At 42.1% G+C, this 288,358-nt stretch overlaps 4 protein-coding genes and 1 long non-coding RNA gene across 7 annotated transcripts; 2 read left to right on the top strand and 3 right to left on the bottom strand.

The window, feature by feature from the left end:
• Positions 1-24,797: 24,797 nt before the first annotated feature.
• On the bottom strand, positions 24,798-36,666 carry LOC309670271. 2 transcript variants are annotated; one of them, XR_014268984.1, is made up of 3 exons: positions 36,192-36,666; positions 25,892-27,021; positions 24,798-24,914 (listed from the first exon to the last, which is right to left on the bottom strand). It is a non-coding gene; the product is annotated as an uncharacterized lncRNA (long non-coding RNA). The 2 variants fall into 2 exon arrangements; XR_014268985.1 differs by lacking the exon at positions 24,798-24,914 and having other exon boundaries at positions 25,822-27,021.
• Positions 36,667-67,717: 31,051 nt separating this feature from the next.
• Positions 67,718-195,521, top strand: AIG1 (androgen induced 1). The gene is made up of 6 exons (XM_082480797.1): positions 67,718-67,985; positions 107,593-107,748; positions 116,538-116,639; positions 182,211-182,326; positions 191,539-191,702; positions 194,842-195,521. The coding sequence occupies exons 1-6, from the start codon at positions 67,845-67,847 to the stop codon at positions 194,877-194,879; spliced, it is 717 nt and encodes a 238-aa protein (XP_082336923.1). The 5' UTR covers positions 67,718-67,844; the 3' UTR covers positions 194,880-195,521.
• A 32,756-nt stretch (positions 195,522-228,277) lies between these two features.
• Positions 228,278-241,077, bottom strand: ADAT2 (adenosine deaminase tRNA specific 2). The gene is made up of 6 exons (XM_082481029.1): positions 240,985-241,077; positions 240,665-240,769; positions 230,944-231,094; positions 230,297-230,403; positions 228,551-228,623; positions 228,278-228,432 (listed from the first exon to the last, which is right to left on the bottom strand). The coding sequence occupies exons 1-6, from the start codon at positions 241,039-241,041 to the stop codon at positions 228,392-228,394; spliced, it is 534 nt and encodes a 177-aa protein (XP_082337155.1). The 5' UTR covers positions 241,042-241,077; the 3' UTR covers positions 228,278-228,391.
• Positions 241,078-241,134: 57 nt separating this feature from the next.
• PEX3 (peroxisomal biogenesis factor 3) lies at positions 241,135-265,232 on the top strand. 2 transcript variants are annotated; one of them, XM_082480987.1, is made up of 12 exons: positions 241,135-241,248; positions 248,964-249,095; positions 250,472-250,553; positions 253,075-253,118; positions 254,274-254,398; positions 256,499-256,565; positions 256,664-256,718; positions 256,983-257,139; positions 258,054-258,124; positions 258,950-259,072; positions 260,031-260,127; positions 265,093-265,232. In XM_082480987.1, exons 1-12 carry the CDS (start codon positions 241,176-241,178, stop codon positions 265,189-265,191), a joined length of 1,125 nt encoding a protein of 374 aa, XP_082337113.1. In that variant the 5' UTR covers positions 241,135-241,175; the 3' UTR covers positions 265,192-265,232. The 2 variants fall into 2 exon arrangements, with proteins under 2 accessions (XP_082337113.1, XP_082337114.1); XM_082480988.1 differs by lacking the exon at positions 265,093-265,232 and adding an exon at positions 260,537-262,234.
• FUCA2 (alpha-L-fucosidase 2) lies at positions 262,337-272,899 on the bottom strand (the record flags this gene model as incomplete). The annotated part of the gene is made up of 7 exons (XM_082480986.1): positions 262,337-262,633; positions 264,102-264,210; positions 265,454-265,644; positions 266,569-266,779; positions 267,400-267,739; positions 269,424-269,611; positions 272,673-272,899. 7 exons carry the CDS (start codon positions 272,897-272,899, stop codon positions 262,493-262,495), a joined length of 1,407 nt encoding a protein of 468 aa, XP_082337112.1. The 3' UTR covers positions 262,337-262,492.
• Between the last annotated feature and the right edge of the window lie 15,459 nt (positions 272,900-288,358).

Genomic DNA, 288,358 nt, shown 5'->3' with positions numbered 1-288,358 from the left:
GAGCTTGTACTAGCAGCATTGTCTACAATGACAAGACACATGGCAGTAAACAAACAAACAAACTTTCTAATTTAAGAGCTGAAAAAGTTTTTTCTTATTAAAAGTAATGGTAAAATCACAACTGATTGAAACAAGGTTCAGGCAAGATAAAAGTCTACAGCATTAAATAAAGAACACTCACTTGGACTGTGTATCCCTGTAAATAAGTGTTTGAAACAAGAATTAAGAAATTCTTGCTTATTAATTGCATTGACTCATCCTGTGATGCGTGAAGATGCGGATAAAGCTATAAAACACAGTTAATTGATAGAAAAGGCAGATTAATTGGGTTCTCTTTACTTTGAAAATGTAAATAATATGACTTACAGGATACTCAGAAATATACGCAGACACAGACATGTACAGACACACCCACAGCAATGAGAAGTCACATGGGAGTTAAAGCTGGGGTCGTATCTTTTAAATTAAGCCTCCCCAAACAGAAGCTGAGCTTCCTCCTGCTCTACAAGCTGCATCTCATCCTAGGGTAAGAGGTTTTCAGGAGGGAAGTCTGGTAAATAACAAAGAACTTTAAAGAAATTATGTTTTTAGATTTTAGCCACAGTTTACATTTTTTAAATTACTCTAATGCTTCTTTGACTCTTCATACCTCCAAAGTGGCTTGGCTCTTGCCTTTATTATGCTTCACTGGCCAGCCACAACGTCACGCAGTTCACTAGCACCACGTACGTCCTTATTTACTGCCATCTAACCAAGTCAGTGTCTCCAATACTCTGTATTTGGTCTTCAATAACAAGCGTAAAACCATGTAAAGATTAAGTTATGAAGAACATACTCCGTGGTCCAAAACCGAAAAAAAAATTAGTCGTAAAGGGTGCACTTCCCATAGGTATGATGCTAATATGTAATATCTAACGTTTACCTGCTCTGAAACAGCATAAATACGAGTTGGCAAACAGAATCGGCACAGAATAGTGGACGCATATATTTCAGTATATACATACTTAAATGCCAGACACTGAGGTGAGTTGCTGAGCCGCGCCATGGGATCCAGCAGCAGGGAGCAAGACGGCGGAGCAGTGACTGCTAACAGCGCCCAGGGGCAGCCCCGGCCCCATTGCCGGGATTTCGGCAGCGCTTCCCTTCATCAGGGAGAGGCCCATCCCTGCCGGTAGGCAGGCAGGCAGCTCCTCTAGCTCTGTGCTGGGGGCTGGGGGGGTTCCCACGCTGCCCAACGGCAACACACTGGCTGAGGCACCATCTCATCCACTCACCCCCTCCACCCTGTAACCTCAGCAGCGGCTCCCTCCCTTTCACTCACAGCCACCTCTGCTCAACCAACAGACGGCTCACCGGGAAGCTCGCGGAGGTCCGATGTATGCGAATCCAGCTTGGGGCTACCGGTAACGTGCCTTGGCTGACATAGGGAGGCCCAAGCAAACGCCCTCCGGACAGGTTGGGGACCCGGCGCGAGCCGAACCGGCTGGCTGCGGGCGCTCGCGGTACGACTGAAACACCGCAAAAGTGGCGGCACTTGTGACCTAGCAAAAGTCAGAGCACGAGCGTGTGAAAACCACTCACCTGTCTGGTTAGTTCTACCAGAAGGCACAGGCAGAGGGCTCACCAGTCCCTCATTTTCAGAAATGCCAAAAGATGACCAGGTATCTGCGTTCCCAGATACAGATAGGTACAAAAGAATAAGAAAGCATTATCTGTATTTGGTGGACAGTTTTAACTTACAAAGTACACTTGGGATTTTTAAGGAACATACATCCCTAACTCTTCACATCCATTGATGTTGTAGAGGGATGTCCCTAAAACAGACATTCAATTGAACTGCTTAAATTTTGATTCCTAGTAACTGTTTTACCTACAAAAGCAATTCTTTCTCCGCTCCTCAAAGGCTTAAAAAAAAATCTCCGTTGCCAGAGAAATCACTTCCAGCATCCTTGTCACAAAAGGACGCTGCTAAAAATCGCCATCTGTCTTCAACAGGAAAAGAGAGTAAGACACACAACTCATTCTTTTTCTGCTTGCAGATTTATTTGGAGTAACTTAATCAATCTGTCCCTAATGACTGCACCTAATCATTTACTTTGCATCACTTCATTTACCTTTTAAAAAACTAGCAGAACTTTTCAGATGATAATTTATCTAAACATTTTTCTTTTCTTGTTGCTGCCTGTTAACTGCGCTCTTGGAAAACGAGTATTCTAAAACAAAAGTCCTCAATCACCACATGAATCAAAAAGAATGACCACAAAGTAGCTCCATCTTGAACAGAAATCTATCACAACACGTGGAACCAAGTGAAATGCAGTCTTTCATCTCTAGTGAATCAGTTCAAATCTAACTGAGGTTGGTAGCCATCATCAGCTACCGTTGGCTTATCATAGAATCATAGAATGGTTTAGGTTAGAAGGGACCTTGAAGATCATCTAGTTCCACCCCCCCTGCCATAGTCAGGGAAACCTCCCACTAGACCAAGTTGCTCAAAGCCTCATCCATCCTGGCCTTGAACACCTCCAGGGATGGGGCATCCGCAACTTCTCTGGGCAACCTGTTCCAGTGCCTCACCGCCCTCAAAGCAAAAAATTTCTTCCTAATATCTAATCTAAATCTCCCCTCTTCCAGTTTGAAGCCATTCCCCCTCGTCCTATCACTACATGCCCTTGTAAAAAGTCCTTCCTGCTGTTCAGTGTCCTGTATGAAATGAGTTGCAATTCTACATTTGATTCCCTTTTGTTCAGATTCCTTCATTGGGTCTTCATCCTCTTCTTTGGCCAGGTCAAAGCCATGGTCCAGATTTTCAAGGCCACAAGTTATGCTCCTTTTGCAGCGCTTATTACCTCTCTGCTCACAGTTGAGATGGAGGGATTTTGGAGACCATGTAGGAGAAAGCCAAAACTGTTCAAAACAAACCACTTATGGCAGAGCAGGAGGGACTAAGGAGCAGCTGCTAAGAGTCAACTGAACTACTCATGAATGTCACAACTTTCAAGACCTTTTACAAGGATCTTTCTGGCAGAAAATTCCTAGTGCCTTCCTTTTGGTGAGAAAGAAACACCAAAGTCCTGAAAATGCACTTTGAAATTGCAAGTCCTGGAAGAGCCTCTTTAAAGCAAAGGCAAAGTCTTTCTAGGTGAAGCAGCAGCATGGAAGCCTTTGTGAAATCTGAAAATGGAAATTATATGGGAGCTATTTAAGTACGTAGTTCTAGCAATTATGGAAATAGCTAGTGTTGACAGGAATACACTGGGGATCCAGCACTTAAAATCTTGGTGGAAGAAAGATTGGGAACTAAACATACAAATCAATATAGTCTCTACAGAAAGAGGATTGTAAGAAAATACACACGGCTCTTGTCCAAACTGTTTATTTTCTACGGCTAGACAGTGGTAATCCCCAGTGCCATCAATTAAGACCTGCATTTTCACACACAATGTTTTAAGGAAATGCAAACATCAGGCACAATTAGAAAAATCAATGGAAGCTAAAATGTAATTTTTGCTGGCAACTTACTTGCACAGAAGTGTGCCATCGCTTCTCAAAACTGAGTCTATCGGTCTTAAGACAATCCTAAAATTGTATTTATACATACTAGACTACGGATAAGTTATTCTCTCACACCAAAGAACTCCTTTCTTATAACAAAGTACAGCACTGAAGAAGCAAATATTGCATCTTTTGTATTATAAATATTCATATTAATGCACATAGCATATTCACACCAACAAAGCTGAAGAGCCCTCACAAACACGAGTATTTAGAAAGTGCCAATAAAACCACTGCTGTGCTCTAGGACTTAGCAGGGTTTTGGCAATTCTTTCCCCACCTTCAAGACATACTATTTGAACAAAGTATCTAATCCAAATGCTTAGATTGATTAGATATAGGCATTGAATTGTTTACTAAAATCAAGTCTAAGTATTAAGCCTAAAAAACTACCCAGATACATATGTTTTATTATGAATTTTAAAAAAACTATAGCTTCTAATTTCAAAAACATATACCAGTGAATAACCGTTCAGAAAAATCTTTTTTAAAATGAAGGAAAAAACGTAATTAATGATCTGAAGAAACTTTCCTCTCCTTTCCTTTCGATAAATGTAAAGACTTAAGAAAAAAAATATGGTCTCGAGTCTTAACTCCCTGGCATCTCTCTTTCTGTTTCAGAACTTCAGCAGTTTTTCAATAAAGGTTGAGAAAGCTGGTATTTAGTTCTCTCTGACATCAGAAGCTACATTACAGACATGACAGCACTTGTACACTTTACGATGCGGCACAAAAACTGGATGGATGAATCAACCGCCTATAAAATATGTCAGACTAACATCCACGCAGACTGAAGCCCCCTTCGCGGTACAGAACGAGCAGAGCGCACACCGACAGGACAAGCTGCTTCTCAAACCGCGTCTCCCCACAGGCTCCAGCTACACTCTGGAACGCACAAGAGCAGTAGTTTTTGCTGGTAGAGGCAATTCAGTTCTGCGCTTGTAATGTCCGAACACAAATAAGCCGCACCAACAAGTGGGAGGGGAAGCAGGAAGAGAAGGAGAGAAAGAAAATGCAGCTGCAAACAGGAGGTAAATGGCAGCAGGAGGTTCCACGGTGATGCACACCGATCTGCCGTCCGACGGCGTCAGGGGATTTCGAGACAGCAGATCAGAGGCGCTCCCCGGCACAGAGCTGCACAGAGGAGCGAGGGACATGCCAGAGCTGTGCGAAAAATAATGCATGAAAATCCCCAAATATTTTTTCTCTGACTTTCTTTGATAACCTGTGCAGAGGGCATTTAAAATCAAACAATACTTGTCAGATTGTTTCTGGCATGATACACTCCACCAGCACTATTTAATTAATCAAGTGTATTGTCCTTTTCCATGCTATCGCTTGCTTTGACCTTTTTCTTTTTTTGACTAATTTTTTTTTTAATTCTGCCCCTCATTTTCATGAATGCTGGTGATCACAAAATATATTGAGAGTGACAGACAGTAAACATTACTGGAGGCTGTTGTACTTGGACTGCGATGTGGGTGATCATCTGGAGGCTGGTATATGAGCTAGAGTTAGAAGGTCACTCGAATACCCATCCCTCCAAAGATCAACACTTTCGAAAAACAACCTCCGAAATTAAAATCTAACACCAAGACTATTTCACAATAATGTCTATTTCTATTCCTGCAGCGGTAATGAAACTTTCATTTCAAAGAACTAATGTCATTAAACAGAGTACGTTGTCAAATGCGACAGTAGATGCCGGGGCTATGAAAGCATGGGAAAAAACACCCCGTTCCCTAACATCACAAGTACAGGTGAGAGACACGCCGAAAAAGACAGACGGAGAGTCAGTCTGAAAAAACACAAAGAGATTTGATCACTAATCAGAGACAGAAACCCATCTGAGAGTCACAACTGTCTCTGCAGGCTCTGAAAGACAGAATTAAATTGGCTTAGTACTATATTCAAAAATGAATTTAATTAGCTGACATTAAGCAGGATAAGTTTGCGGTACCATGTCGCTCTGACAAGCTGTCTCCAGAAGGGTAAGAGGAAGGTAAAATCTTATTTTTCAGGATGAGATTACGGCTGTGCACCGAGACAGAAGGTAATGGTGCATCTGCTGAGGGCAGCTTAAACTTGGTGCCGGACATTTCATCTCGCACTATAAAAGGATGGTATGTGATAGATGAGCCAGAAGTGCAAGTTTCAGATTCTACACATTTATTCTTATGGCTGTGCAGTTTCATCTCTTTCTGGGGTTGCCGCTTATGTGAAGAAGAGAGCCTCAGAAAACCTCTGCCAGTTTTTTTCTCCAGCTTCTCTCAGGCAGCGCTGTCCCCTGGAAAGACTGCAATACCCGAGGTGCAATTTATTTATTTGTTCGTATGAGAGCATGTTGGTCCTGCGGCAGAAAAACAAGGTCTGTGCGGGAGGCGGTTTCGGCGCTAACCTGTGGGGCTGCCAGGTCTGACGGCTGCTGCGCACCTCTCCTCTGGTTCATGGGGTCACCCACGGCACCCCTGTGCTGCTCCCAGCATCTAACGAGACTTCTGCCACCTTCTCTACGTGGCACGCAACCTATGCGCCCCCGTGCAGCCTGCAAGCAGAGTGGCAGTGGTTGACAGAGACTAAAGTAGACAGAAACTACGGCCATAATCTAGAGGCAGATAGTGACTATGGAAGAATCGATGGTAAAATCCATAGGAAACCCAAATTAAGTGTTTCCCTGAGGAAGACTTGGAGGAAACGGAATAATACATTTCAAAGCAAGAGCCCCATGCATATGAGACTTAACGAGCCTCGCCTTCTCATGCCGCCTTCTGCTTAACGATAAATTCAGTTCTGGAGAAAGGCATCTCGCTGTCGGTGCTAGAAATTCCGCTTATTTGCACAGCAGGTGCACGCACCCCAGGCCGTGACCAGGGAAGCTATTGCTCACATCACTTACATTAATGTCTCGGCTCTGTCACAGCAGAACCAAGCCAGATTTACCAGGCGAGAAGACAAAGAGGCTTTGGGCCACCCCATTAGCAAGTCATTAGGGAGGTGTCCCTCCATCACAAGACCCAACTGCACAGCAATAGCAGCTCTCCGTGTCGCCTGGGAGCGCCCTTCTTCCTCTTCCCGCTCCTCTCACCAGGTCGGTATTTAGGCTGCGTGACCTTGTGTAGCAGTTCACAGATTTTAAGAGCCAAGCACAACACACCGCGTGCCCTTCTCTGGCACCACATTAATCACCATACTTTAATGACTTCTTCTTCTGATAAACCACCCTGCGTACCTAACCGTCCTCCCCAGCGGCTGAATCTAGAGCAGTAAATCAAACATGCTCTTTCCCACACCCTGCCACCGTGCAATCCACTAGCGGAGGCAAAGCCACTGAGAACATCAGGGGGCAGTTAGGGGTGAAACCCCTCGATTCTATCATTCTCAAACCAGCAGGGAACAGGAGACCCCAGCCTTACTAGCCATGGGATGGGTGACCTTGAATCTCTCAGTCTGTGTTTTCTCATACTTACAGAGAATAATCGTATTTCTTTTCAGCTATACCGAGAACCACAGATACATACCAGTAATAAGTAGTATCTTGTATCTAAACCACCTATTACTATACATAACTACAGGTAAGAATTGCCTTCAACTAAACAAACGTAGCTACAAACAGAGAACATATGATATTGTAGTATTAATTCCTAATTATTTCACTCCCTTCCAGGAAACTCAAGTCCACAGCTGAGCACAACTAAAGACACAAGATCTTTAAGATAAGAAAAGCAAAACAATGGCCTGACATGACCTAACGAAAGCACAGGATACTACCCCCCCCCCAGGGCAGAAATCTCCTTATTCCAAAACTTCCTTTCAAGTGCTCTGAATACGTTACTAGACAAAGAAACAAGAAATTCACTTTTGCAAGGCAGTAACATTTTTTAAAATAGCAGCATCTGACATTATTCCATAAATCTTCCCCCCAAATCAATGTGCTTTATGTCAGATGGGACCTTTAAATTTCAGAATAAAACAAATTTAGGTCTGAATCGCAACACAAAGATACGTGTAATAAACTTTAAATATGTCAAAAGCTTCACTGGAAAAAGGTTTGCTGAAGGTTTGACATGGAGCTAAAGGCTCACACAGTATCGCAAGATTGACCTCTGTACTGCTAAGCGATGTACGGCGCTGGGAGTGCTACCAGCTCCTAGGACTTGAGAAACAGACTGAGCTCTTAGCTGCCACAGATTTCATATCTGACCACAGAGGACATCCCACAATCTGTCTCTGTCTTTGATCCCTGTGATAACATTTCTGTCCTCTCTTTCTTCATCTATCAGATACTTACGTTGTAAATTCAGTGTGTCTGAAGACATAAAGGCAAGGAAGCCTACACCTTCATGCAAGCCTTTAGATGTTACCACAGGGAAAATAATAGTCACCATAATAAAAAAAAAAACAAACCACACTTATATAACACAATTCCAACATTTTATCATTTTCACACAGCTTCCTATCCAGAAAGTATTCTCAAAGGAATAAATGCGTTCCTCCCAAGATCTCTTTTGTAGCCTCATTTCCTATGTAAAAAAAACCTGCAACGCACACTGCATGTAATGCCATGCCTGTGTCTGTCTGTTTTCCCCCAATATTTCTCTAAAGACATTTAACAAAGAGGTGGCAATCTCAGAATTACTCCATTTCCAGAAGCTCTTTCCGATTCCCACTTGTGCTTAAAGAGACAAGAGGCAGTCAGCGTCCGCATTAAGTGAAAAACCTTCCGTATCGGCTCAGAAGACGGCACAGAATCCGCAGATAAAATAGATGTACGGAGATGCAAAACTGTGCTGAAAGCTGAAGTTCGCAGCTACAGGTGCACCCGTACGGCTAAATAAAAGTGAGGAAGGAAGCAAGTTTGAGCACTGCAGCACACTGCTCGATAGCTTGCCTTCTGCGTGTTTTTGGAGCACTCCATCCGCCTCCTCCCGAGACAAGCCTGCCGTCGGGAGGGCTGCCTTTGCAGCGCGGGTGCGACCAGTTCGAGGGCCAGTCCTTTGCCTCCCAAACACGGCCGGGGGCTGCATCCACAAGACAGACACGTACAGGAAGCCAGGGTTCATGACTTCTGCTGTATACCGAAAAATTGGAGGCGTTTTCCAGAGCATCTAGGGGTGCGGCACTGAAGGAGTAGAGAACCGGGGGAGCGGGAAGGTTCGCAAATACACACACGTACTGCTGCCTCACCGCGACGCCGCGCTGACCTGCTGCCCCACCACTCTTGCGTCTCTGACCTCAGTTTGAATGTCGGTGCCATAAGTCAAGAAGTATAAAACCACCGACTGGACGGTAACACCGCTAGAGCTGCTTCAGGAGTTGAGCTTTGCCAGCGGAGCTTTGCTTTTCAGAGCGAGTGCCCAGCGCTCCCCACATCCCCCTGCCTGCTTCCGTGTCCCTCCACAGCGGGCGCTCCCAAATAGTCTCTTCTGAGTCTCATATTATTGCCACAAAAATCCACTGCTGCAGACATCAGGTTGTTCCCTGCACAGCCTATACCCAGTACCCATCATACGTTTGAAAAACAGTAACCCGTGCATACTTCCAAACTTTAGAGCCTTTACATTCAGGTGAAAAATCAATTAACAACACATAACAGCTTATTTTATAGAAATATGTATCACCCAGAAAGAGTTGTGAAAACACTCGCTGCTTTACAGTTCGCTACCTCCAAATTTTCAGGACTGAAATTCGGTCGCAGAACAGTCTGTGACACGTCTAGGCTTCTTTGAAAGAACCAGGTAAATATTTCAGATAGCATACTACCCTACCAGAACTCCATGGCTATATTAATCATATCTTCCTTTGGGGAGTCTGCCATATGTCTTTTTTATCCACTATTTCCAGCAATGCTTTATCCCCATACCTTCCGCCCATATTCGAGCAGCATCGCAACAGCAGTCTTACAAACTGCTTGTCTAATACTGGACTATTTTTGTGTAATGTCCTGGCAAACAGAGGAAACCAGTGCTGCCCCTTGACACAAGCATTTAATTCAGGCGCTAGTTATTCCCTTGCTGAAGTCTGAAATCCGTCAGTCGCTCTCTGGGAGGTTAGCCCTAGCCCAAATCTTGTCCCCAAAATCTTTCTATACAGGGAGAAACCTTCCCTATCAGGACTTTCCTCAGTGTGAGTCACCTCCACTACCTAATCCCAGAAAGAGACCTCTGTAAGACTGGGAATCTGTGAACATGCATCGATGGGATCCTCTTGGACCACACACAAACCCGCTAAGGAATGGCTCCTGCCATCAGGGACCTTCCATTTCCAAGGGGATAATTTCCAAAGAGGTACCATTCAACTGAATCTTTGGAAATACTGAATCATTGAAGAGAGTACCGCGATAAGAATGCAAGGTTTAGGTATTGGAAACAGAAGTTCTGTTTAGCAGACAATTTACCACACAGGCTTTTGTGTTCTTCATACTGGGGAACAACTGAATAAGACTGGTCACCTCCCAACAGAGACGCTACTCTAATATTGAGCACGAATCCTCACAGGGGATTGACGAGGAATAGAGACAGGTGTGTCAGCACCGAATTTCTCATGAACAGAGGTCTATGGCCTAGCGATCCAATCGTCGTGAGATGGACAGTTTGAATTTGTGATCTATATCTCACTGGGAAAAGGCTACAAAGCTGCCATCCCCTGAGTGCCTCCCATGGTGTTCTCCAGGGAGGACACAGTGCAGTTTTTGAAAAATCCTAAAGCCCTCCATGGGAAGCTACTGCTCTGAAAACAGTGGGAGAAAAGCCACAAAGCTGTAACAGATGCAAATACACAGACATGCACACACACACCTCAGTACTCATTACAGTTGCAAAGAAAACCTTGCAAGCCTGAAACGATATGATATCGTCTCTCTAGTTCTGTCACAATTGGCTTCTTTACCAAAATGTAACAAAAATAAAATAAACGAGACAGATGAACTTCACTGCTGCCCTGTGGAAAAGCAGTGTATCACCTGCCAAGAAATATGTTTGCACTACTGCCACTGCAACACAGGAAAGTGGGATCAGCAGCAGATGAATTCTAATCAGCAGCACTGGAATTATAATCTTATTTTGCTGTAAAAATTAAAAAAAAAAATTCTATATTTTGTTACACATCACATATTTGTGTCGCAAATTATATTAAAACACATATCAACACTGGTGATACTTCAAGTATACTATCTGTATAGTGAAAAATATGAAGAAACAATTTTTGAAGTAATTTATTACTTATTCCCACACTTGGTAAGAAAAAACTATTATATCAATTTATTTTATACTATCAAAAGCATCTTATTTTGAAAGCAGTTGTTACTTTCTACTACCAGCTTGTAGCATCCTGCTTCCACTTTTGCAGTTTAGGCAGAGTTTCATCTGTTGGTGGGAGGGAAAAGATTTGAGCGGCTAAGAACTAAGTGCAACTACAAGAAATGGGTTGTAGTTGAAAGACAGATGACAGCAGGATGGAGCACGTAACCAGAATATTTTAGAAGTCTAAAATTTTTCTTCCTATTGATATAATATGGACAACAGATGGGATTTTAAATGCAGCTCTTGGTACAACTTAGCATGTGAGAAGGAAAATAATTTGGAGTTCACGGGAACAGGAGCAGATTGTTCTGCAGATCCAGTTGGTGTCATTCTACAGCCTTAAACTCTCCTGCAAAATACTGTAAGCAGAACAGCAGGAGTCCCAAAATTCCCCACGCTGGCTCCAGCTCAATAAGCCATTTCTATTCACAAAGTGTATAAGCATATACTTAACTTCAGGAGCATGTGTAGGACCCAGTGATTTCACTATGACTTAGGAATCTGCCCGAAATTAAAGTTGCACTTAGGGGTTTTGCTAAACAAGCACCAGATACATCTGGCAGGTATTATGGGCTTCTTTTTTCACTGGGTCTGTATGTTTCGTTTTCCACCTGCCACAGCATTTTCTTCATTTGCTAAGCAATGCGCTCACTAAACTGGCCGAGACTGGTGTAGCTGCACGTAGGAGCCATCCAAGCAACAAAAGTTGCCGGGCAGAGGACAAGACAAGCAGAAAGGGCTGCCAACCAGCAGGACATCCTCCCGAGTACACCAGAAGCATCACTGGCAACACAGAGGAAAACAAGACAAGCAGTATTGAGTGCAGAAGTTTAGTTACTTTTTTTTTTTTCCTGTTTTAAGTCTTACACTAGCAAACAGGGGGAGGAAAAACCCTGGTGATCTGCTTTCCCTTGCTGGTGAGGTCTGAGCCTGACCACTGCGACCTGGGCAGCTGGGAGCAGCCGGGCACCGTGCTCTCCTGGCACGGCCACTGGCAGCCACCACAGTACGGTTCCAAAAGACCACGCGCTCTGTGCGTGTAGCATTGATGATTAACATTTTCTCAGAAACATCCATTAGTGAGACATGCGCGTTGCTAATGAGTGGACATGGTACATCTACAGTGTAAAACCGGCCCCATCCACGGGTCTCCTGACCACTCCCACCACCACGTCCAATTCTCCCACAGACTTGTTTACAGAGCGCAGTCACAATGTCCCAGATCAGGAGGGAAACCAGAGCAACTATGCTCTCTTGAGACACAGAGGGACAGGTATCACCCGGCATAAATTGGGGTGGCTCTCAGGCTGTCGAGCTGATTCACACCTCCCAGAGGTTTAGCTCAGGCAAGGCTGAGAGCACCCCTGGGGACACTCTGCTGGTTTAGGAAGCGCTGATGTGTCCTATAGACCCCAAAACATTTTGTAGTGTTCCCAACAGTTATCTTAAGCAAGACTTTGCTCAGGCTAGTTAACCTTTGAATTGCCCAGGTACTTCAAAATGCAAATTTCACAAAGTCGCAAGAAGCCAGAGTAAAACCAGCAGGTTCTGCACTGCCCACATGCACCCGTCCAACAGCAGAAGTGTCTTTTCCCTCCGCTCTGCAAAGCTGCTACTCACTCTAACACTCGCTGTAATACAATGTCTTAGATTACGTATCTCCACCTTGAATTTTACCAATTTGTTTGAGAGGAAAATTTACCCTTTCATTTTCTAAACATGGCATTTAACATCTGGATCCAGGTCTATGCATGCTGCCCTTCTCTAATGCCAGCTGCTGACCGTACCTTAGTCGGGCTATTTTCACCCTTAAGTAAAGGAGACCAAACGGGGCTCCACAGCAGCACCGTAGCCCGACGTCTGCGATGCCTTCTATGATTTTTAATAGCATAAATACTGTGAGCAAGGGTGCAACTATTCATCACTCTGAGAATGGTCACTTAAAAACAGATGCACAAACCAAAAAAAAAAAATGAAGTTCAAATCCTGCAGTCAGTTTTAGCATAAAACTCCTACTGGCTCCCTACGGATGGGCAGCAGAATCCGGCATCTGCCTGCAGGACAGCTCTGTAAGATCGGGAAGTGAAACTGACATAAAGAGACTTCTACACAACAACGGTATTTTTTTGCCTAACTCATATTTATGAATACAATTCACATGAAAATCAGCGTAAGGTGTTGTGACTCTTACCCCAAACTGATGAACTGTGCAGCAGAACCAGGAATTGAATCTATGGGCAGTAAGTCCCCACCTAGCCTGCTTGTCACTAGACCGTATCTCCTTGGGGAGAGAGTTACAGTAAATACGTCAAGTCAGCTGTGTGCCGTTCAGCTTGTGTGATCACACATCACAGACAGTAAAATGTGCCACCATAAACTAAAAGGTATATTCCATGCATACGACACTGTTGTTTCTAGTTTCCATGCAAATCGTTCCAAGCGCAAATGCATGAATTAAAAGCAGTTTTACAGGTGAAATAAAATATACCTATGCATTGAAGCAGGAAGTGTCATTCTAGTTTTCAGAGTAGCTTTAAAAAATGGTCACAAAAAATTGTCATCGCCATTTCGAATCTACAAGAATGACGCATCAGCAGAAATGAAAAATTTCCTTTCTCTCTAATGCAACCGGGCACCTTACTGCAGTATGCCACCAAAACTGACTTGCTGCAGGAGGAATTGAACTGGCAGAACCACAACCGAAAGGATTGTAATCTACAAGCGCTGCGCTGTGGAAAGCAACTGCTGAAGCAAGCATGCTCCATGCAGATAAACCAAATCTTTCATGCCGCACTTAGAAAAACAAATTCCATCCACAAAGGAAAGTCTCGCTACAAACATCCCCAAAGTTTGGGAAGGTTCAAAGCCAGGGTCAGCTGAGGTAAAGAAAGACAGCACACGTGGTTTTGGATGGGGAAACGTGTTCTCTAAGATACAGAAGTGTGTTGTATTGGTGCTTCCAAAGAAGCACGAACCACGGCACCACCACTACGGCGTTGAACTCACCTCGGTAAGAGCGACGGTGCATTCAAACCACCCCACGGCTAATCTTGTCTATGACCGTACAAAAGCTTTTCCTTCTTATCCCCACAAACAACGAAGCCATCACGCCTCGGGGTCTGCCTCTCCCAAAGCAGCAGCATGTTCACGCGGGACACGCTGTGGGGTAGCAGGACTGCAACAACCACAACTACCGGAGCTACGCAAACGCTCTCCACGCTAGAATCCGTTCCTGTGATCAGGAGCTGAGACCACGTACCCGCTCAGGTTACGTGTTATACGAAGTTCGGTATTGCCGAGGGGTTGATTTCACACACGCACAAGAGCTGCGGGGAGGCTACAAAATGTTTGTGTTTCAGCAATGCAACCTGGAGAAAGCATGGCCATAGCGTGGCTCCGGGGATCATACCAAGGCACATAGTGCAACCAGAGAGAAGACAATGTAAGACTGCAATAATGAGAAGATTTTATTAAAACTGTCCTGTTTTAATCTATTCAGACTAAAACTTTGTTTTTATCAGTTTCACTGTACATTTGGTTTTTTTTTCTTTGAAAAAATGCTTCAATCTGCTAAGAGAAGTTTTCTTGCAGATGGACTGGCAATGAAATACAAATAGAACACTAAATATGAAAAATGTAATGCACAGGGTATTTTTTTCTTTACTTATTTAATCTTAATTTGCACCTAGTCATTTTCATGCCGTGCATCTCCTGTAGTTAAATAATTAGTGTAAATTAAATTTCACCTTTTTTTAACTGGCAAAAACGGTGAAACTGAGTTGGTAATTATTTCAAGTTTTGCTGCAATATTGGAACAACTCAATAACCTGAAGATACTTAAGGGTTTGAACGGAGAAGATATATGTGGGCTTTTAACAAGAGCAAGGAAAATGGAACAACTGTGTACAGCGGCTTGCAGGGCAAGAAATCCTTCTCTGCAGAGCCTTATGACCGGCACTATTAACCTCTGAAGAGCTATTCAGGGACCTCAGGATGTGAGAGTTTACTCCTGAGCGAGCGGCTGCCCACACGCACACGATACACCCCCCCTCCCTGCCCGTGCGTGGGTGTCACTCACGGCAATTACTTTCCTTCACCTGGCAGCCACGTACTCACCCCACTCTGCTCACCCGTTTCTGTTGAAATCCCACCAGCGATCAAGGCCAGCCCACACCTCCCACAGCAGAGGGTGAACAACCCTCGCGCCGAGCACAGCAGCGCCCATCTGCCGTGGCCCAGGCCGGTGCCGGCACAGCCATGGCTTGCATCCTGGCTGGCACGCCGGCAGCCCTCAGCCCATCTCTGCTCACCCCCAGCGAAGCCTTGCGGCCACAGGCTCTCACCAGACAAGGCAAGGCAGCAGGCAGCCACAACCACCCCCTCTGCAGCGATGCCCATCCCATAGACTCTGCCAAAATGTGGGGTGAAAGCTCCCCCGGGCCCCAGGGTGGCTCCCTCTTGCCCTCCCAGCCTTACAAAGCTCGGCTCCTGACAAAACCAAGAGGACTTCTCATCCAAATGAGTAAGGGAAAGTCAAGCAAAGGACTTTCAAATCCTCCTAATTAACCACATCAGTAAATTGTGACCATGCTACGATTGATAGTGTGCACAAAAATTGCAACAATTTAATATGATGCCCCACGTAATACTCATCTGCATTAAGAAAATCATGGAGTTGCAAAAAGGGCATTGCTATTAGCCAGCCAACAACCACTACAGAGTCAAAAGTAAAGAGTACTGGAGTCAACACAAACAGAAAGCATTGGATGAGCTCTGTATTTGGTTGTAATCATGCAGATTCAGGAAAAGGTCTTTCTCCACCTACAAGATCTTGGTGTCCTTATATGCCACTACCTAGATCCCCAGCTCTGAGCTTCTGTCGCCGTACCAGTAACACATGATTACACAAAACTAAGTCAATTCAGTACGATAAAAGAAAATTCTCCTGAAGACTGAAATTTAAGTTTTCATAAAAAGCAAGTTCCTTCTGAAGGATGTAGCACTGATAGCCCAAGACAAATCCTGCATTTGTTTGGAAAATAAGGACATAATGAGAGCAACACGGTCTACTTCCTTACACTGCCTTTTCGACATCCCTTGGCCGTGACCTGAATGGCCTTCCGTGTGAGAAAATACATGTTTCCATCTGTGCTTGTTCATCTCTCTCTGTGCTGAGGTTATCAGCAATGGCGCGAGCTACAGAAGGGGCTTACAGATCACTGTGTACATATACACCTATGGTAGTATATAAGAGAAGACCATAAATATCAGCACTCGTTTTTAAATATTTGTTGTTAAAAGCAACGAAGTCTCAAAACACAGTAGTTAATAATCCTAGGACACAGTTTACAACTATTTCACCTACAGATGAAAGGAACAAAAAATACAGAATTATTTGGTCAAAATGAGAGGGAGCAGGGCACTTTGAAGGGGAATTCAAGAGCACTAAACCAATCCTTTCCTAAAAAGTCTTATTCCCACTCCTTTCCTAAAGACCTGTTATTCTCATGTCTTTATTTCCCAATATTATTATTTAATATTTGTATCCACACCACCGAAGCAAAAGGTCATCCCAGGCTTAACAACTCAGCATGAATTTGAAGATCACAACTGAGTAACAGCAGAGAAAATTGGCAAGGAAATATTATTAAAGGAAAATTTAACTTAAAATCAATTGCTTTTATTCTAATGCATTCATGTAAGTATTTGCTTCCCCTTTTCCATAAACTGGCTGTAAAGTCTCTTGAGACAGAGGACTATTTAGTGTATACTTGCCTAACGACCCCATAGGGGCATATTTAAAAGAAGAGAAGAGATTTATATAACACTTTACAGGGGCAATCACAGCTCATCAACTTATTTCATTTTTACACGTGAAATCAGTCCCATTTAAGAGACTTTTCCCATTTATTATTATAGAGTGCTTTTCCAGAGGAAAAACAACAGGCGGGGGGAAGGGGGAGGTGGTGGCAGGGGGTGGAATTTGGCATGCAAATATACAAAACCCTCCAAGGAGTGCACATGCCTGAGCAAATTCACTCTTCTGTCTGTTAAACATTCCCATCCCAAGACTTTGTTTCAGGACACATCCTCATAAGGAATAGCTGGACCTTGTCTGTACGGCTGAGCCTACCGACACACAGGATTTAATTTCAAAACCCGGTCATATCCTATTCCGCCAAAGGTTGAGTGCTGTTATTTCTTTGCCTGTCTTGCTTTTTCTCCCTGCTTGCAAGCATCTCGCCATGCATGGTTCTTGTTACATAACTCCAGCTTGTTAAAAACAACAGTTATTTAGCTAGGTAGTGTGATAGATTAATGAGGTAAATCCAGAACTTGCTTATTACAGAACCCAGACAAAAGCTGCTCCTCAAACAATACGCCTATGCAACATTAAACAAATGAATAAGCAACTGCACCAGCACTGTTTACATTCAAAGTTAATTAAATCTTTCAAATTCAGGATATGGTACTCTCGGTTGCTCAGTGCCTCTTCTCACACCACGATACGCAAACCCCTTAGTGCATACGCGTTTTATTTTTTAAAAGACTGACACCTCCCCCCCCCCCCCATCATTAGAGAATAACAGTTGAATATTGAACCAATCCATTTTGTTTGCAAGAACCCTGTACTGCTTTAATGTTTTGGCTGACACCGATGAGACGAAATCCTCCTCCCTGAGTTAGCTGCAAAATGCTTGTGTTTCTCAATAACCATTCTTACTCATATCCCTGTTTTGGTTACGAAGTGTAAAAGCAGCAGCCGGAGAGGGTTAAACAGGTTTCCCGTCAACGCTCTGCAAGAAGCAAACCTCCGTATTCCCGCAAGGCAAAGAAATCTGTTCAGGCCCTGTGCATTCAGCATTATTCAGCACTATCGGGACCGTATTCCAAGATCCCTCCATGCCCACCTGACAGTGTGTCCTCTGTATTACGCAAGTGGTGTAGTCTCCCCAAGGAAAATCATCACCTGACCATCCTGGTCTTTGCAGCCGAGCTGTATCCAGTGACATGCTCCGTGGAACAACCCACAGCCACATAACTGTACGCTCTTCTCAGTCACTTCTCCCCGGGGGATTTGGGGGGGGGGGGGGGAAGGGGGAGGGAATAAATAAATAAAAATTAATTAAACCGCTCGTATTTCTGGCATCGCCACCACAGCAGTGCAGTAGGGGAGGCAAGCGGCCGCCCCGGCGAGGAAGCAGCAGCTATGGGGGACGGTTGGCTGCCGAGCCCAGACCTGGAACGAGGTCTCAGCCTACTCCACTGCAGGGGAATGGAGAAAAAAAAAAAAAAAAAGGCAAGAAAAAAAGGGAAAAAAAAAAAAAAAAAAAGGCAGCACTTTCTCAGAGCAGGAAGAAGGGGAGGCCATGAGCGTTTCCTGTTGTGCAGCTGAACCAAGCAAAGACGTCATTACATTTACACTCCCTGAGGGTGTCAGCAGATTGAGGGCCAAAGTTCAGTCATTTCCAATGCACCGCAAGGAGGGAGGTTTTGGAGGAGAAACCAGCAGTGGCTTTATCGCTAACAGCGTTCCCTGCACTCGCATAGCAAAACAGCTCAGCAGCGTGTTACCAGGCTCAGCTGCAAGGCATCGTATGTGACTAGAAACAATATTTGCTCAGGAGCCGTGCTGCTCTTATTTTCCTTGTACAGCTCGTGTAAGAATACTACTACAATATAGAAACGCACTAAGCTCTCGCTACAGCCCATACTTCTGCGAGCATCTGGAAATCGGGCCTTACGTATCTTTGGATCCTGTGGAGTAAAACGCGCTTTGTGAATGCATTTGGGGCAAAAACAGAGTGTAAAAACTACAGGATTCTCTCATCAGATCTGGCTGACAACCCCACAAAGCCAACACAGAGGCTTCTTTTCAATTTCGCCCCTGCCCTTCTGAAGCAGGTAAGGGCCCAGCTTAAGGAAAAGGGTGAAGACGCAGGAGTCGGGCAGAGGCCCGTGGGAGCTCAGCACTCGGTAACTGATTGTCTCACAGGCCGTCGTCCATCGGACCTGAGGTAAATCATCAGTATCCTTGCCTGGCAAGCACAGGCAGGACCTGGATTGCAGTCCTACCCCCTGTTACTACCTTTAACTGAAGTTAAACATTAGAAAGAACTTTTTTAATGGAAAGCATCATTAGGAATCCAAATGGAACCATCCGGGAGGCTTCAGAGTCTCCACCGCTGGAAGTTTTAAAGAGCAGTCTGAACAACCACCCGTAGAAAATGGTCTGGTTAGAGCTGGTCCTCCCCTGGGGCAGGGGGGTGGACAGGCTTACGGTTCACTCTCACTCATGAGACACGTTCTAGACCCATTTTTGTTAGTCTCTGAACAACATGTCAAAATACAGTGATAAATCCAGTCATTCCACCATAAGCACATCCCAGCAACAACCTCTGGTGTCCGGGACACTAGACTTGTCTTCTGTCCACCAAATGAGACAGATTGGGCAGCAGTGCTCCACTTGAAAGAAGCTGGTTTTCAAATCGAGGCACTTATTTCAACGAACCTCAATGAAAAAGGTTACAAGGAGTTTGGAAAACAATTTTCTGGATTCTCACCTCATACTACCTTCACTAGCTGAGGAGGAGTATTTTTGCCATATTTCTGCAATAACCCACCTGTGATCACACCAGGAACCGGTGCCAGCCTTTCAGCCCTAGTAATTCAAACTATTAGAGCTAAAACTAGGAAACTACCAGTCTGTATCTCCAAGTCATAATAAATTGCATCTTTTGTGGGACATATGCAATGCTACTGGCTTACCAAAACTGCTCATTTTACTAAAAGAAGGTCAAAGATAATATTTTTAATTATTTATAAACTGAGTATTTTAGATACACTGTTAAAAACATATTCTTCTACAAGGATATGAGCCGTTCTGGTTGGTTTTTACCCTCTTCTTTAGAGATAAACTTTTCAAAGACAGCTTATCTTGACGATGCACTGCCCAGTCAGCATGAAGAAACCTCTACAGCTTCTTGTTCTGACAGTAGCTTCAAGACTTAATCCTGAAGGTTGTCAGTCTGGCACTAACCATCAGGACTCTTTTCAATACAAAAAAAAAAAAACCAGGCAGATGAGGAGTCTTTGGTCTTGGCAATGATTTGCAGTACACAATACACAATCTGAGGAAGAAAATATGATTTTAACTCTGCATCGAATCAAAGCAGCGTTAACTTTAGCACAGACAGTTTGGATTAGTTCAATCAGAATAAAGTGAATCTGACCCTTAAAAATGTGGGTGCTGGATCAGAATCCGGCCCATATCATACACAGTGATGGGTGTCAGTAGTGTCATTCTCCTGAGAGAAGGAAAAAGGGACAAAACCTTCAAAGAAGAACGTAAGAACGTTTCCACTGTGCATTGCATCCTAAACAACACCTAAGAGAGACATTTGATTTTGTGAAATCTGGCCATAAAGTACCACACTCAGAATGGTCAACTATTTTTAACCCCATATCCGAGAATATAAGAAATGCACCCACAATTTGTACTTTTGACCGTACTGAGACATTGCAGCAACGGCAGCCCACGGCCAGGCTGGGTAACCATTCAGCACCAGCACAACGCTATCGCAATAGGCATTTTTCAAACGTTTATGGCCGCCTGTTGCAATACAGTGTCTGTTAAAGAACAAAGACTATAATAAGGAAGAGCAGTGTTTTCACACACCCGTCCATGTCCTGAGAGTTAATCTTCAGGTAATTACATCTTACTGTTCCGTTAGTTGAAAAATGGTATTAAACCAACTCTACTATGGTTTGAGGTGAGCGAATGCCGTATGTTCTCTGCAGTATACTTTGCATCCAAATGCGACCCTGATATTTTTAAGAGCTGCATCTGTAGTGCTGGGTTTTTTCATTTAAAGTTCTAAACTTAAAACAAAGGGACAGATATAAACTGTGAACCAGTGTCACTGTCAGTGCCCTTGGTATGCTGATGAAAACACAAGCTTTTCCACTCCAAAATAGAAGTTGGTTGCACTAAGGACATATATATACGGAAAACGACTCTTAAACAAAGTTGGCTACCTACAAGATATTTTAACACCTTTACAGATTCCCACAAACTCAGTTACACTTTTACCCTTTACAGCCCATCTGTGTAGTACTTAGAACAAAGCCACTATATTGTATCACTCGGGAATTTAAAATGCATACAGGGTTTTTACAATTCTTTCACTTCAATTTGACAGAATGTTTGAGAAGTGCAAATGGAAAAGCCATCATCATGAGATTTTTTGTTGAACTGTCTCATCACTGAGGGAATTCTCTCAAGCAATCCCATAAACAGAATTAAAATGTCCTGTGCCACTTTTATGAGGAAAACAAGGCAAATAAAGGTCCAAGCTGCCAAACACCTGATAGCAGGTAATTATTTATCTTCAAAATACATGTGGCAGAAAACTGAAGTGGGGGGCTTGTTTTTCCACTGTGAACCTGGTACCAAGCCTAAATATGGCAGTAAGTGGGATGCAACACGAGACTGCCCACTGCTGAAGGACACAATCCAACCACCAGTAAAGTGGCAGCAATCAGAAATTCCTGCAGTATCCCCCATCATCTGTCTTCTCATCTACCGCACTCAGCTGCCCTGTGCCATGTTCTCCTGCCTCAGGAGGACTCTTGCCACCAGCATTGGTCTCTCCTTCCACGTACCTCAAGGGGTCTCCAGACATGAGGACACTCAGCCTCCCGTTCAGAAGCTACTGGAAAAACGCTACATTGCAAAAAGAAATGGGATTATGTGGTAAAGAACGGGTTTAGGATGAAAACATAAACCTTAAATTTCAAATGGGATGATCCCATACATTGCAGGTGTGTGCGAGTGTCCATAGACATGTAGTGTGACAGAGTATATCTATGTGTGGTGGGTATATACATATGTACATACAGACACTTGTATATGTGCGCGTGTATATATATAAAATAATAGATATATGTGTGTGCATATAACAATGTATATATACACATAAAAAATAAAAGTTAATACAGGAAAGTGATTTGGCTAAGTGGAACCAAAACCTTGTGATTGTAGCTATCTTTTATAAGTAACACCTTACAGAGATTCTTTGGACAAAACACAAAGTCCTGGAAGTCAAGTGGGGGAAAAGACAAGCCTTTATTTTGGGGCTTGCTCAAGTATTTATATTTTATTTCAAATGTCTAATCGAGACAAAGTAGCTCTGAAACCCATGTTTAAGAACCTGCAGTTTTCAACAATAGGTAACCCAATTTCAAGAAACCAAAAGCAATTGCTGAAATGGTTATTGAAATTGCTTTCATGGAAACAATGAGAAAACACTATAAAAATGTTAAAAATATTAAATCAACTTGACCGCTTCTGTATCTCATGAATTCAACAAAATCCTAGGCAACAATAATATTTAGAATAAATATTTTTCTTATGGGAATAGCATTTTCACTCAAATTGACCAGATGATAGCAATTAGAAAAAACAAAGATTAGATACAGAAAACACATCTACTGATTTAAAAATGAAAGTGTACTCCAGTGAGTACAAAGCTTAAGACGACATTTACTTTTGCTTTCAAAGCTCTTCTTTCATAGGCTTTTTTCCCTTTACAGTGTCGTGAACTCATTTCAATCCAAATGATGAAAATCTGTTCACTAAAACTTCAGAATGCACACTCTATGCAGTGTAAAATACTGCACACATACACAAATATAAAGAGTAATATATCAAAGGCAAATCCAATGCCAATTCCAAGTTCAGCACTTCATCTATATGCCCACTTAAAAAAAAAAAAGGAAGACAAACAGCAAAATAAATAAATATAAATCAGTGATATAAAAATACAGTAACTTTCTACGTAATGTACCATCTGTTCCACCAGAAAACCATGCTGCAGCAAGCCACAGGGGCTACAGCTATGAAAAGCCCTTGTAGAAGAGCCAAGTGCTGCAATGAGCAGTTTCAGAAGCTGTGGAAACCCGTACCAGCCACCACAGCGAGGAGGCAACCTGCGAGACACTCACTGGCAACTCACCGTCCCCCTGTCCGACAGGCTGGGGGTGACCCGGGCTGTCACGATGTCCTCAGAGCTCTCCGGATCTTGCAAGCCCAGGGTCACAGGTTTAGAGCACCCCAGTAAACCCGGGCAGTGCTGAGGAGCAAAGTGCTGGTTGGTTGAGGTTGTGGTGTTTTGCCATGACTTTTTACGGGAAAGTTTTGTTTCCAGAGTTACAGACACAGTAAACTGGATTTCCCAAACTCCTCCACAGACCACACCTCTGCTGATGCTGCTCCCTGCTCTCGTACTATGAATCTAGTATCTGCACACAGAAATAGTTTCCGGAACTTGGGAATGGGCACCCTAGTACGCCTTCTACCCCAGAGGCTCATTAAAAATAGGAGCTGCTGTTGCACGCCAGATGCTTGCTCACTGTTGTGTGCCTTACAGCAAATGAAGTGCCAGTCTTCCAGCCACTCGGGCAAAGAGGCAGGCAGGAGAGACCCAGATCAAAGAAGTACTAAGGGGTGCTCTGTTATGGTTAGGAAGGCCAATTAAGGTGTGCGTCCCTCTCCTTCCAGCTGGCAAAGTCTCAGGTACTTGAGATTATGTAGTAAGAATTTACTTCTGCCACTTCTATTGTTATTCATTAGGTGCGTGTTGAAAAGCTGTCCTACCTTTTCCAGCCTTTGGTTGCAATATCACACCAAATACAGGCTTTAGGGCAAGGTCGGAGTTCTTTAAACCATGCGCTTGCAAAGGCTTTGCTTTTGCTCTCTGTCACCATCCCCAGAACAAATGATGGAATCGCAGAACCCTCGGCAATTAAGAGACCATACCTGGACTGGAGGGAATTCATGAGCCAACATATTATCATAGCTCTCATTAATAAAATAATAAACTGTGCAATTACAGTGGGTTGTACACATACCTCAGGGTATGCAGTAAGGCACAAATTTAGAAATGGAATGTTTCCAACAACCAACAACTTAAACAGGCAAGGATCCTTATCAAACAACTAGGTTACTCAAGAACTACTCCAATAACTGGCCCTTTTTGCCCAAGGTTATGCATTCTAAAATCACGTCATAAGCTTTGGTTGATCTGGGCTTTTTTCTCTTCCTTTTTTGTTTGTAGTATTTTAAAAAAACAAAATAGCTAACCCTCTAATCAACCCATCAGGTGCAAGAGTCTTTCAAAATTACATCTAAAAATGGGGAAATGCAAAGAGAAACCCAGTTACCAGTGATAAGGCAATTCAGTGTGGTGCTATTGGGCTTCGGCTAGAGGACTGGATACATAGGACAGGTAGGTTACACTAGAATGAAACATCACACTAGAACCTTGCAGACCTATTGCAAATACTGTTTTCTTGCGTCTTTTTTATGCTAAACCATACCAGAAGCAGGAAAAAAGAATCTCTGAAATTATGCCACTTGAAACAAGAAGGTATCAGACCTCATTTAAAAAGAAAGCAAACCCCAAAATAACACCACGCACAAACTGAAATGAAATGCAAGTTTCTCGCATCTTAACAAGCAGTTCCAAACTCGGATATAATGGGATTTCACTGGGGAAAGAAGCATGCAGTATAGGTAAGGCACAGTCCAGGCTCCAAGCTCACAAATTCTGCTGGAACTACAATGCCCTCAGGAACCCAGCAAGTTCCTTTCTCAGATGGGTTATAACTACAAAAAAAAAAGAAGCTAAAACCACAGCTCTAAGGCACTGTCAGTTCCAACACTTGTACCCAAGACTTCACACATTTTATATTCAAATCACAATGAAAGCACCTTGGGGTAGATAATATATCTTTATTCTTTCTTTCCAAATTACCTTATACCATCTGGCAATATAACAATCATTTCTATTGAGAGTGCCTGTTGTTTTATATCTTCTTTGCCTGAAGTATCCAGAGGCTGTTTCCACATAGACAGTTTTTCCAGTGTTCTCACCTAGTGTTACCATATCCAATGAAGAGCAAACCTCACACGCTGGAGGTTTCCATTTATAGGCCAAGCCAGTCACGAGGAGCACTATTTCTGCAGTACAAGTCCTGTCTACAGCTGATGGCAAAATCCTGGCCTCATGGGGAAAAAAAAAAAAAAAAAAAAAAAAAAAAAAATCAGTAACAACTTGCCATTCTGCACTTTTATTGAAGTCAGGATTTAATCCAAAATGATAAGAGTTTTCATTTTATTCACAAGAGATGAGGCAGTTCGCATGGTAACACAAGCTGTGCCAAGCACAGTTTGGTGTCACCTTCTCAGCTCTGGGGCACCGATTAGAAAATTGCAATACGAGGGCAAGATGGTTTTACGCTTGACACCAGAGAAAGTGAAGGTCAAGCAACAAGATAACAAGTGTTGGCACGATTAAAGTGTTTTTTACAATATCTTACATTTACATCATCTATTTACACAGGTAGTCTGTTCATGGACTGACTTTCTGGTCACGTTTCTATGGCCATGAGAACTGGCACCACTAGTTCAGCCGTGGCGCTGAAGTGTGTGTCCTACCAGAGGGGTGAGGGTTAATGAGCACTGCGCACAATTTGAGCATTGTGAAGCAACAGTGACAGGGCCTCAGAAATGATCCTTTAACTTTCTGCCTAGACTAAGAGTGATACAATTATGTCCTTCAGAAACAAGAGGATATAAAAAAGGAATTCCAAGTGCTTCAACTTAGAAGGCAAACGTCTTCAGGGTCCTACAAGACTTGACCTTGGCTGAATCAGTCTCAGGCCATAAAATGGGCCACACTCTGTTACTGACTCTACTGGCATCACCACATCAGCAATGTACCAGGAACAGTAACACTTTAGAAAGATCACCTGGGCAGATTCTGATACCCATTGCACCACAGTGAAAACACAGCAGTTCATCATAGAGAACCAATATGATTTTTTTACCTGTGTAATAAAATGTGGCTGTATATATGCATCTATATACACGCTTGTGAAATAAATGCTAATACTCACACATAAATAATGCAAATAATTTTATTTATTTAAAATATTTTCTTCGATATTTAAATAATAGCAGAAGTTGAACCTACATTGAATCTAGGACAAATCTTCCTCTCAGTGACAAACAAGCCAGACCTGCAACCACGAGCTCTCATGAAGTTATTCCACGTATACAGTACTGTGAAGGAGACAGAACATGACTGGAGGCAAAAGCTATGATCACATAAATGTACGTAAGTGTGTATATATACTTATACATGCATGCTTAAATATTTCTTCACGCAATATAGCAAGTCCCCTCAATTTTCTGGTGTAACCTGTTTTTATTTTTATGGGAAAACATCAAAGTAGGAGCCAAAAAAAAGCATTTTTGGCTGAGATAAACACACAGGTGCAATCCCATCATCTGGATGTGACACTGTCTGAATTATGTAATGAAACTGGGAAGCACAGTGCTCTGTTTTCTAGTGTGAGTCTGTAAATAGCCCCAAAACCTATTTATTACACTCTTCGCTTGCCAGACAACCCACTTGACTGAGAAAGAGTTATACAAAATTGGTTTCATTTATTCCCCTGCTTGCTAGTTAAGTGGACTGAACTATTGACCAGGATCAAATGATACTGCAACTAAATTAAATCAAAACGGTGTATAAGCAAATGTAAAGAGAAATACCTGCAAGCACTGAGCAAGAGAAGAAGGCACTGTATTCTCTGTGTAAATTATGTGCGGAGATGTCAAACAAAGTTAGAGGATGCTACCACTGAATCCAAAATGGGGCTTCCTATGGGATCTTATTCACTCATCAAGACACGCTTGTACAACTTGCAACTGGACAGAGATTTTAAAGGCTATAAAGTACTACAATTCTTTAGGTTGAGGACTTAATGTTAGAGGGAGACTTGATCTGATAAAAATAACATCTTGTAGGCAATTATAATCCACTGTCGGTCACATTCAAACTTCCCCTCCCCATCTTATTTATCTTCCCCTCTAGGCCTCATTCTCAACCAGCATACACCCAAAAATGTGTATTTAGCATCCTCGTTTTCTTCTTTAACTTCTAGGGCTGTGAGAGAGAAAGAGAAAGAAAATTAAAAGGTTTCTCTCATAGTCACTCCATTTGTGGAAAATACGCTGCATTGAAGTTTTGGAGAGGTGTGCGTAAAGGAACTCCATCGTCCCATGTGTCTTTCTCTTTTCTGCCATGCAGAGGGTGATCTGGGGAGCAAGGGAAGGAAAGTCAGGGTATATCTACTGAAAGCTACTTCACCGTTACTACAGGAAAACAAGCAAAGACCCCAGACGCACCACCACACAGCATCACATAGGAGGACACAGACCAAAAACTAAAGCAGAGGTTCTTCTTGTACACTTATCTTTCATAAGTGAATAAGTCCAGACCAACCTGCCATCATGGAAAGGTCAATGGTTTATCAACTCTGGATGCTGAAATCTGTACAACCCAGAAGTAAAACAATCATTTCCAAGGTAGTATATAAACTGTCCTGGCTCCAAAAGAGAAGGTTTGGAGGATCTGATATGCTTCCATTTCCTTGTCTATGACTTTCTCAGCTCTCTGCCAAGCCTGTTCATAAGAGCAACATACAGAATGATGAATTTTTGTCCACAAAGAGCTATATTGTGGACAAAAGAGCCACTGAACAGCTATATTGTAAGTTTTCAACTATTAGCGAGCTGAGCTAAAAACAAAGCAGAGAAAAACGACGGTACTATGTCATCCTTTTGTCTCCTGACATTTTGCAGACCAAAGTCCTGTCAATAAAAAAATCAGACCAAAGGAAGGTGGTGTGGGAACCTTCATACCACTGCATATCAATTCCAACTTACAACCTTACTCCTTTACAAAAACATAGCTGACTCAAAACTACCCTACTGATTACCCCAAGTGATGTAGTAGTTTTACTAATGCACAGCTGATTCTGAAGTTTTTCACCAATAATTAACATTATCCACTACAATAAATTAAGTCAAAGATGGGTACAATTTGTGTTATTTTTTTTATTTAGTAATTAAGTAATTAAAAGAGATTAAAAAACTAAAAAAGATGTGAACAGTACGTAACAATGTGTATCAAATATGACAGACAACTCACTAGACCAACTTTATTGCCCTCTCCACCCCAACATTTTGCCACTACACCAACCTACTGCGGAGGGAGCAACACTGTATTTGGCATCACTCTAGCTCTAAAACAAACACCTTCCTGTAAGTTTGTATTTCACTAACATCACACTAACATCACTTCACTAACATGATTTCCTACTCAAGCATATTATATAAATGACTCCTGCCCTTACACTTATCACAGATTTCTTCAGATGTATTAGTAACATCTTGCTAAGCCTACATTGAAATTCAACTGTATCTCACAAAATTAAATACGTGTAGCTTATCCACTATTTAAGCCTTAAGAAAGACTCTAGCCAAGCAGCACTGTGAAAATATCCACTAACTTTTAGAGGAATTTTGCTAGTATTGTAGGACCAAGCAAAAAATAATGGAACAGGCAAGTTTTGTTTGACGCAAACAAAAGAATGTTTGAAGTTATTATATTCACATAGATTTGCAGAGATTTTAAAGTAAGATCTCTTTAAGAGCCTAGTAGCACAACCTCTCCTGGCAATCAAAATAGACTATCATGTCAGACAGCATCAAGATGTCCAACTTGATAATCTGAAAGTATATAGTTAAATCCTACCTTTACCACAGTGCAGAAACTTTTATTGAGCTAAACAGGATAGGGAATTTGGTTGTAGGAGTCTATGAATGTCCAGTCGAAGATAAATACCTTTTTCACTAAAGAACTATTTTATCTCAGATAAAGGCAGGGAAAAACCCTTCATAAGCAGCTTCAGAAACTGTGTTCATTAACATAACTGATTTTAAATGTGAAAAAGTCAAAATTAGTCTGTCTCTATTGTTACAGAAGACCATGAATTGTACTTGATTCCTCTCTCTTCCACAACTTTAACAAAATAGTTTTAGAAATTCAAATCTCAAGATGGATCAGTGCTCACAGGTGTCACAGAGGACTCAGTTAAACACTGCCAGCATGCACAGATGTCAGTTAACCAGGGGCCTGCATTACTCTCTAGAGCATCTCTTTTTCATTGCTAATGCTTGTACAGAAAGACGTAAAATCACTCTCACACCCCACATAAATTGACAACAGTTAAAGCAAATAAAATATATTTTCCAGCTAACTGAACTATTTTAGCTATCTTTGAAAGACAAGGAACATGAAACTCCACATACTTTTAGGACTTTTGTGAACAGACTACACTTCGATTGAACTACACTGAGCGATGAAGACTGCCAATACATGCCAGCAACTTAGTCTCTGTTAAATACTGACTTTGGTCTAAGCTAAATAGGTTTTGCTCTGACTAAATAGCGTCATGTCTTGTTGTCAAAGAAGGGTAACCCCAGTTATTATTTCATGCTCTTCTTTCTTGACACACTACATGTTTTGTTTTAATGCAAACCACAAGTACAAAATACATAAATACAGAGATTGGACCATTTATCTTATTTAAACAAACAAAAAAACCCAATATGCAAGAAAACCCCACTGTCTAATAAGACTAATTCTGACAATCCTGATCCTGTCCTGTTAGATTTTTTTAAACATAAGCGCAGATATTACTCCATGGGAAAACTGCTCATTAAATAATACTATTTCAAGAAAATTAAGCATTCTGCTCTACTAAATTCTCTGAGACTATATCATACCCTACAATGTGTAATTGGACATTTCGGCTTTTTAAATTGCTTATTCGAAAACATCCAGTATTACTCTATATTCATAAATCACTTGATAAGGAGACCACCCAAGCTCTGACAGTCCACCACCAAGCCCAGCAGAGGAGAACTTCAGGCACACCACTAGTCTTCGGGGAGGCAGGGAGGATTAAGTTAGCCCAGTCAGGTCAGCAGCAATACTAACCTCTGTAGCCAAAAAAGTCTAAACTTCACTTCAAATTACAGAAAATAATCTGGGGTTTTTCTGCTTTGTTTTTTCACAAACATTTTCTTATGAAGAGGGTCAAACCCTACTTTACTGCATTACCTTTAAAGTGTCACCTGACACTGTAATTTCAATTCCCTTTAGCTCCTCTAGTTTTCAACTGTTCTATTAAACTGAAATATACATGCAAATTAGCTAACTGCTTTCCTTTGTATGGAATTTCCAATAAACCACCACCTAAAAAAGAAACTTTCTGTAGCAATCAAACCTTGAGCTCCTCCTGTATGACACAACAGCAATTAAAGCATATTTTTCAAAAGACACTGCACGTGCTTTTTTCTCCTCCTTCGGCAGCTTATATAAATCAGAGATTTTAGCCAGACCTGCAGCAATTTATTACAACTAAGTTGCAATGAAGTGAACTTATATGTTTAAGAACAGAGGTAGTTTTTACAATTTTTTTGTACAGGCTGAGTTTTCTTGTATATTATAGTTGCACTTTTCAGACTTCGTAAGCATATTAGGACAGAACCATCAATCACAAGCAAAAACAAAACAATAAAATAATTTTCTGTTGAACACAAATTGAGGTGCAACAAAAGAAACCCATGTGTGCATGAAGTGGCTGTAAACCCATTACTAATTATATTATTACATTACTTATAGGTTTTATGTAATTTTTAGAAAGGACTGTTCTGCTGAGACCAAGTCTACACTGACAGAGGTAGAACGTGCATAAACAAACTCAGAAAAATTGATATAATCCCTATACAAACTAGTCATATCAGCGTAACCATGTACAGGGGCAATTTATATCAGATAATTAACATCCACATTGGTACACTGTATTACTTTAAGAATATTACCATCTAATCGGTACATTTTTGGTAGGTACTCCCCGAGATCCCCATCCAGAGGAAAAAAAAAAATAATGTATAGGTCTTTGCTTACTGATATATAAATCTATGAAAAAGTAAAAGGCAATAGTTAGTTTCAAGAAACAGTAAAAGAGGCATGCCCAGGGCAGAACAAGGAAATACAAAAACACAAGCAGAGTTGTGACCGTAAACAGTTGTGGTCCACACTCTGCTGCTATTACCCTGACATACAGAGAACAGGGTGACCATTTTGCAGATGTACAAAATGTGCCTGAAAGACAAATGAAAATAAGGACCCAGAATCTACAAAACTTCCTCAGAGCAAGAAGAAACTCTTATGTTTAGACCATGTTAGTGACGGTGAGAAATTAATCATAAGACAACTAAAAAAAAAAAAAAAAAACACTAGCAAGAGACTTTTAATTTGACAGGAGAAGCTGCATATGATACTTGTACATCTTCTGATTATTTCACATTGGGGATTTGGAAACACCGCATCAGATTGTTTCCCATACCCATACCCTCTCACCCTTTTTCCATGCTCACAGCTTTGGGAGAGAGATTTCTGGGGACAAATCTTACTGGGGGAAACCTACTACAAATAAGTGGTTAGGGCAAAGTCAATTGTTGAATTTATGAAGAAAAGATTAGAATGCTCTGTGGTGCTTCCCACTTGCTATTTCAGTAAAAAATAAAAATAAAAAAAAAAAATCAGATGGTTCCAGGGATTAACATAGTCTTTAAATTCACTGATGATTTCTTAAGGTCCAAGTAGGGGCTCGCTAGTTGGTTATCACGGAAAAACTTCTAATACTTCTATTTACAACTTATTTTTGCTCTCAGGCTGTCAGACCAGCACTTTTACAAGTCCTAGTTTCACTTCAGAATGAAAAATATGGCCCCAATGAATTGCTTTTTAATATTTCCTGCTTAAATAAAACAGTTGCTGCAGTCTTATAAAAAATGGTTAAGCCCCAAAAAGAGAAACAAAACTGTCCAAAGCTGCTATTTCTTATTAAAACGGCACAGCCAGCTTGAAACTATCATTCTTCTGTGATAGTTCTTTGCTACTTAATTAAATGTAGCATCCAAAATTACTGATTGAAACATGAAAAATACTATTCTCCATTTTATGCTTATGCTTCCCCTTGCTGTTTCTTCACTTCTTCAAGAACTGCTAGATAGTTCCTTCTACTGATGAAAAAAAAAAAAAAAAAACAAAACCCACAGTTAAATTACAGGAGAAAACCAAGTAACTTCAGATATAGTTATTTTAATATGTAACATACTACTTCAGAGATGCTGTTTAAGAAATCTGTTAAAAAAAATAACCTGCCTCTTTAAATAAAAGAATTTTTAAAGCAGTTTCCTCATAACTTATCAGACCTTTTTCAAATAACAAAGGTATGCAGCCTCTGCACTCAATACTTCTGTGGAGCTCCCAAGAGTATTAGCAATTAACTCTTGCTGAAGACTTTAACCCATCAGATCTAATAATAATTATGTATTCCTCCTGCTAGGAGGACCAATAATTTAAAACCACACAGTCATGTTTACCTCTTCTCAATGACTGAGGTAAGACAGGTAAAACATTTTCTTATCCTTACCCTGTGCGAAGGCCATCGACATGAAGAAGCAGGTTTTGCTTAGCCTGATTTATGTTAGGACCCAAGACAGGCAGAGAAAGTTAGTACTCAGCTCTGGCATTCTTATGCAGAATCAAGTGAGAAATACATGGAAGTAGTACTTGCTGAGCTCTACTTACAGAGCTGGATGGATAACTATCAATATAACCGACCACAGCTTATTACAAAGCCCCACCATACTCAAATCTGGGAGACAGCTTGCCATATTTCATAATACAAGTCACTCTACAGTAATACTCTCAAATAGCAAGCATTTTTCTCTTTGATGGGTAAGTATTGCAGTATTTCACTAGGTAAACCACTTCTGCCGGACACAGAGCTCCTATATTCTCATTACCTTACCTGATACAGTTAAATTTCAAAAGTGGTAACTGCCCCTGCTGATGACTCAAAAATGATGCGGAAAGGGACATGCAAAATGGTATTAATTACTTTCACTTTTGTTTAAATCCAATTCACCTTAATTCTTTTAAAAACAAGCACCTAAATAAATGAATAAACAAAGAAGTTTGGCAAAACGCTCAACAATAAATGTCCTGCTTTAAAAACTTCCAGCTTAGTTACAAACACGCAGACCAGTGTCTCATGTTTACTCATGTTAACTAAGTCCAGCCAATGGTATTAGAAATAGTTAAGAGTCAAAGAAGAATGGCCTTGTAGGGTGCCACCACATAAACTAAACATGATATACTGCCAAACACTCAAGCAGACACATGTACCATTATTCAGCAAGGACCACATGAATGCGTATGGCTCTCTGTTTTGTCTTCATAGTAACAAGAAGGTTTGTAAACAGATCTCACATATGAGGCAATCTAGTCACTTGAGAATCTAAAAATCTGCCTTTGTAAAGAAGGGTTCTGCACTGTTGCCACACAATTGGACTTAGATATACAATTAAAAGTCCTCTACATTTGAGCTTTGAGATAAGCGCTGCGCTATTTTATTCTTATCCATAGCAGTGATGTTTTAACATGCCACCTCAGCTAGGACGTATATGCCTGCTATGCCAAACAGCCATTGGAAAATAATATAAACACAATAGCCTACAAAACATTAAAAATTTGGACTGTTCTATCAACAAAAGTAATGACACCCTGACTTTATACCATACCACTGCTGTCTTTGCACAGCTGAAAACCACAGTAACCTTACATGTATTTTCAGATGACAGCAGTAACTTTTTAAAACTCACATGGAAAAAACCCTCTCACCCTAATCTACAATACTAACTTTTTTTTTTTTTTTGGAAAGTGAAGCAAAGCAAAAAAATCAGTAAGAAGTTTCATACCTGAAGTTTCAGAAGTATCTGCTGACTGGAAGGATAAGGAAAGATTTAACATTTAACTATAAATAAATAGTACCCCCAGGTTACAAGGCATCTATTTAAATACGTCCACATGTTGCAAACCTAACAGGCTGAGACTCTCCTATCTTTAAAAACAGATGCACATTTTTAGCATGTCTGCATATCATTTTCACTATCAAAATACGGAGGATTCTGCACTGCGTCCTCATAACCTGAGGAGCAAATTCCTCTGGTAGTCAGTGGTAATTCACAACAACAACAACAGCAGAATTTAAAAACTGGGCCCGCTGAATCTGTATCTTGTTAGACCAGTAGTTCTTTCTATTTAGTAATTACTGTAATTACTCGGTGTCCCCAGAACGCCTAATGACGACCGGAGCCCCCTTGTGCTAGGAGCTGCGCACACAGGGAACAGAAGGCACCGTCTGCACGCACAGCTCCGTGCAGCAGAGTAACCCAGACCGAGCCATTAATGGTTTGCTCCTGCCACCCCGACCGCTTGATTTACTTCTTTCACAGTAATTCACAGTTTAGATTACTTAGAGGGGCGGGAAAGAAAAAAAAAAAAACAAAAAAACCAAACCAAACCAAAACAATCACCCTTGACTAAGTAGGCATAAAGTGTTTTCCATATTATTTAATAACGTACAAAACCAGACAGGCTTTGTGTTAAAGCGGACTTCATTTTAAAACGAGAGAAGGGAAATTGTTTAGCAAAATATTCCTGCTGAAACTCATTAGTATTTCTATTAGTTTAATTTAAAAGGGTATTCAAGAATTATTGTAATAAAAAAAAAAACTGAGTAGAAGTTGCAATTACCATACGAAACAAAAAAAATCAAAAAAACAAACCAAACTCAAAATAACGTTTGACCATTACTGCCAACTAATAAGAAAAACAGAGAACTCTCTTTCTGGGAAATTAAGCTCGGAGGACTTTTATCGTTGTCCTGGGGCGAGCCCCGGCCGCCTGCCCGCGGAGACAAGGCGGGCTGGCCGCCGGCCGGCCCGGACCCGCGGCCAGGCGGGCCGAGGCGGCGGCGGGGCCTCCCGCCGGCTTCCCTCCCCTTCCCCTCGCTCCCCCCCCCGCGGCTCGGAGCTCCTCAGGGCACCACCTGGAGCGGGGACACCATCTCCTTCCCCCCGCGGGCTCCCGCTCACACAGGGGAAGGCCGCGCCGGCCCCCGGCGGGGAGGTCGGAGCGGGCTGCGGGGCATTCACCGGGGCTTTCCCCTCCCCGCGACCGCCTTCCCCCTCCGTCCGTCCCCCGTTCCCCTCCCCCGACGCCGGGGAGGCGGCGAGGCAGCCCGCGGCGTCCCTGCCCGCCGCGGTGCCGGCGTGAGGTATCCTGTGCGACAGGCGCGGACGTGCCGCTTACATAATCACCGCCGGCCCCACACGTCCCCCGCGTTACATAAGGGACCGTGCCCCCGGCAGCCCCCGCGCCGCCGGCCCCCGCGGCAGCCCTGCCGCCGGGCGGGCGGAGGGAAGGAGAGAGAGAGGGAGGAAGGGCCGCGGCGGCGGCGGCCCCGGCCGAGCCCCTCGTTAACCCCCTTCCTGTGGCGTTTACACGTCATGGAACATTCCCGGAACGGGCCAACGTCCCACCCACTTCAGGGAACAGTCACCGCGGCGCAGCGCGCACACACACGCACGCACACATACACACACGCACCCCCGGCGCGGCGGCGGGTCTCCCCGCGCACCCCCGCTGCCCCCCGGCGCCCCCCGCGGGAACGTGCTGGCAGCCGGAGACACCCACCCCCCTCCTCTCCCCTCCCCTCCCGGTGCCCTGCCCGCCGCCACGCCGGGTGGCCCCGGGCGCTTCCCCCCCCCGCTCACAGCCCCCCCTTCCCCTGCAGGGCACCGGAGGCCGCGGAGAGAGCCCGGTCGGGGCGGCCCCCCCGCGGACGCCTCTCCCCGGCGGTGACCATGCCCGTTCCCCGCCACAGGAGGGGATTACGCAAGGCAGCCTGCTCCTCATCTGCATACACTTACAAGCTGGGTATTCCCCACATTTCCTAACGGCGTGTCACCGACAAAGGCCTGTCCCCAGTCCCGGCCCCCTCCTGCGCCGGCTCAGCGGGGCGCCGGGCCGAGCCGAGCCGAGCCAGGGGAAGGGGCCGCCGGCCGTGATGCCCCGGGGACGGTGTCGGTGACTGCCAGCGGCCAGCCGCCAGAACCGCCGCCGCCACAGAGGTGACTTACCGGTCCGGCGGTTTCACAGCCCCGCCGGCTTCCCCCGCCGGCGCCCTCCCGCCGCCTGCCCTCCATTTACCCCCGCAGCCCCAGGCCCGGGGGGGCGCCCGGCGGCGGCACTTGGAGCGCCGGCATCAGACACCCCCACACATACCCCCGCACCCCCACACCCCCCGCAGGACAAGCGCCTTCTCCGCCGCGGCCCCATAGCGCCCCACACCCGAGCCCCGCCGCCGGCGACCCCCCCCGCCGCCGTCAGCCCCCCCCCCCCCCCCCGCCGGCGGCTCGGCTGTCAGCCGGTGCCGGTGACAGTGGACGAGCGGCGGGCAGGGAGGAGGGGGCTGCCCGCAGCAGCCGCTGCTGCTCACCTGGAAAGTCACCGAGGAGGAAGGAGAGGGGAGCCCTCCCGGTGCCCTTGCTGCTGCTGTTGTTGCTGCTGATGATCCCGCCGGGCGCTCTTGTTGCTCCTTGGCTACGGGCTTGCCTGGAGTGAGGTGGCTGGCGGTGCTTCTTTATATATAAAGACAGACAGGCAGACAGAGATATTCCAGCGGCCGAGGGGCGCCCGTTTCACGCACGTATCTTAAGGCAGGTCATTTCTCTCCCTCATTTTGGGGAAGGCTCATCACCATCACCCTGACAGTGGCGGAGGGGCTGGTGTTGCACGGGGGAGAGGCGGAGGCCCGGGAGCCGCAGCCCGCCCCGGCGGCGGCGGGAGGGAGGGAGGGAAGGAGGGCGGGCGGGAGCGCCGGTCGCTGCAGGCGGATCCGCCGGGGCTATTCCTGGCACCACTTCCCAGAACCAGAAGTTACGGGGCGGCGAGCGCGGAGCGAGCGCGGGGAACGCGCCGCCCGTGACGTCACCGGGTTCCCCCCGCGCGCCGGCGGGGAAGCGAGCGGGGCGCGACCGGCAGCGCCCGGCGGCGGGGTGATGGGCGCCGCCCGCCCGTGCCTCCGTGTGCGTGTGTGTGAGGCGGCGAGGGGAGAGGTGCGTCGGGCGGGCGGGCAGAGAGCGAAGGAGGGAGGGAGGGAAGGAGGCAGGGCTTCGGAGGGCGAAGCTGCGGCCTCTCCCCGCGGGCGGCGGAGACCGCCGCTCCCCCTCCCCCTCCCGCCGAGGGAACTCCCAGGAGAGCCGGTCCCGACTCGCCGCGCACCAGCCGGCCGGAGAGTTTCCTCACCGGACGCGGGATCCTCCTGCCCCCTCCATCCCTCCCTCCGCTTCCTTTCCTTCCCCCCACCCCCCCTCCCTCTTGCCTGGTCAGGGTCACGTTATCTGTCGGGGTAGAACAATACACCGCCGCGGCTCCCCCGCCGGTGCCGGCCGCCGGCTTCGCAACCTGCCCGCCGGCACCTCCGCAGCCGGGCACGGCTCTGCCCGCTGCCGCCCCGACCCCTCGTTCCACCACCCTAACGCGCCGCCCTTTCCGAGGGGCACGGCGGGGCTGGCCGTCGCTCCGCAGAGCAGGCAGCCCGCCGGCGGGAGGCACGCCGAGGGCACTCCAGCCGCCCCGGGCTCTGCCGCAGACAACACGCATTTATTTTAACAGCCTCTCGCCGCGGCGAAGCGCCTTCCCCCGACAGCGGCCCGTGCCACCGGGAGAGCAGACGGACGGTGCCGGCGAGGACCGGGAACCCCGCCGCTGCCCTCCTGGCTAGGGGCGGCCGCCACCGCCACCTCACGCCGGCTAACGGCCGCCCGGGGCTCGCGCCCCCACTTCCCCCCGCCGCGGTCGCCGCCGCTCACGGGGCCGCCCGCAGCCAATGAGCGCCCGCAACGTCCGGCGGCGGGGCGGGGCCCGGCCCGGTCTCCCGCAGCAGCCGCCAGCCGGAGCCGTCCCGCCCCCGGGGAAGGGGCGCCGCGGGGGGAATACCCCCTCGGCGGGGCGGGGCGGGGTTTACCCTTCGCGGGAGCATCCCGCCGCTCGTCCCCACCGCCGCCTGAACCGGGACCCGGCCCAGGTCCCGCACCGACACCCGCCCCGGGTCCCGCCGCCAACAACGGCCCGGAGTTGGTTACACCGCGGCGAGGTCGCGGGTGGGGGAGCAGCGTTTGTCTCCCGGAGGTTTGCCGCCGTTGCGCGGGGGTCCGCTCCTCGGCATCGCCCGGTTTGGCTTCCCCGTGGGCACCGGGACTTGCCGGGGCTCGGAAAGCAAAGGTCTCCGCTCAGCTGTCGGAGCCAAATGAGCTTCTTTTTTGGGGAAGCCACTCGAGCGCGTCTGAAGGCATCCGTAAGGGGGTTTTCGAAGGGATGCCAACTGGCAGCGCTGTCACTGTGACGTCGGAAGCCATACCAGCACCTGAGGTTATTGCCTTGACTCACATCAAGGGAAAAAAATCCCGGCCTCGTGGGTGAAAAGGAAAGGGTGAACCCATCAGTCCTGAAAGCAGCAGTTCTTATGGCAGGTGCCAGGGCAAATTACTATTCCGTAATTTTAGTCATTTAGTTGTTAGGGTTTAGGGACTAAAACAATTCAGTGCTTGGGGTTGGCATACTAGTAAATATACTGTCCTCCTAATGTGGTCCTTGGCCCCTGTTGGCTTTGGTGGCCTCTGAGTCAGGTTCCTCATGCTCAATCTAGGAGGTGCCAGGAGTCTCAGGAGTTCGTGGGACTCACCTCAAGTGATACGGGTGTGAGCATCTCACACGATCATCAGTTTAGGGCAACTGGTGACTTGTGTTACATAGAAGGCTTGCTCCTGACGGCATGCTCAATGCTAAGAGGACCAAACCACAGCTAAGAGAGAGTTGGTTGCTCCTCATGAAGGCAGTGAGCAAGTCTGTCTGTGGTTTCCTGGTTTTCAGTGTGAGTGGTACTGCCATTGCTGACACCGAGCGTTGTTCAACTGGAATTATTGTGTCTGAGTAAACATATTGACCTTGGCCTTGTGATCTTTGTCTGATGTCATGTCAGAATAAGTCAATGGGAGACAGGACTGGTTAGGATTTGTCTTAAATTGAGGCTTTCCCATCCTGCCACTTGCCACAGCAACTGTGTTTACCTCTGGCCTCAAAGGATGGCTGCCAGTGCCTTCCCCTCTGGGAAGCTGCAGAATCCAGAGCAGCACATTTGACTTCTTGCTGTATGCCCGGCGGCATCTGCGTCTCTCCTGCCTCTCACAAGGCTTCACAAGTTCATTCTTATTGTCACAGAGACCAGTCCACAGGAGCTACTGCAACAAGGTTGAACGTTCAAAATAATTTTAAATAAAGTGTTTATTGACACTATACTCAAAGTAAAATTGTTCTCTTCATAACGCTTTTCAAAATAAGGGTCTTTTTCCAGTTACGTAGGTTATCTCAACAAATTTTACTTTGTGTCCTTTCCCACATTCTCCTTCTCTCAGCAGCATCAAAGCCAGAGCAATTTCCTTCACAGTGGCTCCGCGAGGTACTTGCTGGAGTTACAACTCATGGGCACCTTAGCGGTCCCAGGGAAGAGACTGAAGCCACACATGCGCTCAGAGAGCTCCGCTGTCGTACCTAATTTGTTTGGCTCCAGCCCCAGAGCAGGTTTTGACAGGCTGTACAGCTCGCAGCTGCAAGAGTCCCCAGCTTGGAGGAGACCCTCCCCCAGCCAAAGAGGCAGGGACATCTTTGCATGGTTGTTTCGGCCCGCTCCCCCATTGTGCACCATTGTAGGGGAATGGGTGTAACTGGGTGCAAACTCACCTTCATCCCCGACCAATGCCCCTTTCCCCTCCCACACGGAGCGGGAAGCAGGAGCACTGTCCCGCAGAGGGACTGCAGCTGGGACGCCGGGGTGGTTTTCCTCACAAACTCATGCCAGTAACTCCGCAGAGAGGCAGCAGACATCTGAATCACTTTCTCTCGCCTGCTTGTGACAACGACATAACTTAACAATGATGTCCTTGCATCATACCATCCTATCATTTCCCTCTAGATTAGGTTGGTTGTTTTTTTTTTTTTTTTTTTTACATTTACATCCAGCATTTAATAAAACTATCACCCCAACTAAACTGAGAAGAGAACTAAGGGAGCTTTCAGGTGTGAGATTTACAGCTGTTATTTAAGTACAGATTTTGCAGATTCATCAGAAAAGAAGTCATTCTCACTGCTTGGAAAGCACCTCGGCCATCACAGCTGCCGCTAGTAGCGAGCGCAATACAGAATTATGATATTCAGCAATGATGTTCACAGTTTATTAAACACCATAAATTATTCTGAAAACTTGGTTTGATCCCAGAACATACAGAATCCATCAGTTTTGTAAACTGTGCTGCTCCCAAAGTAGATAATAGAAAGCCTTACATAATTTTTCTATAACAGTTCAGTTGAGTTGAAATGTTAAATAACCATTCCTAAAATAGCTAATAATTCTAAAGCAATTAATCCTTTCTTTCTTGGGGAAAAATTACTTGGTCCCTAAACCCGTACCCACAAGCTCTTAACTAGTTCTTCACAAAGTTGTTACAGATAGAGCCATACCAAAAGAGAAAATTCCTTTATATAAAGGAATTGATTTCAGTGTGAGTAGTCTAAAGCAAAATGTATGCAATTTTCTGAAAGTCTCAGAGGGTAAGAGCACAAATTAAAATCAGTGGTGTTATTTTGCTGTTTAGCATCCCATTTCTTAAGTTTGATTAGGTGAGAAAATCTATGGGAAACCATCTGGGACTGGCTTTCCTCATAAATAAACAAATACTAATAGTTTCCTATCACATCGTGCTTATTTGTGTAGGACCTTCCTTCCGTTTTCCTTCACTCCTTTTTCTGACTGCCTGCACTGCAGTGTCTCTTGCTGCCCTTGCCCCTTCTGCCCCCACCACTGCCTTTCCTAACTCCCTGGTTACATCCTTCCAGTACCTAAAAGGCGCCTGCAGGAGAGCTGGGGAAGGACTTTTCACAAGGGCATGTCGTGATAGGATGAGGGGTAATGGCTTTAAACTGAAAAAGGGGAGATTTAGATTATATATTGGGAAGAAATTTTTCACTCTGAGGGTGGTGAGGCACTGGAACAGGTTGCCCAGGTTGTTGAGACCCCATCCCTGGCAGTGTTCAAGGCCCGGCTGGATGGGGCTTTGAGCAATTTGGTCTAGTGGGAGGTGTCCCTGCCCATGGCTGGGGGGTTGGAATCAGGTGATCTTCGAGGTCCCTTCCAACCTAAACCACTGTATGATTCTATGATTCAGTGCTCCTTGCGCTTTGTAGTAAAACTGCAGGATACTCGGGGCTGGCGTTCCAGTGCTGGAAGGGGGGTATACTCCCCCTTCGGTCCACCTCGTCTTTGGAGGACCTGCTCTTTCTCCCCTCGTGAGCAAGAGAAGGGCCCTGAGCTGGACGCTGAGGCGATGAATGGCCGGCGAGGGCGAGGGTCCCTGCCGCCAGCCCCTCCTCAGGGACCCCCAGAGAGCCTGACGGGGCGGGCTCCCCTCAGCTCTGGGGCTGGGAAGGAGGGTGAGAAGGGAGACCGAGCTAGATCAGAAGACTTGGCAAGAGTCCTGAAAGGGCTGCATTTGTCTCCTGCTTTACTTTGTATGCTGACCGCATCACAAAATCAGCTTGTAGAGCAGTATTGATTCGGGTAACTGAGGGAATTTTTATTTTGAGAGACCTTGTACAGACCATCTCAAGCTCTCCTTCTCAGAGGTAACTAGCAGCTATGAGTTTCCCATATAATTTAATCATTTAATACCATAAAATGTATTTCCAGCCACAGCATTCCACTTTCCCATTTGTACACGTCGCTTTCATTTTGCTTGAGTGCCGTCTTATCTTACGAGAAAAGAGAAAAAGACATCACTGGTTCACCCTCCCAACACCTCTCCCAGTGCGTTCCCTGAATCTGGGCTGCTGTGTCTTGTTTGTCTGCTCTCCTACGTAAACAAGGGTAATCTTTTCTCATAGGGGAGTGTGCCTGTGACTCCTCCACAGATCACAAAGCAGTCACAGTGAAGCACTTCTTTATCCCCAACAGCTTCACGTTCACATGGTATCAAATGGTGCGAAGGAGCAAGAAGCCAAGGTGGTTAGCTTGAGCGAGCCTGGGTGCAAATAACTCTGGCAGAGGGCCCAAAGGAAAGGGGAGTACTACTTGCCTGGTAATGAACAAATGGCTCCATTTCCTGAAGGAAAAATATTTTTTGGCTATATTGAGTTTTCCCTCAGAAAAAATAAAAAAAAAAGAAAGCGATTTTCTCCGCGTAAAGTATTTCCAGATGCAGAACTAACACGCTGTGCGTATCAACAGCTTGATAATAACATGTCATCACTTGACCTTGGAACGGGAGAAAATATGAAAAAGGCAGAATTTTCTGAAATTATGCCCTTTCATGGGAACATTTTTTAAAGCCCATGAACTCTGAGAAAAGACTTTTAAATAAAATTTGATTATTTTTACTCATTTCCATTTTTTTCACAGCTAATTAGCAAGCTGAATAGGAAAATCTACAATGCTGACCAGAAACTGAGCCAAGTGCTTATGTGCACATCTCATATGAGATAAATGAACCCTGTGAGTGCTATAGCCAGATTCTCTTTGATCATCCTTTTTAATATCACAACCCAATTAAGTTTTTGAGAGACCCTTACTTATAGGCATTTTGAAAAAATCTCTTGCCTTGCTAACAAGTGGGCCGTGTTATCAGGCACTGGTTATTTCTCTTTAAATGTAAAGTAATAGCTCCTATGTATTTTGTACACTATACTCAGTTCTCTCCCCCACCTTGCCCCGCTTTTTCTAGGAACAGCTGAAGTAAGAGCCTGTCAAAGACATGGTGTGATTTAGCAACTTCTGAGTTATATATAACCTGAACAATTAAGCAACTTAATTTTCTAAAAGCTTACCTATTTATATTCCCATTAGGTCTGATAGCCTTTCATTTAGCATTCTTCTCAAACAGACAACTTTCACTTTTGCGTCATCTTCCAATTCAAAGAAACCTCAAGTGCTTCATGTGTAGAGAGTTTAATGTACGGGCTGGAGAGAGACAGAGGGGCCGACCACTCTGAGTAGTGAGTAGTGACAACGTTGAAAACAGTGAAGGAGAATATCTTGGCGTCTCAAAATGGCAGAGGGCACTTAGGATAAGAAAAATGATGTTAACTAAGTTACAGCTACCTAGAATCTGGCCATATTGGCCTATCTCCTCTAGTCTTCTGGCACATGTCATGGGAACCTTCCTAACCACCTTGGTTGCCCTCCTGGTTTTACATCTCGGGAATCTTCCCACAGGCCAGCGCCCCGAGCATCCTGCAAATGCCTTCCTTCACAACGGATCCAGAGGAAAGTGTGCCACCTACTGAAGGACCTCTGCCACTTTCTATACGTCTTGGACTTTTCGTAAATTCTTTCCCATTCCTAAACTTTCCAGGCCTTCACGCTACTGATTTGAATGAGAAATTAGCCTTTGGTTTACGAAAGTTTGTAAACTCAGCAATTGGGACGTCATGAAGATGGACATGAGCAAATGCAATCCAGGCTAGTTCTGTCTAATTCATGAGTAAGCAGCATAATTTGAGATAAAAATAAATCCTCTGTCTGAAAGCAAGTACACGTGTTACCCCTACATTGCCACTTTGGCCAGAACTGAGATAAATACCGAGAATTATCTCTATAACTGTAAGAAAAGATTAGATTTGGGGATAATCAGTACAACACATGGATGTGTTGGCAATACTGACACACACAGTATTTGCAGTTTAGGTACTAGTTAGGCTTTTTTAACAAATGAGTGAACAACTTCCTTTACTGCCAGATGGTAGTTACCTTTGACAGTGCACTTCGGTTGAACAAGCTCAAAGGAAACTTTACACAGTTGTTGTCATAACTTGTTTGACACACCTAGAGAGTGGCCTTTGGTTACCCGTGTCTCATGCCACCGAGTTATTCATGCATAGTAGTGCATCATTTTCGCTATCAAAAAAGTCAAAACAGATGTCAATGTTGTTTCAACTGTTGCAATAGTGGATCATAAATAAATATTTTAACAAGACCAATTGCTTTTATTAAAATCTGTGGAACTGGTAACTGAAAAACTTTCAGTTTTGAGGCTCATCAGAGCCTTTCACTTTGAAGTCAGTGATTTAAGTTCTGCTCATGTACATTGCAGTAGAAAATCAAAACATCTAAAATTGTGATTCACTGAAATTAACAGATAATACCTGTCTTTAAAGCTTATTACACTTCTGTATTGGACTTATTTGGTCCTAAGAAATACTGTTTTCAAAAATTCTGATGAAGAATTTCATCAAAACTTCAGCTGAAAAGTAAAGAAATAAAATAATGTGTTTTAGAATAAACATCTTGATGTATTTACAGTTTGAAAATGTGTATGATAGAAGTTTGAAGTGTTTCTACCAGGTTTGTCACAGTCTTAACCAACCTGTCATACAGTACATTAAAATCTCCGTAATACCTGAAACTGTACCATACAAGGTTTCATATATGTAGGAGACAGAAGGGAAACAAAATTCATTGTCAGCAAGCACAAAACAGGGAGAGATCTAACTCTAGACTCGCCATCATGGTCACGGGGTCTATACTAGCTGTCACCGAGAAAAAAAGGTCTGGAAGTCATTGCGGGCAGTTCTGCAAAGCTGTCATCAGCTCAGTGTTCAGCAGTGGCCAAGAAGACAAAGCAATTATTGGGAGTTACTCAGAAACGAAAGGGATAAAAATGCTATAGAGCTGTATAGATCTAGGATGGCATGTACCGAATGCACTTCTGGTCATTTTCTGCCCACTGTGCTCCCAGTGGGACCGCTCAGTCGGCTACATCCTCGGGTGGGCAGGGTGCGAGCCAGCGGGGGCTGCCGCGGTGGCAGCCCTTCAGCAGCGGGTTTTTCCTAGCTGCAAACCACTCCTTGAGCTCCCTGCCATGCAACTCCCGAGGCACGCATGCCTAAGAGGCAGGAAGGGTTTTGTGGATTATGAAGGGTGGCCATTCCTTCAGTAGTACCTATTAAATTATTAATCATGACGAGAGGGTGAGCCAGAAGTGAACGCTCACTTTGATATTCTCAAAATCTAAAATATTTTAGGGTGCCTTCCTTCATTCCCTCCCTCCCTCCCTCCCTCCAAGAAAACTAACAGATAGCAGGTTTAAAACAAGTGAGAAGAACCACTTATTGACACAGCACATAGTTAAAGCGTGGACTGGGGCAGAAGAATGCAGTGGGGTAACATAGTGTGAATGTCTTCAAAACAAGATTTGCCTCATTAGCTGTGAGATAGTCCATTATTGGCTATTAAAGAAATGGCCCATATGCACACAGATGCTCAGGGGGTCAGTCCCTAAACCACTTTCTGACTGACAGAAGAGGCTGTATCAATGAAAAGATATAGGAGACAAAAAGAGGAAATTATTTCTCTAACCGATGTAACTGGCCACATGTTGAGGCCAATAAATTACACAGAGCTTTCATCTGGCTGCAGTAGTTGCAGCTCCTACCTTCCTACCGATTCGTGGGAGGCTTTTTCGGTCACAATTAGCTTCTCTTTCTGCAAATGTGTGACTACTTTGGGGCTTTTTTGTGATTTTCAGTTTCAAAGATTATATGGAGAAACATTCAATTAAAGTTTCAGTTCATCTTTGAACTGTTTTTCTTCTTCGTAATGAGAGGCATTGCAGAGCATGTTATATTTTCTGCTTTGAAAACAGAAGTGCATTAGAAGACCTCCAGCAGGATACTGATTTGTCATGATGTAACCAATTCCAATAGTTAAAAGATCAATATAAACTCTATTTGCTGAATGCCACAAGTTTATAAATGTGAAATACCCAGACAGCAAACTTTGTATTAGCTGATTTTTTGAACTTCTAATATTTTTGAGCCATTATCAGCCCAATTAGGTGTTCAGCATATGTTTTGCATTTCAGAATCCGTATACCATTCATCTGTAATAAAGAGATATGAAAGGGATGTGAGTCATTAGTCATATTCAGGAAACATGTTTCTGAAAAATTAATACATGACCAGTTGCCAGTAAGTAGCAATCTGCTACATATACGAACAAAGTATGTTATAAAGCTACATATTTTAATGATAGTCTTTAAAAGTTAAAATTGTAAACTGTAATGGAAACAACATTTCTCTAATGGAATATTTAATATCACTTAAGACCCACTAAGGACTGCACAATAATTCTTGCATCGATGGGAGCTGGGTAAAATTGCATAGAGTCAGTACAGTAAAGTCTGAAGTCAAGCTGGTATGTAAAGGTATACTTACTGTTAAGTGCAGGAATAAACCTAGTGATTTCAGTGATGGTCTCTTGGGATTAAAGTTAAACAAACGCTTAAGTGTCCTAGACTTTACAATCCTGTGCCCTCCATTCTTTCTCATAGACAGTGACATTTCTTACACACCTCTAGGAGGGGAAGTACGATTTGGCCCAAAGTGGTACACTAATACAAACACTTTCCCATCTCCAGTGACTATTAGTATGTGTGTACATGGTTTTCTTACTTTTTGAGAATTATTGGATTTTTCACGTGGGTGAACACTACTGAATTCCAAGAGGTTGCATTCATTGGATGTTGTTCGTCAACAATTTTAGTTGTGGCTTCAATTATGAGGAATCACTGGAGATGGGGAAAGGGGAGGGGGGGAGGGGGAAGGAGTCAGATTGACTTTTTGGTCAATAAGAACATTGACAGACTCTTTAAAACGCATTTTTACCCTAAATGATAAAATTGTAATTGCCACTGTAATAACAATATTTTGTTAAGGAACTAGCAAAAAGCCTGTTCAGCTGGGGAAAGTCAGTTGGTGGATACCAACATGTATAAGTAGAGATTTCTGGGCTTACAGCATGACCATCCACGTTCCTGGCTGAAGGTCCCTGGACCGTAGAAATGACTAAAAGAGCAAATTAAAGTCTGTGGTATCTTCATTTAAACTGTAATTATATTTCAACAATACAGACATTTCTGAAACTAGTGAAAAGTTGGCAGCAGCTAGCCCTGTGTTCTGTGAGCAATGGGCACAGAAGCCATGCAATAAATTAAAGGCCATGTTTTTGTCTTATTTCCTCTGCCCCAGGTAGGTGTAAAGGTCTGTTAAATAGCTTAGGCACAATGTTTTTCTTTCAAAAAATCAAAATTGCATCTTTGGCTTCAGAACACAAAAACAGGTGAAAGACAGTTTATGACTGTAGGCAACAGATGTTCCTGAAGTGTAAATTAACATGGATTTTGGTCAGAAGAATAAAATGTAAAAAATATTCTAGCAGCCAGATATAGTAAGAAAGTGGGAGACATTGGGGGTGGTGGTGGTGAAATCACTGAACCCATGAGGTCAGATATAGCTTCAGACAAATTAAAGGAAATAAGAGTAGAATTTTCTATTAGAGGAAATAATATACCGTTCAAAACAGGTGGTTGTGTTGACAGTAAACCAGCCTGACAGATTGGATAGTCCTCGTCAGTGCTAGTTCTCCAGTATCATCCCAACAGAACTTCAGAGGCTGCATAGGTATTACCCATTTAGTTGAATATAACAAGCTATTGCCTGCATGCTCTGTGCCATTCAAACTGCCACAGCTGAAGAAGAACATTTGTGGAAAGCATAACAAACATATAAGTCCTGAGAAAACAGAGTTTCAACTTTGGCTTCAGTGCTGTTAGTGCGATCAAGAAAAAAAAAAACTTCTGAGTGAAGGAATAGTTGGGCCAACAAATCAGGTAGCTGGTGACCTAAACTTGTCTACAGTTTGGGATCTTTAATTATGGTGTCTCAGACTGACGAGCTGACTTACAGTGCAGTACTTACAAGCTTTTTATTTCCCTCACCTGCCTCTCCAATGCCACAGGAGACAGTGCAGCAGTTAGAAATGGTGCAGAAGTAGATTTTCCCTCCATGCCGTAAGTTCTGATGCCAGAACAGGCTGGTATGGAAATCTGGATCTAAATTAATTTAAAGGTATTTGGACTTTCTAATTTGGTTCTTACTGCTTTTCAACCAGACTCATACAACGCAGAACACAACAAAGCTACAGCTATAATAATTTATGAACCGGGCTTGCGCCTGTTCTCTGTCCCTGAGGGCTTGCATCGTTAATGTCTTGCATCGTTAATGTCTTGCATCTTTAATGCCTTCCCAAAATAGAGTGGCATCACGCACAGTACCTTGCAGGAACATCCCTGAGCCCGTGCTGTTCCCCAGGCTGTGCTTGGGTGTATCTGGCAGACTGTGATTTGGCACAAGCCAAAACCCTGCCAGGAAGCATGTTCACTGCTGAACAACATACACGATTGCATGCAAAGGTGTGCTGGTTTCAGCTGGGGTAGGGTTAATGTTCTTCATAGTAGCTAGTTTGGGGCTACGTTTTGGATTTGTGCTGGAAACAGCGTTGGTAGTACAGGGATGCATTTGTTATTGCAGGGCAGTGCTTAGAGAGTCAAGGCGTTTTCTGCTCCTCACACCGCCCTGCCGGTGAGTAGGCTGTGGGTGCACAAAAAGTTGTGAAGAGATACAGCCGGGACAGCTGACCCCAACTGACCGAAGGGATATTCCATACCATACCATTAGAGCACTGGAACAGGCTGCCCGGAGAGGTGGTGGAGTCTCCCGCTCTGGAGATGTTCAAAACCCGCCTGGACGTGATCCTGCACAACCTGTTGTAGGTGACCCTGCTTTAGCAGGGAGGTTGGACCAGATGATCTCCAGAGGTCCCTTCCAACCCTGACCATTCTGTGATTCTGTGATATGACATCATGTTCAGCATATAAAGATGGGGGAAGAAGAAGGAAGGGGGGACCTTCAGAGTTATGGTGTTTGTCTTCCCAAGTAACTGTCACACGTGATGGAGCCCTGCTTTCCTGGAGATGGCTGAACACCTGCCTGCCCATGGGAAGCTGTGAATGAATTTGTGCAAAGCTCATTAAACTATTTTTATCTCAACCCACGACTTTTCTCATTCACTTTATCTCAACCCACGACTTTTCTCACTCACTTTATCTCAACCCACGAGTTTACTCTTCCGATTCTCTCCCCCATCCCGCTGTGGGGGGAGTGAGTGAGCGGCTGCATGGTGCTTAATTGCCAGCTGGGCTTAAACCACATCAAGAGGGATAAAACCATGTGCTGGCCCTGTGTTACACTTTAAGACAGAAGTAGCCTAAGAGAGTGAAAAGATACGCAATTGGAAAGTCAAGGGATTGCTGGAAATATGCAAAGAGGGAAATGAAGTGCATATTGGCAAGGAGTGAAAAAATGAAATTATGCAGGATGGGAAGAGAAGAAATTCTGAGAAGGAAATCATCTCAATTCAGGAAGCACTTAATAATGTGTTTTAAGTTAAAGCATATGCTCAGTATTTTCTTACCGATAGTCTGTGTGCCTCAAGTAAGGCAGCTTGCTGAGCTGGGGCTCTGCAGTGAAGTTTCACAAGCTGCTGAAAGTGATACAAATCCATGGCGTCACTGGGAGAGATGAGCTTCCCTTTCCCAATGTCCCTGGCCCTGTTGTTCCACCACCTCTCCTCTGCTGGCGTGAGTACTTGTGTGAGCTGCACTGTCAGCAGCACCAGCAATGCAATGGGCACTGGAGGGTGTGAGCAGGAGATGCAAGGGCAAAACTGGCTTTTTCAGCATCTACAACTGAACTGGACACAAGCCGAAGACACTTGTCAAACCACATTCTGTGTGTCCTCATTTACTCCATTCCTTCTCCTTTAGCAAAGCTAAACGGGGGATTTCAAACTTGTCTTGCATGGGCTGCCTGAGCCTTCACAACCTTTTCCTGAAGCAGTTAAATAAACACCATATCTCTGTGCAGACATGGTGTAAGAAACAGATCCATCTACGTGACTGGAAATAAATAAAAAATATTAATTTGCATTTTCAGAACAAACATTTCTAAAAATTGTGGAAATTTTTTTTCCTGAAGAAGTGCCTGACAGATGGTTTGAGTAAAGGAGTGGTGAAGCACTCAAACACTACCAATTTCCTAGTATTCTGTCAGCTATTTACAGTTTCTATTGCACACATTGAACATTGAGAGCACTTCTTCATAAACTTCAACTTTACCTTTTAATGTATAAGAAAAAACCCCTTTCAGATGTCCCATATTGATACCAATGTAATGATATTGCTTGAATTACTGGTCTCCATCATTCAATGTACAGTGCGTAGTTTAATGAACAGACTAGTTCATTACTCAGGAAGAGACAATAAAATAGCACCAACCATTTAAAAACTATTAATCTGTATAGTACCATTAGCATAAGCAATAGTTTATTATTACCAAATTAAATCCATTATAAGTATCCTGAGTATCCAATCAGGTTAGTAATAAACTGACTAAAGCTATCTACATGAATGACTGTACTGCTTGATGGAATACATTTTGTATTGGTATACATTAATCTGACTTTTAGTGTGCTGTACTGTTATTTATAACTGATAAACTGACTTTTATAACATGTGAAACAGCTCAACATTTTATGAAATAATAGTTAGAATGGTTTCATGGGTTCTGTCATTGATTTTTTTTCTCTTTTTAGGGGCTACAAGATATTTTCTGACATATCACGGTTCCATCAGTCAGATAAACCTCCATCACTGTGAAACTTAGCTCTGTATTTTTGCCTTCATATTTTACAGGATTTAGGTTAAAGAAAACAGCAATAAAGACCAAACATAAAATATCTGAAAAAATAGGGTGGTAAATGGATGCTAAATGGATATTCCAGATGACAAGACTCTCATGTTGTAATTGTTCCCACGGAGTCAGAGCCCTGCTAGAGCTGACTGAACATGGGCGTGCTAGTCTGGTGGGACAGAATGGGATTCAGACTGTTCCTCAAAAAAGACTTTAGATATTTAGAATGGACAGAATAAAGTCAGATATTTACTAAGGAGAAAGGTAGGGTTTTTAACTACTTAACAGAGGTGTGTATTTTTATCTTTCTAAGGGCACAGGTATGGTTTTTTTATCAGTTAATTGACTATTTTAAAAGCCTGCTATTTCTTGTAAGTGCTACATATGCCAAGTATTGTATATATGTCTGTGTAATGCATGCTAAAATATAGGATAGAGCTAAAAGTCAGCTCCAGGCTCCCCTGAAGATTTTGCCGGTGGAGGTTGTCCCTTTACAGTGGCTGCTCCTGCTGTAGTGTGCAACTTTTCTGAAAAGATTATTCTCCCAAGCCTTCTGTATAAGCCAGAAAATAGGCCTTTTCTACAGATGGGAAGCTGAAGCTAAAAGATTATGACTTAATTTTGTGCTGGCAGGCAAGAAAATCAGGAGGAGCAGACCTCCCTGGTGCTTTCTGTGACCTTTCCTATTGAGTGGACGCAATTTCCTCCTTTCTGGTGCATTTCCACCACACGTGGATGGGGTTTGTATCTAGGACGGCAAGTGGAATCAAGAACTTGATTCTATTTATCAGAAGTCAGATGTCAAAAATTGCTGTCATTGTCAGCAATTGCCTCCCATATATATATATATATATATATAAAAATAAATTATTTCCCAGTGTCTTCCTAGGGCAGTATAACTAGGTTTTCACAGGGACAAAGATGGGACATGTTGCTTGGTACCCAGAGAGGGGGGATTTCTATCACTGCCCTGGACTTTCCTCATGCGGTTGGGGAAGTACGTGGTAGGATCAGCATCAAGTTTCACTGGCTCCCAGTGTCAGTCTGATATCCTACCCCATAGGTGGGATTACAGGCAAGGAACCAGAACAAACACCCAAAGCCCTGGGACATCAGGAGTCCACTGGGATAAACTAAGTCGCAGCAGGAATGGGCTGGCATGGGAAGGAAGGGACTGTGCCGCTTTCGTTTGCCAGCTGCTCCCACTTTTCTGGTATCAGCCACATCTCGGTACTCGGTGCAAGTATTTTCTTAAAGCTGTTGTAATTTCCCCCTGAAGTAAGAGGACATATGACTGGGACTTTTGCGATAAACTGACAGGGTCATAACTTATATACACGAATCAGATTAGTTGACGGTGAAGATACATGGGATGTGTTGTTTGAAGGACATGAATAGCTGTTGCTGTTGTTCAGCCTGAAATAACTGCTTTCCTGAATGCAATATGAAAACCTGCCAAGAAAAGCAGACTATCACAGCTGAACGTAGCTCAGTGTTATAAGACTGACAATAAGATATGCCTAATACTTTAAGCTGGCCTCTTACCACTTTTTCCAAGGTTCAGCCACAACAATCATTCTTCTGCAAGTCAGATTGTTTTGTGTAATTTTCCTATGTAGGATGACTCAGTTTGCTTAAAAGTCTTTGAAATTCAAGAAGGAAAGAATCTAATGGAACCAGAAGCAAAGCCTACTGAATTTTAAATCTCAGAGCATCTCCCAGGCTCACTTTTTTTCCTACGTGTGGGTAAATAAATTTAATTTGAGGAAAAGAGATGTAGCTTTCTCCCACAAAATGAATAGACTAAATAGAAGTGAATCCTTTTCTGACAGTCCTTTGAGGAAATAGTTTTTCTTGGTTAAACTGAATGGATTTATGTTCTGATCTTTTTTGCTATGTTTTTACTACAGTTTGTGCCTATATAGAGACCGAGGCATGCCAATTTCATTTAGTCTTTCACATTTTAGTCCTCTTTTTAAGCAAAAGGACATTCAGTGATCAACTGAATTACACTATTTAAATATACCTTATGATCTACGCAGCAAAGATAAATACATGCCCTGGTTTCCCTCGGTGAGGTTGCCCAGGGGAAGGAATCCTGTAAGCTATGGCTGACAGTGTGGTCCTGCACTTCTTTCCATCCCAAACGTGAGGGGGAAAGTTGAAGGGGGAGTGGGAGCACTGGTCCTTCTCCAGGTTTACTTCAAGCAGGATCTCAACTCCCATGACTTACTCCAGAGTGCACCTCCAGGCCCCACCTCCCAGGGTAGAGGAGCTGCTCTGGGGGGAGTTGGTGCCCATGCCCCAGTGACAGAGCCGCCAGGACCACACAGGTCTATTTGTCACCCCCTGGCAGGCAGAGCACCACGCGATCTGAAGGCCGGCTCTGGCCACGCTTGCGGCCAGGCATGCAGGACCACGGCTGAGGAAGCAGGAGTTGGGGCTGGGGCAGACCTGGCCAGGTGGTCGCGGGCCTGACCTGCTGGTGAAGAAACATCTCTTGCAGGAGAACTTTGCTGCAACCGGAGCAGGAACCTTCTGGCTCACTTGAACAGGCAGAGATTTTGCTCTCGGTGCTGTCAACAGCCCCAACGGGGCATATTTTCCAGTTAGTCCAGTCTGTATTTTCATGAGAAGGGAAACTTTCTCTGGACAAAGAGGTTTTTGTTATCAAGGGAGGAAATAGTGTCAAGTATCGGTTCCATCGGCTGTGTCTGGGGACTCCTCTTAACCAAGGAAGAACATTATTATTATTAATGTGAATGTAAATCTTTGCTTACATGGCTTAATGCAAGTGACCAGTGTGACTAACATGACCTATATCTTCAACCAAAGCAGCCTTTGTTCTGCATAAAAAAGTAATGTGAAATGTAGGTAGAAAAGGGTAGCTTTCCTGTATGTCCATGGCACTAGCAAGGTTTTTTGTTTCTTACTGAACTTTTGTTTAAGCCCTGCCAGTTAAGCATTAGTCATACACATGGAATTTTCTGGTACTGCTGGTGAATTATGTTCTCTGGCAAGCAATAATTGCCTAATTTTCAATAAAAACATTCATCCCAATGTTTGGTTGAGTTCCAGTGGTGCCACCTTGAAATATTCCTCATAAACTTCAGTTTTAAAATCTAATATTCTTATCTTAATAGTTCTGCAAGATGTAAATGCTGGCAAAAAAGAAGAGAGAGACAGTTTTCTGACTAAAAGCCTTTCAAAGTACTTAACTTTCGATTGTGTCCACAGAAAAGACAAGTGGACTTGAGAAGAAGATACAGTAATTCTTCCTGAATAAATACCTTCTAGTAGCAAATTTCCTTGTGAGGAATTGAATCTGGAAGAACTGTCTCAGTGTACATGGAACTCAAGACATGTATCGCATTGGATTCCTGTATTTCTCTTATATATTTACACTAACCTGACTAGGTCAGATGCTTAGCTCCTTTGGACTACAGCTGTAAGTGCTGGAGACCTCCTGAAATCTCTGGCCATACTGCATTGTTCTCAGCTCTGGCATACTAAGACACAAATGAGCTTTTACTATGTTCTCAGTAGAGCTATTTTTGAAAGACTGTTTTCTCTGCTAACAGTCTTTCATGTGCTCAGGAAAGTCACGTGTGCCCATCCAGGGGGAAAATGAGTTAGCTGTGCCTATGTAGAATTAAGCAAGTAAAAAACGAATGTTGAATTCAGGAAAATGCATTTTTAATAGTCTTGAAATTTTTTGCAAATATTTGTTCAAATGCTTGAATACTTTTGACTGCAAGGTGCTTTTGGGAAGTGGGGAGGATTGTATTCACAGAACTGCAACAGGAATCATCCTGTTCCCTGCATTCCCTTTTTCAGTTAATAACTTAAGGGCTAAAATGCTTACCCAAGATATGAGCCATACAAGTTCAGTTCTTTGCTAAAAAGTCACAGGTATAAATGAATGGGGCAGAGAGTAGATTCAAACTAGCTCTCCCACTATCTTTATGAGAGTGCCTTAATGCTATAGGGTGGCTGAATGTTCTACTACTGACACTTTTTCCTTCGCCTAAAACAAGCTGTCAGCAGCCAAGGTCACAATAGCCCCTCAGTCCTGCTTCAGAGATGAAACCTGAACACTAATCAACAAAATAAAGAGTCACCAAAAATAATTGAAAGAACCCTTCTCCACCCAAACATATCCTCTGGCATGTTGGAGAGAATAAGGAGTTACAGATTCTAGTCTGTTCTTCTGCTGGGAATAACTGAACCAAACTTTCTCATACAGTTGGTGATTGCTTAAACCCCTGGATTATTCAGGGTAAAGAGTTCATCTTCCAGTTGCTTGTGGCCATCCTACCCTCTGCTTTCCCTCACCCGTCTTTCCTACTATATAATGTTACAGATCAAACAAAAAGGTTTTTCACATTCAAGTTATTTGTATATCTCCTTACAGACGTACAGTTAGATGGTAAATTGCTATCCAGTTGCAGCCACAGACATCTCACTTTGAACACTAGGAATTGGGGGACTTTGTACACTAGGAATTGCAAAACAGGATAGCAGGACTTGAATATTGTAATCCCTATAAAGAGATGAAATGCATTGTGCTATCAAAGGTAAGAAGCATCTTGGGAACACCACCCATTAAACACAAAGGTACTGCGTGCCTTTATATCATTATATATCATTAATTAGACTGCTAGAATCTACAACAGAATAATTTTATTTAACTGAATCATATAAAAGTGTTTGTAACAAATCTATTCTTAAATGCTGTTGAACAATCAGTACATAACGAATTGCGTTACAATCACAAATTTCTACTTATGCATATGTAATCTGTGCATCTGTCATGGACATTCTTGTCCCGATCTGTCACTGTGCCATATCTGACGCATAGTCAAGGGTCAAAAATGTCCAAAGCACATAGAACAACAGCATTCACATCAGTCAACCACTGTGCATCAACAATACTGAAGCATACTGCTGCATCATGCAGAAAACTTGTTCATAGGTATAACATCCATAGACTATAGTGAGGCCAAAATTTGTGTTTTCCTCATCTCCTGTGTACTTAATCTCCTGCCTTGGGCCTTCAACTGTTTTATTTGTGGGACACACATTCGACTTCTGCAGACCTCTACTCTGCTGATCTATCATTGCATTGTGTGCGTGAAGAAGCACACTTTTTTCCATATTTTTCTGGTTTTGACTGAAAACTGTGACAAAGGTGTGCAAGTAGGTTGCTTCCTTTCCTAGGTTAGCCTCAAATGCTGCACAAGAATATAGGAATAAAAATGGCCCCTTGTTTCAGAGCTGTGGTTCATTTAGCCCAACATTCTCTCTCCAACTGTGTCAGAAAAAGATACAATTTTGGGAGAGGCAATATTTTCCAGAAATTTACTACCTACTTTGCAAAGTAGTACTTTTAAAATACGTTTTAAACTAATGTTCTAGCTTCATGGACTGTCTCTTGGTTTTAGTATTATGTCATCTTCATGATTTAGATCATACATCTCTCAACCCTTTTTTTTCCTAAGCAAAAATTCACATTTTTTTCAGTCTCTTATGAGACAGCTGCTCTTTCTCCTAATCGTTTTAGCTGCTTTCTCCATCTCTTTTCTTATTTCACCATGTCTTCTTGAGCTGTGGTGGCTAGAGCAGCACATAGTACCTACAGTGTGGGTGCACTGACATCTTATAAAATGGCAATGTGTTTCTTGTCTTGTTCTCAATACCCTTCCTGATAATGTACATTTTATCTTCCTGATAATGTACATTTTATTGGCTTTTTTGGCTGCAACCTCACATTGAACTGATGACTTCAAGGAAGTGTCAATGGTAACACCAAGATCTCTTCTCTGATTTAAAACTTTTCAGGTCACATTGTGCAGGCATGGATTATAGATTATTTTTCTGTAGAATCTGCACTGAGGCAAGTATGACACCTGCTTGTCTGCTCCTGTTCCTTATTATAAGCATTGCATCTCATTGCCCAAAACAAAGTCTTGGAAAATTCACTGCATACATCCTACTACATGTCACTGATGAAGGTGTTGAATAAAACTGGTTAAATCACTGAACTGTGGTAGCTGATGCCACCCTTAGCAGTGACCATCAACGTCTTTCATTTGCCCAATCCTTTCACCAGATTTCAGTCCATAAAAGAACATCTCCTCCATCCCCATGGAAAATTACCTTTTGTAATAACCACTGGTGTGGAATTGTGTCAAAGATATTTTGAAAATCAAAAATATTAAGTCCCCTCAATGCCCTTTATCCATGTGCTTGACTGCCCTCATAGAACTTCAGCGGGTGATTAAGATGGCCTTTCCTTTTAAAGAAGCCGTGTTGACTTCTTTCCCAACAAGTGATGTTTATCTATGTGATCCAGTATCTTACTCTGTGAGATATACTTTACTATCTAATCAGGCATGGAGTCAGTCATCAGTCTGCAGTTCCTCAGATCTCTTTTAGAGCCTTTTTTATAGGTGGAAGTTACACTGGCAGTCTGTCACAGTGGCCACTTCTATAGATTTGTGAGACAATTTGGCTAGCACTTCTGCAATTTCACATCTGCATTCCTTCAAAACATTGGTTGAATGCCAACCCGCCCTAGTGACTTACTGATATCTAATTTGTCTGTTTGGTTTAATTAACTTTGAATCCGACACTTTGCATTTCCTACAGCTGAAGTAAATGGGAACAGAGACTTGCAATAACTTGTCTTTGTCCCAGCCACTTGGCCAAAGCAGTAGTGACATGTTAAAATGGAAATCCATGGAAAGAAAATAGACTGATTCTTTCTATCTATGTACTGTTATGCACAAGTAATATGTATTGTACTAAAAACATTGGATAGAGTAGTGATAGCAATCATAAAAGTAGTAGTGGGGCACCTTTTGATTTGCACATCTGTCACAGAAATGCCAACCTACTTTTGTGATGACAAAAATGAGCTAAATTAAGAATGATCAGGGAACCCCATTTGCATTATTGAAGCATCATACAGTAAGTGCAAGAGACAGGTGGCATAAGTGCTAAAACAAGATGGAGAGTATGTGCTGCGGGGAATCAATCTACTGCATTAACGGCTAATGGCACATTCAGTGTTTATCCATTATTTATCACATAAATGAGTATGTACTGTCTAGACTGCAGAGGTGCTTTCATAACAGAGTGACACTGATTACTGAAAATTAAAAAATGAGAGCTGATCTTAATAAATGAATTGAAAATTAGCAAATGGTAACAAACTCCACATAGTATATCTGCTCGACCTAATAACACTGGCTTTTGTTTTGGTTTTATGAAAATTATTTGATCCATCACTATAATTCTAGAGTTTAGAGAATACTGCAAAACCTGGAAAAAAGGCAGAGGACTTAGGATGCAATCACTCCCTGCCACTATCACATACATTCATTTGTATGCATACTTTCATTCTGAGCTGCTTTTTGTTTTGGTTTAGTATTCTCCTCATTTATTTCTTTTCCCTTTCAACTTACTGGCACATTAGTGAAAACTAAGAATATCTGCTCATACTGAGAGAAGAATGATGTTACTCAAAATGTATTGTGTACCAGTTGTGGCATTGAAACTACACTCTGTGCATTGGGTTTAATGTTTTAACGATGCCAGAACACTGGCCTTGAATAAATAAGTTACATGAGCTCAGGCTGGACTATATATCATTATCAGTGGAATCTGTATTATTGCATTCAGAGGAAGAAGGGCCAAATTTTCACCTCAGACCCACTGAAGGTGTTAAAACTGGACACAAATTTAGGTGGTTAGTTGAATCAAGAAACTGTTTATAGACTAATTCTAATAAAAGTAGTACAGGGTTATTTAGGCATGCTAAATTATTCACGAAGGATAGAAAAACTATATCAAATAAGTGGAAAAAATGTAGTACTTAGGTGTTCCCAGTATATTAAATATCTTAAAAAGATGACTTCTACATTAAGATTCAGTTCATAGGGACTTAGGTAGCCATTTAAAATTTACACTAACACGGAATGTTAGTAGTTTGCATTCACCTGCATTACATCCTATCCTCATCACAGACCAGTAATTCCCAAGAGGAGACACATCATTATATTGCAGTTAATAAGGTTTTAACTAGTCATGCTGGACCTGAAATCAAGATGTGGACTTCTTCTGTCTGAACCCTTCATATCTGTTCACTTCTATCACAAGAACCAAGCTGTTGTCCTGAAGTGAATCCCTTGCCAGGATAATAGACATGTTTTGAGTGGATTTGTTTTAGGGCTTTGAGCAACCTGGTCTAGTGGAAGGTGTCTCTGCCCATGACAGGGGGGGTGATTTTTAAGGTCCCCTCCAACCCAAACCATTCTATGATTCTATGTTTTCAGTGACAAGGTGAAAAATACAAAATTTCCACAGTTTCCATCAGGAATGTCTGAGATGATGTCTTTCCAATCATCTCTGGAAACATTCGTGTTAACCATTTACTCTGATGAGAAGGACATATCTTATGTTAGGATGCCAGCAACAACCAACCAACCAAACAAACAAAACCTCTCTCAAACCTTGGACTGCTTAGGTTCAGAAAACATAAAAGATAGGACAGTTTTGTGATTAATTTAAATCAGCCAAAATTAAATGGAGCCTTCCAAAGATTTAGATTGGGTTCTGAATCCCAGTGTGCCATCTGGGCTGCTCATAAATGATAAAGCTGCTAGGTCAGCGGCTGCATAAATACATGCAAGACTCGAAGATGCTTGAAAATAGGCTATATTTTTTGCAAAATGTTCATAAACAGGATTTCTTCCACCCCCGTTCACACGAATATTTTGGCAAAAAGTCGAAGTCTTGTGCATCTTCAATTATCCCTAGCAATTGCCAATTACTTGAGTAACTAGTCAGATTTACCAGCTAATATATTCCAAAAAGGCACCTAAAAGCTTTCAAAGGTATGCTAATTATCATATTTACAGCCTCCAAGATTACTTCCAGCAAAGACATCCTAATTCAGCCCCTTCTTCTGGTTTATTGGATTGCACTTTATTAGCTAGTAATCATACTGCTAAGCCTTGTAACAATGCTGCTTCACATCTGCTTAAACTGCAGTCTCTTCATGATGCATCTGTGAAGTGTATGCGACTGTGTTCCTTCTAGAAACAGAAAACAATGGCAAAGTGAGTTGCTGTTAGTCCATTCAGTTACTGAATGTGAGATTTGAGGGCAGGAGCTGTGACAGCCAAACTTTTCCCAAGGATACTAAGTACTAGTTTTTCTTTGCAAACATCCATTATTCCAGTGTGTCCTCGGCAGTGGTTTTGTATCTTGTGCAAAAGTTCTGTCATTCAGGAAAGCAAGGATTACGGTTATTTCATTCACTTGCAGACAAATTCCCATAATGTAGCTGTCTCAAAATATTTTGATTTTTATTTTTGTTCCAGCAAGTGGGTAGCGATAATGACAATACAGAAAAAGGTGGTTGCGAGAAAGTTCAAAGTAATTTCAATATGTTCTTTTATTCACACATGCATTTGTGGTGACTTATCTAAGAGCTCAAATATGCAACAGTGTACAGCTGGTTTCTCTCTGAAGGTTGGTCTAGACCTCCTGTTTCTCCCTTACTTTTCTCCTTTAAAGCATATTATCATTCTATCCTCTGCAATTAATCTCCAATGATCATCAGACTATAAAAATATACAAAGCTGAACAAACAGTAGAGAAAGTTATTCATGGTTGTTTCCCTAAATCCAGTTTGCAATTCAGTTTTTGTATCACATCAATATGTGTGTTTGTCTCCCTTTTCACATACATTTTCAGGGTTTTGTTGTGGATATTTTTTTTCAAGCCGATTTAAAAAGAGGCTTTTAGTTATGGAAATACAGACACATGGCAGATTAATAAGTGAGGAAATTACAGGAATAGTTTTCTGTCTACTATATCCACAGTGGCTTTGTGTGTCTAAGAACAAGATTTGAAAGGAGGCTGGAAGAGTGTCAATGAGTGAGGAAGGAAAGGATTTAATCCATCAGCATAGCCATGGACTGAACTAAAAACGGAGAAAAGGCAGGAAAAAAAAAGATACTCCAGAGACATGAAGATACCTTACCCAAAGATTTCATGTTCTACTTTTTCAGAATATGAATCAGCTTTGCCCAAATGTTTTTTATATATGGAGAAACGTAAAAAGCATCAGTATGCAGGCAAACTATCCTATGGATCTACCTATAGTGCAATATCACAGTACAGTAGAGACCCCCTGCTATTGTTAGCCCAGAGAAATGTGAGTCTTCAGCAGCAGATTGTACCAAAGGGAAAGACACATAGTGAAAAAGACACAGATTCTACAAGTTGTGTAAAAGACATTTTGAGGATGAGCACTAGAATAAAAAATTAGCTACAACAACAGCTTCCAGCTGGTGATGGAGAGAGCCTGGTTACTGCTGTATTGTCTGGCAGATATTAAAAAGCCAGAAGCATGGCGTTCTGCTGAGAGTCACTCCTACCAAGACAGGAGGAGTTGGCAACGATAGGCATCTCCTGCAGGGGGGCTAGCAGATGACAGTAGGCACCTCCAGGTTTGCTTGGCAGCCCAAATGCAATACAAGCTTCTGAAAGTCATCAAAGCCAAACTAGCTGAAAAAAAAATGTCTATGCCAAAACTTTGAGATGGGTGTTTGGTTACTATTGTCCTCGCTAGCCGGTGCTGTCTCTCTGCTACTGAATGAAACACCCTCTGTATTCTGGCTGTTGTATTACATGTGTATTACTGCTCTCCCTTGATCAGTTAAACCCTACTGCAGCTGAACCAGAAAATCATTCACCCATTCACAATAGAAGATACTTCACATTTACTCCATTTTCCATTGCTGCCCACTAGTCGTTACACAAAAGAATCTGTTTGTTTAGGAAAATACTGTATTTTTTTATATCACAGGTTTCCTCAGAAGTCCGAGATGTAACTGGGTGAAGTATAATTACACATTTGTAATTTTAAAATAAATGAAAAAATAGTTATTGCTGAGATGAACTTTCAGTCAGGACACAAGACAGGAAGTTTTACTAGTCCAGTTTTATGGATGAGAATTTGGGGTAGAGGAAGAGTGCAGACAAATAATTCTACAACTTTTGATCAGTGATTTAGGGGTACAGATTTGTTCCAATTCAATTAATAAACTACAGATACTAAGTCTCCAGCACAAATTAACAATAATATAGCTCTTTTACTTAGGGGATTTAAGCCACCAGAGAGCTGATTTTACCAAGATAATGTATTAAGTTGAGGCAAACTTGGTGAGTTATACATTAGTTGTGTGTGTAGCTCCATTTACACTACATCATCACAGTTTGAGGTTGGAAAGGACCTCTTGAGATCATCTAGTTGTTCCCCCTGCTCAAGCAGGGTCAGCTACTGAAGGTTGCCCAGGACCATGTCCCAGTTGGGTTTTGAGTATCTCCACAGATGTACAGTCCATAGCCTCTCTGGGAAACCTGTTCCCACGTTCAACCATCCTGACGGTAAACAGCATCTTCTTATGTTTAGATGGAATTTCATGTGTTTCAAAGATACCTGGTAACAACTGTTAAGCCAGGACTGTCTTCTATCAATAGGGCCTAAAAAAAGGCAGATGCTCAGTAAGCAGTTACCTGCAGGGGTAAATTTTCTGGCTTTATAATTATTTATGGAAATTTTGTTCATCTTCTGTTGTGCATTTTTAATGAATAAGGAGCTGACTCTTATTTCCCTGTAGCAAGCAGTTCTGCTTTTTCACTGTTCACTGATATTCCTAAACAATACAGCGCATCCAGCCTGTTCAAGAATTTGATGGTAGGTAGATGTAGTGTAAGGGGTAAGCTCTTAAAACAGGACAGCAGATAATTTATAACTGTGTACTGCATGTACCTAAACCATTTCCCAAAGGGTCCATCCCTCTGTGAGACTGCATGCTACAGCAGAAGAATGTTTGCTCTGGTTTACAGGGGGCCACATCATCTGTGGGCAGGTAGAACTCCCAGTCAGTATTGCTCTTCTGCGCCTCAGAGGCCTGTTACCTGCCTGACCTTCCTGCCATAACACTGACCGATGTTAATCATCAGCATATGAAATTAAGATATTAAATCCTTACCGTGAAACAGCTTTGTTGGACAAAACATATCTAATCCAAATGTGAAGGAAAGTTAATCTGCTTACGCAGTTTCCACTTCACTTACATATCCAGAATTCCTGATTTGTACAATAAGGATTTTTTCTTTATAAAATCATCACTTTGGGGAATTCTAGCTTAATAGGGAGGCAAAATGCAGCAAATTTTATCTGCTCATTTCTCCTTTACAGCAAGAAAGCTCATGGTCTTTGAGGATAAAGCAAAGTCTAACTTGCAGAGAGGATGAATGAATGAATTTCCAGCCGCCTCAAACTCTGTTCCACTTGTCTCCTGGTTGTCTCTGCTCCAGTTCAATTTCCCATTGTTAAATATGTATAGACATATATTGCAGAATACCCAGTACAAAATATGCCCAAATAGTAACTTCACTGTAATTCTTAAACCTAAACTTGAAACTAAATTGGCAATAATCAGTCATCATACAAACAAGTAGCTCCAGAAGCCCTATTAAATGCACTGCCCTTTATACCTGGTATAAAGGTGGTCTTTTCATTTTCATTACCTTTTTTTCTCCATCCTTCAATTTTTATCATTTATATCTCTTCAAATTAAATGAAGAAATAAAAATTTGCCTAAACTTTATTAGTAGTATTAACAATGGGCCCAGTTATAGCAGATAACTGTCTTTACCAAAAATTTTGAGTTGAATCCTCCTCTTGTATGTGGGACCATATACTACGCAAGTGATAGTTTATCTGACTGAGGAGCTATATATTAAATATGTATATAATAAATATATATGTAAATATACATATCAACTGAGAACATTTCTAAAAACTCTTCTTTCAGGCATAGGCGTAGGCAAGCTTTTTTTTCAATAATTGCCTGTTGATTTTTAACTTGCAATGTTTCAATAATGTAACTTATGTCCATTGCAAGAAAGCTTAATTTTTGCATGTCTGCTCACGTGGGAGTCACACTCCCACACATCCAAGTACACTTACCTTGGGACAGTTTGTACGCTGTGCCTCAAATATTAGAAATTGCAGTATCAGGTGCCTTGTGATGAGGCAGTATCACCAATTTCCTATGAGTTCGAGCATGTATTATTATGCTTATTTTCATTGCTTTGGAGGCAACTGCTTGTGGCATAATTTCCTGTAAACAACTCGTTTGCATTTAAAGCGACTTAAGGAAAGGCACCTCACGGGTCTCAAAACATCTCTCACAGATTATTCACCAATATTCACAAATAACTTTGATATTCACAAAATACAATCCTGTTCAGAAATTCAAATGTTGTTCCTTTAAAAAAGAAAAAAAAACAAACGACAACAACAAAACCAAACCGCCCAAAAATGCCAAAAAAGCCCTCTTAAGCATTCTCATCTGCCAGCCTGCAGAGAAAAGATTAAAACTTGGACTCCCAAGATGCTACACTTTATTCTGTCAAAGTGCCAAGTAGCAAAAACATCATGCTACTCATTTTATATTAACAATTGGATGGGAAACTCACCTTTTTAGTTCTGTTTTCTGCTCAGTTCTCTGACAGATTTCAAGGCATCTTGCTTCCCCCCCGTCACAGATAGCATTTATTCACACCTCCCATCCCAGACATACCAGTGCATTGGACTCTCTCCTTTCTAAACCTGTTTCTCATTTCTACTGAATGACAAGTATGAACCATGTCAAACTCCCACTTTCAAATAAACTTACAGTATGTAACGTAGGAAAATTCAGTTGAGGCTTTTCACAATTTACCTACAAACAAATATTTTAATATAGGACCTGAAAAATCACAGGCTAGCACGGAGTATCATCTTTTACATGTTTAGTCTACCTTACTATGGTCTATGCATTTAATAAAAAGTGTGAAATGTAAGCATTTTACAAAGTACTAGTAAGTTGTATTCATATAGCAGTATAAAGGGAAAATTAGTAAACTTCTCATTTTTACTTAGCTAAAAAAAGACCAAATCTTAAGGAAAATAAAATCCACTGCAAACCCATTTCAACCACAGTCACAACAGACTTTGCTGCTTGTCTCTCAATAGACGGGGAGTATAAAGTCCAAGTAGCACATAAAGGCTAATGGCAGCCTACAATCTAATTAGCCCTTATTATAATACTGTCCAGAGATTCAACAGATACTTCTTTAGAAAGGACACAGGCACAAAGAACCCACCCACAAAGGAGTTAAGTTTCCTTTTAAAGGTCTAGAAATGCGTAATAAAGAAGAGTCTTTGACCAGGAAGAAGTTTGGCTGAGCCTGGCATGTTCGTTAGTTTGCCTTGAGATTTTCTTCACCTAAAGAAAAAAAGTGGTGCACAAAAGTGTTTATACGTTCTGCTTCATTTAGATGTTCACCTTGGCTTACAAGGCAGAGTGGAAGTTTTTCTTTGTATGAGGTTACGATTTACTGTGAGCTTTGCTGAGATTTCTATGGAAGAGCAGAGAGTAAAACTGAAGAGCATATAAATGGGGCTCTGAAAAGCCTGAGTAGTTTTTCTCTTTTTAAAAAGTTTTGTTACCCTGGAGGATGTTTAAATGCATGGGACTAAAAGGCAAACTGAGGATGGCAGTTGCCAAGTTATGTCCAGTGAGTATTAATGTCTGTGGTGCTGTATTAGTGACATAGACGTGACCCAAGGAGTGAGTTTCTGTACATCATAGGAGCAGGTGCACTTAGAAAAGTAGGGGACAAACTGCCTCAGGCTCCGACAGCCTCAGACTCTTCCTGTCGGAGGCTGATCACAAGACACGAGGGTGTGCATGGGTACGTAATCAGTCATGCTGTGGAGCTCCACACAGAGTAACTTGCCTTTGAGCAAGTTACTTTGAGAGCTTACAAAGTTGAAGTCCAGCAAGGCTTGCACACTGAGGGTGCCTCTACAGTAACACTATCATTCAAATGAAAAGTAAATCTCCTGATCATCTGGACTTACACTGAGCTTCGGTTTCTAACTTGACAGTTTCAGAAAGCAAGCTGGATTCCTTTTGAATAAAACCAAACCAGAAGATGTGCTCCAGGGGTTCACTTAATACACTCCAGCCACTAATGAATATTCAGTCCACAGCTCCAGATAAGAACTAGTCTGAAGTGAAACCTCCTGCAATACACATGGTACAGACATCAGGTCCTCAGCAGCAACTGTGCTGCTCTGCAGATCCACTTGTAGTGGGGCACACTGCTAACATTATTAGTCTGGTCTCCCGCTGTGTTGCAGACCGTTACATCTCACCCAGATACCTCTTACACTGAACGTGGAGACTTCAATGAGATCAAACCCTTTTAGCTTGTAAGACTGAAATACTTGCCACCAACAACAGAAGGGTCTGATTGCTGGGTACTTGCTGGGGCTGTGAACCCCAGTAAGATAAGGTGAAATAACCTAAATGATCCAGTAAGAAATCCATGCACCATGCTTCTAGAGGATTCTTTTTCCGTGCCTGACATACAATTCCTCTGCATAAGGACAGATCTTAAACTGTGCTAATTTCATCTAGGATAGCTGCTAGAATGTGTTCTCCTGAACAGCCCTTCACTTTTGTAGAACTTGAGCACAGAGGATGCCAGAATAAAAGGCTTTGATTCCATGTAACGGACTAAAAGTAGGGAACACATTGCACAGTCATTGATTCTTTTTGCCTTCCAGTAGTATAACTATGATGAAGCACCTTATTGTTCAAATATTTATCTCAGAAGACAGATGTAGGGAGATGGTGTTTATAGAAGTGGTTTGTCCATCCAAGCCCAGACATCACTGCTGATGGGTTTTTCCCTTTAAAATGACTTTTCCAGATGGTGGAGCAATTTAGTATTTACCCCGCAATCAAGCACTTTAAGACCCTTTCCTTTTAAGGGCACAGAAGTCCAAGCACAAGACCCCCTCAGTTGCTCAGAGTGTCAGGGATCCCTTTGGTGATCAAACCTCTGCTGGCGGAAATGGTCATTCATTGCTTTTAAAACAAAAGGCTGGTATAAATACCGATCCCTCAAATCACACCAGAGCTTACCTACCCAAGCATCATCTTTTACTTGGTTTTCCCCCCATGACACTTTTTTTTTCAGTGGCCTGTGGCTTATTTTATTTTCTCCTGGACTTAAGGAAGAGGATTTGGTCTCGGGGCCTCCTCAGAGCCAGCATGACTAGTGTGGAGAGCCAAGTCTTTCCTATCACGAACATCATCTGCTTCTGCTAGCCACTGTATTTCGTGCCCCCTGAGAAAGCAGGAAACCACCACCCACCAGAGCTAGGGGCATGAACCTTCATGATGACCTTCAGGTCCCCGGGACGGTATTACCCAAGGGGTTAGTTACAACCAGGAACACTGTGCTACCGCCATCAGGTCCACCACTAATAAAGTATCCTTATAATGATACTCCACCCCATGTCTTAATCCATGGATAACGAGGTCCCCGTCTTACAGTGGTTGCAAGTCTTGGAACACGCGTTTCTAGCAGTAATGCGTGTGAGCGACGGATGGAAACACTGCGGCCTTGACCGGGCCTCAGAAGCAACACGTGAAAGGACGTCTGCCCTCCGCGCCGGGGCAGCTGCACGGGCACCGCAGGCTAACCGCGGAGCGGCAGTGCGGCTCACGGCCCACGCCTGGGGACCCCGTTGGGCCCGGCAGCCTCTCCCGTTCGCCCGCCTCAACAGCCTCCCGCCGGGCCGGCGACACCTGCGCCAACCGCCGCCGCGCGCCCCCAGCCCCGCCGCCCATTGGCTCCGGCGCGGTCAGCGGGTGGCGCGAGGGGCTGCTCCGCCCCGGGCGGCCGCAACGGCGGTCGGGCCCCGCGCCCTGGCAGGGCTGCCAGGGAGGTGGGGTAGGGGTGGCAGCGTTTCACCGTACACCGGTTAAACTCCGCAGTTGCTGACGCAGTGTATTTTTTTTTTTCTTTGCTGGAAAATGCGGGCAACCAGGCTCTGCAAATAACTTTACTGCCCCTGCTCGCACTCGTGCCCTCCCGGGGGAGCGGAGCCCCGGCTCCGCACCTGCCAGCCCCCCGGCACCCACCGCCGCCGGAGGCGGGAGAGGGACGGCATGGCCCTCAGCTCCCTCGGGAACGGCACGGCCTCCTCCCGGAGGACCTGCGGCTCGGGAGCGCGCCGAACCCGCCAGCTGCCCGCAGCGCCTGCACGGCCGCCGCCAACCACCCCTCCAACCCCGCCTGCCCCGCGCGCGGCGGCAGCGCGGCCCCTCCCGCTCCGCCCCGGCCGGGGCTGACTGAAGGCGGCGCGGGGGCGCTCGCAGTCCCGCCCGCACGGCCGCGCACACGGGCGCTCACACAGACACAGACACACACACACAACAACAGACAGACACACGCACACACACGGAAGTGCAGCCCGTGCTGGCTCGCAGCCCGCCGCCGAGGCCGCCCCGGCGCAGCGTGCAACATGGCGCTGGTGCCCTGCCAGGTGCTGCGCGCCGCCATCCTCCTGTCCTATTGCTCCATCCTGTGCAATTACAAGGCCATTGACATGCCCGCGCATCAGACCTATGGAGGCAGCTGGAAATTTCTGACCTTCATAGACCTGGTAAGTGCCCACCCCCGCCCCGGCGCCCGTGGCCCTGCCCTCCCCAACCCCCCTCCCTCAGGCTGCCCGTTGAACGGCCGCGGCCCCGCGCGGGAGCCCCCGGCGGCGGCGGTCCTGCTCGACGGCAGCGCCATGAGGTGACCTTAAAGCGGGGCCGGCGACATGTTGTGACTCCAGGGCCGGCCGTGAGAGGAGCCGGTCGGGCACGGCGGCAGCGGAGCCGGGTGGTTTGAACGGAGGAAGAGACGGACAAAGCCGAGGGGCTGCTGCGCCTGAGCGGCCGTGGGGACGGTGCGCCTGACGCCCCGTCACCGCGGTGCTGGTGCTGTGTCTCGCCTTTTTTAATGGCTGACAGGAAATACCAGAACCTGCTGGCCCCAGCATTTGGCTCCCGTGTGCTGTCAAAATAGAAAACATGTCTTGCTGCCATTGGTCCATTCGAGGAGTCCATCCCCGACAGGTGCAAGTGTGTGAGAGTGACACAGAAAATGTTGGGTAACACGACTTGCCGCATCCAGTGAGTTTTGGTTGCAAATCCATAAACGAGCCTGACAAACAGAAGATATCTCACTTCACTTTTCTTCATAAGGGTCCAGATCTGGAACAGTCACGAGCATGCTGGCCTGCTGGAAAACACCAGGTGCTGGCCAAGGGCTATTTTAGCCCTGAGCTTCTTAGCCTCCCTGCCTCCACTGCAGCCTTCCCCTAGTGTGGGTGGGAGGAGAGGGGGCGGGAGCAAGAGAGGAGATGGGAGGAGAAACTTCGTTTCTGGTTGTGAGATACGATATCCAACTTACACTTAGTACCTACATCAAAAGAGTTTGGTTTTTTCTTTGCCTGCACAGTGCAAATAGGCGAGAAATTTTGCAGTTCCTAATGAGTTACAGAAAAGTCCCAAAATGCAAGTATTTCAGTGCTTCCCAGTGATAAAACCTACCTCAGAACTTCATCGTAGGTTCACAAGTATTGTTGCTATTGCCTACACACTTTATATCCAGTCAGTAGGTTGAGTTTATGAGTTTGGAAACCAAACTCAAACACCATTAAGCTGGCAGGTCAACTGTTCAAATTTCTGTATAAGGATTAAGCCAAGGTTCGCTGAGGTCCATATTTTATTCAGAGAGAAGCACCTACAGTATTTTGCATTTAGCCAGGATAATTTTTGTGTTGGGTGCCAAAAAATGTGCTGTATCTCTGAGGATCCACAGCTATAACTAGTGCTTTTACTGTGATTGTAAAAGGCCTCATGTTTTTTTGAAGGGCAAACTAGAATCTAATTTTTTTTTTCTTTTTGGCTGCTGGACAGTACTGTCAGCACTATTAATTGATAGAAGTTAGTGTAAAGTCCCAGTAAGTTGGGGGGCACTGTTGACCAGTGGCAGTTGAATTGGAAGTGAACCAACTAAAGCTAAAAGCCGATGATCTTGTCTTCGAGTCTCCTTCACCTTTTCCTATGTTCTCCTAGCCCTGACAGTTGCTTGAGGATTAAGTGAACTAAGGCTGTCACACAGTGAAAATAACATTTTCATGATACATGATACATGATACTCGTCATTTCCCCAAAATTACAGCCTGCTGTCTGTGGCAAGTTCATGTGGACTTTCCCATCAAAGCATGCATGTGATTCAGGCTACTTTTGTCATGGCCCAAAAGGTCAAGGTAAATATGTAGTGCTATCTAAAATGTCTGGAACAGTTATCAATTGCAGCTAGTCATTTCTGTCCTTTAGCTAATAGTTGTCACGTGTTTCTCATAGTTAAGTCTGATAGTTGAGAAAAGGTTAGCAATTCCTTGCAGTCTTCAGTCCTTCCAAATAACACACAATTCAACAACTTGAACGCCTTTGTCTGTGACTAGCCAGCACATAGACCTCTCCACTTGTTGACAATATTTACTTATGCCAGAAAGGCCCTGGCAGCATCTTATCTAAGCAAATCTATCTTTCTGTCTCCTGGGACAACTGGGAGACTAGAAAAAACAAAACCTGTTAGACACCTGAGAAGGGTACCAGGAGGCATGGCTGGACGATGTTAGGCGCATTTCCGAAATACTGTATGTTGACTAAGTCTTGAAAAGTCTTCTTTAAGTTTCAGTTTCCTCAACCATGTGCAGTGTTCCTGTGTCAGTCACATTCAAAGGCTGTCTAGACAAAATATCATCGATGCCAGAGTCTTGGCAGACTTCTTCTTGCTACAGATTGTACCTCCACAAGCAGAGATTTCATCTTTGACATCACAGAAGCACGTAGAAGTTCTTTCTGTTTCAAAAACTGCTACCAGTTCTTGAAAAAAGTGAGTTTATGACTTGAATCTGAAAAGAAATTTGGATTTTTTCTTCCATCTTTCCATTTGTAAAGGGACATTTTTTTCCTGTATCAGCATCAATAAATGTCTTGGAGATTTAGGTAGCTGGCTTTGCAGAGGTGCTGTGTGAAATGATTTACAGTTATCTGCAGATAATATAATTTTTGAATTATGAAAAACTAGTAGTTTGGACTCTAAAACACAAGACACACAGTAAGGTATTCTAAATGTATACATTAATCTGAACAGTAGACTTAAAGTAGCCCTCACACTGTTTACAGAAGCTTAGTATTATAAAGAAGTTATTTAATACAAAGGTAAAGACTAATGTCCCTGTCCATCTGTAATATTTTGGATGTTCATACCTGAGTAAGATTTTCTTGGATGCCAATATTCATGCGTAGTCTCTTGAGTCTCTTGTGTCCTTGAATTAAGAAAGAGAACAAGTGCAACTGATAACTTACTTTAACTGCTGTCATTCTGATGATGGACCCCGTTTTTTTGCAGTTGTGAATGTGGTGGCCACATTCCCTAAAACACCCATGTCAATGGAATAGTTTTCTGGCTTATGAAGCAATGTACTTGTAGTGTGTTTTAATATTATACTGATGATGCTCCTCACTGTTGCTACTAACAGTCATTTCTCCACTTCAGACTTTCTCCTTGGTATGTAGAGGTGGTAGGTACTTATCCTGCTTATTCAAAAGATGGTACCTGTGGTACCTGCCTAGTACCTGTGGATTCCAAAGCACTTCAGAGAAGAGAGCAGTATCCTTTTAGTCATTTATAGAGTGGGGAACTGAGGTACAAAGAGGTAAAGAGTTGCTGCCAAGATCAGTCGGTGGGCCCAGCAGATCAAATTATTGAACTGAACATTCAGGCTAGTTCAAAACTACAACATGTTGCTTTCATGTAGCCTCACAACACAAACCAAGCCCCAAAGTTTGTGTGAAAATGACAAAGAACTGGGTTCAGATGGGATATTTCAAGATACGTGCCTAGAATTTCTTGAATAGCTGCCTTTGTTACATTCAAATTCATCATTTTGTGCTTCAGTAGTGGACTGCTGCAAGACTGCGTTGCCCTGCTTCATAGTTGAGCTTCATAGTTGGAAGTTAAGTTAGGGTGAAAATGATGCAGGTACAAAATGATTCCTTGCAACAAGTTTGTCAGCTATGTAAGTCTCAAAAACTGATCCGATTTTTGTTCAGTTCTGTAAGTACTTGAAGGAGCTGAATTAAAGATAATAGTACTTCAGTTAAAGATAACTAGGTCATCCTGCATACAATGCAATCATACACTGCAATCACATGCCTGCCTTTATAAATACACGTTTGTTGAGGAATCCGTTGCTCCGACTTGTCTAAAATGGTAAGATCCTTGCTGTTTGCACGGGTTAAGTTCTGTTTTTCACTTTCTCTTGGTTCTCTTACTGTTGTTGTAAGAGGAGACAAAAATAAATAGAATTTGTATTCTGGAATAAAGTGGAGCCTGTGGGTGCTGAAAGAAGACCAGTTCTATTTTCTTTATTTGTGTGTGTGTGTTGATTAGTAAAAAAGTAGCTTAGAGTTAAAATAAGTATATATCTCCTTAGGAAGGGGTACCCTGGTCTAAATAGCTTCTAATTTTCCTTGTGCAGTTTCTGTGAAAACCGTATTCCTCAAAGAAGCTAGAGTAAACCAAGATACAAATGCCTATACGTATGCATGCATTAACAAAATACTGGAGGTTTTTTTTAATCTTAAAGTCTATCTGATAGGCTGAACAGGGTAGTTATTGAGACAAAAAGCAAGGCTAGATTTTTGGAAGCAGTTTTGAGTGTTATGTTTTATGATTATGATTAATGGTCCTATTTTGAATAACAGAATGTTAATGTGGGTATTCATATGACTTTATTCAGGGCAGCCAGAGCTAGAGAGGAATTGATTTTGCTCATATATAAATCTGCCTGGTCTTATACTTTTATTATTCTCTTGAAAGAAATAGCAGGATGTCTGTGTATGAACTTTTATATGTTGTCTGGCAGATTGAGTTCAACAAAACCAGGTATAAGCTCTGTTCCCAGCACATTTTTTGCTAGTACATGTTGTATTTGTTATATGGAAAATGCATTTTGGTTTAGTTTGATTAAGTTTAAATAAGTCATCAGAACTTAGCTCATTTCTTGTCTTTGGAAAATTTCAGAGGGGCATGTTAACAATAGGACTAGAAACTGGAGTTGATGGATTTGTCATTTACTTATTTAGGGTATTTAATTAGTTATTAAATTATATGAGATACGGTTACTAGATAACAAAAAAAGATAGCAGCTTAACAAAGCATGGCTAAAAATTATAGGTGATTTGTGCCCAATTTGGATTTAGTCATGCTGATAGGAGATAAAATGACCAGAAAATGTCAGAGGCCAGAAGATTCAGAACTAAAGAATAATAAACTGTGCTACTGTTGCAGTATCTGAAGTTGAGCAAGTTTCATGGCCAACTGCATGGATTAAACTTATCACAACACAGAAGACAAAAGTGAAAATACATTCCACACTCTATGGAATATAACTACGACTCTTTTCCAGGATTTCCTTTAGTAAAATGAATTTCACCTTCTGCTTTCCTCTTTCATCATCTGTAAAGTCAGCCTTATATTCAAGTGTTTTATGGCTTTTGGGTGAAAAGATTACAGAAGTGTAAAATATTATTATGTATTATTCCCAGAGGTAATTAATCACCATGTCTAAATATCTCAGTGTTCTTACTATAACAGAGAATACAGTCAATGGAGTGTTTATCAGTTTACAGAGAAAGAAAGGGATTGCTTTTTGAGGAATAACAAAGTGAGGTTTCTTAATGTTGCTTGATGTATTTGAGAGAAAAGGCAATGGTATACGTAGGGGAGCCTTTTAATAAGTGTGTGTTCTAGAGCTTTCTTTTTCCTGCTCAGGATGTAAACATGTCAGAGAAACAGTTATGTATAGTGCCATGGATGCAGTAATAAAAATAATAGTATCATTGTTTCTTATTCATAGACCCATGTCTTCCATTTGCTTTTGGTAGCGCTCTTACAAATTGAGTGGAACTTGAGCACTATATTGAGGAGTTCCATTTTCACATTGCATTAGCATGTCTTTATTTTACAATTGGACTTAAATATGTTGAACATTTAATTTGGGAATTCTTAGGAAAGTTATGGCTGTTTTGAAATATTTGTGTTGGCAGTAGGGTTGGCAGGGGAAAGGAAGAGAGTGGAAGAGAGGACAAATTGGGATCGCTTACTATGATGATAGATTTAACTAATGGCAGTAATATTATTTTATAACTTGGAGTATGTAAGTGATAGGTAACAGTGCTATGTTTTAAACCAGTGTAAAGTCTGTGGAGTTTTGCCAGAACAGTTTCAAATGATGATGACTTCAAGAAGTTGGTTTAGTAGTCTTTCTGTTCCCCTTTGAAAAAGATCCCATTTGTGTTGCATTACAGGTGAATGATTTTCTTTACAGTGGTAAGGATAACTCAGATAATCTTATATGGAAAAATTGTTAAATATTTTAATAATAATAATAATAACAACAATAATTATTAGCCATGGCAAAATTGTTAAATATTTTAAACAATTAGTTTAAACAAGGACAACATATGTAGTGTTCTATGTTAGTGTTCTATGCTGAAGTCAAATTTGGGGTTCTGAGCTATCCTAATTTGTTATTAATATAAATATATAACAAAATATTTAATCAATGTATTTTTGAGTTTATATTTGTATTATCTTAACGAGACCATGTAAGCTTAGACAAGAAAGAAATTTTGAGATCGACCTTAAGTTATAGTAAAGATCTATACAACATATCAAATACTATTCCTAATTAATATAGAAAGTTGCAAACTTAGTGTTTTAAATTAAAAATATTTTTAATAAAAATAAAATTCAATTTGATTCTGAAAAGTTTGTAACTGAAAAGTTACATCAACCTGAGGATGTACAAAGACTTGTAGGGTAGAAGTCCATGGGGGTAGTTAGTTGTTTTGTCCTTAGGCTAAAAAAAAAAAAAGTTGATCACTGTCTGAAAATGGGGAAACACTCACATGATAAAAATCTTTTATTATTGGCGTGATAGAAATTTTAAATGTGCCAGTATACCACTGTACAACAAACGATGAAGTTGTTTAAACCTATAAGTGCAAAAAAGAAAAAGAACCCTTTATGAAATTACAAAACCCTAACATTCCACAGAAGTAAGTTTGCAGATTTGATCAAAGTCAAACCAAAACAAAATGTAATAAAACAAAGTTGAAAAAATAGGCAATTCTGCAGTGCATTAAACATGATATAATATAGATTCATTACAAGGAATTAGGCCAAGTGTGTATTTACCTGAACAAAACAGTAAATGAAAAACATTTCAGATTCCTTCCATTACATGCAGTCTTTTCTGTGCTGCAACTTCCCATATCTAATAATTGGAGTTGTCAGTGCCTGCCCATCTTAATGCGGTATTTAGAAAACATTTTTCTAATTGTGCTACTTTATTATAGACTGTGATGTTTGGGACGAGCTCAGCATGGGTGGAGAATTCCTTGTTGTTTGGAGTCTTAATTGCTAATGCAACTCCAGTCAGTAAATGTTAAAAAGATCAACACCAGTGACAGGTTTGTATGCTTTCTGCAGAATTCAAGAGTGAAGCAAGTACTGGTGTGTAATAAGTCCACACTGTATATTTCTGTATTTGAAACAAAAGTGATGTTATTGCTCACAATACACACATGAAAGACATCAAATTCCTCTCGGTGTAGTGTTTTTTTCTTTTTAAGTATCTGAATCTGAGGCTTGGTCTTCTCACCTTGCATGTCCAGTTATATGAGTTAGAAACAAAATTGACAATGCTTTGGCTTATTTTGAAGACCAAAGTGAAGCACAGATTCCTTGTTCATTCTTTGAATGGGTGACTATGATAAGCATTCTTCCTTCTAGTGAAAGCTTTTTCGAATGTTGCCTTATTTGCCTGCATTTATTTGAATAAATAAAGCTCAGAGGGTTGTGGTTAGTGGTCCAGAGTCTGGTTGGAGGTCAGTAACAAGTGGTGTCCCTCAAGGGTCAGTACTGGGTCCAGTCCTGTTCAATATATTCATCGATGATCTGGATGAAGGGATAGAGCGTACCATCAGCAAGTTTGCTGATGACACTAAACTGGGAGGAGTGGCTGACACGCCAGAAGGCTGTGCTGCTTTACAGCGTGACCTGGACAGGCTGGAGAGTTGGGCAGGGAGGAACCTAATGAAATTCAACAAGGGTAAATGTAGGGTACTGTACCTGGGGAGGAATAACCCCATGCATCAGTACAGGTTGGGGGCTGACCTCCTGGAGAGCAGCTCTGTGGAAAGGGACCTGGGAGTCCTGGTGGACACCAGGATGACCATGAGCCAGCAATGTGCCCTGGTGGCCAAGAGGGCCAATGGCATCCTGGGGTGCATCAAAAAGAGTGTGGCCAGCAGGTCGAGGGAGGTCATCCTCCCCCTCTACTCTGCCCTGGTGAGGCCGCATCTGGAGTGCTGCATCCAGTTCTGGGCTCCCCAGTTCAAGAAAGACAGGGATCTGCTGGAGAGGGTCCAGCAAAGGGCTACGAAGATAATTAGGGGATTAGAACATCTTTCATATGAGGAAAGGCTGAGGAACTTGGGTCTCTTTAGTCTAGAGAAAAGAAGAATGAGGGGGGATCTTATTAATGATTTCAAATACTTAAAGGGAGGATGGCAGAGGGATGGGAGGAGTCTTTTTTCAGTGGTGCCCATTGATAGGACGAGGGGTAATGGGCACAAGCTTGAACATAGGAAGTTCCATCTTAACATGAGGAGGAACTTCTTCACTTTGAGGGTAGTGGAGCACTGTCACAGGCTGCCCAGAGAGGTTGTGGAGTCTCCCACTCTGGAGACGTTCAAAACCCGCCTGGACGCTGTCCTGTGCAACCTGTTGTAGGTGACCCTGCTCTGGCAGGGGGGTTGGACTAGATGATCTCCAGAGGTCCCTTCCAACCCTGACTATTCTGTGATTCTGTGAATAACTACGTTTTCTCTATATCATATTTCCGCAAGCTCTGAATTTGTTATTAGTCTTCAAGGTCTTACGGCTTTTGTTCTATTACTCTTATTGTGCATCATGCAAGATTTTTTCAACTCGACATAGTTAAATTTGCTTCCACTGAAAAAGTTATGTTTAACTTTAGTGGATGGAAAAGTTAACTGAAGTCTGAAGAAAAAACAAAATCATAGAATCATAGAATCGTCTAAGTTGAAAGGGATCTCTAAGATCATTGAGTCCAACCATCAACCTAACACTGCCAAAACCACCACTAAACCATGTCTCTAAGCACCACATCTACCCTTCTTTTAAATACATCCGGGGATGGTGATTCCACCACTTCCCTGAGCAGCCAGTTGGAAGCTGAAGTAAAATTTCCAACCTTTTCAGAGAGGAAGAAACTAAAGTAAATTAAAATGTATACACATGTTTTGGTAAGACTTAAAACCAAGTCCCTCTCCCAATTAGAGCTGTGATTAAGCATTTAGAGGATTTTCATCAGTATTTTCCAGTTACCTTGGGATATTTACACTCTCTTGGCATATAGTTAGCGTCGCTTGTTGGGGTTTTTTTGCAGCATACTGCGAAATTTAGAGATGCTGTTGGCTGGAAACAGGTTAAGCTCATGTGAAATGCTAAGAGAAAATCAGAATCTTATTTTCATTTGTACAAAGGCTCCTTCTGGCAACTTAGGTATGTCCATGCAATTTTCCCTCGAGAGTTTGAAAGCAACACTTGAATGCTTCTAGTTGCATTCCCTGAACATCTTGTCTTGCCACTGCCCTCTCAAGCATCCTGTTTACAGCAGGATTTCCAAACAAATACTTCCCAAAGGCTGCAATTATATAATAATTTCCACTTAGATCTGTATGCAACTGACATAGCTCAGGTATTTTTGCCACAGTTGTCTGTCAGGTTAGTTGTTCTGAAGTGCTTGAGGACTCTACAGTATAGCTTAAAATGAAACTACTACAGCTGGATTTTTACTAGCTGAATACTAGGTGTCCTGGTGAAGATAAACTAGAGTAGAATGTGCAAAATAGCAGAATGCCAAATCCTTTGCCAATTCCTTGCTAACTTGTAAAGCAAAGCACAAGGGGTGGTGGGTTTTTGCAATGAATTAGTTTAAGTGAAACAATTGAAGAGGCTGAATCTTACCTCTACAAATGCTGCTAGACACTTCAGACTGAGTTGGTTGTGCAGGGACTTCAAGAAGAATTTCAATTTTACTTTGTTAGGAATTGGTTGGCTCATTTTGGGGTTTGGGCAGTGCTGTCTGTATTTGTATATTTTTTTAAACCAAGTTCTTTGTGTACCTCAGGGTAAATTTACTTTTTTCTTCCCCCCACTATTTGCATATTTTTTATCAGGTGTCTTGAAGCCTTCTGGTCCTGGCAGCACATAAGTAACAAATTGTTATTTATTATTATTATTGCTAGTATTATTAGAATTCAGTAGGAGTGGGAGTTCCACATGCAGAGCACAGGTGGCATATGTTCCTAAATGTACATGATCAGATGCAAGAGGAAGAAAAAGGAACTGCTGACTTTAAATGCTGCTATATAAACTGATAAAATGCATGAATGCAGAAGGGATGTTTTCTCTGTGAGATGCTTAATGAGCTTGTGGCAGAAGTGGTGGAAGCATTTCAAACAGCTAATGTTCAGGCTAGCATCTCTGTGTGATCCTGAGGCATCACAATAGGACCCTCAACCCTAGAGAAGTTGCAAGTTGTTTAAGGCCAGTGCTTGTGCAGGCTATGCTCTGTAAAAGATGCAAGTGGAGAAGGTGGGAGAGAAAAGGAAGATCCAATAGATGACAGCACTTTGTACCTGGGGTGTGTAGGTGAGAGAGTGCACCATGCTGATCAGCCTCATGTTGTGACAAACTGGTATTTAGATATTTGACTGCCAGGTGTGCAGACAAAGTGAGGGAAAACAAGGGGTGGAGGAGATCTAAAGTGGCTGGTGTTTCTCTGCTAAACCAGCATGTGTTAGCTCCCTCAGACTTCCTCCCCTTCCCTGTCCTCTCCCTTATTTCTTCCTCCCACACACCCACACAATCTCCCACACACACAACCGCCACACACTGGTGGCATGGCACCACTTCCCTGTGCATAACTTGTTTGGCTTAGCACACTTCTGCTCAGTGGAAGGTGCTTGCAAAACTTTGTCCTTAGAAGCCATATGCACTGACAGATGCAGAGGTCCCCATTTGCTGTTCACTTAAGCTTACAAACAAATTGAAACTCCATGCTGTGAAAACTTTCTTGACCTGAGTTTACTTGCGATAACTGTGTTCCAAGAACTGCAAATTTGCCTGTGCATTAGACGCAATTATCTGCGTTCCTGTAGGTCGCAGGACATGAGTCCTAAGAATGCGTGAGTCACGAAGGAAACCTCTGTGGACCTTCTGCACAGCACCGAGGCTGAAAGGCATGTGGGGTGTTTGGAGGTGGATATGCGTCTTTGTGAACATGTTTGATATAATAGTTATTTACTTATGCTGCACATAATTTGAAAATATTAAACTGTTCATAAAAGCTACTCTGTTCTGTAGTCTCTCCCATATGCTGTGCACATCTAAGAGTAAATTGGCCTGCTACTACTGAAGTCAGTTGAGGTGACCATTTAATGAACCATGGATAGGAGATTACAGTGGTTTGAGGTACCAGATGCTGTTAAGTTTTTGAGTGTCAAAGAACTCTAGCTAACAAGAGAGGGCAGACAGTTTTCGGGTCAACTGTCTCATGACCTACCATGGCTAGAAAGGGATATTCCTGTATTTATTAAGAAGCTAATGATGTTTCTAATTCTAACATATGATTATAGAAGATTAGTATTCAAATCTCCTTGACTCAATGCCAGTATTATTTCAGAAGCTAAACACCTCTGAGTTTCCAGAGATTATATTCTATGCTATTAAGTCATATGGTATTTCAGGCTAAGGTGTTTTTTTTTCTTTTTCTCATGGTTTGAGGCAGAAGCTACTAAAATGATATTGCCGAATTAAGTCAAAGCTGTTTTGTTCCCCATTAATTATAAGGGTGAGTTAAAATTATGAGATGTATTTTGTGAGGATGTATTTTAGAAAGGGATGGAGGGACCTTTTGTTACTTTGGGGATTTGAACCGGTGGGATCTGAACTTCTTGATTTTAAAGTACAACCTACAACATATAAGCAAAACATGAATGTTTGAGGGTGTGCAAGGGATGATTCTGTTCATTCACTGTTGGCTTTGTGAATGAAAGTGCTCCCACTTTGCCCTGATCCGTTTGTGCCCCTTATCACCTAGTCAGGCTCCTCATTACGCATTGCTGTTAGCTATCACTATATTTTCTGCCCTTTGTTCCTTATAGGAACCTGCCTGTGCAATATCGCTTTCCCTATTCCTTCTAATCTGTTCTTACCCAGCACAGTCTCCTTGATCTTTCAGCTCTATATCCCAGTTCAAATTGCACACGCAGTCCTCTTCCAGAAGCCTGTGTTTTCCTGTCTAGTGCTGCTTTTGTTATCCCCACAGTACTCCTTATATTCTTTTCCCACCATTTATGCATACTTTCTTTTCTCCCGGTGCATTCGCTGTCTTATATTGTCTTCTGCATCCTCACCCTGTCCTTCCCAAATACCAGACCTACTCAGTGTCATTCTCTTGTGTAAAGTACCCCATGTAGGCCCAAAACAATGAAGAATCAGACATCTTCCATCAGGAAAGCTTAATTTTGGTGTGGTGATAGCCTTAAACCACTTTTGAAATTATGTTGTTACTATGTTAGCTTTGCTTTCTGTTTCTGAACAAGTTTTTAAGCATCCTGGTTACAGGAAAAAACTCCCGTAAGTGTTAAGCATAATGGATCATGATCTTAATGTTTATTATGGTGTTGCAGTCTTGTCACTTTTTGGTGGTCTGCCATTCAATTTTTTATGATAAATTTTCCAATTCCGAAGCAGGTCCTTGATAGAAATTGATGTTTAAGTTGAAAAATAAAAATAATGTCTGGAATCAGCAATCAGTATTTATTCAGACATTTTCCATCTGTTCTTTTTTTTTAATTTATATATTTTAAATGAGATGGTGAAATGATTTAAATTGTATTTTATATTTCCTAATAAGAAAACTTATCTCATAATAATCATTGTGAGGTTTGAAATGTACTCCATTCAGTGAGATGAACAAAAATATTTTTGGAAATTGCATAGCTTGTCAGCTATTACTGTGATTGATAAAAGCAGCTTTCTTTCTTTTTTCATGTGAACATGTATAAGCACTTATTCCTTGTTTGTGTGGGTGGATTGGGAGTGCATGCAGACACACCTGTTGTAATTTAGAAGTAGTGGAAGAGAGAAATCTGCATTTCACAGTGGTAATGTTCTGCTCAAACTGACAGGGAAGCATATTCATTCTTGTTAGGTGTTGCCTGATAGAGATGAGCCCACTATGGCTCTGTGCCCCCACATCCAACCAGTAGCAGGGCTGAACACATGCCCGATAGGCACATGCAAAACCAGAAGTGTAAAATCAGGCTGCTAAAATGTAAGTTAATACAAATAAAATTCTGGCTGGACCAGGTGGTTTAGATTCAAAAATGCCTTCTAAGATATGTCAGCCAAATAGTCAAGTGATGGCTGGAACAAGGAGTGTGCAACGTATGACCCACCTAGGGTGTGTGGCCTACCTGGTTAGCCTTTCTGTGGCCACCACAAGGGTGGGCTGTGGGCTGGGTGCGGTGTTCTGATGGGAGCATTTTGGTCTCGATGCCACTTTTTGCAGGGAGTCCAGCCCTACCACGGGGTTTGATCTGTGTGGCATGTTATCAGACCCAATGCTTACAACTGCCTTGTGATAAAATGACACATAAGGTCTGCAGACCTTGCAGAGGTCTTAGTCTACAGAGATATTTTGGCATTACTTCTGGAAGCTAATGGAAAGGTATTCTCTCTGCATTATCCAAAGTCATTCTGCTTAGTTTGCACAGGAGTTGAGGTCAGACATCCAGTTCTGGGTGATACTCAGCATCCACACCATACTACATGTGAGTTAGAAATATGAGAATTTTCAGCACCTTGCAAGATAAGACCTTAAGGTATTGGGGGATTGTTGTTGTTGGTGTTTTGTTTCATTGTTGTTTTTTTTTTTTTTTTAATTTCTGTTGTGATTGTAAATTTAGAAATTATTAATTTGTTCCAGATGGGAAGAAAAAGTCAATCTCACAATTTCTTGAGTGCGGGAAGTTAGAAGAAGTATTTCAAATTCATGGTTTCAGTTGGACTGACCAAGTGAAAACAAAACATTTGATTGTCTTCATTAAGATACATGGACAAAACTACATTACAAAGGAATCAGCTGTTGCAGTGAGAAATTGTTATTCAGAAATATTTTGCCAGCTGTATTAATTGAAAACTTGTTTTATTTTCCTTTAGCAAAGGCAAGACCAATGTCACGAGAGCAACATAATACTGAAAGTTGTGACTTATTCATAAATCTTACCCTTGTTTCATAGGAATTATACCCGTGCTGTGTGAGATAGTGAAAGCAAACTTGAATTTGAAATACAAAAGTGAAAGTCAGGAGGGGATGTGATAACAAGTCAAATCCAGAAAACAACTATTTAATTTTTTTTTTTTAATTAGGTACATTTTTATTGCAGGGCTTAATAAGTATTTTGAAGTAACCAAATAAGAATAATATGGTACAAGCAAAGTCCACTTTTGGCCAATCTTTCCCTTTTAGACCTGGTATTTTTCCTGTCCTGGGTCTTGTGCTCAGTGAATGTGACTAAACAGTGTTCCTGGGCAAAGAAATGCAGTGATGGAGGTAAACCCATTTTATGAGATGCTTATTTGCATGGTGTTGCCTGTATCTCAGTGGTGTATTTTCAGACAAGGTCTCTTTGGCTAGGTTGTGGTGGAGACAGCCGTGAGCCCTTATTCTGCATCACTCCAGTGTCTTCTGTGCCTTTCAGGGTGCTGGCCTTGAGTGAATATATCTTGTGTGGCAGAAGATGCATCCTTGATATTCAGAATTCCATAGAGTAAACTGATCTTTTTAAAGGACTCTTTTTAAGCCAGGTGGATGGGGATTCAGCATTATGAATCAGACCTGGAATAGCCCCATCTTTTATTAATATAATGTCTCCTGATTTACTGCAGGAAGCCACTGAAATGATTAAGTGTACCAGCAGTCTGCATAAAATGCCTGGGTGACCTCCAACGCACTATGACAGATATCAAAGAAAAATTTTAAAACCTGTATGATCAGCTTAAGGAAAATTAAGGCCGTATCTCAGTTTGTTGGAAGTGCTGTTAAGTAGGAAGAGAGGTAGTGGCTGCGGAGTGGCAGAAGATCTAGGCCACATCTCTTTCCATACGTCCTAAAATGGATGACTACTCCGGACAGAAAGTATCTTTCCACTGGAGTTTGCTTTGCAGTTTTCCTCCTCGGTGCTCTTCCCAAAAGAAAGCATAGGTAATTAGTATAAACAGCTGAAGAGTGCCTATTCCAAACAGCCAGTCTTGTCCGGTGTCTTTACAGATAGGTATTTTTGTCCCATCTTTTTCGTTCTTCATCTTTCAAGAAAGAAGCAATGCACATGTAGATGGAGATCTTATTTCTCTGTAGGACAAAATTAATAAATCCTGGTAGCAAGTATCTCAGTAAGAGTAAAATTGCTTTGTAGTGCACCTTTTGTTACAAGATCTCAAAGCACTTAGGAATTACTAGCTAACTAGGCCTCACAGCATCTCTGCAGAGAGGCATGATTTAAATGAAATGCAAGTCCAGCATGCAAGACACTGAAATTGGCTGGACATATACTCATTAAAACCCTTAAGGAGTTATCTTAGTTATGCAATCTATATGTTAAAACATCATTAATCTCAGGTGTCCAGGAGGTGATTTGTGGGGCAGAGACTGCCCGTACATTATTGCTATTCAGCCTTTGGGGTTTTTTTGCAGGGTGGGGTGAGGCTAGAGTTGAGACTGGCTATTCAAGCAGCACTGTCCAGATAATCAAACATCACCTCCAGTCTGCCCTATCTCACCCAGTGACTCACTTGCTGCTACTGCTATCTGTAAAGAGATGGGAAGTGTGTGGACATTGCCATCAGGTGTAAATGAAAGCAGGTGCTACCCCTTGGTGGAGTAGGAGCAACCTGACTCTACGCCAGCTCCTGTTTTGGCCCCACCTTCTTCTGCTCTCCAAGACAAAAGCCATACCCTACCTTAACCTTAGCCCTTCCCAGTGTTGCAACAGATGCTGTCATCAATCTGTGTCTACCCAGCTGCTGCAAAGAGGAGACAGGGAGAGGCAGAGTGCTTGTTTGCATGGTGAATGTAGGAAGGTGCATTTGATGCACAGGAAGGGTGAGCTGAGTCCAGGGAGAAAGGAAGGGATGCAGCTATTTAAATGGTAGAATGTAAGCTGCTGCTGTGGGTGCAGAGTGGGTGGTTGCTGCAGCAGGGGAAGCTGACCTTCAGGAGAAAAAGAGGAGGCCCCAGACCAGAGATCTGTCCTGTGTTTGTGCTGAGTTTGGGGCATCCTCAGTCTGCAACAGCTGTGGTAATTATTGCCATATTTCTGGACAGAAGGAGATGTACCTGCACTGTGTAGCACACACAGCATAAATGAAGAATCTCTGGGAAATGTTGAACCTGCTGGGTGTATACTGTGAAGTTAATCCCTGTGTGAGCAGTAGGTGTTTATCCAGAAGAACTAGGCATTCAGCAGCCTGGACAAGTACCATGAATCCTCATATGCTGTCTGGAGACAGTTTCTAGCTGGAAAGAAGGAAAAATGAATGTAGGTTAGCTCTAACCTCATGGTGAACATGTAGGTTAGCATGGGGGCTTCCACCCACATGACCTACTTGTGGAACAGCTTCTTTTCTGAAATAAACAGTGTGATATTGTCCGTGCCTGTTTGAGTAGGACGTGTATTTCTGTTGGCTGGAGGAAAGGAAGGTACAGTTGTCAAGCCCAGATGGAGGCTTTGAAATATGCATGATAGTGGCAGCTGTGTGTGGGAAGAATGACTTGAAGTGTGTTGAGGAGGAGGAGGCTTGTTTACTGTGCTACTGTCTTCATGTAGCTGCAGAGCTGAATGGGGAGAGAAATGAGGAATGTGTTTTGTGTCCATGGATTATTGCTTCACTGTGCTGGACAGTTTGTTTTTTGTTGTGGGTTTTTTTTTTTTTTTTCTATCCAATGTTCATTATTTCTTTGAAAATTCATAAAGGATCAGTGAGTTGCAGTGAAGGAGATTGCAAAGAAGTATCGTCAGTATTTTGCCAGTCCCAGATCCTTGTGGATCGAGGCCCTGTTTTCCTGAGCTGGGCCCTTCTCAAAAGCTGGGCTGAGGTGGCTGTGTGCATGCTTTGGAGAGGAACATGTTGTTCTGGCAGCCTTCCCAATCCTGAATTTTGTGTGTGTCCTTATCTATTAGTGTATTTTGTAGTTGGTGGTTATGTAAATGCTTAAGCCTATGTACCGCTGGCCTCTGTGTGTTTGGGGCCACGTTCCGTTGCTGCTGTTGTCACTGGTTGCCAGTGGTGCTCGAGGGGTGGCCCACAGGCACCAGTCGTCTAAGGGGCAGTCGTGGGCAGCTCGCCCTCTTCCTCCCGAGGGAGACCAGGGCAGTGGTGGACAGATCAGTGAGGCTTTGCAGCCAAGCCCTGACTACAGGCAGCCTGCCCTTTGGTTCCTGGGCACCCACCTTCATGCTGGAGAGCAGGGTTGGGCTGCCTGCCTTCCTCTCCCTGCTTTTAAAGGTTGCTGAGCCGGGGCAGCCTGTGAGGAGGTCCTGCTTTCATAGCTGAGAGGGGAAAAAAAGCAATGCCAACCCTAGCCCAAAGGTTCTGAGATACATAAGAGAGAGCATGTGTATATGTACTTATGATTATATATAAAGAAAGGAGGATGTGGGATATACAACAAAAAGTATTGTATTCACGTGGTGAAGTGGGACATGTCGATTTATTTCACAAACTCTTTTGGGTTTTATATTTTTTTAGATTTATGTTTTATATTTACGGTTTTCAGTCATCTTCTTAATTAACACTTTTCTGTGGGGACAATAAGGGGTTATGGCTTACTCTTTTTTTCACAATAATGTTTTCCAAGCATGTTTTATTATGAGTACATTTTTCGCATTCCATCCCAGAGCATGAAATTAATTTTTTCTGAATAATTCCTTAGTATCTCTTTCAGCTGTGTGGCCTAAAAAGGTCTTTGACTTAAAGAAAACTGGTCTAAAAAGAAAATCTGAAGACAGAAAGTCTTCTATTAGAAGAATGTCGAAAAGGTACAAGTGAACCCTAATAGCAAATTTCTAGAGTCGGAGAAGCAGTTTTGGTGTCAGCTCTTTTACTCTGTACTACTGCTTGGTTCATCCTGCACTGGACCCAGCACTGGAAGACTACCTTTGCTCTTTAGACTCAGATAAGGTGGTGTATCTGCTTCTGCAGAATGCCAGTTAAATGTAGTAGATAGCTTCCAGATACATCTAATTTTGGGAGGAGCTGCCATTTTAATCTGTCATCATATGACAATGACTTCCAAATTTTTTATCATTTGAAAAATCTACATCCAAAGTGATTTATCTGATTTGAGCTTTAAGCTTACTACAATCAGACCTAGTTCCATTAAAAGCATCTTTCCTTCCCTCTGCATTTTCTGGTGGGTCTGTGAACAAACCATGCTTTGGACCTTTTCCATTCACCAAGTATGCCTATGTATTTTATAAAGAACCACAGCAACAAGAGGAAGCAGTGTTGGTACTCATCCTTAATCTGACTTTTCCACAGTTTTATTTTTATCTTGCCTCAACTATGACATGGGACAACAATATAAAGAGCCAAAGTTAGTGGCTCTCAAATGTTTCAAATGGCCAGTTCTCAGGCAATTGAATAAATCTCTAAAAGCCAGTTTTCCTGAAATCATAAAAGGAACTGATTTGATCAAAGTGTATAACCATCAAAAAGGGAAATTTACAAGTGTTTGTTTCTTTGTTGGACAAACACAACATCTTTACAACACTTCAAACAGAAGATGTTGCTGCAAATGGAGTGTGAAAAAATTATCTGCTTAATTAGTAGTAAACAATCATGGCAGCAAAAGAATTTTAGGTGTCTATATTCTTGATTAATCATAGTCCAGATTTGCTTCTGACAATCTTACTTTGAAAATTATACTAGTTTTATTGTTGTTCCCCTCTCTTCCAAATGAGGATTTTGCTTCATTAGTGCTTGAACTTCTGTGCGTTCTTCATCCAGTTTTAAGGCCTCTAGCTTGCACCCTGTGTTCCCATTTACATCTTAGTAATATGAATGCACATCATTATCATTTGGTATTGCTAGTATCTTATCTTCACTTTGTGTGTAGATGTAGACTGAAGGCTCAAGGCATAGAAAATTAGACCAAGGCTGGATGAAGGCTTTCTTCCATGAAGCAGATGCCAATTAGAAATACATGTTCAATCTGTTAAATAGACAAACTGAAGCACAGAGAAGACTGTTAAATTTATAATGTAACTTTCCTGCTTGTTCCCAGGGCCCGTAACTGAAAATTATTTTTTTCCATGATAGACTTATCATACGGGCATAGCTTTATCAGCAACAGAAAGATGCAAGTGGTGTTTATTTAGAACTGTGTACATCTATATTTAAGTATGACCTTTCAAAGATGTCTATAAGAGAGGGAGGTATTTAAATCTTGAAGAATTTCTGCCAACTGTCTTCTATCAAGGGCAAAAGGATTATTTAGTGAGTCTCATTCAGTCAAGACTTTTGACTGTTGTCTTGTTCCAGAACGTCCTGAGCTTTAACATGCTATCACAGGAGAGTTAGTAAACTCTCTGGGCTTCAGTTTATCTATAAAATATGACAATAAAATTAGCTATTGTTGCTTCACTGGATGATGTCATGAGGTATAATAAAATACAATTTTTTCATTGCTTTGTACCTTGTGCTATGAATTCTAGCAGGTTTCTTTTTCAGTTTCTTTTGAAGTCCTAGTTGTGAATGTTAAAAGGTTATATAGACTTTGCTGTAATACTTACTAGCTGTAAGTTTTCTTCACAATTTCTTCAAATAAACCAGTAATACCGTATTATTTAACTGCACTAGAGAATACTTGTCATCTTAATATGTAGAATGTAAAGCTAGCATCCACATGTTTTATCAAATGTTCTGAACATCATGGAAAAATAAAATAATAAAAAAAACCCAAATCAAAATCAACCAAAACAGCAACCCAGTTTCACCTGACAGTGCATATAAGACTCGGCTATGGACCTTCAGTGTGACTGATTTGAAAGTCCTTCATACAGGCTTTGTGTATTCATTTCATGCCACACATGATTAGAAAAAGTGAGATTTTTCAAAAACTTTGCTGCAGTTAAAGTTAGGCAGCCGCCAACATCATTGGAGTAGAAGGATTGAAGAGCATTGCGTACTTGTGAGATCCCACCTAGAATGTACTACAGGGCCAAACAAAGGAGGAAAAATAATGGGACATATAATGAGAATGGCTGAATCTTTTTTGTGAAGTAGAGTATGTGTAGGGTATGTAGGACAGGATTTACTGTAAGGGGAGAGGTAGCAACAGTCCCTCCAACCACAGTCTCCTTGTTCTCTCTTCTAGCTGAGTGTGTCTCTGCAGACCACAATAGGTGTGATTAAGGTATCATAGACAGGCATTAAGATTCAGGATTCTTTCTCTCATTTTAAGGAGCAATGGTGAAGAATGGTAGACTCATTTTGAGGCTAGCCAGTTTTTGAAGTGTACACGTCTGTGGTGTTAAACTGGAAGACTTTAATATCCCAAGACACACTGAAGTTTTGATTTCAGCCTTCACCAGCAACAGAGAAAATAACTGTGTGACTCCATCCATATCTTGCCTTTTACATTTTAATTGACAGAAGACACCACAAAGCAAAAATAAAACATTATCATCCTGGTTGTTAGTGTCTTGTCTACATTGCACACAGATGCCAACAGCAATCTATGTAAATTCAATTACTTAAAACACTCCCTTAGTTGATAAGCCCTTTAATAATTTACCATTAGCCTTTGGAAAGACTAGCCACACAATTTTAATAAGTCTTTTCAAGAAAATACATTAATGCTGCGTTTCACATGCAGCTTGCTTACAGATACTTAAGTGACAATTTTTTATCAACATCGGGCATTTTGGTTAAAAGCTGAATTGGTGTTAGTTTGCTACTAACAACCAAGAATTGGAAAGATCCGGGAAAAAATACCGTGATGAGGACCTCACCAAAGAATGCATAGCATCACTTTAATATGAACCGAAAGTTGGACACAGAATGTAAGAATTCTTTATGTTACTGGGAAACAGCGGACTGTAAAATTACATGTAAAAGACAAAACTATTGGTTTCAATGTCTTTTGGTTTCATGGAGATAGAAACAGATTTTGAACAGTCACCGGAGAGGTGAGAGATCAATGTGTGATTGTATTTAAAAAAATCAGACAGCAGCTTTAAAAGGCAGTACTGGCGTGTGAATGTATATGTAAGAACTTCCTAACCTGTTAAGACAGCAAATGGCAATGAAATAACCAGCTACTTGTCTTCCTCTTTCTAGGTGTCAGTAAGAGATACCTGCCTAAACATGCACAAGCAGCTTGTCTTTATTCTAATAGGCGAGTTGAGCCTAGCTAGTCTTTGCAGACGTTGCAATCACAAAATGATCTTCAGTTTTCACGGAATCATGGAATTTTCAGAGTTGGAAGGGACCTCTAGAGATCATCTAGTCCAACTCCCCTGCTAAAGCAGGATTGCCTAGAGCACATTACTCAGGACTGCATCCAGGCAGGTCTTGAAAATCTCCAGGGAAAGGGACACCACACCCTCCCTGGGCAGCCTGTGCTAGTGCTCTGTCACCCTCACCGTAAAGAAGTTTTTCCGTGTATTTGAACAGAACTTCCTGTGTACTAACTTGTGCCCGTTACCCCTCGTCCTGTTACTTGGAACCATTGAAAAGAGACTGGCTCCATCCTCCTTCAACCCACCCTTTAGATACTTGTATGCCATAATAAGGTCTCCCCTCAGCCTTCTCTTCTCCAGGCTAGAGAGTCCCAGCTCTCTCAGCCTTTCCTCATAAGGCAGATGCTCCAAGCCCTTAATCATCTTAGTTGCCCTTCGCTGGACCCGCTCCAGCAGTTCCCTGTCCCTCTTGAACTGGGGAGCCCAAAACTGGACACACTATTCCAGTTGTGGCCTCACCAGTGCAGAGTAGAGGGGGAGGATGACCTCCCTCAACCTACTGGCCACACTCTTCCCTATGCAGCCCAGGATTCCATTGGCCTTTTTGGCAACAAGGGCACATTGCTGGGCCATGGATAATTTACTGTCTACCACAACCCCCAGATCCTTCTCCTCCGAGCTACTTCCCAGCAGGTCCACCCCTAACCTGTACTGGTGCCTAGCATTCTTCCTCCCCAGGTGCAGGACCTTGCACTTGCTTTTGTTGAACCTCATTAGGTTCTTCTCTGCCCAGCTCTCCAGCCTGTCCAGGTCACGCTGGATGGCAGCACGGCCCTCTGGGGTGTCAGCCACCCCAACCATTTGAACGGAACTTCCTGTGTTCTAACTTCCCTGTTCATGTTTTAGATGAATGACACAATTTGGATAGGGATTTTTTGAGGTTGTTTCTATATGAACATATAAAATAGCAATCGGATACTTTTGAGTACATATTAGCGATAGTCTATTATACAAATCTAAGCTCAAATCTTTAGTCAGTCTGTGCCTCCTGACTTCCCCCCCCGCCCTCCCTCTCCCAATTGAGTAACACGTTTGAAGTCTTGCCAGCAGGGATATACTATTGCTGCAATGTCTGTGCACCAGTATCCTCATGTGAAGCTGAAACCTATAGCAACTATAGGAAAAGTCCTTCAGTAAGTTGTGAAAACACTTCAGCAATGTTTCAAATTTTGTGATCAGCTGGAGTCATTCTAGAGATATCTGTGTTTTGCAAACAAGGAAGAGATTTCAGAGTCCTTGACAAGACTAAACACTTTCCCTTATGTGAAGCCCCAGACTTGATGTAATCATAGGATCACTCAGATAATCCTGTTTGCTGGATGTGTAGTGATGTAACAAACTCATTATCTGTCATATATCCCAATACAGCATATTTTTTATTCTTTTATCAGCATGAACTGCACATCCAGGTGTTTCAGTAGTTCTTGTTGTTGCATCTAGCTGGAGCGTGTGTTGGTGACGTTTTTAAAAGGAGCCACACCACAGAATTACCGAAGGAAATGGTTAAGCATCAGACTTAGAGTTTGCTTCAGTATTAATTGGGGTTTTTTTGACAACACTAGTGTCCTCTGCAGATGCAGAGAAAGTATTTCTCCCTCTTATTCATTAGTTTAGTTCAATAACTATTTCATTCACACAGAATGAAGAGAAATCAATTCACTGAGAAACCAACTGGAAGTTAAAAGTAAGAAAGCTGGTTTTCCTCATCCTCACCTGCGAATAACAATGAGGTATGGGAGGATAATATCACTAACTCTAAAATCCTTTTGGGTATGGTGAAAAGAAACGCTATATCTGCTTTTACTTACTACAGAAAACCTTTCAGTTATTCAGTATGTCAGATTTAAATACATAATGTGTTGGTTTAAGCTTTTCTTTACATGTGCAACACATTTAAAGTAAGTTCATTTATTTAGTTGAAACAGCTCAAATTTCTGCTTGTAGAAGTTTTAACATATTCCAGCCTGCCACCAGTCATGATAATTACCTATCAGAAATAAAATAAATGCACTGTTTTATTCACCGTTCTCTAGTATAATAAAAAATAAGGACTATAGGAAAAAACATGCTTTTATTTCTTAAGGTGAAGTGTTTGCCATTCTCTTAATTGGTTTGGGCCCTTACAAGACTGATTACATTCCAGAATACTACAGAGCCCTTTTTTCTGCCTGTGGTTGACTAGGCAGTTGCATTCAGCATGATGCTTTTGCGATGCTCACATGGCAGCAATGCCTTAGGCCTTATTTCTCTGCAGTTTTCTTCAGCAGGGGCTTCATCCAAAAATGGGAAGTGGTGCAGAATGTAGCAGTCTGCGTACTTAGTATATCTTGCCACAAAGAAACTACTTTTGTTTTTGTTTTGTCCAGCCATGGTATCATTTCCTGTATTTTTTTTTCAAGCTGAATTTAAAGCGCTGTTTTGAGTTACAAAGCAGTAAACTGCTGTGGATTTGCCTGCTTTGCTCTTGGTTCCTCCTCCTGTGCTGTTATGCAACAGTGAAGTTAACAGATGTACTATTCTGCCTTCTTATGAAATGGCCACTGATAGGGAACTTCTTGGTTGTGAATTGTACTTCTCTCTTTGATCTGAATAAATATGTTGACCTATAAGGAAAATCTCTTCTATTAGTGCTTTTAAAAAGATTATCATTAAGAAGAATAAAGAAATTAAAAACAGGGAAGCACACCGTATTGTTTTTGAGGACTGAGCTGAATTTTATTAAATATAGCCAGCAATGAATTGGTCTCCGCTTTACCATTTTCTGTTGGTTTAAAAAAAAAAATTATGGCTTTATATAAATATTATAGTATACAATCAATTTATACTGCCAAGTCATGTACAATGAAACCATTAAATAGGCTGGTTTATGACAGTTCCGTGTAAAACCTCCTTTCTGTGTGACATTTAGAATCATGTAAATAAAAGGTGGATAAGAAACAAGTAAATCATCTCTTTGATCCCTTATCAGTTTCAGGTTTCTCTAAAAGATGGTAAAGGTCTGATAATACCAAAGAAAAAGTTGCCATCTTAAGCTGGCTGTCCTTGCATCTAGTGGCAAAATAAATACAAGTGCTTATAAAGTGAAGGCAAACCTAGAATGAAGTGTGTGAGATCCTTTTTGATTCCTTCTCTAATTTCTTGAGTAGTTGTTTAGAGAGGCAAGAGTCCCTCTAATACTCTCTCCATCTTCAGTCTGAAAACCTGGGAAGTAGGAATGGCAAAAAATAAAATAAGGGTGGGAAAATGTCTGTAGAGAGAGGATTATAATGCTCTAGTAATACTGTGATACGCAGAGGGATTAAGTTTTCTAAGCTAAAGATACTTACAATATGGAAGCCATGATATGATGGTTTACCTTTTAGGGTACAAGGTTGATAAATGCTTGGTTAAAATATGAACATTTCTGCTGTAGATTTTTTGTGCTTGCTTTTCAAATTGACTTTGTGTTGCTGTGCTGGCCTTATCTTGGCATTGATACAACTGTTATAACTATAGACATGAAATTCCTGAAATTACCATTTTATATTAATGATAATACTACTGTATTGTGATAATATATCATATTTTTCTTTTAAATGAAATACATGTTTTGACTACATCCATAGATGGATAAACCCCACGTCTTTAAAAGAAATCCCTTCCTAGGGAAACATAATGTGCTTTTACTTTATTTAGTGCATGTGTGCAGGTTAATGATTGGATGTCAATCATTTTATACATCAAAGCAATATTTAATTTGTATTTTCCTCCAAAAGATTAGGTAATACAATTCCATATAAAGGCAAGCTGTGGTATTTTAACTTGGAGTCAATGTCCGTTCTCTGTGTTATTGTTCTGTTTCAGCGTTCTCTCGAAAGAGGATGTTTTCCTGCCCATGTTAAGAGTTGCTATACTTGTAGGTTTTATTACAATTTTTTAATGGGTTTATTAACCCATATTAACCCATTTAAATGCCATTAGTTTCCTAACTGGGGTATTTGGAAGCAGATACAAGCAATGCTTTCACTGAGTCAAATAAAATTTCATGGTCCTCATAAAAACAGTCACTGTGTTGTAACTGCTACTATGCTAAGTACTCGATTCTTTGAAAAGTAATACTAATTTTGATCACACTGTGGATGCACGTGCGCTCCCTAAATACATAAGGAAAACAATTTAGCAGAGAACTAGTTCCAATAGAGTAAGTTAACACACTTACTGTGTGGATACCATGAGAGATCACTGCTGAGCGGTATCTTGTTAGAATGAAGGTCATCAGCTACATTTTCCAGTAAACTCTTCCTAAGTTGGCATCAGATCTAGCAACTAAGTGCAGTTAACCAATAGAAGGATTAACAAATATAATTTGTATGATGCATATAGTCATTTCACAGCTGTCTGTTTTTCAAAACTTTTTTGAAGTAGATAGAAGACGTTGCTGGAGCTATGATGGAGTGGACCTTTGCAGTCAAAAGGCTAGGCACTCAGCCAGTTTGTAATTCAGTGAAACACAATACATTATCTATTTTGACAGTCTTCATGGTTAAATAGTCTGGGTCTTGTAATACCTAACTGTGTTTATAAATAGAAATGAAGAAATCAAATGGTCCGGTCTTGACAGCAGAACAATACAGAGCTTTGGATATGCCCAGAACTCACACGTGCCTCTTCCCCTCAGTGGAGTGGGAAGAACAAGGTAAACTGATTGAGTCAAGTAGAACTTGAAAACACCTCTGGCATGTCTTCCTTGAGATTTCAATAATACAGGAAGAAATGTGTGAGCTCTGCAGTGATGTTTGTAAAATATATTGGTTTTCTGACCAAGAAAAACAATTATTTTAAAAGCAAAATGGTAGACTGAGCATCCACAAAGAGCTGTGCTTAGAAGAGTGGCTATCCAGTTTGCATGTTGTGTGGAGAAGGAGGTTGTAATCCTGGTTTGTGGTTCCTATTTCTTGCTCCAGATGAAATATTTTGGCAAATAGTGAAATCTAGGGAAAGGGCTGGAACCTCAGTATAAGCCTCCAAAGACATCTGTGGGCTCTCTCCTACACTAGCACAACTTAACAGGAAGGGTGGACATCCTACCCTTTTGCACTGTCAGTAATATTAGTCATAATGAAGACAGGAGTTATTCTTTAAGCTTGTTTTGGGTTGATAGTGGGTTTAGAAGGTGCATCTCTCAGCAAGTAGTATACTTACTTTAATGTCGCATAAAAGTTGATACTAAGAATTTGTCTTTTCCTTCCACCATGTGTTACAGTAAGGAGTCCCGAGAGGTAAGGGCTGACTTCCTTAAATGCCTAGCCCCTCTTTGGGTTTCAAGCTGCGTGCACCAGTCTCACACAAGGAACCGAGTGAAGGGACTTTAGTGCTGCATGTATGTGCCTTGCAGAAGGATGGGATTCCAGATATAGTCCTTTCCTTACTATACTCAGTTATTTTTTGTTTAAATATCACCCCACTTTATGGGCTGCCCCTTGGAAGTTGAGTGCTGTGTGAGAGCTGTGATTTCCACTTTGGGAGCCAGGTGTCTGAAAAGCCTGTGGAGTGTCACACCTGAACCTCCTGGTGGACAGAGGCCTCATCCAAACCAAGCTTTCCTGAATGTACAAGGAACAGCCCCATGTGGTGATCCTCAGGCAGCATCCAGGTTGGACTCACCTCAGCTCAGCATCGGGTACTTGGCCTTGCTCTTGTGACAGAGGGGTGGAGGGGCCCAGACCTCTTCTCAGGCTGCGTCGTGTGAAATCTGTAAGACGTCTCTGAGCCAAGATTCCTGGATGATCCCAAGCTGGAGGTTGAACAGGACCTGGTCTCGCTGTTAGTCAGAACTGAACATCTCAGGACAGGCACGCTGACAGAGCTGGTCAGCGGCTCTGCTCCAGGGCTCTGGTGTGACGTTTTGTGTTGCACAGATACAGGTGGTGTGGACAGGAGAGGTCCTTGTTTCCTTGTGATGGTGTCTGTGCCGCGTGCTGCTGCAGTGGCCTACAGCCGGATTATGAATGAAAGGGTGTGGCCCAGAAACCACCCACATTCCTGAATGTTATCTGTGTAACCAGAAGTTGATGTTATGAGGAACAGGGCAGAACACTGAAATGTACTTATTTACCAAGTATTTTGGGAAAAGAATATGTATTCTGCAAGTCAGAATTAGAGGTACCTTACAAAAAATCTGGCAGTGGCATCAGATAGATCTACTTGGACCAATGCCCTTGTACTCTGGGGTGATGTTTTAAATCTGTGTGTGATTTCATTGCGGCCAGGTGGTGGTAGGCTCTCATTTTCTTAAGAGGCGGTTCTGGTCCATGGTGCACACGCACTACTTCAAGTGTCAGCTAAAGAAACAGATTTATTTGGATATTCTGCAGGAGGTAATACTCTTGTGTTACTGTTGTTGTGACAGTACGGCCACTTTCTGTGCAGGTGGTGATAGGAATCTCCATCACAAGTGTCCTTGTAACAGCGTTTTCAGCTGGTTTGGATCAGACTCCCCAAACTGTGGTTTGGTGAATTCTTATCATCCAGCTGGCCTGCGGTTCCATGTCAACACTCCAGTGCATACGTGATGAGTTTCTAGTTAAAATTATCTCAACTATGTGCAAAAAAAATTGCCCTATGCAATGATAAACATGTCTAAATAGATAAATAGCTTCTGTCAGTTCACCATTTACTTCATGCGTGCAAAGCAGGACCCGCCTGGGTTGTTCCCACGGCAGCCGGGAGCTCCCTGGCCTCCCCGGTCCCTGTCACGCAGTCGATTATCTTGTTAGCGGTGACTGGGACTGGGACTGCCTGGGGAGTTCTTCTATCGATCCCTCAGACCTCTGGTGGAGCCGGAACTGCCCGGGGCGGGTTCCTGTAGCTATCAGTCAATTATCTCATCTCCACAGAAACTAGCTGGGGAGTTCCCGGGACTGCCCAGGGAGTTCCTGCGGGTGACTCAGCAGGCCGAGCATGTGCAGGGGCACAGCCCTTGTCCCCAGCTGCATTACGATTATAGCTACAGTGTTAATTCGGAGTGCACGTGTGCTCACCTGCCTGGTGCACGGAGGCATTAGTGTTGGAGTACTAAGAGGTTTAGCAGAGGACAGTTGATATGTGAGCATTTCCTGCCGTCATCTGCCCAGCTGACCAGTAGGCTGTGTCCCTTGATAGGCACAGACGTTTTTTTCTGCTTTATTTTTTGCCTTTTTTTTTTCTTCTTTTCTGGGCTGTCACATCTACAAGCTGGTACTTGCAAGGTGCTTTTTCTGTCATGGAGAATCCAAAACACTATGCTCACTGTCAATAGTACTGGTCACCAGTATCATGATTTAGCAAAGGTCTCTTTTCTGGAGTCATCTGCTACTTTCTTAACTACTGCAACAGGTGTTTGAGCTTCCTGTCTCTTGAGAAGAAAGCACAGCTTATTATTGAACCTGTGGTGTTTACTGATAAAAAAAATATATTTACTGTTTGTCAGTCGGTGTGCAGGGGCCTGATAGAGAGCATCTAAATCTGATGAGTTTGGAACATGGTGTGATGTCAGATAGTTGTCGTAAAGTGGCTTCCCGTAATATGTAGGGAGATGTAAATTTAAACTTCCTTACAGTTAATCTCTTCCTTCCTTTTTCCAGTGAAATGAATAGTAGTGAGCGAAACAGAAATACAGTAATGGCAATATCTGAAAGATTACCTTGGAAACTCAAAAAACAGTTGAATGTTGGTTAGAGTAAGAAAGAATGAGAGAGGTTTGAACTGTGTCTGCCTTCATGAGTGTGTAAGGCAAGACAGGGCTCCATGCCATTTGTTTTTCAGGCCCGTCCCTCCAAAGACAGTCTCCAAGCAGCAGCTGGGATGGTTGTGCTTCTTCCACCCAGTGCCCTGCCCTACAGGGATGCTGGGAAGCCAAGTGTGCACCACACTGAAATTGTAGCTCATTGAACTTAATCTTTCAGAGCAGAATGAATGATGGAAAAAATGAAGATTTATTGAGTGCTAGTGTTGCTGAAAATCAGTATTTGCTGTTATGAACTAAGGTGTAAGAACAGTGAAGGTGGGAATGGTATATTGGGCAAGCTCTCCATAGCTATTACATTTGAGACCTCAGTAACTCTAGTTGGTTGGCACAAATAGGTCAGCTAGTCAGAATTACGGTATCTAACCATGAGAAAACTTTGAAAGACACAGTAAAGCAAGGTCTTTGAAAACTATGATCAATATGAGCTGCATAAGAGAAAAAATATTTGGATTTATGCTAACAGTAGTATGGCTACATTGGGAGGGAATGAAAAGGTCCATGCTGTTTCTCTGAGAAAGCCAGGAGTGTTTCCCTGGTAAGCAGTGGAAATCGCTATCACTGTAAGAGTGAGCGCAGATGCGGGTAAAATGGCCTGATGGAATGCCTAGAGAGCTGCCTAGGGATGAGGTTACCTGAGTTCATCCCCTGCGTCCCCTGCTACCTCACTGCTTGACCTTGGCCAGCTCACTTCTCCCTGCCTTGCTTTCACTAATGACAATCAGGAAGCAAATTCTTAATTTCCTTTGAGATTTTTTCATAAGAAAGACAATGAAAGCAGGGAAATATTATCATCTGGGGTTGAAATGCCACACACCTAGTGAATGCTCAACCTCCTTTGTACTATTTAATTTAAAAGCAGTTAGCTTATATTAGGGTTTTTCCCATGTTTACAGATGTAAGATTACGAGAACTTTTTTTTTTCTCCTGAAATACAACTCTTTATAGCACACAGTGCCTTGCTTGAATTGTTGTGTAAAGAATAGTCTTGTTTATGAGGACAGCACAACGTGTTAGATCACCTTTCATTGAACCACGTGCTTTATAATTAGTGTACAAAATTATGCCCTCTCTTTTTTTCAAGTGGAGCTTGAATAGCAGCATCCTTTGCTGTGGTCTAATTACAGAACATCCTTATCTTAGTAATAACTTTATGAATATACTTTACACACCCCTCATAAATTATCCTTCAGCTGCTACAGCAGTGAGCAAAGGAAGAAAAGTTGCTTTTTATTTAGGCAAAAGCTGAAGATGACCGTGATTGGAGCTATTTTTCACAATGTCAGTTCACAACTGACTTGGTTTGTGTGGTGTTGGTAGGTTGGATGGATGAAGAGGTGGAATAAAGCTCTCAATGTTTCCTTCCATTACCTTCCCTGGAGAGAGGGAGAATTGCCTGAATGAGACAATATCACTTAATAGCTTGCCTTGCTGGACGGGCATGAGGAGTCATTCATTAGTGCTTTCATAGTGCTCAGGAAACAGATGGATTAAAACCTTTTATTTCCTACAGCCATGGTAGGGCAGCACTGAGGCTGCTAAGTCTCAGAAGATTGTAGTGCCTTTCTCATTTGCATTTCCAGCTCTGTCATCATGTTGCTGAGATACATCAGTCATGACTTTTTCTAAATTCAGCAATTTAGAAGGCAGCTGTTACTTTATTCATTGAAAAGAGAAGAAATAAAAAGCAAAAACAGTCACACTAACTTTAAAAAACTTCTGTGTAGTTTTGTTTTCAATTTTGATCTGTCAAAATTGCTTCCCTCTAGTGGTTTTCAAACTGTATTTCTAAACATGAAGAAGTTGGTGCAATGCAGGTTTCTGAAGTTTTAAGAAAGCCATTTCTTTGAGAAAGTTCAGTACTTAATAAAATGTAATTTCTTTTGGGGTAATTAACTTACAAAATGCTAGGGACTTTCCAGCCATTGGAAACCCTATCCTAAAGCTCAGTTTAGCACAGACAGCTGCAGAACAAGTCTTAGCTTCTTAGCTAGCTATCCGAAACATTGTCTAGAGAGCTGCCTTTTCTGCCTGGTTGACTGCAAGGCCACTGCTGCAGAGAGCGTACCAATCATGCTGAAATGTGTAAAATTAGCATTTAAGCCAAAATAATGACATAACCTTCTGTGCAGTGTATAATCCTAATAAGATTAAACTTTAGCAAAGAAAAACATAAAAGATATAACCTAATAAAATCATAATCTATTCTGAATAAACTGTATTATACATGTTCACTGAATGGATTATATAAGTTTAATGAAATTATATTGTCTTATAAGCAGGATACAATAAGTAGTAATGGCAGCTTTTCTATACACAATGCAAGAGAGTAAGGAAGAAGATGGGGATTATTAGAAAATGAGTTTAGTCAAAACAATTTAAAATCAAAAAGATAAAAATAGAATAATAATTTCTTAAATACTGCAACAATGAGCTTAGTGCTTCTTTGAGTGTATTAGCTAAGATCAAAGTAAGATATCCAGACATCTGTAACTCCAAAGTATCCAGAAAATACCTGTAGTTTTTAGAGGAAGAAGGAAGTCTGGATTGACATGGTGTTGGAGAGGAATGACACAGCTGAAAAGAATGCAAAAGATTTGAGAAAATTTAACATGCTCTCAGCATCTGGTCAATTTTTTGTTCATATTGCTTTAGTATATTCTGTATTTGTCCATTCCATCCCTTCATCCGATACGTGGTAGTGGATTCCACGCTGTTAGCACTCCTGAGCCAGATGGCATACACTCTGTCATGCTGAGATCATGTTAGAAATGTCATCTATGCAACACAGCTGAGATATAGTAGCACTTTAAAGTGAATTTCTCAATTGTTGTCCACTACAGCAGGTTTTTTGTTCGGGGTATTTTACCCATGTAAAAAGAATAACTAAATATGCTTTTATTTCCTTTAAAAATGAAAGCATTTCCAAATACTTTCCATAGTTTACCAAATTTCAGCTTAGCTTATTGTAGTAAGGAATAATATATTTTTCCTTATAGAAGTACTAAGAATATTAAGAAAACTGCTTTTAAAACTATGTTAGTACAACCACATTACCTCTCCAAGAACTGTGCTTCATGTTTTTGAAAACCATTATGAGACACTCAAGAATCATGTTAAGACAGAATGGTCTGAGGCTTAGCCTCTCCTGTAAGTGTAACACAGAAAGGATTTTTCCTGGGTTAAGCAGAGGGAAGATGGAGAGAGAAAGGAAGAGGTGCAAGCGGTATGGTTATATTATTTATCAGATTATTTTTATTTAAAGTGCTGAAAATTGTGAATTGTAATAGATGCTGAAAGGCATCCTAATAGAGGCTGAAAGGCAGTGCTATAAAAATTACATTAAGGGGCCACATCTGTTTTGGTTTTCTGATTTCTTACTTAAGTTGCTTAGTTTGCCCAAAAAGTTGCTTTTCTGTCTGTCCAGATAAAAACACATCTTGTGTTCCAACAGGCAGAACTTTAAAATGCATCTCTCCTCTTGGAAACACAAGGTCTCATTAGCTTACACAGCTCTGTCTCCTTTCCACAACTCTGTAGTAGGTGCTTAAACAACGTAGTACCTATAAAAACTAGACCCAAGAGTCAAACAGGTTTCTTTCCATGCATAATAATTCCATAGTAGACTTTATGCTTTTGTATATCTATAAAATCTCATTGATTTAAAACCTGATCCTTGATTACTCTTGGACAATACTGGTGGGCTTCAAAGAAAAAGACTACAAGGAGTTGTGTAGAAAGTGAATGACGATATTTAAAGGAGTCCCTGAATTTATATCACATGGTAAGGGATTAGGCATGTTTCATAAACTGATTCATGTCATATGACTAAATCATGAAAATGAAGTTAAATTTCCTAGTAAGGACTAGTCTTCATGTGTGACATCCTGGTTAGAGGAGATTTTCAGCCCACTGAGGGCCGTAAAGGGAGACATGAGTCATTGTTTTGGATGAGGGCAGTGCTAGATATTTATGTGGCAGTCCATCTATGCACTTACCAAATTTCTAATGGCTCTTCTAATAGAAATAAGTGTCATGTTTTACTAGTGGAGTTTAAGTTCTAATTTGTGTAAGTGAAAGAGAGAGGAGGAATAGGAGAAATATATATTTCAAGTTTCCTAACCAACAAACAACTCAAAGTAAAATAGATGGCATTTGCAATAAGTGTTCCTTTGGCTTATTCTGTTTTCATTCCCTTGTCCCTTACTTTTCTCCTCTATGTTGTGTATTTGGTTTCTCAGGCTACTGGCTTTCAGTGGGCAGGGACTGTGTTCCTTTTCTGTGTTGAAGTGGCTATGACGTTATTGAAACCTGCTTCAACAACAAAACATGGCCATGGCACATGGAAGAAGATGTGATACAAGGTCTGACTGCATGCCCCAACTTAACGTCAATCAATGAATCTCCTGGGGTGATGCTGCTCTTTTACCTCTGGCCTTTAAAATACAAGTCATCTTCCCCATTCCTAGCACAGAAGTAATGATTCTGAGCAGCACACAGTACTTTTTCATGGTGTTTGCACTTCAACTTTAATTAATTGTAGATTTAGTGATTAGACATGTTACACTGGCTTGTATTTTAGTACTTAAAATGCTGTCACTTCTTGCTTTTATTTCTTTACATCTCTCTTTCATTCGTCTGTAGCCGCAAAGATTTGCCTTTTCCTTATCTGAAGTCAGTAGCTTCTCTAATGCAAAGATTTAGCACTTGATTAGTGTTGTCCAGCTTCTGCTTGCTGTTATAACTAACAAAGATACAGCAAGGGGAGGAGAAGTGACAAGAATAAAAGCAACGGGCCTGTGAGTAATGCTGGAATGGCTACAGACAAGAAGAATCAGTAGCTTCATGCAGTCAAGAGCAGTAACAGATTTAATAAACAGCTATAGCCCATGGCTTTGTTCTGTAAACACAGTGCATATTCTATCAAAAATACCTTGTTGTTCTCACCTTAGCCTGGACTTGCTCTGTATATTGCAACTACAGATAACTGAGCTGTTGTTACAGGATGCAGGCTGTCCACCCGCGCCCAAGCACCCAGACCAAGCATGATCCCAAAACAGAGTGCAATCAGTTGTGTTGACAGTGAGCAGAGATAAAAATCTGACTTAAATTACTTCAGAGTTTCTTAAAATACAGTCATCTTAATTGCTGAAGCATAGTATGTTTATACATCAAATAATAATGTTTAGAGGGTGGAGAATGAAAGCTAAAGTGACACAAGGTGACAAGGAGTAGTAACATACTCTGAGGTTATAAATCATATTCCTGTTGTTTGAAAAGGAAATTCAGACCATGTTCTGAATATGGCAGATTGTGAAGTCTGAAATACGTGAGAAATGACAACTTTCAGCGATTTGATTTTGCTTGCTGGTAGAGCTAAACTTTCATCGACCTGTGGAAAGCCATGGATTGTCTTAAGTGGGGGTGTTCACAGAATCACAGAATGGTAGGGGTTGGAAGGGACCTCTGGAGATCATCTAGTCCAACCCCCCTGCCAGAGCAGGTCCACCTAGAGCAGATTGCACAGGACGGCGTCCAGGTGGGTTTTGAATGTCGCCAGAGTGGGAGACTCCACCACCTCTCTGGGCAGCCTGTTCTAGTGCTCTGCCATCCTCAGAGAAGTTCCTCCTCATGTTGGGATGGAACTTCTTATGTTCAAGTTTGTGTCCGTTACCTCTTGTTCTGTCACTGGGCACCACTGAAAAAAGACTGGTCCCATCGTCCTGGCACCCTCCCTTTAAGTATTTATAAGCATTAATAAGAGCCTCCCTCAGTCTTCTCCAGACTAAGACGACCCGCGTCCCTCATCTTTTCCTCATAAGAAAGATTCTCCAGTCCCTTGTAGCCTTTTGCTGTACCCTCTCCAGCAGTTCCCTGTCCCTCTTGAACCAGGGAGCGCAGAACTGGACACAGTACTCCAGATGTGGCCTCACCAGGGCAGAGTAGAGGTTGACCTCCCTCGACCTGCTGGCTACGCTCTTCCCAGGATACCATTGGCATTCTTGGCCTCAAGGGCACATTGCTGGCTCATCATCATGTTGCTTTCATGAGTCAGGTTATGTCTGCCCCCCACCTGTGGGCTGGTGGCCCACCTGCAGGAAGGCACATGATGCCCGGGGCTGGGGCTGCCCCACTGCCCCTGGCTGCCCTGCTGCTGGCTGGGGGTGGGATGGGCCCTGCCTGCCCCCCACCACTCCCAGCCCCCAGGGATCAGCCAGGCCTCCCTGACACTCTAGTGTGAGTTAGTCTTCCTATAATATGGGTTATATTTCAGACTCTTAGGTCTCTTTCTTAAATGCAGTCTTACCTTTAAACAGTGGAAGCTTACCTGATAAGTGAGATGCAGGTACCTAATACATGCGCTGTGCACACACACACATGTGCATGCACTTCATGTGCAAACATGGCATTTTGGAATGTGTAAAAGTTTTAATTTTCCATGCTCTTTTGTTACTTTGCTGATTTCATGAGTGTTACTCCCATGTTTTCTTCTGGCAGTGCTGTCTACTTGCCAGCCTACTCAGATGCCTTATTTCATAGAGGGGTACCTGAAATAATTTGTAAGTGCTTCTAATCTCGAAAATGATGACTTGAGGACAGTGAATTCTCCATTTTCAAAGGCAGATGGAGGAAAAAATACCCATGAATAATAGTAGTGCTTGCACAGACTTTTGTAGTTGTTCTGCCCTGAGCTCTAAGGAATGCTTCTGATTATGAGAGTGATCTTGAAAGAGGATGAGTCCACGGGCAATGAAATCCTCGATTCAGTGCATTTAATAGGATTTTTCTGCCTTGGTAAGAGTAGTGACAGGATTTCCATTGACCTCAGTTGTGTAGAGATTTTGTCTGCGCTGTGGAGCCCCACAGCACAGGGAAGGAGGGAGTCTCCATGCCCTGAAGAAAGGTTTACGAGGAGATAAATTTTCTGTCTGACTCTTAAGTCAAATTATGGGGAGTACGGGGAGGTCATTAGCTGCTATCCTGTAGTGAGCACCTTGAGGAAAAACTGTCCCACGGAAACACGTCTTTATTTTCTTGTTGGAGACAGACATGTACAGTTAGTTTACTTTATTCTGATGGTTCATAAGGAACAATGTTTTCTGATAGATAATCTGAATAGATCTCACTGTTTTAGAAAGTTTCTGGGCTGCTTGCTTTCATCTTCTGTTCATAGCTGTTTTCTCCTGCAGCAACTTAAGTATTTTCTCTGCTCAGTTTTGTATTACTAAAATACCTGTAGGTGGCCATTTCCATTACTTATCCTTACGTTATCACAGCTCAAAGGTACTGTAGTATTAACTAGTAGCAGTGGCCCCTCTAGGCTTCAATGGAGAAAATGGGGTCAGCAGTAAGTTAGTATTTTATACCTGTTTTCATTATTTTCTTGGTTTTGCCTACTCTGCTTACAGGTTTCTGCTTCTATCACTGTTACATGGTCTAAGGAAGGTATAGGTGCTTTCTGTCAAATTTGTATTTTTCATTTTCTAAATCACTGTTTTCCTTCAAACTCTAGTTAGCAGCAAAATTGGGAAATATTTCTTCTGGAGTGCTGTCATTGCTTATATTTCCAAGGGAAAAAAAAAAAAAAAAGAAGTCAACTGGTTTTTTAACATTTTGTGGATGTTTCATGCATAGATTCACCACCTGCAGATTTTCAAAAGAAGGTCCTTGTTTGGAAATGTGATCCTAAATCTGAGGTAACACCAGGGCACTTTGGAGAATATTATTTAGAGGGAGTTTCTACTCCCTTGCTGTGAACTTTTCACATCTGTTAGGCAGCATTCACACTAAGGAGCATGGACATTAAAAATTTGTTTTGTACCATAAGCCACCAGTAGCTGCATGCCATGCTTTTCCTATGCCAGACCCACAAAGGACGTAAATCATTACTGACTCTGGCTATTCAGTTTATGCTGCTGAGACTCATGCAGCTCTGGAGGTCCTCAGTCTAGTCCTAAATGTGGATAGGTGTCAGAAGAGTTTTCTTGCACATTTGAGAAAGGAAAGGAAGTATTAGAGCAAATGTACGTACATTATTTGTATGAATAAGCTGGAACTGTTGCTCCCTGAACACTATATGATTTTTTCATTGGCTCAGAATGTTCTCAATAAATACGTAATTTTCTCTTTCCTATATGGATTTTTATTTGTTAATCTTTCTGTAGACTAGTTTTACTTCATACCTACTCTCTGAAATCTTTGGGTATGTTCTTTCCCTTTAGGAGTTTTCAGTTATTCCCGATGATATCATTATATTTTCCCTTGAAGTGGTGTGTTCATAACAGGATAATGGGGAGAGAAGCTGTTCGGTTTGTGATTGATTAGTGGATGTACAATCTCAATTCCCTTGGAAAGTGGGTGTGTGATTGTTTGAGTCTGTGTTTCTTTGGAGAGAGACGGTTTCAGGGAATCATAGTTAGAGCTGCAAACAATCCATTAGTCACTCCTCCAGGCCCTGCCAGCATAATACTGTTCCCTGCAGTACATTATTGAGTGTTTTGTCCAATATTGGTTTGAGTGACTCAAGCCATGAGGCTTCCACCACTTCCTCTGAGAAACTATTTCATGGTCTGACAGAACTTACTGTTAGGAAATATTTCCTGGTACTCAGCCTAAACTTTTTAACACCCAGATTGATCTCATTACTGTTAGGTATACTTTTTTTTCCAGTCCTGTCTTAAATCTTTTTCCTTCTTTGGCATTCACACTATTGAGTGAATAGTAGATGGTATCATATCTCCTCTTAAGTCAAGCAAATGCATAATTAGTACTTCTAGTCCTTCTCTCCAAATAGGCCATCTGTTTGGTGGAAAACAGGGCCGAGTATGAGAAGATTTATTTTTTTTTATTTTCTACTAAGTGCTTGTTTCAAACAAATAGAATGAAAAAGTGGATTGGGTGTTCATGTGATTATGTAGCTCCGGGGAGCTCCAACTTTTATACAAAATGTTTTTCAGAAATTATGTAGAAGATGATAACTTTTCCAGGCAGTCATTTGAAGTAGTAATACCTTTTTCTAGCACAGTATACAGCTCTACCACTAGTAGTCTGTCGCATTTCATGGCTTCAGGGAATGTTTTGTAATGTTGCTTCATCTATTTATCAAGCAAATTATACATAGCTACAGCCTGGAGAGGGGAGAGCAATGGCAGCAGAATTGCAAGCAGATCCAGGGGCCATTTGAAGGTCTGTCACAGCTTTACAGCCAGAATTACAAGTATTTGGGTCATATAAGGACTGTTGAGGAAGGGTATGTACTTTAATCCATCAAACCATTACACATCTCTGGATTTCTTTCTAGTAGCCAACATCTGTTTGGGTTTTTTCTTCCTTCCTTCCTTCCTTCCTTCCTTCCTTCCTTCCTTCCTTCCTTCCTTCCTTCCTTCCTTCCTTCCTTCCTTCCTTCCTTCCTTCCTTCCTCCCTCCCTCCCTCCCTCCCTCCCTCCGTTCCCTGCCATATTCCAGATCAGTGTCCCCTAGCCTAAGGTGTTATTTTACATTATTTGTTGTAGTCTAAATTCTGCAGAGACGTATGCACATGATAAATGGTATTTTGCAAATTCTGGGTATGTGCTATTCTTATGGATGGGCCGCTGCTTAGTCAGAGGCTCCTAGTCAGAGGGACACTTAGATTTACAAATAAGACTTCTAAACTAGTACTCCATGCTTGCTTTGAAAAACATGGAGTATGTATTTTAAGCATATGTTTATGTTTTTTGATGAATCACTGTGCAACTTGGGAACCAAGCCCATGTTTTGTTAATTTTTTACCTGAGATTACCTGATGCTTGTGGGTTTGTGACCCAGGCTTGCAGCTCAGGGAGTAAACAAGCTGCGTGCACTTCCTCTGAACTGTACTAGAAAGGATGCACAGGTCCTCAGGCAAGGACATTCCTGAGCTAACTTACTGTTATTTTACTAAGCTAATTAAGGAAGAAAAATGCAATGATCAAACTAAGATCAAGTCAAGTTTGAACCAAATCAGTGGGATCAGGTGATTAAACTCCCAATTTAATGTAATAGGTAATCTTATGATATTGCACACAAATCTGTAAATGCAAAAAAGGAAAAGGCAGGTAAATGACAGTCCACCATCACGAAAAGAAAGCTTGAATAACTCCTGCAGCTTGCTTGTTTTTTTGTTTGCTATCTGAGATGAAGTAGTGATAAGATTTGCCAAAGCCTGGGCCATTTGCTGCATCTGTCAGGCGCCTTCTTTGCCTCTGGGTAGAGTGTCTGGGGCAGGCAGGGTCTCCAAGGGACACCTTCTGGCGCAAGGGAAAGAACTGGCCAGTTTTTTTCTTTCCTTTCTTTTTACAGGTAGCTTTCCTTATTTTTTCTAACTCGGGGGCAAATGCTGTGGCTTTGGGGCTGAGCTGTATGGAGTGAAGCAGGAAGAGGTGGCTGCAGTTCAGTCCCCAGCAATTGGCACATGTCTGAGGTGAGGATGGGAAGTCCCATCTCTGGAATGGTTATTGAGTCCCCCCATACATGAGGGGCTTGCAGGGCTTTCAGTGTAGAAGCACAAGTGGCTTTTATGTGAACAAATTCTACTCATATTTAAGAGACTGATGTTTTCCCACTCCCCGTGTCAATTCCATGGCAATATTCCTCACATGCACCTGTGTCCGACCTGTTCTCTGCCAAAGGTCTGGTCTTCTCTGTGTTCAAGAGTGTGTTCGCTTTCCATGCAGGTTATCCAAGCTGTCTTCTTCGGGATCTGTGTCTTGACTGACCTCTCCAGTCTTCTCACTAAAGGAAATGACAGTCAAGAACAAGAGAGGCAGCTGAAAAAACTCATTTCACTCCGTGACTGGGTGATGGCTGTTCTAGCTTTCCCTGTGGGAGTGGTAAGTACTGTGTTAATCTGCACATGTCTTTACAAACTAGGTGAGCGGTGTTATTTACTGACTGTTTTCTGGCTGAAAAGCTTTCCCACCTCTACTTAAAAGACTATGCGGAAAGGGAAAAACAGTAGAGATGATTATTTTATTACTCTCTTGTTTTTCACATGTGTAAGTGAGCACCAGTGTTGCTGAAATTATTTTTGTTTCATTAAAAAATTGTACTTTACAGTAGGAACTTGATTGTACAAGTCATTTCAAAGGTGAATTGTAGCAGCAGCATCTTGAGAGTCAATTCGAACTTTTTCTGCACTGTGTGTTGTGAGGAGTAGTGGAAATGCTGACTGTGGTATATTTCACACCGTAACAACCTGATTGGAGTTCGGGCTGTAAGCCATTTTGTCGTGGGCAAGAAGGGAAGTGAAAGTCCAGGTTTGCTCCCTGTTAATCCCATAGGGGATTCAGGGCTGACAGAAGAAATGAGGTAGGAAAAAAAGGGGGTTGTAAAGTAATGTAAAAAAGCACACAGAAGGTATGGAAAAATGTGGGGTTTACATGTCTTTTTCAAAAGAAGACTAATCTTTGAATCAGGTCCTGCTCCACTGGGGCATTGCACACCGCTTTCAATGGCAAAAGGTGCTGAGTGTCTTTACATGTCTCATACTACACACTAAAGCAGCTAAAAATCCAGAATTTCATGGGTTTTTACATGAAAGTGTATCAGTCTAGTTCTAAGTTTAGGTTACATTTAAAAAAAAAGTGTGATCACTTCATTAATGTGTTGCTTTTATTGTAATTCAGGATCAGCATTTAATTCTAATTTTTTATTTTGGTGTACAGCAGTTCAAAACAAATTCATTAGAAGTAAATGTTTTTCATGGTAGGATTCCTAGAAAACTATATGAGGTGTCTAAAGTTGTACTGTCTCACAAAAAATTGATCACGTACTGTCAATTAATAGCAGTTAACAACATACCAATCTATCATTTATAATTTGATATATTCAGAGATGCTTCATTAAAATCTGATTTTACCATTTATGTGGGATTTCACAATACATGACGAAATACAGAATGTTTTTGCAAAGTAAGAAAATGCAAAGCATATGTGAAACACTGTGCAGGTATTTCTTTCATAAAATCCCAGCTGATAGCCTTACCTTACTGTACTTGCTGGCCTGCCTCTTGAGAGCTGCCGCAGTTCATGTTGGAGTAACAGACGGCAGTTCTCCAGCCATGGTGGAAGAAACTGGATCAATTAATACAGTTTTTAAGAAATCTGTGCGTAAACATGCTTGCAAATATGTATTTTATGGGCGCAGAGATTTATATGTTACATTTGTATTCTAAGGGAGATTGGGAATTAGCCGTAGTTGTAATTGTGATTGGCAACAGATGCTTTTCCTACTGTGTTGGTAGTAGAAGTGAAGAAGGAGAAAAACATCACACTGTCTTCATTTGAAGATTTTAAGTGCCTTTTTCAATCTAGAAGTGTAAGCCTTTACATGAATCAAAGTACACCCTCCTTGGCGCTCTCACGCCACTCATGATTCAGGGGCTCTCTCCTGCTGCTCTTTTGGCTCAATACTGTTGTCTGTGTGCTCCTCCACCCCTGCGGTGTTCCTGACCTTGAAACTTCTCAAGATCTTGGAGAATTTCAGCTTCACTTTGTCTTGGCGATTCTACGCATTTCTTTCAGGCATTGTTCCTCTTGCCACCGGTGCAGGAGGAATCCCAGCTAGCCATTGCCTGTACTAGAAGTACTGTTGCAACATTTACAAGTTAGCAGTTCCCAGAGATGTGTTGCATACCTGGAGCTAGCCACTTTCCCAAGGGTTTCATACAGAAACAACTTCTGTCTTAAACAACAACAAAAAAAAAAACATCCAGAAAATAGTAAGGAATGTCTGTGCTCATTGGACAGATGCTCTCCACTTCCAAAGGTGACCTTTCTGTGGTGAAGGCGGCAATTGATTACCATGTATTATTTCACTTTACTTCTCACAAAGAAAGCCTAAAAATGTTGTTTTCGTTCTTGTTTCTTCACCTGGCTACTGAGAGATAAACAGCAGCACTTCATGACTTGACTCTGGTTTCAGCTCCTTCCTGAAACCTGATCCTCTGCAGCAGCGCCCACCACACCGCACACCACTTGCCAAAGCCTTTGCCAGTGCCTGAGGGACTGCCAGTCACTGGGGGCTCTTCTTTGGTGGGACAAAGGGTAGAAAAAGTTCGGGGCCCCAAAGTAGCAAATGTCTAACACTGACTTTGTTCTCTAAAGAGCTATTTATGTGTAAGAAAATACCCAGTGAAATTTTGGTATGCCAAAGGTGCTTGTTAGAAGGAAGTTACTAAACACCAGTGTCTGCAGAAAAAAAGTTAGTTAGTTTCCTCATTTCCCGTATTCTCTCAACAGCTTCCTCACTCAAAAAAAAAAAAAAAAAGAACAAAAGAAAGAACAAAAGAAGTTCAAATGCAGACTTACTTTCTTTGAGACTCACCCATCCAGCTCTCCATGGAGCTTCTCAGTGGTTTCCAGTAGCGACACAAGGGAACCTTCACACATAAAAATGGGAAGGATGTGAATAAAATCCTTGTTGGGTTTCTAATGTAACAGCAGCGGTCATGCTTAAGTACTTGCCAGTTACCTTAACATCTAAATTATTTTTATTGCTCAGTGTTTTACACAGGGCATGTTTAGGGAATAATGCAAATGCTAGGGGAACATTTTAAAGCCCACTAACTGTAGTTTTTCAAGAGCAATTCAACACTTTTTTTTTTCTGTATTTCCTGCTTACTGAAGCCCTTGAGATGACTTGTTCTGAAAAACAGATGAGAAAAGGGGTTTCCACTCCCAAGTTAAACAATGATGTGTGAAAAAAATGTAACAAAATAAAGTATTTCATTTTTAGTACTTCCTAAAAAAGTATTACATATAAACCACCTGGGAAGTCTGACCACCAACCTCCTCCCACCTTTGAAAGGAGGGGAAAGAACCAGCCCGAGGGTAAACAATCTCCTTGGGTGGCTTTGCAACAAATCAAGTCTTGCAAAATCTTTGCGGCAAATCACATCTCTCCAGTGTTGTGTTATGCATTGTTTATCTTCAGGGGCTCAGATAAAACTGAATTGCCAACCTAACATTTTGTTTAGAAGCATCAAGAAATAAACATGAACCTCTTTGAAGGACATAATGACTACTGTTTACCTATTGTTGCTCTTTTTAATGTGACTCTTAAGAGAATGAAATCAGAAATCAACAGACCAATTTTCTATGCAATAAAGCCTTATTCCACAAAAAGTCTGTGGGCAGCACTTTCTAGCCCATTTTTAGTTTATTACAAGGCTGGGGTACTATTCAAATACCTAAGAGATCAGGAAGCCTTCACTGAAGAAAAATGCTTGCACAGACATTTTAGAAGTTCATTATCAATTCTCATTTATACTGTCTGCACTTACCCTGCCTTTATCATTGTAAAGGAGATTTTTATTGGGAATAGTTTACACTGCTAGAGAAGTGTGAGTCATGCTTAAAAGTTAGAGGCTACACCACTTTTTTATATTTGTTTGGCATAGATCATGAAGTTGCTGAGTTTCTGTGGTTAATTAGTGTTTTGTGTAAACTGTATATGGTTTTATCAATATGTCTCTTGTAATTTGTACCAAACAATAGGAAGAAGAGATAAAACAGGCATTTCTAATTGTTTTAGACTGTGTTTAATAGAAATGGGAAGAAGAACGAACATTTATATTGTTACATATTAGAAGAGAGATTGCTGCTTAGAAAATCACAAACTCTATCATTGATACGGTCAAGGGGGAGCAAGGGAGCATTGATATGGTCCAAGGGGGATCAAAAGAGACTTCATGGCTTTGGGACAGTTGGTAAGGGAATCTGGAGCACATGTTATTTTCTCCTCTCCTCCCAGTTGCAGGCAGTGATGTTGGAAGAAACAGATAAGCCCAGTCTGTTAATACGTGGCTCCGTGGCTGATGGCACCACCACAATTTTGTTTGTTTCAATAATGGGATGGCCTACACAGCACCAGGCTTGCTGGCGTCAGATGGGATTCACCTTTCTGAAAGGGTCAAGAGGGTCTTTGCTCACTAGCTAGCGTGACTCATGTTTAAGGACGGTTTCCTTAAAGCGCAAGAGCTCTCGATCCCCAGGTGTAGAAATCAGGAAAGGAGGCCAAGAGAACGGCATGGCTGAATTGTGACCTGCTGGTCAAACTAAAGAGCAAGAAAGAGATGCACAGGGCTGGAGCACCTCTCCTATGAGGATAGGCTGAGAGAGTTGGAGTTGTTCAGCCTGGAGAAGAGAAGGCTCCAGGGAGACCTTATTGCAGCCTTTCAGTACTTAAAGGGGATCTGCAGGAAAGATGGGGACAAACTTTTTAGCAGGGCCTGTTGCAATAGGACAAGAGGTAATGGCTTTAAACTCAAAGAGTTTAGAGGTCAGATGAAATATAAGGAAGAAATTTTTTACAATGAAGGTGGTGAAACACTGGAACGGGTTGCCCAGAGAGGTGGTAGATGTCCCATCCCTGGGAACATTCAAGGTCAGGTTGGGTGGGACTCTGAGCAGTCTGATCTACTTGAAGATGTCCCTGCTCATTGCAGGGGAGGTTGAACTAGATGACCTTTAAAGGTCCCTTCCAACCCAATCTATTCTATGTTTCTGATTCTATGATTATATGGTATTTTATATCATGGAGCTTTAATAGCTCCGTTCAGGTCTGAATCTCAATAGGCTAGAATGATCTCATATTCTTTATGTTATACTTCTATGTTTTCAAAAACCTGCGATAAGAAAGAGAGAAAGCCAGACGTGCTTTCTTACATCTTGTTTCTCTGTACTGGTGCGGTCAGAAGGAAAGCTGATCACCCTTCTTCTGTACATCATCAATAGTGCTAATCTGGAAACCTATCCCAAGAAAAGATGTGTGGGCGTTTGCTGCAATCTCCTACTTACCTTGTTATTTGATGTAACTACAAAATACTTTTATTTCCATAACTGACTTGACCATGCCAAAATCTCTCTATTCTAGATTTTTCCCTCATCTGTGGTGATGCGGCTGGCGATGAGAACATGAGTAAGCAGTGGTGCAATTAGCTCCTGAACTCTGTTCTCCAAGGGGAGTCTTCCCTGATTTTCAGTTCCCACTTCTTATGATTTCCTTCATTGGCTCTTTTCAAATTCATTTGGTGTAATGCTGTGCTAGCACTAGATGCCACCTAAAGCGAGTACCATGCCAATTTGTGCTTACTGTGGTCTGCCTTTAATAACACTTTGCTTCTATATGTAATGCTTTTCACCCTCAAAGAGGCTTACAAACAATACATGTATACTTGCAGTTAACTGCAAATGTCTTGGGAGATAGCCAGAAAGCTTACCTTTAACTGTAATTAGAAGAAATTTTGTCAAGGTTAAAGGGTTGGGTTTTTTTTACTCTGTCATGAGGCCATCCAGGAAATGAATGAACTGAACTGTGCAGCCCAGCCAAAACCAAAAACATATAGTGCAGGAAAATAAAGTTCCACTGAGTTCATTCTTCATTTGCATAAGATTTCTTGGTTGGGCTCATATAAAACAGCAAATTATGCAATTCTTTTCACTGGCTTTCCTCTCTTAGTTTCTCTTTGCTTCCATTTGTGGTGTTTTGATAAAGCCACTTATTTTCCCTTTTGAATCACCAACCGTTTCCCAACTTGTCCTTTCAAATTTTTCCCTTGGCAGTGCCACATGCTCTTTTCATGTCCTCTGAAGCTTCAGAGACAGAGGACAAAAAGTCAAGGAATATCTCCTTAAGTGGGAAAACAGAGTTTAGTTTTCAGCCTTATTTTTTTCCTGCTGCTCTGTATTTGTTTAGCAATACTTTAGATGCCTGCAATAAGTGAGCTACTCTGTATTTTCAAACAGTTTCCACCTTTGGTCTGTAATGACCCCAGATAGGATAAGTAGCAAATGAGGGATTCTTCTGTTCTTTTATATGTTCCTTAACCTTATGTTAACCAAGTAATCACTGTCCTTAGAAAGTTGGCAGTCTTAGGAGGCTCCCGTGCAAAGAAGTGTAAAAGCAATCGTTGGTGCCTGTTTTCTTTCTTGAATTCCAGGCCTCGAGTTTGTCTGAAGAGGAAGTGGAAGGCTGACATTTGTGCCATTTTGCCTTGGGAACAAAAGAAAGTAAAAGTATTGGGCTCCCTGAAAGATGTCTGTGTATGAGCAGCCTGTACAGCCTGGCACGTGAGGGTAGTACCATGACTGTCTCCACAATTATGCCACAAGGAAGGCAGCATGAGCATAAGAACGGCAATTCCAATTGAGCCTTGCATAGGCAGTGTAAAGCAGCAGCTTAGTTGTATCATGGTCTGGCACTGCATGACCGTATCTGATCTTGGCAAAGCCCAGCCCAAATATAAGTCTACCAGTACCAAACTGTAAGCAGAGTAGAAGTGATTTAATAGTACCAGACCAACAGTTGCTCATTAATCAAAGTAAACAAATTCAGAAGCAGCCAAGGTAACTAAGTAGCAAGTCCTCATTAGAGTTCTTTTTATCCAAATGGTATGTTTTTATGGTTCATTTTTATAGTTCATCTTAGTTCATAGTGCAATAGTTGATTTTTATAGTTCATTTTGTCCAAACGAACTAATTGTAAGGAAAGGTAAGGTGAACTGTTCAGATACTGGAAGGGATCTTCCCCAGGGTGTTGCATTAGTCTCATGTCGCGTCGTCCTCCGGGATAGGTTAGTTCTGTAACACCTTGGGTTTTGCGCACTTCCTTTACCTTATGTCTGCCTTGTGATAGTGCTTTGCTAAGCAGCATTTGCCGTCTGTAGCTCCAGATGGTTGCAACCAGCTAGGCTGATCCCGTTCCATCCATTGGCTGACTTTGGTTAAGGGACAGATGGCACGTCCCCTCTTTTCTTATCTTTACCTCCTTGGCAAAGTCTATTGTTTTATTCTGTTCCACGCAAAAATCATAGGTCAAAACATGCCAGCTTTGTTGTATTCGGTGTAATCAGATTCAACCTAATCCTGGGTGATTTTTCTTGCTGTAAGACTTCCTTGGAAAAAAGCAGTATCAGTCTTGGTCTTCATGTGCCTGAGAATATGTTTTTATGTCCCAGTTGGTCTTAGCAGGTTCTCAGAGACCCACTGTGATAATACATGACTTCTAGGAAGCCTATAGAGAAGAGGATACTCTGCTTCCATTTTCCCTGCTGTTCAGCTATTCATATCTTGGCACTTATGTGTCAGCAGGTGCGTAAAGAGCTAGGCTGTGCCAACGCCAAGATTGGCCCAGAAGAGAGACTTCTTGTGAGGTACTTTGCACTTGCAATATTTTTTGGGCTGTCCATCATAAGCTATATTTTTTTTCCTGGCCTCTGTGCACCAGTCAAATAGTCCAATCTTATTCTGAGCAGGCACCAATAGCTATCATAACAGATGGACAAGTGTGTTGGAAGCCAAGAAGCTATGTACTGTATGCACACTGAGGGAACAGTGTACTGGTTCAGGTCATTCACATAACTGGCTGACCGAAGTCTGCGTGTCTGTGGTTAGAACAAGGTGCCATTGATAAACTGCAACCTCAATTTTAACTTTCCAAAGTCAGAAGCATATGAAACAACTTATGCCTACACTGTCACACACACTAGTAATTTGCTGACCTTGCTGTGCTCACCCCATGTTTCTTGCACTTTCTCTTCACTGACCCCCCAAATTAGCTGCAAGATCACGAGCCACATCAGTTTGGATGTAACTGAATACTTCCTTGCTGATCTCAGTGAACATACTATCTGTTGCCTCTCAGACTTTAAACTTGGACTTGTTGCTACTGTGTAGAGATCCCCTGAAAATGGTCGTTGAAAAGCTCCTGGCCCAGGTATTGGGTTTTACTGCTGTGAACAATAAGCCTTTTATTACTAGAAAACTATGACTCAAATTCAAGGTAAGAAAGCAATTGTGTTTTAATTAGAAGATTACTTACTTTGTTCTTTCCCCAGGTAAGGTAAGTTAAAACTATTATTTCTGTAAATTTTTGCAGTTTTATATTGTCTTTGTTTTTCAAACATCAGGGTATCTTTACAGAATTTGTGCACACGCTTTGGAAAAAAATTAGCCTAGTGCAAACTTTATGAGCCATCTGTCCTGTCCTCAGTCTAGAGGAAATAATGGTCTTTCTCTGGGCTCCTGGTAAATAGTCTCTAACAAGAGCCAAGCCAAATTTCATATTGACAAACGAGCAGGATACTAGACCTCTTTTCGGTGGATCCCAATCCATGAATTGCGTGCAGATTAGTTAAAAGGTTAATTTCTTTTTAAAGAATGCTATTTTGATGGCTGACGTAAAAAAGTGCAAAGATGAGTTTATAGGCTTCTGTTCCGGGGTGAATGTTTCATATTTATACACTCTATGAATTCCAAGTGATATTTTACCTGATTTTTCCATTTGTTTTCTGTCCTGTTAGTGGTAAAACATTATTTATGTGCCACATCTGCTACTAAAGTATAGTACTCAGTTGTAATTTGGCCACAGGCATGTAAGTCAAAAAATGAGATTTTTTTTCCAGGCTGAAAGTCAGAAAAAAAAACCCTTCCTGTGAGTGCAAAGAGCAATCCAGGTTCACACTGTTGATTAAAGCAAGATTTGATCACAGAACAATAAAATCTGTGTCTGTGCATAGATCATTTGCTAAATGCCCCCTTTTGCTATCTAAAATGTGTAACTAATTGTTCAGAGGCATATATTTTAAAATGTCTTGTCTTTTCTCTTTTTTTCTTCTTAGTTTGTTGTGACGATGTTTTGGAGCATCTATATCTATGACAGGGAACTGGTTTACCCAAAGCTGCTTGATAATTTTATACCGGCATGGCTAAATCATGGAATGGTGAGTAAAGTAATGCAAACGCTTTCTTGCATAAACAAAAGTGTAAGACACTGATTTCTCCATGCATGACTCTGCATACACTTTGAGCTAATTGCCTCAGAAGTGATTAAGGAACATTGTTTGCAAACAAGAATAACATCTTTCCTTGAGTCATATTCAAATCCCTATTAGGTTGAAAGAGTGGAGATTTGAAGTTGTGTATCCTACATCCCAGGCGAGTTGTGGGCATTAGCTGTTTTGTGTGATAAGGTACTTTTCCCAGAGCAATGTCAACCTGTTCATGAGGAAATTTAATCAAAAGAGCCTCTTCCACAAAACAGAAGTTCTGACTTAGACAAATCTTGCTCTAAAATGACAGAAACACTTAATTGAATGATACTTTCCCATTCTATCAAAGCGTAATTTGTGATGAAAACATTTTGGTTAAGATGCTTGTTCAAAAAGTCTCACTATGCTTTTTGGACTTGTATGTTATTATATAAAAAAAAAATGATTACTCATTTCTCAAGTATACCAAACTTGTGTAGCAGAACCTGTATCTGAGTATTTTTAATAATGTGGAATTATATGCATCAACACAAAGTTTCAAAATTGCTGCATCGGTAATAATAAAAGTAGTTTCTTAAGAAGAAATCTGACCTTTTCATCCCTCTCTGGTATGTCAAGTTGGACATTCTTTCTCTCAAATATATGTGTAAATGCTAAGGGAAAGATAAGGCCACACTTTGCCATCAGGTACTACTGTTTGTGCAGCATTTGGAGCTGAAAAGAGTCATCATGTTTGCTTTTCTAGTTGCATCTGTGCAAAGTATTTCATTATTACTTTGTTTTCCATATCAAAGCATGGCAAACCATTTGGCGCTGCTGTTCATCAGTAGATGACAGCAGACCTTATCCTTCAGGGTGCAAATACTGTATCACCACAGCAGATCAAGATTTGTCCGCTACTGCTGGGCTTAATAAATGGGTCCTTTGTGGGGTGGGGCAGATGGCACTGCTATTTATCCCCTAGACCGCGTGTTAAAGGAGCAGTATGAGAGTTACTACTGACAAGAGGAGCATCAGCTTCTGCTAGATACTGTACTGTTTTACGATGTTTTGAAAGGAACAGCTGTGCGTAGAGCTGAGGAAAGAATCTGATGACTCCTGCTGTGTTTGTTCAGACTGTCCTCCCTTGAGTTTTGAGGTTACAAACTGAACGCTTGCAAATGCTGCCAAGCCATACATACATTGATTTTTTCCCCACGCCACATCAGTGCCAACTTTGATGACATTTGTTCCAGGTGACACTCCACATACTGAAATTGCCTAACCTATAACATTTTTCATGAATATACATTGTGAAGCAGTTGACAACAAACAGCCCTATGTAGTCAGGAAGTCTCCTCTGTGCAGTAACTAAAAGGCAGTTCAAGCTCACGTTGCTCTGTAGTAATGTATGCTTACGGAAATATTTGAAGAGGGCTTTTGTTTGAGATTTTTGGACATAATAGAGTTTGCTGAAATGAATTGCATGCAAGCATCTTAGACATTTTTTTTCAACTTGAAATATTGTAGCAGGCATTTTTGAAAGTCTTTTGAAAAGGAATTTTTTGCTGTGTCAGTCTCCATTTATCCAAGTGTTCCTTTAGCTCAGTCACAGAGAAAGCTTATGGCTGTTGGGCTTGTGACCACCTTTCAGTCTAATTCTTTCTGATATTGTAGCCATCATTTTATCTTCACCAGGTTTCATGCTAATTAATTCTGCTGCATTGCCCATCATAATATGAAGGGGTTCTTAAACTACCTTGAGAATGCCAGCACCTCACTTACTAGTAGTTACAATTTTGACATGGCAGATTTTAGAGAATATAATAGAGGTCCCCTTGGTGAAAGGGTAGGGTCTCTGGGAATACAGTTTTAGAAAAGTCGGGATCCCTGGCTATTGTTTTTTACTGATATAAACATTTATTCCCATCTTTTCCTGCATGTTTTGACAGCAGCTCTGCACATTCAGTGATTATTTTTCTGAACGCAAGGGTGGCTCTGGTGGAGCCTTAACCCTGTACAACAAAACTCACACAAGTTCATCACCCTTGGTGGAGTGAAATCTGTCAGTGAGAGGTTGGTCCTTTTGCTACTGCAGCGCTGCTGATGAATCCCTCTTCTCCGTGAGCTTCCCCCGCTGTGCCTGGTGCAGTTCCTAAGGACCTGAGCTCCAATGTTACTTCACCTGTGAACGCTCTGTCCAGGTTTTTTCACAGTAGTTTCCCTGAACACATATTTATCACCAAAAAAAGCCACAAAGAGTGGAAAATGTAAAACTATATATTTTCCTCAGTAAGAAGATTCCCTGCTTTAACTGAAAAGTCATATTTTCAAAAGTTTCTGACAGATGCATTATGACCAGCTGTAACAACTTGCTCAACTGTCAACATCAGCCTGCAAAATCCACACATAGAAAAGGAATGAAAAGTCATGAAATCTGGCTGTAACAATATGGGCATGTGTCAAAATATTTGAGAGTAGTCATACTTTAGAAGCATTTTAAGGTGACTGTCTTGAAGGCTGTATGAAGAAATTGTTTGAAAGGCTGGTCCAATTCAGTGCAATAGCCCAAGCAGAAGTGGTTTGGGCAGCAACGTTTGCTGCTTTGGTTAGGTTATAATAATTAGTTCTTATCTCCCTTTTTCTTCTTCTTTCCCATCCCTTCTCTACAGCTACAACACTGTCTATAGTTTAAAAAAATCCTGTTTTCTTGAAAACATCGTAATGTTTTACTAATACTCAGAGATATCACTCTTCCATAGCAACACTTTTTCAACATTTAAAAAATGCCTAATGATAAAAAAAATCCTCTTTAGAACTGGAAAACATAAGGGAAATGAACCTCAGAGCTATGCAGTTCCATTACCAATTCAATCTTAATATTGTTTATAAAGTTTCATAGAAACAGAGAGAGGCTCATCATTGTGCACAAAGATAAAAGCCACAAACTATTTACTATAAGATTGCATATAATGTCAAGAACTGTATTTCTATTAGATATAGATACCATAATAGTTACAAATATAATTCTTGTCTACAGAAAAATCTGTCGTAAGTGGTGCCTTGTGGTACCAGGTGGTACCTCGTACATACAGATTCATACACCTGTGAAAGGCATCACTAATAGTGTTGTACTGTGCCATAAGACTGATACATTTCATCATCTCAGTCAGTCGATTCATCCATAACCAATGGTATCACTATGACTTGAGAAATGACATGGGGAAATCAATGGCAGGGTTGCTGTCGATTTCAGCAGGACAAGAATTTCATCTCTGTTTATTATGTGAAGGAGTAGCTGAGGTTAAGCTTCTGTCAGTAGAAATCACTACCTGTCTAAAGAGAGCTGTTGGAGAATAGGGCTATGTCGCAGCCTTGGTCTGTTTCTGAAGTGTCAAGTTCAATTCCTGCATTTATTAGTTATGCAGATGAATACATCTTTGCTGGCAACAATTTTAGTTGCCAAATTACTGAACTCTTCCATCAAATATGTTGTTTGTGTTCTTGACACTGTCCTGCTCTTTGGATACATATCAACCCTTAATTCCACAGGCATATTTTCCATGGGAAATAATCTTTCCCATTTTCTGATGGCTGTCTATCTGATCTCTATCAGTATTAGGAATTTTTAATTAAAGGCTAACCTTTAGTGCTTAAAACTAGTGTGTCATAGTAATAGGATTTTTATCAGCTCATTGATCGCACCTTTTTGTGTTGGGACTGGACAGGATGATGCATGGATAACATTTGTTTCCAGAAGTTACAATCTCTTCAATATTAACACAGACTGTAAAACTAGAGGTTGCCCCTATTCTAACTGATGCCCATATAAACAGATCTGTAGACTGAATTAATTTAAGCTTGAGCATTGCTGGTTTTGGGCCAGGTTGCATGGCAGGACTGCATGCAGTATCTGTCCAAGTTAGCATACCATTTCAACGAGAGTCCTTCTTTGTTTTTCACAGACACTTCCCAAATTCTTTTTAAAAATGTGAATCATCTTTTGTTCGTGGCAAGAAAAGTAAAATACAGAGATAGAAATTACTTGCTGAGGAGTTTACTTGCTTTGGAGGTCAGAAACAAAGAATTGTCTTCATATGAAAAATCCAGAGGAGAGGTCAGGGAAGGAGGAAGGGGAATATGCTCTGCCTCTGTGGAGTTGGAAAATTGATTATTGTATGGGTTCTGTGCCACTACAATCTATATGAGCTCTTCCAGTTTTGTACTCTATTATTTTATACTACTTTTGGGCAACAAAAGCTTTCCTCGAAAGGCATATCCTCTGTCCTTATATTCAAGAGAATGCAGAAAAACAGTGACAAATAGCAGACAAAGGTAAGTTATGGAGAGGAAGGAGCCTGTCCAAGCGATACATCTCTACTTATTTCACAAGTTGGCTCTCTTTTCTTATTGCTGGCTGCTCAGCTGAAAAGTTCAGCCCACCAGAGAGTGGTATGGAGTCCCTTCTGCCATTTCTCCAATTCTTGTTCTTCTTGGCAGCCTTGTCTTAGGTCCAGTGGCCTTGCTTGTTTATTCCTTTGTTTTTCTGGTGGAAAGCTTTTTTCCTTGATGATTTGACAAGTAGAAAAGTAGAAAAGCCATGCAAAGATCAAAATTCATAGTAACCTGACATATTAAGATTGAAAAGTCCAAAACTGGTGAGTTTTTTGACAAACCCGTCTCTCCATCATTAGTTGGGTCAGTTGCTGCACAGTGCTCGCTCTGATGTACAAACAAGGAGATGTCCTTTCTTTCAGCAAAGTGTTTCCATCTAGCGTGTTGCCCTAAAAATCCTTTTCAGAAATTACTCATTTGAAACAGTGCATTATATTTCTTGAGGATGCTTTCCTAATACAGCAACATCCCGTTTATGGGCTATTTTAGTACAGTGTACTGCACCTTGGTAATGCCTCATGCTTATGCCTGCTTACCCTTTTCTGAAATTTGTTTCTAAATCCAGTTTAAGGCTTTCAAGGATATTCCAACTCAAGTGCTCTTCTTAATTTATCTATAATATCTTCATATGTTAGGGGTGAATAAAATCTTCAGTGCTTCAGGAAGGAGTTCCTACTTGTTACATAACTTGCAAAGTTTTCTGATAAAAATCAGGGAAAATTTGTAATTAATTTCCAACAGAATACCCACTACAAGATGGCAATTATTTAAACATCTCTCCAGTGGAAAGAATAGCAATTGAAGCTGGTTGCTTGGGGACTCTGAATATTTGCAAAACCTGTGAAAATAACGTTGTTGGTTTTGTACACTTCTTGCACGTTCATGCTGCAAGTTACGTGGCTTCATCTGGTATCTTTTCTCATTATCTGCCAGTTCCACCACTGGAGCGTGAATACAGTAGTATCAATTATTCTCCGCTCTGGGGAGAAAAACAGCAGCAGGCTAAAAAATATGTTTGATTTTCTGTTACTTATGTGAAGGGCTTGGAAATTGGTAGTGTGTCAAAACCTGTGATAGCATAGCACCTGAAAATTGAGAGAGGCTGCTAGGTAAAGAAGGCTGAATTATCTGAGTGGCATCCTCTGGGAGCATTAGGAGAAGCCCTTTACCTAATATAGTAACAGCACAACAGTTTTTGTGAAGTAGGAATCTGGCCTTAACCACATTATATGTCTGTCGGAGGAGACTCATCAGGGTAAGGTGAAGACAGCTTTCTAACTGAACGCAGGTGTCAGATGTTTCTGATTATTTGCTATTTCCAGTAATCTAGAGAAAATACATGCACAGGCTCCTCCTGGTACAAACGAGCCCAACGTGTAGTAATGAGGTACATTTTCTAAAATATCTTTGAGTGCTTAGTAACAGCTAAACATGCAAGCCCTATTCTAGACGTGAGCATTGCAACTGAAAAGTCTGAGCGCTGAAATCCCCAGATGAGATCTTTTTCTGAACTTTTGCCCTTCTTCTGTTGACAAGGTCACGTAACTCGGTCTGTTAGCACAGAGGATGAGAGCATGTAGTGTCAACACCAACTCACAGGAGTGACTACCGGAGGAGAAGGGGAGAGAGTCAGAGAGAGCGCACGAAAAAAGAGGTTAGGGAAGGATAGTTGGATAAGAGGAAAAGACAGGCTGGAGGAAAGAGACAAATCAAAAAGTCAACTGATGCTGTTCCAACTCCTACCTAGAAAAAAAGAAAAGAAAAAAACCAACAAAACAGATGAGGGAAGCGAATGAAAAAACAGCCACAGAATAATGTAGACATGTTGGAAGAAACTCAAAATGCTAAAGAGGACCTGGGAGAGGAGAAGGATGAGGACAGGAAAAGCAAGGAAGTAAGGAAAAGTAAGAAAGAGGAAATTAAGAGTATGTTTTCTTACCATATCTTTCCATCGCTTCCCTGGGAAAACTTCCCTGAGATCTGTTATTAGAGGAGTCAAGAGCAAGAAGATGGCTTATTGATGCTGCTGTGAGAGGAGGAGAATTGCTTCTGTTGCTGTTGGGTGTAGGTTTACAGGATAGATGAAGTAATATTTGCACAGTGGCATGCCAGGATCTTCAAATCCTTGTGAAATGTTTAGGATTAAAACCACCTGCAACTGTGAACAGTATGAGGCCAGTGTTCATATAAATTGTATCTGTGTGATATCTGTAGAATGGCATTGGTGTCTTTGCATCTCTGTCTATATTTTTCTCTGGCAATGCCATACATCATCTCGACTGTCTGACCCTCAAAACTACAGTCCTGCTGTTGAAAACAAGCCAGTTCAGAGCATGCCTTACTTTTCCATATCAGCTGTGAAGATGCATTGCATATTAAAACAGATGTGCTGTTTGCTGAGGGTTGCAGGCGTGCTGGAAGATGACATATTTTAAGGACCAGAGGTAAGGAAGTGTACTGTCTGTATTTCAAACCACCTTGCTTTAACAAAGCTAGGAGTAACTCTGGGAGTAATAATTATGGTAATAGTAATAATACTGATAATAAAGCTAGATTTTCAGCTGAAGTAGCTCGCACAAGTGTTTGGTAAGGCGATTAGTATGAGCTCAAAACCAATGACTGAAGAAAAGCCCCAAAAGGACATAAAAAGGGAACCTTAGACTTTTTGCCTTTCTCTGGGTGTGGAGTACGTACTGAGCTGTGTTTTCCTAGAAGCAGGGTTTGGCCCTGACTGCTAGGTCTGTTTGTTAAACCAGCAGCAGTGTGGGATGGAAACGCATTTGGTTCATTCCCATAATTCTTACAATATTAGGAACACCAGTTTTGTTTTAACATTCACTTTCTGTGCAGATTCTATTGCTTGTTATAGTCACTGCTGGAGCCATGCACAACTCTTTTGTACTGCTTAAACTGGTACACTTCTCTGGTGCTACTACATGATTTATCAAATACCTGGTTTGCAGGTTATAAATGCAAATAAATGTTCAACTTTAAAGTCAGTGCAAAATGCTTTAATAACTGGTACGCATTTTTGATAAAAATCTACATGCCCTCCTCTCTTCACTCTCACTTAAAATCAGACACTTGTTTTATCTTTTGACATAATAGATTTCTTTTTTTTTTCCTGATTTTATTTTTTTTTTGCCAGAGAACATAGGCAGATGGTAGAATCAAACAGGAAGTGATATATTATTGCATTTAATGATGAGCATATTCAAACAGTGTATTTTATCAAGAAAAAAGAACATTTCGCTGGAAAAAGACAATTTATTGGGGAGAGGATTGCTTATGTTGAACAAAGTTTAATATGTCAGCTGCCAGCTACATGTTGTGAACTCTAAAGCACCCCATATGCAAGTCATCCTAGAGGCAATCACTACAAAAAACTTTGTCTCTAGCAGGTCATGCAAACACAGGGGAGGATGCAAATATCCCTTTGAAGGTAAAGTAGCTTAATATGCATTTATTGTCTATCTATATGTATTTAAGGGACTGTGCTTTGCCTTATGATTACAATAAAATGCAATATTAGGTATCCTTGGACACGCTGGTTACCATTCATTAGTACTTACTCAGATAAGAATTAGAATGTACATACAATAAAAGTGGGATTGTACTATATTGTACCCACTTTACTAAACTGTGCTGTTATTATTCACACATGTGGCAAATATGACTTAATCAGACCACAAATATTTTGCAGCATTCCATGGTATCTCGTTTATTTGTTTCATTTGCAGCTATAGCAACTGGATTCCATCCTTTTAGATTCTTTTTTTCACAGACCTATGATCTACTTGGTTAAGGCTTGGCAGGCAGCTTTTCCTTCAATTGAAGGCATATGCACTAACTCAGTGACCAGATTTTTACCTATTTATCATTGTTGGAAAGTGGGTTATTTCACATGGACACAATACCAGAAGAATCAGCAGACCTGGTAAAACGAGTCTGAGCCTAAAAGCTTATATGCTTTTTCCAGCCCTTGAAGCTGGTGGAATAAAAAATATTACTTCTCCCTGTATCCCAAAATCATTATTGCTACAGGAATGCTAATACAAGGAAATATTTTGACATTGTTTTTCTAACAAATTACAGCTTTTTAAAAGTAACTTTTTTCTTTGTTAATTGCCGTCTTTTTACATGTCTTTGTATTTGGAAACAGTCATCATTTCTGCAGAAATCATTTCATATTCAGGTGATTAATATGTTGAAGTAGTGCCACAACAGTAATGTTTTATACATCCTGATTGGCAGAAATCAAGGATTTAGGGACAATCTTGAGAATTACTTTTGCTCATGGTGGGCTATGAGCTTTGACATAACCTGATGTCTGCCCTGCTGTTCAGTTCAATCCCCGTATTTTTACTTTCCAACATAGATATAAATAAGGAAAAACAGTGCGCATTTTTAGTAACTCCTAAAATATAAGAGACTCAAATTCAGGATGCGGAATGAAGGATGTTTTTGACAGATGTGTAAGCCATTGCCATTAGTCATGCAGGTCTACAATTTTCCCTTTTCCCTTTAGACATTTACCTAAAGCACCAAAGTCCCAGCCTGGTGCCCTACTCAGGAAAAGCCATCACCTTTCAGAGGTTTCTGTTTCTCTCAGAGAGACCATAAAGATGACTTGACTAAGGTGACTCTTTTCCTCCCTCTGACACCACAGTTATTTGAGCAGGAGAAAGATCCAGCCATGGAGAAATAGCGCAGGGCGTGGAGGTGTCTCAAAATGGCAAAAGGCAGACCAGTGGCCAATATATGCTCTTAGGTTTTTGTTGCAATATCAGCTGGTATCCTTTAAGTCTTCCCAGCTTGCGTTCTCTTCAAAACAAGTAACACTGCATATTTGAGGTGCTGTTTAAACTCTGTTTTTAAATGTCTGTTTTATTCTTAGTTCTGCCACTGTTTTACAGAATAATCTGTAGTGTTTGATCAAAAGCATTTTTTACAAATCTTAATTAGCTATTGTCTGCATTCTGTGGGGCTTTGTAATGACAGTTAGAAAAGCAGCGCTGGCTGTTACTGGATGTATAGCACTGTGCCTGATTCTGGTTATGAAATGTCCCAGGCAGGGCAGCTACTGTGCCAATCCAGACTGCGTGTGCCTGCGCTTTGCTCTTTACCATGCTGGGGGCTTGCTGGGTGCTCAGAGGTACTTATTTCCATTTTATGTGCTGTGGCGTCCCATTCATTCAGTTGCAATGAAGAGGTGAATTGACTTTTGCAAATTACTTCGAGGTTCATGGATGCAAATGCAACTCAGAGTTAAGAGTTGGTATTGTTGTCCATTCTGCTGCAGAACAGAAGTGACCTCCGCTTCAAATAATAACATTACTTATGGTTATATACCAAATTTAGTGCTCCTGGTATCCCATGAAATGTTCTAGCCTGACAGGGTGCATGCTATAGAAAGTTCAAATATACCTAGAAAGGAAATTCTTCTTTATCAAAAATGGCTGTACTATTCAAATCACAACCTTGTTTCCAACAGGAAGCAATTTTATTTGCGTTGTGGGGCTTTTAGCTTTTTAGTCTGTTACTTTGAGCTTTACCAGCTTTCTATAAATCCTATATGCAGAGTTCCAACTTGCTGAGTCACTGCACATTTTTGTGGCTTCTTTTGCAAATACAGAATGTAATGTAGATTTTTTTTATGAACTATTTCTGAGAAAGGTGAAATATGTATTTTGGTCTACTGAACTTTGTATTTTAAGGCACTTTTTAAAATGAAGAAATGGGAAATGATATCATTTTCTATAAAGGAAACATCCATTAAAGAATTTCTTTCACTAATACGCAGATTTACTGATGTTTCCATTAACAAACAAAATTGGGTTGGCTGCAAGTTATTTAAAAATGCTGCAGATCATTTTAGAGGTGAATATATGTATTCTTAGATCAAAAACTAAGGTGGATGGCATTTTGGTCTTTGCTTCTGAAGCAGAGAAATGAAACATGAAAAAGAAGAGGGCATTTGAAGGAGAAAAATGCATGTGTCAGAAGCTAAGAGAAAAAGTGATAGCCTTAGAGGTTGTTAAGGAGGAGAAGACAGTGAGCAAGGTAGAGGAAGCCAAATGCTGAAATAAAGAGGTGATAATAGTAGTCAGCTGGAGAGAGCCATAGAACCTGGAGGTGATAATTATGTGTACTGTACATCACTGAGAAAAAGCTTGAAAAGGAAGTTTAAAGTACCCAGTGTATATTGAAAATGTGACCATTTATTCTAGACCAACGTGCAGAAATTCGGCTCCATTTGTTTTCGTGTGACCACTGTTTGCAGAGCGATTTTCTTTTTCCAACATTTTTGTGTATGCAGAAGTCAGAAAAGTGCCCGGCTTTGTATGAATATGCCCAGAGTTTGTGGGTCTTTAGATGTCACAGTTGTTTGCCCGAGAACTATGCTACTGTGCCTCCCACAGTTTTATTCTCCACAACATCAGTTTGGTAGGATTGATAGTGTATATATACACACACACTACATATAACGTATATATATACACTGTATATACTAGACATGGTGTATATATACAGTATTACTATATTTGCTATGTATAGTAATATATATTTTGTGTATATATTGTGTGTATATATAGTATATAGTATAATATATATAGTGTGTATATATAGTGTATATATAGTAATATATATGTTATATATATTACTATTCATATATTAATAATGATATCGGTATCTAGTACCATTTTAAAGAAAAGGTCCTCTAATTTTATTTAAGCTAAGCACTGTTGATACAGATACAAAATGTTTCATCCGCAAATTTCTTTCAGCCTAAACGAACAGGACAGGTAAAGACTGGCAGAAAAGAGTTGCTATTTTCCACGTGTTAACGAAACCATGGAATTTGTGGTTTGCCTGAGGCTACAGGCAGTTTGTTAAAGATTGAACTGCGCAGTGAATCTGTGTTTGCTTCATTAGCCTGTGCTTTTATTAAGAAATGATCCTCTGTCTCCAAAAGAAGACAAATTCACTGCGAATGAACGAGCACTCATTTGGGTTTCAAACTCATGCTCTGTTGGAAGGAAGAAGTGACTCAATTTTTGAATAGAAAGATGGTTCTCTAAGTCCTGCTTCACTTAGTTACAATAGACGTTTCATTATTTTCATTTTGTTTATATTGCTGGAAGCACAGGTTCATCTCACTAACTGCTTTTGTGTTTATGTTTTCTTTTAGTATAGCAACTCCTGTCGACTTATTCCAAATAATTTGCTTTGGGGCGTACCTTTTCTCTGTAAAAAGAAAAATCCCTGAGGTTTCCATTCCTCTCTAATGATGATTGATTTGAGAAGAGAGACTGACATGTAAACAGAAGGATGATTTAAGAAGGATGAACTTGGAAATTGAAAAGATGTCAAAGGAGAAAAGGTCCCTCTCATCTGTCAGTTGGAATTGCTTTTTCTTTTATTGTCCAGGAATGCTGTTGGGACCAAAGAGGGGGGTGTTACCAGTAGTGAAAAATCAAGGAAGGATGAGAGGCTTGCTTGCAAATTTTTTTAAGATCTTTCAAAAGTCTCTTTTATGGAAGCAAAGCTATTTCAAAAGCTATGTCAACAGTTGCAGTTTCACGTATATGGCAAGAGGAAATAAAAATACCCTTAGAACAGAACATAACTTGTGCAAAAGTGTGTCACTGACAGTAAAGTGTAAGTAGTGGCCATGAAGAGTTGTACTTTGATTATTTTGACTGAGATAATAAGATGTGTGTTTACTAGATAAAAAATTGTATGGGAATGCGCAGTGGCACGATGTAGAGGCCTGCACCCGCTTTGGGAAGTACCTTTCTTCAGGCAAGAATTCAGTGTTTACCAGTCTTGTCTCAAATCTGAACTCTACAGCTTAACTGGCAATAATACAAGTATTCACAGCTGTATAAAAAATGTTATTTAGTTCACAACAGTAGCCATGGTTACCTGCATACTTTCATTGCCTTATTCATGTGTAATTCTTTTTTTTTTTTTTTTCTGGAAATACCGTTACCATGTAATATAATACTGTACAGCCTCTTGGTAAGTTTTGCAGTGTAAGGAAGAACATTTTACAGTGGACCTGAAAGCATCTTATATTAAATTGGCTTGTACATGGAAGATCCCACCTATACATTGCTAGGCAGAGAAGGGCGAGTCTGAACACTCTGTGACTGCAATGTCAAAATATAAATAGGAATATGTAAAATTCCTTGGCATTACAAAGTTTCTGACAGTGTTTTAACTGCACAGTATTTAAGTAGAACTAGTCCCTGCTCGGTCCCCTCACGGGTGACACAGACCAGGCAGTTCCTGTCATTACATGTTAGAATAGCAAATTATTCTCATTTACTCTTGCAGGAAATGTGAGCCCCAGCAACCCCGTGGTGTCAGAAGGGTAGAAAAGTGCTCTAATTTTACTCCTCTCTCACCTGACTTTTGTCTGTATAACTCAGTGCACTCAATGCAGATGTGATGTACTTGAGAATCTAGCGTTTTCCTTATGTTCATGGAAATCAGTCTCTTTAGCATTACCGCAGCAGAATTCGCAACCATATTCTAACCTTTGCTATGGAAAGAAAATAGTACTTAATCTTTACAGATATCTCAGATCACTTTGCAAATAAATGAATTAAACTTTACAAGAGTATTAAAGACAGTTTACTTAGCCTCATATATTCTTTTTTTAATTGAGAAGTGTGACATTCTTCTTGTTCCTTGCTGCTGTTACTGCTGTTGTGGAGAAAACTTACTGGGCTAAATATAAAAACTGTATTTAAAGGTCGTGTTCCTTGGCATTTTCATGTAAACAGTGAAATCTAGGAATTTTATAGGTATTGCATAGAGGTTGAACTGAATTCCTAAAGTGAAATTTAAAAATTACTGGTGTAACCTTATGAAACCTTGTTGAAAGCATGATAGAGTTTTAATATACTATCCAGACCTGTTTTCAGTGTGTCTCCCACGGCAAGAAGGAAGATGGCATTAAGATGAAAATTTCTATAGCGAAGCCGGCTGTTACCACAGTCTGGCTTCTGTTACTGCTGTAGCGCTGCCAGCTTGGAGCTATTTATAGGCATTAGCCTATATCTATCCATGCACATGGGTCTACTACTCTCTTTAGAAGTAGTTGTGTTTCTGAGTAAGTTGGTCTGAGGTTTCAAGCTTCATTTTTCCTTTCGGAGGCCAGTTTCTTCAGCTGTCCTTATTACCAATTAGTAGGAATTTGGCAGGCAGCCTTTCCCTGCCAGAGCTCTTGCGTCAGCTCTGCTGCATTGGCCTACAAGCTGGAAGGCTCAGTTGCGATGTTTTCAAAATCTTCCAAGTTTGTTTCTTACAGTACAGGACTCTCTCCATCATCTTACGATTTTCACATCTTCTCCTTCTTTTCTTAAGTTAGAATGGTATGCAAAACACTTCAAAAACGATATTCGGTTCATTACCTCAAAGCTACATCTTGTCTCAGTTAAAAAAAAAGGTACCTGTTTGTCAGAGATCACAGGCAAACCTTTGGTTTTCTTCTGGCTGCAACAGAGTGTTTTGGTGCTGTGCATGATTTGTAGCAGAAATAAAACCTGTTCTTTTTCATTTTCCTGAGTACCTGATAATGAATGCTGGGCGGTAAACCCTTTCCCCAGGAGCCAATGGGGCAGAAGTACTGTTCAAGTTTGCTGTACCACATCATGGCTGGAGCCTCCTGTGGTCTGCAGCATTCTCTTAACATTTCATGCCTACATGCACCCATCCGTAAATTAGATACAGCCAAGCACAGCCTTTCTGCGTCCTGTGCTACACCATCTTTGTCCACGACATAAATCCTGAAATAAGATAAACTCACTGACAGATTCTGAGAGCACGCTCCCCTGACGGAGTATCAGCAGCAAGCCTCAGGCTGCAGCCTTGGGGTGCATTATGTCTTCTGCCACCTCGTGCAACACAATGATGTAGTGCTGTGGGCAGCAAAAGGTTCTGGTAGCTGGTAAATTTGCAGCGATGGGCTCAAAATTAAACTAAACTGCGGAAGTAAGATAAGGGAACAAGTATTTGACTGATAAAAACCATCATCTCTTTCATTCTCACATTCACAGTTCTAAAGATTATCTCTCTGCCGCATGGTTTAGGCACATGGGTGATCTCATGGGGGAGGGTTTTTCCTGCTTGAACAGAGTGGAAAACATTCTGCAAGTATTAAATTGCTTTTTTCCTGCTAGTGGTGATTTTTAAATAAATATCTCCATAATATGTTGGTTTCTTTAGTTACTTGTGGTAGTTTACTTTTGAAGAGCATTTAACTTATCTTTCTTGCTTTCACCTAAGAGTAGCTTGAATATTAAACAAAGCTATTTCTGCAGAAGTGGTTTTGCACCAAAGAAGGCTTTGATAAATTCATAACTGGCCTTCTTCTGGAGAGGTATTAAATTTTACTAGCCGAGACTTGAGTAAGTTTTCCTCCATGTTGACAACTTAAAACCATTTTCCCAGCTCCACTCAGTGCTCCCCCCAGCTTTATTTATCTGGTTTCTTCTTTTATGCAGTTGCAAAAAATACATATATGTATATGTATCTTTTCCCTCCTGCAGTGTTTTGTCCCTCAGAGATTTGAAGCAACTTATTCAGTTTCTGCTAATACAGTTCTTTCCATGACGGCAAATTATGACTTTGCAAAACCAGAGGATGCTGTAAGCTGTTGGGATCCAAGGGGAAGTCGCAGCCTCACAGCATCAATTTTGAGTTTTAGCTGGGACTTCCGCCACTCATAAGTACTTAAGCTGTCCTAAACAGAGGAGATGTCATGCTTAAATTATTTTCAGCTTTTGACCTTTTCAGTTCTGAACTTCCAACCACTAAAACATGAGGTTTCCCTAGTATTTATTTCAGAGGACAGGTCGAGGTGAAATGTCAGTGTGAAGAGGAAGGCAGAATAAAGTCCCCCGAACAGTACTATTTTGGTATCCAGTGTCCGGTTAATACAAATAAATCAGTTTTACTAGAATTTGTTGGCGTGTTTTTGCTGCTAAAACTCAGACCACATGGGAAACAGTTAACAATCTCCAGATGTGAAACAGAAAGGACCATCAGCAGCACAGAAAAGTTATATTTTTCTCAGTGAGGAGGGCTACTGCAGCTGGGATTCACAGAGATGGGAAGAGAAGGCAGCTGCTCTGAGAGCATGAGAGAGTCAACATTCTTCCTCTTGCTGTGTTCATGGCCAGGAATTTACCAAACCAGATGTCCTATTAGATGTGCAGGGAAGAAGCTGGTGAGCTACCCAGGGAGAACCAAGCTGAGCTGTCTAGCGCACACCTCAAGCCAGGGATTGATGTTTACCTGTTGTTAGTGCTTGGGGAAATGCCACCTGGGGAGGCATTTACGTTAGCTGTGTGTTGAGTGAAGCCTTGTGGGACTGAAGCAAACCCAGAATCTTCTTTCTTTTCTTTTGCAAGTCTATCCACAGGGAAGCTTTGGATGGCATTTGGCACTGTCTCGCTTTTCAGGTCTTTTTTAAACTCTGGCCACATAGAGGCTCTGTAAGGAAAGCAGATGCTGGGACAAGGAGTGGGTTGGAATCTTCCTGCTCGCCAGGTACTCTGACTAAGTGCATTTCTTTCATCAAAACCTTTTCCACCTTGCTGATAGAGAAACTGGATAATGATGATAGACAGATCCTTTTTCAGAAAATTTTATGGACATGTTGCCTTGTTAGGAGCATCTGTGTGGCTAAATGAGATACAATGCTTTTAAAAGGCTGATATTTAGTTGCACTGGTCCCTACACAAGTTCAGGGAAAACAAATGGACGTAAAAATATGTCCACCGCCAAATAGCCTAAGGTGCAGTACAGAAAGTTGTACTTAGAACATATTATTATAGACATGTTGTCAGGGAGTATTCCTGTTGCACGATGTTCTGAAAACATCTCTGTTTGCCTCAAGGGAATGCCCGTCTGCCCTTCTTATGATCCATGGGAAAAAAAAAAAAAAACCAAAAAAAAAAACAAACAAAAAAAACCCAAACAAACTTGTGGTAAAGGCAAATGGAGAGTTTCCAATGTCTACTATCCATCCTGTTTTTGTTCCTAACACAGCAACTGAAGTGATGTGTTCGTGAAAATCATACTGGTGCACAATAGAGAGGAAAGGAGAGTTTTCAACTTTCAGGGTCCTATGATTACAGAAAACATAACTTTAATGGTATTGTTATCATCCTAAATGTTTCTGGTTTTCAATTAATATGCCTTTTGAAATGTTTACCATGTTTTAAAGTTTATATGCAGTACCTGCAATACTGCTTAAATCCCACCCCCAGTGCCTCTTTCCAAATGCTCTTCCCGTTCAGCTGGGCATTATTCTTTCAAGGAACTGTCCACCCACAGAAACTAGTGACACGGGATGCTTTCAGGAGCTATCCTGTGGAATAAGCAGTGCTAGTACTGCTCATGCACCTGTCCTTATTGAGTATTTCTTTATGTAATCTCAGTGAAATATGTAGATAAACCATGAGCACCCTACGCTGGTACCGATATTTTGGGGCTCTTCACCAGGTATCAGTGGTCTTGAGGGTAAGTCTGCGAGTATTAACATATGAATGGTCAGGATTAAAAATAGCAGAGCCTTAGAAATACGCAAGTTTGGGAATTTTGTCCTGGTAGTTTAAACCTTAGGGCCTCAGTTTTAAGCTCCTCTTCACATCGTGAAGGATTGGAAAATTGTTTTTATTGAATAAAAGCTGAGATTATGAACTAATCATGTACACTGAGGATCTGATGCCTTAAAAAAAGGGGGGATCAGCCATTCCCGGAAGAGACTATGTCTCAGTAAGTACAGCCTGGTACAAAGGAGTTTTTGCTTGAAAGGTTAGCTTATATTTATTGTTTTTACCTTTGTCTTTCTTATTTTTATGAGTTCTCTGTATAATATAAACTTCTACTTCTTACAATCCTTATACTTTCAAAAGTGTTTTTCTGTATTTATGTTTCTGGAGAAGTGGTTAATCCTTTCTCCCATATTAATTCCTTCCCAACACCTACCATTTTGAGTCAGATTGTCGCAAGTGTGAACGTCTGAATTTTGCTTTTGGTTTGCACTTTTACTTCAGTACTTCTTCACAGCATTAATTCAGTATTTCTTCACAGCATTAATTCAGTCCTGTGGCATAAGCCCTTTTGGAAAACATTCTTCCCTCAGGACCACATTCTGTCATCTTTGCTCAAGCTGTGCTTGTCTTGTCAGTGTAGAGCTCTGTGCTGGAAAACTAAGGTTTTCAGTGTGTTACACTCTACTTTCTATAAAGGCAAACCATATGGTGGCAATGATGTTAGCACCATGGGCTTTATTTGCCCTCCCTTCCAAATCCAATGCACGTTCTTACCACCTTTTTCGTTATTCTATTCCTCAGATGCCAAGTACAGAAAACAGTGTGACAACATCACTCCTTTTACGGTTGGAATTGCTTTTGTTAGGTTCATGCTGAGAAAAAGAGACAGGTCGCCAAGCAGGTGCTGAGAGTTTGGTGGAAGGGAATGCAGGTTGTCCTTTTGGAGCATTTAAGCTCCAGCCATGACCAGTGAGCATGTTTTGAGCCCTCGTTCCTGACCCAGAAGAGAATCCATGATACTGTTTGCCTCAGAATATCCCATGCAGCAAGGGGACCTTATGCCCATCTGCCCTGCAGTAGGGGAAGGCACCATGGCCAGCTGTGTCCTGGCACCGTGTGGTACAGGTTTTGTGCTAACATGCTGACTTGGTCCTGAAGGCAGCGCAGCCGGGTGAGCCAGCACTGGGATCCAGGGGACAGGCCTTGCTCTTCGGTCAGGCTTTTTCGATGGGGCTGAGGTAGCTGTAGTGCCGCTGGCTCCAGCGTGAGCACCGTGGGTGCTGTCTCTGAAATCCCTGCACTGCGTTCCAGGACATGGCACAGAGATGCCTCCTTGTCTCCTTATCTGCAAAAGTGCACTAGGGTGGCTGGCTTGCTGGGTTGGGGTAGGTGTGCCTGTATGGTGTTTTGCAGACAGATGCAACTTTTTTCTATGTTGTAAGCTGGCCGGGCATCAGCCAGCTCCAAGCCAGGAGCAAGTTTATTAGGTTGGATTGTGCACCATGCTAACCACATCTACACAGCTCCTGGTTCATTGTTGGCATGGATTCATCCAGACTCAGAAACAGAGTGAGTTCTCACCTACCGACAAAATACCACACAGACAAACCCAGACACTCATGGCATTTAAGGTCTGAAAAGAATATTAGATCATTTTGTCTGACCTCCTGTTTAACACAGGCCATAACATTTCACTTGCACCTGTAGTGAGCCCAGTAATTTCTGTTTCGCTGAAGTTTATCTTCCAGAAAGGCATTTGGTCATGATCTAAACAGATAAACAATCTTCTGTTTCCCTTAGCAGCTTGCGCCTGTCATTATTCATTGTCACTGCTAATTCTTTTCCAAATTTCTAACTTGTCTGACTTCAGCTTCTTATGCTTTCCACTGCTACATTAAAGAGCCCTTTATTTCTTGTTCTGTATCGCTGTTTTCCATACAGGGAGAGATGCGAGTGTCTTGTTTTGGGTAAACTGATCAGGTTAAGACCCCCGAGAGTCTCATCTCAGGAGATGCTCTGCAGTCTCCTGGTAGCACTAGAGGCTCTTCTTGCTCCCGTTCTAGTACCCTCTTTTAACAGGAGGCACGTGAGCTGTGTACATGCTGTGATCTTCACAGATCCATGGGTCTGGCATTCCCTCGCAGTTCATTTTGATCATCCCTAGTAAATCAGCACACAGACAAGGTAAGATGGTCACCATCTACCTTTCACGGAGCATAGTGCTGTTTGTTTTGGGAGGAAAGCCTGACAGCAAAAATGCACTGCTTATGATAAACTGTTCACACATGGTTGACCTAGCTGACTAACTGTAACACTTCAACCACTTATGGTGCTATTAGAGACAGATGTGAACTCATCACTTGTTAATGCCACTTTATTTCTGGGTATGGTTCCCTGGCCTTGGACTCATTTTAAAGCTCTCCCAGTCCCTTATTCTTCTTGCCTTCAAGAAAGGTTTTCCCCAGGAAAGGTAGCAAATTTTGCAGCTTACTTTACCTGACTGAAAGTTTGCATTAATTATTCCTCTTTTTTCCTGTGCAGCCTCAAATAAGCCGGTCTCTGTTTCTCTCTTATTTGGATAGAAGGATAGAGCTTACCAAAGATATATTGTATATACTCATAAATGCAGCACGCATAGGACTTTCCAAAGTCTCACATCTGACAGACCCAAATACATCACTACTATATATACATGCAGCAGTCTGTATAGCCATTATTCACTGCTTTGTCATACATTCATAGATTGTATTTACTCTTTATATCATTAATGGAGGCCAAAAAAAAATTGTAATGTTTCATTACAAGGTGGGTTTTTTTGTTGTTGGAGTTTTTTTCATTATTTTTTACCAATATATCTTCTTTTTATATATATTTCAAACATTTTAAATCTGGGTTAGTTCAAACCTGAACTGTATCTTCTTATGGTACTTCACGGTTGAACTTGTGTTTCTCCCAACTGTTCAGTCTGAGAGGAGAAAAAGCTGCATTATGAGAGGTGTGGTCTAGCCAGAAGCTCAGTCCACAGCTGACAACTGGTCCATAAGGTGCTTGAAAACTAAAATTCCTCCAAGGCTATGTTGTTATGGAGAGCTGCTGGAAGAAGGCAAAATGACCCAAGTGCAGCCGTGGTGAAGTAGCCTGGTGGATCTTCTACATTGTTTATATGCATGGAAAAATTTTGTTGAATAAAAAATGGCAAAATTCCAGTTATACTCAAACTATGTTTTCTGTCAGAAGTTCATTCTGAAAGAAATTTTTTTGTGACTATTTTGACTGTGATGCTTTTTCAGCCTCAGCTTTGAGGTTATGTTGAGTACCTTGAGTTTTTATTTTGATAGCATACTGTAGAATTTCTTGGCAGCCTTTTATTGCTGTTTTAATTTACATAAACACTTTTTACAGCACCTTACAGTTTCAAGGTAATTCCTGAAGATAACAGTGAAGTACAGGAGGGATGATGTTAAATAAGCCAGTCCCAGTAAATTGCTTGCCAGGTGTGACCTGGAATTTTGGATGGAGTTTGTTTGTTAAATCCCAGATTGGGGAAAAGAAGGTTGGGGAGTCATTTCAGAAATGAAGGATTCTGAAATGTTGCCTGAATTAAAGCTGCGCTGGGAAGTTAATTTAGTTTCTTGTAAGCTTTTCAGGAGCTAGCATAAGAAAATCCATCTATAAAAACAGATTGGGAAATGGGTAAGTCTTCCACCCACACAATGGTCTGTAGTTGAAACTTACCACGTTGGGGTCAGTGACGCACACGCGTTTGAAAAGAATGGTTTCCTTCTATTGCAGAGTAAAATTCTGTGGCCTGTGCACTGTAGGAAGGCAACTGGCAATCAGCAGGGGCCCTCCCGGCCTGAAGTCAATCAGTCTGCAAGGTACTAGTGTTGCAGCCTAGCAGGTGAACGTGCATAGGTATACTTGTCCAGGGTCACACACTTAGAGCTCACATATATTCCCATGTGCTTTATCTCACATTGGTTTGCAGTATGTCATTCTCATCCCTCTTGAGGATGTACCCAGAGCTGGGGTGCAGCGATGCCATTATATTTTTGAATGAAGGGGTGGGTGGGTAGCTGAGGGCATTCATTAACCTAATTATTTTCCTCATTGCCTCTGCATTAACCCTTGAATCCATTACCACTCTTGTTTGCTTTTCCTGCATGTGACAGGCCAATCTTCCCTGCAGGCTTTGACTATCGAGTTATTTTACAAACAATACAACTTCTCTCTGAAGAAATTTCTCCCCAGAGCACTAGTGGCAAAGTCTAAACAAAGAAGCAACTAAAACCACTTTTAGTACATTAAAAAAAAATAAAAGGCCTTCTCACCGAGTTTAAAACTGTCCCAGGTGGTGTTGTGGTTAAATTACTGGCTACTTCCTCAGCTTTGACATTGAAAGGCAAATGAGGTTTTTTCCCCTGCTTACAGGAGAGACAAGCATCATCCCTAGTTTCTTTCAGACTTTCCTAAGTTATTAGAAAGGAGACTGCTTCTATCTTGAACTCCTTCCAAATATGGCTTTCTATGGAGGTCCGCAAATCCCAGCAGATCCTGGGATTATGTTTTCCAGGATTCCTTCTAGATGAGATCGAGCGAAGCCGTGCCCTGCCCACGCCGCGGTCCCTGCTCTCGGGCACTGTAGGTGCTCCGCAGCCTGGACTCATTCCCAAACCACGGGCTGCCACCCAAGACCACTTCCTCTCAGCTTTGTCCCACAGCTCTGCTTTGTTTAAGACAACCTATGGAAGGGGATTTTCTGGCCTCTGGTACGTTCCTGTTCTGTCTTAAAACACCGGTGTACACTTGCACAGCCCCCAAACGGGAACAAAGAAAACTGACAGACTCTCTGCTTCCCTCTAGAAGGAGGATCAGAAATGACAGAGGTTTCTGTCTTTTTTCAGCAGCCTCTTCAGAGCAATGCAGCCAGAGGGAATAGAGCTGTAATATGCTGAGTTTTCATAGCTCTTTTTTTTTTCTAGTTTGCTCTTAACCAGAGATTTCCTGGTTATCTAAAATCCTACCAGAACCACCAAAATTGTTATGTTGTTTGCATGCCTTTCCTTGTGTTGCTTTTGGATTGCAGTTTGAACTGCAGCATAACAGATGTGTGTTCCTTCTGTGCATTTATGGTTTTTTCTTTATATGAAAGTTCCTGTTCTGACCTTATAAAATCTAGGGCCTTTCAGAAAAGATGAATTAGAGCCTTTGCTTTCCAAAATCTCTCTCACATAGACATCTGGGTTCACACACCCATACTGATTACATTTTGTTTATAAAGAATTTGTTTTATACAAAACATTTCTTAATGCATTTTAAAGATAAAATTAAATAGAGTATATAGTGTCATACGAGTTATTAAATGTCTTCTTTAGTAGAACTTGGTGATTACTGGAAGTATGACTGGCAAATATAAAATGTGTACTTGAGAACATGGGCCTCTGGCAGACAAAAACATTGGCTATTTGGGCCTCAGCTTCTATATAGCATGAGTCAAGTGAAACTTGGCACTAGTTGTATTGTTTAGTCTTTAAACATTTTTATAAGCCTCCCTTTCTCTCAGTGAGATTAGATCAGCCACTGAGAGGATATTCTGATCAGCATGGACTTGTGTTTGTTGTTGCAGTAGTCTGTGGAAGATAACTTTGGAAACAATAATAAATTATATTCTGAAAGGAAAAAGCTGATTAAAAATTTGTCAAGTTTGCCTCCATAGACTTGTTGTTCATTACAGTTCTCAAGATTAAGGGCAGAGAATAGCCATGAAAGTAATTTTTTTAAAAAGTTCATCCCATATCTAACTTAATTTTGGTTTCTCATCCCTCCCAAATGCAATCTTCTAATAAAATCACTAGTACATCTAGATGAAAACGAAAGGTGTAGCCAAAGCTCGAATCACAACACTCCAGTCCTTCCAGATTATAAGGAGACAGAGACCCGAGTAGGTCTTTGGGTGGAGGATGGGATGGCAATATGAAAAAGATAACTATAAATTAAAGATGAGGAAATATGTAGTTCACAGATGTTGGAGCTGTGGAGCTGGAGTTTCTACATTGTACTTCTGAAAGTTTCAGCTAACTTGTGTTCCAGAGAGGAAGAGGAGCAATGGAGGCGATAGGCTCTCCTAAGGCCCTCCTTCATTTTTTCTGCACCATAGCTTGGAAAGACTCGTGTTGTGATTTGTGTTCCCTAAATTAGTAATTTACACAGGCTACCACTGGGCTGAGTGTGGTGTCAAATTCCAGTCATGCTGTGTGTCCTCGTTTGGTATACATTATATTTAAGGATAGCCATACAGCTGTCCTCACGGAGCTTGTGCTAGAGCAATCTTTTCTCCAGTTGCTTCTAGAGTCCCTTTTTACTGCTTAATTGCTTTTCACATAGTGTAAAAGCACAGAAATAGAAGTAAGGACATCTTCTTTATTGTCTTCCTTTTGGTGAAGTTAAGAAAGTTTCATTAGCTCTCTTGGATTGTTCTTGAAATAAAGTCGGAGGTAGATTATTGTCCTCAGAGGGGCCAAATATATGTCATTCAAAATGCTAGATAATGCACATAATAAGGAAAAGCTTACAAAATGTGCACAAATTTGGTTCTTGTCTCTGAAAGGTATTTAATTAATATTGTGTCTTTATCCTTTCCATGCTGTGAACATACTCTGCCAGCCCTGCAAAACATATTACTATTTAAATTTATTATTTGCTGTAGCTTCATTTTTTTATATATGCAATGAAATCTTACCCCTTTGACATCAATACAAATTAGACCATTCCTTTCAGTGCAGTGAGGAATTATCCAATGGTTTACTTTTTAAGATACACGTTCACAGATATAAAAATACATGTAATTACACTTTTCTAAGCAAAATTTTATAATGTTTTTCTCAAGTTGTGTTGAATTGCTCTTTGATATCTGCCTGCCTTATTAAGCTCTTTCCTCATCATATGTCATCTTATGTGCTGTCAAGATGCAGTGTGAATTTCTTCATGGCAGTAAACAAAATTGCAGAAACTTGCTTTCAGTCACTGGTCTTAAAAAAGTAAGTACTGCAGTCTGAATTGCCAGATACCTCAAAAATGGTGTATTTCTTCTAAGCAAGTGACTTGAATATGCACGTGCTGAAAAAAAATACGCCTGCAGTATGTTTTCAGAAATGTGGCAGAACTATAGGGACAGGCAGTGCATGTATACTGGCCGTAGGGAGTGAGCATACACGCGCTGTGCATTCCTTTAGGCCAGGTGCCAAACAGAGTAAATCAGAGCACTGAGTGTGTATAGTTGATCCTGTGTTGGCTTATACCAAATTTCCTGATTCTGTTACCTGCTGTCTCCTTACTTAGTCACTGACACTATCTCTTCGTTCACTTAACCTGAGTCATTTTACAGTTGGTAAACAGACGAAACACCTTGTGGAGACAAGACTACTGAGGAAAGCAATACCTGTCATTTTTTGTTGGAACAATGACTTCTGTTTCAACTGTACTTAGTTTGGTTACTGGCTTTATCTGAAAATAAATACATGTAAGTGGGCTATATTTTTTAATATATATAAGTAAATTCTTATGACTTCATTCCTTGATCCAGCAGAAGGATGAAAAGATGAAAACCATGATGGAGAAAACTTGTGTTCTTATACTAATGTAATTTCTCATTTTGGATAACAGACTGAAAGAAAATAATTAGAAACACATGCATAAATGGCTTACGAGCCATTAGGAGGTTTCTTCTTGATATTACAGTTTTGACGCAAAATGAAAGGACTTTGGCTGTTGAAATGCTGAGATTTGCAACTGTAATCTCTCCAAAATATTGTTTGTGTACCAGAAGGAGTCAATGGCAGTTTTTTATGTTATTTCCTTTCCTCTCTGATGATATATGAGCTAATACGGTTCCTTAAAGCAACAAATAATAAAAATTTAAGAAGAAGCTGCAAAATTGCCACACCTCTTGCTATCAGTTATGGGTCCAGCAGAGTTTTCAGGTGAGTACAACATTTGTACAGTGGTTCGAACAGCTGGATAGAAGCAATGTTACATGGGAAGGCAGAAGGCCACTAAGGAAATTACAGGGTATGAAGTTGATACTGAAGTTGATGGAAATGAGATCCTTACCCATTTTGTCTTCAGGCAAACTCCCTTTACATTGAGGAACCAATGTTGACATTTGCCTGAGAGACCACTGAATAAAAATAATAGACAATAAAGGCTGCCTGGATTTGGTCAATTGTGTTTGTAAAATAACATGTGTGGTGTCCTGAATTCCACCAGCTGAGAGAAGGCAAATGGCCCCGTGGGAGGGACTTTGCCCTAAAGTGGCCAAAGTTTGTCTGAGAGTAAATGTAAATATGGGCTGAAAATGGGGCCAGACATTGAAAGGAGACCACAGGTTTAGTGCCTTGCCGTATCTCTGCTGTGGTCTTTGCTTATATGAGGAAATCATCATCTTAAAAGAGCTTCTTTCCCCACCTGCTTCAGCAGTCCTTAAAAGAGCAGCCAGAGATCCCAGTGCCATCTCATGCCTTTTCTTCAACATGCAGGAATTAACTGGGTTAGCATTTTCCAAATCCTCCAGTCTGTACTGACTTTCTGGTCTCTAGTTGGTCTGCAGCGGAGTTGTAAAACTGAGCCAGAAAAGGAGAGGAGGAAGAACTGGAAATGTCTATTCAGATTTTTTTTTCCTTTCATTTTATATGTAGTTTTGTCTGCTTTTGAAAGGTGATTAAAAAGCCATTCTGAAAACAGAAACCAGCATGTGTCATGAGACTCCTAACTATTCTTCTCTAGACTTCCCCCAGAAATTTTTTGACTGACAGTGTTTTTGACCAGTCTTTATAGATCTGTACGTTTGCGTCTCCACGCCTGACCAGTGGCTCTGAAGCGTTCTGCTTGGCTGGAGGCACTTTGGCCATGCTGGAGAGCCCCAGTCGCAGGCAGGCGCTGATGGACTAGCTGCCGCAGGAAGGCAGGAGACAACCACACAATTTGCCTGCAGCTTCTTCAGCTGGTGGTGTCACTTCTGCTTCACTTCTGATGAACCAGAAAAGACTGATACGTGAGCAGTTCTCTGGAGGGAAAGGAAAGAAGGGAGGTCATTCTCCCCCTCTGGAGGGAAAGGAAAGAAGGGAGGTCATTCTCCCCCTCTACTCTGCACTGGTGAGGCCACAACTGGAATACTGTGTCCAGTTTTGGGCTCCCCAGTTCAAGAGGGACAGGGAACTGCTGGAGCGAGTCCAGCGAAGGGCAACTAAGATGATTAAGGGATTGGAGCATCTGCCTTATGAGGAAAGGCTGAGAGAGCTGGAACTCTTTAGCCTGGAGAAGAGAAGGCTGAGGGGAGACCTTATTATGGCATACAAGTATCTAAAGGGTGGGTTGAAGGAGGATGGAGCCAGGCTCTTTTCAGTGGTTCCAACTGACAGGACGAGGGGTAATGGGCACAAGTTAGAACACAGGAAGTTCTGTTCAAATACACGGAAAAACTTCTTTACGGTGAGGGTGCCAGAGCACTGGCACAGGCTGCCCAGGGAGGTTGTGGAGTCCCCTTCTCTGGAGATTTTCAAGCCCCGCCTGGATGCAGTCCTGAGTAATGTGCTCTAGGCAATCCTGCTTTGGCAGGGGAGTTGGACTAGATGATCTCTAGAGGTCCCTTCCAACTCCGAAAATTCCGTGATTCCGTGAAACAAGAGTGGGGGTGAAGAGCATAGGATGCCACAGACGAAGGAGGAGGAGAGGGCTGTGAAACAGAAGGGAGGGGGCTCCCAGGGCTCAGGGCATGGCAGGGAAGGGCCAAACGGTCGGCATGCATCCAACCCAGCAGATGGGGAAGAGAAGGAGAGTGGTGGTATGCCCTTGGCCTAAGAGTGTGGGAGGAAGGTCCTGAAAATGGATGGGAGGATGTCACATAAAGGACTTCTGGGGCAAACCACTACATATGACATGTTGGTCTGGAGAAGAAGTCTGTGCTTATGTTTGTCTGATGTGACGTCCCCAAAGCTGAAGGGAGAGCAGGATGGTAAGCTTATGAATGTGCTAAAGAAACAAAACTGGAAGTGGTTTTCTCAGTTCAAATTGTAAGTTTTGTCAAGAATTACTGTTCTTACGAACTGAAATTTATAGATTTTATCAAGTTATGCCTCAATTAATTGCCTGATGATTCAGTGAGACATTTTGGATGCTGTTGGCAATAGCGAAATGTAGCTGCAACAAAAATTAAATCCTTCTGGCCTTCTAGGAGCTTTTTGGTAGGGCCTTCCCTCAAGGACTGGCTTTCTTTGCTTTGAGTATACCAGAAGTAGCAGATGTCAGTCAGGGACTAGAATCATTTGTCAGGCTTGATTGTAAATGCTGTCCAAAAAAAAATCCTGGTTGAGAAAGTAGTACTTTGTCCTCTGGTAGAAAAAGCCTATTAGTATCTCCCATATAAAGTCAGTACCTCAAAAAACGCTTCAAAACATTGAGAGGGAGGAGTAGAGGAAGGAGGGGAGGGAAAGAGAAAAAGGAGGAAGGGGGATGGAGAGGAGGGAGGGAGGGAAGGAAAGAAAGAAGGAAGGAAGGAAGGAAATGAAACTGCTTGCCATTTTTATTACTGTTGTGTAGCTTGGGTAGTGACAGAAATTTCCTCAGGTATACCTGCCATTAGGGCAGCAACATAATTTTTTCAGTTTCTTTCTTCTCGCTGTGTTTTTACTTTTCTAGTGGCCCTTTTCATCCTTTGGATTCTTATCAGTGATTTAGGATTTTTGTACCTTGCCATGCAGACTGTAAAAATTATTTTTTGGACCCCGATCGTAACAGTAGAAGCGAGACAGAATCTCTCTGGCATACTAACCTCAAGATGGCCACAATTTTGATTCAGCTTCCAGCAAAACTGTTTGAGGAAGGACTGTTTTATTTGAAAGAAAGGTGTTTTTTTAATTTTATTTCTTCATTTGTCCAAACACCAGCACCAAGTATATGGGTCTATCTGTTTCTTTTTTCCACAGATTACTACTGTAGAGATTTTATGTTAGACATAACATAAAAATTACAAACAAATGGTTACCATGACATCGTTATAGATATATGCACTTTTCATTCTCTTTATTTCATAATTTATAAGCTGAATGCTTGTCTAGCTTAAGTAGTGGAATACAGTTTTAGTGATCATCACTTCTAGTAATTGCCTGGCTGCAGCAGAGATCAAATAATTATGTTCCTGAAACGAGTCTTTGTTTAGTCTTCATTTGTGCCTCCTCTATAGCTCCACTGTGGAGACAGGATGGAGGGCAGCCTCTATTTGCATTTTCCTTGCTCACCCCTCACTAGCGGGTTGGATGGACACGTCTCCAACATGGGCGGTTTGGTGTCACAGCCTTGCTTTACCACTGGCCCTTTTGCCTCATTCCAGTGAGGTTTTTCTGTCTGGTGCTGCACAGATAACTGCTCTTCGTTGGGGAACGTGCCACACCATGGAGCGGTCAGGAAGTAAACTTCCCCGTTGGTCACCCAGCCCTTTCTGCTAGTGTTAATGATTTTTATTTTTTTTCCCCAGCTGTGGGGAAAAACATTTTCACTGCTTTGAAAAGGATTCATTCAGCCTTTCTGTAATAGTTCAAGTGGTTGGTTTTCTGCTGGCTTACAAATCACAATCTGGAAAAAGTTCTAACACGGTTCCAAGTCTTGCTGCTGAATTTGGATACATTGCCGGGTCTTACTCTGTAGCTCATCCTTAACAACTGACAAAATATTTACTCGGCACAGTGCAGAAAAGGCGAACTTTCTCCAAAATATTATACAGAGTTGGAGTCAGAACACAGACAATGAGGCAAAAAATTGGACTTGCCCACCAAGCCATTAGTTGAATCATTTTCCAGAATGTCATGAGAAAGACCTTCATCAAATCTCTGTGCTGCATAGCTGCTTTATACGATACGGGAGTGGAGAGGGCAGCCAGGGCCCCAGTAGTGAGGACAACATATTGCAGATACTGAGGTCTTAAGCATATATTTGCACAGGCAGTTCCAGCAGGGAACATTCTTTGCCATTTATTAAACAGCTACTTCATAAAAAGGTGGTTTCCCTAAACTGATCCCCTATGTTCAAAATGAACAGCAAAATCTTTAACCCGAGCTGGGAGCGTTGTTTCCTTTTGGTACTTTTTCAGTGTTAGCTTTCCCCTGGGGAAAGCATTATTAAACTATTGGAACCAGAGTGGGGTTAGTGAAGTGTGGTGTCCTGTTCATCTCTTAATCTAGAAAACGTGGGTTTAGTAGTATTTCACCCCTCTTTTTTGAGAAATCGTAGAGGAAAAAAAATTGTAGTAAATTGTCTTCAGCGTAGAAAAGCCCATAGTGACAAAACTGTAAGCCTAATAAGAGCTTTATTCTGCTTTTATGTTGCCTTCATGTGATCCTTTGCAAGAGAGCCACCTTGGCAATTATATTGCATTGTCTTTGACAGCGGTGCGTTGTTGGGTTTAGACCAAATAGTACAGCCTATCTCCAGAAATAAGATCACACCTCACTGCATACTTAACTGCAGTACACTGCAGTTAATATTTCTGGCAGATTCCTTGTTTTCAGTGTATTTTTCCCCACCAAAATATATCAGGAATAATGAGGCATAATAATTCAACCCTTCTGAAACTGGGCAGAACTGTTTTCATAAGTAAGAGGTTTTTGACAATCTTAGTTGCAACCGCATTTATATCCATTGATGTCATGTCACTGTTTTTCTCATCTTGTTAAAATAATAAGAAATATACTGTCCCAACTCTCTAAGAAACAGCATGGCACAGCTACTATAGCTACAGAGATTTGGAGGGAGGGGATATGAGTGAGGATTTTTTTTTTTAATTAATAGATTATACATTTGTCTTTGCTAATAGCAGTCACATGAATTGGCATTTTGCATGACTTGTCTGCATGCTTGTCTGTTGTCATCTTTTGTGAGCCCCTAAGAAAGCAAATTCTTTGGTGGGTCCTCAACAATCCAGATCAAAGCTGTTTGTAAGGCTGGGAATAACCTGCCACTTTCATAGGCAAAGAAAAAGCAAAGAGCACTGTCATACACTTGTTTAGAAAACCTGTGAAGAGTGCTCACTTTTCATTCACCCTGAGCCTCTGAAAAACAGATGTGGATGTCCTGCAGCTGACTTTCCCTCAGAACTCAAAACATGAAAATCAATTGTGTAGTGGTTTTCAGCTGCCTGCTTTTTTTGAGATGTTGTGTAACCTAAAGAAAATAGGGCTTTACAAGGTTGTTACTTTAAATGTTCTATTTATATTACAGATAACATGGCAGTCCAAGTTAATTATTGATTCAGTTGCTGACAAACTGGAAGCATTAACAAAAAAAAGGAAGATAAAGTAACCCTTGGAAGGATTTTGTCAATTATAAATCCTCCAGGGATATGGCTGAATTGTTATTATATTTATATAAAACAAATGGGAAACAGTCTCTGCTGTATTTGACGATAGTATTTCATTGGTAAATAAGAACAACATACCCACAAATCAACTAACATATCCTCAAAAACCCAGCTGAAATGAAATAATAAAATAACTATCCAAATTGCTATTATCCCAGAAACCAGACTATCCATATTCAGGAAGCATGGAATTGGATAAAGCTTAAACAACTGAACCATTCAAGTTAACGATAACCACAATATTACTGCTTGTTTTTTGGCATTTGGTTTTATCAAAGGTTGAGATTTTCAGAGTTGCACAAAAAGGTTTGCCCACATCTTTTTTTGCTTAATATTAATGGAAGATGTATGGCCAAGCCTTTGCCATCTCTTTAAAAGTAACAGCAAATACAGGTGGTTTTTTTAAGAAAAATGCATAGACTTTTGCCAAGGGGGAGGGAAATGATATTTAAACATTTGGTCACTCTCTCTTTATCCAGGCTTCAAAAACATTTTCTGGTGTGATGGAGAAATGCTGGCCAGTTATAGAAACACATTATTTCCTTCCCATTGTGTGTGAAAACAAAAACACGCAGAGAAACAACCAAAACCCAACAAGAACAAAAAAGAAAACCTTTCTGTAACTCAGTTTCTCTTGGTAATTGATAAAAAAGGTCATATTTCAAGTTCTTCCTTGAACAAACTGCATTAGTGGATTTTGAAAATGTGTAGGAATCTGGAAAAGAGAAATAAGTCAGTATTTAGCGTTCTACAAGGAAAGATCATAATATGCCAGTTCTGTATCTTCTGAAGAAAAAGTACAACTTACATGCCTGTACAGTGCTTTCAAGCAATTGTCTTTATAATGTCCTGTACCGTTGGTGCTAGTTAAGGACTTTATGTTGCCTCCCTGGTCCCAGTGCAGTTCAACACAGTGCAGGACTTGCAGGTGGGTAACTATGGGACTGTGTGGCAGGGGGAGGCAAACTGTAGCTCACTATCTTTATTCCTCTGCTGTGTCCTGTATTTGAGGTCAGGGTATGTGGAAAAGGAACATGAAGAGTGTAAAATCAGTGGTCGTCTTTGCCTTTTCTCCTTGACGAGTTCTAAGAAAATGCTACTATTGTATAATTCCTTTATTTCCCTCGTTCTTTCCCCACTGCCCCAAGTTAACGCTTGTTGAGAAAAAAGGAGGAAGAAAGTGTAAGTTGCATTCTCCAGTTTGACCTCACATTTTCAGCTGTAGTGGCCAAGTAGTGGGAGAAGCTGAACATGGACAAGGCTGTTGGAGCATTCCTCCTGCAGAAAGGAGGTATCTCATGGCAGGGGGTAGCAAAGGCCCACCACAGCCGCCATTTGCTAGCCTCTTGCATCAGTTCATGTCTGAGACTGATTTAGAAGAAATGTGGCAGAATCTGTGGTAGCTAACATATGTGAAAGCTGGCTCTCTTTGAAACTCTTGGTGCTGTGGCAGCGTTGGTTCAGGTTGCCCAATGTCGCTTCCTTTCTGTACAGAAGTGGATGTGGTTATACATACAAAAGTATTTTTGTCATTGTAGCGTATTTTGGTCAAGGAACTTTCTGCCAACATAAACCGCCTGTGCAGAGTTAGGGCTTAGTAGAGTATCTGTGTGGATGCATGTCTTAGTCTACATTATATTTTGGGAGGCTGACGCTAGTGGCTCTAGTTATGACCAGGTAGTGCAAAAGGTGAAGGGTTTGTATGTTTGCATACTAGCTCTTGCTTTGTGTTCATGCTGACTAGAGTTCGAGCGTGATGGAGAATTGAGCCCTTACTGTCATCTTCAAATTCAGTACAGCAGTCTTGCTCTCACCTTCAGTCTAACTGCTTGGCCATGACATGGGCAGCCTTGAAACACACCTCTCAGACTCATAAGACAAGGTCAGGCATCATAATTTTTCAATACAGTATTTCTGTTTTTCTCTCCTGCGTAGGTCTTGCCCTCCCCTTATATTCGTACTTTGTAATGAGGATGGTGGTACAGTAGTTGCATTTATCAGTGGAAAGCTGTGATCTGAAAGAAATTAATACCATACTCAAAGATAGACATTATTACCTAATACCCATTTCTAGTGCTTGAAGTGCTTAAAGACCACTTTCACCTGCTTATAGAGTGAATTCTCTACTTTATATTGTGGAAGTGAGACTGTTTCTGGTATACATATTTTAATTCATAATGTATTTGACTATTATATTACTGTCTGTCAGTTGCTGGAGCAATCTAATAAATTCCGCTTAAAGACTCAGACATAAATATAATTGCCCATAATGAAAGCACATACCTTTTGATTAACAGGTATAGTGCTTTACTTCAGAACTTTTGTACCTCAGACGTTAATATCTTACCGCTAGTTGTTTTCATATATAGCATTTTGGTTTTACTGAGAGACATTATAAATGTATTTATTGCAATTAGAAATTTTCTGGAATCTCTACTTGAAAAGCAGCATGGAACATAATCATAACAAAAAAGCAACAGTGAACAGTGAAAGAATGCTTGAAGTTAGAAACTACTGCTATGTGGACTGAGACACTGGTGAGTTGTGCTTTAGTTCAGTTATACCCATCTGTCAATCACTTGCATTTTTCAGAATTTTTAAAAGTGGTAGAAAGGGGAGGTAACTTTATTTACATTTATTCTGCACAGTATCTGTCATCCGTTCTGTGCATATATGTACAGATAGATTGCTTTGGTAGGACAAAATTCCTGCAAGACGCTACATTCTCTTTTTACCTCTCTCTCATAGTCTTAACTGGCCGATTATGTCCTTGCAGTAAGAAAGTCATCAGAAATCATCTTAAGCGAGTTTTTTCTGACTTTTTTTTCTCTCTTCCATCTGGAAGCTATACTTGAACATCCTTTAACTATCATGTTAGTTTACATAAGCTAAATTTGACATGGCATGTAGCATTGTTATCCTTAACTTCATATCATCATCTGTTGTTCCAGTTAGCGTCAAGGTCCTCTAGATGTAGTCATCTTTGTCTGCCCTAATCTTTTAATGTTGAGTTATTTTGTACATATTAATAGACAATAATTTTCTGGTACAGACAAGGCTGACTTCAGCTGACTTTATTTTTTTCTTTCATTATAAAAATTCAAGGAAAAGAATCCTGTCTTGGCCCAGATATCTCTAACCTTTGCAGTCAATAACCTAGTACATCTGTTACACTTTGTACTTACTTTGGAAGCTGTCTTATTTTTGCTGTGCTGGATAGATGCTCTGACACATCCGCTTCTCAGTTTTACCAAAGAAAAACCCGTAATTTGCTCCCTGGCCATGGACTATCTTGTAGCATCATGTTAATTACGGCTTGGAAGTTGGTTAGGTTTATGTCAGCCCATCATTTCCTATGCTTGTTTCATGATTAGTTTTTTTTTAGGCAACAGAGGATACTGGCAGCACAGGTGATAAAATTTCAACCAAAATGCATTGCTTAATAAAGAGATCACATCAGTTGGTTCTTCAGCAATGGTCCTGTATGTACCTGGGAGTTTTGCTTCCAAACTTCAGGGGATTTCTTTCCCGCTTTTTTTTTTTTTTTTTTTTCATTTTTTCAATTTGCAACTTACCTGGGGCCAATAATGGGTATCTAAGTGTTGTAAAATGGAGGAAGTCCCTGAAGTTAACACTGTTGATGAAGAAAATGCTAGCTAGGTGTACAAGAGTCCTCATCCAATCCTGTTATTAGTAAGCAAGCTGAAAAACATAACCTTACAGGAGAAGGGTGGAGATGTGATGGACAAGCTGGTGAAAAGTCCCAGTGGCCTTGGTGGCTCACTGCAAGGCTGCCTCTGGTGGATAATTCCCATTTGAAAGCCCTGTTTCCTCTTGTGATGTGCAGAGGATAGCTTCTGTATGAGGTTCTTAGACTGAACATTGGGTACCAAGGGATGAGTACGATAATGGCAGTGTTTTCGTCCTGCTCATGAACCTCAGAGGCAGATGGCATCATCAGTATCCTGTATTACAATGGAGATTAAAACTCTGCTAAATCTTCTTCCATCCTTATACTTCATCAGCACCAGCAACAGGGAGCTGGCAAAGAGGGAGCAAATAGTGGCTGCTGGGAGACGGGCTCTCTTTAACATTGATTTTGTGATGTTTTTGTCCTGAACACTGAATCAGGTTGCCCAGAGAGGCTGTGGAGTCTCCATCCTTGGAGATACTCAAAACACAGCTGGCAGCCTGCTTTAGTTAACTGTTCTCTGAGCCGTTGGTTTGGACTAGATAATCTCCAGAGGTTCCTTCTAACCTCAGTGATCCTCTGATTTTCTGATTTCAAAGTCACCTTTTCAAACATGAATGGGTCTTAGGCTCTTAAGTATCTCCGTCACTTGGAAGTGGAATGTGGGCTGTAGGTATAGAGATAGCTTTGGAAAAGTCTATCCCACATTTAGTGGCTTAGGTAATTGATCTTTCAGGAGACCATAGAACATAGCAGCAGCTAACATCAGTCCTGATTCAAGGTGACCTTTGCTTAACTGCATACAACCTAAAGTGCTGCCATTTGGCTTTTTGCTCTTTTTCTAATATGGAGAAGTAGAAAAATGCTGAATATCAGCCATTGTTGCAAGCCCAGGAAAGCAAGAAGCCAAGATGTGCATTTGCTAACCTACGGTTATTTGAGCAGAGGTTCTGCAGCATAGCGGGGTAGGTTGCAGAGGTACGTCTGGCAGAGGTGTCGGGAGATGTCCATTACTAGCACATGGGAAAATTACTAATAATGTGTGAGTGGGCAGTGCAAAAGCTTTAGCAGATGTAGTAGCAGCATGTGTTGCTGGCCCTGTGTGCCCTTGGAAAACTGTAAAATACTTCTCCATTGATTCAGCATCTCTAGTAGGCAGATGATGAAATGTCAGTATTCTTCAAACACAACATGCAGAGCCATCATTGTAATGGCCGCTCTGGAGAGATTTACAGCCTTCAGAGGCTACTGCGACACAGATAGGGAAAGGTTATCTTCATATCTCCTCTTTTGTGTCTGCTGACAGGGAATTGCTTCTCACTGGCTACACAAGAGAGATTTACCGTCTTTACTCTTCAAGAGTATACAATGTAACCTGTGTACCTCACACTGTGAATGTTTAGCAAGTGTTTAGAGGTGCAGTCGAGCTGTGACTGACGGAGCTTTACCAGTGAGAGATTACTTGCACCAAAGGAGATGTGGCATTGCTTTTAGAAGTTGCAAGAGTTTAATTTGGAGGGCTTTCACCTGCTTTAGCTGGGTGATTGGAATCACAGAATGGTCAGGGTTGGAAGGGACCTCTGGAGATCATCTAGTCCAACCCCCCTGCCAGAGCAAGATCACCTACAGCAGGTTGCACAGGATGGCGTCCAGGTGGGTTTTGAATGTCTCCAGAGCAGGAGATGCCACCACCTCTCTGGGCAGCCTGTTCCAGTGCTCTGCCACCCTCAAAGTAAAGAAGTTCCTCCTCATGGATGGAACTTCCTATGTTCAAGTTTGTGCCTGTTACCTCTTGTCCTGTCACTGGGCACCACTGATAAAAGACTGTTTCCATCCCCCTGGCACCCTCCCTTTAAGAATTTATAAGCATTGATAAGATCCCCTCTCAGTCTTCTTTTCTCTAGACTAAAAGGACCCAAGTCTTTTTAGAAGGCATTTGAAACAGCTCATAACTATATAATTAGTTGAGGTCGATACTGTGCATGTAACTGCTGTAGATTACAAGATTTAATTTTGTGGTGTACTCGAAAAGGTGTCTCTGACTTCCTTTAGGTATTTGTACAGTCTAGAAGCCTTCTCAATAATTAGGATAGGTTTGGTTGTAGGTCTTGGGTGGAAAAGAAGGGAAATAGTAGAGGACAAAGAGAGTTGTGATTTTTTCCACAAGTATTTTTTCCTAAACATGGTTAAAGGACAGTGCCAGGAAGGGGTGAAGAGAAAAGCATGCACTGAAGGGATAGAGGAATTAGAAGGGAATCCTGTCTTGAGGTGGAGGAGTTGTTCAGCGACATCAGACTGATTATTGAAAGAAAATGTTTCAAAACTTACACTAGCAGAGGTAGGTAGAGAGTTTGTTAGCATTTAGGTAGAAGAGGCAGGCATGAAGACTGTTTTTAAAAACCTTAATTTTTGGTATTTTTATTTTTTCCTCACCCTTTTGTTCTTTCCACTGTTGATTTTAAGGATGCTGCTGTCACCACAGTCATCACCTCTTGGGAGTAAAAGTTGCAGGGGGAAATGCTGGATAACCACGTGGCTAAACTCCAGCCTAAAAAAAAATAAAACCTGAAAAGACCATGGCCCTGACTACGCTGAAAATTGCTGAATTCTATTCCAGTACAGGTAAAAGCACAATACCTAAACCCAGACAAAGAGAGCAGGTAGAAATAGATAGCAGGTTGATCAAGATGTGACAAGGGCTTATAAAGAAACAAAAGAGGTGGCATGGGTCACTGTGAAAACAAATGATAGATGATTATGGTTGGAGTAACAAAACATTGCTTTTTTTTTTTTCAAATGTCCCAGACATTTGGAGTCCCAGACAGAGTGAGAGTCTGGATCTTGATGAGAATGTGGACAGGATGGATTAATAGAGACAAGCTGTTGTTAAAGTGAACAAATATCTGCTTCCCTAAAATTGCTGCACCAGCAAGTGAGCCAAGGACATGGTTTAGAGCAGAGCGAGGGCACCACGACCTCCCTCTTGCACATGTCCCTGTGCACTCAGGAAACAGAAGGAACCTCCAGTCCCTTGCAGAGGTGAGAATAAGTAGCACAGTATGGAGCATATGTTCCCCCCAAAACGTAACTCTCACCTGAGCTACAGATAAGCTGCTCTTGGCTGCAGGTACAGAACCTGGATTCCCACCATTCCTCATCACCTCAAGAGCAGCTCAGGAAAACCTGCGTTCACTGGCATGAAGAGGAGAGGCTGTGTTGTGTTCTGCCTCAAACCCATCCTCTCAGGAGGCAGGTGTGTTGGTTTTTTTTTCACCAATATAAACAGCTTGAGGAAATAAGGTTTCTGACAGCCCACGGAAGCCATTACAGACCTCAAGCGAATCAAGCCAGGTAATCAAACTAATAGTGAGGCATCAGAAAGATGAATCACTATTATTTATATTGTGTGGCAGCTAGAGTCCTCCACCCCCTCATGCTTGGCACGGTACAAAGCACATAGTGGAGGGTGATCCTTGCCCCGAATTCTGGCTATCTAATGAGAGTTTGGAGTGCCACAGCTTGTAGAAGTGGGAACAGGGATGACTTTTACTAGCTGAGATCAGTAGTGCACATTCACTTCTGGAATTACTTTGCTGTTTGCAGGTCCACAGAAAGTTATGGTAATGGCTTACAAGGCCAAGCTGTTGTGTGTGGTCTTTTGACAAGCATGGCACAAGATTCTATTCACACTTCAGCGTATTAGAGCTGAAATTCTTGTTGACGTGATCTGCTTGTCCTTTTGTGTGTTCCCACAGAATCCAATTATCCTGTCCATTTGGGTGGCTTAATTTCTCCTCCTTTTTCATTCTTAAAGACTGATAAAATTTTAGTACTGACATGAGTTATTTAGGGCTTATGATGATTGCGATCACAAAGACATTGATGTTATGAATAATGAATCACGAGGCTGCAGGTTAATACCACTGAGATGACCACAGTGCAACCAAATGTTCTACTTACTGTACGTACAGAGCTGCAAATCTATATTTGGATTTTTATAAATGCTCTTTCTAAAAAAATTCTAATAAAAACAAATCATCCCAAACATGGCTTGCTTGTACTTGTAAGCTAGGATTTTCCTTACTTGTTTTCAATCATGCTGAAACATGCTCAAATGATCAGTGATCTCTTCCAATTTCTAAAATGAAAAATTAATTAGCTGTCTGTTTCAGGGACAGATAGTGATTCTGATTCAGGATGTTTATTCTTCCTTGCTACTCTGATCATGCACCCCTCCAAAGCTGCTGATAGTATTTTGTATAGCTCTGTTTCACGTAGGGCGTCATGTCAACAATTTTCTGTTCTGCATTTCTGGTAAGGACAAGTTTCCTGTGTATCTCCATTTCTCCATCCTGCTGTTGGCTCTTGCAGTGTCCTTCCCTTCTGTTCATTTCTTCCTTCCCACACATCTCTCTTCTCCCAAGTTCACAGCATGATTTTAACCTAAAGCCTAGCCCAGAGCTCATGTGCAAGAGGACGTCCATAAGATCTTTGGATACAGTTTGCAACCATGGGAAGTTGCAATGACCACGGTCCAGGTTGACAGAAAGAGTAAAGCTTCCCACTCAGTATTTCTCCCTAGGAGCCAGCAAAGACTGCAAAGCAACTTCATGGTTACCATGGGAAGAAGGTCTCTGACATATGGTCATAGCCCTAAAGGAGGCTAAAGGTGTAGACACAACGTCAAGAGTGCTTCCTGCAGCATATTCGGATGCCAAACAGGATTCTTTCCCAGCCAATCCAGGAAATTTGATGGGCAGTACTAACCTTGCCCACCCTTCCCTTTCTGTTTCCACTGCTTACACAATTCAGATTTAAATAGGCACAGAGTGCCTCTTAGCAACTTGTTAAAAATGGAATTCCTCTTGCAATTCATTTTTTATCTTCCCACCACAAGCTCCACAATGCCTTTGCAGACACCTGTGTGCTGCTCCATGCCTCTGCCCCAATCTGCGAGGCCACTGGCTCTGCTCTGCCTTAGCAGCCTTGCTTGAGCTTGGCATGCTCTGTACCTAACACTTGGTAGTAGTTATTAGTGTCCCCTTTATGATCAGTCTGTGTGAGAGCCCAGCAAAGAGGAAGGTAGCCACCTGCTTATGTTGATAGTTCTCCAGTGGCAAGCTTTCTCACCCTGTTGTCCCAGCTCTTCTCAGCCAGTTTCACCATATTTAGGGCAAATTTGAAGTGCAGCCAAGCTGACAGTCAAAGTTCCCCTCAATACAGCCTCCAACAGCAGGAGGCTCCCGATGGTGTTGTCATTCTCGTGCCTACTGCTCAGGTTTTTATTTTTTGCCCTAACACATGGGATATGCTAAACACAAGATGAGGCAATGGGTGGTTCTTAGATATGCGTCATGAAATATGATACGCATCTGAGTGCTACAGATTCTGGTTTTCCTTTACCATAACAGCTGAAGCAGTGGTCCCTACAGTGAAGTCGTGTCATGACTTTTAGTCCACTTGCCTATTTCAAACTGTTTGTGAATTCCTGAAACTTTTTCCATCTGAAGTACTCCAGGCTTTGTCTCTGCTTTACTGTACTCAAAATCAACCAATTTTTTTTTCACTTTTCTTTCAAAAATTGTTGAAGAGGGGAAAAATAAGAGTCCCTCAAAAGCAAGTCAGGCAAGTTGCAAAGTTTGTCAGCTGTGTGCACAAAGTGACTTATTTTGGAAATTGAAACACAGCATGGAAACAACCTTTGCTCAGACATCATGTGTTTCATTGCCACTGGCTTTGGCTTCATTAGTCTCCCTGGCAAATGGTGGACGTGTGGACTTGCTAGTGTTAAAAGAAAGGATTTATTCTTCTTTTGTAGACAGGTGGATACAGTCACTGTAGGAAGACTTTGCACGGTAGTCAAGAGCATCATTAAGGGTTGCGTAGATTAAACTTAACTTTCTAATCTTCAGTGGTTGTGTTTCAATGACCTGTATGAGCTTCACATGCCATAGCTCTACTCAGTACTAAGTCATGTGTTGGGCTGGGTGCAGGAATCAACTCTAGGTCCTCAAGCTGGCACTGAAGTTGGTGTTTACATAGCTGCACGTCAGTCCTCAGCTTCCTGGAGCTGAGTATGGAGAGGGGCAGGGGCCTGGCCGGTTCCCTCAGCAGCTGAGGCTGGCTTGCAGCAGTGCGAGTCTCCCACAAGGGCATCCTGATACCACCAGGCAGCCTCTGATCCTGTCCTAGAGGGGGACAGAGCAGGGACTGGCTGGCTCTGTGCAGAGCAGCTTTACACAAATCCTTCGCGTGGGGGGATCTCCTGCAGCCCGTGCATTATTGCTGGAGCGGAAGGACTCAAAGGCAGCCCGGTAGCTCTGAGGATCTGGCTCCCAGACTTCAGTGGGTGTGGGGGAAGTCTGGGGGTCAAAGGCCCAGACCCAGGCATGCCTATTTGCTCTTCCTCTCCCCGTATCGGACTCCCATCTCCTTCCCACTTCCACAACAACTCGTGGATGTTTGGAGAATCAACTGCGCATTGCCTGCCTGGCTGTCCACCCCGAGGGCATGGCAGATGAGGTCATGTGGGAAAATGGGTCTGGTAGAGCCAAGAGGAATGTGGAATGTGGGCAGCAGCCAACTTAAGATTACTTTTATGTGGCCATCTGCACCTGTGTTTGTGGGGGCTGGGACATCTGAGGCTGTTGAACTGACTCAGCAGTTGCACACACAAAGGCTGGCAAGGTTTCTCCTCTCTCGTCTGCTCAGTGTCTCTGCCAACACTCTATCATTCCCATCCAGGTGCAAGTAATCTGTATTGAGAAATCAGAAAAAACTCATCCCAGGAGATGACGTGAGACTGATAGCGAAGGAACAACTGCTGAGGTGCTCCATCCAGAAAATACTGGTTATTTGTGAAAAGCATGCCTGTAGTTAAACCTCTGTGTCCTGGAACTGGGATCTGGGGGAAAGAGCGGACACAGTCTTCTGAAAGCTCCATCCTGCTTTCAACACAGGCCCGTAAAAGGAGGGGGATCTGCTGTCTCCACAGTGCCTGTGCTGACTTGTCTGTGCTGCAACCATCTCAGAAAGTCTTCCTTGAGTCTCAGTTGCAGCTTGGGCTTGTCATGCTAACAGAAACAGAAATTGTTGCTGTTCTTATGGGCCACCAGAAGTGGGCTTGGACCTCTGAAGACAAGAAGGCTGGATACAAGTTCCAAGCAGCCTGTGAACTTAAAGTGAACAAGAAAAATAATGAATAGATGGATGTAGAAGAAAATGGGATATGGGGAAAATCAATGCAAAAGAAATGCAGTTTGATGCATCTTTTTGTAGAAGTAGATTTTGTACATAAAAATGCTTATAGTTAACTTTGCCTAACAGTTTCCACTACTCCATAACTTTGCCAAGATAAAAAAGTGTAGCCTGAAATTTTTCCATGTGAGGAGTTATATTCCTACCTCATTTTTTTCAGGAAGTAACTTCAAAAACCACAGATCAGCCATGTATAAAAACTGGATGATGAGAAACAGTATCTTTTGACATGGGAGGTAGTCTAACACCTTCATCCTTAGGACAAGAGGCTGAATTTTGCCAGAGACAGTGTTGTGTAGGGATATGTCTTTTGCTGGTTTTTAATTTTCAGTCTACTGAGATTTGGATAACCTGCAAGCTTCTGAAGTCCTCAATTGCCTCAGACTGTGCCGGCTTTTTAGAAGTGGGCAACTGTTTCCATCGGTCCCACAGAGGTAACGCTACCCTAGCCTTATAGTGAGGACCAAGTTGCACATGTACCCCATCGTCAGAAGGACTGAACATGTTTCTGCCTGGAGTGGGAAGGGCAACCATGGCTTTTGATGACATTGCTCTCTGGATTGCTGGGGATTTCTGTGGTCGTACAGGAACTGCAGGTAGTGAATGCGTCTGTATAGGCATGCCTTTCAGTGATTTAGTTCATGATCTTGTATTAAGCAACAAGGATTTGTCATCTTTTCTTCTTTGCAAGGCGATCAGTGGTATTCTTGAGTTAACGGTCCATTTTCCCTCCCTTTTTATCTCTACAATCACTTTTCCTGGTAGCATCTCAGAGTAGCTGTAACATGCTTTTCTGAAAAAAACATTTGCATGTTTGTTGCAACATGCAGATTCAACTGATGTGGTGTGTGCGCAGGCAGTCAGGTCTGTTGCCTATGTCAAATGAAATAGCAACATTCAAGCTATTGGCTCAACTGGCTTCCTTGTGACCCTTGTGCAAAAAACACCACTTCCCAGGCAGGACTCATCATTTCGTGCCTTTATGGCACTGAGGCATGCCAGAGTGTTGGTCCTATATTCCTTGGGAAAGCCGGGCTTGAACATAGGACCCAAAATCTAAGACTTGTAGAGATGGACATGTGGCAATCTATGGCTTTTGAGTTGTTGCAAACCTAACTCTTCTGTGTCCTTATCTTTTCCTTGGTGGTGCCCAGTGAGTGTCAGGGACAGGAAAGAAACAACCGCATGGAAGCAGGTGGATGAGGATGCAGCACAGATTGATTGTTAAGGGATCGATCCCGTGTGAGTTGTTGGGTGAGGTAAAGGCTGGCCAGGGGATCTGGGAACATGGCAAGGAAGAAAAGGGCAGCAGAGAGGGAAGTCTGACAGAGCGCCAAAAATGAGGTGAGGATCAAAGCCTGTGAACAGAATAACAACAAGGTGAAAGGCAGAAAGGGTCACAGGCTTAGGGTTTCTGGGCCTGTGGGTATTCCTGTGAATCCTGGGATTCGGCATTTCCTTCCTTAGCCTCAGCATCAGCAAATAGCTGTGAATTGCAGTAAAGTGTGCTTCTACAGCTCTTCCGAGTAACTGGCCGCCTTTGCCTCTTAAAATAAAGGCTCTGCTTCAGATAGCATGTACACAACTGATACAGGGATTTCTAGACCCCGTGTGCCAACCGTGAGAAACTGAGAGGTGGCTTTCATGCCTTCAGGGTACAGTGGACTAACAGGAGTTTGTTCAGCTGAAATAAAACCAGGAACTCAATTTGCTTCCAGTCAGCTTTAGGGAAAGGGTCACTGTGAACTCAGACTGGCACTGCAAGCTGCTGGTGCCATTTCTCTTCAGATCAACTGCACTGAATTCTTTAAAAGCTGTAATTATTTTCTAATTCCCTGGTTAGCTTTTGGGGAACTGCTCAAGACTTTCAATCTCCTCCCCCTCGGCCCTTCCAAAAAAAATCAGATAGTGGTTGAGATGAATGTAGGCGGCAATATTGCTTGTCCGTCTTGGTTTGCAACATGGGAAGATTTTCCATATGTATGGAATAGGCATCGCTAGCTCCTACACGCTTCTCTGCATTACAATCAACTAAGAAGGTGAATCAGGGACAGGCAGAAATTCAGAGAGCTATAACCAGCTCCCTAATGGCTCTGCTGTCCTTTCTGCGGACAGCAACCTGACATATAAGCCAGTGAGCCATGTATTGCTGTCGCACTCTAGCTCTCTTCATTATGAGGTACTTGAAATAGTGCTAATAAACATACTTTTCTGGCCCCAAAATTACCGACTTCATGTTATCTGCCATGGGAATTCCACTGTCTCCAGTGAGGTAGTTGTGTTACCCAGAGATGAACTGCCAGAGTGAAAATATCCAAGTAAACAAACATATGCTTAGTGACCTAATTAAGCAGAATGTTTATATTCCATTCAAGTATGAGACCATTTCAGTTTATTTCCTGCTCTGCATTTTAATTTTGCTGTCAGAAGTATAAACAACTGGCTGTGGAGTTTTTGTCTCTCAACAACTAACCCTGTCAACGTCGAAAATACAACTAAGATGTGAGGTGCTGAGGAGTATCAGCAAACCTTGCACTTCAGAGAAAAGTGCAAATAAGAATTATTCCACTGATCTCATCTTAGTTCCCTATATTATTTTTCCACATCATCTACTAACTCAGTTAAGCAGCCTATATGCTTAGGAAAAGTGAAGTGTTTTTAATGAATATTATTAGTCAGTTCATTGCAATGTATAATGAAATAGTCATAATATAAAGCTTTGTCATAATTTGTTGAGCAATAACAGAACAATGGGGCATAATGTTAATAGCAAAGCAAAACTGTGTATGGAGCAAAATTGTTTGAGGGCAGTTCCTGCCAGCGTGTATGGTTGTCCTGCCAAACTCAGTACGGTCTCAGAAAAAAGGCTCTCCACATCTCTGCCTGTGGATGTGCAGAAGTGTGGGCATAAATAGGCATGCAGAGTACGTCTGTGCACCACTTAACTCAGGCTTGTACATCCATGAACTTAAATTCTTCCAAAAGCAAAAATCAAAAGTGAAGAGAAGGGTGGTGTGAAATTGATGGGAAAAGGCAGAATTTGCCAGTTAGGAGGTCAAAGATGTAGAAGTTTTATGCGGCGGCTGTATAATTAGTGCAATCTGACAAAGAAGAGGCATTTGCAGGATGTGTTGTGTCGGTTCTTTTTCTAGACAACATCTTAGTTACACGCGGTAGCAGAGTGTAGTAAAATGGCATCTATTTATACATAAGTAATTAAGGAAGCGCGCAGCTTTCAAAAAAGAACGTGCCTTTGTTCTCATACTGTTGTTGTAGGCCTGCCACTAAAAATTGACTGCTGTTTGAACTACCCTCACCTGGGGTACTCCTGCAGGAGCAGCACAGGCTCTCAGGCTTTACTGGATACATTCCCATTAGGTGTGAAGCCTGTTAAATCAGCACTAAAAATTTCCATCAATTATGAAGTTCAGCCATAAGTCAGTGACATTACACACTTTGAGGACAGAGGTTATGTATGTACCTGTGCACAAATTCTTATATATGAAACAAAGATTTCTTTATTTTGTCTATTGAATTTGCTATAACTCGCTTAAATAGGATAGTGGGAAAGTGTGTCCTGTGCTGTAAATAACAGAGGAATTATTTGCAATGGTCGTAAAAAAGTACAGTTTTATTGAGATAAATCACATCAGTGAGTCCATCAGTTAACCAGTTAAACGTGTACGAAGCCCTGTGAGTCGTTTAAGGTGACTTTGAAAAGTATGCTTCTTTATACTAATAGAAATATAGTAGTTTTTAAATAATATACAGGAATACAATATTTTTATAGATATTTTTGTGTTTCTACATATATTTATACATTTATAGTTGAATAAATAATCCAGGAGTGAAATCACCCCTTGTGTTCAGCTCTTATTTCCAGCCTTTCAATATGAGGAGGATCATCTGAGCTAAATGCGAGGAAGACTCTTCGTCTCAGACCCTGCTGCTTACACAGAAGAAAGCTCAAGGGATGGGGGGGAAGTCTTTTAAATTAATTCTGCAGGCTTCTCCCAGCCTAGATCTTTCCTCTTTTGATGTCCTCAGATGCTCCCAAGGACTTAGGGGGCTGTTTGAGCTCAGCTCGGAGCCTCCTGCCAGTCCCATTGGGTGCCATTTCCTCTTCAAAGAGCTATTCCTGCAGCTGCTCCCTTCTGCGCAGGGAGCGGAAGCCTTTGAAATTGCTGCAGCTTCGCTGCACAGTCTGTTGGAACAGCTCGCATCAAAAAGTAGAGGAGGAGAAGTGCTTGTATCTGTTTAAATTAATTATAGAGTCTCCGGCAGAAATGTGAAGGCAAACAGAGAGGAGACCTGATTTGTGGGGTACTTTTTAGAAAATCGATTGCTAAATCTGTGCATCGACTTTCTGCTCCCTGTGCAGAATGAAGCAGCAGTGCCAAAAATTCTTTTAACAGGAAATGTTCTCCGATGGGACAGACAGACAACACGCAAGCAGCTCAATAGCTGCAGTGCTGCTAGGGAGCACCACAGGGAGGTTAAATCTTCAATTACTTTAAAAATGGGAAGGTCCAAACCTGTAAACAACATGAGGAATTCACTTTAAAAATTATTCCTGAGACATCATAGGTTTACATTCAGGTAGGGCAGTCTCTGAAGCTCCCCTGACCTACCTGAGGGACCTGTTTGACCCTGCAGCAGCCCAGAAACTAGGCACCTTAGAAGTTTCCCTTCTTTCTCGGGGTATGTCTTCCACCGTGTGGGAGGAGCAGTGGTGATGCTCAGCAGTGCTCGCAGATGAGCTATGGGGAAGAGGGTATCTTACTAGGTGAGCATGAGATGGGCTCCTCAGCCCCATGATGGAGACTGCGGGAATTGTCCTGGAACATGCTGAAAATCCAAAGGATTGAAATAGGTTGGGTTTCTTTTTGGCCTGCAAGTCAGGTTTGCTGCTTCCAGGTGTGACGGAAAGGAACAGAAATCTTTCCCTTCGTGAGGCAGCGCTCAGACTGACAGAGCGTTAAACTGTTCTGATCAGGAGGGCTGGAGAAAGCCCTAAATACAGCAGAATATTTGCAGCCTCCCTGACAGCCCTGTAAGGCTAAGGCTTATGTCATGTGCATGCAGTTCTGTACGTCAAATGAAAGATTATGCAGCATCCACCTTGAGAGGAGTTTGAGCTACAGTGTCCTTGACTGTGTGGTGCCAGCATCCTTCATATGAAGTCACCAGAAGCAATGAGCTTAGGTTCAAATGTTATGATAAAAAGTGGGTTCACCCTTAGCTGTAAAATTTATCAGAGGTTTTGCCTGAAAGGAACTGGCTTACGGGAAGATGCCTGGTCTGCATGTCTCATTAGAGGAAAGAGGCAATATTTCCCCCTCTTTTTTTTTATTGCTTTGGCTTAGTCTTAGTCTGTGTACATAGAATATACTGTGGAAATTAGCTTAGCAATAACAGTGCTGGTGCTTTTTTACATCTGCTTTCACAAATGCGGGCAGACTTCAAAAAGAGATGGTTTGGGTTTGTTTGCTTCACACGTTCCTCAGCCATGGTTCAAATCTGCTGTTGCTTTGGTTTAGAGTGCTTTGGGGACATGGTGACAATAGCAGAAACTGATCTCAGGTGTCAGATATGGGATGGATCTTGTGGCATTAACTTCTTAGCTGGTATCTCCTCATTCACAGGTTGCCACTTGAAAGGATGAAATAGTCTTTTAGCCACAGTGTCTCTAGTCCCTTTGTCCCAGCTTTGAGGCTTGAATTGCTGCTGATTTTAGAGTCAGGGCAGTGTTGGATATGAGCAAATGCTGGAATAATGCTGTCTTGACATCTGAGGATCAGGAGGAGAGGTTCTGCAAACTCCAATTCAGGAAGAAGGCCCCTCTGGGTCTTAATAAGCAGCTGATATTTAGGAGACCAAAGTGGGATTCTGGGCTCCATTCATCAGAAGCAGCAGTGTTCCAGATGCCAGGCTTGTATGTTTCTGAAGCTGCTGGCCATGGATGAATTGCTCTTTACAGGAGGAAAATTCAGCCTTGCAGAATTATTCTCCCATGCTTTTACTGAGCTAGAGGGAACAGGTTAGTTTGGGGGCAATAATGGAGGTGGCTTTTCTCATAATTTACCGGTCTTAATAGCATATTCTGTCTGCAGTGTTTTTCTCTCCCTGGTACATTTGGCTGCACTAAATCAGAGTGAATTTATAATCCTTTACTTTTGGAGGGGGTGGCGGGAAGGCAGATGACTACATTACCTCTTATAGAATATTGTTATAAAAGAAGTGTGAATTACCTCCTAGCCTTTCATGCTGTTGAAAAATTGATTTGAATGACATTTTCAAGGTGTTGTTTCTAAGACATTCAGCAATTGCCATTCATCCATGAATGGTTAGTGAGATGAATAACAAAAAGTGGTTTCGGATTCATAGGAGGAAGTGTTAAAAAATAACATTTGGCAAAAAACACTAGTTATGCTAAATTCTCTTGTGTATCTAAACTGCACCAAGGTTATCTAAGTGGTTTTAGGTAATCCAGTCATTGTGAAAAAGATTATTTGAGACACAGAAGTGGCAATATCATTTCCATTTGTATGTGGACTATAAGACTCATCTGACTACATCAAATGCAATACGATATTACGGCAACACGGCTTTCAGAGAAATAAAACAGGGCCTCCTTGCTGGCCATTCTTTAGGCAGGTAGAATATAGCAACATTGCCTCTGAGTTAACTCATCCTTTCATAGAACCATAGAATTATAGAATGGTTTAGGTTGGAAGGGACCTTAAAGATCACCTAGTTCCAACCCCCTGCCATGAGCAGGGAAACCTCCCACTAGACCAGGTTGCTCAAAGCCCCATCCAGCCTGGCCTTGAACACCTCCAGGGATGGGGCATCCACAACTTCCTTGGGCAATTTGTTCCAGTGCTTCACCACCCTCAGAAGGAAATTTTTTTTCCTAATATCTGTTCTAAATCTACCCTCTTCCAGTTTGAAGCCATTACCCTTTGTCCTTTCAGCAAGCAAACGTCAGAATTCAAACATGACAAGGAGAGAGGTGGGAAAGGAGAGTGAATCTTAGAGGACTTCATCTTTGGGTGGAAACCTTGAGAATAGTTGACCTGCCAGGAGACATATATTTACAGGGTGGTTGCATGTAGGCTTTAATAAAAACTTACAGCAGATTGCTTTCTGAAAATATTAGAAAGAGGTATTGTGCCTTAAGGAACCAAAATATGTCATCAGGATCTTAAGAAGATCCATGTGGCTCTCATACATACGTGCTCATGGTGAAAACAACAATGTATGGTTTTTTGCAGGTGCATGACATTTTAAGATTTAAGATATCTTAGGTTTAAATGGTAGGAGTTCTATATATACAAGTTATACTAATGTATCTATGTATGGACTTTATTAAAGTACATTATTAAGGTACATAATTAAAGTGCATTATGTAATTTGTGATGAATACTAAAATTTTGTACAGACTAGCACCTTATAGTTGGAAGGTATCAAAAGCTGGATAGAATAATTAAAAGCTATTTCCAACAACAACAACAACAACAAAAATCTTTGACTTTGGCTAGAACCTTCTTTTTCATAATTGTTGTTTAAATCTGTTTTTTCATCAAAACTTAAACCTCAGTAGTTTGGATTTTTATCATTATGGGTTTTCTTCCTCTCATTTTATCCTTCTCCCCATGATTTTCCTTTTTTTATGTCAGCAAATGCAAAAAAAAAAGTGATATCCAGAGACTTTCCTCATCTTTCATTCTTTCTTAAAAAGAGATGAAGAAAGAAAGAAGAGCTGAAAAGGAAATGAGAAAATGCTGGAAAACTGTATATCTTATCTTTGAAATATACAGCTTGTGTGTTACATATTCAGCCTGTGTCAGCCTCCAGGCTAAGATACATGCATCCTACGCAAATATCATTAGCAATGCTGAGCTTTCATCTTATAGTTCAGATTCCCAAAACTTAAATCTCTACCAAAGCAATCAGTAAAACAAATATTTTTTAGTTCCTTACAAGAAGGACTGTTTCCTTATGCTAAAGGAATAGGCTCCCAAGGAAACGCTAAGAGCACTTAATAAAAAATAGTCTTCTTCCACCTATCCTCTTCTGTAAAGTCTGTTTACAGAGCACGCTTTGACTCATATGTTCTCCATCTGCTCTGTTATGTCTATCTGTATGCTTTTGCCTCACACACGCCTGCTCGAGATGCAAGGTAAGTTGCCCATCTCTCACTGTGAAGCAAGCAGGGAGCATGAATAGTTTGTGCCTTATTAATAGCAAGAACTGGCACTTGTGATGTGGAATGCGTTGTCTCTAGTAGCTTCTGCACTTTGCCTCTCCCCTTTATGTTCCCTGAGCTCTGGGTGCTCGGTTGGTTTGGTTTTGCCACTGCTTCCTTTTTTTTCTTTTTTTCCTGTCCTTGCAAGACAAAAATACTGCCTTTCACAGTGTTAAAAATACCAAGTGGAGAGAGAATGGAGGAGCAGAGCAGCATCCAGGCAATGTGAGGCTGGAAGCAGAAAAGGAAAGAGGGATTTTATAGAGAAAAGACAGGTGAAAGACAGGAAGAGAAAGAACACTTCAGGTGGTGATGGCTCATCCCAAGTAAAGTCAGGGCTGGAGGTTTCCCTGCTCTCAGTACAACCAAGGCACCGAAATGGTAGTTGAAGTGATTTAGGAGTCCTTAGAGGGCAGAAAGCATGGTATAATGTACTGAAGACTGTTGCCATATTACAATTAATCTCATTTTCGTTTCCCCACTTTCAGTTTGAAAGACTATTAAATACATCTGGAATTGATAAATGAATGAATAGACTGCCATTTGCAAATTCTCACCCAAAATGAAAGAATGTGGCTTCCTACTAAATGGGAGATTATTACTGTCCCAACATAGGCAGCAGCATTAGCAATGAGTCCAGCAGTATTAAGGAGCTTTCTGAATGCTTTGACAAATAGAGTGCTAATGTCCTTGATGAAAAATGACTTTTAGCAAGATTGTCCAAGTATTTTCTCCTATTTCAACTACATTTCAGTCCCACTAGATGCATCTGTTCTTCACAAAGGAATTCTAGTAGGCATTGGGACATTTTTTCAACATCACTGATCAATTACTTTACCACCAGAGCTGGTCACATATTAAATTCAGACTACTTTTTAATGAAAAATGGCTTTTCAGATTAAATCAAATAAATATGTCAATTATTTTTTGTTTTTAAGGGGAAAAATGATAATTGTTTTTTTCTTTAAAGATAAAAAAAAAAGAAAGCCTGAACCCACATTGCTTTCATTTCTCAAAAGATTTTTGTATTGACCCTCCCCCCATGAAAGCAGCTGTAAACAATTGATTTAATACCATATCTTCAATTCTCAACTCTCAGACAAGGAGTTACTGGCTACAGGAGCTGTTGACCTCTCCCAGATGCAGAGTGAGAAGGCCTCCCCACTTTCTGGCCAGAACAATCCATCATCTGTAAAGTACATGGAGGGAAGTACAGTAGAGAGCTCCTTAAGTCCTGCTTGGGTGAAGGAAGCTGTTGCAGCGTTATGCTCCCATCATTCAGCCACTCAGTGGGGCTCAGCTGAGAGAGCACTCGTGCCCCACCACCAGCTCATTCTCCCGGCACGGAGGGAGAACCTTCTGCCTGGGGGAAGGAGCTTGTGTCTCAGCTACCAGTAGAGGATAAGGATCAGTACAGGTTTCCTTGAAGGACCAAGGTGCAGTTCTTGATGCTGCCACTTATGTACTGTGTGCAAATAATTTACCATTTTGATAACTCAGTTCTCTTTTTAAAACACGGGCAGTGCTTCCCTGCTTTACGGGAGTGCTAGAGGCTGGTTGGTGTTTGCCAGGTTCCCAGCTGTTGTGGGGGAGGGACAGAGTGAGTATTTGTTTAGACAGCGGCTGTGGCATAGAGGTTTGTAGTACATCCATAGCCACCATGAGGTCATCCACTAACGTTGCTAGAGTCATTTCAGCCCCTTGATCCCATCTGAAGGCAGACTGGAGGAGGAGACCAAAGTGCAGTTTTACTAGCTTCTTTAGACTTGTGGTTATTCCTAAATGCGTTGTGACTTTACCTGGGAAGGGGACATGGGAAACAGTAGAGGAACTCCTTCCCAAACATTATTGTGATGTTCCTGGCTCCCTGATCCACTGCTGCATCCTTTCTGCTTCGCAAGATATGCCTAGCTGAAGGCATGCCACGAATCCTTGAATATCGACTGTATGAGTCACTTGGACGCATGCTGCTGAGCCTGGGCTCACATTCACGGACCCTGTCTAAAGTTGCCCTGAAGCTGAAGTCCATTAGTCCATTAAGCTGAGCCCAGTGGAAGGCATCACCAACACCCGTATTCCAGTACAAAATCCATCACTGATTGCCTATCGCCTTGGTTTAGAAAGGATGCTTTTTCTTCCTTTGTGTGCATTTCTTCACTGGTAAAGTGCCTTTATTTTTTTTCGCCCATCTCACAGAAATGCTATAAGGGTTAACTGGAGTTTTTATAAAGCATATTGACAGTCAGAAGTTATTTGTGTTATTAATAAGATTAATGATATACCACCATCACAAAGAATTATACTCTGGTAATCCCTGCTGATCCCATAGTGCTTGTGGGTTATGTATCATCTCTTAATGTACTTTTCATCCCATTTTGCTAAAAAGTCTGAGGGTTTGGTTTTGTTTTGCTCTTTTTTGCAGTAAAACGGCAAAATGGTAACTGCTATTCCTGAGATAAGAAAGCAGTGTCGTGCACTGGAGAATATACAAGAGATGATGTTTAAAGTTTAGGTTTTACCTAAGGGCCATAATATAGTTTCAAGTCTTTTTATAGTAGTTCCGCTGCTCTTGGACGTTTCATCAATGTGGCAAGCTTTTCCTTAGGTTTTAATTTTGTTCAGTAGTGGGGAGCATTAAGAAGTTGGTTATAGGGCTTAAGAAGACCGCTCAACAAGGTAGGCCAGTAGGTTAAGTAATTAAAATACTAATACCAGTCTACTGCCAGATACCTTCCGCAGAAATGCCAACACAAAGTTTAGTAACCCACTAAGAATGCGCTACACCAGCAGCAGAGGAGAAACAAGAAGGCCGACGTGCAGAGTCTGGCGTGGGCGTACGTTATGTACCCTCTCTACCCAGCGCTGCCGCCGCCAGTCAAACTGGCCAGGTCCGATCACTTAGGTATTCTTGCTGAAAATAGCCCTGGCACAAGACCCTGCCTAGAAACTTGCAGAAGTGAATTCCATGTGTGGGTGCCCCTAAACAGCAGTGCTTAACTGCTTGCTAGCGGTGACTTCAAAGGCTTAAAGCTAAGACATCCTTATTGGGGCGGTGGGCGCGGGGAATAGCATGAGGAAGCCTGTGATGAATAAATCAACAGTGTTAGGTAAGTCTCTTCTCCTTCTGGCATGCCTTTACAGTGCTTTTAACTCAGTCCTTCTCAGACCTGAGAGAGTAGCTGCTGCCTTTGCTGTCTCCACCACGGGCTCCTCATACCTTGGTGTCCTGGCTTAGCGCGGACCCAAATCTGAGCAAGTCTGTCTTGCAGCCAGAGCAGCTGAGGTGGCTGCGGCTCCAGTTCTGGAGATGGAGACCCTAACCAGCCTTTCTCAGCTAACCTGCTGTTTTCAAGAAGTCTCCTTCTCTCACCTAGCTTCCTGTGCCCACCTAGTCCTCCATGCTGGCTCCCACACCTGTGCTCCATGGGGGTGTGCTTGAGGCGATTCTCTGGTCTCTCCCCTAGCAATGAGGTTATCCTTATTGCCCCCTCCCAGTGGAAAATGTCACTGCTGTGGAGTTGGAGTGCTCTTAATTAAATGTGCATTTCCCCCTTCCCAACAGATGCCATTCTCCATTATAAGGCCTCTGTCAATCAGGTAGTCTCAGGCAGTTCAGAATCACTGTTATCCTTCTTCAATGACTCATGTGTCATCTTCCTTGTTTGTAAAGGTTTGCTCCGCAATTCTGGCACTTGTAGTCTCTCTGAGTATTTTAGTTGCAACACAACAATGTTATAGCTAACATTACGAAATGTGTCTAGTGACTGGCCAGTCTGTTCCCAGCTGAAAGGCATTTCCATAATCTTCTACCTCAAACACATGTTCACACACAATGGGATCACAGTGAGGAAACTACATGTAGAACTGGGGCCTTCCTGTCGTCTCTCTGTTCCCTCAGCTACAAAACGGTGATGGTTACAGGGCTATTTAGAAAATAAGAGTCTGAAAAAGAGAGACTGCTGAAGTTGTCAGGGTGGAAGTACTGCAGGTCAGGGTGGTTCAGCTCTCCTTTTCTGCTCTCACCCCAGAGAACCAAGAGGATGGTGTCAAAGACCATGTACAAAATGCAGCAAGTTTTTACAGACCCAGCCTTGGCCAGGGAGGGAAGATGGAAGAAGAGGTATTGAGGACTGGCAAGACTGGATATAAAGGCCAGTGACCATAACAGCCAGGCAATTAGGGACATAGGGTCACAGAATAACAGAGTTGCTGAGGTCAATCATCAAGACATCAAGACAAGATCATCTTGTCTGACCCCCCTGCTGAAGCAGGGTCAGCTAGAGCCAGTGGCCTAAGACAGTGTCCAGTCAGGATTTGAATATTGCCAAGGATGGCGACTCCATAGCCTCTCTGGGCAACCACTTTCAGTGTTTGATCACCCTTAGAGTTCAAAAGTATATTTATTACATTTAAAGAAAAATTTTCATGAACCACTTGCATGTGTGGGTGACTTCAGTCCCAATATTGGCATCTATCCCCCAGCACAGAAGAGGTCAGACCAGCTGAAGGATACATGGCAAAACTTTACAGATGACTGATTATACAGCTTTATGAGCAGGTTCTGCAAAGGAAGTTCTGTCTTGAATTGCTGTGGCAATAGGGGACTACAGATAAATTTTCTAGTACCAGAAAGATGCTCTATGATACTACAAGAGTCACCAAACTGATGAACTTCTCAGACCACATTTAGCAGGGTCCTGGGAAGGAGACTAAGGGGTACCTCACATTAACTGCTTCAGACCTGAGCTGATTTCTGTGGCTGGGAGGCTGGAGCAGAAGTCCTTGGGGACTTTATTCCATGACAGGAGCTGCAACACCAGGCAGAGTAAGAAGCCCTCCTTCCTTCATGGTTCTTCAGAGTATGAGACATGAAACCACTTATCCCATTGCAACCCTCCTACTCACCTACTGCTCTCCCAGGAACCACTGACTTACAGATGCTAAAGCTCTGCTCCCCTCCTTCATAGGAAGTATACTACCATGAGGTAATAAGAAGAATCACATCTCATCTCCAGCTCTTCTTCCTTTTTCACATCTGAAATAGAAAACCCACAGGTCACTGATGGCTGGGGACAGAGCTGTTAGTGAGGGAAGCAGAGACAGGTATGTCAAGGTTAAGGTGGACAATAAAACTTAGTCCAGACTCTACAAGACAACCCAGAGAAGCCCATGGCTTTATTATTATGGGTATCACAGCTTCACTGCAATCTGGTTGTCTTGGAGCCCTTTGGTATCACATATGTTCAGTATCACTGTCCTCTTGTGATGCTCATATATTGCCCATTACTGCAATCCTCAAACAGGTATTTGACAGCAGGAAATAGCAGGCCATTTGCCATTAAAAGATTTCTCGAGCTCTGCATTATCTGTGTTAAAGCAAGATTACTTGTGTTTGCAGAGTTCAAAGTCTAAAAACGTAGGGAAATGTGAGACGAACTCTGTACAGCACTGTTAACGTCAGTTTTATTTACATCCTCTATTTTACAGTAAATACAGAAATACATTTACAGATTATGATATCAGTCCACATTTACCAAGAAAGACAGGTAAATAGAAATGTCTTCTATGTAAGGAACGTGGTTGAATTTTGCTCTAAAAGAAAACATCATTTCTTATTTGCAGACATTTGACACTATAATAGTGTAATCTTGAGATACATGATGTATAGTTTGTCTTCAGCTCTCATCACTTGGCAGGGGCGGTTCACAGAACACATGAATGCCTTAGTTCAAGCATGGATGAAAGGCAAAACACCTGCCAGTCTCTGAATACACTCATCTTCCCCCACCCTTCTCCACAAATGTGTGCCTCTTCTTGCTTGTCTAAACCACGCTTCAGCCATGCAGCATATTTGGATTTTAGAAAGATATGACATTATCAGGATTCATACGCATTTAAGAACAAGGGCAAACACTTTCTTGCATACTATACTGGTTAAAACTGAGATCTTTCTCCGTCTAAGTATGTATACGCGTGATTTAATGTGATACCATATGTAAAAAGTATGCCACCCTCTTGAGACCCTTGTATTTATCTGCTTTCAATTACATTTGAAGTATTCAGCAAGTCTCCTATACTAATCCCATCCAAGTTGGAAGCCACATAGCTCATGCATGAGACTGTCAAACATGAGTAGTTGCAGATGTCAATGCACTGGTGGCAGGGATCCAGGAAGATAGATCAAGGCTTAGTCACTGAAAAATACACGCCAGCACATCTCAGATACATAGCATTGTAGCACCTCATAAGGAAAACGTGTCGTGACAGGAAATCAATAACCTCTTGGAGGTGATCTGTTTTTGAAATATTCTTGATTAATTATGCCAGGGTGTGTTTGGCAACTTTGCCTGATCCAGCATTAACCTAATGCTTTTTGCATGAAGCACTATTGTAACTAGTCTCATAAGTCAAGTCTGATGGTTCAAGTCAGATTTTAAAGGGTCAGGTTATAGATTTTGTAATGTCTTTGTGTCCGACATTGCTGCCTTTACTATCGTGTGTAGGCTTTTACTATCAATCAAAATAACAATTGTTTTAACATGAACAATAGCATTTAGAACTAATTGCATTTGAAGAGGAATGATTCTCCTAAATAAAGTGTGTCATATAGTGGGTAAAACAAGTAGGAAATGTCAGTGTGTTTTTGTGACAGAAGACCTTAGTTCAGGATGTTCCCCAGGCTTGTTTGCTTACATGCTTTCTTTGCAGAGGAGAAGCAGCTCTAGGAGACGCACAAGCAGAAGCTGCACCTCTGTCCTTCTTCCCCTGCCTTCCTGCACAGACTCATTTTCCCCCTCAACAAGTTTTCCAGCCATACCTGCTGCCCCGTCTGACCCCCAGCAAATGCAGAACCCCAGCCTATGCCTCCTGCCTTCCCTACACCCCCACTACACCCCCTCTCTTCCCTGTACCCCAGCACATGCCAGTGCCTTACTCACCCACTGAAAGCACATCACTCCTGATCTTACTAATCTTGCGGTACCTCGGGACCCTGCCTGGCTTCTGCATCCTCAGCACAGAGTGCAAGACCAGCAGCGTTTTTTTCCTGCAGCAGGTGCTGTCAGCACAGCCAAGTGCAGAGTTGCGAGTTGCTTTGGTGCCCGGCCACAGCTTATCACCGGTCATCAGCTCACTCGGCAGTAGGTGCCAGCATCCAGCTGCCACTGCACAGCTTAGCCCTGCGCTGTTGCACAGGCTGGAGGATTGCGGAGCTGATGCTAGCGCAGCGCTTTGGCCGGGGGCACGTGCACCATTGCTTGAGAAGCTCTTCCCTCGTGCACCTCTGCCTCGCAGTCGAGTACGCGCTATTTAGAAGACACAGGGCAATGCACATCATGCAAAACTGCTTACAGACAGATCACTGGGTGCACTAATGAGACCACCTTCACGTCAGTCTGCTTTTGCTTTCTGTATTATGAGAGCAAAAAGGCTTATGAGGTTACGTCCCCTAGAGTTATTTATTAAAGGAGTTTGCATCTACAATATAAAGAAATAATTAAATAAAGATAATGGCAATGTCTGTGAGATAAATTGTTTGAACTAAGTTGCAGATAGTTGCAGTCACCATGTGATAAACCAAAATTTGACCTTTGGCTACCTCACCTGCACGACACCCAATAAATCCACCTCCTCGGTAACCACTTCCAAGATTTTAAATTTCCGAATAGCATCAAAGAGCCACCATTTGAAAAAGAAATTGCCAAATAATGGTTTCTTGATTTTCCCAAATGTGGAATTTCTTTCCCCAAATTACACTGGCCCGAAGCCCAGGACAAGCAATATTCAGTCCTGGACCAGTGACAGATTCAAAGTCCAATGTCTTCAGGTTAGAAAGAGGATACTTTGGCTATCGTGAAGCCAAAAATTAGGGAGATTGCCAGATGTTAGAATTTAACATGGCACATTTTATGTACAGATAAACTTTTCAAGTCAGTTAAAGAGATTTAGAATACATACTGACACAAATTATTTTCTCCTTTTGAGTCCTGTGCAATTGGACTCATCATATGGAAGGAGTTGGCTTTTCAAGGAGAGGAATACTATTTTCCATCTGAGTAAAATTGTTTTAAACCATTGCTAAAATACATCTGCAAGCTTTCTTTAGTGACATTTGTGCTAGGAATACATGAGGCTCAAAGGTTTTACTAGCACTTTCGCAGCATGACCTGCAGAAACACTCAACATTCATTCATGCAAATTAAATCTCAGTGATACGTGTGTGTGTGTGTGTATAAACATTGATTTTAAGGATAATTGTAAGAGACAGGAATATATTTCTTTGCCTAAATAAACCCTTTTGCAAATGGTAGTTTAAGAAGTTCTAGGGCAAGTGGTTTAACTGGTAAGAGGCAAATAAGCTGAACAAAATACACAGAAAAATTACTTTGCATAGCATTGTGATTAATGAGTGATCCTTGCACAGGACATACGTATATGTTCCAATTGTTAGTGGTGTGGTTTTTCTGATTATTTGTGGGAAAAATAAGGTCTTGAGGTTGAAAGTAAATTGGGGTTCGCAGGGTTTGCTCAGCTGTGGCTGAGCACACATAACCTGGGCTTTGTTGGTTCTCTTGTATTTTAACAGTCTCCTAATGGTAGTGCAGCGCACACTGTCGGGAGCTGGGCGGGGAGTTTGGGCACGGCACAGAAGGAACAGAAAACCTAGCTAAGGGATCACAGCAAAAGGAGAGGGGTGACTTATGTGACATTGCACTTTGCATGAGTTTAATGATATATGGATACATGACATGCATTAAAACTAGTTATGTGGAATTATACATGGTACATTAAACATGTAGCAATGCTGTTCCATTTGGCACTGGTTTTGCACAATTTTGCTATACCAGATGTGCCATGTCCTGCCCTGTCCCGTCCCTACCATCATCTTGTTTCAAGCCCAGGTGACCAAGATTTTGACGGGTGCCTGCCCAATGAACTGACGGATGTGAAGAGAAGACCTGTGATGACTGAAAGAGGCCAAGACAGAAGCGAGAATGTGTCTTCCTAGGAGCTGCTGAATTGGGGCCAGGAGAGCACGGAGGGGTCGCTTGGGTTGGTAGGATGGGAGTAGCAAGGAAACAGCTTGAAGCAGCAGGAGCTGGGATGGGAGAGAGGCAGACAGCCTAGAGGGAGGCAGTTGAAGAAGCCTCCAAAAGCAGAGGGGAACCAGGACAGAGAGTCAATCAAGGTAACAACTGAGAGATGCTGAAAGGGCCAAGATGTCTTAGAGCTATAAACTTGAATGAGTAGATTGGCTTCCATACCAAATTTTTGCTACTTATCTCTATGTACTTGCTCATCTTAGGCTGATGCCCAGGAATGGAACTGTGGAATACAATAGTTCTCCATTCCTCTATAGCTACCCTGCATGACCTCGAGTGAGGCACGCCATCTCCATCTTGCCCTCCTGCAAAATGGGGGTGGGATATCCTGCCCCTACAGATGAGGGCTGCTGGGAGGGTACGTTTAGTAACACTTTGGAGGTGCTGAAGTGCTTCAGTGATTGCCACTGTGGAAATTCTCTAAACACCTATATATTAACACCCTGACACTAGTAGTCATAGGGGTGAGATCAGATTGACGCTGCTATTTCAATACATAGTATGTACTGCATGCGTCAGAAACAACGAGAACAAATCCACCAACATTAGGTATGCATGGAGAAAGTGATACAATTCCTGTTAAGTCAGATATGTCATGTCCACTGTATTTATCTACACAAAAGAGGAAAAGAGGCGGTAACATTAAGGAGGAAGTGTTAATTTTCTTTTCAAAGAATGCTACACCCTCATATTGATTGGAAATGGTTATCTTTGGTTCTTGTGTGTTTTGTGGTGTTATAGGGTATTGGTCTTTGTTTAGATCATACAATACTTCTTCCTCCCTCCAGCATACAATAACAATTAATGAGCCGTCTGTGGCTGCCTTGGAGTGCATCCTGTGCATCAGAGTGTCTCAGTTAATAGTCATAATTTCTCATTTGTAAGAGGAAAAGTGCTACCAGCGCTTTCAGTCTCAGAAGGGCTCAGACTCACTCAAGGATTCCAATTTATTATTGCACCCAGCTCTGATATCCTGCTGCTCTCTTTATGGATTAGACTGCCTTGGTGGAAGGTATCATCCTTCAGATGACACATAAATACTCTCTTGCCAGCTGTTCCTATCTCAGAAGTTTCTCAACGAGTAAATCATAATTGTGCCCCTTGTTTTACTAGTTTACGATCTGGTTCTCCACATTACTCTGCTGGGAGCATGCAGAAAATGCAGCTTTATTACTGCTATTACTGTACAAATGGCGCTGACTACAGCTGTAGGGATTTTTAGGCTTATTAGTATTGGGTTTTAAGGTGAAAACACTGGTAGTGATTTTAAATTAAGAGGAACGGGCATAGGTCGTATTGCTGGTCATTTCTGTAAAACCTTTAATCTCAAGGCACTGCACAAATGCCTGAGAGGTAAGAAGGAGATGCAGACGGATTGCTTCGCTCATTCTGACATGCAGCAGCTGTTTAACAACACATAATCTGGTTGTGAGCTCAGGAGAAAAAGCGAAGGGTAACATCCTACTGATGGAAACTAGATTTTCTAGAGGAATTTAGAAAGACAGAAAGCAGAGGCAGCCAGCAGACGCAGCAGTTCGCATAGGAGTTTGCACAGCAGGGTGCAAAGAAGGGGGCCTCTGTCAAATTCATACCAGTGTAAGTCTCGGGCATGGTAGCAGTGTGCTGCAGGGCAGTTTCCCCAGCAGATGTTGGAGCAGCTGCCCCTGCCAGGGCAGAGGCTTCAATGCGGACACAGCTTTGGGTGGCAGATGCAGCCCTCCAGGTGCCGGGCTGCACAAGTTCTGTGGGTGAAGACCCATCTGCAGCCTTCTTTTTCCAGGAAGCACCAGCAATTCCAGGAAGTTCTCAGTTCATCAGTTAAAATGTTGGTGACATCAAAGCTATGAGGCCTCCTTTCTTGTCACGGGGCTTTCACTGACTCTTGAGAGCATGGGCTGGATGTCACACTGAAGCCCTCTCAATAGAGATTGACAGTATTTCCGTTGAACTAAAATGTGCTATACCCTGTAGTTTTTAATCTGATCAAATTGAGTACCAAGTCGCAGTTACATGATCCTCAGACTGTTTCACCATGCCTGCAGAACTTGTGTCTACTGACTGGGCATCTGAGAAAGCAGACACTTTTTTAGACCGTCTTAAAGGTAGTTCTGGACAGTCTCTGCTGATCAGGACTGGGTGACTTGGGAAGATAGCACTGCTATGTTTGTGCTAAGGATGGAAGATACCAATACACAAAGCTGTCAGTTTAGCACCTTTTGAAAAGCTTTAACATTTCCTTTAAAACACAGTTAAGGGAGGAGAAAAGGCCGAGCAAGGTACTGACGGAAACAGTGTTAAGAAAAGCAGCACTTACTGGTTGGAAGATAAAAAATATAATCAGGCTTTCAAGAATGAGCACTTAATTTGCCTAAACACTATTACAGAACTCATTCTTAATGTACCTGATTTGCATAAAATCTTTTTTACCAACTACCTGTTGCAACACACACCTAAAATGGAGAAGCACAGTCCTCCATCAAAGCTCAACTTGTCAAGCCAACACTACAGAGGTGCTTCCTATTTGTAATGTGATTTTCCAGTCTCAAATGTCATTAGGCACATATATACCGTGTGGGGGGTGGTACATATTTTAATAATATCTTTTAAAGAGTATTAATGAGCAGACTTTCTCTCAGAAAGCAATGGCAGTGGTTCTAGGAATTAATCCACCTGCAGCTCTCAGGGTGGCTTTTTATGCAGCATGTGCTAATTCAGTTTCACTCCGAGGTTGCTCCTTTGGAGTCAGTCTCCAGAGTGTTTTCTGGATCAAATTCTCCATATTATAACCTTCCTGCAAATTCCATCCGAGCTCTGTGCATTGAGCTGGTTTCTGTCTGTTTTCATGCATCGTTACCAGCAGTTGAAGATTTGGCAAGCCAAATTTCTTCCCCACTTATAGGTGATGGGACCTCAGGAAGCAGTGCTGTGTGGTGGACACAAAATGGGGAGGAAATTGGAGCTTGCTGCTCTGCGGAGACCAGCACTTGCTAGCAGACCTAGCAAGCATAAAGATCTGTCAAAGCTGCCTCCCCCACAGCAGGGACAGGCAGTGACAGGGCACGAGGGGTCTGAGCGGGGCGATACTGTGGCCGGGTAACGGGGGTTTACTGTCGTGCATCAGCTCACAAGACAGTCTTGGCAGCTGGATCCCTTCAGAGAAGGATTAAAAATGGGTCTGAGGGTCACTGCCTTGGCACTCGGGAGAAAAGGGGGTTGTGGCCAGGAGGGCACCTTGGCAAGCATCACTACGGTTGTGGCAGGAGGAGCCAACAGGGTACATTTTCTTACTAGTAGATAGAGTTACTGAGCTCAAGCCAAGAGTTCCTGCTAATGGTCGAGTTCATTAGCTTCCTCGCTGCTGCCCCGACAGGGCTGGGCGCTACCCTGAGCCTGCAGTCACCCCAGAGCGCATGTGCAGCAAGTGTCGCCTTCCCAGCTGATGGAGAGGGTGCTCCCTGACGTACCCACGGCATTGCTCAGCATGAGTCTCTAGTGTCCCGAGAGCTGTACAGGCAAAACTGTCTCACGGGAGCAGCTGGTCTCAGTGGGAGCAGAATAAGCTGTCCAGGTAAAAAAGCAGTTTTGCTTGTAAATAGTTCGTAATAAAAATACCTTATTAATATAGCATTGATTATTAGTGCTAGCATAGTTTACTACTGTTATAATACTATACTAGTCATTATACTCTTGATTTTAAATTTGCCCTTTTCTTAAAGACTTTAAATGGTGCAAAATAGCAACTACTGGAAAGCTGTTAACTGCAGCTAATCATCCTCATCATTTAAACCTCCTTGTTACTTGAACTTCCTCGTTCCTTAGTCTTCTCTCAAGTAAGCCCCTGGAGATACTTTCACAAACAAGGTGAGAAATGTTATGCTGTCGTCCAGTCTGCCAGTAAGTAAAAGGGGTCATTCCCAGAGATACTAGTCGGGCATCTTTGATCGGTACGGCGTGATCTTTAACAAGCAGGTCAAGGAAGCATCAATGTTATTTTCTCTCTAAGCCTCAGATTCCCATTGGCCCAAGTTTATTCAGAGATCAGGTGGCAAAAACGTTACAGGGTATGAAATTTATGGCCTCCTACAGCTTTCCCAGCCCTGATGGATCCCACTGCAAGCACATTTGACCCCTGCTCACCTTCACTAGGCTTCAATCCAGGTGTCAGTCTGATTCAAATTTGGTATTTATAGCACCAGAGTTTTAATTGGCACTGTTTGACAGAAGGTATCCCTGCCTACAAAATTAAATGTTTTTTAAATTAAGGTTTTTGGAGGCGCTGAAGTGTAGGAAAGGGAAATTTTATCTTCGTTGTAGTTTGGGTAAAGCATCTGAAACAGCTTTTTAGGGTGGCAGTTTCACTAGAACATTTTAAACCAAAGGTCATACTCTGTATTTGTAAACCTGCCATGTTTGCAGGTAGCATCAACATTTGCTATAACAGACGAAGATTAAAGATACATGTCTCTGATTTTCTCCTTACCCTGTTAATTGCATTGTACTTTTGACAGGATTTTGTACATGAACTCTTTAGTGATACAGCTCATTATCCTCTCCCCACTACTCCCCCCCCCCTCCCCCCCCCCCCCGTTACTTTAGAAAAGAGCAGAAGGGAGAATTTAGGAAAATAATGACCTATTTTATTATATAACCTTATATAATTATATATTATAATTATATAAGGAATTGGGAGGAGGGAAGGGGGGAGAGGACTCTAGATTAGGGGTTGATTGCTGAAATTATTTTAACTACTTTTTAATTGGCAAGCTGTTGAGTTGTTATCATCAATGAAGAGCAGATCAACAAGCAGTATCTAAAGCAGTAAACATTTCAATTGAGAAATGGAGCTCACAAGCTCTGTAACCATCATCCATGTAGTGAAGAGTTAATACTAAGTGACTAGATCACAAAAATACATCATATAAGGAATATCAAGGGTGGAGTTTGGAGTTAAAAATCTTTGTTGTCTTCTGTTTTTTTCTCTGAAGAGGTTATGGAGGCAGGGCAGGAGATGATTGCACAGCCTCTGTTTGCAGAGCCTCCAGCTACCCTTCTTTGGGGGTCTGCGGAGTGAGGTACTGATCTCTGCCTGAAGACCTTTTCCATACAGATGTAAGACATACAGGTGAATCTCCAGGGCTTGCTTTGCTGTCAGTCCCTGTTAATGGACTCTGAAGGTCCTGCGCAGTTTATAGGCCTCTCGTCTGGTAGTGGACACCTCTATTGCAGACCACATGTAAAACATGCATTCCCATGATGCTGATTTATACTGTTTAAAGGGATGGAGGCAGAACAAGTTGTTAAAAGATGAAGAAATTGAAAGCTCCCCTAACTGCTTTATTATCCACCTGACATTCTCCAAATGCTGGTCATTAATTACTAATGCCTTGAAAATCAGAGCAGTTGTCCAATTCAAATTACGTTACATCTCTGAGCCAGAGCATTTCCATTATCTTATCATTTCCGATTCAAATATTTCTTCCTTCTCCACAGTTGTTAAAGGCTCAGACCCCATTCTGTTTCCTCTCATTTGGATGTCCTATCCATGCAAGGATATTTCTACTCCATGTCTGTTCTGCCTACACATTGGTGAAAATTGGTGTGAGTTTACAGCAGAATTTTTACAAACTTACAAATCTGACCCTCCAGCTCTCCTGAGAACTACATGTGTACATCTGATGGCAGAACATGGCCAACATAAGCCATAACTTTCTTTTCCAGTTGGCGACCAGGTGCTCGGGGAAGGATTGAACCTAGTTTAGGGCTTAGGCTGCCTTTGCAATCCTTGCACCTGCAGACCTCCCAGTGAACTGGGCAGGAGAGTTCACGGTCACAGCAAGCCCCAGAGCCAAGCTCTCAACCGAAGTAATTCCCTATGTTCACCAACAATAACTTGGCCCCATGGTGACAAGGCAGGGTGTGATTCTGGAGTCACCAATGACACTGGTCCTAGGTGAGCTGTGTATTCAAAAATGATGGGGTTTATTTCCTAGCACGTTTGTGCTTCGCTTACATATATTTTCATGCCTGCCAGCACTCTGAAATCTAGACATCGAGTGTTGAGGGCAGGCTAGATGCAATTTTTCATGCTGCTGACATTAATTGGATGAACAGACCTTCTCAGAAGGGGCAGTGTAGGAAATATGTATGGAAAAATGACAAAATAAGGAGTTTCACAGCTAAATAAAGACAAGTGGCTGAAAATGGTTTTTACAGCTTTGGCTTTCATATGTTTCATTTGGGAATCTAAAACCATTTTGCACAACAACTAACAAATTAAGATTCACAACACCTTTCCAAAGATAATTGCTCCTGTCTTACAGATGGAGGAACAGAGGTATTGAGGCTATCATTTGAAAACAGGTCCCCTGTTTTCAAGTCCCCAGATTGAGATACATTTAAACCTAATTCTGAGAAGCATTAAATACTTCCATTTATATTCATTCATTTGCCATTGTTTGTGCCTAGAGTCTCTGAAAATCAGATGCGTTGCTTCCTAACTTGAAAGGTCAAAACAGCCAAAGTGATGTGGCAAAGATCAAAAAGCACCTGCAAGGCCAAAGTGGGACTGTCCCCTCATGCCACATCCCCTTTTTACTAACTGAGTATCTGCCTTGGATTCCTGGACAAAAGGAAAAGCAGGTTTTGCTCATTCGGTTTACCTCTGCTCTCTCGAACAATTGGACGTTATAGCAACAATATTGTTTGGGTTATTGATCAACTCCATAGAGTAATTTTACCTTGTCTTTCTAACCATCCAGAAATTGTCTTCAGGTTTTTGTGATTAAGTTTCTTATTGTAGAACTAGCATGGAAATGCAGTGAGAATCATTTGTATCACCTGTTTTTCCCCTGTTGTTTTGGTTTTTTCAGCATACAACAGTTTTGCCCTTTGTATTAATCGAGATGAGAACAACACATCATCAGTATCCCAGCAGGACCTGTGGACTGGCTGCAGTGTGCACCTTCGCTGTTGGCTATATTTTGTGGTAAGGGCTGTACACTCGTGTTTTCATATTGTATTGGGGGGTTTGTACTGCTAAATTTGGGCACATATTTCATTATGGATATAATCGCTAACAGATTCACGCTGCATGCCTCGTTTGGTCCAAGACCTGGGCTTTGTCTGGTTTCCCCAGATGCTTATATTTTTAGAAAGTATATGCCAAACCTCACACAACAGGAATTTGTTGAACAATCCCATGTAAGCAGTGGTCTTTCCAAGGGTACATTTTTCAACCTTTTTCAAGCTGAATGTTTTTATTGGACCTTAGTTTTATTGCTTAGGGTTTTTGTTCTATCAAATAAAATTGAGAATAGGCAAATGATTTCCTGCATCAGTATTTAAGCAGCAACAGAAATGATAGAACATTGTCTTTTTTCTTTGCTAGTTCATAACTTCTTTCTGTAAAATTGATTGCAGAGTAAGCCAGTAATCCAAACACTCTGAAGTTTGTTTTTAAAAATTCAAATGTTTGTGAAAAATTAAACTAAAACAGAAATAACCTTTCTTACACAACATTAAGTTAAGTCTTTGGGCAATTTCTATTCAAGCACCTGACTTACATGACAGAGTTAATTTACTTTGGTCATTGTAGCATTTTATTTTTCAGTAAACTTTTGTTTTATTTACAATGCTCCTTTGATACCATATATCCTTTATCCTTTCTGCAAACATTTCATGACCCCCTGTATACTTCTCATATTCTTTCTTTTCACCTCACAACACCAGTGAAGTGGGATGTTGTGTCTCAGGACAAAAGTCACATTCTGCCATTTGCTCTTATAAACCTACGTATCCTTCTTAAAAAATAATAATATTTGCAATTGTAAGACAAGGACAGCCTCATGCAAAAAGGCACGTATTATGATTCCTTCAGGAGAAAGGAATTATGTTCTTTTTAACCCATATATAATAATGCATAACTGTCGTATTTCTCAACCTTCCTCTGAAGGGTGCCTAGAGACAGGTTGGCAGAGTTACTGTTCCTGTGACCTGATCTCCTATGGCAACTCCTGTTTTCTCAGAGTCACCTGAGTAGGCACATGCAATAGTATTCAATAGGAACAGAAAATTGAAACGATCCAGTTTTGTGAGTGAAATAAACCAGAGGTGTCTTAAAATCTTTCAAGAAGCTGTTACTCTATCAGTGTGATACTCATATGGCTTGATCCTGCCTACTACAGTGCATCTACATCCTACAGCTACAGTAAAGGTAAAAGGAAATTGGAGGACAAGTGAAGCAGGGGAACAAGATTCTACATTAAGAAATTAATTACTCAGCAGATACCCAGTTACAGTCTATGGTCAGCTCCCTTTGCTTTTGCTGTTTATTGGGTTTGCCTACATGTATGTTATTTCCAAAATGGATAGGGCTACTCTCAAGTGACTCACCTACTTCCAAGTTGTGATTTCTCTAAAGGTGGTATGAGACAATTGCTTATTCAGCCTAAAGGTCATTCTGCTAAATTCTGCACTTACACCCCATTTCTCCTTCTACTTTTATGAAAGAAGGTCTTTGGGGAAGACTGGAGGCAGACACAGGCTACGCTGTGCCATCATCTGCAAGTTCTGCGTGTCTTCAGCCTATAAGTGTACACATCCTTTGTATCTTTGGTTGTCCATGGCACCCCTGCTGGGGCTTAGTTCTTGGTTTCTGTTTTTTTACCTAGAAGTTAGGGATCTGCTGCTTGAGAATTTGTCCTTCTCCCTACATCATTTTTCCCTCAGCAGAAGTGTTTTCACTGTAACTCTCTCAGTATAAAGTGGAGGCAGTTGCTAATCAGATGTTCTCTATGTTTTGCCCTTGAATTTTGAACTCTCTCCCCGCCTTAGCTGAAACCTTCTTACCGTGCTATTTGATATATGTATCACGTCACACTTCTGTACTGTAAAGGAGCATACGGGAGGATGTTGTTTAGGTTTGAGTCTGTTAATGCTTTTTTTCAGCTCCCAGTAGAGCAGAGCTTCAGGGTTTTTTTCATATGTGACTGAATCCTTTACGTATGGAAGAGATGGTGGAGTAGCAAGCTCTTATTATATATATTTGGTAAATGAGAAAACAGGCAAACAATTCTGAATAAAATCACTGAAGTTGGAAGAACGTAGCTAAATAACCTGATATCCTCGGAGCATTATTCAGAGATATTATCTGAGAAACATCCTTTCTTGAAGAGTAAAACCTTTTTCTATTTTTTTTTCTTTTTATTGCATTCTCTCCCTTCAGTCAGAGAACATTTGATTAGGCACACTTAGGTCATGCGCTCTCTGTGAGGGGGAGCTCTCCCTTGCTCTTAAGGAACTGTGCCCAGAAGAGCATTCACAGACTTGCGTTGAAAGACCATACATGGGCTTTCAGTATCAAGGCCATGGGATAAGACAGGAAAGGCCGATTGGCTTTATTTAGCATGGCTTGAAAAGGTCACGATTTGTATTGAATTGTTAAATCTAGACAGTGCTGAGAAAACCCAAGAGCTTGCCAGTACTACCAGAAAATACTGCCAATGGGTGTATGGAGTCGGTTGTCAAGGAACAGAAAAGAGCCAGAAATGTGTTGCTCCTTGTAATAAGAATGACCTCATGGTAACTAATATCAGAGCCTAATATGTCCCTAAAATAAACTGAGACAAATACGTTTATTTAAAATGGTTTTCTTGTTCCCTCTGCTTTTGAGCCCCTGAGGATGCCAAAAAATCAGATCCTAAGAACTTGACTCCACTGCTGTAGTCATGCTGAGCTACATGTTTGGGAACAAAAGGCTTGATCTGCTCTCTTGTTGCTATCTCAAGTCCACTAGGAGCTGCCTCCACATGTGCCAAGCTTGGACTTGATTCATTCTTTCGTTCTTTGATAAATCTGTTTAAAGAGCTCAGGTACCCTTAAACTTTCATTTGAAAATAAAGTTTCTCTTGAAGTGACTTTAGGAGAGTTGTTTAGATTTGCAGAGGGAGAGTGTTTAGATGGATTAATTTGCTGAATTCTTCTTGAACGATTTTAAGAAAGGAATGTACACTGAGAATTTGGAATGAATTTGATATCAATGCTGTCAGCCTTGCTCTAGCATTTCCACTAGCAATTCTCCATAGAAGGAGAGGATGATCAGAAAGAGCAGATGTTGGCAAAGGGATAAGGGTGCAGACTGCTAGGACAAACCTTGACATTCAGAAGAGAGGGGGGGAGAGTTAGAGCATGAAGCTTGGTGGGAGTTGACAGCCATATCGATAAAGAAGGGCAGGATCTAGAAACCAGGATTTCTGAGGTGGCTGCTGCTGATGGAGCAGGAGAGACACAGCATGGCTGTGCTAGGATGTGCTGAGCGTCTGTATGTAGGGAGGGAGTCCCAAATGCTTTTGGAAGTGAGCACTGGGGACAGAAGTTCGATAGAGGTCAGAGGAATCAGTGGTTCGGGAAAACCAAGTGAAAAGTCCTTGGCAAGTAAGAGAGATGAACTAGAACTATGGGTTAAAAGAGAAATGGGTAAGGAAATGTGCAGCTCACACATCAGCAGCTTGAAAGCTGAAATCATGCAAGTAAGTGGGAAAAGGCTGGGAGGGGGAGGGAGAGACAGGCTTTGAAATCAGAGTGGAAGGCTGATGGAGAGGTGGGTGACAGATGAGACAATGCAGAGGAGGAGAAAAGAGAAAAGAGCCAAAGTTACTCAGAACAGGAAAGAGTAGGAAGAAGTAGAAGCAGCAGAAATAGGTCAGAAGAAGATTAGCATCCCCTGTACCTGACCCAGAAGGAGGGTGGGAGAGCAGAAATGCTTTCAGCAAGAGAAGTCTGCATGGATCCTCAGCCTGTTAGGTCTGACATAGCCATTATGGACTGTTACATTCTGGCTCCCCTCCACCTCCACATCCTCAAATGTTTCAGTCAAAGCAACAGTACAACCACAGATGACATGCGTGGATAATACATTCACGCTTGTGCAGCTCCTTAAAATACAGCTCAAGAAGGCATAGCAACCATTACTATATTTAAAATGAAAAAAATATTTATCAAAATAGATGACTTCCAAAGATGACAACACCTTGCAGCGAATCTGCGGAGTTTCTGTCATTCTAGCTACCTGTACATAAACACAAATTTCTGCTAAGCTTTGTTCATCCAGAGGATGCCAGCACCGTGTCATGCTGAGTAATTTTTGTATGTGACATTATTTGCAGCTGCAGTTCTCCAGGACTTGTTTTCTTCTGACTGGATAAGCCACTCCATACCAGTAGAGCAGTCCTATGACCCACATATTGTTCAGCACCACTCAGATCAATGGGAAGAATCCAGCATAAGAAATTTGAACATGAGATGATTGATTTTATTTCTTAACTGATGACTGTTTATTGAACTTATTTTTTTGTATTTAAAATTTCTAAACAATGTACATTCTTAGTGTAGATGACTTTCACCTGCTTGGCTGGCGTTATAAGGTGCCCAATATCTTAAAGGGGCTGGGAACATAACAATCCTGATGAGATACAAAACAAGTTGTCCTATGTTTTGGTGGGGAAAAAAAGAAGAGAAATCATAAGGATTTATGAAAATGTGCCTCATATCACTTCAATCAGTATTAGAAACCAAGAGTAGAACAGATTTAGTGTGGGTTACTGTGCTTCTGCCTCTGAAAGCACAGGGTTGGTCCCTACTCTATAACCACAAATGATTTGTTCGTTCAAGTTTTGAATGACTCAACTGCTGTAAGCCCGTCACCTCCTTTGGGAGACATTCCACAATTTAATAGTTCTGGGTAAAGTTCTCACTTTCTGTGGAAAAGGAAGAGGGTGATGCTAGGAAAGTTCATAAAAGCATAGAAAATGCCCATATTCTGTTGTTTGGTAAAGAGTAGCCACAACAAGGAACTGGCCTAGGATTTGCTTGGGACCAAAGATTCAGCCTTCCTTTCTGCCAGTCACTGGAAACCTGAAGAGCACAGAAGATGTGGAAGAGGATTTGCTGCTGCAAGAACCAGAAAGACACTGCCATAGTGTATCAGAGTAGTCATGTATCCAGGCTCTAGCTGTAGCTAATATTGAATGCTTCAGGAGAAGATTTATCAGCCATTTTGGAATAACCAGCCTATAAGGGCTTGGATCCTTCAGCCTTGATGGTTTATATACGTTGTACTCTTGGAACTTAAGCATAACTGTATACATTCTTACTGCTTGTACAGTCTCCTGACTTCAGAAGCTTGCTACAGTTGCACGATACAGCCCGGAGGAGTGGACTAAGTAGACTTCCAAACTTGTATACTTCAAAACTTTTTTCGCAGAGTCACAGAATCACAGAATAGTCAGGGTTGGAAGGGACCTCTGGATCATGTAGTCCAAGCCCCCTGCCAGGGCAGGGTCACCTACAGCAGGTTGCACAGGATGGCTTTTTTTGAATATCTTGATGTATCACTGAGAGATAGGGTAGAGCATTCCAGAGGTTAATTAGGTATCATGCAAAAAGATATTTCCTTTATCCGATTTTAATTTATTATCTCTGAGTTCTGTTGAAGTGCTGCTTCTGTTATGGGACCTCTTCAGCCATTTTATGACATGCATTATTATTCTGTGTCCTCTCATTTGTTGCTTTTGAAAAGTTGCATAGCCCCTCATCTAGTAGTTCCTGTTTCCAGAATACATAGTACTGACTGTTGTTTGGCTGCAGATTTCGCTGAAGGACTCAACTTGGGCAGCAAATGTGTGGAGACTCTCAGAGTTCAGACCACAGTGTGCCTCCAAGCTGTCATGCCTGTGCAAGTGTATTCAAAATCCTGTAGTTGAGAGCAGGCATCGTGAAGGAGCAACCCTTTTCTGCCACATGGCTCCCATTGCCAAACCTTTTGGGTGTTGCGGTTATCTACCATTACATCCACCTGTTGAGCTTGCTTGTGCCAGGACTACATTTCACACGCACTGTTGTAATAGCTGCGTTGCTCAAAGCAACAGGTAGACCACACATAAACCGCAAGGTTCACACAATTTTTTGTAGTTACTTTTCCTCATTAACCAAATATCTATAGCTAAAGAGTAAAGTTATGTGCATTGTCTTTGCATAGTTTTCATTTCCTCCTGATTATTTTGATAGGGGAGTTACACAACATCTACTGTATACTAGAAGTGGAAAACAGCCACAAAGTCAGATTTTTGACAGATTTTTTAAAGAGAAGCAATATTGTGTGTTTTCAAATAGCTTTTCCCGATTTCTAGACCAGCTGGTTGAAAATTCCCGAAAATCACCGCTTTCTTTAACAGACGTTTTAATTTGCATACAATGTGTGAATATTTCCATTCCTTCTTTTCTTACCAGTTCTAACAAATGGCTAAATGAGCTCAATGACCTGTAACACATTTGTCTTTGAAAATACATGGTAATGTGTACATGGGCTGCCACGGAACCAAAAAACAGAGAGTTTCAAGTTAATTTTATCTTCTCAAAGTAGCCAGTCCAGTTTTAGCTTAAACTTTTTCTCCTCAGTTTATTTTTATCTAAACAACCCTTTTTTTATACCTGTTCGATAACAGGGTCTTAAATTGGATCTAGATTTGCACTCCTGAGTAAATCTTAATGCATGTACCCCCGTGCTTATCTAATAATGAGGTTGGACAAGAATAATGAGTGCTAGAATTGCAACATTGAGGGCATTCATTAACATTAGTAATCAGCAATCTTGTGTGGAAGCTTTATGCCTATGGTTGATCAGCCCTTTATTGTGCGGCGTCAAGATAGCAGGAACAAACCCACTAAGAAAGGCCATCAGGTGATGTTTCCATGGCAGCAGTCATCCCTTTGCTGCTCCCGTTAGTGGTGCAGACAATGCAGGAATAGTCAGTGTTTCACTGCTCAGTGGAGAGGCGGCTAACATTACTCCATCCCAAAGTAGCGAGCGGCGTGGTACAGCTCATTTGAAGGAAGATCAGGGCAACTGATCAGGTGGCTTTGAGACTGTTGTCTCCCATGTGGTGCTCAGTACCTTTTGTGCTCAGAGCATGAGCTCCGATGGTGTGGCTGCACCGGGGACTGGTGTACAACAGCTATGCTGAACACAAGGGCAGTGTCACCACACAATGAATGGGCTCCTGTGCTGGGCAGCAGAGTACGGAGTGCATGAGCTGTACTCAGCGACCCTGGATTAACCAGAGATCGCTGACAGTCAGGAGCTCATCAGTGACTCGTTGGTTGGATTTAGAAAATATTTCCTCTTTCCAGTATAAATGCTTTCTAGTAAGTGCCACTTCTGCTTGGTTCATGAAGCTGTCTACATAGGTGCAGTTTAGAAGGTCCCTTGAAAAGTCCCCCTGTAAAGGTATTTTATAGTGCTGGGTACTTTCATCACACCAGAGAAAAGAAGTGAAAAAGAAGCACTGGCTGGTTTTTCAAGCTTTTTCCTTGGAGCTTGTTTTTCACAGAATGGTCATAAACCAAAAGCAAATGAAACTGAAAAACATTAGGCAATAATAGACACTCCCTGCTAAGCCAACCTGGGTGTAGAGGACATCCCATTACCTTCTACCCAACTGTCCCATCTTTTTCTTCCATCGAGAGGAACATGGTATCCCCCTGTTACCATGGGTTACACAGGAACCCTTTGTTTTTTCACAGATACCGTTATCTTGTCAGGTTAATTCTGGCACAGAAGAATGTTGTGGAAAAGAACTGTAAAGTACAGAGATCATTTTCCATATGTGAATTCATTTGGAGAAAGCGTTTTTAATCTGCATTTAGATCATGCAGATTAATTTACTGACACATGTAAATTCCTATGTGAAGTGTCCAACTGTTAAGGGTTTGGCTGTAATAAAAACTTTTTTAAGGAGGAGGGGAGCTGTGATAGCCATGTACATTTCCAGGGTGATGGAGAGTCGTTAAACAGGGATTCTGTACTCTCTGTGTGACAGGCATTTATGGTAACAGTTTCAGGTTGACTTCTGTGTCTCAGCCCCTCAGGAGCCTATGACTGTTGATCTAGTGATCTGAAGGCTTCCTTAAAGAAATAGAAGTATCAGCAAGTGAAGCAAATCATATGGACACGAAAATCCCCATAAATAATAGTCGATGCAGCTGCGGAGTCTTCCCTAGCTGTGTTCCACCGTGAGCTTCTCTCTCAAATTGCCGGGTCAGAAAGGAAGAGATTTACACTCCTGAAGGGAGCTCAGCCGCTCACGGGCCCCAGCCTGTCTCCACTGAGCACTTCTCCTCATTAGCTTCTGTGATGTTTGCTCAGTTGTTTGGCAGCGTTTGTCTTTCTTAGCTTCTGCCTTGTGGAACGTACAGACTTGCTCTGCTCCCTCCGACTTTACCACTCCACATCAGATCTAAACGCAAAAGCTGTCCCTTCAGAGGGGGTGCGGGTGTCCATTGCAGTCACACACAGCAAAACCACGTACCTGGAGCGCTTCTGCAGGCTGCATTGCAGTAAAGCTGACACCCCATCTCTTGGGTTAGCATACCAACAATCTTCAGTGCAGCTGAATGCTAAAAATCTCTGTGTCACCAGCAAACCACTATCATTCCTTTTCCTTTACTGTATATTGGGTGTGGAGCTGGGCAGAATTTCACTGATTAAGTGGTTTCTTCTTTTTTAAAAAAATGTTTATCCTACCTAGAGAAAAAATATTAGATCCCAAATGATACCAGGTAACTGAAAGAAGAGAAGTAGTAACCTAAAACACAGGTGCTGAAGAAATTACTCTCTCAAAGAGAAGCTGAACCGTATCTTTCTGTCAACCCCAAAAACTGACACACTTGCCAGCTGTAGCAAGGAGAGGAAGCAGAAACACACAAATGTGTACAAAATGAAAGGAGGACAGTGCAGAAAGCAGAGAGTTGAGCTGTGTAGGAGAGCCTGGAGAACCCTGAATGCTCTCTGGACAAAAGACCTGCTTGGAACAGAGGGTACTGCAATTTCCACAGTGCTGCACGAAGCAGGGGTGTGTATTTCTCATAAATATAAATGCAGCAAGGAAATACCTGCCTACATCAGAACATGAAAATAGGCCAACTGCTTGCATTAGATTTAAAACAAAGCAGTAAGAATGTGGGAAATCAGTCATAGTTTGGTCTGTTCTGGGTGGATGTCATCTAGGTGCTCCAGTTCAGTTGCAACTTGTAGTCCTTTCAAAGAATTGCTTTTTAGGTTATAGTAGCTAAGCCTATAGCCCAATCTACTTTTGAAAATCAGGGCTGTAAGAGTCAGTACTTGTTATTTTTGTTTTGTTTCAGGGTGTGCTGGATTCACCACGTTACAGGAGTGTGGGTGTACCCGCTTCTTGAGCACCTCAGCCCAGGTGTCAAAATAATCTTTTTTGCAGCTGTTACTGTAATAATTAACGTATTCTACTTGGTGGGAGAGGTCCTGAACAACTACATCTGGGATACCCAAAAATGTGAGTATTGTTTCAGGAATATTAACTCATGAAATACGTCACTGGGACTTGAGTATGCTCCCCTGAAAGTCAAGGTTTTAAGCTGGCTAAAACAAAGAATGACAAAAGTTCCACTGAAACGTCTTGCTTGCTCTTAAAAGCAGCCGGATGAACGGAATGGCTGCTGGAGACCGTGACAAGTTATACGAGTTATGAATATGTATTCTTTTTTGTAACTTCCAATACTAATTTAAGAGCTGTTGGCAATTACCTGAGAGGTTTACAACCCACTTATTAGCTGATGGAACCCATTAAATGCAGCTAGAATAAAGTATCATTCTGTGGGAATGCTGCTAATGGTAAGCTTAGACTTAGAAATAAAAATATATTATTTTAGTACTTTCAGGTGGAAAGGAAGATGAATATGTTCATGTAGTATAATAGGAATGAAAGATCACTTTAGTGCAGGGTAAACATAACTCTGCAGGCTGTACATCATCTACCCTGCCGAGGCCAACCATTGCTGAGTAGAAAGGGAAAATAAGGCAAACGCAAGATTAAAAGTAGGTTCCTTGAATCTATGGAAGACGTTTTTCATTTATCAAATTGCCTGAAATAAGCAAACAACATTCATAATCGCCGGAGTGGCAAATCACAACTGGAGTGAAATCCACGCTCCGTGGGAATTCTGTCACTAGATTCGTTGGACCCATAACACGTTGGGACTGTATGAACAGCTTGAATCCCCTTTTGGGAAACCTAGTGTGCACTGGTTAATACACCGTAAATTCACATAGTAGTGTATTGCACACACAAATCTCTTTTAACAAGTTCTCCAGTACTAGCTAGAACCTAACGCCAGAAACTCAAAGCAGTTTTACTTGCTGTTTGCTCATATGAGCACCTAGATATAAAGTGTCTTTTTGGTTTTGCTCTAGAACCAGCAATCATTGGTCACAGTGTTCAAGTCTGTTTTCCAGTCCTCAGTTTGATGTCACATTCACATCTATTCAACTTATTTAAGTTAATTCAGGAAAGAAGTCTCTATAAAAGCCAGCCACAAGGAATAATTTCACTTGACCTAAGTCCTGTATGAAGAATAATAATGTGGTGAAGAATCACATGTTCTTACCAAGTCCATGAATAAGTAAATAGTGGAAAATCTCCCTCACTATTCCACAGTGTGCATAACAAAATCCCTAGTTCTTGTGGCCCTCCACCCTAGAGGAGCTAACATCAATCGAGTCATTCTTCCAATCTCTTCCAGTGTTCACCGTGGCCACCTTATTATCCTCTCCATCATTTCCTTGATTTGGTTGGAGAACATTGATCCAAATTCCTTTGTGGCTCAAGCACTTGCAAACCAGAAAATGCCATGAGTCACCTGCCGATTTGCTGTGCTTGAAACACTTCAATAAACCTAACCTGAAGCGTATGGCAGGCACGCCACGAACAGCAGAGATGTAAAATAATGTCGGTCTGTCACCATGAGAGACTTGGGAAAATATTATTTGAAAACTGTACATTTAAAAGGGGCTTTTGAGCAGTAAGCTTGCAAATTAAACCAGTCTGCCATGAGAAGATTTCTGGGGTGTGAGGGGGTTGTTTGGGTTTGGAGGTTTTTTTCTTCTCCTCTCAAGATGCATTAAATAAAACCTCACTACTGACAAAATGATTTGCAGTTAGTTTTTCCAAGTTAAACCACAAACATGGTCGGCAAGGAAAAATTTGCCCTTTGTACAAGCCAGTGTCTGTCCACAGTTTTGAGGGTATCTGCATTCCTGCCAAACTATTCGATGCATCTGCAGTAGAGTGCTTCAGAAGAAAGGAAAGAGGCTCTTTTAAAACGGCAAATAAAACAGCTCGTTTAAAAATATTGGAAAAGTTCCTTCCAGCAGAAAGCAGAAGACTCAAGATTGGCTCTGGAGCAGCCTTGTAAACCCACTGTAATCTTTTGGATCCGGCCTCTTGTTTTGGTTGTTAAACCTTCAACTGTGGCTCTTCCATTACGTTGGTTTGCCAGCAACACCCAGGGCCATTGTACTTGGGCTGCTGGCAATGCGCAGACCCATTTGTTTCCCTGTTGCTTCTTTCAGCAAGGCAGCTCTGCAGTTGTGCTTTCTAACTGCAGATGGGTCTTACAGTTTCCCGTATTGGAATTAATTAACTGTGTTTTTAAAGTGACTTTTGGTGTACCTACCATCTATGCGTGTATTGCATTAGCAGGTGATCTTACTTGTGACTGGATTCTCCTCTCAGCATTCTCAAGCATTGCCTCTCTTTTGCCTTCGGTCCACAGAAGTCTTTCTTTTCCAGCATGCAGCAGGCCTGAAAACCTCCAAAAGAAATATTTGTATTTGAGATGTCTGGCAGAGAGGGCTTAGTCAGAAGAACAATACTTGTGTCAGATACCAATAATAATTCATTGTCCAGGAACAGGCATATGAAATAGCTGGATGTTTTCATTGCCAGAGAAAACAAAATCTGCTGCCCAGCCCAGACTTTGCTCAGCATAGAAAAGAGACAAGTCCTGCAGCAAGGATAAGTTCTTTAAGGAGCCCTACACTCAACTCAGCCCTCCTGATATTACTAAACGACATGGTCGTTTCAAGAAGAGAGAGGCACCCTATCAACAGCAGTTGATTCTTCATTCTTGTACTCTCAAAAAAGGGAGGTACACTTGCAAATACTTAAAACGCCAATGTTGAAATGGGGGGGGGGGGTGTCAAAGTTACTGGATTCTGAAACATGACTTAAAAAACTTGCTTTCACATAAAGTCGGCTGCTTAGCTTCAGCTATAATAACATCTACTTTAATTTGCCTGTGGGTAAGCAGAGGAGGTGAGGGAACTAACTGTTCCCAGACCCCTGCAGTAGTCAAAGGCTGAGCGTGCGGCAGGGGGTTAGGCTGATTTGAAAATGGTCTGGAGGGAGGGAGGGTTGTGCGATTTGTTACTGGACAACCTCTGCCATCAGGTGTGCAGGTGCTCTTTTCGTTCACAGCAGGTGAGGTAACACATGCAAGAGCACGTGAGCAAGTAGGGGAGAAACAGCAATAGAGGGAAAAGAAAGATTACCACATCAGAAGAACTTCTCTGTGTAAACTCTTCTTTTTTATTCATTGAGATATTTTTAAAAGCTACTCTCCATATGTTTTCAGGTATTGAAGAAGGAAAAGAAAAGCCGAAATCGGACTAAACAATGGAGGCAACATGGAGGATTGTTCATGGCCCCATGGAAGATTTCTCATCCCCAACAGAGGCTGGCATGGAGAGGAATCTTTTGGAAAGGAGGAAGTTTAATGGGCCCTCTGCTCAGTGCAAGGATATTTTTGGATTTTATATGGAGGGAAAATGATTTTAGCTAAGAATAACAATAATATTTCAACCTCCGTTCCTATTTCTCCGTGCTTGCATGTGACATACACATATACGATGTATATTTATCTCCACGGCATTCTCAATGTGGGTTTCTTGCATCAAATAAGCCATTAAATCATTAAGTCATTAAATCTTTTCACTTCTACCAAGAAGAACAATGAGTCCATTCTCTGTATTGTTTGAGAAAAGCTTAACCAGATAGGTCTAATATGGGGAAATAAAACAATCCTATACATTTCAAAGTACAGTGTAAAAATACAATAGAAGTTAATTGCATGAATGTATCCGAAGAAGAATTCAATCTGACTGAAATATTAATGTAACACTATGTAACAGCTGCCTTAAATCGGTGATGTTAATAATTTTATGAGTCCAGTAAAATCTTATTCGCAGTGTTAGACTATCTGAGTATGATGCAGCTTTTCTTAAATAGGCCTAAATAAAGATCAGATTATCCCCACGTTTCTGGTTCTTCGTGCTGATTCTTGAAATTCTGGATGGATTGATGGCATTCGAATGATACATTTTCAGGTTTTCCAGCATCAACTGTAGATGATAATACTTCTACATGAGGATTTTTCTTCTTATTTCCCTAGTACAAAGCTTGTTCCTGTATTTTCAGGGTGTAAGTTCTCAATAGATGGGCTGAGCTGTTAATGATGTACCGCAGAGAGCATTTAAGCTTTACTTCAGGAAGGCACATAAGCAAATGTTTGTATTAGAAATTCAGTTGCAAAATACTAGTGATCGTTTAAAATTGACAGTATTCTGTTTAATTATCAGACAATCAAGAAGGAACTCTAGAAGGCAGAAAAAATGTCTAGAATTTAAAATAAAATGAATGGGATAATTTTCAGCAAGACATTATTTATAAAAAAGTAACTTTAAGATCCAAATGTCTTGGTATTCATATCACACATTTATTCATTACTGTATTTAGATGTATTTATTTTAACACATGTGGAGCGCTTCAAAGTTGTGTTAATGTGAATGTGTGGGTTTTATTAAAGTGATTTCTGCAGTGTTTTAATATGATTTAACACATTTCTGCTCTGGAACAGTTCTGGAGGAAATTGATCTCATGCAACTCATGACATGCTTCCACATTTTTTAAAATTTATTTGTATTTATGAACATGCTGTCGTAGGAAACAGTGCACGAGTTCAGCAATGTGCTTTTTGGTTGGTTTCCTTCAAACATAAGGCTCCTGTGATGATATTGTCTTTGTGACTGCCAGTCCTCTCAATAATTTTTAACTTCTTGATCAGAGTTGCAAAGATCTCAAAGCTAGGCAAGGTACTAGAAAGTTCATGGAAATAAGTGCCCAGATAAAGAAGGAGGAGCTCCTCTGATGGTCTCACAGAGGGAGAGGACGGGACACACAAAACCAGCAGAATTTGGAAGAAGCAAATTAGCTGTAGCCATGTGGCCTTACGTTAGGGATGTTCTGTTCCCCTGGACCTGAGCTGTGCATTACATATGCACAGTAATACTGCAACATGATTACTCTGTTCACAGATAATCAGGGCTTGATTGTAATAGTTGTTATTGGAGATGGTAAGATGTCTGTTACTTGCATCAGGCTTTCAAAATTCAGGAAAGGAAGAAAACATGGGTTCAGTCACGTTTAGTGAGCTGGGAACTGTTAAAAGTCACTGCTTCCGAAACCTGTGGTAGCACATGGAAGTGCTGGTGGACAATGAGCGTCCTAAGGAATCTGGCTGTGCTTCCCAACAGCAGCAGCAGCAGTGACAGACATCACATTGTGAGAGATTATCAACTGCGGCTTAGGGTGGAAAGCCCAAAGCGCAAACCCTGTTGACTTGTTTGTCATTTGAAGAACTTGCATAACTCATGCTCTGCTGCTAAGCCTAGGACATTTTTTGCAATTTTTCTATTTCACAGGGATTGTTTCCTTCACTGAATTCAAGAATCCATTCTGATGGAAAGAATGTGTTAAATAAAAATAAGAAATGCCAGAATGCCACGCAGCTGTACACATTCTGCTAGAGCTCACTCTGAATGTCTCTGCTGTATTTATTGCACCACTGAATGGCTGAGACTTCAAAAACTGGCTGTTGCTGGAAAGATTCTTCTTTCTCAGTAAGTTTTGCACCTGCTCCAGATATGTTTTTCTTCTAATACCATGTCATTTTAGGTGATACTGGAAATGTAGTAAGAATATAAAGAGAACAGAAACATCAGAGATCAAAATCACATAGCCAAATCCATAGGTAGGTGTCTGAGTGAAAGAAGACTCACTTCCAGAGGTACAGCATAGGGGCACTAAAAATTGTCATCCCTCGTGTCTGAGAATTTGTGAATATTCAGCACCTCAAAAAAAGTAGACTATCAAGTGTAGATCTCAGTTAAGCCCCTGAGATTGGCAATGTTAGCCAAAGGCAATATATGTGACACAAAATGCGGTGGGTTTCATTTGGTTTGAGGAAATTTATAGTATTCCAAGAAGGTTCGAACTCAATTTGTCTTCTCAGATCTTAAAAAGTTCTCCACCTCCTGTGTGGTTTGAATCATTGTATTTAAAGTCAAAAACATTTTAGAGCATTACATCCAGCCTATGATGTATGAACCATGATATAAATAACTTAGGGGCCTGTGTACCCAGAGAGCACTCTTCTAGACTGTGTTCATTCCCTTTAGAATTACACAATCCATCATTCTTAAGAAAGATGATGGATGAATGATGACTAAAGTAAAAGTCACTTGTAAGCTTGCCAAATTTCAACCATCTTGGCTGAAATTGCCCCAGAAAGGTATTTCTCTTGGGGGAACTGTTTTTTTTTGGTGGAAAACTTTTTGTCAGAACAAGTCATCTATCTCCAAGTGCAAGTCTATGAAAAAAAAAAAAATGTGTCTGGAAAACTTTTCTCTACTTTTCTCTTGCTGTGGAACTGGGTCTTTGGAAGAAGGATAGCATTTATGTTAGTAACACTTCTGAATTTATGAGGAAAATCCATTTGTCTTTGTCCAAGTTTTAGAAAAATTATGCCTGCACTTCCCTGTAGGGCACAGGTAATTCTCCAAAGTGTTTATTAACTTTCAGAATGATCTGTCTTGTGGCTGAAGAGGATTTTCCCTGCTGTCCCTGATCCGTGGACCTTCTCCAGGCCTGACTACCTAAGACATGCACCAGAATGGGGACCCCGCCTTTGGTTCCCAGGTATTGTCAATACCTCCTCGAAGCTGATGCAAATAAAGCTGCCTGGACCAAATACGAAGGAAGCAAAGCTTTGATGAAAACCTGAGCAATGAGAATAGGTTCTAGATGGATAAACTACGTGAAAAAAACTCCGGCTTTCCCTTGAGGACTGCAGTAAAATTAAATTAGTAATGTTTGTTGAGTATGTCATAGCTGTAATGATAAACCACATAGAAAATTCTGTGAAGGAATCATTAGTTTTGTTGCCAGAGAAGAATATAGAGTGCAGTAAATAAGGCTGGCTGCCACACCTTGAACCACAAGGAAAAAACAAAGTACGGTTTCATCATTCAGTGAGCGCCATCCATCATGTGTTATGAATGAGGCATAGGAAAAAATATTGTGATCATCTAATTAAAGGCACTATCATAATTCACACTCACAAGGGACCAAATTAAGGTTGAACAGACGGCCTTAATTCTGACATTACCTCACTCTTGAATGCCTGACTTTGCAATCTTAATAATACTCTCTTGACTTAGTATAGAACACAAAAAAGGGGGGATTTTTTTTAAGGCTAGTCAGAAAGCCTGGCCACAGAGTTGCCGTGAATTTCAGAACAACTCTATCCCCTGTTTGGCTTTAGAAAGCTCATCCTCACTTTCTGCATGCATTTAGCTACCCCAAAACGTATGTGCGCAGTTCCCATACTGCTCTGTTACAAAGCGGTCACCATAATTTGCAAACTTTTGCCACAGTTTCAAAATGAAATTATTTTAGTCTGTGATTTAGCTTGTGTGTGATAAAAGCCTGGTTTGCTGTCCCTCTTTAGCAACCGTTGCCTTATTTTAAAGGAAAATGACAAATATTTTCCCTAATTCTAAGTTGGTTCATTGCTTCTCTGCCCACATGAGTAATATTAGCTAAATTAGCACCAGTGCACGTCAAAGTGACTCGGACACTGTGAGCAGAGTGAGAAATGGCTAACCGTTCTGCAGGCTCCCACATGGCAGCTTTTAATGACAGTGTATAAGGCATACACTTCTTCAGTTTTCCTATTGAGTTTGCTCTTCAAAGACTATTTCAAATCCTAAACAGCAATTTCTTCTTCACCTTTTATTTTCTATAAAGATTGATCAGTCTGCGGGGCTCTGATACGCACTTCGGTAGCCTTTGAAGACTCGCATACCGTTAGACTGAACACTAAAACTTGAGTTGAAGTATAGTCCTGAAGAGACCATCAACCTGAGGTTAGCACCACCGAGGTAGGTTTGGTGTTCCTGCTCTGGGAGGAAAGGAGCAAGCAGCAGGGGATGTGTAGGCGAGGTGGCCTCTGAATGCAGCCTTGTGCTACTCATCCCGTCTTTTAACTCCCCCGTGTTTCACGTGAACAGGGGCGAACGTTGGTGACAGGTGTTTTCCATCTGCAGCAGCAAAAGAAGGTTCATCAGAGCGTAGTGCATAGTAGTAGAAGAGGTCACCTCCGCTAGGGTATCCCAACCGCTCTGCTCCTGTCCTCCAAAGCTTCCCGTGCTGCTCTAGCCAGCCGCTTCAACTGGATCACGGGTGCTGCAGGGAAGGAAAGAAACCCGGGAGTTTTATTACGTATTTGGGCCACTGTGTTTGGCCCAACACGTTCGTATGTGTTGTAGAAGCGCGGGTGTCTTCAACGTGTCTGGCTGCAATATTGAACCTGGGGATTGACTATTGCTGTACTGTCAGCGCAGGGGCTTTGCTGAATGAGGAGGGGGCCGGTGGACTGGCAGGGGGGGGCGCTTTCTGTAGCGCTTCTCATGACGTAATGAAAGAGCTTTTTGTGCTTAGAGTGAAAATAGGTCTTTTGAGCATAGCGACTTCCTCTTACTTGCATTATTAAGTAACTCTAAGAAGAACAGAACTGTCCAATTTGCAGGCCATAAACATCAAGCATATTTAATGTATATTCTCCAAAATAAGCAATTTTATTTTTGTCAAATACGCAGCACTCTGTTTTGTTCGAGTAACGGATGGAAATCAATGGGTTTTAATGTAACCCAGAAGAGCGAGTTGTAGTCTTATTCCCTTAAGTGCCCTTTTCTTGTTCAGACCACCGCTGTAAAGGGATTTGAACCTCAACACAATAAATGCCAGTACGGAAATTTGAAAGGTAGGCCACAGGCTTCGTGGCCCACCAGAGGAGGTATTTGCTGTTCCTTAGAGCTGTGTAAAATGAGACAGAAGTAAAATAGCATCTTTTTCATAAAATGTCTATGGTAGCTAGTCATGGTGTCCAAGTTCGGTATTTTATATATAGCTTGTGTATTAAAATGTAAACATCTACAATTAGGCTGGAGAAGTATCACCGCAGTGTGCATTCTGAATATAGGGATTGGTATGGTACAGTCAGTACGAGGACATAATATCTCTTTGCTTTTTTAGTATGCAGATAGTCCCCCCTGTATGTGTATTGTGTATATAAAAGTTAAACACACACATGCATAGAGAGATACATATACACACACATACACGTATACACACAGACACACATGACCTTCTGTAGAAACAAATAATGGCAGGTGTCAAATGGCAGTTACTTGCTTAACACGGAAAGAAATCAGGTGCTGTAAAAGGTATCATTCTTGACACGGGCAGTAATTACACCATAACTCCAAACTGGTGGCTCCTTGTGCTCCGGCCTTTCCCCTGGGAGTAAGGCTGGTGAGCTGCTGGCCATCCTGCCGGGGGCAATAGGGGTGAGCTGGATGTTTAATTTTGCAGGCGGACCAGTGCCTGCCTAGCTTTCTGCATATAATCGTCTTAGCTTATTTACTATGTAAAATAAAGGAAGTTATTCTTATTTAATAACGGTTCCCAATTGGGCTTCTGAGTTTACACCTGACAGATGAAATGGGATAAAAGAGGAGGAGGTCACCCCTCTTCTGCTACTGGTGTTAAGCTGCAAACTATTTTCTCCAGTGGTGTCTTACCGGAACAGGAATGTTATTAGTCACAGAGTAGAAAGAGGCAATTAAGCGCACAATACTTAGAGAGGCAGCAAAAATTATGATAATGGAGGACCTCAACTACCTGTACACAGTCTGGCCAAGAGTCACCGTGGGAGGAGTTATAAGGAAGAAATTTCTTGAATGGTTATTTCTTGGAACGAGCAGCTGTGGAGTACACAAAGGCAGGGAGGGCTCTCAGACCTGGGTGAAGCTCGGGAGCTCGTTGGAGACGCAATCCCAGCTGAACCATTAAGCAATGCTGACCACAACATCGTTACAGTCAGCCTGCCTGGGGAAGGTAAAGGTACCAAAGCATTGTACAGTGACCCTGAACATTGGTGAGGAGTAGTGGGAAGGACGGGAAGGGGGGGGGGGGAGGATATAAAAAACTGTCGTCATCATCTGAAGGTGACTTGCCTCCGGCAGAGTGTTACACAAAGGCACAGACCGTTATCCCTTGGCACAGACAGGGGGAGGTTCTGCCACCCAACAGCAACATTTTGCAGTGAGTGAAGCAGCTCTGCGGAGCTGTGTAAGAAAGAAGGGAAGATAAACTAACCTGGCGTATTGTGGTACTTTTAGTGTCAGAACCAATGGCGGCATAGGCATAGTTCGAGGCACATATATTTAGTGGTATGATTACATTCCAACTATTTCTAGTGTTACGGAGTTTTTGAAGGGAGCCACAATACTGAACAGGCAGTAGGCTTTGAAAGGGGTCCAGTGGGTGGCCTGTGATGTGATTCAATCAAGAACATTTGTAAAGTCAAATACCTGGCTGCCGCTGCTTTCAGGTTTGCAAAGGTGATTGTACTGCACGGCGTCGCAGCATCCCATTTGTGCCGGCCCACAGCTTAGCCCTGTGTAGTGTGGGGGACTTTTCTTTCTTTCAGTGCGAGGTTCACGTAGCCCAGGCCATCCCAGGGGTCAGACGGGCCTCGGCTGCAAACGCATAGAGTATTCTGCTCTGCTGGTGAGCTCAGCTCCCAGATAGCGCGACATATATATTGACATGTGCCATAGGCACCTGTGCCTGAAGATTTCAGACTAACTCAAAGCAGAAAAAAAAAAAAACAAACCACAAACAAAAGAAAAAGGATGTAAGGCTTTGTTTAATGGAGAATTAATTATGCCGGTACTGGAAGATTTCTAGTTCCTTTCAGCACTTTTACTCAGAATTTAGATTCTGCTGGATACACTTAATTTTTTAAAACCCTCTACATTTTGCAGTTTACACATTTGCATAGCGTAGGACTACTGTCAAGAACATATATCTGCCGATCTGGGGCATGAGCTGTTCTCATCATTTCAGTGGGATGGAGAAGAGAAAACAGTTCAAAGGAGGAGGATGGGGGAAGGGAAGCATTTCCATAATTTTTTTTAAGGAATCATAAAGACACAGAGGCAAATATGTCAATCATGAGACATATTTCTCTCTTTAATATCGTCAGGAACACAAAAGTTCACAGAGCACATGTGTGAGAGGGTGCTGCGCTGCCTTGACTACATGATCTGCATGATACATGTCAGAAGATGGGAATGTTGCTATGGCAATTCTTCCCTTTCCTGAATACTAAGTTGACGAAGAAGCCAGTCCACAATCAGGCAGGCTCACTTATGAACTTGCCTGCTTGGAGGTGCTAAATACTATTTATAATTTCTCTTGAGAGGAGACATCGTTTTTTGCTCTGGCCTCTTAAGGCCCCGTGTCCCAGTCCTCCTATATTTTGTGCTGAAGACTGTTGGGACCCTCAGCTTATACAGTCTACTTCAATTTCCAACTTGCTAAGAAGGCAACAGACAGATGGGTCTTTCTGCATTTCCAAAAGTCATCTTGCTGTTTTATGAAGTTCTGGATTAAGTAATCCATAAATCCTTACTTCCAATCTGCAGAGGAGCAGCCTGTTCCCATTTACATTTCCCCCTGGCAGGACAGCGAGAGAGGGACTGGAAGCCTCTTAGTTCCCCCTGCCAACTTTTTAGCTGGGCGACCCTTAGAGCCCGTCCTGTCCTTGCTTGTGCTATCGAGCCTTTCCCACTGTGCTGTGTGGGTACTGTGATGGGAAAGTGATGCCTTTACCACCGGCTCTCCTAATTGCACCTTTCATTTCCCTTAGAAATAATATTCTGGGTTGTTTCCTGCCCTAAAAACCTGTATAGTGCTGCTTTGTGGAACCAAAGCAACTGACAGCTCCATTGCAGAGGTGGCAAGCTTCAGTAGATGCAGCGATTCCTGTATTACACTGTTTCCCGTTGTCCAATATTTTGTATAATATTTTCTAGTAACGGGCTCTGATTTCTGTTATTTTCCTTTTACCTAACTTTCCTTTTGTAGACTGGAATATTCCCTGCTAGGAAAATTCTACAGGTTTGATTCAGGCTAAATGCCGGGGGGAAATTTTCTAAGATGGCTCAGGCACTCCAAAAATAAAGATAAGGAAAATAGACTGCCTTGTCCATATTAAAAAAAAAAAAAAAAAAAAAAACAAACCAAAACCAACCAACTTCTTTCATATTAGTTGATCACATTGGTTTTATTTGGGGCTTTTTTTTTTTTTTTGGTGAGGACGGATACTGCTGTATGGGCCATAAATGAGGCAGGACAGCATAGGAAGAGAAAGAGGGGGAATCTGAAGGTTGCTCTGCAGAACTGGATGCTCTGTTTATGTGTGTGGTGCTGGGTAAATTACTTAATTTTACCACTTCACAGTTGGCGAGTAACTTTTTTATAGTTTGAAACGTTTATTTAGCACCTCCCATGGGCTCTAGAAGTACTAAACCAAATGAGTTCTGCAAGAGCAAATGAGCAAGGCAAAAGGTATCACTGAAAATGACAGCAGTGTATATACCAAATCACTCCAATACCCTCCTCAAACAGAGAATCCAGCATATGGATTTATTTGGTGCTTCAGGGTCCAGTTATAAAGCAACAAAGCCAACAGAAAATATAACAATCTGTCATGTGGAAAAACATAACCAAAACGGCAATAAAAGAGAAACTTTGTTTCAAGTTTAATATGTGTGCACAAATTCCAATAAGACCTACCAAACTCTCTCAGACAAGTCATAGGTTGGTGTAGATGAAGAGGCACCTGCAAATACCAGACATCTTTGGGAACTGCAGGAGCAGGTGGTCTCCAGAGAAATGTGCCTTCCTGATGTAGCTTTCATTTGTTCTCTGTAGGAACAAGACGTAAATGGAAGAATTTCAAATTTAAGGCTTAGCTCTGAAATGTATATGCAGCCATAACTTAGACGCCCCCCCCCCAAATGTCATTGACTTAATTATTTATTTTGTGTCAGGTTTCTACTGCATTCATCAAGAGAGCATTGCTCAGTCCGGCTGTTCTGGGGTTTTTGACGCTCATCTGACTCAGAGGCAGGGCTGCAAACCACAGTGGCCAGTACAGAGATGTCAAAAGTTTCCACAGTGCAAAGGACATAGGTTTACTTGCTTAGCGGGATTAACACAGTGAGGACGCTTAGCAGTTTGCAACCACCCAGCATTTTTAAACTATGCTCTTTCTTCTTTCTTTTCAATCTGAGCTCATTTTGTTTCCAGAGATTTAAAGGACGAACTCGAGAAGCCACCCCTGCTGCAGGTACTTTCCACGTTGCTGAGTGAGCGGGCCAAGAAAAACAGCAGAGGAAGATAATTTTCCTATGATGTTCTGCACCAGCTAGAAAAGATGATGAAACGCAGCAGAAGGTTCACTGACAATTTTAGTATACAGCACAGCTCACCCTGCTGAAGGGGGACCAGCAGAGAATCATAGAATCATAGAATGGTTTAGGTTGGAAGGGACCTCAAAGATCATCTAGTTCCAACCCCCCTGCCATGGGCAGGAACACCTCCCGCTAGACCAGGTTGCCCAAGGCCACATCCAGCCTGGCCTTGAACACCTCCAGGGATGGGGCATCCACAACTTCCCTGGGCAACCTCTTCCAGTGCCTCACCACCCTCAGAGTGTAAAAAACCATATGTGGCTTTCTGATGGGCAGCATTGCCATGACTGCAGGTCATGATGTTGTACTGCAGCTTACCCAGAGTAGGTGTGGATGTTGCATCTGGAAGGACTGAAAAACTTAGATTTCTCTGTTCAAAGATCAGCTTTTACCTCGTGCTGCCAAACGCTACCCATGATCGTGAAGCATCGTCTGGGATGCAACCATGAGAGCTTCCTCGTCTGCTCTGTTTGCAGGCTGCCTGCCTCTAGTGACAGTATCACTACCCCTTTGCTTTCCCCACTGAAGCTGAGAATCACTTCCCTGTCCCTGGAAGAGCTCCTCAGCATTCACGGCCATGAAAAACCACAAGATCTGGAGTAAAATGAGGTTTATTCAGAAAGAGGGTGTGAATCCGATTAGAGCAAAATAAACAGTCTACATGACACATTTCTTTCCCACCTCTGCAGAAGCTAATCTAGCTAATCCCTTTGCGTTGTAACAGGAAAATAATCGATACCTTACAACTCCGCAGCCAGTACTGGAGGATGCAGGCAGCAAACACCATCTGTCCGGGCCTCCAGCCCATCCAGCTCGGCGTCTGGTCCTGTGAGCCAGCAGCTGCCTCTGGTGCATCCTCAAACTTTCTGCTGCGGTGCCTACACGCAAGCACTAACTTGGGGCCACAGCTCATTTTCTTATTCCCAAATAAGCATTCTGCTTTGCCGCCGTGATGTGAGTTTCCTAAATAAGAAGAACTTCTGGGAAAGAGATCTTCCTGTGTGCTCTCCAGAGGAGACAGTCATTTCTTTCGGCAAGCGTGGCGTTCCCACAGGCTGCACTGACATCCTGTGGCTCCATTTCCCTGCCTGGAAGGAGCACAAAGGGACAGCTTCATCCCCATCACCAGTCCCCCCTCCGCTCCCCACGGGTCACCGATGCCCCGGCCAAACCCTCCGGCGCTGCCTGCAAGGGGAAGGGACACCTGACCCCTTGGTGGCACCAGTGCTGGCTCCTGCCCACCATGCCAGGCTGGCAGCGTCCTGGGACCTCACCTCACCTCAGTCCCACATCCCCAGACACTGCCGGCCTGGGGAGCAAGTGATGATGTGCGTGTTGTCCCCTCCATCCCCCCTCCACCTTTTCGGCATCCCCTGAGTCACTGCCCGCAGCAGCAGGGCTGGGCGAGGATGAGCTGTAGTGACCCATCACTGGGTGGGGTGGTGCTGAGAGGGCAGGGGCTTTTTAAGGGAAAACTGGTGAAAATCCCTCACACTCCCCCTCGACCTCTGCCCGCTGGGACTCCAGGTAAAGCCCAGAGGCCACTCGCTGCACAAATTAACGGCACCGAGCCCTGCCATGGGGCACCCCGCATCTGCAGCCAGCTGCGTCCCCCAGCCCGGGGCGCAGACACTGCGCCAAGTAGCACCCAGCCCCATCAGAAGTTGGGTTTAATTTTACCTTCCCCCGGGGAATAGTGTTAATCTGTAACGTTTTAGGCATCACTCGATCAGCTGAATAACAGCTATTAGCTTTGGACTCTAGGCATTTTTATGAGAGATTAGTTCCAGGGCTTGTGGTTTGGCATAGAAAGCATATTATTCACACACAAAACAACTGCATTAAAATAACATTAGGGATCTGGCTTAAACTGACAAAACCTAGGAAACTCAGAATTAAGGCTGAAAGTATGTCCTTAACTCACCCACCGCGTGCCTGGTACGTCGGACCCACCGGCTGCGGCCCCCACCGCCTCCGGCTGAGCCGGGATCCCACCCCACTTCCAGGGAGGAAACGGAGCTGCACCGCAACTGCAGTCCCACCGCCCCTGGGGAGCAACAACCCATCTTCGTGCTGTGGAGACCTCTGTCCACTCAGACAGACAAGGTTTGGGACTTTAGTGTAACGCAGCTTTTTTCTGTGCGTCTCTAGTGACAGAGACGGATTTCCCCCCCTATGACCACCATCACTGTGGTCAAAGCAAAAACTGCTGAGAAAGCAATGCAGGCTGAGGACGAGTTTGTCCAGCGTGTGGTCAGGGGTAAGATATGAGCTGGACAAGAAAATCCACATGGTGCCTTGCTTTGACCTCCCCTTGATTGGCTTTGATTGATCAAAGTACCACAGCCAGAACGACTTACGGCCGGAGCCACGACTGCCGGTGCGCGCTGGGGGTGGCACTTGGCGGCAGAGGCCGGATGGAGGTAACGCCAGCCCCTTTCTGAACCCCACTGAGGGGGAAAATCCTGGGCCCAGAAAACACCTTCTAACGTTCTTTTTGTGGGTCGCCTTACTGCGAGGGGACTGAGGCCAGGAAGGAATGCGGGGACACAGGTTGCTGTCACCGGAGCTGAGGGGAGCTCGTGCACCAGCTGTGCTGAAGGGCCGCCCTTTCACAGGGCCTTCAGTCAGAAGAAGCCATGCCATATGTCAAGAAACTTGTGTCATAGCATTCGGTGGCTGAAAAATGAGGGAGGGTCCCCAAAAGGGCCATGCGGTGGATCAAAAGGCGGCAGTGCTGGGGGCGTTCCAGGTCCCAACATCTGCTGTGCTCCCGCTTTTCTCCCAAAGCTCTGCCCTTGGTCACGGGGCACAAACATCCAAATGCTCGTCTGGCCACTGGCTTCCCAGCAGGTGTATCTGCGCCTCGGAAAAGGTGATCTCAGCTGCAGGTTGATCGCTATGAAAACAAACAGACGAAAGCCGCAGCCTCGGCGGTATCACAGCTCACAGCCTGCAGGAGAAGGATCACCACAGGCCCCAAGGAAGGACCAACCTGTCCACTCCTGGTGACAGACTGGCGTGGCTCACTTCAAGATGTTTTTTTTTTTCCTCTGTGGCCAAGTATTTGCCTCCGGTTTGCAGTAAAATCAGCTCTTCTAAAAGTGTGTTTGAAATCAGCTTCACTTCTGCTCTACCTGTTCCTTTTATGTATGAGCTTTGCCATTTTGTAGGAAACAACCTATGTTCATACATGGGGCATCTCTCATGGATAAACCGCATTAAAGAAAAAAAACCCAACAACAGAAGGTAGCAGCCAAAAAAAAAAAAAGTGCTCAAATTGCAATGTTGTCACACTGCTCAGTTAAAAGGAGTGCACCTTAACTGTAGTGGGTGTGATTTTTTTCCTCTCAGTGAGGTGAGAAAGACATTTGCTTTTCCCATCTTGGAAGCAAAACAAATAGAATAATTATTTCCTTTCCCAGCAAAGGCCAACGCAGCTGAACTTCGCTCTGTGCTTTTTACTTGTGTGCCATAAACCAACACATTCCCTTGCTGGCTGGCATTTGCAACAGACCACAAACACAGTACTACACCTGGCACCAAATTTGTGTTTCAGGTCAGAATTGAGACCTTCTGGTGATAAGATGAAGCATGGTTGTTCTCTGGACATCCTGTCCCAGAAAGGCAGTAGCTAAATTTACCATAGAATAATTCCAGTTTAATTCTTAGGAGGTCTTTTAATGAAAAATAGACATTTCGTTTGTTGTGGAACCATTCTCCTAACATAATTTGAGGCCCCAGCACCAGGCTTCCTTGGTCTTCTTTTAAGGTTGCTGAGTGTCTCTGTGTCTCTGAGAGTACAGCCACTGCCACGGGTACTCACTGCTTCTGAAAGACAGGTCCAAAATGAGTGGGCACTGCATGACACGGGGTCTGTGTCCACAACATGCAAGTGATGACCATGTGTGAATAAACCCTAATTCTCTGCTGTGCTTCCGAAAGGAAAAAAGCTGAGCCTAAAAATAGCAAATAGCAAAATCTCCTCCATATTAGTCTCACTTTCTGCCACAGAGCCACCGTGACCTGTTACAGAGCAAATTCCACTTCCCGCAGCCGCGAGGTGCTGTACGGTGCGGTGCCTCCCCTGCACACGAGCATACGCTCATCCTCTGGATTTCAAGAGACAGAGGCTCAGAGCTGTGCCAGGGGGTGCCTGAGGGATGGAAAGTACATGCAGATGTACACGTATATGCAGTGTATTTACAGAAAATGATAGAAAATAGGCCAGGATGGGTTTTCAGGTGCCACCTGGAAGGGTCTGTTATCTTGCTTGTGCACATCTGCAGCCCCCACAAAAAAATTTTTATCAGAAAATGAAGAGAGTTTGAGACTGCAGGTGTGCGCATCTTATTAAGCACACTGTGCCCCTTTAAAAATGTGGTTGAAATGGCAAGTGATTGTTTCCATATTAAGGAAGGCTTAAGAATGACTGACAAGATCCGCTTTTGCAGCTCTTATTTCTGCCAATCAAATCACTGAGGACAAGACTGAATAGTACATATTTAGAAATGTATTTTTAAAGTTGGGCTTTGACTGAACAGTAACTTCATGAGAAAGTGAAGCCTCCCATTCCCAACTAGCTGTGAGTGAAATACAGAAAAAGAAATGGGGTGAAAAAAAAGGCATAATAAAGAAACAAATCTAAAAAAACCAAAAAGGTAGATTTGCCAGATGTGCACCAGTACCCTACACCCTCTTCTCAGGCTTGGGATCAAAGCTGGGTGCTCATATCCAACAGCTGCAATCAGAAGGGATAGGCAAGGAAAAAGCAGTGGTGGAGTAGCCCTGTGTGTTAGGGAGTGTTTTGATTGTCTTGAAGTTAATGATGGTGACAATAGGGTTGAGTGTTTATGGGCAAGAATCAAGGGGAGGGCAAACAAGGCACATGTCACGGTGGGAGTTTGTTATAGACCACCCAACCAGGATCAAGAGGCAGGCAAAATATCCTATAAGCAGCTGGGAAAAGTCTCACGATTACTAGCCCTTGTCCTCATGGGGGACTTCAATTTACCAGACATCTGCTGGAAATACAACACAGCAGAGAGGAAAACAGTCTAGGAGGTTCCTGGAATGCGTTGAGGATAACTTCCTGACACAGCTGGTGAGCGAGCCAAATAGGGAAGATGCCCTGCTGGACCTGTTGTTTGCAAACAGAGAAGGACTTGTGGGGGATGTGAAGGTTGGAGGCCATCTTGGGCGTAGTGATCACAAAATTATAGCTTTCAGTTCCTGGAGAAGTAAGGAGTACAACTGTCACTTTGGACTTCACGAGGGCAGACTCTGGCCTGTCTAGGAGAGTGGTTGACAGAGTCCCTTGGGAGGAAGTACTGAGGGGAAAGGAATCCAGGAAGGCTGGACATTCTTCAAGAACAAAATCTTAAAGGTGCATGTGCACCCCATGTGCTAAAAGACGAGCGAGCAGAGAAAAAGACCAGCCTGGCTGAACAGAGAGTTTTGGCTGGAACTCAGGTAAAAAATGAGAGTTTATGACTTTTGGAAGAAGGGGAAGGCCACTCAGGAGGACTACAAGGAGGTCATGAGGTTATACAGTGAGAAAATTAGAAAAGCCAAAGCCCAACTAGAACTTTATCTGGCTACTGCGTAAAAGACAATAAAAAATGTTTCTATAAATAAGCTAGCAACAAAAGGAGGGCTAAGGAGAATCTCCATCCTTTATTGGGTGTGGGGGGAAACATAGTTATAAAGGATGAGGAAAAGGCTGAGGTATTTAATGCCTTCTTTGCCTCAGTCCTTAACACTAAGACCAGTTGTTCTCTGGGTACCCAGCCCCCTGAGCTGGAAGACAGTGAGGGGGAGCAGAATGAACCCCCCATAATCTAAGGGGAAATGCATAGTGAGCTGCTACACCACCTAGACACAGACAAGTCTATGAGACTGGATGGGATCCACCCAAGGGTACTGAGGGAGTTGGCAGAAGTGCTCACCAAGCCACTTGCCATCATTTACCAGCAATCCTGGCTAACCAGAGAGGTCCCAGTTGACTGGAAGATAGCAAATGTGACACCCATCTACAAGAAGGGTCAGAAGCAGGATAGGAGGAAGTACAGGCCTGTCAGTCCGACCTCAGTCCCAGGGAAGTTTATGGAGCAGATAATCTTGAGTGCCATCACATGGCACATACAAGACAACCAGGTGATCAGGCCCAGTCAGCATGGGTTTGTGAAAGGTAGGTCCTGCTTGAATAACCTGATTTCCTTCTATGACAAGGTGACCTTGTGGATAAGGGAAAGGCTGTGAATGTTGTCTACCTAGACTTTAGTAAAGCCTATGATACCATTTCCCACAGCATCCTGGTGGAGAAACTGGCTGCTCATGACTTGGATGGGCGTACTCTTTACTGGGTAAAAATCTGTCTGGATGGCCAGGCCCAAAGAGTGGTGAACGGAGTTAGACCCAGTTGGCAGCCAGTCGCAAATGGTGTTCCCCAGGGTTCAGTATTGGGGCCAGTTCTGTTTAATATCTTTATCAACACTCTAGGTGAGGGGATCAAGTGCACCCTCACTAAGTTTGAAGATGACACCAAGCTGGGCAGGAGTGTTGATCTGCTTGAGGTTAAGAGGGCTCTACAGAGGGACCTGGACAGGCTGTATCAATGAGCCAAGGCCAATTGTATGAAGTTCAACAAGTCCAAGTGCTGGGTCCTGCATTTGGGTGACAACCCCATGCAGCACTACAGGCTGGGGGAAGAGTGGCTGGAAAGCTGCCTGGCAGCAAAGAGGGTTTTTTTCTGCCAGGTCAGGGGTTTTGGTCGATAGCCAGCTGAATATGAGCCAGCAGTGTGTCCAGGTGGCCAAGGCAGCCAATAGCATCCTGGCTTGTATCAGAAATAGTGTGGTGAGCAGGACTGGGGAACTGATTGTCCTGATGTACTCGGCACTGGTGAGGCCCCACCTCAAGCACTGTGTTCAGTTTTGGGCCCCTCACTACAAGAATGACATTGAGATTCTGGAGCACATCCAAAGAAGGTCAATGAAGCTGGTGAAGGATTTGGAGAACAAGTCTTATGAGGAGCAGCTGAGGGAACCGGGGTTGTTTATCCTGGAGAAAAGGAAGCTGAGGGGAGACCTTATCACTCTCTACAAATACCTGAAAGGAGGTTTTAGCAAAGTGGGTGTCTGTCTCCTCTCCCAAGTAACAAACAATAGAACAAGAGGAAACAGCCTCAAGTGGCACCAGGAGAGATTTAGATTGGATATTAGGAAAAAATTTCTTCACTAAAAGGGTTGTCAAGCACTGAATCAGGCTGTCCATGAAAGTGGTTGAGTCACCATCCCTGGAGGTATTTAAAAGACATGTAGGTGTGGTGCTTAGGGACATGGCTTAGTGGTGGACTTGGTAGTGTTAGGTTAACGTTAGGCCTTGATGATCTTAAAGGTCTTTTCAACACCAACGATTCTATGATTCTAACACTTTCCTCCCACTCTGTCTCCCACCCACATCTCAGCTCTTCATCAGTCCCCTCCCTCCTCATCTGCTTTTGCTGCCAGGTGGTCTGGCATTCCCTTATCACAGCCTCAAAGGACTCTGCAGTACGGGGGATTGGAAAAACAAACCAAATTCTCCTCCTGAGCCAAGCAGGTAGGTCCCCAGGTGCCTGTCCTCATTAGGGAGATTGCTTTGGGAGCTGGATCCAACTGGCAAAGGTTTCTCATTAGGATGGCAAGGCTGAAAATGTGAAGCTGGAGGGAAGCTATGTAGGTGTGAAGTAGAAGTTGCCTTGAGGCTGGGGTTAAAGAGGTGGTGGTAAGACTTTTTTACTTTATTTTTTTGTTTAGCTTAGCATTGTGGGATTCTGTTAGTTATGGAAGTGGCAGCGCATTTTGGGTGTGTTCAGGTTTGCTTGGATTTCCCCCCTTATCTCCCCTTGCTTTAGAGGTGTTATAATCTCGCAAGTGTTAAATTTTGACTACTTCTAGCATAAACTTGGGACAGGAAAAAGCCTGTTTTAGGGCTGCTTGAGTCTGGATCTTGTGCAATGTGTGGGAGTTGCACTCCAGCTATTTTTCTGTTAAGTATATGAGGAAAGGCAGGGAGAGTAGGCAGAGCTCAGGCTCTGCTTATTTTTATGCTAGCAAACAGCATAGCTCTGGCAGAGGAAAAAGGATTTGAAGTGTTGAGCTGACATGTTAAAGGCACGGGCAGCTCCTGACCGCATCTTCTCTCTTAGAAATACCACAGACGTGAGAAGGTGATCGAGAAGATGGGCTGCTGCTGCCGCCCTTTTGACTGGAAAGAGTAGATACCAACAGAGTACAAACAGGAGAAAGAAATTAGATGCAGGACAATTGCAGAAGCTTTGAGGGTCTCAAGTCCTTGTGTTTCAGGTCTGCCAGCCCTGCAGAAGCTCTGTCTTGTTTGATGTGATTAGCCAGTCCCCTTTGTGACAGCTCACCTGTGTGGCTGCTAAGAAGCTTTTACAAAATGCACTTTATTTGGCCAGTTATAAGCTCTGCAGTGCTCTTGCAACAGCACAATGCTTACTCGTTGGAATTGTTGGGCCAGCTGGACCATTATGTATACAGCCACGCGCCTTCCCAGAAGTGGGTAAGGCGTGTGTTTGCACATCCAAGGAAGCTTTGCTTGGAGTGCAACTCCACCGTGAGGTTTCTCTCCCCCTTGCCTTTGTGTACAGAAGGAGAGGTGTTCTGTGTAACTCAGCCAAAAATCGCCAAACTCTGCTCTACGTACGTCTCAAAGGATCGATGAGTTTAACAGCTGCGTTTATTTAGTGATAAATAGCAATAAACACTAGCTGAGGTAGCTATCATCTGTTAAGACAACATCCTTGTGTCTGTTGGCTCCTTTTGTCTCTTATTCTGCTCTTTGCACTGATGGCATCTGCCACATCCGGTGTTGTCAGGGTGCCAGCTGACCGTGTGATCTACCCATCTAATCTCTCTTCAGTGATGAATAGCTATAGCCGCTGCTGGCTGCGTGTGGCAGGTCAGCAGCATCGCCCGGTTACACGTGGCGAGTCTGCATTGCAGCTACTGTTTGCTAAAGAATGTACCTGAGAAGAGGAGATTCAAGAAAAAAGAGAGGGGGGGACCCCCCCCACATAAGTGAAACGATATTGGGGAAAAACTAGAGGAGTCTTTTCGCCCTCAGCTCTGTAGCTTAGTTCAGCTAAGGGCACAGGGAAGCTGGGCAAACACAAATGAACTGCCTAACTTTGAAATTAGCCCACCTCATCCATCCCTATTTCCTTCCATTGTGGGGAGGCTGAAAATCTCCATGAAGAAAAATTATGATCATTGAGTCACTCCAATAGCTGCGATGCTGGCTGCCTGCCCCTGCCAGCCTGCTAAGCAACTTGTATGCTAATGTTTGGATTTTAGTGGTGGGAAACGAATGTCAGGCTGTACTCTCTTCATGCACCGTTGGGCTGTGCTTATGGTCGCTCTTGGCAGCACCAAATGATTAAACAGATAAAACCATCAGTCTTTTTATTTCCAAACATTAACCTAACTGCTAATAAAGCACAGCCCGTGTCATCCTTATGGACTTTGCAGAGCTGAGTCACATTAAAAACAGGATCCGCATGCTGGAAAAAGCCTGGTACTCCTTTCCTGTGTGGGGAGGCGACACCTCTCTGTGGGCAGAGCTTGCCTGGGAGAGCTTTGCCGTGGGGCTGCAGCGCAAGAGCTGTGTGGGGAAGCTGGCAGGGCTGGGCTGTGATTGCCGAGGGAAGGAAGGAGGCTGTGACCCCCCACGCTTCAGCGCGGGCACAGTGGGCTGCGGTGCTGGTGCCCTGGACGGATGAGCGGATGGCTGCATCCCTCTGTCCCTGCCCCTTCTCTCCCTCCCAGCACTCAGCAGGCATCTCCTCTCAGCCCCCAGGGTGGGCAGGGAAGGTTTGCCGGACCCCAAGGCAGAGGAAATGGGGTGATTCTCCCTCTTGGTGGACTTTGCCATCTGTGGCTGAAGATATTTTTCCCCGTACATCCCCAGCAACACTGGAGGGCTTTTGTAAATTCATTATGTCACAGAGGAACCTGTTTAATCAGCTGCCTTTCCCTGGAGGCACTTTACACTTAATGAGAGACATGATGGAAGGAATCAAAATCGGTTTACACGAGTTCAGCCTCAAACCCTCCAGCTGATGTATTACTGAGCACACTGTAATTTAGAGGAGCAAATGGAGACACCGATTGGTTCTCGCCCTGTCTGCGTGGGTCAGTGGCGGAGGCAAGGAGTGATGCCTCGAGCTCGGGATTGCATCATTCCTTTCCTAGGTGTTATCGCGATGTCTTGATCATGATCTGTGCTCCTGTTACAACTTGGCAAGCACTCCTACCCCCCAGTGCAGTTTGCCAGTTATGCAGCAAGGCATCTCCTAGTTTAGCTTATTTATATATGAATATACTGATTTAAAAAGCAGCCAAATGAGAAACACTGTACCTATGTGAGAAGGACGCCGGGAACTTTGTGAACTAGATAAACAGTGGGATCATAGGGACAGAATATGGAATAATTTCAACTTTACGTTCAAAAACCATTATTAGAAAAAAAAAAAACTTCACATAAAGCTAGGGTAGAAAGAAAGGGCACTTAGTTGTTTTCTCTGCTTGCTTGCTTTCCCCAGTTGCCCATCCCACACCTAGTTTTTTCAGTTAACTTGTACCCTGCCTTCTCAGTGCAACAGGACAACCTGATGTAGCAGCTTTCCCACTACCCAGTTACGTGTAGAGGTGCAGGGTCCTCGGGAAAGCTTGCCCTGAAGGACGCTCTGTGGATCTGCCCATGATGGTGTGTCCTTAGAAACATGCAAAGTATTTTTTTTTTTACTGTAAAATAATTCCTGTTCCAGTACCTCATTAGCTTTCACCTTTTAGCTTTTTTTTTTTTTTTTCCCCTTGAGTAAATAAAGGCTAAATTATTTGGAAGCAAGTTTTCCTGCAGCGTAACTGCTGTGCTAGCAACAGCCCAGCGTTTTCCACAGGGCAGGGGACCAACACCCTCCACTGGGAGGGGGAGGGAGGGTGGTTTGTTCGGTTCGCTCAAGCACCGCCGGCAGAGCCGGCGCTCACCGCAGAGACGGGCTCTTTGTGATACCAGCCTGGGGGGGCACCAGCACCCATTGGCCCTAAAGCAGCTTTCGAAGAGAGAGCCAAAAGCAAAAAAACTTTAGCTTGCTGGCTGCTTTTTGACCCGCTCTGAGTCCCAGCAGTCTTAATGTTGAGCTGTCGTATATTATGAAGATACTGTCCAAAATCACACCCCAGAGCCGTGTTTATTGGAAGAAGTGCAATTTTGCAAGGATAAATCCATTGATTTACCTGCCAAAGCGTCTGTGATAGGTCTTTTCTCTGTGGAGGTCTATTAAAAACTAGTGGTTTATTATTCTTTTATGTACAGTTTATAATACACTTCTGTGTAATTGCACATGTCTTGGACGTAGATGTTTAGATTTTGTTACGGCTAAAACATATAGTTTGTTTGTGCTAACTTTATAAGATATATAGCTTGGAATAAAAATAGCATTTTCTGAAAAACATGAGATAGATAGTAAAGTAGATGTACATTCATCACACTTATTTTACTTTCAGCTGTTATAATTGATAGTCTATAAAATGTATACCGATGAGGTTTTTTAATACAAATATGGGTTTGTGAGAGTGCCACTTACCGTCAGTCTGTAACACTTTATTTAGAGATTATTTATGGGCTGTTGGGATCTTTCCTGCTTTTTTTTTTTTTTTTAAGTTGAAAAGGACTGAAGGGGAAAACACAATTTAGCATGGGATTGATTTTTACATCAGCTGGTTTTACATGAAATACTATTACAGTATTAAAGAATTGTGTTGTCATCTCTTGCTGTGAAGTTGCATTATGTTCCGTAGCCTTGGCTCACTTATTAATCCTTCAGTAATGCACACTTAATTGTTCTGCAAATGATACAACATATAAAGCAATAATACCTATGATGTGATTTATATCTCTTCAGGCAAAGACACTGAGAACTGGATCATCTGCCTTCGCTTATTAAACTGCAACACAGGAACAACCAAAGGATCTGAAAACTGTGGCCAGTTGGGACACACCAAAACTATGTACCCTGGAAGCAAAAGGTACATCTGCTCTATCTGTCAACCACAAGTCTGAATTGCTCTCAATACATCTCACGTGTTTAGTTTTAACATACGCATCCTGTGATGGGGGGGACCTTTGAGTCTCTGAGCTTGGGTGTGCAGGGCAGATCAAGCGTGGTGTGATCACCACAGCCCAGCATGGTTGCCGTACACTCACTGTAGGGTGCAGGGGCATGCAGCCAAATAAATACAGTCTGAATCCAGTGGGATATAGATACATTGAGCCAGCAGGACTTCCAGGGGGAGAAGGAAGGGGAGGGTGCGTAAAAAGAAGTGATTTTTACAGCTGGTAGGGTTTCCTGCTATGAGTCTACCTGGAGTAGTGAAGCCACCTGCCAATACGAGCATTAGTCCACTGATCGTGGCCAGTAGGTCGAAGGAGGTCATTCTCCCCCTCTACTCTGCACTGGTGAGGCCACAACTGGAATACTGTGTCCAGTTTGGGGCTCCCCAGTTCAAGAGGGACAGGGAACTGCTGGAGCGAGTCCAGCAAAGGGCAACTAAGATGATTAAGGGCTTGGAGCATCTGCCTTATGAGGAAAGGCTGAGAGAGCTGGGACTCTTTAGCCTGGAGAAGAGAAGGCTGAGGGGAGACCTTATTATGGCGTACAAGTATCTAACGGGTGGGTTGAAGGAGGATGGAGCCAGGCTCTTTTCAATGGTTCCCAGTGACAGGACGAGGGGTAACGGGCACAAGTTAGAACACAGGAAGTTCCGTTCAAATACACAGAAATACTTCTTTACGGTGAGGGTGCCAGAGCACTGGCACAGGCTGCCCAGGGAGGGTGTGGAGTCCCCTTCTCTGGAGATTTTCAAGACCCGCCTGGATGCAGTCCTGAGTAATGTGCTCTGGGCAATCCTGCTTTAGCAGGGGAGTTGGACTAGATGATCTCTAGAGGTCCCTTCCAACTCTGAAAATTCCATGATTCCGTGACTCTGTGATTTCTAGAAACTGAGTAGAAATGGTGGAGAGCAGAGTCTGCTAGAAATACTTCTTAACGGCTAGCTCTCCCACAGCAGAAAGACTGTGTCCAGTCCAGTCCCAAGGTTTGGCGTGCCAAACTTTAAATACACATGTATTAAAGATCAACTACTGCAAAGATCAAGTAAAAAAAAAACCCTGGAGTATGTAGATTGTGTGACTCATTATGATTACATTTCCTTTTGCATCCTGCTCTCTACCTTGAAGGACAAAGGGTACAGATCTTCTGGTGCAACTCGCTATGGAAGGTAGAACCTGTTCAGTCTGTTTGTTCTCCTTCAGCCTCCAGAAATAGCTGAAGAGCAGAAACGTGGTCTCCACCATGTTCCCCGGGTGCATGGGTTGTTGGTTTTTTTGGGTTTTTTTTAATTAGTTCAAACTCGCAGTATTTCTTTTTCCTCCCACTCCACCGCACCCGTTTCTCTTGCCTTTTCCCAAAGTAATTAATTTTAAAAGAAACATGTTTTTAGCAAAAGGAAGTTAGAAGATAAATAGGACTGTTTTCCTTCCCTGCAAGAAAACAGGCTCTGGCGTGTGCTCTACACATTTCACAGCATCGGGGCTTTAATGATGTTGCATATTAACATTTTGCATTTGTGGCACTCTGACTTGCCACATCTTACGTATTTATTTGAATTCTTCCTTTCTGTGCCATTTTTTTTCCTGTCCTCCTGTATTTCTGATCTTTTTAGTTTGCCAGGTAGAAAATAAGCACACTTTGTAGGCCAAATTGAAATATCATTGGGTATTTCATGGATTGCATGAAATACTATCCCTGGAGGGTGCTACTTGGAAAGCGTTAAGGCAGTGACAGCCCAGTTCAGCCAAGGCACTAAGTGGCAGAGTCCTCACACACAGTATAGTTCAGTTGCCGGTAAGAGAGGTCTTAAGCTCATTCATGAGCTCAAACCTTGTGTGCTTTCTGCAGAACTCATAGTACCTACACTGCCTGGCCGCAGGCTGTGTTCTGGAGGTCTCTGAAGGGAAACGTCCAGGCACGCTTGCCACCTTAATGTTTGTCTGAGGTGGTTTGGATGAGTTGGGAATGGGCAGACTATATTTTAGCCTGCTAGCAGGTGCAGCAAGGGCTGCTCTTCATCTGTGGAGTATGGATGGTCCAATGTACCCACAAGATACGCAGTGGAGTTGAAGGACGACGGTGTAGAAGGAAGTTTGGAGGGGTGGATCACAGAACTTGCCATGCTCTTCATCTCATGGTGCTTTTGGACATAACAGGGCGTAAAATCCTATCCAGGCTCCTTGTCTCAGTTTATGAGAGTCTCTGAATCCCACCGAGAATCCTTTATGCTGATGATGTTGTTGATTAATCTGCTCAGGTCCTAAATGTTACTGTTCTAAATTACCAAGCTGCGTGATTATGAAGAACCAACAGAGTGAGGGTCTTGTGCTCAATGGGACTCAGATGCACAACTGCATCATACTATGGGAAGTGAAAGTGAAGAACCCTTTGCTTGCAAAATGGTATAAAAAACAGAAATGAAGAGCCATGAGGAAATGTCTGGGAGCTGCTGGCAGTACAGTCCAGGAAGGAAAGCAAGAACAGGGTGTTACGCCGTTCCTGTGCATAGTCATCTGTCATACAAGCTACAAACCCTGTGGACCTTAAGGACATCTCTTTTGAGTTCTAAAATCCTTTAGCTAATCTGAGTCATTTGCACAGCTGAACAGACTCAAGGTCTCTTAAGTAAATTGGAAATACCTGTAATTCTGCAGGAAATTAGGGAACAGTTAAGTAGTCCCAAAGCAGAGGAAGAAATAAAAAGGAGTCATAAAACCTCTGGTCTCTGGGAAAGCTCTGGGTGAAGATGATTTTCTAATAGAATTTTCTAAACTCTTTCAGTCTCACTTGGCTCCTGTCATATGGAAAAATTTTCGAAAAGCCAAAGCAAAAGGGTTCCATTTCAGCATTAATTGCAGTGTTGGGTTTTCTTAACTCTTTCCTAGGAAATAACTCGCTGGTGCACCATTTGCAATAATTAAATTACAGGCCAATTCTTTTGACTAACGTGAGTCGGAAGACACAGGTTAAAATAGCATCTAGAAAATGTCTGAACAGCGTACCTTATGGACAAGAACTTAGCATAGATCTTGATGTTCACATTAATCAGAAAGCTGATAACAGAGTCTATAGGCCTGTTATTATAATTTGCTATATTTAAAATTCTCTGAAGTAATCAGAAAATCAACCAGCTCAACATCCCTAAAGAGAGCTGCTTCCCACCCACCAGCAGTGGCTGACTTCACTGTTGACATAAAACCCATGAAGATCTCAGTCTAGTATTCTGCCATGTAATTGTATCCTTAATTTTGGCCTTGTTGAAAGTCTGCTGGAAAACTGAGCCTGCGTGTCCTCATTAGAAGCAATTCATATGTAAATCATTTAAGATTTTTTTTTTTTTAACTTAAAGAAAGAAAGCATCCCTGTGACTCAAACATTCTGCAGACTCTTGCTCCTCTGGTGGCTCCCATGTGGCTGTGACTGCTGGCAAATCTGCTGCAGAGTGAGAGGGTTGCTGGCCACGCTTCTCCTGCCATAGCTGCTGGAGAAAGCACCTGTCAAGAGATTTTACCTTTTGCCCACCTTAGTTTAGTCATTGAAAGGATGTCAGCTGAAACTATGCTATCTTCTGTGCGCTTGTGCCTGGCGTACACCCACGGAAGGTGCTTCCCTCCTTTCAGTCAATTGTAGTCATCTAGTTACCGACTTTTCTGCATATTGGAAGGCTTAACTTCTGCTCTTTTATGTGCAAAAACAAGCTGAAGTGGCAGCATAGCAGTAGTGGAATGACATCCTAGTGTTAAAATGGAATGACTTTGAAAAGACATTAAATAAACAACAGTCAGATGAGTTCTCTGGACTTTTATCAATAAAACTGATGAAGCAGCATATGAGGTAACAGCCAAGTACTTGTCTGAGAGTACAACTTTGATAAAGTTTGGGCACCTATTTCTTCTGAATATTTCTGGAGTTGGAAAAGGAAGTTATCATAAGTATGCTATTGAAAGTGTTGACAGCGATTTGAAGGTGTAAAGGAGTATCGTGTCTTTACCGTGAATTCTATGCTTTTGAGTTGGATGAGCTGAGTCCCTTCACACTCTTAACTGCTCCTAAAATATAACGTCTGAGATATTTGTCTCTAAGAAAGCTCAGCCTTTGTTGCTCGTGAATAAATTTTAAACTATTGTTGAAGGTGTTTGGAGCTTCCCTTTGGCACCTGGTTATTGTAGATACATAAAAATGTAGATGAGTGGGACTAGGTAGCAGATGATGAAATCCAAGCTGATTAAAAACTGTCTGTCAGAACTCTATGTTTTTTGGTTTATAAAGAATTCTACATGGAAAGGGGGGAGGGAGGGGGGGAATAAAGGTAGAGCCCGAGGTAATCTGGGAGGCATGTAATTGTTTATTGTTCGTGAATTGTCCAGTTCATTGCAAAAGAAATCTTATAGCTGCTAGGAATCTGACCTGGTGCCCAGAAATGTGTAAAAGCACAGCTGGCCCTGTCTGGGCTGGAAATCAGCTTTAAGACTAATGGCAAAGACTTTATTTCAAGAGAGTATTTAGCTTTAAAAAAAATGAATAGGGACTGCGTGTTCCAAATGTCATCTGTCAATTTAACAAATGGCGACTATATACACATCTTAACGCCAGATTGCTGTTTCATTAGGCTCCTCGCGGGTTACTCCTCCTTGGTAGCTGGCGTTGTGCTGGCTGGAGCAGCAGCAAGGCAGGAGGGCAGAGGCTCCTCAGCTACGCAGCACAGCTCCTCGCTGCTTTTGGCGGGGCAGCAGGAGAGAAAAGAGGGCATGAAATGAAAACAAAACAAAACAAAACAAAAAAACGCCAGGTGAGCTCGGCAGGGAGGCACGTTCCTCGGTACAACCGGGTCGAGCTCGGCACGGGACCAGGCACAAAGATACCTTGGAGTTAGGTTTGTAACTGCAGCCTCGGCGCAGGGGCAAGTGCTGGTGGCCGCTGAATAGCGGCGCCCGACGGTGGTCCGAAATCTGAAATGAACAGGGAGGTGGCTTCAAATGGGAGCACTCTGTAGCTCTGCTGCAGGGTGTGCAGGAGGATTAAAGACTCACCCTACCTGGAGGAAGGCCTGCGGGAATGAACTGCGTGAACTTTCAGTACGCCACGGTGAAGCGGGGGCGAGCACTGAGGAAACCCCCCGTGGCACAGGGTTAAGGTAAAGATGGGAAAGAGCCCCGGCCGCTCCGCTTGGCCCAGCTCCAACCCATCCCGGTGCCGTTCCCTGACTGCCCTCTGTGGTGCAGCCGCACTGCAAGGACTCTCTAAATCTATAGGTAAATCCGTAGGCTGAAACTCCCTGAGCTGTAGCTGCCCACGGCACAGTTGCCAGATCTCCCCTGTGGTAAAAATGCTGCCGAAGTGCCCTGCGTTGCAAGTAACCAGGGTTTTGTTGTGACCGTGGCTGAGAGCTTTCAGCATTCCCTGCTGTCGCTGGCAGCTCCAGCATCCTGATGGAGCTCCCTGATGGGATAAACACACTTAAATATTAAAATGTGCACTAAACAGGTATAGCTTTGAATGATTCATTCAGGCTGCTGCTGGTGCTGCCAGTACATATGCTGCACAGTATGACCGGAAAGAAGTTGCAGAGAGTAAGAAAATGAATTTCTTAAAAAAGCAAGTGTTTGCTGTCTCTGGGGTCAGGTTTAGTACTAACAGGCTGGCCGCCGCGCAAGCAGAGGGCTTCCTCGCTGGGCAGCTCTGAGCGTAGGGGTGAGGCACAGAAGGGCAGCGAGGGAACTTTGTTCCCAGGATAAACTGACTTATTTGCTTGTACCACGGCATTCGGGGGAGTTCCAAGCTGAGATTCGTAAATCACAGGTAACGTGAACTACTCTCCCCCTGTCCCACAGCGCTCCTGCTAGGAAGCTGCTTCTCCTCGGGAGAGTCCCCCTGCTCGAGGGCGAGGGACTCGGTAAATGAGGTGCCGCATTTAGCACCTCGCTGGGAGGCTTTTGGGAAGGGAAAATTGCGTTGGGTCCTCACACAGCACTGGCACGCGTGCCGACATGCCTGCGCGGAGGCAGCGGAGGGGGTCTGTTGGGGAGTTAGGAGCGGAGTTTACCATGAGTCCACTCTCCTGCAACTTCTTTTTCTCCTTAAACCAGCTGACAGTCAAATGTGTCCGGATTTTTTTCAAGAAAAGCAAGGTTTGTAGGGAGAAGGTATGTACAAACATGTACTTACTTATTTTTGTTTTACTTCCATTAGGTGTGTGGAAAAAGCTGGTAAGCTTTTGAACTCAGTGTCCCTACGGCTGGTTGTTGAAAAGCTTGCCTGTTTTTTCCGACTGTATCGTTTGGCTTAATAAAAGATACTGCCTCTCCCTACAAACCATGTTTCTCTTGCACAATGTGGCTGCACAGATAATGGCAGTTGTTTATATCCTCACAAATTAACATGACCGTAATGGCTACCTCTCAGGCTTCAAAAGAGAAAGTAGGAATCAAAGTCAGGGGAAACATCAATTTTTATTACGCTGCCGCCTTGCGTGTAGAGAAAGCTCCGAAGGTTAGGGAAGTGCCACGGCAAACCTTCCCCCATACATAAATGTGAAATCCTGACACCACAAATATGAGTGCCCGATCAATTTCTCCTCCAAGAGCACTATGATCTGAGTCATATCTTAATTTCGGAAGCTGTCCCTGCTTTATCCGGCAACACGGGCGGCCCTCACAAGCGCCACAGCAGCCGAGTGCGACCGTAGCTGAGGTCAGTGCATGGTTCTTCAGCCAGAAAGCAGCAATGAGCCCAAGCCACTGCCCCTGGGAAGGGCAGAGTTAATTATACCACGCTGAACACCATGCTGAACGTTCAGGTCTACAGAGCCTTTCACTTTATTTAACCCCAACCCCCTTTTAATCACTTAGATTTTTAAAAGACAAAAGGAAGACACCATGTGAAAACATCACTATGGAAACATCACGGGCTCACTTGTACTTGCCTGCCAAGCGACTACCTAACTGAAGTTTTACATCCTATTGGATCACTGTTGGCCATCTGCTCTCCTTCAAACTTCTCCGAATTCCTTATTTCCCTGAAAAGTTCATTTTTGGAAAGTAGGGAGGAGGAGGCAAGGGGAGAATCCGGCACTCTTGGCTCGTGCAGAGCTATTGTGAAAAAGGAAGATAAACTCACTTTGGGGCAGCCCCTTAAAAAGACAAAGAAGCATGTTTTGCGAAGTAATTTCATAGAAAATACCCCATTTCTAGATGGACTTTAATGATAAGAGTATATATTGGCAGCCACAAAGCAAAACAAATAATAAACAGCTGCTTCTAGTACTCTCGCGCTAATTGTCTTCCTCTCCTCTCCTCCCAGTTAGCATCAAATGTATTTTTTTCTAAAATGTAGCAGTTACTGCCTACACTGGAGCTGTTGGCTGCAGGCTCCCCAGCCTTGCTCCAAATAAAACACAGAAATAGATTTCCTGCCAAGCACCGGGGAAGTTTGAAGACTTTAGTTTTTAAAAACATAATCTTTTTATCAGTGCCCTAAGCCTGCCAAAGGTAATTATGGGCCATGGAGCATTTACATTAATGCATAGGACCTACAGACATTTCAAAAGCTTAATGGAGAAACTCCATAAACGTACATATCGAAAAATAAATTAATTAAATTAAACTGTCATGTAAAGATATCACTTAATTTCGCAGAGCGGAAGACGGTCTTAATGGGAATGGAATGGATCAGTGAGCATTTCAAAACCCAAAGCTATAATTTAAATTCAGGCTCTCCTCTAGTGTGCAAGTCACAAGACATATTTATTATAGCCTTGGATTGTCAATTGTAATCGGTTTAGCAGAGACAAAGCCGTGTTGTTTTGCTTCCTTGCCCTCCTAACTGGTTCAATATATTTTGATGTCAGACTATTGACAAGCAAACCAAAGGCTGAAATAAAATCATGTTTGCCCGTGATGAACTGGCAAAAATGCAGTCCAAGGTAAATGTAACGCTGAAGCCTACGTATTTATTTATCAAGTAGCAAGGGAAAAATGGTGATGTGAAGCATTTAAACTTCTTTAAGTAAACCAGTTGAATATATTTACTGCTGCTCTTGAGGCCTGCTTTGTGGCAACCTAGACACAAATAGATAAAAATAAGTAAAAGCGCTGTGAAAATGAATAGCATCATTTATAAACTGCTGCTCTGAGTTTTCCGGGTGGCAGTGACAATTAAAGTTGTTGCTGTTGATGCTTTTTTAGTGCTAGAGCCAAAGCCCAAGACCTATGTCCCCAGCAAGCAGACAGCAACTCTTTTTCCAGGCTGTGCGGCCCGTCAGCTCTTTGATTCCCGGGGTGCTTCTGGCGTAGTTCACTGCAGGATTTTATTTGGCAGCAACAGTTCCAAACCAAGCCTATGCTCCACAGCCACGAGCAACTGTCGTCTCCTTGCTGAGGAAGTGTTCCAAGAACCGTTCAATTCTTTTTTTCTGACATTCTTCTTTCTGTGTTCTCCAGTTCTCTTTCTTGTTAAGCTCATTCTCTGATCTGGAGCACTGAAACTGGTCAGCTCATCGGGTTTATCGCTGTCGTGGCTGCCTCCTGCCCTCTTCCAGCCCGTGTTGAGCTTAGCCATGGAGATGTTTCTCTGAGCCTGAACCTAGAGCCTTCTGCCCAGGATCTCCATAATTTCTTGTGGAATGCTCAAGTTCGTGAATCGGACTCTATAAACAACTCTGACAAACTCAAAACTCACGGTTAGGAAGTGCGGCAGCATATCAGACAGGGACAATTGCCCTGGCACACTTCTGAGGGCAGTGGCAAGTCAGGACCTGTGCCCGTGGGCTCCTGCTGCCAGAGCTGCTGCTACCGAGGTGGCACCCCAGCCGTTTGCAGAGAGGGAGGAGGAGACGGCTGCATGCGTGCCACTGTTGACATGTCATGCCATAGCTCTGATGAGCAGCTTGTCTTCAAACATGAGTTAATTTCCTTCTTTTATAAAAATACCTGCATATCCATATTTGTTCTTATTCACATAAGTAATAGGACTTTAAGGAGAATGGGCTAGTTTTTTGCTTGCAGTGTGATCTTTTAGCAGTTTGTTCCCCAAGCTAATTATTATACTTGAAAAAACCACACCTCCCAAGGTGCCTCAATACTAGACTGGGGTTTTTTGCTCACATTATTACACTATATAGTAAACAGAAGCATCTTCTACAAATTTTCTGTGATACAATAGTTTTTAGCTTGCTATGCTATTCCTTTCATGCCCCTTTTCCAAGATGCACTTTATTACCCTTGATCGCTCTTGAGAGAAATTTTTATTTTTGTCACTCTCTTCAGTCTTCTTTGGCTTTGAGCAGGACTTAAAATGTTTTCTAGGTGACAGATTACCACTGACCACTGTTACAAAATATTTCTGCTCCACTTTAAAAGGACTGCAGAATTGGACACAGCTTTTAAAGTGTGTTTTGTCCTACTACCAGGAATCTTTCTGCTTATTTACATGGCTCCTTCTGGCAGGCTATCCAAATGCTAACAACATTCTCCTTTGAAAGAAGGCAGCGGGGAAGGAAAGTGTTCTTAGGCACTCTGCAGCAGAACAGGTGCTGAGAGATCTAGGTCCTGGTCCAAAACAATATGTAGGCTCCAATTCCTACTGTCACTGATGTCAGTGCAAGCCAGAAGTCTAACGTCTTCCTTTAATTTGGGCTTCAGTGACTTCTTCAAGGTTGAAATTGAGAACTGAATGTATGTATCGGTATAGATAAATGGCTGTCTTACGTCACCAGCAAAATACCATAACCACAGGTGTGACCGTTTCTTTCCAATAAAGCCATCGCAGTCATTAAAAATGGTCTTTTCCTAAATAGCTTTTCCAGCTTAGCTGTCTGGTTCACGAGCCCTCGCAGCTCCAAAGCTGCTGAAATCGACACACAGTCATAACTTCTTCTCCTTATGGAAAGGAAAAGACTCAGAGTGCTGTAATAGGAGAATAGAAAAGGTCACAAGTGTCAACTAGAGGGCTTAAGTTAAAGGAATATTATTTCTAAACTCTGAAAATAGCTATTATGGTAAAAATGCTTCTTTCCCAAGTCACTGTGTAAACAATAAGTACATACACAAAATACAAATTCTAAGCTATTAGGAGCAATGGTGACAAAGTAATGCTATGAATGGTCTTACAAAAAAACACTTTTGAGAGTATTTATTTGAAATATCTAAAAGGTCACAATTATGTGTTCAGTTTTTATAGTCATAGAATTCTAATCACTCATTTACATTAAAAAAAAAGTGAAGGCATTTCTCAAAATTCTGAGTATCAGATGAAGAAACTACAAACAGTCTCGTGCTTAAGATAAGCATCCACTAAGAGGTATATTATCAGGATTGAACTGTACTTGTATTCTTAATTCATTAGTGGAACTGTAAGGCCCTCTTCTGGATTATAAATTACTGCACGGGCAAGCAAAGTGCATGGAAATGACAGACAACCAACACTACGAAAAGATAAACATCTCAGAAAGATTTTCTTCATACTATTTCCAATTTCTTTTCCTGGCTGTCACATGTAGCTGCCCATCTCAGTTACCATAATTTAGTAGCTGAGAACAACTTCAACTTCTCGGCGGATTCTTAACAATATAGCATTTCTTATGCTAATGCTCACAAGAGGAGTGGACAGTCTAAAGTTGTGGAGAGTTTCTGCACAACTTTGTACGAAGATGCTGTACAGCCCAGTGATGCCTGCGTACACGTATTAGCAACAGCATACACAAACTGAGACATGCGATTCTGTAGATATACCCGTCTCCATATGTATGCGACTTTTAGAAGTTATGTTTGAAAATTTGGCTTATGATAGAAAGGGTGTAAAAAACAAGAGCCATTAAAATCATCTTATCTCAAGTCTTCAAGGACTGCACAATTCCTTATATGCTTTTTGATTAAATACACACACAAGGACTGTGAAGGTCTCACAAATGTAACCTTCCAAGAGATTTACTTGGGTTTGCCTAAGCAAACATTTACCATTGAAAAGCAAGATGCTTCTCCACAGACAGAAAGAAAGAAAATATTCTAGAATGTGCTATACAGACTAGCATAATTTTAATGGATCCATCTGGCTGTAAGCAAGTGAACTCAAACTATAAACTTTCCTCTTTCTAAAAACAGCCACTTATTCTCTTGCTTGGTCATGTATGATAACAAGAAATCACACACATAAAAACACAGGAACAGGTAGTATCCTATTAATAAAAGTTCTGTTTAATTGGACCGTACATTTAAAAAAAGAAGGATGCTGAAGAAACCATCACGTTATCATTTTTTGGTAAGTTTCTGTCTCCCATCAGCGTAGGGCTAATTACGATGGTCCTTTTTCCGTACTTTTGATTTTGGTGCTGCCAAGAAGAAACAGAAAGGGAGAAAAAACATCAGAAATTAATTACACTAATACCAGTGCCAGCATTCTTTTACGTTAGGTTGGGATCAAAATGGATCCATTAATGTGAAACCTACCATTGGGATTTTCTTGTCTGTAGAAAGCTTTTAACATTTCCACTGCTTCTTTGGCACGATAGCCAGAAACGCACTGTTGAAATTAGAATGATGTTCATGAGCACATCTAAGAATAAAATATTCTATGTTTCACAATAGTGCCTTAAGTACAGAATAACTGTAAACAACTGTACTGTCTATTCCACTAATTTAACATGTACCTTTAATTGGGGGTCAGAAAATCTCCTTTTCAGGTTGAATATCTCATACCTTTGAAAAATAATATGTTGAGGCTTAGTAAATAATTTCCCTACTAACTTCAAGTTAGGCAAAACAAACTTTCTTAGTAACTTATGTAAAATTTATATGCAACCTCCACTTTTTTCTTATTAATGTGTTTCCAACTTACTTCATATGCTCTTCAAGCATTTGGAAATGTAAGAGACATACACCAAGGTATTTGTAGATAAGATTCCTACCAGGCAACGTATGTCCACACACCTATTCTTTATTCCTAACAGTCACCTCTCAGACCTTTTTGGTCCTTCTGAAGTATTTTTCCAGGCCCTGAACATTAATGACAAACATTTAAATATCACTAACACTAAATGAATCTCCACCCACGCTAGAAAATAATGAATTACACCTATACATCCCACTGCAGCTGTCTACAGAAACAAAGGAAGGACCTGTAGTAGCAAGAGTCTTCTCCTTACCATGTGCCAATGTTAGCAAATGGACACTCTTCCAGTACCGACTATACAAATTAATTCAGATGCTAGTCTCACAAACACCCCATAAGAAAGATGCTTAACATTTTTACACTGGACTGCCAAACAATATCGTCTTGCTGGCTAAAATTCTTTCTGAGCCTTGAGCCTTTGTGCTTATTTACAATGCTGAAATATATTACTTATTTTTTACATTCATTAAATCATAAATGTTAAGTGTGGAAAAGAACTCTAAGAACCCTAATCAGTATCCTTGTATAATAGGGCAGTATCATCTACAACTACATAAAATGTAATAAATATGATGCCATAAATACTCTCTATCTATATGTATGTATAGGTATACTAGTATAATGCTGTAAAATGTCTAGATTTATGTATATTATACTTCCACTGAATGCCTGTCCAGCTTTTCTTAAATGACAAAGATGCCTTGTTCTCCCAAGACACTCTGTTCCAGTCCTTCAGTATCCTTACTGTTCAGAAAGTTTCCTGATACCTAAACTAAATCTCCTCTGCTACTTTTACAGTCTGTATTTATTTTGGGATTTGAACTATATGAAGTAGGACTAAACTAATGCATTTTACCTTGTATATGGATAGACTGGGAGCACAAATACAATCATTTCCAGTGGCACAGCTAAAAACCAGTAACTTAGTAAGCTGCTGTTACTTGATCTTTAATTATGTGTTTGTACATTCTGCAGTTTAAAATAATTCTTCCCTCATCTCTTCAGGCAGCATACACTTACTGTTCTAAGTATTCCACATCTTTCAGATATATTTATTCCTCACCTTGTTGCACGAGTATAATTCTTTCCTCTTTGATGCATCCTTTTAAATATTTTAAGACTGTCATCAGGCTTTCCCTCTATTTTCCTTAATTTAAGGATTTAAATTTTTTACATTATTTTCTTGTAAAGTCAAGTTCACTTGACTTCTGATTACTTAAACTGATGCATGACATTCTCCAAGAATAATGAAGCTAGGCACAGTACCCTAGCTGAAAAACAAAGGAAAACATTTTATAGCTTACTTCAAATGGTTCTCCTGTGTCTACCATATCATCAGATGAGATGCTCAAAACTGAGCCACAGCCTCCAAATCGCTCATTTCGACAACCATATACGACCCGTGGAATTTATGTGACTGAGTTAAGGTATTAAGTTAAAGTGAAAAGCAAGCAGGAAGTAAAGCAGCCTGATTTAAGTAGTCATTACATTTCACTAAAATGTGCTTGTACCTTTCAAACCAAATTAGTTTGCACTACAATTCCCTCATAAAATCAGAACATACTTCTGAGTAATGTAAGATGTATTGCTGAAGATGCACATCCAGCCTTCCTCAGAAAAGGAGAAGCATGAATCTCAAAACAGGCATACAAAGCCTCCATACACCAAAACTGAACACTGAACTGCGATTACCTCATTTTACATAATAACAGATATCTCTACATCCCTAAGAGAAATCGTTGTTTGTCATAATTGCACCATTTCTCTTTCATTTTTGAGTCTCTCGCTATTTACCATGCAGTAAATGGAGGTGGGTGCAGACACTCAAACCATAAGGTGGTACCCCTGTTGGCTTTGCCTGACTGTGCCAAGTCCCCCTGTGTGGGCTCACTGCCAAAAGAGTAATGTTTTGACATAAGGTTTCCCAGCATGAATAAGCATGAAAGGATACTCATCAAGCGCACGGCGGCTGCACACATGATACAAGGCTCTACAGTAACATACAATACCGACTGTGCAAACACTTCTGTATAATCTCTGTTGTGTTGCTTGCACCAGTCAAGGACCCGATCGATTGCCACCATTTCTGCATGTCGAGTAGCCTAGGAGATAAACATAAACATTTTCTTAAAAGTTTGAATTGATTCATAGCTTTAAACTTCTCACTTGTACAGATACAAATTAAATAAAACACAATGTCATGAAATTATTCCTTCAAGTCAAAGGCACGATGGCCTGACATCTAATTTATTAATAATGCAATTATTTTCATTTCTGTTAAAGAAGTAATGTAACGCTTTCTTGAGAAGACTCTTTTTATTACATCTCTTTCCTGGTCCAAGCTGCAGAAGAAACTTCATACAGCCCAAACTGCAGAAGTTTGGGCTCAACCCAAGAAAGAACATATTCAACCTCAATGTCCTATGCAGCACACACAAAATCCACAAGCACAAACCAGTTTTTTCTTCTACCTGTTGCTAGGCAGAGGAGTCTGCTCAGTTCTCCACTCTGTCATGCCAACATAATAAGACAAGGCATGAAAGCTCTCCTTGAGGCTTAAGAGACACACAAAGCCCCCTAGAACAACTCATCTAACCCACTGTGCTTCCAAGAGTGAGAATGCAAGATGGGTTACTTTCTCTGGAAATATTAAGGAACTGCTCCTTGCTGGTACCTTTTCACCCCTCTGACAATGTTACTGTGCCTGCATGGAATGAATATGCTGTGAATATGCAATAATTTCAGTATGTTTCTGGAACTACTTACCGTACTGTAGTATTTTTGGTTTGCATCAGGTTTAATGCTGCCTGGAAATACATATATGTACACTAAGTCCCTCAAGTAATAGGCAGGGATTGCAGCATATGCCCGATTGCAAAAAGACAGAAGAATATTGATTTCTCTTTTTTTAATCCAAGACGACTGAATAACGAGTATCTCAGAGGTCACAGCAACAGGCATAGCACAAAAACCCAGACGTAAGAAGTGTTACCTTTTATTGCAGAGAGACAAAAACAATCAGTAATGTCCCAGTATGGCTTTGGAATGTCTGCAGCCGTGTGTTTTGCCAATCAAAAGTCACAACAGAAATATCACAACAAACTAGTTATGAAAGGACTCTCCAGTTACAAAGCCTGATACTTATTTGAGTTAAGGCTGTTAGTATTTTCCTTCTTTTTAATCTGTTACGGAAAAAATAACCAGAGGATGAAGTTGCTAAACTGCAGTTTTAGCAGTTGCTAAACTGTGGCAGTCCGGTGAAGTTCCCACTGACTGGAAAAGGGGAAACATAACGCCCCATTTTCAAAAAGGGAACAAAGGAAGACCCAGGGACTACAGGCAAGCCAGTCTCACCTCTGTGCCTGGCAAGATCACAGAGTAGATCTTCCTGGAAACTCTGGTAAGGCACACGTGGAAAATAAGGAGGTGATCGGTGGCAGCCAACATGGCTTCACCAAGGGCAAGTCATGCCTGACAAATCTGGTAACCTTCTATTATGGTGTTACAGTGTTGGTGAATAAGGGGAGAGCAACAGATATCATCTACCTGGACTCATGCAAAGCATTTGACACTGTCCTGTGCGACATCATGGTCACTAAATTGGAGAGACATGGATTTGATGGATGGACCACTTGGTGAATAAGGAACTGGCTGGATGGCTGCACTCAAAGGGTTGCAGTCAACAGCTCGATGTCCAAGTGGAAACAAGTGGCATTCCTCAGGGGTCGGTACTGGAACTGGTACTGTTTAATATCTTTGTCAGCAACACAGATAGTGGCAAGTTTGCTGATGACACCAAGCTGGGTGGCACGGTCAACATGCTGGAGGGAAGGAATGCCATCCAGAGGGACCTGTACAGGCTTGAGAGGTGGGCCCATGCCAGCCTCATGAAGTTCAACCAGGCCAAGTGCAACGTCCTGCACCTGGGTTGCAGCAATCCCAAGCACAAATAAAGGCTGGGTGGAGAACAGATTGAGAGCAGCCCTGAGGAGAAGGACTTGGGGCTGTTGATGGATGGGAAGCTCAACATGAGCCAGCAATGCGCACCTGCAGCCCAGAAGGCCAACCATATCCTGGGCTGCATCAAAATAAGTGTGGCCAGCATGCCAAGGGAGGTGATTCTGCCCCTCTACTCTGCTCTGGTGGGACCCCACCTGGAGTACTGTGTCCAGCTTTGGAGTCCTCAGCACAAAAAGGACATGGACCTGTTGGAACAAGTCCAGAGGAGGGTCAAAAAGATGATCAGAGGGCTGGAACTCCTATCCTATGAAGACAGGCTGAGAGGATTGGGATTGCTTAGCCCAGAGAAGAGAAGGCTCCAGGGAGGCCTTACAGCAGCCTTCCAGTATCTGGAGGGGGCCTACAAGGAAGCAGGAGAGCAACTTTTTACAAGGCCATGTAGTGACAGGATGAGGGGGAATGGCTTCAAACTGGAAGAGGGTAGATTTAGATTAGATATCAGGAAGAAATTTTTCACTCTGGTGGGTGGTGAGACACTGGAACAGGTTGCCCAGGGAAGCTGCGGATGCCCCATCCCTGGAGGTGTTCAAGGCCAGGCTGGATGGGGCTTTGAGCAACCTCGTCTAGTGGGAGGTGTCCCTGCCCATGGCCAGGGGGTTGGAACTAGACAATCTTCAAAGTCCCTTCCAACCTAAACCACTCTATGATTCTATAAGGATGGTGTTGACACATGCATTAGACTAAGACTTAATCAATCCAAAATATACTTGTACCTCTGCTACATATGTTTTTATGTGATTTTAGATAACTTCCTCTCATGCACTTGGGTTAATGTTTCCGCACTGTACAGATCTGTGGTGGTAACTGTGAGATGCTGTACAATGTATGGCAAAGAACTCATGTATAGGTAACTTAGTGGTTAAGTTTAATACTGTTTAAAAATGTTTTAAAACTTCTACAGAGATCTACATTGCCTATGCCTACATGAGCAAATAGTGCAGTGCAAGAGGAGTGTATTTGTAAGCCAAAACTGCTGAGGGCTCAGCACCAGTTCAAGGGAGTTCACACAGGCCTAGCTCTGGTTTAGTCCCATGAATGGTATATTCCCAGCAACACCTGGAGTGCATTAGGTATGCTCCCTGAGTGAATCTTTTCAGTATAGTTTCAGCTGAAACGAAGACAGTTTGTGATCTCTGAGATACAAATCAAAGCATGGTAAGCAGATACAATCAAGAAAGTTATTCCATGCGTGCACCTGTGATCTGAACTAACATAGTAATGAACCTACTTGGCATAAAAACATGGATCTGAATCAATATGGAGCCATGATTCCTCCAGATCTCGTAGTGAAATGTTGCCATGAGTTGCCCTACTTGAATAAACAAGATCATGTCAGCTGAAGTCTCAGTGTACACATCTTAGGGAGTGACAAAGCACAATGTCCTTCAGCAGAACGATGCCTCAGAACTACTACAGCTACCGTAACTCACAAGTGTAAGTTGTGGCTATTCTAGTTTTGTGCCACTCAGATCAGAAGAGACATGAATACCATATTGTCTTTTTGACTCCTGAGAACAAACTGAAAGCATATAAGCAGTAAGCCTTCCTTATCAGAGGAAAATGTGCCTCTAATCTATGACACTGCTTTATACTGAGTACACCAAGTAGCTTTTAGGCCTCTGCTGCTCTTGGGAGTACAAGTCAAGAAAAGCTATTCAGCTGCTGCAAGTCATACTGGCTTCTGCGGTAATAGAAGACAGCAACATGAAAGAGATTACACTAATATAGAATATTACTAGATCCCGGTGAATCCACATCTTCAGTAATACATACTGGTTTGGTCATCTCACTTCATGAAGACATGGGAACACCAGGACAAATTAACTACAGGGTGAAAAAGGATTATCCAAGTTAAAGAACAGCCTCCGTACAGAGCCTAACTAGACTACGTCTCTTAAGTCACCAGATACAGTCATTAGTTTTCCAAGTTGACTACAGTAGAGGTTTATGGAAAATCAAGAAGAATGTGGAAAAGCAAACAGTAAATTGTGATTTATTATTTCTAATAACAAGCAGGCACCCAATGAAATTATCAGGCAGCAGATTTTGAACAAACAAAAGGAAGTACTCTTTCACAAAGCACATAATTAAATTGTGGAACTCATTGCCACAGGATGCTATGGAAGCCAAAACCATAAATGAGTTCAAAAAAGGTTTAGACAAATTCATGGAGGATATGTGCACAGACAGCTATCAGAAACAATGATCCAGACAGTCTTGGGTTCTGGAAGTCCCTAAGCTATTCACTTTCAGAAGTGGAAAGGATATGCAAGGAGAAGGTTTACGCTACTCTCTCCTTGTTTCTTGAGCTCCTTCCTTAAGCATCTGCTAAAGGTCCTTCTTAAAGACAAGATATAGGGGGAAAACTGACCTTCTAGGTCTGTCTTAAGATTTTGTTTTGTATTGAGCTATGACTAGATAGTCTTTCTATTGATTTGCTGTGTGTAACATAACATACAAAAAAAAGTTTATTTTCATTTTGAGTCACTGACTCAGCTCATAAGCTTCTATAAATGCCTACTGTTTTTCAACTTGCCCAATCTTATACATTATTTTAAAGCCAAGAAAACAACAGCAGGTAAGAGTAGAAAGGGAAAAAGAAAATTATTAGAGTGGCAAAAGGTGTTCTAAGGAAAAATTATCTGAAGCTGATGTCAGTGGGGAAAAAGCCTTGACAAAGCCTTAAAATAGTGCCCCAAACTGTGCAAATGTTTTATAGACAAATAAAGATACCACCACTGCACTGAAAAGCTTACTTACTAAATCTTAGAAAAGAATTAAGAAGTGAGAGTAAAGGGGGCCAGAGCTCAAAGTTCTATATTATCTTGTGGCTTCATTAGTAATTTAAGAGTTCAAACAATGTCTCATTTTCAATTATTGCATATTGTACTTGCAAGATGATCTGGGCAAAGACACGTGCTACAATGACCCAACAGAAGGTAACAGAGGAGAAGTCTGCATGTATCAACAAAGGACCTAAGACAGACAGCATTTTAGTGGGAAGCAAATGATTGCATCACACTGTCGCAGATGGAGCGATGCACTCCACTCGCAAGTGAGAAGCAGCAATATATTTTATTGATATAAAACTGAGAGTTAACACCGTTCCATGATAAATGTGACAGTGGTTTAACAAGATACAATGGCAAGATACGCTTGGTTATATACTGCATAGAGGACAGGGTCAGACAAAACTGCTAGGGAGACCGTCGCATTGTGTCACGAGGTTCAGAGAGGACTCCCTTGCATTCTTGACTCCATCCCTTAGAGGAGCCTAGGTGTGGCGATCCAAACTTAGTCCTAGACTTGGTCAACAGCTTATGTCTAAAGGATTATAAATGCACAATCAGTCCTTTATATCACTTAGCTAAGATTTCAAAGTTTCAGAGCACTTATTCCCAATTCACTTATCTGACATGATAAGGAGTCTCTCAACCTCAAGGAGTAATCTTGAGAGGCATCCGTACTCAAGGAGAGATCCTGGCGTCAGCCCACTGCTGTGCAGGAGAGCTGAAAGGGCTTTCGGACTGCTTACTATTTATGGGGGCAAGATGATTGATGATTGACTCAGTCATATTACATACTGACTGCAGATGTTAGTTTGTTCCAAATCTGGCCTGAGTTGGACACTGACCAGCACTGTGGTTAGGTGGGCACATTGCCATAAATTAGCCATTGGCTACTGTGTTGTTATCTGTCTCTCCCGAATCCACTTTGAGCCGGATGCACCCATCACAACCACATGCAGCCATCACAACCACCACCAGCAGTTATTGCTTGAGCAGGGTTACGGGAAAAGGTCAAGTTGGGAGGAACACACCGTCACACACACACGGGAATAAAGATGCCAAAACCCAAAGAGTTCTAGTTGGGAAGGGTCACATACGTTACAAGCAAGAAAATTTTGAGGTTGGTCTGAAGCAAGACTGTGAACAAGCAAGTGTGGGAGCTACCGGAGGGAACACAGTACTGGCACAAGCTTGTGACTGTTACTGCCAGGGTGTTGAAAACTAGTGTCTTACACAGACATTTGTTGCACTATTGCCCAATGAATACAAGTAATGCCATGCCTAACTATTTTGAAATGCTGGTGCCACAGCCATGCTCCCAAAAAAAATAAAATTAAACAAACACAGCTGTATATGAACTCCCTTCTTCCAACAGACACTTCTTCCAGAAGAATGTGATGATGATCAATAATTTTGCAAATAACTTCCACAGAATAAGCGGCAGTATGTCTAACATCTTGTTCTGCTATGGACAGGCAGGGCAGAAACACAGGGTGACAGGAGACAGACTGAAAAAACTGGAGAGCTTTCAGCAACTAAATCTTTTTGCCAACATTAGCAGTTTAGGAACAGAATGAAAGAGGGCATAAAGAAGACAATACCTGCTTGTAACTCCAGTCAGTTAGAGGATTAGAGGATGCACAGACTTACTTAAGGAAAAGACAAGGAATTTATTTGACACAAAGCTTAGTGGCAAGTTGATTTCTGAGCAAGGGCAAAATTGTAGGGAAGGACTGCAGATCTACATGGATAAATGATCAGTTTTTAAAAGTGGAAAGAAAGTTTGCAAGGAGTAAAAAAAAACAATAGCAAAGGCTAAAGGAAGAATCACCAAACGTCAACCTTGCAAAACAAATTACATAAAAAGTAAAAACGTCTTGAGAAAAAACACGTGAAAAAGGAGTTAGAACTACTACAGTGACCTTGAGATGAGGCTCATATAATTATAGTACTATTCCAAAACAAAATCAGTATTTGTCTTTTCAATAAAAATGACGTGGAGAATGTGATCAAAGACAGAATAAGAATATGGAAGCAGAAATTACAGCACATGGAGTACAGAATTACAATGTTCAAATGATTAAATTCCCCAGGGCATGGAAGAGGGATGAAGGGCAAAACCCCAAGACGATAGATCATCTCCACCAGAAAAATTCGAAGGAACTTGTGCATGAGGCTGCCAATCCCATAGCAATGCTTTTGCGATGTAATATATATATATATATATGAATCACATGACTGAAACCTGTCAGAGAAAACAGTCACTGTAATGAAAAATAGGAAGGACATACAATCCTGACATCTACAGACAGCCTCAACAGCAAAACATGCAACATAACAAACTTGGAAGGTAATATTATATGGCCCAGTCTATAAAAGGGAAATGAAATAAAATACACTGTGGATTTACATAAGACAGCTGACACTAAATTAACCTAGTAACTTTCTTTGACAAATGTTCTTTCTAGGCAAGAGAAACACTAATCTCATCTCTCTGAATGTCTACAAAGCACCTGGCACAGCGTAACACACGAAATAATTGTCAGTCTGGGGAAAACAGCATAGCACAAGAAATGTAAGGTAATCAAGCAATGAAGAGAAGTTGCATTCAAAGGCGAAATATTTATCCAGAGGGAACTAATTAGCAAAGATGCTCAAAGATAATTTTGTGTCAGTATTTTCAGTTGTGAAATTGGTATTAACTGGAGAAACATGATGTGATGTCTTTCACGTGATGAACGACATTGTCATAAGAGACAGGGTCAGAGTATCACTCAAGAAGTGGATGGCCTTATAAATGGGACTAAAAAAAAAGATAAAACAGCAAATGAAGAACAACAAAACAGCATTATGGACCAAGGCAGGTCCAGAGAAGATAGGTGGACTTATTTCCAAGAAGGGTGGGAAATATTATCGTTAACAAACAAGGCACAGGAGAAAGTCCACCTGGAATAAAGTACATAATTCTGGTTAAGTGAATTCAAGAAAGATGAATCAAAGCTGGAATGGATGTATACAAGAATTATTAGAATGAATACAGAAAGAAAGCCTATCTTCTGAGAGGAGATTAAATAGCTGACTTGGGGAAAACAGGGAATAACAAAAGCTGAAAGGGAATATGACTTCAAATACCTCCATGCTTTGTAAAATAAAGGATGATGCCGGCACAAGAACAGAGACATATAAACAGACCATAAAAAGTTTAATACTGGGAATCAGATGTTTTCTAGCCATCTGAGGAATCATGTTCTGGAGAAGTCCTCCAATGTGAGGTTGGACAAGAAATTGGTTAGGACCTTGACAAATTTACGATGTTCTCTGGAACTGCCTCAATGGTTCAAGAGTTGTTTTTTTTTTTCCCCAGGATTGTTCTTAAATAATGCCAGAAATCAGTAGGAGAAAATTGAAAACAATTTCCTCTGTTCACATTTCCCAGCAAGTGCCTCTTTCATGCTCACAATTTCTTTTAGACTATATGGAGCAATTAAGTATCTGATACAAAATTTAGAAGCACTGAGAACCCAGCATTTCCAATCACTATACTATAAGCATTTATGAAAATTAAGCCACAAAAGAATTGAAACTTGAGCTAAACAGAAATTGAAAAAAGGACTGGCTTTCAAAGATACTAACAGTTTACTGTTTCCAAAACTCAGACATTTTTTTTTTAGATCAGGCTGATTGGATGTTAATACAAAAAAAGTCCAAAAGCTTCCCTAATATTTTTAAGTTGATTCTGATTTTGTTATCAGTCTTGTCAGTTATGTTCTGCCCGTGTGATTTTTACATGGCATTAATAACTCTGGCACAATTTTCCCAAGAAGTGTTTGCTTCCCCACAGTGTTTACACTGCTTTAACTTGAGATGCCTAGCTTCTGTGTCATCTGACTTCCTTGAGTTGTATCACTATTTTAATATGTTATGCATTGTCCTGTAGCACAAATTAGTATAATGATTCATGTTTACTGTTACATTTTTGGGGCTTAAAAGACTCATTTTCACCTTTTATTACATTTTCAGATTTGAGACATCTAATATAAGTTACAGACAGATCCTGCAATCAGATCCGTTTACACAAAACTTCCAGTTGCACAAAATCCGTTGGCTTTAACGGGTTTCTCAGCATGTATAAGATCTAATTTGATGGCTAAAATTGCAAGCATCACGTCTAAAATTTACAGGCAATTTTTTTTTAGAAAGAACAACTTTGTCAAAGGAACGACTTTTGTAAACGAAACGTGAGATTTTGTCAGCCTACACATTCTGTAACTCTACACAACTTCCCAACTCCTTGTCTTACCCCTGCCCCTTCCAAAATGAAACTGTTATTTATTTATTTACTTGTTTATTTGTACGGCAGTTTTCCTAGAAAAGCAACAGAGCTGGATTTCCGATTTATATCTTACTGCTTTTCAGATAACTTTATCACATAACATGAAAATGCTAGTTTTCTAACAACACAAGCTCTTTCTGGGGCATCTACGGAAAGAATTCCAACAGAAAGGCTGCACAGGTCACTCCTGTCCCACTCTTCGCCCCCGGCTGACTTTAAAAGCCTCCAGAGAGCCCGTCTGAAACCTAAACCCCCTCCAGGGACGACAGCATCCCCGCTTCACACCACGACTTCACGACCTTCCCTGTTTCGCCATCTATCCCGTTACTCCCGCCCCGCCCCCCCCGCCCGCCCTCTCACGACAGCTGGGCGCCGAGGTGACACGTCGCGAGAGCTGCCCCTCACCTGCCCAAACCCCTCCCGTGACGGCCGGGGCTGAACCAGCCGCCCCGCCGGTGCCAGGGGCGGTCGGGCCGGGCCTGACCAGGCTCCCCCCCCCCGCCCCCCCGCCCCGCTTCGCCCCAACTCACGTTCTTCGTCTCGTTGACCTCGTTCCGGCCCCTCCCGATGACCTCCCCGCCGTACACCACCAGGCAACCGACGGGAACCTCCCCGTTCTCCAGCGCCTCTTTAGCCTGCAGGACACACAGACAGACGAGCCAGGCTTTAACCAAGCCCCGTTCTCCCACCCCCTCGGCGCTGCCGTGGAGGAGGCCGCGGCCCGCCCTGCGGCTCCCCGCTCCCCTCAGGCCCTCCTCCGAGGCCTCCCCCCCCCGCGGGGGAGCGCATCCCAGTCACCCGCACCCCTCACGGCACTGGGGGGACACACGCCCCCTCCGCCCGCACTGACCACATCGAGGGCCTGGTCCATCCAAGCTACCAGCGCCGCCTCCTCCTCCTCCGCCATGGCCGGCACTGGCGGAGCGCGGGCGGTGTTTCCGGGGGGCCGGGCGGGCGGGCACGGCGGGCGGGGCCGCTGCCACCGCCCCTTCCGCCGACGCGGGGAGGTGAGGGGCGGCCGGGCCGGGCCGGGCGCGCAGGATGCTCCGGTCCCTCTGGAGTTTCCTCAAGCGGCACAAGAAGAAATGCCTCGTCCTCGGCACCTTCCTCGGCGGTGAGTACCCGGTAGCCGGGGCCGAGGGGTGGCGGCAGTGGTAGGCGATAACAGGGCTCGGTGCGGGGCCTTCCCGCTGCCGCTGAGGTGCTCCCGCTTCCCGCCGGGGAGGCCCCCCTGGGAGGCGGCGCTCGGCCGCTGAGCCCCGCCAGCCTCCGCGGTGGTGGAGCGGGTTCCCCGCTGGCAGGGAAGCTGGTCGGGCGAGCCCAGTGCTGGCCACCGCCGGCGTGACCGGCCCGGCGGTGCCCGCGGGCCCGGTCGGCCTCGTCCCCTCCCGGCCGGCCCTGTGGGCGGTGGGCTGTTGCGGGGGGGAGCTCCGCCGTGGCGTGGAGCAGCCCCTTCGCCTCGCTGCTTGGCGCCCGAAGGCACCCACCGACCACCTTCGGGCCCGGGGCTTCTCGCGGCGGGCGCCTGCCTTGGTTTGAAGTAAAGTTTGACCGTGCGAAGTGTGGCTCACCTTTGTGTCGTTATTTCTAGGACGGAGGCTGAAAGCCCATAGTTTTAAAAGCGGCTTGCGCGGTGAGGTGAATTGTCGAATATAAACCAACGGCAGACACAAAACTCTACTGCAGAGTAGGATTTACGTTAATTATTCAAGCCGTTCTCTCTCCCTGAAAGGTCTCGTCTAACCTGTAGGGTGGTTATGGGCTGGTAAGCTCCTCCTTTCCTTGGCGTTATTATAGGATTATTTTTAGTCGGAATTGGATTTAAAATAACACCTTGGATCTGTCTCTGTGTTTAATAACGAAGTGCGTGGCTGTGCAGCTGGAGATTAGGTACTCCTCAAAAGGTATGGCTGTGTCTTTGCATGCTCAGTCATCAGATGTATTTATATCTTATGCAAATGGTGCAGAGTTAAATATTACAGAGTTGCTAAGGAAAGTTTGTATTTGTTTATACCCACTGGAACTTGCCTGAACAGTTAAATATTTTTTTTCTCCTGTTTAGGTGAGGTCTCTTGTAAAGGTGAATTGTATATACTTCTGACTTGCCTTGGTTGTTGTCCTCTGCATCCTTTCAGCATGAATTTCTTCTGCGTTTCTCTGAAAAGTGCCGATTAATACACAGTAATAGGTTAGATGATGATTACTGAAGTACTTGTCAGACCGCTTCTCCAAGTTTACCCCTTCACCTGCAGGTTTTCTGACTCTGCAAGTACAGCAGGAAGTAACGTTTACCAGTTCCTGAGCCACTACACTTACAACCCACCATGTTAAGTAAACAGATTTTCTTTAATGTACCAGGCTGTAACCTGCAAGCTGTGCCCCCTCTCCTTCAACTGTCTTTGTGAGAGTGGTGGGTGGACAAATAGGAGTAGTAAAAACATCAGTTGTCCTAGTTTCAGCTAGTAAGCGTGGATCAATGTCCTAGTGAGAAAGCAGATATCAGAGAGCTTCTGGCTCTTCGTAGTCCTTATAGCCTGAAATCCTAAATTCATCAAGTATAAACAACCCTCTGCCAGCCTACATCAAACAGCCATCCTATTAGTGCTGAATTTGCAGCTTTTTTTTCTTATGATTGGTGCTGTTTGTGTACAGTTCATTGTCACTTTCGCTAAAATGCTACTGACTGGTTGAGGTACACTTAAAAAAAAAATAATCAGGTACTAAAATATAGTCTTTTAAAGTATGACCAATCAAAAAAAATCTCAAGATGCTCCTCTTGTAACAAGCATTTCAACTTCTGACTGAAAATATTGAACTATGCTGTTGTTGCCTGCAGCATGGATCAGGTACTTGTTTTCCCAGGCCATATTGTATTTGAGGAGGCTGTAGAGAACTGCTTTTTTGTATTTGAGACTCTGTAGTTAATCATCTGCAAGCAGGGGGACATCATTAGCTGCCACCAGCTGCAACTTGCACTGTGGTATTTTAGGGCAGACTGGGAGATGGAGGGGTTTACTGCAGAGTGCTGCACTACAGTTGTTCAGCAACTGAATCTTGAGTGCTTTGGCCATCTACATATTAGTGATGGATCAGACCTTAAAATAACTCCAGGAGTTATGGTAATGCCACCACTGATGAATCAGAACTCTCAGGTCCACAAAGGACTCTCCTCCAAAAAATACTGCCTAATGTTGAAAGGTAGAATGCAACTTTACATCGCTGCTTTTACTTGAAGACAGAATATTTGAAATTGGCTGAATGATTTAAGAAAACTATCCAAATCTGCTGATTTAATACCAGAGACTGGAATCTATGTCTGTGGTGTTTTTTTGTTCTTTTTAAGAGCTGTAGGCGCATTTTCTGGGAAGGGGGATGTAACAAAGAAAATGGGACATCACAGGGTTTAATGATTTTAAGTCTTTAACTGGCACATGGTCAGAGATGAATGTAAATATTTAATGGTTCTTTAGATGGTGCAGAAGAGTCTCTACATTATTACTGATACAGTGTTGTATCAGTGTTGTGTTACTGAAGAATTACTGCATCAAAATTTGAGTTGGTTGATGCTCTTTCCTCTGTTTACTGACATGGATTCCTTATGTCTTATCAGTGGTTGTCATTCTTTGTGTAATTTCTGTCAATTTTCTGCTTATGAAGATAGAAAACTTGTAAGAGCTCAAATTGAGGGAAAAGCAACTGAAGTAGGTGTGATTTTTCCCTTAACCATAGAGAGGGGTTGAGAAAACCTCAACTTAGCAAAGACCCTATAACAACCAGTTCTTCAGGAGTCTGTTCTTTTACCAATGTAAAGTAAATTGCATACTATGAAGACTTCAATATCTTCAAGCAAGCAAAATCTAGTACTCTGGGATCAAACCCACCAGAAATATGTAAAGCAGGGAGATAGCTAGCATGATGGAGCTGCAAGGATGTGTTATGTTCACTTGTTCTTATTCAGTAGAAATCACTTTAAGGTAAGTCTACCTATCTCAGTGCTTAGTGTTCAAGACAGATTTCAATGGATGTTACAAAATGATTCGCTGTTGACATGCTCTTGTTGCAGTAGAAGAGCAAGTTCAGGGTGTGCCTGAAATGTATAGTTCTGATTTCACTGGTGAATGAATTATTGCTCAATTTCATCTGTTGCAACCTTCAGCTTGCAGAAAGAGCGTTTCAGTTCAGGAGTCTGCTTAGCAAAGAAAGTTGTCTTGGTTTGTGAGTGAGTTCAGGGACATTAAATAGGTTTTAGTGGGACTCAGTGGTGCGAATAAGGCTTTAGTGTCTTTTTATTTTAAATATGGTTTTCGACCATAATGGAACAGTTATATGTCAGTTGATGCATAGCTTGCTCGTACATAAGGACAAACCACAACTTTTGGAGCTGTCGGCGTTCTGGGAGGATACAGGCTTCAGTGTGTCAGCACGATTTCTACATAATGAAATTCTTAAAACTGAAAATTTTCCCTTGATCTTTTTTTTTTTTTTTTTTTTTTTCCCTGAGGAAAGTATGGCAGTGAGAGGAAAGGTTACATAGGGTTGTAAAGAGTTTTCCTGAAAACTTGGTGCCTCCTAGTTACCTATCCCACCCTTCTGCTCATCCCTCCATTCTATCTGTGAAGAAAGGAAAGGGCTGAGGGAGAGGTAAGCCGTAACTTAAGTGATGTGAGAAATATCCTACCTGTTTGATACCACTGGCATGAATATGTAAGAACCTGCAGATTTTGTAAGCTACTTCCATTACTTACATTTAGATGGGACGAGCCTATGCAATGCTGCAGCTGAAGAGGGCTACACAGACAAATTAGAGCATGTTTGTCTCAATTCACTGTTAACAGATGAATCAAAGTGTCGCTGCCACAGGACATAGGTATTGTAGACCCCGGGTGTTCCCGGTGTTGTAGGACAAAGTTATGGTTTGTGGCTGAGCACCGCACAGCTGCGCACTCACACTGCCCACCCCCCTCTCAGTGGGGTGGGGGAGAGAATCGGAAGGGTAAAAGTAGGAAAACAGATGGGTTGAGATAAAAATGATTCAATATTTTAAAAAATAAATAATCATAATAAAAATTGTAGAGAAGGGGGGGGATAAGTAACAAAGAGAAAGGAAAAATAAAACACAAGAACTACAAGTGATGCAAATGAAAACAGTTGCTCACCACCAACTGACCAATGCCCAACCAGTCCCTAAACAGTGGTCCCCCCCTAACCTCCCCTGTAGTTTTATTGCTGAACATGATGTCATAAGGTATGGAATATTCCTTTGGTCAGTTGGTGTCAGCTGTCCACGCTGTTTCCCCTCCCAACTTCTCGTGCACCCCCAGCCTACTCGCTGTGGGGTGAGAAACAGAAAAGGCCTTGATACTGTGTAAGCACTGCTCAGCAATAACGAAAACATCTCTATTATCAACACTGTTTTCAGCACAATTCCAAAACGTGGCCCTCCACTAGCTACTGTGAAGAAAATTAACACTACCCCAACCAAAACCAGCACAGACAACCAATACAAATGTAACTACATTTCACTTTGTATATCAGTTTTTAACAGTCTGAATTGTAATTTCAGATCCTTCCTGAGGTTCCTGTACCTGAAGGTTCTGGCATCAGCTGATGTAGTTTGTACCACTCACCTGTTTCTGAACCCTCTGTGAATCAGAAGTGTTGGGACTATAGTTGTTTGTATAATTCACGTTTTAATGAAGGCAGGAGAAGGCAGAATGCAGAAATTATCTTTTAGGCAGTCTCATAATTGCTGAATTTTCTTAATTCCTGGTTTTGTATGGAACGTATGGGAAAGATTCAGTATGAGATTCCGTCTATACAATGGTTTAGCTAATTAGACATGAGTAAAATGTTGCTGCTGCCACTTTTTGCAATCCTCCTATCCCATACTGAGAGGTAAAATTGAGTTATATTAGCTGTTGTAAAAAGTTGGTGTTTGCTTTGCTTGTTTATAACAACAGAGATGTTCAAAATGTCAGTTTAGTTCCTTACAGGTACATTAGCTGACTTGACATGGCAGTTCCTGGGGATGTGGCTTTCTCTGGTCTGGCTTCCAACTCCAAGTGACAGTGTTTTCGTGTGATGCGTTCAGCCTGGACTTCTATAGAAGTCTGTTATTTTCAAGTCTTCTGGATTAATGCTGCGTGTGTCAATATAGCTAGACAAAGTAGTTCTAAAGTAAAATGTGAACACACATGCAGACCGTCTCCCAGGCTGGCAGCTCCTTGAGACGTCCCATAAGCTGGAAACTTGCAGAGGCTCCAATGCTGTGTTCAGGCACAAGCAACTAGTGGGCAGAAATTAATTGTCACAAAGATGACAACAACGACAAGTAACAGAGGCAGCCTGCTGCTGATATCCAGACTTTTTTGATGTTCATTGGTTTTGCTTAAGCTGTGTGGATGGTGGAACTTTTACCTTGATTAACTTCTAATGCATTGCATTCTTAAAGATGAAGCCGGGGTGAATAACATCTGTTAGTGATGGGTCAAAGTTACAGCCTAGTTCAAGGGAAGGGGGGAGAAATAAGACTAGTAATAGCTGGTGTTGCATCATTTTAGACAACTCCTTGTTAAACCTGGATAACTGCTAATGCAACTTTGGACCCTCAGGAGGCACAGCAGTTCTTAGTACAGAGTAATCACACAGCTTTAACAATCGAGTATTAAGCAATTAGCTGTCTCAATCTTAATTATAAAGGTGCTGCTCCAGCATATCACTCAAGGGCATGCACATGATTCTTGAATTGTTTGCATGTGTTCTGTGTACGTACAGGAAGAGTCTTTTTTTTTTTTTTTTATACTTACCACTTTTCTGCCACAAAACCTGGAGTTAAAGGATTTGTTGTGGGGGCCGGGAGAGGAATAAACAAAAGTAGTCATTTGGACAAGTGACTATGTGTGAATGTAATGTGAAAAATGTGGTGGGATAAAATGATTGGAAAAATCTTGTGTTCAAAAATTATTTACTAATACTAAAAAGTTGTTCCTGTTCCAGTATGTTAGCTGCCAAAAAAAAAAAGAAAAATCCAAAAACCCAACCCAAAAATCAGTACCCTTACAGTTGTGTTCTAAATTGATATTCTTGGCAGGAATTGGTAATTTTTTAGAGAAAAATAATCTAATTGTTGTTTATGAAGTCTCGTTTTGGTTAACAGTTTAGTGGTAAAATTGCATTTTATGTATATGGAACCATAATATTAAAGTTTGCATCTAATGGGGTGAATCTTCCACATGGCAAATTGTCAGGCTGCCTAAAGGCTGAAGCAAGAGAGAGTAACTTCCCCATTTTTATTTTATGAGCCTTTTGGGAAATAAATGGAAGTGACTGTGGTTGTTCCAAACTGGTCTGGCTTGAAGTTGCCAATTAGGAAACATAATGCTGATATGAATAGCTGGATTTTTTTTGCAACCGTGACAATCAGGGCACAAAGTTGACAAGCCTTTTGAAACACTGATGATAGTTTTGGAGAATGTATTGAAAGGTTTTAATGACATTAAAAATGTAGCTAAATTCAAAATCTTGGAGTTTGGCTTTTTTTTTTTTTTTTTTTTTTAGTTTTGTGAATCAGGCTTATAAAAATATTTGTAAAACTCTCAGTATTCAGCAACTGTTATATGCCTCATTCATTCAGATATTAGCGTTGAAATGTGAAAATTGAACTTTGAAGAAAACTTTGTAGCTCTGTGTTTACCACTTCTGAAAGTGCTTGGGGGGGGGGGAATAAAGACTTGATTTGATACTCGTATTTCTTCTGTCTACCATTATCGACTTGACAGTTAGAGCTGACACTGTAGAGGAGTTTCATTATTTAGGGGATTGCTCTCCAGTGGACAGAAGATGATCAACCTGTACAATACTCTTTTCTGCTTGGATTTGTTCCTCCCTTATCTTCTCCCCCCTGGGTGGAGGGGGAGAAATTCATGCAAAGCAGCTCGCAGTGGGCAAAGGTGCTGAGGATAAGTGTAGAAGGTGTAGTGGTATCTTGAGGAATGGCTTAGAAAGGGGGATGGAGATGAGGAAGATGAGACGAGGGCTGTGGGCAGACTGGAGAGATCTCTGTGAACCCCTGGTGGTGTGGGAAGAGCAGTTGGGGGAAACTTCAAAGCGGGATGTATGTTGGGAGAGGAAGAAATGTAGAGCAAAAATTTTTGGTGGGTCTTTGTGGAAATGAAGATTCATCATGAGAGTGATGAGGGATGATCAGATCCTCAAGAGTAGAAGGGTGGGGCTGGAGAGTAGGACAAGGCATGGTAAGAAATAAGAGGGCCACAGTCAAGCCCTGCTGAAGCTGTTCTTCCTACAGACAAGTTTCAGGAACCAGCAAAGGAAGTGTTGGTCTGTAGCTTTTTTTCTCGTATGTGATTTCTAAGACATGAGTTTTATCTCTAACTTCTGTTGATTTTAGAAAGCGTATCTTTTAAAAAAAAAATTAAATTTGCATCCCTCTCCAGACCTGTGCATTTCAGTTTCTTTTCTCTAGTCTTTATTTTTGTTACCCTACATTTTTTTTCTCTTCCCAATATTTGCTTCAATCTCTTCAGTACTCAGTGTTCGCGTTGCAGTAGTACCAAAAATGCCTTCTTTGAAAAGTAAGATATCTCTTCTTGGGAAAGTTTCTTATACTGATTCAAGTCATTACCCTCAACATTTTAATTACTTTTGAAAAGATTATTTCTGAGTATTACTTTGTCAATCAGTATTAAAATACTCAAGACCCACATATCCCAAAAAATTCCACTATGCACTCTTATGGTTTAAAGTCAAAGAGGCTGAACAGGCCTTCCTCACATTTTTAAAGCAGCTTGTAATATGAAAATCTCTCTGTAGGAGTCTATTTACTGGGAAGATACGGGCAGAAGAAAATCAGAGAAATCCAAGAACGAGAGGCAGCTGAATACATCGCACAAGCACGAAGGCAGTATCATTTTGAAAGTAATCAGAGGACGTGCAATATGACAGGTAAGATAAGGAAATAGTTACTGTTTTTCATAGGTGGAATTATTTGGTGATTTATACTACATATTGAGAGGATAAAAGAAGAATAAGAAATGTAGGTGAATTCAAAACCTTAATTAAATACTAGTGCATAAATAGAATAATTTTGCATAGTAAAGCCAGAATCTGAAGAACAGAGGATTGAAGGTATTTCTAGGGGTCATCTTAACCTTTGGTTTGAATATATACGTCTATAATTCATATGAATATACATTCAGGTTACAATTTTTTGTCACTTCAAGACCCTTTGTGTGTTGCCCTAAACTGCATGTGGTATTGTGGTCTGATACAGCACCCAGATTCAAACAGTACTGAATTTACAGCAGGGTTATTTTACTCATTATAGCACAGAGAGCTCGGTAGGTAATTTTTATTTACAAATAAGAAGCACATCAGCCCATTAGTTCCCTACATTTTAACAGTTAAAAGGTACCTGACTAGCTGGGGAGGAAAAAGTGAAAATGTCTATATTACGGCACCGGTCTTTAGATTTTTGGAGAGGAGATGGTAGGGTAGAGTTTAACAAAATCCTTGTCATTCTTGTAAGTACAGGCCATTCAAAACTGTTCCTATAAAACAAACTGGGCAGCATTTTCTTTTCCTGTTGAAATTTGTAATGGCTTCTTGGATGGCTGCAAATGCTTTCTGTGCACTGTGTGTATCCTGAGATGAAATACCTTGGCATTTCATTTTCATCTTTTGTATTTTGTAGTGCTGGGATTGATTTTTCACTGCAAGGACTTTTTCTTTGCCCTTCATTGTACGAAGTACCTTCTGTCTGGCAGCACGCATTCTTGTGGAGATTTTTCATGTGTTGTTCTTAGTATTTCTTCTGTTCTGTGCATGCTTGTTTTCAATTTCCTGTTCCCGTTGTATAACAGCAGATTGTACACTGACTAAAGGATTTCCCCCCCCCCACCACCACCACCAGCTTGCTTTTGTTTAAAACATACCTTTCTCTGGTTCTCTTGTTGGGGAAAAAAACCAAACTTCTTATTCTCATTTGGAGAAATGCAACAGTGTAGATTTTTCAGCTGGGGAGTTGAAGACGCAGATATGCAGGATGTGAGTACACATCTGCAGCTAGAGCCAGCACAGACATATAGCCACATAAGGGCAGCATTGTGCCCAAGCTCATAAGAGGCACGCAGGTAATTGCGCTTCTGAGTACTCCCAGGGTTTTCTGTTTTCCTGTTTTGCTTGTCCTCACGGCTTTGCCTGTTGAGCAATGGGATCTGCATTGTATCGCAGCTATCGAGAGAGAGCTGAGGATAGGTTTATTATTATTATTATTATTTTTATGTTGACAAATTTTTTCTTTTTTCTTCCTATAATAACAGTGCTGTCAATGCTTCCAACATTGAGGGATGCCTTAATGCATCAATTAAATTCTGAGAGTCTCACATCCCTTCTTAAAAATAGGTAAGCTGTTTTGTTAATTGTGTTAAAGAGCACTTGTTTTGCTCACAAGATAACGTGGTTTTCAAATTACATATTTATAATGCAGAGAGCATGCAGGATTTTGGTTCTGTGTCGCATTGAGTCACCAGTCTTAAAGTATTTTGAAATCGCTATGTAAATATTTTGTGTTGTGTTAGATGTATTTTGATAGGTAGGGCTGGTATTTTCCTAACATTACAAGCAACATTAGTTCCTTTAAGGTGCTGCAGTGAGAGCCATGGTTTTTGTTGAAGTGCTTATAAGATAGGCAGATAAAGTACTCACAAGATGTAGTCCTCTTTTAAACAGGACAGAGTATCTTGACTGAGTTGTTGATGTTGTGTTTGCAAAAATATAAAAATCTTATCAAAGTCAGACATGAATAGTAGTGGAGAGTATCCAAGATGAGATTGCAAATGGATATAAGCTATGAGAAGTAATTTTTTTTTGGTTGTTTTTGAAGTAGAACAGTTAGGGGCATGTCATATGTTAAGAGGAATGCTTCCTTGTCAGAAAACACCTTTGATTTTCTTACAACTGCAGGAAAAAACAGCATATTTTTTAACACATGAAGTGCATAATAGCATACCTTAAAAGTAGAGTAAACTGCTTGGCATTTGGCATGGAGCAAAAGTGTTATGTAGGCAGTTAACACAGGGTTTCTGACTCACTCTAGACTGCTTTTCTAGTTTTCCTTCCACTAGTTTATATACCTATAACTTCAGCTGACCAGAATTTAATAGATTACCTATCCTATCATTGTCTTTTTTTCAGTCAAAAAAAATCCCACAAGGCAACAGAATGTGATATCTGAAGTGGGAGTTACAGCCTGAACGATATTTTTATAACAGATTATCAGAGAATTTGCAACTGTAACTGAATATTATTTACCACAAGCAAATTAGGAAAAGTTAGTTTTAATGGAATATTTAATGTATTTTTCATAAGTGTTTTACTCAATGAAAAATTAATTTCCACTGCAGGCTTAAACTGTTATCTGGCCGTTGCCTTATTTTGTGAGGAGAAACTGTAAGCATGAGCTCCAGAAAACGTTTTGACATAACAGGTGCAAATATAGTTGGCAGATGTTGGTGTATTGGCTTCTCTTTCTCCCTTCAGTTGGCATGGAAAACTTACCACTCGTAACAGGACCATGTTTGTTACTTATGTGTTTTATCTATAGAAATATTATATTTTTTTTAACAGTCTTTCCTCTGTTTTGCTTTAGAATAGCTTTTAAAACTGTTGATTTAGCTTGCAAAAAGAGAAGTGCGTAAACTGTTTTTGTGTGTGCCATGGATCCTTGTATCTCTTCCAGCTATCCTTTCTTTACTCTGTCGCTCTATTTTTTGGAGTTGTAGACTTAATAGTTCATTATATCAGTTCATTCATGTTATTTGATAGCAGTAAGCTTAAAAATTCATTGTTTATGTAAGTGATATAATGGTCAAACTAATGCCAAAATGCATGTGTTTGTTCCAGACAGGTGAAAGCATTCCTCAATGTTAAATTGTGCCTATAAAGTGAAATGATTTCTGGTGGAAAAGTGTATTATTTTTTATAAACTAGGTTACTGTCAAGTCTACGCATAGGTTAATTTGAACTATCTGCCCTAAATATTTAATTCTGATCCGAAGAAATGACCAAATGTTTCTCTAAGTGACTTTCACAAATTATTTCTTCCACAATACAGATGTAGTAGCCATTCTTTACTGACAGTGCTTAACAGTCAGGTGAGAATGGCTGATGAAACTTTTTGGATGGTTAGCTTCCTTTTATCGCTGCTGCTGCTAGGTTGCCGACATCACCAGTGGATGGTGGTTATAAATATGCAGTGTACCTTAGGCAGTTCAGGTGTATCTATGCAATCTACAGTCTTGCTCTTTTGACTGCATAATATAAACAATTCCTAAAATTTTATAGGTCAAAAAAGCAAATGTGCCTCAACAAAAGAAGGAAGACCAACTTGCATTTGTGTGGGTGGTGCATGACTTCTTGTCCACAGATGGTCATGATCTGTTTTTTGCTGGTCAAATCTGAACTTTAAGACCACATCAAGCAATGGTAAATCTTGCAAGAAAGTAGGATATAGAAATTCTGATGCTGTGCTTATTATGCACAGGTGGATACAGGAAGCCCTACTGAACTGAGGTCTACATATATAGGATCGAGGCCCCAGGAAAGACCACTTTGTACCATCAGTGGGCTTTTTCTGACTGCTTAGCGTAGTAACTCAAAATTGAAAATATAAGTGTATAATTGACATCACTAAATACTACATTTATACATTAAAGTTTGAATATATTTTCTGTGACTTCATAGTGTATTGTTTATATACTGCATTCTTGAATGAGGCAAATCAATGTAGACGGGAATCTGATCTGAATAGTTAATAGCAGTTAAATGAGCTCGCCTTAGAGCACTGTTTCATTTAACATGTTTATTAATTTCAAAGGAAAATATACATTTTAATGTTTAATATTTCCATTTATTTTTCCTACAGGCCAGCAAACAAGTTAGAAATATGGGAGGATTTAAAGATAATAAGTAAGTGGAAACAAAAGATTCCATCTGCATAATATTTAGCATAAATTTTAAATGTCATTCACACCCTTTAAAATGCACACTTTGCGGTGGTTTGTTGTTTTAATAGATACAAAGATAGTGTAACACACTACATGGCAAATCTTTTCCAGAAGCTCAGAGATGAAGGTGAAGATTTCTATTGGCCTTCATGCTACCCTGCTCAAGAAAACTTTGTGAGAACTTTCTGTGCCATCACAGAAAAATCAAACTGGTTTTTCAGAAAGTTCTGTGTTGAACCTAACAGAAGACATCAATCAGAAATGTAGGCCAGCCCTTACCTGGCAAGCAACTTCGTCTTCTCAAGCCTGTTTGAGATAACCACCATAGCAGCGGCTATGAACCCTTTGGTTCATCTTTTTATTTATTTATTGGCTGATGGAAGCAGTGGAAGGGAAGGAAGAATAGTGAAGTTGGATAATTATGTAGTGAAATACTGTTGAGCTTTTTTTGCTACTTTTGATTCCTTGGTACCCTTTGTTATCCCTACCACCTCTCTGGTTTTGCCTTTCCTTCCTTTAAGTTTTGTTTCTCCTTTTCACAACACCTTTACAGATCCTGCTTTTGATCCAGCTGCTTTCTGCCCATGTCCTTGCTATTCAGCACTCATCCAGATTTATTCACGTCACTTCTTCCACACATCCTCTGTTGTCTAGCAGCTGGTAGCTGATGCTCATTTTAATTTTCTTTAGTTATTAGCTGCTCCTGCCTTAGGTAACTTTTTTCCCAAGCTGCTGTTATGCCTTCTGTGTCTTAATTGCATGATGGGGGCTAACATACTGTGTGTATTTCCTGGCCTAATGAAGAAAGATGACTTGACAGTACATCCAGTTTCCTTCTGGAGTAACTTGTATAATTTTTGTTTCCCAAAATAACTTGTGTAACATGCAAACATGTATTAATATAGGATCTCAAATGGGACACTTTAGATGTAGCTCCAGCACACGTTAGACTCATGATCATCTTGGGTATGTGTTGTGAAAACGTGTGTTGTGACAACCAGTGAGAGAGACTGTATTTAAAAATCATGAGCACTTCTTGAGTCTTGGAGAGTGCTCTCCCTCCTTGGCTCACCGTTATTTCTTTGATGTTGAAGTTATTCTGTTGTCTCTTTTACAGGTTTCACAAGAAGCATTGTAGCTGTATATAGTACCTGTATGCTAGTAGTTCTTTTGCGAGTCCAGTTAAATATTATTGGCGGTTACATCTACCTAGATAATGCTGCACTCTGCAAAAACGGCACAGTAAGTTTCCTGTTTTGTTTCAAAGGTTAAACTTCCACTTTCCTGGAAGTGAAAGGATTATTTAATGAGAGAGAAGAAGGGCATAGCTTAGGGGTGTTAGAATGAAAGCGAGAGCTCTTACAAGAGTCAGAGACGTGGAAGCATTACTGGAAGTAAGATTGTCCTGGTTTGAGGTAAAACAGAACCAATTTTGTTCGGTAACTTCGCTTCTTAGCTGGGCCTCTTCTAACTACTGAAATTAACTGCATATTGTGCAGACAGTGTTCACTCTCTCAGAGTGATAAGACCAATGTTTACAGCTGATGCCCAGGCATGGCGTGCAGAGAGGCTCCTGCTTATACTTATTGCTATAACAGCCAAGGCCAACCGACTTTATTTGCCACGTTGGAGGGTCGGAAGCGGAAAAGCATAGTGGGGTCCCACCTTCAGGGAGGAGGACAAGTGACCCAAAACTGACCAACAGGGTATTCCATCCCATCTGCCTCATGCTCAGTATAAAAGCTGAGGGATCAAAGGGTCACGGGCTCTTCCTTCAATGGCCAACGTCTGAAGAGGACTCTGTTTGTCTGCCTGTGATCCCGACCCGGAATCCAGTTCCCGTCCATCACTGAGTCCAGCCTGGGACTGCCCCAGTGCCAGCCGGTGACGTGATTGTCATCTCGGGAGCTTGATACAGTTTTGTATATTTTTCATTATTTCGTTTTATTTTATTATTAATATTTCATTAAAGTAGTTTAGTTCCTTCTAAACTCATGAGTCTCTTTTTCCTCCTCTGCCTCTCTCTTTGAAGAGGGGTAGAGGGGAGCATCTGTCGGTCCCGTCTGGGGTCCCTCGGGTCCCCAGTGGTGGATTTTGGCCTAAACCACGACAAAGATATATTGATGTGTTTTAATAGCCTCTAAATTTGGATGATTTGGCAATACCCTTGCTTAACAGAATACTAGCAATATTGAAAAATAACTTTTCTCTGCATTTGTGTTGCTTAAAGAAGGTTACTTCATATCTAAAGACCAACATAAAATAAATTCTTTGCTTTCATTAATTTTCTGTGAAACAGTAATACTGTGTGAATGATCCAAGATATGTATGCAAATGTATATAAATGCTTAGGTCTTCCTAGCACGTACATTAATTCCGCCAGTTAAATTTTCCTAGGATTAAAGAAAAATGTTGTCTTTGAAATTTTGACTATTTTGTTTAACTCCAAAGGGGCATCTACCTTAAATGTCCCATTGGTGGGGCTAAGCAAGGTGGAAGACTTGCTTTTTGTTTACATAGTGTATCTGTCACTGCTCAATAAAAATAGATCAATCCCACAGTAAGCAAGTACCCATTGTGCAGAGTAAGATCTGCAAATTGTTGGATCGCTCATCTAAAAATAATGGATACAAACTTCGATTAGTTGTCATATGTCCCTCTGTGACAGCTCCTGCTCAGAGTCAAGGAACAGCATGTCAAGGTCAGTCTGAGAAAAGCTACCATTAGGGAGGCCGGGGTTGATGGAGGCTGCACTTCATTTTGTCAAACCTGAAAAAGCTTTTTTAAAAGGGCAAGATAAGCTTGGACTACAAACATGTCTCCTTTCTGTTACTTTTCCAGTAGAGAAGTGAGTTGACAGGGCCAACTCTGAGGCACGCTGCTGGAGCAAACTGGGATCCGGTCTCAGTTGCTGCAAGCTTCTCTCTGTCAGATAGGCCCTTGTTAGGGTTGAGCATAAATACCCTGTTCCACTAGGTTTCATTTTTGGCGTGGTGGAGGGTCTAGTTCCACCTGTAATGCAGTTTAAGAGACTTTCCTGTATATGAATGAAAAGCGAAGGACTTTTCTGTGCCACTGAAGATGGAAGAGAGATCTGTATAGTATTGAATAGAAGAATGCCAGGGGACTTATGAAGGGTCCATGGGTTGATGGCAGGAAGAAGAGTCAGAAGCTAGAGAGTTTTGTGAGAACCGGGGAATCCAGCTGCTGCAGGGTATTATAAAGATTAAGAAAATTGGTTGCAAGTGGTTTTAAATGATTTTTGCATTGTTCTCTACTGTTGGCATGTCACAACTGTTGTTTTGTTGTTTTGTTTTTTGTTTTGTTTTTTTTTCTCCATAGACACCACTGGCTCCTCCCGAAGTTCAGCAGCAATATTTATCAAGTATTCAGCACCTTTTAGGAGATGGTACGGGGCTTATTATGACCTAACTACACTTATAAAATTCTACTTTTTTCTAGACTTCAGAAAAACACTAGAATAATTTTACACTTTCTTCCTTCTAGGACTGACTGAGTTAATAACTATTGTTAAACAAGCTGTGCATAAAGTTTTTGGAAGGTAAGAGTCTGTATTTCTCTGTGGTTAGCTTGTAAGTTTTTTATTGTGATGACTGTTCCCAAAACAATGTTTTATTAGACACCCACCCCCCCACCCCCCCCCAAAATATAAAGAAGGGGTACTGACTTTATAAAACAACTTTATTATAGCAGGCTATGTCGTGTAGCAGATTGGAATCCTGTTACTTGTGAACATGTTATTGGTAGGAGGACAAAGCATCATTATTCATTTTGCAATCAACACTGTATTCTTTTTCCATTCCAGTATTTCCCTTAAGCATACCCTGTCTCTTCTGGAGTTGGAACAGAAACTTAAAGATATCAGGAAGGTAGTGGAACATAAAGATTCAGATCAGACTGCATCTTATTCTCCCTTATGTCATTATCTGATGCCAGATGAAGAAAACCCCTTGGCTAGCCAGGTACTTGTTTCAGTTTCTTTCATCTACTGTTTTTCATTCTGCATCTCTTGTTTGTGTGTTTTGGGGAGGAAGGGTGCATAACAGTCCTCTAGTTGTACCATGGCAGCTGTATCTTTAATAAATAGTGATGCCTCTTCTGTCATAAATCAAGTGTCCTTATCACTTTAATTTATGTGAAGTACAGTTGTAATTTCTTCAGATTTGATTGAAAACAAGTGTCATTCTCAGAAAGTCAGTTTTGAGCTCAGAAACACAGCCCAGTTACTGCTTTTAGCCTGTGATACATGCTGTAACACAGTGCAGCTTAACTCAGCCCTGAGGTAAATTGTATTACCTTGCGCTTATGTACCAGCAAAGATCATGCACAGTTGTAGCACTTTGGCTGATGATCATGTGCTGTGGGCTGGAAAATGAACAGGAGTAAAGAGAAAGGTGTATCTAATCTCAGTTGTAACATTAAAGTAATTTTCTAAAGGTGTTTGTCTCCATCCACACCACAGGTTGAAGAAAACTCATTATTAACTTGGTATTAGACTAGTAAAAAGAAGAAACTTAAGCTTCAGTATGTGACTACGTGCACTTATCCCTTTAACTTAAGCTGATATGCAGCATTGATTTCCGTTTTGGAGGTCAGAAATGGAAAAAATACTTTGCTGAATTAGTTTGGTATTTCCTGCTAATATTGGTTTTAGTAAAAAAAAAAAAAATAAAATAGAATCCTACAGTCACTATTTACAAGGAAAATGAGAATACAAATTATAAAGGATCTGATTTATGACAATAAATCTTTTCCTTTAAATAGATTTGACTTGCACATCTTGACTTAATTCCATGGTACAAAACTCTGCTTTCTACGCTTATTCTTATGGTTGCCAGTGGATTTCTTACTAGTGTCCGTCTTTTGCTTTTTCTAGGCCTGTGGACTCACAGAAAGAGATATTGCTACAATCAAATTACTTAATGAAACTAGAGATATGCTAGAAAGGTATGGAGAAAAATCCTGTATTCACATTAAACAACTCCTGACAACTATTGTTTATGTAAGACAATTACTTTTATATAAAAAGCTGTCAAACTTAATTTGTGAAATGTGACTGCTCTGCTGCATTAAATTTTTATATTCACTACTTGTAGGCTGAGATTTTCAAAATGTGAGAGCTCTGAAACTCATTTATAAGAAATAATCCTGCCTTAACAAGATGACCAGGATGTCCTTCCCAGTCAGACCCCCTTACCTCTTCCTCACCTCTTCTGTAGTTATGCAGGAACAGAAGAGTACTTCTCTTCTGCTAAAGTGGGGTAAACTGAGAGTCATTTAATTGGATTTACTTGCTTTAATAAAATGAACACCAGTTTTGGCTCATCAGAATGCATGGGTTTGAGCGTGGTTGTATGCATCCTTTTACCAGAGCGCTACTAAAGGGAGGCTTCTATAATAAACACTGAATATGAGGGAATTGAGCCAAATGCCAGACTATTCTTACAATTCATCTGCTTTTCATATAATTCATCTGGGGCTTTTTAAGGATAAGTCCCTTCTGTGCTATCGCTTAGTAAGAAAGAGAAGTGAGGAATGCTTTATATTTATCTGGGTTTTAGTAACCTTAGGGTAGAGTGTAGCTTGTGGATTGGTTTGCTGTGGAGTTACTGGGGAGCTGGTCTTTCTTGAGGTGGCTATACAAATGGCCTTTGTCTGGGTCATACACCTTCCATTATGGGAGGGACATATGTAGCACTGAATACTTGCAGGTATTTCTAGTTTGGAAAAATAAATCCCAGGCATCAAACCACTTTTTTTTTTTTTTTTCAGTCCAGACTTCAGTACAGTTTTGAGCACGTGTTTAAATAGAGGATTCAGTCGACTGCTGGACAATATGGCAGAGTTCTTTAGACCTACTGAACAGGACCTCTCTCAGAATGGCTCTGTAAATAGGTAAATGTTTCCTTTTGATGTGGTTCTCAGATGAATAATGCTTTGGGTTCATAGTGAATTCCAAAAAAGGCTATGGATTTTCCTGCCTACTTCAAGTTCTCATGCTGGTAATAATTCTGCTTCTTGCTTTTCAAGAAATTCAGTCTCCTCACCTTGGTCAAGTAGACAGCATTGCATGTTTCTTCCCACTCGTGAAATTGCTAGAATTTACATGAGGCATCTTTCCCCCCATTACTTGCAGATCTAGAAGTATAAATTGGAAGACCTATACCTTCCACTTTTTGCCTGAACACTGTATAAGCAGACTGTCTTTCTAGCTAAGGAGGAAAAAAGATACTAACATTCAGGATCTTCTGCCTCTTCCTTAGAAGACTGTTTAAAAATAGCTTTTATTCTGAAGTCAGCTTTGATTATAAACAGTGCCATGAGAGCGCTACAAATTCAAAAACTGAGTTAAAATGTTTGAAATATGATTTCTAAAATATTAAAATTAAAACCTTGAATAATAACTGGGTTTATGTATGTTTATTTTAATAACTGATGGCTCTCAGAGAGCAATGTTTTTATTTAAATATATATTATTTACATCACTTAAAATATTCCAAAGGGTGTAGTTTGGCTGTCTGTCCTAAGCCTGGTTTAGAGTTTGAAATAGACTGACACTTCTAACAACTGTTTACGTACACACATGTAAAGACTCTGCCTAAACCATATTTCTCTTACATGAGAAGCAAGTGTGAAACTGTGTAATAGGAAGGCCAACTGAAATTTGCTGTTCTGTTAAATTAGAGACTTGATGGGGGGGGGGGAAAAGTTCATCTGTACATTTTAGTTTGCAGTTTTTCGACTCTTACTTTTGACATAGTAATTATTTAGAATTGTAATAATCATAGTTTAGTAGCTTTACTGTGTCAGAGCAGGTCTAAGTCAATATTTTTGGTTTGGTTTTTTTTCCTAGTCTTTCCAGTGTCAGTCTTCCTTTAGCCAAGATAATACCAATAATAAATGGACAGATTCATTCAGTATGCAGTGAAACACCCAGTCACTTTGTTCAGGTAAGAATCTTCCTTATTTAAAATATCCCAAGTAAAATTTTGAAATGAATGTTGTATATTTCTTTTTAATAACGTACTTCATTCAGTTTAACTTCAGTGGCTTAAAAAAAAAAAATCCATGTGGAAACAATTGACATAACTTAATCTTTCTGTAAATTTGTATTTTCCAAAAATATGCTATTTCTCTAAAACGTCTTTCCTCTGCTAAACTGTGTAGATGCACAAAAAGGTCTCTTGACTTGGTTTCACTTGCGGTTCTGCCCATAATCCTTTCTAAAGCAAGAAATTTGAGTTACATCTGTGGGGGAGTGACAGGTGCTTTTCTCATGGTGAATTACGTACTGCAGCTAAACCAGAATAGTGGTAGATGTGTTTGATTAAGCAAATTTATTCTTTAAATTTCTTCTAGGACCTGTTGATGATGGAACAAGTGAAAGATTTTGCTGCAAATGTTTATGAAGCTTTTAGTACTCCTCAGCAACTAGAGAAATGAACTGCACATTTATAGGAATAGATTCTGTATTTATAACAAATCCCTTGTGACTACTGATGAGACTTGGGTTAATTTTATAATGGCGTAGGAGTGGTAGACCAGCAGAAAGAACATTCTGGAAAAAAGTGGGAGTGAGCCCAAATTTGTTCTAATAGAATTCTGTTTCAAACACCCATTAAAAATATTCTTGTTGAAAGAATCATTGTATGTAAAGACTTTTCTATTAAAAAAGTGGTTAAACTCTTCCATAATTCATTATTTTTATTGCATCTGCAAGGCATCTGGTGGCAGTATTACAACAAGTTATTTGCCTGGGGTGTGTAAGTTTTGGAAAAAACTAATGATAGTGATCTAAGAATAGCACAGAGTAGCAGAATCACGTAAGGCTTCTTTCTTCTCCTCCCAAATTTTTCTTTTTATAAAGGAAAACTCCTTTTTTCCTTAACTTTACAAATGTTATTCCAAAGAGTCTCTAATTCTTCAGAAAGCCTTTGCCAACTGATACATGTTCCTTTTGAACAGGCTGAGGAGGGGTGCTCTCTCTGTTACTTAATACTAAAGGAATGTGGATTTTTAGAAGTTCTCTTGTTTATGCTGTTCAAACAGCTACACTGTACACATTAACTTGTAAATATTTTATCTTAATTTGTATTAATTTTGAGCCCAATTGTCCGTATTGTAATAAAATATTTTAATGTAAAATTTGTGTGTGTGTTAATATTACTAGTAGGAAAGGCAATAATGTCCTTTGGCCTATTACTTAAAATCCTGACATAATTGAAAGAATAAATTCAACTTACATAGTAATAGTTTTGCACTTATTAACATTACTCAGGAAAAATAAACCTTTGCTCTTTACATTGAAAAAAGTCATGCTTTTTGTTGTCATATACCTCCCACTCTTTGCAAACTTCAGATTCCAGGTCTGTCTCTACAACAGGGACATGATGAGTTTGGGAATGTTTCAAGTTGGATGCAATCTACCCTCTGCTTAAAATACTGTCTCTCTGCCACAGCTGAGGATCCCTAGCAACTCCTGGTTATTTCTCTTTTTTAAAAAGTTAGTCACTGAAGCATATGTTTTGTTTAATAGGCCGCAGAAGGCACCCTGGTAACTGTAAAAACAATGGCTGTAAACAAGAGTTGGCCTTAACCATGTAAAATTATACAAAACATCAAAAAAACCCTCCCACTTGTATCCCAAAAATGGACAGAATTACTCAACAAGTCAGAACATGTAAAACTGATGATTTTCATGATGAGAAATGAAGATGTACATATACATTGCTTCCATGCGTTTGTGATTAATTCCTAATCCTTACAGGACTATTCTTGCAGATACATGACCCTACTCAGCTGAAACTTGCCAGTTGTTGAAAAGTTGGGAAAAGTTTATTCTTTTCTCTAAAACTGATGGTTTTTACTGAACAGTTTTGTGGAAGTTAGTGCAAGAAGCCTAAAGAAGGTATACAACTGCCTCCTGTGGATTTGCTGTCTGATCTATTGCATGCTGGCTTAAGCTAGCTTTATTCTTTCCCATGGCTTAAAAAAACTAGTGCCTGTTCCAACCCCCCCCCCGCCCTTCCCATAACTTGGCAAGAAACCGACTAAAAATGTGAAGAGGTCAAGGTAGATGCTCAGTTTTCACACAAGTTCAAAGAAACAAATCGTATGCAGAGATCTGACTATCAAGTGCTAGATTTCATGCGAGGGTCATTCCATTCCATCCTTTAATAACAGCCCAACTTTCATAAAAAAGTGAAATTATTGCTGTTTCTCAGCCAAACAAATCAGAGTTAGAAACCAGTGATGCCCAGAAACTGGGAAAAACATCAGCACTCCCTATTAGCCAAGGCTCCAGCGGTGTATGTCTCAGTTTATGTCAGTCAGTTGCAAAGTCCAGCCCCACTGACATGGCAACTGCTTAAGAGTTAATTGAGGTAGAGATATTATGATTCCCTTTTCTCCCAGTGCAACCCATTTCAGTGGTTCCTTGTAGCCAACCAGCTTCACCTGAGAGATAAACACACACTACAATTAGAACAGTGCCTTTCTAAAGTGCACGTAATTGCAATATTGACCAAAAAAAGTTGTTCCATAGCTACTTTACTATCCAGTTAAATGCCACTAATCAACAAATTGAATGCTAAAACAATGATTGAAAGTAGTAGAAAAATACTTGCAAGTAGATACGTAAGTAATAAAGCTAGTGATGTTGGGTCTTGAGAAGTACTTAGGTCTGTAAAAGGTACATAAACACTTTTCAGAAGTATTTCAGAAGGCATTTGGGTCTAAGCAGGGATGCAGGTACCACAGCACACAGCTCTGTATCACCTATTTCTGAAATGCCCGTTTCCCATGGTGGAAGTTGTAGTCTTGAGTGAGCAATGTTGTCCAATGAGTGCAGCCAGATAGCTCAGAACAAAGCTGACCTGAAGAACCTCTCCACTAAAAGCTCACAGCTAGGTTTTATGGTGAGACACTTACGCCAGCTGCTGAAATGCTGAAAATAGTGCAGCAGCTGAAGACCAGTCTCTACCCCCAAGGAACGTTATTCTTGTGTGCACATACAGATGCCTACACAAAATTCAAGATTCATCTACATAATTTCTGAAACGTCCCTTTCTTCCTTATCACAGAGCTGTCTTGGCACTAGTTAGATTATTTTCATATGGAACTAGACCAAAAGAGACAGTCCAGAAACACACTTAATGAATTTCAGCAGCTAGCAGACATCCAATGCGTGAGACCAGGACAGAGCTAAGCCAAAGTGAATCCTCACCTTAAATGCACCATGTGGATGCCAAGTCCTGAGCACCAGCTGTTCTGCTCTATAAATCTGCTTCCACTGGGTGACACTACTTGCTGATCTAGTTGTGGCATCAGTGTCCTCAACTTCTGACCACTGCTCACTCTGAGACACACATCCAGGGTCACGCTGACTTACTATTTAGCATACCTGGGCAACGAAAACCTCTGTGTGCTTTCCCTTTGTGCAAGGCTTTGACTTGAAACTACCGCACCATTACAGCAACTACAATATCACCAAAGTCATGAAGATGGATATTTATAAAGAAAGGTCATGCTGAGTTAGAGTCTACACAGGAAACAGGAGGGGTGGCAGGGTTTTTTTTTCCTGCTGCTCGGCTTCCTTTTATGATCCTTAGTTTGCAAGCTAAAACATATCCCAGCAACAATTCAGTCTAACTTTGTTGGAGAAGAAAAATCCCACTGGGAGGACTATGACAAGGAGGTCCCAGAATGAAAACAAACATTTTGCTGGGTCTCTTCCAACATGCTCTGTCCTAGGAGCTATGCATTCCCAAAGATGCCAGAAACTAAAATAAACACTGATGGAACATGACAAATCCTAGAGGTGTTCTCCTTTAGAGTATGTTCATTTCTTGTGCTGTGTGTTAAAAGCCTCACTGTTCTAAAGGGGAAGGGGGGAGTGGGGATGTGTCGGGGGAGTGTCTTTTACCTGTGTTTCTCCAAGCTTAGCCTGTGGCTCACCAAGTTCCAGCATCCCAGTTACTGGCCAGTTAAGGAAGATAGCATTGACTTTGCCTTCTTTAGGGCTGAAAGTGTACCTGGTTGGAAATGGGAAACAGAAAGGCATGTCAGTTCTTCCTTGTAAATTTTCCAAAGTGATACATAGAGTGCTTTCAATACTGGAAAAAATGGATTTGACAGATTGGCATTAATTACATTTTCACACATATAACCATATTTTCAGACACTTTACACCCTTTAATAAAGTACTGTTCCTTGAACATATGGTCCGACAAACGAGGTAATAGAGACTATTGAAGAACTGAATCTAGAGGTAAACATCTGTAGTAACTTTAGCAAGCACAAAATAACTCACTGCTGCTCAGCCACGTAGGAAGGAGGTACTTGCAGGGCAGGGGGAATCATTAATTGTGGGATATAGTCATAAAAATATGATAATTCACATCTACACAAAACCATACAGACATTCCACTAAAAAAATGTAACAAGTGTATGTGCAACAATAAAGTTTCCACCTTGCATAGCTAGTCTTTTTAAAAATTTAATTTCAGCAGAAGTTTATCTACAGTACATCCTTGGAAATCACGTGGTATATGCTTGAAAAATTCCTCCCTCCTTCCTTTATTTAGTTACAATTTTTTATTGCTCTTGGATGTGGTTTTACTGAACAGTCAACAGATCAGCATTTCAAGGCTAAAGCCGGATACCCAAATCTTACTGAGAACAGGAGTCAGTCAAAAGGCCCACTGAGGCAGGGACGAGGGTCAAGACCAAAAACCTGATGGATCACTGAGGCGTTACAGCAGCTACAAGGCACAAAGACAGAGGAGAGCCCAGAGACTGGCTGAATTTAGTGACCAAACAATTGCTGTTACCATCCCATGCATTTTTACCTTAAAAAGAAATGCAGACTGCTAGACTGATTTCTATTTTCTTTCTCTCTCTTTCTCTCTAAACAGGGACACCAAGTATTCCTTTATACAGAAAAAGACTTCATAGCAGTTTTGTATTTCCAGATATTATTTTTTTTCGAGTTTCTGTTGCTAGCTACACTATGAAGCACAAGGTCACTAAGGAAATGCTGGCAAACTTCCCTTCAGCCTCAGCATCATCGCAAAACTATGGTCTCTGACATCCATCGTCTACCTACAGTTTTATACACACTTTTTTGTGCAATTCCTTAAGCTGACAAAAGAGTTAATTTCTTCACAGCATACAAACTAAGCTGGTGATTGCCATAGCATCAAGTCATTAAGAATCTCAAAACTTCACATACACTGCTGCTGCTTTATGCAGCCTACGCTGATTCAGCAGCCTTACCACACTTCTGGTGTCACCGTGTCATTCTGTGCTCTCCATGGTTTCGTTCCATAGATGGCTTCTCCGTTGACTTTCAGCCAGGCACCCATCTGCCTCAGGCGTTCCTCAAATATAACAGCGATGCGACCATCGTGAGTGGGCCCAATATTCATCAGGAGATTTCCTCCGCAAGACACTGTTTCTACAAGTTGCTGAAATGTTTTTAAACAGATACACAGAACATATGGTTACGGCTAATGAAATCATAGATTTGAAGTTATTTCTAAAGCCAGGCACACTGCTTCAGAACGATGAACTGAACAAGTTATGTTACTGCTGCATGTTTAGACTTTGGGCATCATCCCAACAGTCAATACAAAATTTAAACTCCCAGAAAAGAAATCTCTGCTGTCAATTTTTATGGCAGAAAACAGGCCAAAATATACTTTGGCACCAATATGTCTGACATTAGAATCAGATCCTACAACTTTCCAACATTTCAACTTCTGCAGGAATTTCATGAGGGTTTTACTGATAGAACAGATAGATGATTTCTCTACACGAGAAAATCTAGGAACACTAGCATCTGCTAGTGTTTATCTGTATGTCTGTAATAATCGTGTTGGTTTTTTTTCTTTAAATGAAGTGGGATGAACAGAAAGCTTCTCACTACAAGGTAAAAAGACTATTAAGACTTAGAAACTGTTTCTAGCTAGAAGGGGGAAAAGATGTAGCCTTCAATCAGGAGTTCCTAAACAGAAACTGTGAAACTGCTTCTCATCAACTTGGAGGTGTAGTTACTAGAAAAACTTAGTAGAAAAGGTAATTAGGAGTCTGCCCATATCAGTCTTTGGCCAGTTACTCACTGGGGACGCAGCTTCTAAGAAACTGACTGAATTTTTACTAGATCATTTTTCTCTTAGTCATTTCTATAAAATTAGTAAGAATTACACAGATACTCCTTCCTGCCAGTGTTAGGCTGCAAATGAACAAAACAATTTATTATTTCTTCGATTCATTAACCAATTAAAGTTGTATTTATTAAAATAGATACATAATTGAAATGTTATATAGCATAATATAATAATCAGGAGGGAGAATCACAAGTTGCAGGCAACTCCTTTGTCCCACTGTACCTTCACCAAGTCCTCGATTGTGAGGTAATCATCAAGCTGTGCATTCCTCCTGTACCCCCATGACCTCTTGTCAATAGTCATACAGTTCTCCCACTTGTGAGGCAGGAGGTGCCCAGGGTTATACCGGTCACTGCAAGTGTAGAAGCCGCCATGCGTACAGATGCTGCCAACTCCCCAGCGGTCATTGGTCACAACTGTGTCCCGGACTGGACTAGAAACAGAGAGATTTTAAGATTTTTATTCTAAAAAACGCCGTCACTGCCAGTGTAAGCCCTTCCCACACACACCCCTCCCGGAAACTAACATTTAGGATGACTTTTGTACTATCACTTTATTACAATTACATTAAGTGCAATTTCAGGAATCCTGTTCTCATCCTTTCCCAGTAATAGGTCCAGATCAGCATTTCTTAGGGAAATATGCTGCAGACTTTCACAGGAGGCCTGCCAGAAAGCAGCCTGCACTTCACATCCACTGCCAGATGTTCAGTCTGCAATGACAACAATGTACCCATATTCTCAAATTATCCTGCTATACTGTTTGTCTGTGCAGTAGACAATACTTAGGGAAGAATATTATTAGGTAGCATAGCCAATACGATTTTAACTGATTAATTTGCACATGTGGTTAAAAAAGTAAGAAACAGTCTCTTTCTAAAGCAAGCTTTGACAGTTCTAGAGAAGACCCGGATTCTGTATTTCAGGAAAAATAGTATTTAGTTAAGTCCTCGTAAGTAAGGTGTGACAGGTTCCACAAAATATACAGAAAACAAGACAAACTAAACATAGAGCAGAATTTCAGATAAGGAGCTAAACCAGCATCATTATGTACCTGTCATTATAGAGCCAAGCCAAGAAACCAGTGCTGTTCCAGTAAGTATCTGGCGCATTTCCATTCCCATCAGACCAAATTATTTCTGGTTGGTACTTCATCACAATTTCATAGAGTTCTGGTAATGATTTACTAGTTGGGAACTTTCTTGTCTTAAAGACATTGGTGACATCCTCAAGGAAGAGAGGATTAAACCATTCGAACAAGGAGTGATACAACCCAAAATGCAAGTCAGTCCTGTTTCTAACAGACATTGCTAGTTCAGCCACAAGATCTTGTTTTGGTCCCACATCAACAGCATTCCAGTTCCAAGAATATTTGGACCCCCACAAAGTAAAGCCTGAAAAGAGAAAAATCAAAGGATAAGAAAGGGGAGCAGAAGAGGGGAAGTTATAGTTCCTCCTTCTGGAAAGTAGTTTGCAAGCCTGTTGCAAAAAACAGATATAAAAATCATTTGTTTAATAATATTGTTATCATGGTATAGAGTATGCCTATAATCTGTTTATGCATGATGATAGTAGTCATAACATCAGAACATTATGCCAGATATGTTTATGTATTTTTTTATTCACACACATATGCATTTATATGTATATATATGTAAAACATTCAGCTTTCCAGTTCTGTACTGCTTAGGATAATTATTCCTTCTTCTTAATTATTCACTCCATTCATTTGTCCCCATTACATTAACCAAAAAATACAGCAACTTTTGAGACACCTACATGTTCACTGAGTGTATCTGATGTGAACTGTGAATACACATTCAACAACTGGAAGATAAATGCTTTCTCAGTTGCAGAATGCACAAGCTATCATTTGTATTCAAAGACTATTCTCCCTCCCTTCTGTTTAGATCTTACGCAAACGTTCACTTTTTATTTGTCCTGACATTTGTAACAGCTCAATCAAGCACTCGGTACCTGTATATAAGCAGAGTGCAAAAACTCCTGAAACAGCTTTTAAAATATCAGCATTAAATATAAGGAGGGATTTAACGTTTCAGACATTAAGCAATCCAGCACAAGCACTTACAAGTACTACTGCACTGCAGACTTAGACCACTGCCAGAGGAGCTCCACTCTCACCTTCAAACTGCGTTATTCTCACTGCCTAATAAATTTTGCAATATTTGTGTGAACTGGATACATGTAATTGTATAGACTAGACAAACAACCTAAAAATTCATGCCCAAGGCTACAGGGCAGACTAAATGAATCATGGTTCTTTTGAAGTCACTGGGAATTACGCCATGGGCATCACCAAGATCAAAATTTTATGTATGTCAGAGCTGAGATTAAAATTCAGAAGTTACGAGTTGCCAGTCCTGAACTCACGCCTCCCCAAAGACCAACAGCATTCACTAAATGTACTGTCATATTGCATCTTAGTATTTTGTACTTTCTTTGCTACCATATTTCCTTCCAACCACTTTTTTTTTCTTTACTTTTCTCTGCAAAGCATTTTACATTTACAATGCCAAAAATCAATCGTGCCTGTGAAGTTACAGACCTGGTTCAAGGTTTTGGCTTCCACACACTGCATCAGGAAGACCTAGCTATACCCTGTGTATATTTCGAACTCTGAAGTTGACTCCTGGAACATACTCCTGAAGTCCTTGGAGAAACCTACAGAGCTCATTAACAGCAGCTCTCCATATGTTAAATGGTGTAGAATTCACTTTCGTGGTTCTTTGAGCGATAAATTGCACAATAAAAAATAAATTATGGTTACTGCTGGAAGCTCAGCTGCCCCCACCGCTTCAGGCTGTCTTACCTACAGCAAGAGAACAATGGCACAATCTATTTTTCCTCCTATGCAAGCTTCATGGCCATAGCTTTTGTGTAAGAGTCAGGAAAACGCATGCACATTTCTTGGGTGGTTTGTTTCCTCTTTGGCTGGGTTGGGGCAGGTAAGGCAGCCTGGCTTTCTCTATGTCTCTTAGCAGTCAGGAATGTCACCTGGATTTTTCTTCTGTTGACAGAAATGCAACAATTACTAACATTCACAAATCTTCCACTCACCTTCATGGTGTTTTGAAGTTAAGACAACATATTTTGCACCAGAAGCCTTCAGAATATCTGCCCACTGGTTGGGATCAAAGAATTCTGCTGTAAACATTGGCCCAAAATCTTCATAACTGAACCCAGGTGGATAATTTGCCTCCATAAATTTCACATAGGGCTCTCTCTTTTCCTTCTGCCAGTACCACCTAGAAAATATAGAGCAAAACATGTTTGCTGGTGCATTTTTAGACAAGGAAAGGAGAATTGAAATCATCAGCTCCTATTTGTGTTCATACTGAGAGGCATATGCACTGGAGGTACATGACACTGGCAGTAAGGCAGAACTGCTTCAGAATAGTATTAATTATCAAATATTTCCTTTTCTCTGTCCTCTTTCCCCATGCTCTACATCTTTCAGGCACTTTATTTTGAAAAGGTCCTGGGATTTCATTTCAAGTAGTGTCACAAAGCAGCTACACTTTGAGAATGGAAAAATGGCATTTTTGTTCAGTATCCAAATCCCCAAACTGTTATAGAGTGCACAAGTAGACTGTCTATGTAAGCAGCTCAACTGGTGCAAGGAATGCACTTTTGCTGGACTAACGTGATCCACCCGCCTGAAGTCTCACACATCAGCCATCTCTGCTCTGCCCCCCACACTGCAACCCCTGCAACCCACAAACATGCGGACCAGCAGCTTTACCTCTCTGCTGGTCCAGAGTCCTCTATGCTAAATGCAGCTGTGTGACCTGATGTGTGAGCAGATGCCTACAGTCCCAGAGCAGGACAGAGCTGCTACACAGCTGGGGCTCTGAAGCAAAGTCATCCTACAACAGCAATCTGCCTCTGCAAGACCCCCCCACACAAATGCACCTTAGTCACAGGCTTTAGCATGCAGACACACATCTACCTACCTACCAGTGCACACAGATTTAGGAACTAGAAGGAAAAACAAGCTGATGGTCTCTTTTTGCACCCCAACTGGCAAAGACAGGGACATTTTCTATCCTGTGCTTCCCCATGACAGCGACCACTACTGTCACTATTCCAACTGGTGTACTCCACAGCAAGACCTGGAGCTCCGCTTCACGGTCTGAGGGTGGTCTCTCACCGTCATCGTGGGCAGAGATCCTAAATCACCAATACAGCACTATTTATTTTCAACCTGCTCCATCCCTTCCCTACCCAGCAATGAAAGAGGAGCTTCCAAAACAGCACGCAACAGTTTTTACTGCATGAACAGCCTCATTGCTGCAGACCTTCCAATGACAAAGTATGTTGTGACTGCTAACAGTTACGGGAAAAGGGCCTGAAAGCATTCACGTTTCTATGAATGAAGCCAAGCATCAAAAATCCTGTTGGCAAATTTAGACATAAATGAAAATAAATTGCAAGTGAAGGAATAAAACAGGCCAGAATCTGAATGTTTGAAACGTCTTTCTCTCCCCTGGCCTGAGCTGGACTCTGACCTCAGTTCTGTAAGACCACAGTAATATTGTTGTAACCTTCCCAAACAGACTTCATTATAAACAAACATGATCTCTGGCAACCAACAGGGAAAAAATTCTAGAAGAAATAAGCTGAGACAGCCTTCCTCATTGAAAGAGCCTCGAAAAAAAAAAAAACAAACACAAAACAAATCTGATTTTAAAGTATGTAATTGCATAACGGAACAGGTAGCATCCTTGCTTCTCTCCCTTTGTTGCATGGTTTGCTAATGTGAGCACTTCTACTCTGACATGATTAGATTGTAGAAACATCCTGACCAAGCTTGCGCAGCTGGGTGATATGAGAGTTTATGACCTATGTGAAGCTGCTAACACAGGATCTCAGTCACCTGACTACACATGCTCCCAAGAAGACCCTGAGGCAGCTCCACACCCACACGTGCCTAAGGATGGGAGGTCACAGGAAAAAACAACTTCAACTACATTAGTGTGTTTTGGGACATTAGTGTGTTTTGGGGTCTTTTTAGAACAACAACAAAAAAAAACAAACGCTTTATCTTGAATCTGTGCATCACTATCAGAACACAGCTCTCAGAGTAAGGCTTAAACCCAAAGCTAGCTTCCTTCTCACCCCCACCAGGAAAGCAATTTATTAGTAAACAGAATTAAAAAAACGGATGAAGCCCTTGAACAAAACTCTGAAAAGAACAGACTAAATATTGCCAGAAAATGGTGGTTTGTTTATATTGATGTTGGTTTGTTACACAAATATTGCATCTAAGGTTTACCATAGCTCTGCCACAGAGCTGCTGTTATCTTCATATTGTAAACGATAATGTGACTTGCTTTAAGTCATACAGGAAGTATTTGGTAGAACGTGTAAAGAAGATAGCAAAAGAAAATGTTTACAGCCAAAGGGCCTGGACTAGTGAAAACTCACAAACCAAAGGTTTTATTCAGCCTTTGTGTTAAAATTATTGGAAGGATCAGAGCGTTATGTTCTTTTAAGCAGAAAGTACTCTTTAACAAAAATAGTAAGAAGAAAACCATCAACAGCACAAAACGTTTGCAAGAAAACTGCAGGCGGTTTGCCACACAAGGGCCGGGACGGAGGGAGCGATGGACTCCTGCCTTCCCCATAGACAGTGCCACGACGCTCTGGCAAGAGCTGCCCACGGCTCCTCCACAGGCTGGGACATCCCCAGCGCCCGTCCCCACGCGGTCGGGGGAGCGCTCCTTCGCCCACCCCTTCATCATGGCCCTGAGGCCTCCCTCTGCCACTCAACCAACCACCGCGTTCACCAGCGCTGCAGAAAGCACATCCCTCAGCACTCCGAGCCCTCTGCTTAACTTGGTCAACAGTGGCCAACACACTCGAAGAGTTTTAGGGCTGAGCAGAGCGTACCAGAAGCACATCAACCTCTGCTTCCTTCACCAACGGTGCCATCAAGTCCATGGTCTCACTGACCAGCCTCGGGTGGGATTACACCTCTTCCCACCTGCCTCAGCTCCAAGGTCAGTCTGCAGAGGGGCTTTACACCAAACCATCACTTTTTGGGGGGGCCACAACACACCAACCCCCGCCTGCCCGAAGAGCTGCTCTCCAACCAAACCCTCAGACCTCTGGTACCACCCGCAGCAGCAGCTGTGTCGGTGCCACCCTCCCACCTGCCCCACAGCGCCCGGCGCCGTGAGGGGGCCTGAGGGGGGCCGCGGGGCGCCGCCGCCGGGGCGCCCCGCAGACCAGGCCGGGCCGGGCCGGGCCGGGCAGGCCGCTGCGGGCAGCGGGGCGGGGACCAGAGCCAGGCGCGGAGCTCACCAGAACCACTCGCTGCCGAAGCTGGGCACCGAGAACACGCCCCAGTGGATGAAGACGCCAAACTTCGCCTCGTCAAACCAGGCGGGCAGCGGCCGGGCGTCCAGCGAGCCCCAGGTGGGCTCGTAGCGGGGCTGCCCCCCACCGCCGCCCCCCGCCGCCAGGAGCAGCTCGGGCAGCCCCAGCAACAGCAGCGGCAGCAGCGCGGCGCAGCCCGGCCAGCCCGACATGGCGGCGGGCTGCGGGGAGGAGGGGCTCAGGACGGGTAGGGGGGGGCAGGCAGGCCGCGGGGCGGGGGCCGGGCCGCAAGGCGGGCTGGGGCTCTCCCCGCCGCCCCCTGGCCAAAACGCAGCCTGCCCCTGCCGCCTGTTCTGAAGGGATCCGGGTTTGCCCTTCCCGCCTGCTTCCAACCACAACATCGGCTTCCCTCCCCTCCCCTTCCCTTCCTTTCCCTGGGGTGTACCAGTCATGGCTCTGCAGCTCCTTCCAGCCAGACGGAACGAGGTGGCTGCCAGGGTAGAGCGTTAGCCCCGAAGCCTGAAGTAGACGTGTCCTTCACCATTGGAATGGCTTCGGAGGAAGCCGGTGCTGAAGGTGCCTGACTCCAGCAGATGACACTCTGCACGTCGGGCCGTGGGCAGCAGGCCCGTGTGTTCAGAGATGGATCTTCCAGCATCGTTGTCGCCTGCACTGGTGTTTCTCCCATCTTTCCCGATGCCCAAATTGTGTATTTTTGCATCGCGCCCTAGCCGGCCACAGGATGGCCCCTTGTGAAATAACTGGGTTTAAGCAGCAGGTATTAACTTTCCAAAATCATCCCTGCAAATGGAAATTTCTTTGGCAACCTCATCAGAACAGTCAAAAATGAATGAGCAGACAACTGAATTAATCTGCCTCCACCTGGGAAGGATGTATACTTTACCACTGTTCTATGGAAACAGAACTTCAGTTTCCAGAGCCATTAACCACAGCTGTTACATTTCATCCAAAAATATCTAACGGGCTATGAAAATGGGAAGTACATAGCTTTTTACTGTTTTCATTTGTATACCTTGACAAGTGTATTAAGTCACAGGCTGATAAAAAACACTGAGACTTCCATGGTATCATTCTTTCTGACTGACTGTTCACATTACTCTGATTTACAAAAGCACTTTGATACCACAATAGGAGCCTCTTCATATCTCTTTTACATTCAATGTTGACCTACTTTCTCTATGTCCTCTTTTACCTTCACCCCTTTAGATGTCACTTTGCTTCTCAAAAGGAATCCTTAAACGCCTTTGACCTCTTGCTATGGTATCTTTTCTAGTTTATCTTTAGATTTCTTCATGTTCTCCTTTTCTTTTTGATCACACCAAAGGATTACAGACACCGAGCGGCTCCTTAGGTGGGAATTTTGAATGAGACTCTCTGTAGCTTATTCTGTAGAGCACACCAAAGTTACAACTGCTCTGTGGCTCAAAATGCTTTGAAGGGAAAATGATTTTAAAAAGCTCAGGGGTCTGACCCAAAGCCCACTGACATCAGTAACCTGCCATGGACTTTGGTGAGAATTTGGAGCAGGAACTGTATTTCATTTAATGAACTTTATCACATCCTTTAAATTATTATTAAAAAAAAAAAAAGTAGAAAACAGTTCGGTAAATAGCAGTCATGAGTACTCTCCTGATTAAGTTGTAAACAGGTTCAGAAAATGTCACCAGCCCACACAGGCACAGCTACTGGAATCTCCAGTGAGGAAAAAGGTCCTCAGTGCACAGTCACATCTGTAATGATGCAAGCTGCAAAGCATAAATAATAAAAATAGTACCTTGTAAGACTTTGTGAACAACGCAAGATGGGTGCGTGCAACTGCAGGAAGCTCTCTAAACCTGGGTACAGCGTGCCCGCCTGGGTGACGCTGGAGCCACCCGGCCCCAGCAGGAAGGACTGTAAGCATGGGGCTCACTGCTGTGCCCCACAAGGAGAAGCCCCCGCTTCTCACTCTGGCAGCACAGTCCGGCTGGGAAAGCTCTCCGCAGCTTGGGAAGGAGCAGCCTGGTCTGTCAGTGGAGGCAGGAAGGAGAGGAAATAATGAAAGCAATTCCCTAGGAGATGCTGAGTAGAAAAGACCTTTTGACCTGACTAATGGCTGACATACGAGACTCATGTACAAGATCGATTGCTTGGAGAATGGGGAAGGGTGCCTGAGCCATACGCCTGCCGGGAAGACCACAAAACCACCGGGCCTGGGGAGCTGCACGGGGCTTGGCGTTTGAGAGGAGGGCGCTGGATTGCTTGGTAGGAAGCAAGAAGCTTAATTTCACATGGACACTTTTCAGGCTTGATAGGCTTTGATGCTAGCAGTAGATGCTAAAATGTTCTCATACAGTCTGAACAGGACTTTCATATTTGATAGCTAGATAATGGGGCCATGGATGCATTAAAAATAGAGTGAAGTCCTGTCTATCTTGCTATTGTGCCAGTGGCTTCAGGGCAGCAAGGATTTAATTCAAGTCAGAATATAAAATTATTTGCCTGTAAAAAGCGGTGAAAACATAAAATATCCTTTTAAAGATGAATCATGTCGTAAAAGCCTATCTGTAAAGCGAACACCAGAAAATGAAACCACGGGGCTTGATTTTGCTTTTGCCAAAGTTGGTGTGACTCCTGCTTCTGATCTGAAAGGCAGGAGGACTATCTTCCTCCCAAAACGTTGAGTCACACGGTTGTAAATCTGATGAAAAGCCTCTTGCCTGCAACCCAAACCTTAAGAGAAGACGGGGGGTTGGGGTGGAGGGGGTGGACGGACGGGGACGGACACGGACGACGCAGGGACGGGCACGGGACAGATTTGACTCATCGCCCTCCCGGCTGGGCTACAGGGGTGCGATCGATGCCTTGTGCAACCTCCCGGGTTTGGGGGGGCGGGGGAGGAGGGAGGGCACCCTGTTACACAAAACAGAAGTGGTGCTCGGCTTTTTTTTAACTGATTCTCTCTTTTTTTTTTTTCCCCCCGAGTTGGAAATGAGGGGAGCGGGGAGCACGAAGACACCCCGGGGGGGGGGGGGGGGGGGTGGAGCAGGGTCCCCCCCTGCGTCCCCTCCCTCCGTGCATCTGACACCCCCCCCCCCCCCCCGCTTTGCCCCTGTACAAACACAAAATTTAGGCTCCGACAGACCCAAAATCGCCGTCGCTGTTCCGGCGGGGCGGCCCCGCTCTGGCGGGGCGGTCGGAGCGGAGGGGCGGCTCTTCCTCTGCAAACTTTGCTTTTCCCCTCCCTCGCTGCCGTTTTCCCTCCTCTCCTCTCCTCCCTGCCCCTCTCGGCTCCCCGACGGCGATGGCTGAGAGGCCGGGGAGCATCGGGGGAGCACCGCTGCCCTCCTGGTCCTTGCCCGGTCCCCGCGGCCGCTCCCAAAGCGACATCTCCTCCTTCTCCTCCCGGAGAACCTGCCTGCTCCGGTCCAACGTGGGCGGCTCAGGTAAGGGGGAGGGAGGGGAGGGTCCTTGCGTCCGAATTTCCCCCCCCCCCCCCCGAGCTGAGCTGAACCGGGGAATTTAGGAAAAGACATCCTCCTCCACACCCTGTCCTGCCCTCCCAGACCTTGGACTGTCACCTCTTGGTGGCCAAAGTGTGGGTCCCTGGTTTACGGGGTGCTTGAGCTACCTACCCCTCGAGATGATGTTTGTCAGCTTCCCAGGTTTTCATACTCGCGCTTTCAGGTTTAAACGAACTCCAGTAAACGGACAAGATGATGTTCATCAAGTTCCTGGATGTTCCTACCTGTGTTGTCAGGTTTAAATGAATCCCAGTAAAGTCGTGGGTACCCACCCGTTCACTGAAGCATCTCTGACTGCGAGGGCAGAAAAGCCCCAGGAAGGCTTCAGGGTGTGTTGCAGGGAAATCAACACTCCTCATCCTGCTACTTCATACTATACACTTCAATTGCGTGTTAAGATTTTACCTTATGCACTTATATCTCCTTTGGGTTTTTCATTAACAGGCGAGGCAAAAAAACCCGTGTGAGTCACTATCCCACCGTCCTCCTTCAGGAGGCAACTGCTGCAAGTGCACACGGGATGATTTGGGGGTGGCAGCTGGCCCTTCGGGACAGAGTAGGCTTCCTGCAGAATTTGGAGTAGCTGTGCTGTGTAAAAGGAGAGGAAGTGAGAGTCCTAGTTTACAGTGCAGATATTTGAAAGTGGCCAAAGTAAAATAAATACATACGCGGTTGGGCTATTCTTTACTCGGGCTGTTTCCTGAGGTCGGGTATTAAGGAAAATGAAATTCTTTCTGGTCTCCATACTGCTGAGCACATTTTGAAAGTGTGTGTTCGCTTGGTTGCAAATTAGCCCTGCTCTACTGACTAAAACAAGACTATAGGCACATACGTCCCTGGCGATGGAGGTATTTTGGATGCACTCCTACACTCTGCTGCACAGAGGTACCCGTGAACCAAACGCCATCGGGGAAGCTCCAGAGTGCACTGAGAGAACTCCTCTGCTGCAGCACAAGTAGGACAGCGCAGCGCGTGGTCGGGTCTGCAACGGACCAATGTCCTCTTATGTTTGCTGCTCAGGGAGTGTTAAGATGAAGCAGACCACTTGCTTGGGAAGTTCAAATATATGGCTATGCCAGCCTGATGAGGAAAGAGGGAGTGAAAACTTGCTTAGTCACATAGGAGCAAGTAAATTCAACTTGTGGGGTCAGAAGCTGCAAGCAAAAACAACTCTACGTCCCATTTTCTGCATCATTTTCTGCTCTACTTTTTTCCGTGTCTACTTAAAAGTTACGCTGAAGGATATTTGGGACAGGGAGGAGGTCCCAGTGGTTTGTGCAAATCAGAAAGGACTGCTTTTAGGTGCAAGGTGTATTTCAGCACCATCTGGAAGAGTGCCGCATGAACAATGCGCTATGACTTGATGTGTACATGAGGTGCCCTAATGTGGGTACAGAGGGATTGCCACAGAGATTGACAAGATTGAGACTATGTCAATGTCAGCCTACGTTGGTGGTTAGCTTAACTACAAAGACTACTAACAATCAGCTGAGTTCATTACAAGAGACTGGCAAATCCAGTGGAGGTAAAACGATGGTGTTCTCAAAGTTGTGCTGTTATTTGTCATTTACACAAAATTTAGGCCTCCCTGTTGCTCTTCTTGATTTTTTTCTTTTAATTTTGAGGATGTGCTTCCTGCCAGCAAGTTACAAGAGTTGCTTTCTCTGGTTTTCATTTTTTTGACATCTTTTCTTTCATTCTGTATTTTCTCCATTGCTGTTTCCTGTATTTTTTTTCCAGCTGCTCATGGGGCACAAAAAAAATACTTACGTGCTGCCACTCAACTGTTGAGTCCCTCTTTAAAAAGGAAAGTATGCATTAAAGATGCAACACTGTTTAATTTTTAATGTGGTGGTTAGAGAATTGTTTTTATACTGAGATGCCATTAAAATAACCTGCTTTTTCATTCCCCCACTAACCTAGAGAACAACTGTAACGAGGACAGAAAGGTGAAACACTTAAAGAAACAATATGAGCCTTATTATTATTTTGGCTTCCACCTCTTGCTCTAGCTGCACCATTTGGTTAATTTAAAGTAGGTCACTCATTTACATCAGATGTTACCTGTGCTCCAGCTGCTTCATTTTGAAGACAACAATTAGCATTTTAAATAACCTGTAAAATGTTTGCTTGCTGCCTGTTCCTGGAGTGATTCACTTGCAACTGTTGAAGTCTCAAGTTGCAGTTTCTGTTGCATATTTGTCTTCTTTTTCTAGACCCTGATGCCAGTTGTGCTGAGAAGCCGATATTGTCTCCTCACACTCCATCAGTGATGGGTTGGTACCACTATAGATAGTTCACACTGTCATTTATTTTACTGCCTTCTGATCTACCATTCTCAATGCAGGATCTGTTAAGAGGCAGTATTTGCAGAGACCCTTCAAGCTAAGGGAAATATAATAGCCATTCTAAAAGCAGCTTTGGCTCATAAAACGCATCTGTTTGTTATTCCAGGTCAGTACTGTGTGTATCCCGATAGTAGAGTCAGGCTGGTCGGGTGGTCCCCATGTTTATGCTGCCCGTGCTTTCTTCCCCCCCACTCCTTCCTCTGCTGTTATCGAATGCTGAAAGTACCAACTTCCTGGTATCACTTTACAGCATCTCACTTCATCAGCTGCAGTCCAGTTTGTGAGGACAGTGTATTTTCAGGTTTTTCTTCTTAAAGCTGGCCTTTTCTTTTAGGGTCGGTGGTATATTACTTAACTTCCTTCTCTGGGCTGTCACCTCACCCGTCGTTATATCAGGCCTTTGCCTTCCAACTCTTTTTTCTGGTAAGACCCTGTGAAGAATAAGGTGGTCCGCATCCTCAGTAAGGGTTACATGGTCTAGACTTTTGATTTAGACCCTGAAAAAGTGTAATGTCAGCGAAGTTCAGAGCTTCTGTGGCAGGCATAGCTCGTGCGTCGCTTCAACATCGTGGTACGCCCCACCTGACAACTGGCTGGTTTGCCAGAGCATCTCAAGGAGGCTGGTGAAGAAAAATATATTCTCCTAAAGATTCAGAGCAACACCAGAGCCACTTGAAGAAAGCTGCTTTATTTACATACCTTCAAGCAGCCTGCCATGTTTAGTGACTAGATTTAAACCCACCTTAAAGGTGGATCGAGTTAGCCAAGTTTCTTGATTTGCCCAGCATAGATGGGGACTGAACTGCCTTTGAAACAGAGACCCTGTTCAAATGCTTTCCCAGAACTTCTCAAAAATCTAGATTTGGTGGCTCTGGGGCTGAGGGCAGCTCTCAGCATGAGCGGTGAGCCCCAGGGTGCAGGGTGGAGGGGGAGGTTGCTGTTTCACATCAGCTACCTTAGTGCTCCGGTTGCGAAGCAGCGCCAGCGGTTCTGTTCGTGACAGCCCTCAGTCACCAAACTCAGCTACTGAGGTGCCTGTCCTTTATCTGCCTGTCCACGTAGACAGTTTTCAGTTTGCTCTCCTTTTAGTGTTGTGGTTTTTGCTATACTGCAGCCTTGCATTTTGTTCCGAAGTTGGTGAGGTTTGTGGTGAGGTACATTTTGGTGAAAAGGGAACTTTATTGCTCAGACCAGAAGTCAAAAAACCACCCATTTCTCCACTCTGGGATCGACACTGTTGTATTATTGCAGTTCCTCTCGAGGTCTTACTCTTTAGCAAGAAGTAGAAGTTTCAGATAATTTTTTCCATGGCTGAGAAGTGTACCTTTCAGGTAGAGAGTTGAACTCCTCACGCATGTTTCCATTCCTTTCATGCTTTTTTTCATGCCTGTCTGATCGCATAGGGGGAAAAAGCTACCTGAAAATTCAGACAGCAATTCATCAATACCTTGGGCTATACCCTAGATGTTGGGTTGTGGCAGAGAGTGAAAGGCTGAGTCCAAATCACAGTCCTGCCTCAAAACTTGGACATCCCAGGATTATTTTGGGAACTTTTCGCTAGCAAACTGGTACTTCACAGGTTAATTTATTCAAAAATATAATGAGTACCAGCTACGGTGCAATCTGCTGCTGATTCCAGAAGAGGGTGTGTGAAAAGATGGCATAAAATCCCCCAGTTAAGTGAAAAATTGGGGAACCTTTCATGTAGTGATCAGAGCATCAGAGTGTCTGATGTTGGATGGGAAGAAAATTGATGCTTTTTGGACTTATTTGAGATTTTCATGATTAGAGTGTTCCACTTTGCAAGCTTAACAAACGTCAGATTCTCTTCTTAGCAGACAAACTTTCTGGCTGATGCAAAGGAAATGTTTTTGACGGCTGAAGGTATTTGAGAATCTAGAAAGAGTGAAACCCAAAATACTCTTACTCTAGACATTGACTTGATTGGAGGCATGGAATGGAGGGAAAAAGGTAATTTTTGGGTGGGTAGGTTAAGGTTTTCTTGTATTTCCCTCTATGCTTGTACTCATATTTCCCCAGATGGCTACAGATTCCAGTTTCTTGGCTCTAATTTCTGTATGCACCAAGCAAGGGTCCTACCAAGGTCTATGGGAGTTGAGTTCAGTGTTTGTGAAGAAGACATCAGATGTGCTTTGGGAGGGCGGTTAGAAAGATGGTGTTTTTCACTCCTCGTCTGGGGGTGAGGAGGGAGCAGCCTCATGATGTGGAAGAATGCTCAGAAGTAAAGCAGCTGGTTTTGGTACATTATATGAAGATGTTATGGGAAGAGTTACGGGAAAACATGATTCTCCATTGTATCAAGCAGGACTTGTTTACAACATAAATCAAAGTACAGAATTTTGTAAGAAGCCCAAGGCAGACAATTTGGGGTAGAAAACTATAGTAGAAGTTAAGAAAAATATTCATTTTAGGGGAGTTTAAAAACTGGACTCAACATGAATATGTCATTTGCCAGACACAGTGCATCCTGTCCCTGAGTCCACATTAATATTTTTCCATCAATTTGAAAATTTAAACTCTCAAGAAGAGGCAGCAAGCATAAGCATATGCAATTTGACGTGTGCTTATACAATTGAAGCGTCTACTTCTTTGTGATAATCTGGAAACAAGCTTAGACCATCATCCCATAATGTTAAATCCTATTCTGTTCATCTTTATATGTAAGTTGTAGTTTCAGAATGGCGCTGAGGAAAAATCCATGAATCTTACAACATTTTGTACTGCATACATCGACAAAGTTTAAGTCTGCCTGAAAACTGGTTTAGTTTATAAGATGAACGTGGAGGGAAGAAGCGTGTGCCAGAATATGGTCAGCCATTTCTAATATGAGTTTATGCCATAATGCATATGGAATAAGAATCTGCCTGTTTTATATTGGACAAAAAGTTATTATTCCACACCAGCTCTTGCAGAATAAATGGGGTAGGTTCTTGGTATTAGCCCAGCCTGATTACGTGTGAAAGGGGGAACTGGGAACACTACGGTTTACAAATACAAACCATGTATACTATGTCATTGACACATGACCCAGTTCCTGTGACAACAACTTTACAATCAAATATTCAGACTTGCGCTCAGGATCTAAAAAAAAAAAAAGTATTTTCTAAATGTGGTAATAATCTTCATGGTTGGCTAAGTAGAAATCAGACTGCAAGCATTCGCAGCGTGTGATTTAATGCACGTTTTGCAGCAAGTAATCAGTAGCTGACTGTGTAGCTGACAGCAATCTGTTCAGCATTTTGCTACTGTGTGTGTTCTAGTTTCTCAAGGCCCTTTGGCATTTAGCGCTTCCTGCTGATGTGTGGCTTCTAGCAAGTAACCATTTAAGATCAGACCGCACCTCCAGTATGAAGCCTGAAGAAGTGATCTGAAGAGTAGCTGAAGAAAACTTTTTACTCCTCCTCATGCTGAATGTAAACAGCTTGTTCCAAAAAAGCATTTGTTTTGGTTTTAAAACCTAAACATTTAATCAGTCAAATCCATCGTTAGCATAAATCATTTATCTTTCTTCTCCACCCCCTGCCTCCTGTTCTTTTTGCTGTTATTTCATGAAAAAGCAGGCACTACTTAAGGTCAAAGGGCTGGGGATAATTGGCAGATTTTTCAAAGATTGGTGAAGAGCTTACATTTTTATTTATTTTTGCTTTTTGAAGTCAGAATCTTTTCAGTGCCAGAAATCCTGTAGGATTTCAGTTTTCAGTAACACCAGTATTAGTCTTGCTTCTGAATTTTTAGTAGTTCTCATTGAATATGCTTTAGCATAAGGCAAAGATATCTTCATCTTTTCTTTTTTGTTTACTTCCCCCACACACACACCATTTTACCTAGCATGTTGCTACTTTTAACAGATGCAGAAGTTAGTTTTTCTCAGGTACAAATCAAGTGGCACAAAAGGGAAAATACCTAGAAGAAAATAGAAAATCCCGACTTCAGTGTTCTGAGTTCAATCACTTTTCACTCGATCTTTGAAATTGTCGGTCTTAAAACCCACCACAAGAAGGGATGCTCTTGCTTTTTATTCATGTGGAAAGCACTGTGATCTTCCTGAAATGCAAGCAGAGTTTGTAGGCAGTCAACACTTCCCTCAGTGGTGAGCTGAGAAAACTTGTTCTGCATCAAACAGTTTTGATGCAAACGGTACTTTTCAGATGTTGCGTTGTATAAATTCTACAAGTGCCTTTAGTATTGTTAGGATTTTTGAGTTTGAGCTGAAAGGCAGAAGCAGTGAAATATTAGTAAATTTTATCAGTAACAGGTATTTAGGATAATGGGCTTAGACACGTCAGCACTGCATTAATAAAGCCTGAAGCTTCAAAGCTGCTGCCCCATGCAAGTCTGCCATGCTCTCAGGTAGAGGACTTTATAACAGAATCGAGCTAAAGAGCAGCTTAAATCACTGCGTGCTTTGGTGGTAAGACACTTTCTTACCCTCTCTCTTCTCTCTCATGTTTCTTAAATATTTCTGGCACATTCTGGACTGCCTTTCCCGTTTCTCATGTTGTTGTTAAAACCGCTTGGCCACATTCAGAGAATAACAGGGCTGAACAGTGGGAGGCTGGGAGGGAGATGGGGAAGAGGAAGTCTTCTACTGGAGATGGCAATGTGGCGACTCTTCACATGCTAAACTACTGTGTGTAAATGGCTTCTCTTTGGAATAATGATCATATTTTTTGCTTATTGTCTCATTTTTCAGAAAATGTAGCATTTAATCATTATTTTTAATTAAGCGTATTTTACAGCTCACACTACATTTTTTAATGTTTTCACAATTTACAGCATCAAAAAGAAAAACTTGTTTGGGGAGAGTGGACTCCTATTAAAAGCAGCTGCTTTTTCTTCCCCTTCAACTTCAGACATGACTTCAGCCTTGCGCACAAATTGTGTTGGCTCCCACTTGGGGAATTTGGCCAGTTGCACAGTACCACACGCTATTTCTGTTAGCTGGATGCATCAATCAGTAGCTCAGTTTTGGCACCTTTACCCAAGTCATTCCTACCCAATCTACACTGGAAATAGAAGGCACTCATCCCTCTCTTCCTTTCACCCTCTCCCCGCTCTTTCAGTCCCCTCTCCCCTACTAACTTCTATCTTCTCCACAGCTTCCAATATATCTCATTTATATTGTGTTGATAACCTACATACCACTTTTGATGATCCTCTGTCTAGGTCTGGCTGGGTATGTGTTAGGTTCGGTCCTGCCCACTCAAGTCTGATGTGCACCAGAGCTTCCCAGATGTTGGAGGCTCTTTGACCCCAGAGACTGAGATGTGAATGGATTTGGAACCTGCAAATGTTAAGTTTGACTGTCGCAGGGAGATAAAGGTCAGAATTTGTATAGGCAGAGCGGAGATTCTTTCAGTTTTAAGAATTCATTGGGATGAGAAAAAAAAGATCTCTTAAAATTTGAATAAAAAGGGTTGTCCAATGTCAGGAATGGAGAAGTGCTTCAGAGCTTTTTTAAGATAAAGCTTGGCACAGTGGTGAGGATCAGGAAAAGGCTGAACTCTGGCATAATCTCTACATTATTTAAAGTTGTTAAGTTAGCTAAAGTTCCTTTGAATACAAATGTATCCCGACGAAATAAGAGTTTTGTGAAACAAAACTTTTTTGTAGAAACAATCCTGATTTCAGACACATTTCTGCATTTTCAGGAGAAATATCTGACAAAATTTAAAAATGGTCAATCGTAACCTCAAAAAATTAGTCTAAGGTTTTTAGAACTTTTCATCATATGAAAATTTAATATAGGAGGTTATTTTCTTCTAATTCGGGGAGCAGGAACAGGAATGAAGGCAGCAGAGAAGTGTCAGAATTTCCCTGGCACAGAAATGTGGTTAGTCTAAGGGACCCCATCCACCGAGACAGGGCAAGCGTAACCACTGCCACTTGCTTTGTCATGGCTAAATCATTGGATATCAAATTGTCTAAAGATTCAAATGCCTTCTTGAAAGGATAAGGATGTTCAGTATTTTATAGAACCAGACCCTAAAGAGCAAGTTGACTGTGTGTGTTTGCTTTTTCCATTTTGGGGGGAGAATCACAGCTTTTAAGATACATCTGTATCTGTGACTAACATACACAGTACTCAAGAAAATTACAGGCACCGAGTAGAATTGGTGTTGAGGTATTGTTTTGTGTCAGCTTCAAGCACAGTAAAGAAGGGGTTGCAGTGCATTTAGAGTTGAATGTGTCCTAATTGCAGGTCGCCTTTGTGTTCAAACACAGGCAGCTCTATTTAAACTTTGTAAGTGAAAGGATAATTAGCAGTCATCTGCTTGCCACTTTTTTATTTCCTCTGTTGCCCAGTGTCAGGGCTGACAGTTAAAGTTAGTGGTTTAAACCACTGATGAAACTGTGAACTTTTTATCTCAAAAAATATGAGTGCTACCGAAGCGCAGCGTGAACAGGCAGCATCTACAAGACATAGTTCTGATTATTTTTTTTCTAATTATAAACAGTTTTGGCACGCTCAGAAGGGTCAGATTTGAAATAAGTAATTTTACTCACACAGCCAGAGCAAGTGTAATCCATCAGGGACCAGTGGACATCCCAAGTCATGGTATGAACTGCTCTAGCCCCAAGGACAAAGCATGGCATGCTGCTTTCGTTACTTGTGCTAGAGGCACCTCTCTCTGTTTCTCTCAACTCTGCATCCTTAGGAGTGAGCCGAGAGGGAGAGTTACAGCTCCCCAGCGGCACAGCATCTTTCTTCCAGCCTTTTGACTTTTGAGCGCTGAACTTTTTAAAAAAATAATGATGTCTTCCTGCTAATGCCTTGCTGCAAACAAAACTGAATGGCAATATTTCACACCGTGTTTATTTTAGTGAATAGCAAATCCAAAAAATGTGCTGCCACCCAGCTACTTAAGTCTTTGGAAACACGTCTGCTATGAATTTTGCCTTATTCTTTGGAAGTGGAGATAAACAATAGCTTTTGATCTGCAAATAGCAAAAATTATTTTGGGGAAAGATTTCCAGAGGATTGGTGCAGTAATTTTCAGAGCTTTCTATTATTTATGTAGTCAATTTGGGATTTGTCTGACGGAATCTTCACAAGGTGAGCTAGTAAACGTATACGTGATTTTGTAGGTGATTTTGGCTCACAAGCCAATGGCGCCCATTTCGCTCTGTGGTATGGATGTTTATCGCTGGGCACGTGGTACACGGGTGCGTTGTACTACAGCTTGTGCGTTTAGTGTTCTATCAGAAACAGCATCTGAAAGCTACACCCTTGCAGTGCAGGATCTGCCAGGCCTGGAGGGAAACGGCAGAGTGAATGACTTTCTTTCAGCTCTAGGACTGAAAGGCTTTGGGGGGAGCCTGGGGCTTTGGCTGTGCTGCCTGCCCTTTTTTGGCTCTGCGTCAAAGACCTCTCCAGATCATCACCAGACCCTGGAAGAAAGTTCCTCCCCTTGCAGCTTCCATGAGGACGAATAAAGCCTTTCACTCGGTGCCTGCCGTGGAGGCAGCACCAGCAGGTAGGCAGCTCCGCAGGTTGGCCCGTCCTTGGGTGAGGGAAGGCGGCACGCTGTCATGAGATCGCAAGGTAATTGCCTAATAGCAAGTTAGGTGTTACTTTGAAGTCGCTCTTAATTCGAGCTGGGTTAAGTAAAATGCAAATGAAAGCACTTTTTTTACAAAGTCTAAAATAACACAGTTGCCCGTCTTTTAAAAAGAGAAAGGAAACATCACTGACAGAGTGAGCACTGGCAAGACATCTGTAACCAGTCTGCTGAATTCAGGGGCAGAAAGACCCATCAGACGTAGCCTTGGTGTCAGCGGTTTAAGTAAAGATTTTCTATACTTCTTTTCTTATGTCTTCTATTAAGTTTTTAACAATATCGTCTGTTTTAGATGGTTTTGCACTTTGGTGGAATTGTCGTAATTTATTAAAATTAGAAATTATCTGTTGCAGGCAACACACGAGTTGGTATCGCATAAATTCTTGGCGAGTGAAAGTAACTCGGTGGAGCGTACAGCTTTATTGCATTATTGTGTAAACTCTGTGGGGAAAAAGACATTTGTGCCACTCACTCTAGGCCAAGATTGGAAAAGTGCTGCAAGCACACGAGGGGACATGTGCAAAAGAGGTTTCTCGGGAGTGAGATTTATTGGGTTGGGTTGGGGAATAGTCTCCCAGGAGGAACAGTGAAAGCTACCCTGCTGGAAGCACTTAAGACCAGAGCTGGAAGCTCATTAGAAGTAAGTGAAAAGAAACTGTTTTTCAGTGGCAGTGAGCAGGGTCTTTTGCGGTTGGGTTTTTTTTTTATTGCTCTGTGTTTAGGCCAAGTCAGAAGTGACAGTGGGGGACGTTGGACTGAGCGTACAAATCACCCACCTGCACCAGACACGCTGGACTAAGGAGATAAAGATGGATCTTGCTTTTTGGCTGGACAGAAGAGCCACATCTATGTCCCCACATCTGTGGCAGGGTGTCCTCTCCACCTCCTTTAAAAGCAGAGGGGAGCGAAAGAGATTGGGACGGAATTCTCCCAATCACCAAAGAAATAACCAACAATATGATAAGTGAAATGAAAGGGCACAACCAAAGGAAATTCTCCTTCCGTATGTTGATAGGAGTTATGTTACAGTCACTTTTAAACTACACTTAAGATAAAGATATATTTCGATGAGTTTAGGTGAATATTTAGATGAATTCTAGGTAATGGGGTCTTGACAGTGAGAAGTCCATCAAATAAACATGTTTTGTCTGCCTTCTAGGTCCATTGCTATTTTTAAAGAAATAATGCCAAGGAGATTTTAATTCAGGCACTAATTAGTGAAGTGAATTCTAATAATTATTAGAACTCCATACTTCTGCCCCAGTGAATTTGTCTCATTTATATATATCCCATAGAGGAAATAAATCCCAGAAAACTAAACTTCGTTCGTATCATGTATGAAGTAAATGAGAGTGGATCCAAAATGTTTTTACACAAACATTGATTATCATAATAATGGGAGAGAGGGAAAAAAATCCAGAAAGAGCTCTGTAAATGGCAAATACGCATCTCTCTCAGACTCAGTATTAGGTGCTTCCAAATATTCACATATATAAGAAGGACCTGAGGTTTAAAATGTGAACAATTTCTGATTCTAATCTTTTAAACATCAATAAAAGCTATCAAAATATGCACACTTTTCAATAGTCCCTAATGTCCATTTGTTAATGGGAGCTTAATCTTTTAGAAACGGAGTTGTTGTAAGAGTGCTTTCATGTTTTGCAGCAATTTGGGTTCACTGTGAAAGTGATTCGGCCAGTGTAATAATTGTACCAAGGAAAAATCAGAAGCCGAGTTCGGTGGCATTTTGTAGATGTCAGCAGTCTGCGGGATTCACTCTGATGCTGAAGACTCCTGCAGTAAAGGCTGGTGTGGTTCAGGGAACCAAATTTCCTTGCTTGTCTTCTAATGGAGTATCTTCCCTCTGTTCTGCTCTGAGGGATGTAACGTCCCTAAGTGGATTGCTCTGAGCCTGGGAATTTCTGTAACAGCACTGAACATTGGCTGAGTCGCATGGATATTGGGCACTGAAATATTCTGCCGTAGAACTGCAGGGCAATTTTTATACGTGCATATTTTATACGTAAAATTGCAGTACAGGTTCTTCTGGTGGGAATTCATGACATGCAAGAGGATGTCAGGTATGCCCTGTCCATAGGCTTTGATAGGTTCTTGGGTATGATGATGTCTGTATATATGAAAAAAAATAATTAACCACCTTCAGTTCAGACCAGTTCATTTAAACAACATTTTTCTAAACCACTGAAATATAAGCA

The sequence above is a fragment of the Vanellus vanellus genome (genome assembly GCF_965231255.1).
Source record: "Vanellus vanellus genome assembly, chromosome: 3".
Lineage (NCBI taxonomy): Eukaryota > Metazoa > Chordata > Aves > Charadriiformes > Charadriidae > Vanellus > Vanellus vanellus.
The sequence above is the reverse complement of the archived record's forward strand: the minus strand, read 5'-3'. Positions and strand labels throughout refer to the sequence as shown.

What these genes read in the sequence shown, in the direction of transcription:
- AIG1 (XM_082480797.1), top strand. Translation starts at nt 67,845, where the DNA reads ATGGCGCTGGTGCCCTGCCAGGTGCTGCGCGCCGCCATCCTCCTGTCC. An exon ending in TAGCTTTCCCTGTGGGAGTG is followed by an intron (nt 107,749 to 116,537) that starts GTAAGTACTGTG and finishes TTTTCTTCTTAG; the next exon opens with TTTGTTGTGACGATGTTTTG. An exon ending in CATGGCTAAATCATGGAATG is followed by an intron (nt 116,640 to 182,210) that starts GTGAGTAAAGTA and finishes TGGTTTTTTCAG; the next exon opens with CATACAACAGTTTTGCCCTT.
- ADAT2 (XM_082481029.1), bottom strand. Translation starts at nt 241,041, where the DNA reads ATGGCGGAGGAGGAGGAGGCGGCGCTGGTAGCTTGGATGGACCAGGCC. An exon ending in TGGACCAGGCCCTCGATGTG is followed by an intron (nt 240,770 to 240,984) that starts GTCAGTGCGGGC and finishes TGTGTCCTGCAG; the next exon opens with GCTAAAGAGGCGCTGGAGAA. An exon ending in AGCCGCCGTGCGCTTGATGA is followed by an intron (nt 230,404 to 230,943) that starts GTATCCTTTCAT and finishes ACTCAGTCACAT; the next exon opens with AAATTCCACGGGTCGTATAT.
- PEX3 (XM_082480987.1), top strand. Translation starts at nt 241,176, where the DNA reads ATGCTCCGGTCCCTCTGGAGTTTCCTCAAGCGGCACAAGAAGAAATGC. An exon ending in CACTCTGCAAAAACGGCACA is followed by an intron (nt 254,399 to 256,498) that starts GTAAGTTTCCTG and finishes TTTTCTCCATAG; the next exon opens with ACACCACTGGCTCCTCCCGA. An exon ending in TCAGCACCTTTTAGGAGATG is followed by an intron (nt 256,566 to 256,663) that starts GTACGGGGCTTA and finishes TCTTCCTTCTAG; the next exon opens with GACTGACTGAGTTAATAACT.